This window comes from Orussus abietinus, unplaced genomic scaffold (genome assembly GCF_000612105.2).
Source record: "Orussus abietinus isolate OABI.00-Male unplaced genomic scaffold, Oabi_2.0 scaffold105, whole genome shotgun sequence".
Lineage (NCBI taxonomy): Eukaryota > Metazoa > Arthropoda > Insecta > Hymenoptera > Orussidae > Orussus > Orussus abietinus.
Genome location: NW_019394307.1, coordinates 20,341 through 292,332, shown reverse-complemented (window position 1 = coordinate 292,332; position 271,992 = coordinate 20,341). Strand labels below are relative to the sequence as shown.

The 271,992-nt window shown below is 37.3% G+C and overlaps 9 protein-coding genes and 1 long non-coding RNA gene across 19 annotated transcripts; 3 read left to right on the top strand and 7 right to left on the bottom strand.

The window, feature by feature from the left end:
• The first annotated feature begins 10,384 nt into the window (after positions 1 to 10,384).
• LOC111673864 lies at positions 10,385 to 11,633 on the top strand. The gene is made up of 2 exons (XR_002762131.1): positions 10,385 to 10,498; positions 11,374 to 11,633. It is a non-coding gene; the product is annotated as an uncharacterized LOC111673864 (long non-coding RNA).
• Positions 11,634 to 40,386: 28,753 nt separating this feature from the next.
• LOC105696079 lies at positions 40,387 to 42,632 on the bottom strand. Its single transcript, XM_012418248.1, has 4 exons — positions 42,237 to 42,632; positions 41,338 to 41,958; positions 41,071 to 41,263; positions 40,387 to 40,788 (listed from the first exon to the last, which is right to left on the bottom strand). The coding sequence occupies exons 1-4, from the start codon at positions 42,435 to 42,437 to the stop codon at positions 40,679 to 40,681; spliced, it is 1,125 nt and encodes a 374-aa protein (XP_012273671.1). The 5' UTR covers positions 42,438 to 42,632; the 3' UTR covers positions 40,387 to 40,678.
• A 9,728-nt stretch (positions 42,633 to 52,360) lies between these two features.
• On the bottom strand, positions 52,361 to 56,475 carry LOC105696106 (protein takeout). Its single transcript, XM_012418294.2, has 6 exons — positions 56,289 to 56,475; positions 55,381 to 55,473; positions 54,082 to 54,232; positions 53,048 to 53,181; positions 52,826 to 52,975; positions 52,361 to 52,659 (listed from the first exon to the last, which is right to left on the bottom strand). The coding sequence occupies exons 1-6, from the start codon at positions 56,347 to 56,349 to the stop codon at positions 52,508 to 52,510; spliced, it is 741 nt and encodes a 246-aa protein (XP_012273717.1). The 5' UTR covers positions 56,350 to 56,475; the 3' UTR covers positions 52,361 to 52,507.
• An 11,111-nt stretch (positions 56,476 to 67,586) lies between these two features.
• LOC105696104 lies at positions 67,587 to 70,809 on the bottom strand. Of its 2 annotated transcripts, none has more exons than XM_012418291.2 (3): positions 70,649 to 70,809; positions 69,606 to 69,850; positions 67,587 to 69,506 (listed from the first exon to the last, which is right to left on the bottom strand). In XM_012418291.2, the coding sequence occupies exons 2-3, from the start codon at positions 69,728 to 69,730 to the stop codon at positions 67,985 to 67,987; spliced, it is 1,647 nt and encodes a 548-aa protein (XP_012273714.1). In that variant the 5' UTR covers positions 69,731 to 69,850; positions 70,649 to 70,809; the 3' UTR covers positions 67,587 to 67,984. The 2 variants fall into 2 exon arrangements, with proteins under 2 accessions (XP_012273714.1, XP_012273713.1); XM_012418290.2 differs by having other exon boundaries at positions 69,606 to 69,733.
• A 107-nt stretch (positions 70,810 to 70,916) lies between these two features.
• On the top strand, positions 70,917 to 74,447 carry LOC105696105 (gastrula zinc finger protein XlCGF48.2). The gene is made up of 4 exons (XM_012418292.2): positions 70,917 to 71,498; positions 71,602 to 71,862; positions 71,939 to 72,451; positions 72,536 to 74,447. Exons 1-4 carry the CDS (start codon positions 71,316 to 71,318, stop codon positions 73,091 to 73,093), a joined length of 1,515 nt encoding a protein of 504 aa, XP_012273715.1. The 5' UTR covers positions 70,917 to 71,315; the 3' UTR covers positions 73,094 to 74,447.
• A 1,183-nt stretch (positions 74,448 to 75,630) lies between these two features.
• LOC105696080 lies at positions 75,631 to 78,543 on the bottom strand. The gene is made up of 2 exons (XM_012418249.1): positions 78,405 to 78,543; positions 75,631 to 76,713 (listed from the first exon to the last, which is right to left on the bottom strand). Exons 1-2 carry the CDS (start codon positions 78,438 to 78,440, stop codon positions 76,132 to 76,134), a joined length of 618 nt encoding a protein of 205 aa, XP_012273672.1. The 5' UTR covers positions 78,441 to 78,543; the 3' UTR covers positions 75,631 to 76,131.
• A 1,722-nt stretch (positions 78,544 to 80,265) lies between these two features.
• LOC105696084 lies at positions 80,266 to 88,813 on the bottom strand. The gene is made up of 4 exons (XM_012418261.1): positions 88,645 to 88,813; positions 84,690 to 84,770; positions 82,839 to 83,758; positions 80,266 to 80,785 (listed from the first exon to the last, which is right to left on the bottom strand). The coding sequence occupies exons 1-4, from the start codon at positions 88,690 to 88,692 to the stop codon at positions 80,404 to 80,406; spliced, it is 1,431 nt and encodes a 476-aa protein (XP_012273684.1). The 5' UTR covers positions 88,693 to 88,813; the 3' UTR covers positions 80,266 to 80,403.
• A 17,875-nt stretch (positions 88,814 to 106,688) lies between these two features.
• On the top strand, positions 106,689 to 244,017 carry LOC105696081. 5 transcript variants are annotated; one of them, XM_012418251.1, is made up of 10 exons: positions 106,689 to 106,777; positions 131,877 to 133,037; positions 159,253 to 159,319; positions 218,860 to 219,216; positions 219,650 to 221,555; positions 226,767 to 227,130; positions 229,457 to 229,653; positions 236,392 to 236,781; positions 238,455 to 238,639; positions 238,869 to 244,017. In XM_012418251.1, the coding sequence occupies exons 2-10, from the start codon at positions 133,004 to 133,006 to the stop codon at positions 238,942 to 238,944; spliced, it is 3,576 nt and encodes a 1,191-aa protein (XP_012273674.1). In that variant the 5' UTR covers positions 106,689 to 106,777; positions 131,877 to 133,003; the 3' UTR covers positions 238,945 to 244,017. The 5 variants fall into 5 exon arrangements, with proteins under 5 accessions (XP_012273674.1, XP_012273673.1, XP_012273677.1 ...); XM_012418250.1 differs by lacking the exon at positions 106,689 to 106,777 and adding an exon at positions 121,839 to 121,984; XM_012418254.1 differs by lacking the exons at positions 106,689 to 106,777; positions 238,455 to 238,639; positions 238,869 to 244,017 and adding exons at positions 121,839 to 121,984; positions 237,355 to 238,365.
• Positions 244,018 to 244,996: 979 nt separating this feature from the next.
• Positions 244,997 to 256,977, bottom strand: LOC105696082 (alpha-N-acetylglucosaminidase). 5 transcript variants are annotated; one of them, XM_012418257.1, is made up of 15 exons: positions 256,941 to 256,977; positions 255,332 to 255,547; positions 254,067 to 254,227; positions 252,457 to 252,656; positions 252,058 to 252,279; positions 251,530 to 251,757; positions 251,393 to 251,456; positions 249,333 to 249,478; positions 248,937 to 249,021; positions 248,700 to 248,849; positions 248,492 to 248,634; positions 248,074 to 248,233; positions 247,728 to 247,918; positions 245,572 to 245,948; positions 244,997 to 245,489 (listed from the first exon to the last, which is right to left on the bottom strand). In XM_012418257.1, the coding sequence occupies exons 2-15, from the start codon at positions 255,408 to 255,410 to the stop codon at positions 245,389 to 245,391; spliced, it is 2,307 nt and encodes a 768-aa protein (XP_012273680.1). In that variant the 5' UTR covers positions 255,411 to 255,547; positions 256,941 to 256,977; the 3' UTR covers positions 244,997 to 245,388. The 5 variants fall into 5 exon arrangements, with proteins under 5 accessions (XP_012273680.1, XP_012273682.1, XP_012273679.1 ...); XM_012418259.2 differs by having other exon boundaries at positions 256,931 to 256,955; XM_012418256.1 differs by lacking the exon at positions 256,941 to 256,977 and adding an exon at positions 256,709 to 256,792.
• Positions 256,978 to 258,688: 1,711 nt separating this feature from the next.
• Positions 258,689 to 262,456, bottom strand: LOC105696078 (mitochondrial amidoxime-reducing component 1). Its single transcript, XM_012418247.1, has 7 exons — positions 262,382 to 262,456; positions 261,021 to 261,609; positions 260,055 to 260,303; positions 259,849 to 259,972; positions 259,574 to 259,779; positions 258,987 to 259,058; positions 258,689 to 258,851 (listed from the first exon to the last, which is right to left on the bottom strand). The coding sequence occupies exons 2-7, from the start codon at positions 261,377 to 261,379 to the stop codon at positions 258,719 to 258,721; spliced, it is 1,143 nt and encodes a 380-aa protein (XP_012273670.1). The 5' UTR covers positions 261,380 to 261,609; positions 262,382 to 262,456; the 3' UTR covers positions 258,689 to 258,718.
• Positions 262,457 to 271,992: the final 9,536 nt, after the last annotated feature.

Here is a 271,992-nt window from a genome sequence, read left to right as displayed (position 1 = left end):
ATTTTACTTCTTTCCCTCACGAACAATGAACTTAATATCTTAAATTCAGCTATCCAAAAACGGAAAACGCTAATGTTTTACTTGTTTGCGTAATGAGAGATATTGTCGCGTAATGTCATATCGTGTAAAAATAATAATACTATAGTAATAACAATAATACAACCATTACTAATATAAGCATGAGCATTAATTAAATGATAAGTACAACAATAACAGAATGAAGTCCTTGTCGGTACATTTGTTATTTTAATCTGTCGTTAAATGGGGGGATTTTATCAACCAAAAACTCAAATAAAATAAAATTTGTTATGGATCATTCACTTCCTTATTAAAAAATGAAGAGATTCACCTACTAATATTCCCCTTTACTGCTGATAGGAAATATTTTGTCAACGAGAAACAAGCAGGGTGGACATATACTTGTCACGAGTTAGAGGGTAGAAAAAAAATGATTTATGAGATCTAGGCCTAATATTACATCAAACCAGACATTTCGCTAGGCATCGAATAATGCAGAAAGCTTTTTTTATCTTGATGACATATCTGAATTGTCAGTTGGAAATACCAAGGACTATCGGGAATCGTAAAGTGATACGATTGCTCGAGTACCTACGCCACTCGTACCAACAATTCACGTCGTGTACGTAGGCATAATGGTATTACTCTTATCTGGACACGTCTTGCAGTCGGGCTCAATGATTTTTCTTGGCCGTGTGCTTTTATCCGATCCTTAATCTTTATGATTCTACTGTTCGTAGACGTATTAATCTCACTGTCCGTTTCGGCTTTACAGGTTTTATCTTATAACCTTCCCTTGGTAGATGTTTCGCATTATCATCGGTTCACTAAAGGAGCTGCAACTGCAAAGTGTAAACCATATTTATGATGATATTTTATACTGTTTATTACTATAGCAAGGTACTGATTTATATTACATTTAAAGACTATTAAATCATAAGCCATCTTCAGATAACGATACGTTCATTCATTTTTTTCTATCAATGTTGGAGATGATACGATTGGACTAATTTTTTTTTCTGATCTATATGACAATTAATTCAGTAAAAACAAATAGTGGGCTCTTTAAAAGTCTACTATCTGTTCGTTAATATCGAATTGAGGTTCCTGAGAGATGGCTCTGTATGGTTAATTGCACGAATACTTTTGGAAAAAAAATATTTTTTTTGGTTCTTGCCCGAGATAATGTAGGAGGAGAAATTACTGAAGCGAAACTACTGTTCACGAGTCTATATTTTCCGTAAATTCACAGGTATATCAATTGACTTATTGTTCAAGAAGGAGACATATAAATTGGATTCAAGCGTTCCGTTCTGCGATCCTCGACCAAGTGCCGTTCCGTCCACTGTTCGCAGGGACCGTCTTGGTCTAGCAGTATCAATTATTTAAGCAATGCTCATATCTTCTAAACATGCTCGCGTTTCCTCGCCCATGATTCTGAGAATAGGCCCGCCCACGGACGTTCGATCATTTTGCCTTTGTCTCTTCGAAATATTTCCTTCAATAAATACCATTTTTTTTCCCGAAAAATGAAATTTCATGAGCATCACGTTCTTCCTTAGGGCATCCATGGTCACGTGTTAAAGGTTCAGATAATTCTGTGCACCCGGTTTGGAGAAAAATTTTATAAATATTTTTACGTTTTATATATTGGGTTGTTCGGAAAGTAATTTCGTTGTTTCCCAACGGAGGACTTAATTTTTTTTTTTACGGCCAACTTCACACTTAAACCGCATAATCATTATATATTTTGACAGCTGATCTAGCAAGGCTTGCTTGTGAAAAAGTTTTATTGATTCTACGCAGTGGTTTTTGGTTGGTACCCTTTCAAATATGGAAAGTGAAAAGCGGCATTTTCGGCATATTTTACTTTTTTACTATCGAAAAGGTAAAAATGCTGTTCAAGCAAGAAAAAAATTATCCGATGTGTATGGAGAAGATGTATTGACAGAACGCCAGGGTCAAAACTGGTTTGCAAAATATCGATCCGGCAATTTTGATATCGAAGATGCACCACGTTCTGGAAGACCACTTAAAGCTGATGAAAACACAATAAAGGCATTAATCGATACAAACCGGCGAATAATAACTCGTGAAATCGCTGGGAGATTAAATTTATCGAATTCAACCGTTCATGATCATTTGAAACGCCTAGGTTTAATCTTAAAGCTCGAAAATATGGATTTCTCATGTTCTTGCGGAAAGAAATTTGTGTCATCGCATTGACGTCTGTGATTTGCTTCTCAAACGTCAAGAATGTGATCCATTTTTGAAGCGCATCATCACTGGGGACGAGAAATGGGTTGTCTACAACAATGTTACACGCAAGAGGTCATGGAGTAAAAAAGATGAACCGGCTCAAAGAACTTCGAAAGCCGAAATTCATCAAAAACAGGTGATGGTATCTATTTGGTAGGATTTCAAAGGAATCCTTTTTTTTTGAGATTCTACCGATCAAAACAACGATCAATTCTGAAGTGTACTGTCACCAGCTGCACAAATTAAATGATTCACTTAAACAGAAGAGACCAGCATTGATCAATAGAAAAGGTGTAGTGTTTCACCAAGATAATGCGAGACCTCGTACAAGTTTCTTAACTCGCCAAAAGCTTCTACAGCTTGGATGGGATATACTGCCACACCCACCATATTCTGCAGATCTGGCACCTTCTGATTATTACTTGTTCCGGTCTCTACCAAATTTTTTAAACGGTAAAACCTTTACTTCAAATGAGGAGGTCAAAAATCACCTAGATTAGTTTTTTGACAGCAAAAACCAAACATTTTATGAGCATGGAATCATGCTACTGCCAGAAAGATGGCAAATGGTATTGGACCGGAATGGGCAATATATAATTCAATAAAATATTTATTCGCTATAAAAAAATTGTCTTTCATTTTCATAAAAAAAAAAACGAAATTACTTTCCAAACAACCCAATATATAGAATGACCCTTTCATATCACCTTAAGGCTCTTATTTGTCTCCGTATAGAGTAAAGGCATTCGATCCAATTGTGTACTTAGTTTTAAAATTTGTATGAGTTGATTGTTTCGCAAAAGCGCGAAGAGACGCACCAAGGAAGGCAATTGTAAGTTTCCTGGAAAATGAATAATTGATGAGAGGGTTTGCTGACGGCAATATACCTATTTTTAAAAATCGATCGATACGGAGCACTTGGCGAATGAGGACTAAGCCTCTAGTGTTGGACGATCGATGTATACTCGGTCTGTACGGATCTTGATTAACCAAAGAAACTTATGTCATTCGATCAGAAACAGGAAACAGCACTACGCCATTAAAATGACAGGAATTAAAGCGTGTTTATATACTTTGAACTAGTTATTTAATCAGTTTTCGACTCATGTTTTATAATTATTAAACTAGAAAGTTATTCATAGTTCCCGCTCCCAGCGGTTAGTAAATTAAAATAGTGAAAAGCGACTAAAGCAGGATAAAAAAGAGGATCTCTGATGTCAACAATTTGAAAGCATGCGTCTGCTTTTAATATTCTTATTTAAACTTTATCTTCTATTATGTATATATTTTCTTCTATCAATCTATTTCTATCTTCTTCTCCTTCCTCTCTCTATCTCTCTTTATATAGCATATTACATATTATATATACTATCACATTATGTTATATACTTATGATTGCATATCTGCGCTAAACTTGAAATCTACTGGGCCGATTTTTATTTGATTTTTACAGATATTTCGTATGGTATCTTAAAGGACGTTGGCTAGGTTTTATTACTATATCGCGTAAGGATGTTTATTGACGAACAAAAATGTCAATTAATTTGATTGTCTTCGTCGTCGTAGAGCGGAGGCGCTCATCGAGATGTTGATATTCCACCACCGACTCAGACATGGGGGATGGAGTACAACAAATTGTATATAAAGTACTGTTCAGTACTTAAGCAAATGTATTTAATAAAAAAAAAATGATGAAACGTATGAAATTTCAAATGAAATATGAAAAAGTATGAAATTTCTGTAACGCTAACTAAGCACTATTTGCAAAAAGAAGCTTACACGGTAAGCACTGCAGGGAAAATTAAACAGATCAACCCATCAGAATTGTTTTTATTAACAGGGAATCAGAAATGAGTAAAATTGTTTCCGACAAGGACAATAAGAATAGGTATGTCATACGTCTAACGAATATTTCGTTCAATTGCTCTGCAGATTGCAATCACGCACCAATGAAATTGGGTCGATTTGCCCAACGGAAATGAACGACGTTCGGAACTGCCACCAATTTTCACGAAAGGGATTTCAGCGACTGTTGGAGAAAACTCAGTAATTGAAATTGTAGAGAAATTGAAAAACTTCGCGTCTGAAAATAAGTCTTGTTTAGATAAAATAATTTATTCCACCACGAAAAGTTACAGAACCGAGGAAAATATGAAGAAAGTAAAGTACGATATGCAAGAAATTACTATAGTTATAACATATAACGATGCATTAATTCTTTATTTCCTGCTTTCGCTTCCACAATATAGAAAAGAAATTATCATCTAATATTCCTCCAACCTTCAGAAGTGTTGAATCATTCGACCATCACTGAAACATAGCGATCATTTGTCAACAATTAGGATTGCGATTTCATTAATTAAGTTCTCGGATTTGTTAGGATTATACGCAAAACTTTACTTTCAATCGCAGGTTAAGCAGGCCTAACTGCCGCCTTATTAATTAACATCCCCACCTTCATTTCTGCAAATACGGAACTGTTAGGACTAATCCATAATATAATAATTATAACGCTAAATTTTAATTGGAATACTCTCTGCAGCGATCTAGATGTTCTATTTCTTCCTTATTTCAAATTCTGTTTATTTTTCCTCGTGTCTCTCCATGTCATCTAGCACCAATAATTCAGTAACGTATTATACTCATAACTTAAATTAATGTATAAACAGAAACTCTAGCGCTTCGCTCTCTTATCTACTACCGCGGTTCTTTAGCCCATGATTTGTTTACTTCTAGGAACTCCTGGTCCTATAGCCCATCTTTTTTATTCCCCACCTAAGCCTCCTTAAACAACATTAACTTTTCCCTTTCTCAGTCCTCATTAACCAATCGCCTTCGATTATAAATCCCACTTTATTTCGCTATGCCTATCAGCGAACGCTTTGCAAAAAACTCCGCCCTAGAGGACAGCATCCGAAACCGCTTTAAAAAAGAGTCCCTCTGGGCACAGTTAGAATCTTCTACAATCTCCGGCAGACTAACTTCAATCGCTTCGCACGCGACATTGCACTGGACTTACAAGGAAACATTCCCAAGTGTCCGCCTCCGATCTTATTGAGTTTCATATATGTTGAAAAACACAAAAATCTAAGAGACACGTGTTTTTTTATATCTGCAATGGTCCACATTTAAGGGGTGAAACAATCCCCTAAAGTTTAGCGAAAAATCGGTTTTTTAAATATTTTTCGTAGGAGCAGTGGAGGGATTTCGACGAAACTTTGCATAAACGTATTCTGTATAAGGACGGTGACAACACAATATTTTTCAGCAATGTTGCACCCCCTCAAGGGGGTGAACTACCCTTCAGGTGACATTTTTTTGTAATATCCATTAAACAAGCACTCCTACTTAAGTTCCACTTACGCGATGTGATTGCTCGCAAAAAATTAAGAAATACGTGTTTTTTGCTTTTTGCCAATAAACATTTACACATCGGTTGTAAACAATGAATGTAGGTGGTATTAGGGTATATCCCGACTACCTTTATTGGGTTATATCGTGACCAATTCATCGTACATAAGTCGTGTCAACGTGGTAATTCTTCAAAATGTCATTGATTTTCATAACATGCAATTATTTATAAATAAATTAAAAAATAGTTTCAGAGGCTAAAATTGTTTCGCAACGGATTCGACGATGCAGTCATCACCCGTTTCCAACTAGTAATACAATCTCCGTGGTGAAACGATAAAATTGGATTTTCAATACCACCTACATTCATTGTTTACAACCGATGTTTAAATGTTTATTGGCAAAAAGCAAAAAACACGTATTTCTTAATTTTTTGCGAGCAATCACATCGCGTAAGTGGAACTTAAGTAGGAGTGCTTGTTTAATGGATATTACAAAAAAATGTCACCTGAAGGGTAGTTCACCCCCTTGAGGGGGTGCAACATTGCTGAACAATATTGTGTTGTCACCGTCCTTATACAGAATACGTTTATACAAAGTTTCGTCGAAATCCCTCCACTGCTCCTACGAAAAATATTTAAAAAACCGATTTTTCGCTACACTTTAGGGGGTTGTTTCACCCCTTAAATGTGGACCATTGCAGATATAAAAAAACACGTGTCTCTTAGATTTTTGTGTTCTTCAACATATATGAAACTCAATAAGATCGGAGGCGGACACTTGGGAATGTTTCCTTGTTAGTTAGATTTCCGCGCGTTATCGAACACATTGTACTTCGAGAACCGGACTTCAATTGTACACCTTCGAACATAAGCTCAGATCGTTAAAATAAATTGTTAAGTTTTTCAACGATCCAACAAGAAGCATTTCGCATAAAAAGGATTTTCATTACATGTGGTATATGCTCAGTCAGTGCAATTGAAAAACTCTCATTGCATCCATTACATGTTTGTGCTCGTAATTATATTCGGCCCTATGTTCACCCGCTCTTATTTTAGCATGAGTCAGAGATCGAACCTCCGGCCTGAGTACTCTCTCTCCAACGCCCGCTCCTTTTTTACTGAGAAACGATTCGGCTTCAATCTTGCGAGGTCTCTTTCCAGAAGCGAACCTTCTCCGACGTCCCGACGGAGTTGGATGAAGGAGCTGCGCTCATCATTGGGCATCATTGGACATTTCTTGCGCGGAAGACTCTTCGTGGTCTCTGACGACACTGGGCCGAGGATGAAGTTAACCGAGTTCTTGCGAGCAGTGCCCCGCGCGCAAAAACGACAAATAAACTTGGTCGTTGCTTGCAAGGTTGCGACATGAGGTTGCAAACACCCACCCACGGTGCAGTAAAGACTATCGGGTAACGAGGTGCAAAAGAACCACAGACCTCTCGACCATATTCGCCCCGTGCTTGCGCTTCGACTTGTCATAAACAAGGGAAAAATTAGCACGCCGTTCTATATGTAATATATCGGCGATTTCGCAAGACCGCGACCGTACCGTGGTACGTACGTCTTTTGAGTGAACGCACCGCAGCCAATTGAGTTGTATACTGTTGCCAGCTGGTCTAGTAGGCAAACTGGGTGACTTGGACCAGTTCGGTCTTTCGATTGTTTCCGATGCTTTAGCTTTGAATAGATGTTTTAAGGGGGTATTATCGTTTAGAAACTTCAAAAATTCGATTGTTTTTTGCATGTTCTTATAGTTTGAGATTCTGATAATGTGTCTCGAAAATATTAATTTGAAATTCGTCGAACTCCCGTGGTTACAGAGGTTTAAGGTGAAGTGAAACCCCCTTCAAATCAGTCAATTCGGATACAACACTTTTTTTTAAGGATATTCGACCAAACTATCCGAAACATTGACACATCACTCCTGATCATCTAAGAATTGTCCTGACACATTCAAAATTTGGATTTTTGGAAAACTTTTTTAACTTAGCCCAGACCAGAACCAAAATGGCATCGAGCTCTCATGTTTCGATCAATATACAATTATCGAAGGCTCTGATATGAAAAACGAAAGGGTCAGGACAATTTTATGACAATTTAGGACACTCTGGTAATCGATAAACTCGCATTTGAACGGAATAAAGGCAAAAAAAGTGTTGCTTCTATGCTAAAACGATGGGAATACGAGGTCTCGGAGTGAAAATATAATTGACCTGGAAATCACAGATGGCGCAGGGGGTCCCTCTGCAGTCAATTAGGGCTCCAGAAAGCATGAATCCAAAGGATTTCTGGTGTTTTACTTCGATTTCTTGATATTTATTGTACGAAAACTACAGGTGGAGTATGCCATTTGGTACAATACTCAATATAATTCGACACAGCTGTCAATATAAAAACGAACGTCGGCAACGTAGGCATTTAGAAAAATATTCTTTATCGACGTCGATCAAGTTCCTCGAGGTGTTTCATTTCATCTTAAAGGCTGCGGTGCGTTGGGGGGCGGAAGGTAGTCATCCCCTCGACCGTTGTACCTAGACCGTTGTGTCCATTGTGCGGCTCGATATTCTTTTTTTAAAAGGTGATTAAGGTTCGATAAGATGGTTTGTATGGTCCCGGTATAGCTGATTAATCCCTTAACGCACAGATTTTTTCAAAAAACCGGCCAAAAAAAATCAATTTTTTTAAAGGAAAAAAAACTACATTGTCTTGGCAAAAAAATAAAATTCTCGATTATACTCGAGGGTGAAAAATTATAGTAGCATAAAATACAACGCCGCTCGAATGATCTCGAGTGTGCACAGTTTGGCCTGTTTAACACGCTCGAATTAACTCGAACGCACAAGTTAGGGGGTTAAAGGGTAACTTACTCAAATCAGTTGTTATCCACCGTACGTGCTAAATGTATGGCAAACTTTAAACGCGTTTTTCTCGAAACGACAATTTTCAAGTCGGGCACACGTTCTTCTCAAAAACTATTAGGCCGATTCACTTCGGGTTTTGCACACATTTCGACGGAACCTTTACCTATAGTCCGAACTAGAATAATACCGATAGCTTGGATATTTTAGCCCCGCTCTCATGTTTTAGTTTAAAATTTTCCGGGAAAATGGCACCTTAATTTTCAAACAGCTGCGATTCCGAAAAAAAATTTCGTACTTACTTAGTTCTAGTTCAGACGGTAATTACATTTATATAGATTTAAACAAAATTTTGTTCTTCGGTTTCGGACGACTAAAATCGCCGCAACCCGTCTGCCCGATTGGACGAGCGTCTCCCGCAATGACCTGCATAACAGCGCATACCTTGCATAGATTTCAATAATGAATTTCATAAAAATTTGTGTTGCCAGTTGAAACGTCTTAATATGCGTCAAAAACCCTGGCTCTGTAGATTTGATAGTTTTCGAAAAATTAATTCCTAAAAATTACTGAAAAAACAAGCTTCTAGGCGATAATACCCCCTTAACGTTTCAACCACGTGAGTACTGTACTGTTCCCATGCTAGGGTAGTTTTAGTGCTGATCTCTCTATTATTAGGTTCAGGAATAAGTTCCCCCATTTTTAATTACGTTACGTTACGTTGAGAACGGCGGAAACTTATTCCTCAATCTAATATTATGGGTCGAAAGACGTCTTACGAGTTCCCGGAGGAAATGTAGGTATTCTTCCTCGACAAAGTGAAAATGCTTTTAAAGTGAGAATGGTAGATGACTTGCGGATTAATGAAAGTGCAATGAAATCGAGTGTATTGATATTGAGCCGATAAAAATAAATGGAGGATGAACTCAGTCTGGAATTTTAAGGTGATACGAAAGGGGCGTCTAGTCTCGTTTATGAACTTTTTTCCGAAATGTAAGTATGAAATCGGTTGAAATGTTATCCCGTAAATATGGAGACTTTAAAGAAAGTCTTGACGCTTGTAAAACTTCATTTTTTCAATTTTTGTATAAACGATTTTTAATAATTTCGTAGAAAATGAAATTTAATGGGTATCAGGGCCTTTCTTAGGACTTTCACATTCACGTGGTAAACTTTCAAACGATTTGGTGTACTCGGTTTCGTGAAAAGTTTCACAAATGATTGATCCCTCGGATGCCATTTTTACATCGCCTTAATTTTCGTGACTTTGGTGGAATGTGAAAAATGTAGATATCGCCGGGTCCAATATATCGGACAAGGTCCGACAAGTTTACTCGCTCGTAACTTTCACCAGATTCCGTTTGCTTCTAACCAAAAGTAACTAATTTCCTACCTTAGGAGATCTTTATCTGGAAACTGGAAATCTTTTTCCAACATTTCGATGAAGGATATCCTTAATTGCTGCTCAGAGCTATTCATGCCAAGTATTTCCTGCCGGCGGCAATGTCGGTTCTTGAGTTCTAGATGACAGATACTAAACGGTAACCTTTATTTAATATACTCCCAGCGGGACAATACTTGTTTCCAGAGAGGCCATGAATAAAGATGTTGCAATTATTACTAAAAAAATTCTCCCCCTCGTGTTCAGAGAGACTAGAAGTTTCGAGTGACGCAGCCTTCCGAGTCGATGTCAGCGGTCAAAGGACGAGCCCGAACGAATACGACCTGCGGACGCAGGAACGATAAATAAAGGTGGTCCTTGCTAGCAAGGTTGCGACAAGATTGCAAACACTCACCCACGACGTATGACGAGGCGCGACCTCAGCGCCACCGGCGCGTGACGCCGCCTCGGTTCGCGCCGCCACCGTCTTGACTGCGCATGCGCAGACTCGATCTCGGGACTATGCGGTGGCGCGTGGCGAGACAACGCGAGAGAGAGATGTATGTACATCTCCCACCGCTAATGAGGGGTTAATGGCGCAGTGGTGTCATCGCCGCCGTCTGCGACGCGTAAGTGCTTTAAGCTTCAGTGGTAGCCCAGACAAGGAGAGGCGAGTTCCTCGAGAGATCTCCGTTCTCGGGGAAGCTACTCCACGGCCGACGCTGAACTCTTTCTACGAGTATCTTTTTCTTAACCTCTCCAGACGCACCGAGAGAAAGGGGTGCTAAGCCTCGCCAACAGGCGAGAGCGACGATTTGATTAACACTAGGTTTACGGGCGTTTTATATATACCTGTTTCTACGAGCATCCGTCAAATTGACGGGTAAACGAAAACACGCATTTTCTTTAAAAAATCGATATATTCAAATTAAGTCTGAATTAAACAACATTAGGCTTTACGTTTAAATGAATTATTAATAAGTAAAAAGTCCTTTTTTAAAAATTATCACGGAAATTATTGGAATGCTCGTCCTCTCATCCTCGGAGTCAGAACTAGAAAGAATGCACATCCTTTTCTTGCTACGACCCCCTTTCAAGAAGTTTTCCTCTTCACTATCCGAAGATCCTTTTATCTTTCCACTTTCAATGCAAATTTTTACTCTCATCTTCGCCTTACACTCTCTGCAACGAAGCAAATATATATGGATTGTTTATGAAATTAGCTAGTCCGTCAATTTGACGGGTTTCGTAGAAATAGGTATACTACATACAGATTTTAATAATTAGAAGGCTTAGGGAAAAATAATTGCGTGTACAAATTCTTTGGATGAAATGATTAATTTACGATACAAAAATGGTTAAAATTAATGCTATGGTTTTTTCGGTATTTCTTTTCGAAGTTTGAATTCCGTCAAATTGACGGGTCCCGTAAACCTAGTGTTAACAGGAACTGAACGAGAAACCTATACTTATGACTTATTAAATGTTTATTTTTTTTCTGCAGGATTTTGTGATCTTTTCGGAGAATATCAGTCCTGGGCGATATAAGCAATCGGAAGGAAGTCTCTACATGATATGAAGAATGAGTAGTTAAGCCATTCAGTACACATATATAAACGTAATTTGTAAATAAATACAATAACGCTTACTAGTATAGTACTGGAAGAGATGTGCTTATTGTTGACGTTCGGTTAGACTGTGTAAATAGGACATGTTTTGTTAAAGAAGTTGAGAAACTAAAGCGTTTGAGTTCTGCAAAATGTATGATCTTCGACTTCTTCATTAGTTTTAATCTAAAATTATAATAATTGCGCGCGAGTTAATACTTGTGACATTAGCATGTGTACCATTCACATGAAAACATGGCGAAATACTATCTCCATGTCGGTACATATTATGATCGTATCTTTGGTTAGGAAAAAATAAATATAATTTATTTCATTTTTCAGACCACACAAATTTTAATTCTGTGGTGGTCATAGCACACACACACATATATATATGAGAAGTTCTTCCTTCTACACGGGCCTTCGATAGCCAAGCGGTTACGTTCACCGTCATACCACGTAGTCTCTCGGGTTCGAATCCTGCTCAGGAGAGATTTTTCGGTGTCTAAGGCAGGGTCTTCCTGATAGCCTTACTTGACGAGTCCACACAGGCAGACCCGGGACGAAACACAACAAATGGGGTACACCATCTCCACCACCACACCTAAGACCCAAAATTTGTAATAGCTTGTGGCGGTCATAGCACATATATATATTACAAGTTCTGCCTTCGATAGCCCAGCGGTTAAGCTCACCGCTCATACCATGTAGTCTCTCGGGTTCAAATCCCACTCAGGAGAGATTTTTCGGTGTCTAAGGCAGGGTCTGCCTGATAGCCTTACTGACGAGTCCACACAGGCAGACCCGGGACGAAACACAACAAACAGGGCACACACACCATCTCTCCACACATCAGTACCAAAAGCTCGTTACAGAGAGCTTGATGTATAGTAATAAATGTCTTTAATTATGTGCAAAATTATTAATATTAAAAATAGATTATAAGAAGATTATGACATTGGTATCTAGGTATGATTAGTAGCCACAATATGTGCACTATTCAACGAAATGCGGTGTAGGACTGGCCCCTGTTGTAATTGAAGAAGGAAAATGATATGCATGGAAATGATCGACGCGTGGTCGCGACTGCTCACTGGACAATTATGAGTCAATGGATAAAGGTAGCGAATGAGTTTAAACGATTTGAAGTGTCGCCCTGTGTTCACTGGCGTGATTGATGGACAGAACAATGGCGGAACTGCGTGCCGGAGAAAATGAGGGCCAAGCATCTACCCACGCGAGGATTAGATCACTTTTGGGCTCGTTTATCGTCTATTTGCTTTTTTCAAAACGATGGGCGCGGCACAATTTATTGGGAAGAATTCTCCAGGTTGACCAGGGCGCTTGTTCTTGAAAATTCATAACCCCAGTTGAGAGACGATATAAAGCTTCACAATTGTGTCGAGCGAAATGTAACTTATCCGTTAATAATATTTGTATCGAATAACTTAGTCATTTCTTAAATGCGACAAAATAATTTAAAAAATAAAGGATTGATATTAATTCACACGTACACGACTCTGTAAAAGTTAAGAGCTAAAATTAAAACCCATATTATGGTTAAATGGGGACTGTTACTCATAAGTGTTGGATAATTATACGGTAACATCGTCGTACTTCGGTTAATGCCATGAATGTGTATTAACTTCCATATCCAAATTAATCAACTTTAACCCTCTGCCTTACGCGTAACGTTTACTTCTTAACCTACTTAATTTTTCTTTGCATTTAATCTAAAAAATAACAGTACGTAACGGTAGAAACGAAATATTATCGTGAAAAGTCTTCACTAAAACACACATCCCTAAAATTCATCACATATTAATAGTAAGAAGTACACGTATGTAATCCTTTTCACCAATGTTGCGCTCTTGCATCCTCTCTTGAAATCGGTTCTCTATAAAAAGCTTAACAAATTTTCATTAACCTCTACCTTTTGCTGCTTCGAGAAGTTTGGGTTCTCTCAACTGTGTGGCGCTTCTAGAATGAGATCCAGGAGTTGTCATCCGTTGGTACAGCGAGTTTGCTTGGCTTCGTCAGGTGTGAGGCTCCGCATTGGGCCGTGATGTTATTAAATTCAAATATGGTGGTCGAGGGACGCTCCAAGTCCGAGAGACGCACATATAAGACCTGCCTTCTGGTCCATAGCATAATAATACCCGAGGAAATGGGGCTGGAAATGAGAATGCAAGCGGAGGGACGCGGAAGTACGAAACCTTGGCTGAGCCACTTCGCTGAGTTCTTGCGTGGTCTGCGTGTAGTGAAACAGGAATCTGTTCGTCTCTGTATTATAGCTTTTGGCAAAGTGTCATTTACATTTCAGAATGTTATATTATTAATTACTGACTGTAGACCCATAACATAAAATAACGCCCGAGGAAGTGGGACTAAAAATGGGAATACAAACCGGAGAGATGCGGAAGCAGGGAACCTTGGCCTGATCGTTTCGAGGAGTTCTCGCATAGAATCCGTATGAATAGATATTAAGGTGAAGTAAAACACGTCGAGAAACTTGATCGACGTCGATAAAGAAGATGTTTCTAAATACCTACGTTGCCGACGTTCGTTTTTATATTGACAGCCGTGGCGAATTATATTGAGTATTGCACTAAATGGCATACTCCACGTTTTCGTACATTGATTATAAAGAAATCAAAGTAAAACTCTAGAAATCCTCTGGATTCATGCTTTCTGGGGCCCTAATTGACTGCAGTGGGATCCCCTACGCCATCTGTGATTTCCAGGTCAATTAAATTTTCACTCCGAGACTTCGTATTCTCATCGTTTTAGCAAAGAAGCGCATACAACACTTTTTTTGCCTTTATCCCGTTCAAATGCGAGTTTATCGATTACCAGAGTGTTCTAAATTGTCGTAAAATTGTCCTGACCCTTTCGTTTCTCATATCAGAACCTTCGGTAGTTGTATATCGATCGGAATATGAGAGCTCGACGCCATTTTGGTTCTGGTCTGGGCTGTTAAAAAATTTTTTCAAAAAATCCAAATTGTGAATATGTCAGGACAATTCATAGATGATCACGAGACATGTGTTTCGGACAGTTTGGTCCAATATCCTTGAAACAAGTGTATTCGAATCGACTGATTTGAAGGGGGTTTCACTTCACCTTAAGATGGCGCCTAAGATGATGCTCTTTCTAGCGAATAATTATCTACATCGGAAATTGTTATATTTAAAAAATTGTCGAGCAAGTCTGCGGTAGAGGAAACCCGAGGAAATACGACTGCAAATGACAACACGGCTAAGGAAAGGAGGAGGAAGTAAGAAACCTTGACCATGCCATTGCATAGAGCTGCACATGCCGAGGTCCTAATCGCTCAACTTGAACCGCCTATTGGCAACCGATTATCTATATTATAAAATGTTATGAGTCCAACATCTACCTGTTGATCCGTGGTATAATAATACCCAAGGAAAAGGGAGTGGAAATGAGAATGCGGGCGGGAGAGATGCGGAACTAAGGAACCTTGGCCGGGCCATTTCGCGGAGTCCTCGCGCGGACCGTATATGCTGAGGCCAAGATCTATTCGCGCCCGCGGTTCGCCTTTTGGCGACCGATATTATCGCCCGTAAAAGCAGCCACGAGGTTACAGGTGCCCGAATGTTTCGCAAGAAATTTTAAAAAACTACACAAATCTCTCTCGCTTACAGCTATTCCTGAAAATTTCTTTAGATGGAGGGGACCATTGCTGGTCCCGAAACTGGATAGATACGGTGACCCACACGGAGAAAAATAATTTGGTTGCAATGACTGTAGTGACATGGTTGAAATACTATGGGAAGTAAAACCGCATAAATGGTGAAATTTACCACATGGAATGGTAAATGTAACCTTGCAAATAGGTATTGTATCCATGGCACTGTGCTTAAAAGGTGCAGGAGTGATCACCAATTGGAATGGTAATATTACATTACAATACGCACAGTGAAATGGAATGTTTATCTGGGAGCTGTGATCACATATTATAGTAATGTTTTATGCGTTGCAAAGTTATTCTAAATTTGCATATGTGTATTGCAGAAATAATGGTTTGGCCCCATTAATTTCGACAGTGCCGCCAGGTGGCAAAACTTCTCTTCTCGCAGACGATGCAGGCTGCTCGTTTGCATATAAGACCGGTTACTGTTTTATACAGGTGATGTGAAACACGTCGAGGAACTTGATCGACGTCGATAAAGAAGATTTTCTAAATGCCTACGTTGCCGACGTTCGGGTTTATATTGACAGCTGTGTTGAATTATATTGGGTATTGTACCAAATGGCATACTCCACCTGTCGTTTTCGTACAATAATTATAAGGAAATCGAAGTAAAACTCCAGAAATCCTCTGGATTCATGTTTTCTGGGGCCCTAATTGATTGCAGAGGAACTCCCTGCGCCATCTGTGATTTCCAGGTCAATTAAATCTTCACTCCGAGACTTCGTATTATCATCGTTTTGGCATAGAAGCGCATACAACACTTATTTCGCCTTTGTCCCATTCAAATGCGAGTTTAGCGATTACCAGAGTGTCTTAAATTGTCATAAAATTGTCCTGACCCTTTCGCTTCTCATATCAGAGCCTTCGATAATTGTATATTGATCGAAATATGAGAGCTCGACGCCATTTTGGTTCTGGTCTGGGCTGAGTTAAAAAATTTGTTTGAAAAATCCACATTTTGAATGTGTCAGGACAATTCTTAGATGATCAGGAGTGATGTGTCAAAGTTTCGAACAGTTTGGTCTAATACTCTTAAAAAAAAGTGTTATATTCGAATCGACTGATTTGAAGGGTGTTTCACTTCACCTTAAGTTACAATGACTCTATCCCTTCACGAAAAATAGGGAAAAGGAAAGTGATAATCGAGAAACCACATTTTTGAGCAACAAATGATATATTTTGCTATTCACAATTATGTACAATGTTGGGAGAACTCGTTCCTTCTAGCTTCATTGACTACATGGTGAAGTAACCCTTACTATGTTCTTTTGACTATGTTACACTGGTTAATGCAATCTCTTCGCAAGGTTGTCCCGTATGTTGCCATGCAATAGGGTTATGATTATCACAATTGTGGTTTTCTTGACCATTTTTTTCCCCGTGCATGAACTCTAATAAGCGTAGATGAAACATTTGCTTTTAATTCTGTATTTTCAGAATTTTTAAACAACGTAACGTATTTCAGATTCCAGTGCCTCGAGAATGTTGGAATTTTACTTATTTCAAATGTCACAAGATTCGATAAATTAATACAGGCAATGCAATTCTTCGCCAATTGTTCAGTTTTGTAGTTTGGTCGATTCTATTCGTTATTTTAGAATATGCGCGAGGCTTATTTATATTTTCTAAATTATTCAATATGTGTGAATTTGTGGTCACGGCTACACACAGTTTGTCCAACTAGTTGTCAGAGTGATTTTCTAAAGGTACATAGTGTTACGAAAACTCTGGAAACTCGAGACGAAATTCTATTGTGCTATTGACTAAAGAAAATGCAGGTAGCATTGAATTGGTATTATGAATTATGAAAGCACTGTGTATAATACATGCAATTATTTTCTACGCTGGTTTGTGTTGAAACGTGTTGAGTGAACAATGGATGACATTTCATGAAATGAGAATGAAACTTATTCCAGTCAAGATTTATTGCTCATTTCACTATAAGTACAGTATCGTTATGTGGTCGTCTCAAGTTGCATATTTGGGCAGTGAAATTCGTTCCAGGTCAAGTTTAATACGAAGGACTTTCGTCGATGCAGACCGCACTTCATTTATCTTTCAGCTTTATTCATTTTAATGGAGCATGACGTGTTTTGTAGGTGATGCTATATTTGAGTGAATTTATTGTATTATCTTGTGCCATTGCAGTATGCTTTATCATGTCCGAATAATGCTGGCTTTTTACGCGCATAACAAATTATTTTACGTATATACATGAGGTAGTATAATTGTATTAAAAAATTAGTAACATACGGGCTCGCAGATTTAAGTAAACATCTGTATCAGAAATATTGGAAATGGGATGTGAGAATGATACACTTTATTGTATTTAATTTAACAAAGACTTTATTCTTTATTTAACGCTCGGAGGACCCATCCTTACTTCTCCAATCACTCTAGCGAACTAACCACAAAGGGCAACTGCTGATCTCGGTCAGGACCAGTGATGACTAAATTCTTTCTCTGGATCCTCTTTGTGGAGGTGCGACTCTGCGTCGCCTCTTAATCCAAACAATGGTTCTTATCGTTACCGAAAACCCTCCACTAAACACAGGCCGGACTCTCTCTCTCTCTCTCTCTATACGCATTAAACATAAATTGGTTTTTGTTTCATTTATAAACCTCAATCTTCAGGTTTATAATTCCAACAAGAAACGTGCCTGATCTTCCATCAGTAGCTCGGAACAAGGTTATTCGTGACATTATTTTCACGCATCATCCACCAGCTTGGCATAATTTTAAATATCATGTCCCCAAATTGTAGGATTTGCCACTTTTTAAAAAACGTGATTTTTTACCACTTTGGTTCATGAAGGCCTTTTGCGCTACTTTTGAAAATCAGTGCAAGGAACTATTTGAAATTTTGACACGCACGTAGATCCATACAATAGTTATTACATATACATTTTCTAACTCCGAATGTCACGTTTAATTGACAGATATCTGATAAAGTAAAACTACCGTAACTTTAAGGTGAAGTGAAACCCCCTTCAAATCAGTCGATTCGAATGCAACACTTTTTTTTAAGGGTATTAGATCAAATTGTTATATATAATTATCGAAGGCTCTGATATGAAAAACGAAAGGGTTAGGACAATTTTATGACAATTTAGGACACTCTGGTAATTGATAAACTCGCATTTGATCGGGATAAAGGCAAAAAAAGTGTTGTATGCGCTTCTGTGCTAAAACGATGGTAATACGAGGTCTCGGAGTGAAAATTTAATTGACCTAGAAATCACAGATGGCGCAGAGGGGTCCCTCTGCAGTCAATTGGGGCCTCAGAAAGCATGAATCCAGAGGATTTCTGGAGTTTTACTTTGATTTCTTTATATTTATTGTACGAAAACGACAGGTGGAGTATGCCATTTGGTACAATACCCAACATAATTCGACACAGCTGTCAATATAAACCCTAACGTTTACAACGTAGGCATTGAGAAAAATCTTCTTTATCGACGTCGATCAAGTTCCTCGACGTGTTTCACTTCACCTTAAAAAGATTGATCATAGTCATAGTTGACATTGGAAGAGTTAAAATCTTGTATTTTGAAAGTAAACAACTTTTTCAGTCAACAAATGATCCCTTTGACCCAGACATCCAACAAGGTATCCTTGCACCGACTTCCAAAAATACCGAGCAACTAGAATGTCGTTAAATGCACATGGCCAGAAGCCACATGCCGACCCCCTTCAAACGACGAGACATTAACGTCAAGGTGCGTACTTTTTCGAGGATATTTGTTTATCGTTTCTTTTACGATGACACCGAGTGCTTTATGTTACATCTACGTCGGTCCTCTTTTATTGATTCATTTCTTTGTACAATAATTCGTGGCCAAACTTATATGTAAAGAAATCACCTCGTTACGTGCGTTAAAGAAAAATTCGCCCTTGGACATTCTGAACGGGGTTACTCGCTCATCATACGCGAGTGTCATGCAATGCCCGATTCGGTGGCAGCATTTCGTGTGCACCATTTCGTTTTTTTTCGCGTTAATGTTTTGACATTAAGAGGTGTATATTTTTGGCAGTTACACCCTAATCGTTCTTTTTACGATAACGCAGGACAGCAGGCGTGGTATGAGACGTGCCTGCGGTTTGCGAAAAAGCACGTAGTTTACAAGAAAATTGCCATTTTTAAGCACGCGAATAAGATTTTTGAGTATCATCTAGGTATTTAGATTAATTTGTACGAGAACGTATCAGAGTATTCTCTCCGAGCTAATTGTTTGCGTGAAAAATGTTGAATGCTTGGATTTTCGGTCATGAATATTCTTTCATTACCATGTATGATAAAATTATATCTTCTCAGCCGCTGCGCATCCGCGCTTATATTTTCAGGCACGACATTATCTAATCCTATCAGAATTTCTTTTCGGTACCATTTTCCGAATCGAAGAATCCGCCTTCAACTCTCGTATACTTTCTCGATAGTTTCGTTGCTTTGTGCGACAGTTAATCTTGGCATTTTGAAAAGTCAAGAATATCGCTTCGAATTTTCACTTGTAAATATGTATCAGTATTTTTTACGTTTTTCATTTTTTATGTTATTATGGAAGATGTTTTTAAATGAATGTTCACTTTTTTTTTGAGTTAATATGTTTAGAAGATAAAAAATAATTTTAAAACGTTGTGCACCGAAAGTCTCACTAAATTTGAACCGACGCCATTTTGTCAGTTTAAAAAATGTTCAAAATTTTATGTTTTATCATGACCGGGCATTTTTCTCTTTTTATTGATACATCTTTTATTTTTCAGCTTCATTTAGAAGAGGAACAATTCTGAAATTTATAGGTAACGGCTTCTTCGGTTCACAACTTGGCCGAAGATGGCGTCCTTCATGGAATAAGAACAAAGACGTAATTCTACATTACATATACATTACATAATGTCCAGACATGATTTTTCAATCGATGTAATTTATGCCATACATTATTAAAAAATTTACATAAAAATACCTCAAACCGCACAAAAAATAGTGGAAAATCTCATAGTGGTTAATCTCAATCTAAGTTATCGTACGATTTTTCCGTAATATGTTTTTTCTTGTTTGGTACTTTGTTGGAACTTCGAAATTCTAATACGTGTGCGCGCGCGCCTCACGGGAGCGCCACGTGAACTTCGGTCCCCCATACATTATTAAAAAATTTGCATAAAAATACCTCAAACCGCACATAAAATAGTGGAAAATCTCATAGTGGTTAATCTCAATCCAAGTTATCGTACGACTTTTCCGTAATATATTTTTTCTTGTTTGGCACTTTGTTGGGACTTCGGAATTCTAATATGTGTGCGCGCGCGCCTCACGAGAGCGCCACGTGAGCTTCGGTCCTCCATACATTATTAAAAAATTTACATAAAAATACCTCAAACTGCTCATAAAATAGTGGAAAATCTCAATCCAAGTTATCGTACGATTTTTCCGTAATATATTTTTTCTTATTTGGTACTTTGTTGAGACTTCGGAATTCGAATACGTGTGCGCGCGCGCCTGACGGGAACGCCACGTGAACTTCGGTCCGAGGTCTCCACCTCGCGTATTTCCCCTCGTTGCACTTGTTTCCTTCGCGCTAGTTTGGCGAGACATTGACATTAGGAGGTGTATATTTTTGGAGGGCGTGGGACTAATCGTTCCTTTTACGATATACGACGCCAGGCGGTTGGGGCAGAGCGCCGGTCTTGGCGATGAGACGCCGCGGTCCGAGAATCGTAAGAAGCCCGCCGTGGCGCTGCGCTCGCTCGGGGCGGCGGATGGGCGAGACTTTGCTCTCGTTGCATTCACCGCAGGTCGAAAGTTCGCGCGTCCATTTATTTTCAGCCCGGAACCACGGGGCCCGGATTCCGTTCCGTGCATAACGATTCCGTAAAGGGGAATCGGCCGGGCGGCCGCTATTTACGCGTCGATTGGTATCGAATGGCTCGGGGAACGTGCCAGCAATCTTGTTAGGCATGGCACTCGTTCATAGAAGATGTGATCTACTCGAGACTGACATTTCAGGATACTTCACTGGATATTTTTTCATTTCTCCTATTTTAAGATACTGATAGATGAATTCAGGATAAGGGAAGAAATGAAATAGTCACGTTTAAATCACCCGTAATGGAATTAATTTAAGCTTGGAGAAAGCAGATGAAAATAATGTTTAGCGAAATAAAGTGATTTATTAGAAGATCAAGAAAGAACAAGGAGTGGAGTTAATCGTGTGAGATAAACGTGGTTTACAAAAATTGACAGTGTTTTATTCATTTCTATCAAGTTAAAGTGATTTTGTTGGATCAATTTCGGAATGCAAAAACGACACGAAAAAATTGTTAGAAGGTGTGGTAATAGAATTGAATTGATTAAACGAACCGTGAAATTAAACCGAATGGTATGGAAGTATGTATAAATATAGCTGTCTTACAATTCGTTGAAAGGACGCTTTCGTCAAAGCGGAAACAGGAGTGGCATGCTAAGATCTATGGGACAGGTTAAGGTCGAATTCTCCGTTGTAAAGTGGAAGCCATTTAAGATTTTGTCTGACACTTCCAATTTCCGACGACCTTCGCATCAGTAGAGGTTTTTTGAAATGGGGAGAAAGTAAAAATCGACTACCAGGCGAGAGGATTACCTCATGCCTTTCTTGAATCGACTTTCGGGAATTAAAGAAATTACCGTACTTTGACTGTTTATTGCGATGTTCAAAAATCACCTAACCTAAATATAAATGATATACGTGATTACAAATGTGTTAGAAATTGATATTGTCAAGGTGAAGTGAAACCCCTATCAAATCAGTCGATTCGAATACAACACTTTTTTTTAAGGGTATTGGACCCAACTGTCCGAAACTTTGACACATCACTCCTGATAATCAAAGAATTGTCCTGATACGTTCAAAATTGGGATTATAGTAAAAAATTGTTTAACTTAGCCCAGACCAGAACCAAAATGGCGTCGAGCTCTCATATTTCGATCGATATACAATTATCGAAGGCTCTGATATGAGAAACGAAAGGGTCAGGACAATTTTACGACAATTTAGAACACTCTGGTAATTGATAAACTCGCATTTGAATGCGATAAAGACAAAAAAAGTATTGTATGCGCTTCTAAGCTAAAACGATGGGAATACGAGGTCTCGGGGTGAAAATTTAATTGACCTGGAAATCACAGATGACGCAGGATGTCCCTCTGCAGTCAATTAGGGTCTCAGAAAGCACGAATCCAGAGGATTTCTGGAGTTTAACTTCGATTTCTTGATATTTACTGTATGAAAACGACCGGTGGAGAATGTCATTTGATACAATATCCAATATAATTCGACACAGCTGTCAATATAAAAACGAACGTGGGCAACGTAGATATTTAAAAAAATCTTCTTTATCGACGTCGATCAAGTTCCTCGACGTGTTTCACTTCACCTTAAATGAAGTGAACCCTTTTAATAACAGGGAATTAATTTCTTCCATGAAAATCTTTCATTAAATACTATTAAGCATTACAATAAGCTCTATTTAAATACAAAATGACGGCATTAGATAATTAACAGTTTTTATGTTAAAAAGATGATTAGATGAAAACAAAACATGCAAATATTTCCATGATATATTAGAAATTTATGTAATATTTGTCGCTTATATCAACGTATCAATGCGTTATTTCCAGGTAGGAGACAAATATTTAGGAAGATCAGTTTAGAAAAAATGAAATCAATAGTAACGATTTAATTCTGATTTCAGAAGGTAATCAGATATAATTCATGAGTGGAGATTACAACATTAATACTAAAATGTGAGACGGGCTAGGGAACTGCTGCGAATGCATTTTGACGAGGAGATATAACTCTTTTGGCCGATTTTGAGTCGAATCCAACGATTGATACATGTATAGAATGAAAGAAAACGAATCGTTATAGGCGGTAAAAGGCACAGAGAAAAACAACCGAAATGGCGAAGAAGCGCCCTCGGTATTTTTAAAGCGACCTACACGGAGTGCAAGTTTCAAGGCTTGGAGAAAAGGAAAGTCATAAGGATCTCCCAGATGCAGGCAAATTCGTAAACAAAGCGAGTGTGCCTCCGGCAACGAGGAAAGGATAATAAACGAGTCGTCGCACAAATAAATCTTTGTCTTCCGATGGATAACCATGAATTTACATACACGTGTCCTCGCGTGGATGCACGCAATGTAGCCGCAATAAGTATTCGGCGGTTGTTTCGTAAAGTCCATACATCAATAAGTTGTCGAGTTGCTCTAAAAATGTAATTCCGAAAATACGCGCGTTGTATAGTCGAGATTTAAGATGTTAGGAAATTTCCAAATTGATGGAAATATTTTTCATTTGAAATAGAAAAAAAGGATGAAGGAAGTAGAGGGGATCGAGAGAAAAGGAGAGGAAAGGAGAAATATTTATTGAATGTTGATACGCTTTCGACCAACTATTCAACCGCTTCGGTGAGTATCAAACTATTACAAAGGTGTGTAATCAATTATTTGCAAAAAAACCAAAAGTGTTAATATATGACAGTTCTTATTTCTCAATTCCGTGTTGTTTAAGGGGAGCAAACCCTTTAGAATTGTCAAAAAATCGATTTTTTTCAATATATTTCGAAAGTGTAATATATTGAGAATATACTGGAAAAAAGAAAAATCGAAATCGAATCATGGAAACTGCCCGACTGGAGCCGAAAACTGATGCAAGTGGCAGAAAGCTATTGCTTTAAACAAAGATCCAAATCTTGAAGATCTTACTCCATTACTTGGCGAAGAGATGAAACAGCATCTCCTACCAATTTTTGAAGATTTATCCAGGGACGATCTACTCGAAAGATGCTTGGATGGCCATACCCAAAATGCTAATGACAGTTTTAACGCGACAGTATGGCAATTAGCTCCAAAGCACCTGCATTCTGGACTGAAAATAATTGAAATCTCAGCCTACATTGCTGCAGGGGTATTTAAGGTGAAGTGAAACCCCTTTCAAATCAGTCTATTCGGATACAACACTTTTTTTTTAAAGGTATTGGACCAAACTGTCCGAAACTTTGACACATGACTCATGATCGTCTAAGAATTGTCCTGACACAATCAAAATTTAGATTTTTGGAAAATTTTTTTAACTTAGCCCAGACCAAAACCAAAATGGCGTCGAGCTCTCATATTTCGATCGATATACAATTATCGAAGGTTCTGATATGAGAAACAAAAGGGTCAGGACAATTTTACGACAATTTATAACACTCTGGTAATCGATAAACTCGCATTTGACCGGGATAAAGGCAAAACAAGTGTTGTATGCGCTTCTATGCTAAAACGATGGGAATACGAGGTCTCGGAGTGAAATTTTAATTGACCTGGAAATCACAGATGGCGCAGGAGGTCCCTCTGCAATCAATTAGGGTCCCAGAAAGCATGAATCCAAGGGATTTCTGGAGTTTTACTTCGATTTCTTGATATTTATTGTACGAAAACGACAGGTGGAGTATGCCATTTGATACAATATCCAATATAACTCGATACAGCGGTCAATATAAAAACGAACGTCGGCAGCGTAGGCATTTAGAAAAATCTTCTTTATCGACGTCGATAAAGTTCCTCGACGTGTTTTACTTCATCTTAATATGCGCCATTCGGGATGCATCATCTTCGTCCGGGTGAAAATTCTCTGAAGGCATTAAGCCCGGACCGCGTCCGCGGAAGTCGTCAGAAAACAAGAAAAGAATCCGAGAACTACTCCACCAGGTAAAGTGCCACCTCATAGCGACGCGCGAAACTACCTTGGATTTGGCGGGCAAACTTTCCAACTGGCACACGATTCGCGCATAATTAAATCGTCTCCTTTCTGGCCGTGGACGCGAATAAAGCCGGTGAGGCGAGATGCATGGCAAGCCAAATAGGGCCGATAATAATCTTCAGATGTATAAGCGGTCTTGCCAGATCTGTGGGTGCGAGACTCAATAGAAACTGCAACCAGTCGCGACTGTATCCGCCATGTCGGATAAGGGCAGGAGTAGTTTTTTCTCGCCGATTCCGACGCGCCGTACTCCTTGCATTATGGATCTTACGAGTCTTCGGCCCGAGAGGCTGGGTCCAAGTTCACACTTAACATCGACACTTTCGTGCAAAGCTTCCTTCTTTTAGAAATCTCGAACATCGAGCTTCAATGGAACGACTTCGTAGTTTCGTAATTAGACAGGTGCAATGGGTGTGCCTTAGCCCAGGGTCCAGATCAAAGAGGGCCTTGAAAGGGCTCCGAGATGTAACTTAAAAAAAATTATAAAATAGTTATGCTGTACCATTTGAACTTTTTAAATTAAGCTAATACTTAGCCAATGAAAAAATAAGGGGCTCGAAAATGACCCCTGGTAATGGGCTTCGAAAAAACTAATCACGGCATTGTACTTTAGTGTATGCTGCGATAACGAACTGACAAAGTGTCGGTAGATTTTACTCACACGGATGTATTTGGCTCGAAACTCTACCAAGTTTCTTGAACAGAAAGAGAAATATTGTAATGCGGGCTGTTCCGCAAAGGAGAGAAAATGATTTTCCTGATAAGATACAGTGGCGGTTGAATCTTTGAGGTTTAAATATATTTTTTTTAACTAGAAGTTCCCTAGGAATTGGAAAGGTATGTTTATCAGTGATAATGAATATGTTTGTTGCTCTAAGATTTGTGCATTTTTTTCTTTTGAATGTTTAAGGTGATATGAAACTGTGATATATGCGTACCAAAAAGTCAACATATTTATTAGTTCCTTAGAGCCTCCATAATCACGTGTTAAAGTTTGAGATAATTCGGTGCATCCAGTTTGGAGAAAAGTTTTATAAATATTTTGACTTTTTGGTAGGTATATATCACACTTTCATATCACCTTAAGTACATGTTCGGAAACATGCAGACTGTGTAAGACAGAGCTAAGCAGAAATTAAATTGCATTTGTGCTGTTAACATACAGCTTGACAGTTGCAATTTGAAAATTTACATTACTCAGTTGTTAAAATATTTATTGAATTGAGATTTAGAATGACTCAATGCTTTTAAAATCCCTTATCATGGTGTATGAATGCATTTTTTTTATTACAGTCATTGACATACTCTATTAAATGATTCTGTGCTTCATTTTTTACAGTAAAAAATATTTACCAATAATTTCAGAAACATGCATGGAGATAGAAAATAATAAATATTCTGTAGGTATTTAAAATTTGCATACGAAGGATATATTACGTATTGCCCACGTGCGTTGGTTGCTAATATCTGTTTCTGTGAATTAATATACATTTTTATTTTCTCAAGAATTAATACATAATAATTCCTATGGGGGATTCTTCGAAGAAGTCGTCCTTATCAATCAACGAAATTCAAACATTAATGCAAATTTATGCGGATAATATTCGTAACTCATTTACTATGTCGAGCACGCGCGTTTGGACACGGACGAGGTCTCTGTGAGTTGTTAAATGTAATATAAATTATAAATTATATGTTCGGAGTGTCTGAAACAACTCTCATATAATTCCACGCGTTCTTTTTCTTCATATGACGATGGCGCAATTAGATCGCAACAAGTAAATTTTCAAGAAATTAAATACATCAGGTGCAGTATATAAAAGATACTCGTATCCATATCAAAAAGTTGTTGTTACACGACGGCATATTTTGTAAAAGATGTAATAATAATGGGTAATTATAAAATAGTTACCCGCCACCCATTTCCAAAAGAGTGAAATCTTTTTAATCTATCATCCCAGAACCATGAATAATTTTCTTCTGTGCATTCAAACATTAATGCAAATCTATGCGGATAAATATTCGTAACTCATTTACTATGTCGAGCACGCGCGTTTGGACACGGACGAGGTCTCTGTGAGATGTTAAATGTAATATAAATTATAAATTATATGTTCGGAGTGTCTAAAACAACTCTCATATGATTCCACGCGTTCTTTTTCTTCATATGACGATTGCGCAATTAGATCGCAACAAGTAAATTTTCAAGAAATTAAATACATCAGGTGCAGTATATAAAAGATACTCGTATCCATATCAAAAAGTTGTTGTTACACGACGGCATATTTTGTAAAAGATGTAATAATAATGGGTAATTATAAAATAGTTACCCGCCACCCATTTCCAAAAGAGTGAAATCTTTTTAATCTATCATCCCAGAACCATGAATAATTTTCTTCTGTGCGATAATCCGTGTGTCAACGTTCTTGAGATAATTCTGAATAAGAGGAGGGTTTGCAGAAAGAATTTTTTGCCCCGGGTGTCCGCAGACAGATTTCGATTAATACAAATTAGCATATATATAGATGACATTAAGCTGTTACCATAAGCTCGATTGGGTAGGCCATAAATTAGGACGTGTCAGGTTGGCGGGACACCGATATGAAAAATTATTAGTTTACGTATTACACAATCGAATAAATTTCGTACATGCGTAACGAACCGCTTTTTTACAAATCAATATTACTAATGGAAAGTTAAATTAAAGGAAGTTCAATGTGTGTCTGCATACAATTATTCTGTAACATATTGCACATTTTTCATTAGAAAGGAAAGTTGAAATAGAAGTATTAGGCGGTTGTTCCTATTAGAGCGAAAACTTCTTGCTAACGTGATACACTTAAATCTGTTAAATGACTACAACAGGTAAGAATTATATTAATAACCGTCTCTTAACCAGAATACAGCAACATCATTGATTAAAATTTAAGGTGAAAGATTTAAGGAGAGCAGAAGGGTAATTGCACGCATAGGTACCTTAAAAAAATATGTTCTGAATCTTTTTCAAGTATCGTCATTAATCGTTTACAAATTTGTGAAGAAATAAACGTTTTATAAAGATTATCATTGGCAAATACTTATTTGAAAATGCATAATGAGCGACAAAACTCATCCATTCAGTGGATCACAGATTAAGAAGTTAACGAAGACACAATGAAAGGTAAAAAAAAGCAGTGATTTCGCGGTACTCTTCGGAAGAATAAATGTGAGAATTTTTTTGTTCGTAATGTCTACCTGTCCAGAATGAACGTACATAAACATTACCGCAGCCGTTGACGTGTTCACTATTTCGCAATATATTTGAGCATGACGCGGGGGAAGGCGCATCTACCCATTCATATGCTAATTACAAAATAGACGAGAACATCCTGGAGAAGAAAACATATATTTGTGGTAAATTTTTGGAGAAAAAGATCTTTCTAGAGAGCTTTTGTTGCTATTTATAGGCAAATACCGGAGGTGCCTTTATAAACATTACTAATGACGCAACGGGAAGAATTTGTACGAGAAGTTGCAAAACGTGTCCACAAGAGAACTTTCAGGTCACTTGAGATGACTTTAGGTCAAATGTGGTTGGGGTAAGAGACAACGAGGCATTTATACAGGTTGTCCCAAAACACTCATCTGACCCTTTAGGAGGGGTAAAAAGGGGAGCATTTCCAGTCCGTCCATTTTTTCTCTGATCAGTACTTCTAGAGTTATAACGTAATGAAACTGATCAATCACGAACGCGCAGGCACTTGCAAAATCAGGGTTGACTTATGAAATTTGGGAGCCCTAGATACTTTCTTCGTGTAATTTTGTATGGTCAATTGATAAATTCATAAAAAAAAAAATGAATAAAGATCAAAGAAAAAATGTTTGGGACTCCCGCACCTGTTATGCCGGCTATACACGCAATTAATCAGTTTCATTGCGTTATAGTTAGATGAATACCGACCGGAGAAAAAATGGAGTAATTTTCGATGGGAGCCGTCGCTCTCTGTCGCCTTCTAAAAGGTCCAACGAGCGTTTTGGGATCCTCTGTATATTAAGGTGAAGTGAAACACATCGAGGAACTTGGTCGACCTCGATAAAGAAGATTTTTCTAAATGCCTATGTTGCCGACGTTCGTTTTTATATTGATAGCTGTGTCGAGTTATATTGGATATTGTATCAAATGGCATACTCCACTTGTCGTTTTCGTACAATAAATATCAAGAAATCGAAGTAAAACTTCAGAAATCCTCTGGATTCATGCTTTCTGGGACCCTAATTGATTGCAGAGGAACTCCCTGCGCCATCTGTGATTTCCAAGTAAATTAAATTTTCACCACGAGACCTCGTATTCCCATCGCTTTAGCATAGAAGCGCATACAACACTTTTATTGCCTTTATCCCGTTCAAATGCGAGTTTATCGATTACCAGACTGTTCTAAATTGTCGTAAAATTGTCCTGACCCTTTCGTTTCTCATATCAGAGCCTTCGATAATTGTATATCGATCGAAATATGGAAGCTCGACGCCATTTTGGTTTTGGTATGGGCTAAGTTAAAAAATTGTTTCGAAAAATCCAAATTTTGAATGTGTCAGGACAATTCTTAGATGTTCAGGAGTGATGTGTCCAAGTTTCGGACAGTTTGGTCTAATACCCTTAACAAAAAGTGTTGTATTCGAATCGACTTATTTGAAGGGGGTTTCACTTCACCTTAACCGCGCGATTCTCCGGGAATTCCGAGCGATTCCGCCAATCGACCCATAAGCAATCCTCCAATTCATTTCTCTCCGCTAATTCTCTTCTCCTCCGGACATTCAAACCCGGGGTTGCGGAGAAGGTCGCGTCTACTCCGCGAGGCATAGATTGCGAAACCCCGAGGACGCGACCAGTCCAGGAGGTAAACGAAGCGTCCTCGACCGAGGACGAACGCGTGACTAAGATCAGTGACTCTTTTGGGAGGAGATTCGCGAGATCGCCGCCAGGGGCCGTGAACCCCGTCGGGAGAGGGCGCTGTTCCGGCCCCTGGACGGCGTACCGTAGTCCTTAGGACTCCCCTAGATGGCGCGATTTTTATTGGGATTTATTTCTCGCCGGAGGCCAGGCCGGGAACAGAGGGACCGACGCGGACGGGCGCCGGGCAAGGACACTTCCTATTAGCGCGACTCGCCGTATACGGCGGTAACGCTGCGGGTCAACCGGTTGTAAAATGGATCACCTCAAGGTCACTTCCTAAATATACACCGGCCGAGAACACTGAACCGGTGACTCGACGCCGAGGATCGTTCCGTCGCGTCTCGACGGCGGCGCTAATCTCTTGGACGTATTGTCGAAGTGGATGCTTTTGTCGATAATTGCGAAGTCGCAGAAAAAAATCCGCCACGCGGATTTGATAACGGCAGCTATTTCGACGTCCGAAATGGATTTTCAAATTCGGGGTACATTTTCCAGAACTCGCTGGCTTATTTAGATAGACTTGGAGCTCAGGAATTGAGCGCGAGAAAGGAAGAGAAACCTCATTCCCTTTGATTCCTTTTTGGAATTCGAGAAAACTATGCCTAATTATTGCAAGGGGTGTTCCATATATTTTCGCGCGAAAAACACGATTTTGGTTTAAGCTCTTAGCTCCTTAATTTCAAATCAATTTATCTTTTTTATTTTTCGTTTTAAAGAAAACAAAACTATTTAGGTCGGAATGTTAACAGAATTTTTAATTTTTGTTTTAGTTCGATATTATAGATCAGGAAGTAAAGCAGAACAATTTTGCATAACTGTAACAACGAACCAAAACCGAAATAAAAAATTGTAGAAAGATACAGCTGCAAAAGTAATTTTTTTAAACTTCTTCTTAAGCGGTTCTTTTGAGAAGCCAAGGTGTATTATTTATAAACGTTATGAGTCACGTTCTGTGTATTTTTGTGCAAGGTGCTTCCGTCATTGGGCGTAAAAGGAGAATTTCTTTAACTTTTATTAAACCCATCTTGCATAAAAACGCTTAGTACCCTAGCAGTCTGTCTCTGTATATAATATCGCATAGCTAAATTTATAAATTAATAGCGTATAATTAAGCTATTTCTAAATTAAATAAATCAATTTTGTTTTTAAATGGTTTTCGTTCATCCATCAATTTAACGAGTGCCCGTAGAAATAGCTGTACAAGAAATGTCTGTAAACCTAGTGTTAATATAATAAGTACAATAACGTATGCTGAATATAAACTAGATATAAATAGAAACGGACATTGCATGCTTCGAAAAGTCCACCCGAAGTGTCACTTCCATAGCATTCAGCATAGCCGTAGAAACAAATCTAGCTGTTTATTTGTAATTACGCGTATGTACACAGTATCCCCTTAGTGGACTTTCTCTCCGGGCCGAAGAAAATGCACAGCCTCGAGGGTCGCGTGGAGATCGTTCCTCAAGCTGAGATTTCCTGCAAGAACGTGTCTTCCGCCATTACGGTACCGCGAGGGTAATTAGCGATGGCACTTCGCTCGCGGCGTCGAGACTGTGACGAATGCTCACGGGTCTCGTGACTCGGCGTCGCGTTCTAAAGCCGCCATATTAATCGCGCGGCGAACGCGTTGCCCACAAGGAGCATGTGTCTCCGCCGCAGGAAGGAAGGAAGGCAGGAAGGAAGGAAAGCAGCCGAGCCAGCTAGGCGTGAGTCATCCCGAGACAAGATCTCGCGCGTAAGGAGACGGCCTTGACGCGGCAAAACTGTCCGTAATATCGGACGGAGTCGCCCGCGACGCGCGAATCGCGCGTCCCCGATCGGTGTTAGGTCCTTACCTAACCTTTTATTTTATGTAATATTAAAAAAGAAATTCGCGCCAATCGCGCGTCTCCGATCGGTGTTAGGTCCTTACCTAACCTTTTATTTTATGTAATATTAAGAAAGAAATTCGCGCAAATCGCGCGTCCCCGATCGGTGTTAGCTCCTTACCTAACCTTTTATTTTAAGTTATATTAAGAAAGAAATTAGCGCTAATCGCGCGTCCCCGATCGGTGTTAGGTCCTTACCTAACCTTTTATTTTAAGTAATATTAAGAAAGAAATTCGCGCAAATCGCGCGTCCCCGATCGGTGTTAGGTCCTTACCTAACCTTTTATTTTATGTAATATTAAAAAAGAAATTCGCGCAAATCGCGCGTCCCCGATCGGTGTTAGGTCCTTACCTAACCTTTTATTTTAAGTAATATTAAGAAAGAAATTCGCGCCAATCGCGCGTCCCCGATCGGTGTTAGGTCCTTACCTAACCTTTTATTTTAAGTAATATTAAGAAAGAAACTCTAAGCAGCACGTCTCGTGCTCAAAACCGCTCCTAGAGACACGCTCTCCCTCGTTCTTTATCTTCCTTTTGTTTCTCTGCGTACTTCCGCACCCCAAACCAGATAACAGTCCTGGGAAAGGCAAACATTCGGATTCTCTGGAAAACACGACTTTTCACCTGTTTCCCCTTCAACCTGTCCCCAAACCAATCACATGAGACATTACCCTTCTCAATCTTAAAAACCCACCAATAGGCATCCTTCTCTGCTTCTAGGAACACCCCGGTTTAGTATAAAAAGGCCCGCTCCGAAGGGCTCCCTCTCTCTGACCAGCGAAGTTTAAACTCTTTCCACTCTGTAACCTGCGAGCGAGGCACCTGTAACTCTGAGCTAATACCTGCCCCTTTAAGGTGAAATGAAACACGTCGAGGAACTTGATCGACGTCGATAAAGAAGATTTCTCTAAATGCCTACGTTGCCGACGTTCGTTTTTATATCGACATCTGTGTCGAATTATATTGGGTATTGTACCAAATGGCATACTCCAACTGTCGTTTTCGTACAATAATTAAAAAGAAATCGAAGTAAAACTCCAGAAATCCTTTCGATTCATGCTTTCTGGGGGTCCAAATTGATTGCAGAGGGTCCCCCTGCGCCATCTGTGATTTCCTGGTCAATTAAATTTTCACTCCGAGACCTCGTATTACCATCGTTTTAGCATAGGAGCGCATACAACACTTTTTTTGCCTTTATCCCGTTCAAATGCGAGTTTATCGATTATGAGAGTGTTCTAAATTGTTCTGACCCTTTCGTTTCTCATATCAGAGTCTTTGATAACTGTATATCGATCGAAATATGAGAGCTCGACGCCAATTTGGTTCTGGTCTGGGCTAAGTTAAAAAATTTCTTCCAGAAATCCAAATTTTGAATGTGTCGGGACAATTCTTAGATGGTCAGGAGTGATGTGTCAAAGTTTCGGACAGTTTGGTCTAATACCCTTAAAAAAAGTGTTGTATTAGAATCGACTGATTTGAAGGGGGACCACTTCACCTTAAGTCGATTAGTCTACGAGTCATTCCTGTAAACGAAGAGGCACCGGAAATAAAGTATCTTTATTACTTCACGCGACGAGGTCTTTGGCTGATTTGAACCATCTGGAAGCGAGTCCCAAAAACAACCCACGAGGCCCGGTCCGATCGATATCCTCAGGCAACCGTTATCGCTGCTCCTGAGCAAACGATCCCCGACCTAACATCGGCCGCGTGGTCGTCTCGGCTCCAGCGGAAAGTCATGCCCTGCCATTCACCAGATACGGTCCGGCGAAAGGGACCAGGAGAAAGAGAAAAACCCGGCGCTGCTACCGCGAAGCCGTTACCGTTTGACGTAGGTCAAGGTGGATCCGTGACAAGTTTGCCGGTATTCCCTCGCCTACCTCAACGTCCAACGAGAAAAATGTTATAGTTTATCGCTACTAACGCAATTCATTCGTCGATGGATTTCTAACATAGCATATCCTTTATTCTTCAATTACGAGAGGATTGCACCAAAGACGATTAGAAAAGAAGTCAGCGAATGAATTTATTAAGTTATGATATTCGTATTATAGATACGAGAAAGAAATAATTTACCTGAAAATTTTAGTGGTGCGATTTGGGATGTCAGTGGGGTTGCGTATGGTATAATACGTAATGTAATATACCTACGTCGTTTTCTACGTGTATATTACGTACATTACGTCCATAGTTTTCTACGCGAGCATGAAGGATTTCTGAATTAAAACATGATAAATTCAGTTAGAAATTTGATATTAAACAAGGTTAAGTCGAAAGATTTTTGAACATAAGCACCAAATTAATTATTCCTTGAACACTTTTACGTGTTTACATGTGCGCTAAAAGACATTTGTAAACTAGCGGATACATATATCATGGTATTTGCGGGATCCGTTATGTTGGAAACGTAAAATTCTAAATAATTTTGAACACAAGCGCCAGATGAATTTATTATCCTTTAAAATGATTTTTGTATTTATATATGTGCTGAAAGATGTTTATATCCTAATGGATCCCGTATATCGTACATCTATTGGAAACGTCATTTACTGGTTTACTATGATTTTGTACGGTAAACTATTCTTGGTTACCGTAATATACGTCAAAAACCTCGAAAAACGCAGAATTACCCAACCTTCGATGTAATGTGAGGAAGGGGTGTTAGAATTAAAAATAGGACAGTATGGTGTTAATGAAGCCTGTTTTGCATTTTATCGATATAGTTCCTGGTAGAGTCGATTGTTACGGTCTACACTTTTCAAATCTGTTTCGGAAATTGCTCGTTTTGTGATTGATTTCTTTATTTCTAAAGGTGCTGTAAGCTCTGTCTCCATGATAAAAAATTGACCCTACACCCGATCAGTTTGCCGGCCGATTTTTTCCGAAGAGACAATGGCCTGGGCTGATAATCGCCACACAGGTGAAGGTGGACGACGGTTTTAAGGTAAAGTGAAATACCCTTTAAATCAGTCGATTCGAATACAACACTTTTTTTTAAGAGTATTAGACCAAACTCTCCGAAACTTTGACACATCACTCCTGATCATATAAGAATTGTCCTGACATATTCAAAATTGGGATTATTGTAAACAATTTTTTAACTCAGCCCAGACCAGAACCAAAATGACGTCGAGCTCTAATATTTCGATCAATATACAAGTATTGAAGGCTTTGGTATGAGAATCGAAAGGGTCAGGACAATTTTACGACAATTTAGAACACTCTGGTAATCGATAAACTCGCATTTGAACGGGACAAAGGCAAAATAAGTGTTGTATGCGCTTCTATGCCAAAACGATGATAATACGAAGTCTCGGAGTGAAGATTTAATTGACCTGGAAATCACAGATGGCGCAAGGAGTTCCTCTGCAATGAATTAGGGCCCCAGAAAGCATGAATCCAGAGGATTTCTGGAGTTTTACTTCGATTTCTTTATAATTATTGTACGAAAACGACAGGTGGAGTATGCCATTTAGTACAATACCCAATATAATTCGACACAGCTGTCAATATAAAAACGAACGTCGGCAACGTAGGCATTTAGAAAAATCTTCTTTATCGACGTCGATCAAGTTCCTCGACGTGTTACACTTCACCTTAAGCTGAAAATAAGGAAACGTAAAGTAGAATGCGAATTTACGCTTGCAAAAGATCGAAAATAAATATTAAGTTAAATTTTCTTTTGGAAATTATTCCTTTGCTTATAATGAAGTTTTTTTTGTGGTTAATCACAAAATACATGTTTTTTACAGTATTCACAATATTTTAATATAAAGGGTGTGAAAAGTTAAAATGGTAGATTCGATAATTTTGTAAGATATGATAAAAACTTAGTGATCAAAGTTGAATACACGTAGTACATTTAGCAAACAGTGAATAACAGTAGTCCGGTCAATTGTATGCTACATAGGTTGCATAAGCCGGAATTGCGAAAATGTGGAAAGCGCAAACCCCGCCGGCGCCAATTTGAATGTCTACTGAAAATCACGCAATGCTATCCAAAATAATGGTTTCATTTTTTATGGTACAACTTTCACTACAAACTGCCTACGGAGGTCCAGATGGTCGCAATCATTTGCATACGTAAGAAGTTAGCGGTTTCCTAGAATCTGTTGACTGATCAATGTAAAATAAAAACGATGGAAATATGTAGTCTGTAGACGGCAAATTAAGTACATCGTGAAAAACCAGGAAGTATGATTCAGAATAATGGTTTTATCTTCTTCGTAAACGACTTTTACAAGTTGCTTCCAGCCAAACACGTGGTCATGATCTTTGATGTGCGGCAAAATTTAGCAATTTTTCTGGGTACTATGATTAATTGTTCTGCTACAGGAATTGCAGAATTGTGGAAGGTGGGTACCCCACTAATTTCAGTCTGAACATCCACACAAAGCGATATAAGTTCATCTAAAATCGTTATACTATTTTTTTATCAGCGCAGCGTTTGCCATAAGTTGCTTTAATAATGCAGCACGATCAAAATTTATCCGCTAGTTTACAGAAACTAGCAATTTTTAAATTTTCGCCAATTGAACGTGTTCATGTTAAGTGATACGTTTACGTGAAGAAAAGAACAGGACACGCATGAAAACATTTAGCGAGGATATTCAGCAACTTATCAGATATTTTAGAAGAAAAATTGTGAAAATATAAAAACGTATCCCACAGACATTTGATTAAATGTTACTTAAACAACACGCAGTGTTATTCGAAATTCTATTATTGTTAGAAGTACTACTTTCACTACACTTTTTTTTTTAAGATCATGAAGATCATGATTGATTGCGTGTCCATGAAACCGGCAATTCTCTAGGGTCCATTGATTAAATTTTCTAGGATTATACACTAAATAAATGCTTATCTATACATTGTAAATTATAAATTAGATATTTACTGTAAGACACGTAATGTTCTCCAAAATCATTCACAATAATTTAATTTCAGAAACGAAGATGAATATGATCACCCGCGCGTAGTCTTTTAATATTTCTTTATTTGTTATTAATTTTTTATTTTAATGCTGTAATTATGTAACAAGAATTTTTTGAAAGTTTCTGATCCGCCTCTTAAAAATTATACGAAGATATCAAAACAATTTTATTTATATACTATTTCAATGAATCGTATTCATCCGATATGACTCCATAAGTAGCCAAAAGTCATATCGAGGTTCCTGTGGAAACTTATTCGTATTACAGATGTATTAACATTTATTTTCAAACTTCTGTCTCGGTTGGCAATGTTTGTTAATAATATAATATTAAAATAAACCATTCATGACCTTGGCTAGAAAATCTACATGCATGACGAATTAGGACATAGATGAACTTTTACTACTTGGACAATACATTAATAAAATGGATAGGCATTGGCAATAGTTCTATTCAATTGCTTAGAAAATGCACATGGTTCTATGGGAAGATAAGTATACTAAACAATAAGTGCAGGATGCTTAAAATCAAATTTTGAAGGAGTTTCATTTGTAACGAGTGATAGATGAGTTTCGATAATATTTATCAGGGAACTGAAATATTAATTGACAATGAAGTCATTCACAAAGTATCTAGTAATTTGAAATAGAAACAGATTAATAATTGAATGCCATAAACAAATTGGTTTCTATTTGAAGTAGAAGGTAACCCGGTTTGGTAAGAGTATCGAAAAGTGTACAAAGTCGATCAGGCAAACACTCATTTGAAGAAAAGTCGACGGAAAGATTTAGCACTCCAAACAAGTTTGGCATCGGAATTGCTCAATTTTCTGTAGCGAAAGTATCCGGTGGGCCTTGCTTACAACCAAGTCCAATTGCAGGAAAGATGCGACAGGATTTGCACAGGACAATAAAAATGATACTTTATTAAGAAGCTTTGATGTCGACGAGCTCTCGTTTATATTCGAGTTTTGCTAGTGAGAGGCTAGCATTAAGGTGAAGTGAAACACGTCGAGGAACTTGGTCGACGTCGATAAAGAAGATTTTTCTAAATGCCTACGTTGCCGACGTTCGTTTTTATATTGACAGCTGTGTCGAATTATATTGGGTATTGTCCCAAATGGCATACTCCACCTGTCGTTCTCGTATAATAAATATCAAGAAATAGAAGTGAAACTCCAGAAATCCTCTGGATTTATGCTTTCCGGGGCCCTAATTGACTGCAGAGGAACCCCCTGCGCCATTTGTGATTTCCAGGTCAATTAAATCTTCCCTCCGAGACTTCGTATTATCATCGTTTTGGCACAGAAGCGCATACAACACTTTTTTTTGCCTTTGTCCCGTTCAAATGCGAGTTTATCGATTACCAGAGTGTTCTAAATTGTCGTAAAATTGTCCTGACCCTTTCCATTCTCATACCAGAGCCTTCGATAATTGTATATTGATCGAAATATGAAAGATTGACGTCGTTTTGGTTCTGGTCTGGGCTGAGTTAAAAAATTTGTTTGGAAAATCCACATTTTGAATGTGTCAGGACAATTCTTAGATGATCAGGCGTGATGTGTCAAAGTTTCGGACAGTTTGGTCTAATACTCTTAAACAAAAGTGTTGTATTCGAATCGACTGATTTGAAGGGTGTTTCACTTCACCTTAAAGGTACAGGCGCAAGGTTGCAGGAAAACTATAGGCGTCGCTGCTATACATTCTCGGTGCGATTCATAATCAAACTTCTGCAATTGAGTTTCATTCGCCGTCGAACGGTTGTTGTTAATTCTGTGAATAATATTACGGGAAATTGATAGCTAATTATTGAAATTCGAAAGCGGCATCTGTTCTATACCTGCCTACACTGCCCTAGAAGCATAGAATAATTTCTAAATATTTCTTTGTAATCTTTGCTGAATATCTCAAGCGACAGATTTTTTAAGATTTCTTGTAGATTTCATTCGAAGATATTTGAAATATTTCTTGAAAATCTCAATGACATATTTAGTTTCAATTATTTATAAACATATAGAGAAATATTTTTTAACTTATTAACATAATAAAAATACATTTTTTACTTCACGACTATTATCGGACATTTCGTTTGGTATAAAAAAACACGAGAAATTTTTGTAATATTTTCGTTCCGCTATTTTATTATGGGAGCAAAACGCGTGATTTTGATTTTAAATATTTTTAAAACGTTTAGAATGTATTCGGCAGATAATATTTAAAAACGACTTGTATTAAAATGGAACGAAATGTTTTGTATATCTGGTAGAAAAATATTATGAAAACACATGGAGCTAATATTATATAAATATTATAAAGATAATATTCTAAAGTAAACGTTTGGCATATATTTCAAATTTCTGCTAAATATTTACCAAATGTACGATATTCGTTAAATATATAGAAATTATAGGACAAATATTTTGTGCTACTAGGGAGCATTCTCATTCCATGATGTTTACTACTGTTTAAAATGAAATAATTGTTAAGGGAGAAAGAGAAGGAGGATCGAATAGTACATTGTAATACAAAAGCGTAAAATGATATGAAAGGCGCTGAGTAATTTAATCGACATCGCAACATAAAATTTATTTATACTCTTTTCGGCGGTAACGCTAATTTGGATACTCAAGTGGTGATATATGCTGGCAGTCTACGTTCACATTTGTATTTATGATAACGTCTCCAAATTCAGAATTATACGAAATGAAGTACTCCATATATAATTTTAGTAGCATTATTATAAAGAGATCAAAGTAAAACCGAAGAAATCCCTTGAATTCATGACTTTTGATACTCTAGTTGACCAATGGCGCTATCTGTGACGTTTAGCTGCAATTAAATTTTCGCTCTAAGAGTACCTGTTACCCACGGACCAGCATTCTTACAATCGTTTATAAAAGTATTTTCCATATTTTTCCGTCTATGTAATATTCGATTTCCATTGTATTTTACGTTGTTCCTGCTACGTATTGAGAGTTTTCATTTGCGATTCTAAGTCATTAAAAAATGTAAAACAGCAACAATATACATGGACGACTCTAAGTTGGTTCTAGTCCACGATAAATAAATCAATAAAAAAAAAAGAAATTTTATGAATTTCAAAAGATCTACCTTAGGGCTTTTTTATTCACGTGGTAAAATTTGCAACGAATTGATACACCTAATTTGGAGAAAACTTTTATGAACAATTTGACCCCTTCGACACCAGTTTCATATCATCTTAATGTTACGTGTAGGCGAAGAACCAAAGAGTCAAATCCGTTAGTGATAAACATGTATTACGTTTCGTATTCCGATAAATGTTTTTAAGATCTATTAATAGATTGGGTTGTTATCGAAATGTTGTACTTGCTTTTATTCTTTAGAAAGATTCAACTTTTTCCGCTGGTATGGTGATAATGATATTCATTGGAATGTTTATAACCAATTTTGCATACCTGTATAACTTTGATTTCAAACAGAACAGAGTTTTTTAATAAATTAGTATTATTCTCAAGATTTACTCACATGTTTTAATACAATTATGAATATAAAAACGTATCTTTTTATAGATTTATTCAAATAAAGGGAACACCGATTCTTTACCAAGTTAATATGCATTGACATGTACAAAAACTGACATTTGTATGAAATTAAGTTGTTACAGTAATGTAATGTACATAAAACTAGTTTATTGGACCAATATAAAATTACAGCGATAGAATAATTTAAAATACACATCATTATATGATAATTATATTAACTAAAGAGCTATGCATAAAAAATGGTTCAGAATGAAAATGAAGAAATATGTAAGCATTGGTCAGTTTTGTTTTTGCCTTGCGATAAACATCATCAATTTTCATCTTGCAAAACTCCCTTTCATATAAATAATAATTTTAAAGTTCCGTTATTACCACAAACAAGATATAAAATTTCATAAAAGCAGCTCGCTCATGTTGATCACTTAATTTGTGCAGTGTGTTGTTTGACCATGAGTATCACACACTTTTTAAAGTTTGTTCATAAGATTGGACGGATACTTGAATGGCAATCCATGAAGTTACAAAACCATATGGAGCACGTACGGCAATAAATCTCAAACGATCTCCTATTTAAAAAAGAATGATTATAAACATATAACATTAAACTCAAATAAAAAATTAAGCAATTAATATATAAATTTAGATGAATTTTAGAACATTTGCCAAATGACATATTCTTCTACATTCAACATTGAAATCAATGTTTGAAGTTTAGGGAAATTTTATTTGATCATAATTACCGATATTTGATAAGAAAGATCTTGTGTAGTACGTTTGCATCAAAGAAAAGGTACCTTTAAAATTGTCGGTAACAAAAGTTCCTACTTATCAACATTTGGTAAACGTACCTTCTATGAAAATTTCAGAAAGCTTTGAATGAGATAATTTCATTTTGAAAAGGAAAGCATTTTTCCTATGAAACAGTATAGGCTGGAAGTCATTAGGTTTAAATTCTCCTAATAAAATTCCATACTCTTCATTAACGATATCCAGAAGTATTCCTTGACCAGTTATGAAGATGTTCCTTGAATCATTTATGTACTGAAATGATTATCAATTTAGATTGTAGACTCCAGTTATGTTAAATTTTGTAAAAACAAGCATGTTAAAATTACACGTGAAATAGTCTGTATAATATCTTGCGGCTTTTGTATATTATCCAACAGTTGACACTTGTTTTCTATATTCGGAGTATCAGATTTAATTACTGCTTTATCGTTGCACGATATATTTTGTTTTTCTACAAATGTGTTCTTTGTATTTTTCATAGACAACTTAACATTTAACTCTTTGGCCACAGAAATCAGAGTTTTCTCATTTGTAATGGGAGTAGATTTTACAGCTTCATGTAAAACTATAGTACTTGGATTATTATCTGGTTTTTTGCCTTTGAATACAACTGTAGCAAACCATGTGCAGTTATCATCATTTTCTATCGCAAATGTAGGAATAGCATCGAACATTACTGAATTGTCCAGTTCTTCAGACAATTTTATAGAACTCGTAACTCTTTTTCCATCAATGTATACTCTATTCATTAAAAAGAGCACTTTATTTTGCTTATTTAACAAATCAATCATGACTAATATTCCATGACGTTTTTTTAGTTTAGTTATATAGCCACATCCATTTGTAATTCCCACTGTTGGTACGATTTCATTCCAATGTGACTCTTTGTAGAGAAAACAAATTATTACATGCCATGTGTCAGATTTTTGTTGGCAAGAAAATATTACCTGCAATGATAAACGCAAAAAACTTATTAAAATATGATTTTAAGAAACAAGAAGTTAATAAATACCTAAATAAATATATTTTATATGAATTAACATATTAAGCAATTATTTTTTAACTGTAATAGTTTAAAATGTCTGGTAATCATGAATAAATCCTGCCTTTACAATTTGTGTTACTTATATACTAGGATTTTGTCAAACAACTAAAACAAATTAACCACACATACTAATTTATATGAAGTTAGTATTCATTTTTTAAAATAGTAATTAATACACACCGATGAACCATTCTGGATATACTTTTGCAAATCTTCTCCGTCTACCAGAAATTTATTGTTATGATAAAATTGGGTACTTGTGAAATCAGCACTTTGTTCTTTTCCTTCATATTCAAAGTGAATTTGAGCTTGATTGGCTGAGGTAATAAATTCCACGTTACCGATACCGTCAAATAAATAAGCATTTGATGTCATTTCCATCCTGATGCTAGGTTAGGCAACTTCATTTAAAAATCTATAAAAACCCGAGTATTTTACGCCACCAACAAATTATTAAAGGGATAAAAGTATTTAAAGAAAATGTTAGTTTTATAGAAACTCGGACTGTTTGAATGATAAAAATGATATAAAAGCATCGCAATCTTTGCCTGATATTCTCCTTATTACTTGTTTGGGAATAAGCAGGAATAAGTAGAACTAGGGCAGTGTTGCCAACCGACTGTAATTATAGTATTTATACTATTATTTTGTCCAATACATTATCCATTTTTTAAACAATAATAGGACGCGAATTATACTATTATTTCAGAAGAAATCTTAGCATTATCAATAAAAGTGACAATTTGAGGAGACAGTTTGCGATTGCTGCACATGAACAGCAGAGCAAGAGATGGCGACCAATTAGAACTATTGATAGTTATGATCAGAAATCTCGGTTTGTTCTTATTGACTACGTCTCCATCGTACTCCTCAATTCGGGATTTATTGAGTCAGGATCTCGTAAATCACATGTCTCCATCGCATTAATAATTATGCAAATTCGATCCTGAGTGTCTCGATCGACACTTAAATTCGGAGTTATTAGGTTTGGATTTGATAAATTTCGGATTTCGAGTACGATGGAGACGTAGTCATTGGGTGCATTCGGACGAGAAAAGCGGTTACCGATGAGTTGGGATCATGTTGAGATTTTCTGCTGAATGGACTGTTCAGTAATCATAATATGGCGGCATCCAGTGTGTATAACCTAACCTCCTTATAGCACTCACTACTGATATAATTATATTAATTATATTAACTATAGCAGTCAGTGCTATACATGCAGTACATGTTCACAGCAGTACACGTGTACAGCAGTACATGTACGTCGTGTATTATTTCAGCTACTTCATTACCTGAAGGATTTTGCACCTTTTCTTTACATACACTAACTTCTATAGATATATTTTAAGAAAAATATTCGTAACAGAATGTAACGTCTGAAAAAAAAACACTCATAAGTTCATACTAACTTAATTATTTATTTATTATTAGTTTTTTGGTCTACATTAGGAAGATAGAATACATTAGATTAAGGTTAAGTATACATTTCGAAATAACGTACCATTTTGTAACATTTTATGCACTTCTGCATTCTCTACTATGTACATTGTACCGAGAACCGTTTACTTCATACATTTCACTGTAATAATTGATTTCATTTGCCATCCTTGCTTCTTTAACTTGAATCTACACGGTTTGAATTTGATTTTGATCTACCTAACCACGTTGAGCGCAGGTAGCGTAGAAAATTTGTGATACATAAAATGGCGTCTGATCGGTAAACATGTTGAGTGAACGTACCCATTCAGCAGATGAGCGCTAACCGATCATTCAACAGTTGTTTTTTCTGAATGCACCCATTGGTTCTCGGTCTTGTCGTGGGGCGACTTATTGCAATCGTCGCATGTATTGCATGCGTCGATGTATTAAATTACATTATCTTTCCTCCTTTTCAGTTTCCTTTTTTATTAGTACGGGCAAACATTTAATGAAAATATTCCAACTTTTTAATTTGTACCATAATTTTCTTAACCAGACTGGCTGGATTATATGATACTTTGAGCATGACTGTATATACACATGTGCATACACTGCATTCATCGATGGTTACCTCGCAGACATACTGCCCTCTCCGGCCGTGCGGCGTATTAGTGGCGGGAGTAACGTGGAATTTGAATCGCCCAAGGGGCAGAATGTATTTTCTAAAAAAAATAAATGTTTATAAAGGAAACAATTAATGAAAATTATTTAAATATTATTGTGAAATGCCCCTAAGTCACTCAACGTAGTTTTTGTTAAACGATTATTTACAGAATTTCTAAAGGAATATATTAAAACATGTTTTATTAAAAGTTAACAAGTTTTTTAGCGATTAAATTGTTCCATCCACTGAAACGGTTAGAATATTATCTTAGCTTAAGAAAATAGTTTATTAATATTTATCCAGTGAAATGCAGTAGGAAAATTTATAATGCATCCACTTTCGCACATAGAAGCGGAATCACGATTTCATGTCTTTTATATATTAACGTTCTAGACTTTTTTTCGTATTCCTGGAATAAATGGACACCTGTAAATCAACTTGTTAACTTTTAATAAAACATGTTTTAATATATTCTTTAAAAAATTCTGTAAATTATCATTTAACAAAAACAACGTTAGGTGGGTCAGAGACACTCAACAATAATACTAAAATAATTTTCATAAATTGTTTTTTTATAAGTATTTATTTTCTTTAGGAAATCCATTCTGCCCCTCGAGCAATTCAAATTCCGCGCTGTTCCCGCCGCTAGTACGCTGCGCGGCCGGAGGACAGTAGGTCCGCGAGGTAAACCATCGAACGTAAAGGTATTGTACAATAAAGTTTTTGGCACTCTCAGAATCATTATTCTCTTATCGTCATCGTCGTCCCTCCAGTCACGGGCTACCATTTTCGCACTCACATGATAGGTGGTTTGTCATATAGTTTTTGTGCAGCCGATATGCGACACCGCCTTGCACGGAACCAAAAGGAACTATATCCATCCCAGCTTTAAAATGATTGGATTTTGACAGAAAAAAGGTTTCTTGATGTTTCTGAGATTGCCGAAGCCATGTCAAATAATATAATTTCAGAATTCAAAATGGCAGACCCAATATGGCGAATAATATAATTACAAAATGATTGGATTATTATAAAAAACGGTTTAGCGTGGTTTTTATAACCGCTTCATCCAAATCTGGTAATGGAATATTGAAATTCAAGATGGCTGATCCAATATGGTGGAAAAAAATGTAAAAATGGTTGTTTTTAGAAAAATGAGTTTTTCATGGTAGTCGTGCCAGCTGAATCTAAATCTGACAACAAAATTTCGAAATTCAAAATGGCGAGCAGGAAATAATAAAATGGTAGCATTTTTATAAGAAAAAAAGTGGTTTATAAATTTTTGAGGTCGCTGAATCCAAATCTGGCAACAGAATTTTAAAACGCAAAATGGCGGATGAAAAATTTCAAAACGGTTACAATTTAGTTCGAAAGAACGATTTCTCCAGATCTTTAGGGTCATTGCTTCCAAATCTGTAAACAAAATTTAAAAATGCTGAATGGTGGGTCCAATATGGCGGATAAAAATGTAAAAAAAAGGGTTTCTCAGGGTTTTTGTGGTCGCTAAATCCAAATTTGATATTAGAATTTTTAAATTTACATTGGCGGATAAATTATGATGCCATTCAAAATGTTGAGGGTGTCAAGGACGCTCACCACTCCAGCGATTTTGCAGGGCCTCACGGGGACAACGATTCCGAACGTATTTCTAAACCGATCGAGCTNTATTGACATTAAAGGCGTAACTAATTATTGCGTAAATTACAATGGCAATTTTTTACAATTCTTTCCAATGATACCTTCTCCTCACTTTCGCACATAAAAAATGTGAAATTTCATGTTTATTTAGTAAATACTTTTTAAAATGCATGAGGTTTAATCAAATTTATATTTGGAATTCAGGAGAAAACAATACATTTGAAACCAATCTCAAATATTGGAATTCAACTACTTAATCTCTCGGGTATATAAAGTGGAATTGATTTAAATTTGAACTTATAAACTTATATTCCAAAAAAAGAATTCAAGGCAATTGAATATACAAATTTTTTAAAGGAATTGGAAGGAATTAGGCATTCCTATAATGTATTCCTGTGAACGGAATACGAAACAATTTAATATCGACATTTCTTACCGGACTAGAAGGAATTAAACAAAGCAGAAATATATTCCTCTTTTCGGAATTGCACAAAAATCAGAATACAAAAGGAGAATAGATTATAATTGATTCACAGAAAATATATTCCTGTTGTGGGAATTGGACCTGGAGAGAAAAATCAGGTATTAAATAGAATAGAAAAATCATCACTTTTACGTTGAAACTATGAGACATTGAATCCTATTGTATTCAAGCCTTTTTACCGGGCAGCTATCTGATAAACCTTCTATCTTATTGTAGTTATTATAACCTCTTCTTATAATGAATATTACCATTTTAAATGTTGATCACTACTGCACCTTTTAAGCGCAGCGCTATGGACACAGTACCTATTGGCAAGGTTACGTTTACCATTCCATGTGGTCAATTTCACCATTTGTGCGGTTTCATTTACCACAGTATTTTAACCATGTCGCCATAGTCATTATAATCATATTATTTTTTTTTCCTTGTACTGGCATTACAGGCGTAACTGATTAATGCGTAAATTACAATGGCAATTTTTTACATTTCTTTCCAATGATACCTTCGCCTCACTTTCACATAAAAAAAATGTGAAATTTTATGTTTATTTAATTATTACATTTTAAAATACATGAGGTTAATTAACTTTATACTTGGAATTCAGGAGAATACAATACATATGAAACCAATCTGAAATATTGGAATTCAACTACTTAATCTCTCGGGCATATAAAGTGGAACTGATTTAAATTAGAAGTTACAAACGTATATTCCAAAAAAAGGATTCAAGGCAATTGAATGCACAAATTTTTGAAATGAACTGGAAGGAATCAGGCATTTCTATAATGTATTCCTCTAAACGGAATACAAAACAATTGAATACCAATATTTTTTGTCGGACTAGAAAGAATTAAACAAAGCAGAAATATATTCTTCTTTTCGGAATTGAAGAAAAATCAGAGTACACAAGGGGAATAGAATATAATTGATTCGCAGAATATATATTCTTGTTGCGGGAAATGGACTTGGAGAGAAAAGTTAGGTATTAAATAGAATAGAAAAATCATCACTTTTACGTTGAAACCGTGAGACATTGAATCCTGTTGTATTCAAGCCTTTTTACCGGGTACTACTGTTCAGCATTGCCCGAAATCATAATTGCGACTTTTCATCCGCGCCGCCCCAACGACCATTTGTGACTGTTGCGACATAAGTCGATCATTTACCACCATTCATTGCCACATATTCTTTGTCCTGGAAATCCAGGATAATTCTTCAGATAAGCGAATGAGGATAATCATTCAGATGTAAAATGAGGGTTTTCGCAGAACTTTCGGGTCTCATGGTTTTCCAAGAAACCCGGCAATTAGTGGGTAATATCCATTGCGTCGTCAGCACTGACAGTACTACATCCGCCAATGTATGTATGTAAACCATAAAGCAAGTTAATGGATATCAATTGTAATCAGTGAATGTTGTTCAAACACAATTTTTATTTAGAATGGTTAATTAATAACGTCTTTTTTATGTTTCATATCATAAACTTGTATCGACGAGCGTCGGGGTAAAGTTTAATAACGCATTGTAATTATTTTCAACCAAATAAAAAAACTGCGCATAAATTTTGGTAAGAATTAAATCTAGTTTTAAATTCCTGTAGAAATATTTTCGAAGTAGAGATAACATTAAGTAAATGAAGATGAAGTGCCAATTTTAAGTAAGCATAAAAGTAAAGAAATATGAATCATAGCAGTTGATTAAAATTCAAAATGTTTGACTCACTTCTATAAAACGTGAGAATTTTTGTAAATCCATATCGGGAACGTTATCCAGCTTCGCTTAACAATTAAACATTTGGCGAATGTAACTTTTATTTCTTTTTGTGCGTTAATCGACCTTTTCACGGATAAGATTTTTTCGAATCTTCGACACACGTATTTGTAAATAATTCTTTGCTTCCTCGGTTTTGTTCGTGTGTATTATTCACATTTATGCCCGAATAGTACATATCACTTTGTAAAGGTTTTTTATTTGAATATTACATTCTGTGTGAAATATCATTCGTTTTCTATCTTATCTAATGCGAAACATAAACAAATTTACATAGTTATAAGTGAAACCTAAGCAGTATAATAATTAACATTAATAAAACCAATCGCATTCACGAAATGGGCTTAACCATAAGTATGTTTTGGCTCATAAATCCATTACGCAATAAAAAGCTTATATAAAGTTAAGGAAACACTGCATTTATGGCGAATAATTTCTTCGGTAATGAACATAAATTTTAAAGCATAAACAGAGGGGACGAGATGAAAGTATACAGTTCAATGTCAACCCAAGAAATTAATCGTCAACTGTCCGTGAGAGAACGTCAAAATTACACGGAATGCGTAAACCGCGTGATTTATTCAGCAATCTATCAACTATTTATCGTACTCTATAATGAGTATGCCTTGAAAATGATTATATGTCCTCATCCTTGACCCCATAGCCACATAAGTATTTACCGGATGTTGAGGGTGAAGTATGTTAGATAAACCCGGAAAAATTCCGGTGGAATAAAATTTTATTCCACCGGAATTTTTCCGGGCCGGTCTAATGTGCTTTAACTTTAATACTTTTTTATACCGTTTTTAATATTTTGTCAGACATTTTGAGTTGCTTTTTCAATGGCATGGTAAAGTTAAAGGTGAAGTATATTAGACGGACCCGGAAAATTTCTGGTGGAATAAAATTTTATTCCGCCGGAATTTTTGCGGGCCGGTCTAATGTGCTTTAACTTTAATACTTTTTTATACCGTTTTTAATATTTTGTCAGACATTTTGAGTTGTTTTTTCAATGGCATGGTAAAGTTAAAGGTGAAGTATGTTAGATAAACCCGGAAAATTTCTGGTGGAATAAAATTTTATTCCGCCGGAATTTTTGCGGGCCGGTCTAATGTGCTTTAACTTTAAACTTTTTTTATACCGCTTTTAATATTTTGTCAGACATTTTGAGTTGCTTTTTCAATGGCATGGTAAAGTTAAAGGTGAAGTATGTTAGATAAACCCGGAAAATTTCTGGTGGAATAAAATTTTATTCCGCCGGAATTTTTGCGGGCCGGTCTAATGTGCTTTAACTTTAACACTTTTTTAAGCCGTTTTTAATATTTCGTTAGAGATTTTCAGTTGTTCTTTCAATGGCATGGTAAAGTTAAAGATGAAGTATATTAGACGGACCCGGAAAATGTTTGGTGGAATAAAATTTGATTCCACCTGAATTTTTCCGGGCCGGTCTAATGTGCTTTAACTTTAACACTTTTTTAAGCCGTTTTTAATATTTCGTCAGAGATTTTGAGTTGTTTTTTCAATGGCATGGTAAAGTTAAACTACATTTCTGACGAGAATTATATTAGCATTTCTTGATATTACCTAATTAATACAATAATTGACAATGATGTTAAAAGTTACCAAATTTGAAGCAATCGCTCAAAAGTATTAAACATGTTGTTCATAGTGTGGAGAAATTCAGTTAAATTTATTTCCTAAAAATCTGTAATTTTCTCACGAGGATTACTTCGACTTTTGAGTCTCAAATACTAGGAAGGATTGAAGTATTTCAAAATCCAATTATTAGTAGTATGATTTTATCTTGTAATGTAGTATTTGAATCACAGGTATAAATCTAAAACTACCCTTACACGTAGAAAAATATTTGGTTAAATTAATACAATTTTTACCTGTTCAACCATAGAATATGTTCACCACCACATTTGGTTTTAAGGTGAAGTGTAACACATCGAGAAACTTGGTCGACGTCGATAAAGAAGATTTATCTAAATGCCTATGTTGTCGACGTCCGTTTTTATATTGACAGCTGTGTCGAGTTATATTGCATATTGTATCAAATGGCATACTCCACTTGTCGTTTTCGTACAATAATTATCAAGAAATCGAAGTAAAACTCAAAAAATCCTCAGCATTCATGCTTTCTGGGGCCCTAATTGACTGCAGAAAGACCCCCTGCGCCATCTGTGATTTCCAGGTCAATTAAATTTTCACTCCGAGACCTCGTATTCCCATCGTTTTAGCATAGAAGCACATACAACATTTTTTTGCCTTTATCCCGTTCAAATGCGAGTTTATCGATTACCAGAGTGTTCTAAATTGTCGTAAAATTGTCCTGACCCTTTCAATTCTCATATCAGAGCCTTCAATAATTGTATATTGATCGAAATATGAGAGCTCGACGCCATTTTGGTTTTGGTCTGGGCTAAGTTAAAATATTTTTTCAAAAAATCCAAATTTTGAATGTGTCAGGACAATTCTTAGATGATCAGGAGTGATGTGTCAAAGTTTCGGACAGTTTGGTCTAATACCCTTAAAAAAAGTATTGTATTCGAATCGACTGATTTGAAGGGGGTTTCACTTCACCTTAATAGATCACGTCGAATATTAAGGTAATTTGGTACACTTAATTAAAATATTTGTTTTTCTTTATTAAAATGTTTTCTAAAAATAACAAAACGATTTAACCAATAAACACTTTAGTTGAGACGAACAACCGAATTTCATCAAGTGAACTAAAATTTAATTCGCTCAACCAGAACGTGTTCTGGAATAAGCCAAATGCAATGAATCAAACTATTTTGTTTAATGATTGGTTCTAATTTTTTTCCGTCTGCGCGTACATTATCAAAGAATATTGTAGTAGTGTAATGACATCATTACATAAAAGTACCACAAAAGTACATGAAAAAACAAAAGTTTTTACGGGCAACATAAATCAGTTTTATCTGAACTTTCCGGCATACAAATTACCTACATCAATTTTTAATGTTTTCTATATCCTTATAAAGGTCACGTGTGTGTAATGACCTTGTATTGATGATTACTACTTTGTTAAATTTTACTACATGAAATTCTAATTGACTGACTCATCTCTGTTTATAAAAACCTAATTGACTCCTTGACGTAGACGTAATCGATGCTTAGTTCAAATCACTGGAGCCTTTGTTGAAGTTTTAGGAAAAGTCTTCTGTTTAAGGGGTTACACCACTTTGACGCACCCAAAAATTACGGTTTTTTCAAGAATTTTTTTTAAGAGTTAAAACGTTTTTATCCAATTGGGTTACAGTAAGGTATTATACTACTATTAAACTCGCTCACTGCGAAAATCGGTGATCGTGCAGTGGGCAGGTGTATAAGTGTAAACGCGTTTTTCTTAAAACTGCATTTTAAAAATCGGTGGGCACTCTAGCTCCGCCAATTTTCAATCAATCGTCTTGATTCTTTTTTTATTTTATTCGCGATATGTTTATCTAGCGAAATACGTATGGTTTTTTCAATGTATTGATATTCGCATTTTTTATGCAACATTAATTAACGAAATTTAGGGCAAAATACGTACCTTTCCTTTCAAATCGATGCCATTTTGTGAAAATTGCATATTTTTGAAAACGGCTACGTATTTCGCTAGCTTTTGGGCTACAGAAACTAATTCTTTTCCGTTTATTGTTCTAACTTAAACCTGGACTGAGTTATCGTGCCCACCACACGATCATCGATTTTCGCAGCGCTCCGGTAAATCGCCTTTCAAGCCGCCATTTTTGTAAATAAGAAAAATACAAAAAAAGCATTTTTTTGTTTAATAGTAGTATGATACCTTACTGTACTTTAATTTGGATAAAAACGTTTTAATTCTAACAAAAAATTCTTGAAAAACCGTAATTTTTGGGTGGGTCAAAGTGGTGTAATCCCTTAAGGCGTAAACATCCACTAAGAAAGGATTTTTTGAAATTCTATCCCTAAGGGAGTGAAAGGGATGGTGGAATTTTAGTTCTTTTTTCGAAAACCATTAGATCTAAAAGCATGAAAATTGGAAAATTTATTGTATGTTGAAATCTATTAGATATGTATGAAACGAAGTTTCGATTTTCATTTTTTGAAGGAGTAAAAGCGGGGACAATAAATGATCTGAAGGATGCTCGTACTTCTGAAATCGCACGAGTCAAGACCACGATATTCGGGTAATGGACTTCTTTGTACTAGTACGGGTAATCGTCTAGTTTAAACTAAATATATCGACAATGACCTTTTTCTATTTCTGATTCATATGCAATGGAGAATTCCAGGTTTCAAAGACATTTGTGATGAATCAATTATGACAAGACGTAGAGTATTTTTACTATATTTAGCGGCATAGTTTTACAATGATAAATCATGCAACTTCAAGACTTTTCACATATCACACACGTTCAAAATGTTTGATTGTCTTACATTTTGATTTCAACCGCACACACACTTCTTAGAAACTAATTGTTACATAGGGAATATTTTGCTTATTGGAATGCGGCTGAATATATCATTACTGATCTTTGTGAACACTAGACCAAATGTCTCTTCATATGGAGATTGAAGTTCTTTGAAGAGCAGATCCGAATTTTGGTTGATGAATTTGTTCATTTCCTCACCTGCAAATAAAGAAGCATCGTTAACGCGATCCAGTTATCCATGTTTAATCGAATCTATCCTGATTGAAACATATGCAAATACGCTCATTAAACAATCTACAATTTCTTTTGCATGCAAATACCAGATAGTTAGACCCAATTCGTGAGAGTAAGTAAGGTATCAAACCTAAAACGGTATCCCCGTCGAAGAGATTGTCGAATTGCAAGATGACTTTACGAGGGTGAAATTTGATGTCGTATTTTTTAACTCTGAGGTACTTTTCGCCATTCTTTTCATACTCTTCACAGTAAATAGTATTTTTCGTCTCCAAATCATCTGAAATAAACATTTTAAAAGGTTAGATATATTTCCCATACAAAAATTCTTTTGCAAAATTCCATTACTCACACATTGTTATATTGGACTTGCCCGCGCCTCTGATTGGCAACAATAAAACCCTGCCATCGACTTTGTAGTCTGCAACAAAATCGACTTGAGGGCAGTATCCATCAGATCTTAGTACCCAATTGTTGAAGTCGATACTGGAATTAAAAAGGACAAGTTGGGACAAAAGGACTTAATGTGCCTTGAAAGTGAAAATGAAAGGATAATAATATAGCCAGAAAGGTTAGCTGAATATCTTAGTATTTATAGTGACCAAGTGAACTTTGAAACGTATTCAGCAGAACGATTGTTAAGGGGGCTCACCACTCTAGCGATTTTGCAGGGCCTCACGGGGACAACTATTCCGAACGTATTTCTAAACCGATCGAGCTTAACGAGTGCTCATATCGAAGATGAAATGTTGACCTGTGTTTATATGGGAGCGATTTTCGATAAGTGGTCATTTTCATATAAAAAAGTGCAACGACATAATTTCAATGCCCTTTTACCTAGGAAGGAGGTGCTCGATCGAAAATCGCTTCCATATAAACACACGTCAACATTTTATCTTTAAAACGAGCACTCGTTGAGCTCAATCGGTTGAGAAATACGCTCAAAATCGTTGTCCCCGTGGAGCACCTTTTTCAGGATTTTCAAGTTTCTCGCGAGGAATTTGGGCATTCCTTAGCAACCGTTGCCGACCCTAGGCGGAACGTCCACCTGGCGTGTGCGTGCGGCCGGGGGTAACACCCGTTTCGGCGCCTAGTCCAGAGGCGTCTAGCCGTTGTGTGAGTCCTACACGTGCAAAATACGCGCACATTTTTGGCCCGTTGCTAATCACCGTCCATTATGCGTCGCGTCTTCCTCATCCGAGCGAGAAAGTACGTTTTGGTTACCCCCCACCGAATTCGATGCTAATGCCATCTAGCGGTGGAAGTCATTGTCCCCACTTTGGTGGTGAACGCCGTTAAGAACAAGGTTCTACCGCTCATCTTTATCAATGATCTGGCTTCATTATTACCAATGGACAGACGCAAGCGTCAACTTTGAGAAATTACTTGTAATTCTTCACTTGTAGGCCTTGAGTGAGTCCGTGTAGTTTAATGTTCTTATACTCCTGTTTAAGAGTCACAGGCCCTTGACTCTCGCCAATTTTTACACTGTCTACCGCCAATGGTTCCAAAGGTAGAATTCTAAAGCTTTTTAAACCTAAGAAGAGAAATGATAATTAAACAATCGTTACAAATTCGAAATTATAAGACAGAATTTTAGCGTTCAATGATTCAGTCGAACTACACTTAAACCTGGACAAACTATTCAAACAGGTGTGAACCTTTAAGTGCTCTTTTGTTGCTTTTCACCAAACTTTTTCTAGCAAAGTTTCTTATATCATATTATCATTTTTTTTTAACGAACTCTAATGAAATATATAATACATTTTCATTCCTTATGAGTTTCTTCTCCGGTTTGCCCGTGATCTATTTGTTTTGGCATAAAGGTGAACCAAAATGCTAAGGCCTCGAAAATCAGAAGGGAGAGTCCATTAGACGGGGATCATGTGCACCCAGCAGCCGAATGAAAGGCGGAAAGTTGTAATTTCCATTCAACAGCAAGAGCGAAAGGGCATTAGCTCTAGTCAAGGAGAACTTCTACAAATTACTTGGCCTGGCTATGCAAGGAAACTCGCGCGTTTTTCGAGAAAATCTACGATACATGAGCGGCCTAACTAAATGGACTCCGAGAAGTCGTTGTAGTGGTATATGGCACCAAGCTATTGGGACAATTAAAACCCAGTCTTAAGGAAGTCAGTTATAGTAATCTACATCGCGATCAAATTCCTCGGGATATTTAATGCATTCTTTTGTACAGATATGACGGGTCTCGGATAATTTTCGAAATAAAATGTAAAGAGTCATTTCAAGAGGAAAGAATATTACGACCACGTAGCCAATGACTGGCACAGTCGCAAAAGGCTCATCACCCGAAACTAACAAATTGCGTACATTTATAGAAGAAATTTCTTTAAACGAATTTTTAAATTCTCGAAAATGTCCCATCATTGGTAGTATTATAGTTAACGCGACCGTTCATCCACTTTATATTTTGAGTTCAAATTTCGTAAACACGAAATGTTAATTTTAAGTAGAGCGATTCTGTTTATGTATATATTTGCAGTATTAGCACCTACATAACGTGTGAGTATACGACTGAAAATTCTGTGGGAATTGTCAAAACACGTTAACCGTTTGCCCCAAATCTAAGATATCCACAAGATATCTTTACTGGGATGCTACGATCAAAGGGAAGAATAATTCAGATTCATTTTTAGTTTAAGAATATATAAATATTAAAGATACCTCCTCTCATGGAAATTATCGCATCGACGACGGCCTTGTTCAAGCAGTCGTAGTATTGCGGGTCCGATCGGTGGCAGGTTCTGAATCCATTTGCTGCATCGGAAATCGTTAAGGTTGCGATTAAGATCAAGGAATTGCATTACATAACCAAATTACAGAACCGCACGAGCGTTTGCTCCCATATCCCCGACATGCACGCAGTTTCGGTGAATACTTTCTCTCCACACCATGTACAGAACACAGTCAGTAAAGTGATAGAAATAATCGATAAATTGAGATGAGAATGACCGTAATCGTGGTGCACCAGCTCTCTGGAGTATTTAGTCTTTCTAATAAATCAAGCATGTAATTAAGTGACCCACACATTCGTATTAATTGTAGAAATTACAGGATACTTTGATTCCCGGTGAAAACAATTGAACGTGGGTACAGCCCACTAAGTATTTTATCATTATTTCAGAATCTGTTCTGTACAAAGTATCCCACAGGAATATTTATGCAGTACATCTTTTAATAATCTTCGTAAATTTCATTAGTTTATTTATAAAATTTGTTTCGACGTATCAATGACACGAATCGTGAAAAACGAATGAGAAATTACTTTTCTGTCCACTTGATATTTCATTCTTCCAATTGGAATTATGAAAAAAATGTCTGCCTTGGGTTAACCAAGCATCAAATAAACGTTATGAAATCTTTAAATTAATGGTTTAACCCCTTGCACTCTAGGTATTTGCCATTCGAGTTGTCAGCGACAAATAAATGCCGCCTCTGGAGGGCAAAGGGTTAAATTGGACTTTTATATGGCGCACACAAAGTGCTTAGATGTTGCATATATGTATTCTTGTAATGTACTTTAAAAGTTGAGCGTTGAAATATTCCTTCGTAATTAAAACGAAGGTACTTACGGAGTTCGGCTGCTTTGGCGATTACGAAAAGGGTCAGAAATGCACCGATGACGGACTTCATTTTCAAGAAACTTTCTCCCGCACCGCTGTTATCATTAACGAAAGTCCAAGGATGCTTCGGAACAAGTTCAGTTCTTTCTCAAGAGCAGCCCGAAAGCAAACTGAAAGACGTGCAGAATCAACCTGTCTATTTAAGCGGACGTTCCGCCCCACCACTCTAGCGAATCCTGCCGATACATCAGCCACTGTATGCAAATATCCTCGAATACTCGACACGAGGAGGTAATATAGATCCCTTGAAAATTTCCGGGATGTCGTCCGCTGAAAACGGCATTGTTATTCCGAGGCTCAACAGTTCATATGTCTGCCTTAAAGAGATCAAAGTCTGTCGGAATCGTAACCAAGTATGTAAAGGATTTAGAGTTAAGGAGTAATAGGGATAAGTTCAGGTCTTTACCGATTTTCCACACCTTTTGAACGCCGGTTGACTAATGGAATTTTTAGATACATTCGGACTTAGTCGATTGTCAGAAACGACAAATGGATGAACGGTTGACTGTAGATTGACGCCGCGCAAACGGTACAAGTCAGAGAAGTCTCATGATTAAGACTTATTAAGACACATTAAGACTTTTTTTTTTCTCGAAATTGTAAAAGTTATATAAAGGATGTTTAAGCAAAATAAGATAAGTAATTTAGGGAACTATCTTATATGGTAATTAGGGAATTTTATTTTAACGAAATTGAAATCTTTTTGTTCAAGATAAAAATTGCACCGACAAAATAATTTAATCTCTAGTATTTTCTGGAAAATACAGAAACCCATTTAGTTTTTTCCTGGCTTCTGACGCATTCGTTGATGTTTCTGCAGTCAGCTGTTTCAAGTATGTAAATAGATCTCGCTAAAACGTTTTCTGAACCACGTATGACCCATCATTTACACACACTTGTTTCTTGTCGCAAGGTTTAAATGCGTCGTTTTATCATATGCGTTGTTCAATTACGTAAAATGTTCTAGACAAATTAATGTACTGCGACTATCATACAATCTGGAAGCTGTTTGAATAAAACACATCTACTTGTATAATACAATTATATTATGATACCGGTGATGACGCAATTCTGCTAATATATGCAAAGTGTTTTTATATAAAAATTTCCGTACGGACATTAAGCGGGGCATCAAAACATGTCGGGTCAGTCAATAAAATATTTAGGTAGTAAATTAATCTTCCAATTTTATTGACTCAGGAAATCATATTAACTTGGTATGCACTCTTCATGGCAAATATTCCAATGGATCCTAATTATTTTTGTTCCTTATATTTTGTTTATATTTTGTTTGTTAGTTTGGCATTTCTAAATTGTGCAAAAATAAACAGATTTAACGATGTCAGAATGAGAGCATATGTTATATGTACTGACGTAACATTCCTGTTGATAAAATGATTCCTATAAAAACCGAAGAGAAAGTGAGACAATTATTGGAGAAGAACATTAAATACATATTTAATAAGATTCTATAGAATTTACCTTGAAGGAGTTAAAACGTAGGTATTGAACGTTTCTTCTGGGTTTCTTCTGTAATAAGCGAATACATTGTAGTTATTACCTTTACCAGCATATTTCACAATATATATTTATTGCCCAACGACCACTGTTACTTCTACCAAAAGTTTGTAGGACCGTACGTGACATTTTTGGAGAAATTAACTATACTTACCGAAAATGATTCTCTAACGGTGATATTGAGGGGAATTCATTCATACAACTTTCATTTTCCTACTTTCGTTTCGCTGCACTTCTGACTTGCAAAATCAGTCATTTTACGATCCTAGCATCCATGCTGTTCGTAGTTCCGTTTCGTATAAGCCGTGTTGAGCAATATACTTCGACGTGAAGAGATCAAAGAAGAAAGTGTAAAAGAAGTTCCAAGGCTTCGTTGTTCGGCCGTGCACTGATTCAGCCATTTTCGGAAAATTCGGCCGTGCACAGATTCAGCCATTTCTGGAAAAATGCGATGATCAGGACAAGTGCAAATGGCGGGAGACTCGAGGCAAACATGTTTTGTGATCTGGTGTTATATGCGCCAAGATTGGTCTCTAAGCCACTGATGGGGGATCGACCTTCCTTCGAGTTTCAAGAATCGGCTTCAAGTGATTAAAATAATTTATCGAAGGTATCTTAAAAGAAGAGACTTTCCACGCGATACTCCGCGCCGTGCCACATCTCAGAACGGTCGTCCTTCAGAGATGCATCGGCGCTGACACAGACGACAATGTTACTTTATAAGTACTGACATGGTGAGGCCAAAAAGGTAGTCGAATCGTGCACGTACAATGACGATATGTTCGATGTTGTTTTCCTTAAGGTGAAGTGAAACACGTTGAGGAACTTGATCGAAGTCGATAAAGAAGATTTTTCTAAATGCCTACGTTGCCGACGTTTGTTTTTATACTGACAGCTGTGTCGAATTATATTGGATATTGTACCAAATGGCGTACTCCACCTGTCGTTTTCGTACAATAAATATCAAGAAATCGAAGTAAGACTCGAGAAATCCTCTGGATTCATGCTTTCTGGGGCCTTAAGGTGAAGTGAAACACGTCGAAGAACTTGGTCGACGTCGATAAAGAAGATTTTTCTAAATGCCTACGTTGCCGACGTTCGTTTTTATATTGACAGCTATGTCAAATTATATTGGATATTGTATCAAATGGCGTACTCCACCTGTCGTTTTCGTACAATAAATATCAAGAAATCGAAGTAAAACTCCAGAAATCCTCTGGATTCATGCTTTCTAGGGCCCTAATTGACTGTAGAGGGACACCCTGCGCCATCTGTGATTTCCAGATCAATTAAATTTTCACCCCGAGATCTCGTATTTCCATCGTTTTAGCATAGAAGCGCATACAACACTTCTTTTGCCTTTATCCCGTTCAAATGCGAGTTTATCGATTACCAGAGTGTTCTAAATTGTCGTAAAATGTCCTGACCCTTTCGTTTCTCATATCAGAGCCTTCGATAATTGTATATTGATCGAAATATGAGAGCTGGACGCCATTTTGGTTCTGGACTAGGGTAAGTTAAAAAATTTTTTCCAAACATCCAAATTTTGAATGTGTCAGGACAATTATTAGATGATCAGGAGTGATGTGTCAAAGTTTCGGACAGTTTGGTCTAATACCCTTAAAAAAAAGTGTTGTATTCGCATCGACTGGTTTGAAGGGGGTTTCACTTCACCTTAACGAGTCGCAGTAGTGTATGTGTTCACGTTTTACGAAAAGTACAATCTTCAAATCATATGAATAAATAATCTCACAGTCATGAGCCAACAGGCTTATTTGCAATTTGAAGAAAAATATTTAGATGAGATGAACCAGTGTTTGCTTAGACAATTAGCAATATGGCTGCTGGTAGCAGTAGTAATTTAAACCTAGCAGAGTATTCATGTATACCAATCGAGTTTTCATTAAAAAATGCATTTAACGTGGAGCTACAAAGTTCTTTTATTCACCTTATTGCTTAAGTTAAACTGGAACGATGAGAAATTATCAACGAGAATGCTTATTCTCGTGAAATGAAATAACCGCGAAATATATGTTTTTATCGTGACAATTGTTAACTCACGTACGTAACCACGAATTAACGGGATTTTAATTAACTGCGGATATGTAGCTTTGTTATAAAGGATTGCTCCTACCATTTGTGCGATAAGCCATCACACAGTTAACATTTTTTCACACAATATTAAAAGTTATGTTCGAGAAATACACGGATACGTCACACTATGAAGCCATTAAACCGTCTACCGTAAAGACAGTACCGCTGATGGATAGATGGTAAAAAAAGTTATTACGTATTCCTGGGAACAAATATTCAAGATTCTAATAATCCGGCAGAAACGTGATGGGATAAATTAAGTTTTCAGCGATAGGAAGTTTCCAGACGTGGCGAGTTAAAGATCAGCTTAAACGATTCTGGAAAATGAGAATCTGCATAAGAACATTTGCGTTTTGCCTAATATTTTCTGTGTTGACAATAATCATAAATAAAAGTACTGTTTTGTGGAAACCTTCATGATTCGGTTTTTAGCCTGGACAAAATATGCATATTCTTTATTATTACATTATCAAAACATTTTAATGTAAATATTGTTTACGCCTATTCGGGGATTCTGTTATTCGCTTTTGAAATTCGACAGATTTTTATTTTTGTTTCTCTTTTCATCCCACGACCTCCAGTATTATCAGTATATTCAGTGCTGTTTAAGGTGAAGTGAAACGAGTCGAAAAACTTGATCGACGTCGATAAAGAAGATTTTTCTAAATGCCTACGTTGCCGACGTTCCTTTTTATATTGACAGCTGTGTCGAATTATATTGGATATTGTACCAAATGGCATACTCCAACTGTCGTTTACGTACACTAAATATCAAGAAATCGTAGTAAAACTCCAGAAATCCTCTGGATTTATGCTTTCCGGGGCCCTAATTGACTGCAGTGGGACTCCCTGCACCATCTGTGATTTCCAGGTCAATTAAATTTTCACTCCGAGACCTAGTATTCCCATCGTTTTAGCATAGAAGCGCATACAACACTTTTTTTGCCTTTATCCCGTTTAAATGAGAGTTTATCGATTACCAGAGTGTCCTAAATTATCATAAAATTGTCCTGACCCTTTCGTTTCGTATCAGAGCCTTTGATAATTGTATATTGATCGAAATATGAGAGCTGGACGCCATTTTGGTTCTGGTCTGGGCTGAGTTGAAACATTTTTTCCAAAAATCCAAATTTTGGATGTGTCAGGACAATTCTTAGATGATCAGGAGTTATGTGACAAAGGTTCGGAAATTTTGGTCTAATACCCTTAAAGAAAGTGTTGTATTCCAATCGGCTAATTTGAAGAGTAACTTCACCTTAATGCCAGCGAATCGTATTTTCCCTAAATGTCAGCACTGTTCTGTTTACATCTGAATTTGTTTTTTTCTCGAAGAATCACGAGCATTGCGCGATAATGGAACAATGGCCACGAGCAGAAATGACTCAAAGAATGCCGCATCCACTGATCGACCAGATCATACATCTTTGGGCGTTGCATTTTTATGCAGACCGCTTATACCATCGTCACGATCGGTGATCACGGGCACAAACGCACACCAATTGATCTGTTTGTATCTGTCAATATTCTCGATTCTTTCATACGACTAGACCGCAAACAGCACACGCGTGTGCGTATTGGGTTTACGCACGGCCGAACACTATGAGCCACCATTTTAATGGAAATTAAACCTACCATCACGCACAAAGTGTTCCGACTAGTTTTTTTCAGTAGATGATCAATAAGGAATAATAAAAGGAATTAACGCCTATAGGAATGGGGAGGGAAAACTGTTCTTAGCCCGGAGTTCTGAGTTTCGTAAGGTCAATTAAAAATGCCATTATTCATGTCGAACTTGCAGGAATCAAGAAGTCGCGGAAGAACTGGTGTTGATTGAAACTCGTAAAGAAGTGACGTCGATGAAAATGATAAGAAATATAAAGAAAATTAACAGAGTTGAAAGTATCTATTTGTGAAATTAGTATTAGGGGTACCCACGAGTAATCAATTATTTTGAAAGAGGTGTTCTAGACATCAAAAAAATTCATTACTTGAGCCGCTCAGTGCACACATTGATTAACTCCATAAAACAAAAAGTTGAGAAATGCGATGAAGTAATGTAGATTCTTTTTTAAAATTCCTATTATAATATAACTTCAAATATACAATGTAGAATACATAAATACAGTTATAGTTTTCATTTAACGGTATATAAAATTAATAAGAAAGAATAGCCAAAAAATAATCGTCTGCATTTTAGATCGACAAATGTTTTTGCAGGTATTAAATTTCCTCCCCTATTCCTGTATGCCAAACCTTTTGTTCCGTTATGCTTTTGTAAATTTCGTAGGATTACGACTTCTTTTCCTCCCAATCGATGTGTTTGTTGGGGAATTTATACCGTTGCAGTCAGATGAATCCGAGAAACACGATAAACGTCTTCTTGCACCAGACTTTTTGCTGATAAATCGTATTGAAGAATCATCCCTGTTTTCCACATCCACATTGTTATTAGTTTTACTCATCTTGATTATAACGGTATAATATTTAGTTCTTTAAAAACAATCAGGGAGTAATGTTGAAAAGACCAAAAAATATGTAGTCCGTGTAATATTGGTGAAGTATACGGTAACATTCAGCGTGAGAGATCACTGTTATACTAACTACCGTCTGCATTGCGCTTCTTTCTATCTGTTTGCTGATGCGATTTTATTACTCATATTGATGAAAGGGGGAAAGCATCTTCGGCTGTTTAAAAAAAAAAGCGTCGATGTACGGCCGCAACAGATAATCCAATAATACTATACTGCCAGGTATTCGTCTACGATTTACATTACAGTATGGAGTTAATCAAAATGGCTTCTGAAATAAATTACTTATTATTCAATGCCCAACAAAATTTTGCCGTTTAATGGTGTTAATCTCTATTAATCAGGAAAGATAATATAAATATAAAAGTTATGACTATACCAAGTGCTTTGACACCTAAATTTAAGATTTTTCAAAAAGTGGAGTTAGTCGATGTGTGCACTAAGCGGCTCACTTATGGGTCCCCCTAACATTTATTTCAAATTAATTTCTTGAATTGCCGCTGTTGTGTTTTTTTTTTCATTTAATGTCTTGGAGCATTTTTATATGAGGGACGTTTTTAGAGTTAACGGCGTCCGCGTGATTTTGCCACTTTGGCGCCTCTATACAAACCTTAGAATTACCGTAGACTGAGATACAGGAAGTAAGCAAGGGAATTGCCAAAAGTTCAGCGTGATTTTAACGAACGTCAAGAGGTCGTCATGATAAAAAAAAAGAAAAAAACGAATTTGGGGAAGCTCGGTGAAGCGCATTGCTGCCCTGCATGATGCATGAGACAAGATTCGCATACGCAATTCGAGAAGACGAGCGAAAAGAGAAGGAAAAAGTCGAGCGATATAACGTCTTACGTTTTGAAAAAGATTTACATAGATCGACTGTTAGAGGTCGTCGAAAACGAGACGAAAGGTAAGAGGGAGGAATTCTGCGAAAAATTTCCGACCGCAGTTATGAATGATTCATAAAGAACAAAATGTCCTACTCGTCGAAAGAGGAAGCACAGGTGAGCAGCGAAGAAAAAAAGAAGGTTTTCGTCCAGTGACCATTCATATTTGCATAGGAGTACGTGACGCATCCACCGGTGCGCGTGGAAAAACTCAAAGTGCATTGGATTTCGGCAGCGAGATGTGCAGAGTTTTTCTTTTCATCGGATTGAGTTCAGTAATCGAACGCAGGGAATCGATACACATCTCGAAAAACGGACCTACCTCCGGTATCGATTAAAAAAATTAAGCCGGTCCAACAGAACTTTACATTCATATATTTCTCAGAATTTATCATATTAAGGTGAAGTGAAACCCCCTTCAAATAAGTCGATTCGAATACAACACTTTTTTTTAAGGGTATTGGACCAAACTGTCCGAAACTTTGACACATCACTCCTGATCATCTAAGAATTGTCCTGACACATTCAAAATTTGGATTTTTCGAAAAAATGTTTTAACGTAGCCCAGACCAAAACCAAAATGGCGTCGAGCTTTCATATTTCGATCGATATACAATTATCGAAGGCTCTGACATGAGAAACGAAAGGGTCAGGACAATTTTACGACTATTTAGAACAGTCTGGTAATCGATAAACTCGCATTTGAACGGGATAAAGGCAAAAAAAGTGTTGTATGCGCTTCTATGCTAAAGCGATGGGAATACGAGGTCTCGGGGTGAAAATTTAATTTACTTGGAAATCACAGATGGCGCAGGGTGTCCCTCTGCAGTTAATTAGGGTCCCAGAAAGCACGAATCCAGAGGATTTCTGAAGTTTTACTTCAATTTCTTGATATTTATTATAGGAAAACGACAAGTGGAGTATGCCATTTGATACAATATCCAATATAACTCGACACAGCTGTCAATATAAAAACGACCGTCGGCAACATAGGCATTTAGAAAAATCTTCTTTATCGACGTCAACCAAGTTCCTCGATGTGTTTCACTTCACCTTAATGATGTAAGCAATGCAAACTTCTTGGGTATAAATTCCCGCAAATGAATCACTTTGAAATGAAATCGATTAGCTCGCCCCGCCATTTATAAACTGTCTACTACCCTACTCAGGAACTATTCCACTGACTTTGCTTTTTAAATAAGAGACAGCGTTCCGCGGATTTGTAAATTAATCGTTATCGCGCCGCTCGACATTGAAAACTGAAAATACTACAGCTTTGAAAACATATCACGGACATTAAATACCGTAATGGGTTAGTACGTGACAGGGCGCGAGTGGTCATATAGTGGGGGCACACACGTAGATGTAAATTTGTTTGTCATCTTCATGCATTGCACGCTCCCCTGAAGAACACGTCAAAGATGTATGTCCGACAGCGTGGAACCTTAGACCATATATATCTGGACCTCCATTGGACCTCCCACTCCCAGATTTTCATTAAGCAGAATAGCTTTAACTGTGTGGGTGAGTGCCGGCTCATGTGGTTCATTCGCTTACCACTCACACTGCAAAGCGGTCTACATATATATACACGATCTAAAATCTGATTGGATCCGAGTGTCGTCGGCTACATGGTATCGAGTTTACCCCTTCTACTACTATGCGAGGTCTAGATATTTATGGTCTAAGCGTGGAACCACATGTGACGTGGCAAACATGACGGATTTGGTCCAATTTCATGTGGGATGTCGTCTCTGAAAGTACACGTAGTTCCCAAATGCACCGTTAGGTGGTCACGATCTCTAGGGGAGTAAGTCCCAACTAGACACTGGCATTATTGGTCACGAACAGGGGGGTGACACTGCCATGTATTGGAGTTAGAATTCGAAAATTCTCGGTAATATTAAATTGGAGAAGGTAATTGTGAAACATACCGTAAGTTACCGGGAACATTGAGAATTTAAGGGAACGTTAATTTTGTTATTTATACTTTAGGTTTTTTCGTTTAAATAACTTTTTTTTTTTAATCAATTTCAAAGTTCAAGCTATAGAGTAATAATTACTATTAGAAAATATTGATTATAGGGTCGTATTTACCTCCAGCTAAAAATATTCACGTATCTACAACTTCACGGAAAATTCCATGCGATTTGTTTCAAACGAACTAATATTTCATTCTGCGACGAAGTGAATGGGAGGTTTTGATTGGCTACGGAGAACGTACAACGGAAATTCCCCTCTACGATGTTTCTCTATAGCTAATCGAAACCTCTCGTTCGATCTGTTGAAAAATTCAAATTCTCATAATTTCTCGATAAAAAAGGCTTTGGAGAAATTACCGATAAGTTACCGGGAATTTCTCTTCGTTTCTGACGTAACTTACTGGATTTAGAACTCTAATTGGGGTGTAACGCTTATGCACTACCGCCATCTTCGGTTGGAGTAAACCTTTTTCGCGAACTAAATTATTTGGCGGGCTATTCAAATTCATTTACTAAACGAAGGGATATTTTCAGGATTTAAAAAGTACTTACAATGATTAAAACAGACGTTGCTTAAACTGACACACACAAATGTAACATGAAAACAGTATATTAAACATAAAAGAAGTAACAAAAGTGTCAGTGGCGCACCGCCTGTTTTAAATCACTATAATAACTGAAATAATTACATTAAACATTAGTTAAAAAGTAAAATATTTATTAAGATAAAAATATTAATCATTATGAACGTATAAATATTTTTCGTTATACAAATTCTATACAAATTTAATTTTTGTTAGAATTAGTTTCATGGATTAAATGCAATCTATAGATCTATAGATCGCATTTAATACATTTAATTATTACAATTATTATAGTAAGTAACTACAAATTGTTCTTGATTTACACTTTTATTCACAAACTCGCGTTCGCGATTTAATACCCGAGTTAATCGAAACTTGTAGAAATATTGCCACTAATCGAGGTTAGATTCACTTTGGTTCACTTGTCCCGACTATTTTTATGCGCATCGACGCTGCGTCTCCTGGAATCTCTTGCTATTGGTTAGAATATTTTTTTCTCTGTTGTTCTCTTTCTATTAGACTGAAAAGTCACGACACCAGCGCAGTCTTTGCTTGGAGTAGGTGAACTAACTTCAGTGTTACACCTCTCCTATAAGGAGTGTTAGCCCCCTGGTCACGAACTAGTGGACACGGTGCGCAGATGCTGGCGGTATGGTCCAAACGCAATATTGAACCCTGGTTTCTGGTTTAGATAATTTTTTTCATGGGATGAAACAAATGGACAAGATGGATGTTTATAACCTATCGGATACCGTATACCCTACGTCTGTCTTGTCCGCCATATTTTATACGTTTTCTCCGGTAAACTACTTGATTTACGTAATATACGTTAAAAACCTCGAAAATCATGAAATTACCAACCCTGGCACCCCCCTAGCGCTCTCGCAGAAACTAATCTAACCTAACCCGGGACCTAACCTTACAGGATTAGGTGAATATTTCACGTTGGAGATGCACGATCTACGCTTTATAAATACTCTAGACGTGCACTGAAAATGTATACAGGGTGTAACAGAACTGATAGTCATGGTTTATACAGCGCTATCCTTGTTGAAACAGGAGTCGAAAAGTCCTGCACTATATTTTCCTACAATGTATAAATCTCCTGTAATAATTAAATGAAGCACAACCAATCAATCGCGTTCCCGAACGGAAGGTATAGCGGAGAGTCAGCGATTAAATGGCTGTGCTTCAATTAGTCATTACAGGAAATTTATGCACCGTAGGAAAAAATGGTACAGGACTTTTCAATTCCCTTATCAACAAGGGTAACGCTTATAAACCGTAACTACCAGTTCTGTTACACCCTGTACACGTTTGTTTTAGTCAAGCAATCTTGTTTTCAGTGTCTTTTTTTCAGTAGTGTCGAAAACATATGATCAATTCATCGAAATTATTTTGTTAACAATTTTTTTATTAAACAACAAGCGACAGCTATAACCTTGTGGAGGTCGCTCAAGAGAATGACCTTGATGTGTCAATGTCAAGGTGAACCGTGGGTCCCCTAACCCTTAGTTTGATCAAATATATTAATCTTGTGTGGTATTACATTAATTATTTATGATAGGTAAATAGTACTTAAATATAAATTATTTACTGCAGGAAAATTGAAATTATAATCACATGTAAATAATATACCATGTAGACACATAAAGTATTATATACATTTTATATATTTACGATAAAAACTGATATCACACTTATTATATAGATAGTTTACATTTACTAAGAATTTAATAAATTAAAATACAGTCATAATTTGTATTTTATTAGAAAAACATTTTTTTCTGATAATTTGGTATACTTTAACGCATAATGTGCATAATAAATAGTAGTGCATACTCATAAATTTCTAAGAATGAATATATTAATGTAAAATTATTATATCCAAAAGATGGAAATATACGGTAGTGTCCTTCGGTGTAAGCAGGGCTTCTATTATAAGTTAATTAAGTATATATTATAAAAGATATATTCCTTGGTAAATTCTCCATATGTATCAGGGAGATAAAATATCCCATGCTTATGTTGTAAAAATTAATAAAGATATCAAAACATTTATGGAACACCTTTTTGGTATTTAAGAGCTAGACTGTCTGAAGGATGTGGCACTTTAAGTTCTTTCATATCAATCGCATGTCCAGTTAAGGGACAGCTATGAAAACGCCTTTTCTTTTTGTAACCTTCTACATACACATCCTTTTCTTGCTTAATAATACTTCGAGGAAAATAATGAATGCGTTTTCTTTGCTTTGTAGCACAAGGTGGTATTGTTACAACTAAGTCATCTCTGTGAACTTTTCCAGAGAATTCAGGAAATAGCCTGTCATTCAATTCATAACATTGAAGAGATCCAGAAGATCGAGGATCCAGCAGTGTGTAATTAGAACCATGAGTATCAAAATAATTCTGTTCGCGAAATTTATTCAACTCTTTCACTTTTTCAAAACCATCTTGTGGCTCTTCCCCTTCGTCAGGAATATGATTTTTGTATCTGTCACGACAACATCGATCGCATGTATGAATTCGATCTGCTTCTTTAGGACAATGTTTTTGTCCTTTATGTAATCGACAGCAACAATATGATTGATCAATGTCTGATAAGCATACCGATTTCTTTTTTTTTAAAGAGTTTTCTTCGTCAGTCAATGATTTTTTTGAGACTATTGTTTTCTTTGCTAAAGGTTTGACTGTCGAGGACTTATCAGAACTAAGCTCTTTATTCGTAACTGTCCCTCTTGTTGGGACTTCTCTTTGCCAATAGACTTTAGTATTTCTACTCGCCCATGTACTATGTTTTGATGAAGGTTCTTTTTCAGAAGTAATTTTTGTATCCTTATTTCCAAATATACAGTGTTTGGATGTAGAAATTTCTTTTCTATCCCTTTTGCAAGGTTTTAATGTATCACATATCACTGACTTTGATTCCTGAGATTTCTCATTTAATGTCCTTTCAAGAGAATCTTCTGACAACAAACAACCTGCTGTGTATCGATCTGTGACTAATTCAGGTTTGTTGATTGATTGACATAGTGTTCGTAAGCACGTATCTGAATGAAGTCTACACGAATCAGAATGTAAGGATGTGACTTTGCTTTGAACATTACGCAGGAAATAAGATCTAGGTGTATAATTTATTTTTTGAACTCGTCTATATGTCTCACAACTGATTGGTGGAGATACATAATCTCCATTATCAAGTCTCAGTTCATTCTTACCAATACATTTACTGTTTGTTTGGTTATTTACTTCGATTGGCACGTCACAACAGCAAGAGAAATGATTATTTTGTGTCTGAGGAATATGTTTTGGCTTTGAGGATCTGCCATGTACTTTTCTAGTATCGTAACAACAATAGCACTCTTTAACGGGCCTTCTAAAAAGAATGGACCTTGAATGTCTTTTTGTTGATGCTATAAGTACTCGTCCAACTGAAGTCATATCAGGGGCTGAGGCAGATCTATATGTTGGCGATGCCCAAAAATAATCTGGACACAAAACTCCCTTTACTCCACTGGAGTCATTTCTCATTTGCCAAACGTCAGAACCTATGTTTAATAAAACGTCCTGGGAACGGGATCTACAAATACAGTATTAGAAGTTACATAAATTTATATGAAACATTGTGTAAAACAAATATGAAAACATTGAAAAATACATGTGAAAATTTGATTCTTACATATCATTTAAATTTATGACCTGCTCAGCGTCATTGATGTTCTTTAAATTCTCTCTGGATTCTTCAAATAAAATATCGCCTCTTCTTCGTAAATTTTCAATTCTTTGTGTGAAAGAGAATTCCATAGACTAATAACAGTAAAAACTAATAACATTTACTAAAATCAATTAATTCATATTTTCAGTGTTTAATTGAAAATATTTCAATGAACATGATGAACAGATCTCTTATATGCACTATCATCGCTGTAATTTTGAAATTATTTTAAAGTAAATTTCAGTACATGGTTACAAATATTTGGAAGAATTTGTGTAAATTTTTATATATTTCTAGAACACTAATAACATTTACTTCATTACTAATTTATTGTATTGCGTTATATCTCAATGTACACTCTAATGTCTAATGCATAAATAACTTCTGAGACTTTATGTGAAATTATGTTTTTTATACAGAGAAGTTGTATAATTTTATCTAGCAAATTATATTTCATATAACAATTTGGTTTATTTCTGTTTAGTTCTGAATCATCTGAAATAGAGAGTTAACAAGTAATTAATGCAATAAAGAAGTTATATTCTTGCTATTGAAATACAAATATAGTAATTGTATCTAATGTAAGACTACAAGAGTATGAAATATTTCTGATTAAAAATATTATTTAAATTTTGCATCTAATGAGATTAATATAACTATTTAAGTACATTTAATTTGCAATAATGCGATTCTTTTAGTGTTAGCAGCATTATTTATTGTAAAATGATTACAGTTTGGTGTTTTTTTTTTTATTCGACATGTCAATATCGATGTATAAACAATTTTAAAATACCGGAAGTCCGATGTGCTATCTACTACTCGAATCAGATTATACCTCAAGAAATATGCGTAATAAAATCGTAACGTAATTCTAAGTTATTTTTATAGGACATTACAGGCATCAATTGTCTCCGTAAAATGTAATAATTATCACCATTTTCATTCATAATTTATAAAGAATTCGGCATTTAGTGAATCTAACCTCACAATGAATGAGCGCCTCTTACCTCAAATATCTTCACGCTGCGGTACTTCTCATTCTTGCACTTGCAAGCTTAATGAAAATTTCAACGTTCCATAAACGTTATATGGCCATATATTTCCACTAAATTGTATCCTCGTTCATGAAATAAGTCTAAATTTGACGAGCGTCCTCTGTAAACAAAAACTTAACAGTGTTACCACAATCCGAACGCCGGTTTTTCTACGCGCGTTTCTTCCCGCGATTGTAAGTTTATAATTCAATAATGCATTACATTTTCTCTATCTCATGTGATAAATCAATACTTTTATAAATAAAGGAGAAATTGTGGATGTTTATTTTCATCTAAAATTTGACCGTTGGAAGACGCGGTAATTCAGAAGCGGTAATAGTAGTTTAGTGCCGCCATGTTGGATCGACACTCAAGCTCGGCGTACGTTAGAATGCGCTCAGGATTGGAGTAAATTTAATTTAATTAGGATTACCTCTATTTTTGCTGCAGTGTATTATTTTGACACCAGTTTAACAGCAGATTAGTGGGATAAAAATGTGAATATGATGATTGTAAAGGAGATAGTTTTATTGGAGTGATAAGTAATTGCGTCTCTAGCCTAACGGTCGGTTTGAGGTTATAAACGCTAACGATCATTGTGCCTGGAAAAGGCGGTTGTTCAACGTTCCTACGAGGTAAAATGAACTTTTCCGATGATCATGGAGTCCAGGGATCGCTCCCTCAATTTTCCGAGCTGACATCCAGGTCAGGTTCGGTATCCAACGCGGGATTTACCAGTAGCGGCGCCCTGCAGGTGCATAGTGCACAGGGTGCTATTTATACTACCGCGGTGGGATCCAATCAACAGAAACAACAAATTTTGGTAGGTATATTTTTTAACATTCTTTTATTACTGAGTACTTCTCTAGAATGTGTAGGCGATGATTAGATTTGCTAAGTACATTTGATGCATTGCTTCCGTATAGGTGAATCCTCAAAACAAATATCCTGGAACGATACTAGCATGGCCCGATCCCAGTACTTTGATGCAACTGTGTGGGAAGGAGGGTATACAAGCCATCAACATTCCAAATTATAGTCAAAATAATGCCACGATACTCAGCGTTCAGCCAAATAGTTTACCTGTAAGAATCATACCTAATGTGTATTTACCAGCAACATCGCAATCTGATGTTAAAGAAGATATGGAAATCAGGAATGATTCCGATAGTGGGCCTGCTACGACAGTAAGGATTAAATAATTCAACTTTGCAATAAGTTAATTTGTGACTTGTAATTGTATATGTGTATGCTTTCCTACAGGGATCTCATATAAATCTGCAGCAGCAGGGTGTAGCAATGGCTGAATATTTACAAAAGTTGCAAGCAACTACACTTCCCTTAACGTTGCAGCAATTAATTAAGTTACAGACTGAACAGGTCAAAAAAGAAAAATTAGAGGAAGAGCAAAAGTTGGAACAGTCACAGAATATACTTAATATTCCTAGTGTTCCAGTGTTTAGAAATGTTCAAATGCAAAATGGGAATCATTTTATGAATTCTGATCAGATGATGATTGCAATCAATCCTAATGAGTTGAATGCTCAGATTGATAATCAGCAAGAATCTGACGCCAGTGTACAAACAATTAAAGTAGAGCAACAAATACAAACAGACTCACCGAAGACAGAGAAGAAGATGAAATTTAGAGCGAAAACTGGTGAAATTAAAATTACCGTTGCCTTAGATGGTTCTACATTGTATTGCTGTCCTGAATGTAATCTTGCTTTTGCCGATAAAGGGGACATCGAGCAGCACATTCAAGGTCACATACAGGTAATTGAATTTTTATTGTTTAATATTCATAATAATTTTTTATCATTATTATGTGAGTGATACATAACGTAAATTTTATTACAGGAAAGGAAATATCAATGTAAAGAATGTGGAGCTATGTTGAAAAGAAAAGAGCATTTGGATCAACATATGCGTGGTCATTCCGATGAACGGCCATTCAAGTGCCCCGTTTGTCAGAAAGCATTTAAACGTAATGAGCATCTTACTAGGCATTACGTTATACATTCTGGAGACAAAAATTTCTCATGTTCGGTATGTCAAAAGGCGTTTTCAAGAAAAGATCATCTAAATAAGCACACGCAAACTCATCTTGGTATTAGGAGGACCAAAGCAAAGAAAGATGCACTCTTTGCTGATAATAAAGAGGCTTTTGAGAAATTATCGGAGATGGCGGTAATACCTAAACAAGAAATGAATTTCGTTTTAAAAGATGGCAGCTTCGTGAAGCAAGATTCAAACATTCTTCAGCACATTCAAAGTCTACAGAAGGATCCAAACTTGATACACACCTTTTCAGCGTTTAAGGAACAAGCGATGAAAGAAGGAGCGATAATTCAGCAGCAAGCTGTTAATATGAATGAAATCTTACCGCAAAATGCGCGGTATCTTATGCCGTCTTAGCTTTAGGTTAAACGTATAAATTCCCAAAGCAATAAGACGGTAGCGAGCAAAATTATGTAGTTAATTCGGCAGGTTTTGATGGCTCTTTTAAGGGGTTGAATATGTTGTGAGACATACACTTAAGAATCTTCCAAAATTTTAGAAATATTTAAGCACACTCTTTTTGCTCGCTGTTACCAGAATCAAAGCTGAGCTCATGTTCAATTGCCAGCACACGGCGCGTGTGAAACTAATAAGATTTTCTTACTTAGCTTTAAGAATGATCACGAGTGGGCGGTACATATTGCCTTACGACTAGAGTTTCGATTAACAAGATCTCGAAATTTTATGCAAGAAACGACTGTACCTTTGGCTGTGATCAGGTACGCGTTCATTGCTCCATTGATCGTCAAATGGTAATTTTCCTTGTGCCACGAAATAATTATGATCCTTTTGGTACTAAAAGGTCAGGATAGCCTTGATCGTGTAACAACGGCGAACAATAAGATTACTTTAAGTACTACGGACTGTCCACGCATCACAGAATATATTAGACTATCGTTAGACTAGTTTTAAAGAATTAATAGTTTTTGAATGAATCTAGTCTACAGTCACAATATTAATATTAATATTGTAAATTGAATGTAAAGCCAGTAATACTTTGATCTGCTCGCGAATGGTAACACGTTAAATACGATTTCCTTTGTAAAAATCTATTAATGTAAACGCGTAGTCGACGATATATGACACCTTGAGATTTCTTTAATACACGACGTTGACTACAGCTGTTTGGTGACTCAACGAGATTGACTAAACTTAGATTTTATTTAAGGATATTAGATTCGCAATGTTTAAAATACTTGTAGAATTATTATCATGGGAAGAAACATTTTACGTAAGATTTTTTTAATTTAGTAAGAGCAGTACTTTTTACTCATTTCTGCACTCTGTGATTGTTTAGGAGAGTGCGAATGCTGTGCGATAACTGGTGTGTCGAGAGTACTTATGCCAATGACTCATCGAACTTCCAGTACTAATTTTTAATAGAAACTCGAAAGACAAGATCTGTCATGAGTTTTGTGAACTAGTTGCTCAGATCTGCCATATGAATGTTGTAAGTATGCTGTCAGCATACGAGAAGACCTGATCCGTCAGACATATTTGTAAATAGATATACCTAATCTCTCTCGATTTCTTTCTTTAAGTCGCACTATGTCATGCGTGCTGGCGCACTATTCAATTGATACTTAAGCAATTTTATGAATGGTGCGTGCCAATTCCAGGTGTGTAGGGAGTATCTATATGCAGTTTTTGTACCTCGTAAATAACTCGCGGTGCCAACATTAAAGGGACACTTCAGTGAAACTTTGGAAAAGTGAAAACTTCCTTTTTTTCGTGAACCTGATCTCAATGCCTTGTTCAATTTTTATTTCTTAACCCTACCAACGGTACAGAATCATTGGTACATTAGTTGTACAAATTTAATGCGGGATGTAATCTGAAGAAATATTTTGGCGAGACAAGATATCATACTTGTGAAAAAGTAGTGTATATCGAACTCTAAGTGTTAATAGTTGTAATACTTATATAATCTTTTTTTTTTAACGAGAAAATCACATTTTCCAAGTTCAATGAGGTTTCCCTTGATCGTGACCTATGAGAGCTATCTATAAGGTTTATTCCTTTTTTACAGCATTTATGTAAAAATAGGGGCAAAATTGTATAAATTTTAAAAACTCAGGCGCGTTATCGTAATGCGTTTGTTATGTCCTGAATTTGAATTTTAGGCATTTGAAAGAATGCCTATGTACTGTAACGAATGCATGTCAGATGCGTATGGAAAATCATTGTAAAGAGTCTTTTGGACGTCCTTCATCTATAATTTATTCGTGCAAGTGGTAACACCACGAAGCGCGTCGCATAATGATAGAACCAAAGACTTTACGCGTATATAAATGCCAGTATTTCACTGTGTTTCTCACTCTCTTCGATATCGTTTAGTTTTATCTACAAGCTGACGTTTCTCTACGGAGACCATATTTGTACGCGTCTCATTCAGGTTTATCTTAAAAGGGAGGTTTCCAGTTACTTCCGTTCCCTCTTAAATAGCCATTATTGCAGTGCTCGTGCATTTACGAAATGTTTTGCTGAACAAAACTATTGTTATGTACGATATGTACTGATTGCCAAAAAAAAAAAAGTGACATGTATTTTTCAGACCGAGATATTTTTGAATAAAATAAATGTAGTGAAAATCTGCACTGTTGTTCACGTTATGATCAAAGTTACGTTAAGAGCGATAATATTAATATTTTTCAAGTTTCCAGAACTTCAGCGGGTCAGATGTAAGTCCAATATCTTGTGTGTTACAGCGCATGCTGAAAAAATGTTAAGTCATTGATCTTTCAATTTTTCTAGGCATTTAAATTTAAAGATCTTAGCAGTTTTAAAAATTTATTTTCAGCATTACAAAGTTACAAAATTACAAAGCATGGATTTGACAAAAATATTGAATATCGAGCAGTTCACTATCGAACAGCATGAAAATCCATTTGGCAATTGCCTAAAATTGTTTACAATAACAGTTAAAAGGCAGGGCAGGTTATTATTACAAACCTATAATACTACAATTTTCTTGAATCATTACATCAGCTCGAATATCATGAAAACGTGTTTGCATAATAAGAACTTGATCACTTTTAAGTTCTGGCATAGACATTGTACTGCAGAAACTTATCTTTTTAACTCCTTTGTTGCCTGACGCACCGAATTTCATATGCATTATGCCGTGGAATATTTTATACGTAAAACTTATTTTAACTTATCTTTTATGGTTACTTCTATTTTCAAAGGAATATGAAACTAAGAACATATATAAGTTTCAGTCCTGGTGCTATAAATATGTTGGTTTCGTAAAATGGTTTCACTGCTTTACAAACTCAGACATTTTATGAGGACTCGTAAAACTTTTGAACTCTAGCGAAGTCCTTAAGAAATGCACCTACGGAATACCAGAATTAAAACCCTTCAACGATATCTGGAAATATCTTGGATTTGTCTTATGAACTTTTTAAGGCTTCGGAAACTTTGGTATAAACACCGAAAGTGAGGCCTAGGAGAGAACTGAGCCATTCTAAAAGATGGCGACCTAAAGTTACTGGGAGCTCAAAAGTAGGGGGCATGTTAACAGTTTCTACATCTTCGTCAATATCATCCTGAATTTCAAGGGGCTCCAAAGGTTCTAGATCATTCAGCCAGTCGTCGTTCGATATTGTAGGTGTTGTTTCTTTAGATGTGCCATGGGCAGTAGGTAATATGTTTGCCTCGGTTAAATCCTCCTTAAAGGATTTATTTTCTATCCGTTTTAAGCCAGGCAAATTTTTCGCTGCAGATGCACCCGTGTTTGCCCAGATCAATCGAATGGCTGCCAGGTATGGATCTGGGGCATCTTTCTTCAAAATTTTTTCTATATTGCTGGTATTTTCCGGCTTGCGGAAAACAAAGTTGTAGGTAGTCCTCAATTTTCCCAGCAGTTTATCCAGTGGTTTGGTATTATTTGTTTGTTCGTGGTAAGCGATTAATTCCTTCACAGGAAACAGCCTGGTGATCTCCGGTCTGCTCTGCGCTCCCATCAGGAGAATCTGCGGAATATGTTTAAAATTATTAGTATCGGTAATCCCAGACATCTGTATAATATTTAGATGTGGCTGCAATTAAAATGCGACGCAGTATTTTATATATTTTTTATTACAAGTCGCGTCACTTTCCTAAAGTGAGCAAAACTCAGTATATTAATACATTTTCATACTTTTTTAGAAAAAATACGCACGTATCCGTGAGAGTGATTGTAAATGGCGATTTTCTTATATGCAGGTATGTATATATATGTGTTTAAAAATGGATGGAGTACAAGTAGTTAAAAAAAAATATTCCACTTGGTTTAAAAATTTCAAAGTAGCACTTAAGATGTTATGAAAGTGTTATATATACATACCAAAAAGTCAAAATGTTTATAAAACTTTTGTCCAAATTTGGTGTACCGAATCATTTGACACTTTATCACGAGATTATGGAGGCTCTAAGGAAGAACGCGATGCTCGGGAAATTTCAATTTTTCGAAAAAAATTTGTATTTATCTCGGACAAGAACCAAAAAAAGACATTTCTTTTCGAATAATGAACTTTTACGAACATGGCGTTCTTCCTTAGGGCCGCCATAATAACGTGTTGAAGTTTCAGATAATTCGGTGCATCCAGTTTGGAGAAAAGTTTTATAAATATTTTCAGGTTTTTATACATCCCTATAGATACATAGAATGACCCTTTCATATCACCTTAAGGTGACGAATATTGGGGCAATAATTCGTATGTTTCCTTATTAATGGTAATGACTAATGCTTAATTAGGGATGGATGCCTGTCTTACATTTCATGTTTAACGAGATATTGCTCACTTTGAAAGTATACGTTTAATTTAAATTTATTATGTAGTTTGTAAATATCAATGCTTCTTCCCTAGTAGCACAAAATATTTGTCCTATATTATCTATATATTTAACGAAATTTGAAACATTTGCAAAACGTTTACTTTAGAATATTATCCCTATTATATTTATATAATATTAGCTCGATGTGTTTTCATAATATTTTTCTACCAGATATACAAAACATTTCGTTTCATTTTAATACAAGTATATTTTAAATATTATCTGCCGAATACATTATAAACGCTTTAAAAATATTTAAAATCAAAATCACGCGTTTTTTCTTATAATGAAATAGCGGAACTAAAATATTACAACAGTTTCTCGTGTTTTTTGATACCATTCGAAATGTCCGATAATAGTCGTTAAGTAAAAAATGTATTTTTATTACGTTAATAAGTTAAAAAAATATTTCTCTATGTTTATAAATTATTGAGACTAAATATGTCATTCAGATTTTCAACAAATATTTCAAATATCTTCGAAAGAAATCTACAAGAAATCTTAAAAAATCTGTCGCTTGAGATATTTAGCAAAGATTACAAAGAAATATTTAGAAATTATTCTATGCTACTAGGGTTGGCTTTCAATATCACTCTTACGATAATTAAAATTATGTTTTCTTCTCACAAATCAATCAATTCGACAACATAGAATATTGTCGAATTTTGACAATAATGTAGATACTGCAATGTTTTTCATATTTCGTATCGTGTAAGAGATGGCTGTCCCTTTTAATTATACCGAAATTGGAGTATAATCTATTATAATTAAATATGAATTATTACTTATCTTTCGTTAAAGAAGAAATGCTTTCAATTAGTAAAGAAAATTCGAAATTAATACTCACGCAGAACATGTAGCACCCGATCAAGGCAGTTTTCATGTTTATTTCGGAAAATCACAAGTGGTTATTTCAGAAAACGAACATGGACAATTGGAAGTCTTAACTTAGGAGGTTCACTTGACCGTTCTTTCTTACAGTTGCTTCACGAATCGACTGAAGGACTTTTTTATTTCAAAACCAATTTATAGGTACGTGCAGCTCAGAGGCGTAATAACGTAAAACCACATTCTATGATTAATTCACAGTAAGGTGCACCCAATTGCGTATACCTACGACAATGTGTACGGGCAAAATCATTGGCTCAGGATTACTCAATGAATTTGAAGTCACCGCACGTAATTTAGCTCCTCGACTTGATGGCATAAGCTTCTAAAGATTATAAATAATAAGTCGTTCCCATAGAATTTTTATCGCCCTAAGCATTACCAACAGAAAAATGTAATGCTTTATTTTTCTCAGGAAAATTGTCATCTGCGTTCGAAAACGTTCGTTTTATAGGATATTTAGACGCATCAACAAAAAGTATTAAAACTTTGGAAAGAATTTATAGTTTCTTTAATTGTTTACCTTGTGTAAAATCTGTTAAGGATTTACTTTTTTAATAAAAATTAAATTACGTATTGTTTACACTGCATTTATCGTCGTTACTGTTTTTAAGATTATGTAAGTGTACGTACAAGTTTGAAGAGCTAGGAATATCCAAAATATAATTATATAGAAATGAGAATCAATATACGTAAAATATTGCCAAAAAAATTATATTAGGCAGTTATATTGTAGTTTTATATTTTCTTGACGTAGTATATTTGCAATTTTTATGAGTGAGTCATACGGACTTGTCGAACAATGAGGTTTTGTGTGGAAAAAGTTTGGTATGGTCTTCTCAGAAAAGTTTAAGCATAAAACCACAAATTCGATGTGCAGTCCGAACAATAGTAGTCACGTATGAATAATGAGATATTTGACCGTTTAATCATTTCTCGATCATAACGGCATACATATTTTTAGGAATGTTTACTGTAAGTACTTTCTTGTTTATTAGTCGCACAAATAAGAATGATTGATATGTATGATGCGTGATATGGATGACTGACATCCTTTAGCACTGTGACCATGAACAGTTCATTGGCCTACATATAAGAATCTACTGTTGCACGCTATTCAATGAAAGCGTTAAAATTTTGATAGAATGAAATTAAGAACAATTAAAATGCGACGCAGTATTTTATATATTTTTTACTAAAATAGTTGCAATATAAAAATAAATAAAGAAACAAAAAAACAAATAGTAGTAGATCATGCAAATTTCGCATTATAACGTACATTTATAATTTTTGTACAAAATAAGTTTATGATTTTTAAGTCACTTCAAATTATTATTACTAACGTGAATTTAATAGAATAACAGTAGCGAACTCTAAATTTGAAATTTGCTGCATTTAGCTACTAATTTGATTTAAATTAAATGTTTATGGATATTCATTTATTTTTTTCGATTACAATTTATTCAGTAAACTAATCACTATTTATAGAGATATAAACAGCCACTATTTATACATAAGTACATATACATCAAAATTACAGGACAATATTATCCCATTAAACTCATACATTACAAAATCGAGAGAAATACTTATAAATTTTCTTTACTTTTATGATTTCTTATAAAAACAATTTTGTATAAACATAATTTATAGTTATTCTGGAAAAGACCCACATGACAAATGCTGTGTGATGTGACTGTACATTTCGCAATTATTTATTCAAATATATATATAATAAAATTAAACGACTTTTTAATCATTTCACAAAATAGATAGGAAATCCTTTTTGATCTTTCTCAAAATGTCAAAGCATTTCGCGTTGGATATTGAACAGATTTCTACATTCTTAACTGTAGAAACGAACACCCTTTCTATAAAAATGTTAATTATGCGCCTATGCGCATATACTTCTCACATACTTTTAGTGTTTTTCTCAAATTTAATCTCTTAATTACCCTTCAAGGCATAAAACGTAAGGGCACCACGAGTTTTAAATCCCTATTCAAAATGCTGCCAGGATCATCGAGATCTCGAAGAACCACCCCAGTCTTCATCTTGGCGTCTTCTCTAGTCAATTCTTGCTTTTCAGTGATCTTGGTTAGGATTCTCTTCAACTGTGGTCCAACTCCACCCTCTGATGAACTTTCTAGGAATTTCATGACATCATCCGAGTATCCTGCGTATTTCGCGAATCCTTGTTTCCTGGCATCCTTGCTGAGGGCGTCATAGAGACTTGCCAATTGTTGAAGCGAGGCCTTCAGCGGTACATTTGTTCGCTTTAAATAGTTGGTTAAACTTGGACGAGGTACCTGAACCACTTTTTCGCCCAGCTGGGAGAACCTGACAACAATAAAGGTCGCTTTTCATTATTTATACACAAAGTCTTGTAGAATGTTACCTTACTATTGGGTTGTTCGGAAAGTAATTTCGTTGTTTCCCAACGGAGGACTTCATTTTTTTTTTCACGGCCAACTTCACACTTAAGCCGCATAATCACTATATATTTTGACAGCTGATCTAGCAAAGCTTGCTTGTGAAAAAGTTTGATTGATTCAACGCAGTAGTTTTTGGTTGGTACCTTTTCAAATGTGGAAAGTGAAAAACGGCATTTTCGGCATATTTTACTTTTTTACTATCGAAAAGGTAAAAATGCTGTTCAAGCAAGAAAAACATTATCCGACGTGTATGGAGAAGATGTATTGACAGAACGCCAGGGTCAAAACTGGTTTGCAAAATTTCGATCCGGCAATTTTGATATCGAAGATGCACCACGTTCTGGAAGGCCACTTAAAGCTGATGAAAACACAATAAAGGCATTAATTGATGCAAACCGGCGAATAACAACTCGTGAAATCGCTGAGAGATTAAATTTATCGAATTCGACCGTTCGTGATCATTTGAAACGCCTAGGTTTAGTCTCAAAGCTCGACATATGGATTCCTCGTGTTCTTACGGAAAGAAATTTGTGTCATCGCATTGACGTCTGTGATTTGCTTCTCAAACGTCAAGAAAATGATCCATTTTTTAAGCGCATCATCCCTGGGGACGAGAAATGGGTTGTCTACGACAATGTTACACGCAAGAGGTCATGGAGTAAAAAAGATGAACCGGCTCAAAGAACTTCGAAGCCGAAATTCATCAAAAAAGGTGATGGTATCTGTTTGGTGGGATTTCAAAGGAATCGTTTTTTTTTTAGATTCTACCGAACAACACAACGATCAATTCTGAAGTGTACTGTCACCAGCTGGACAATTTGAATGATTCACTTAAACAGAAGAGACCAGCATTGATCAATAGAAAAGGTGTAGTGTTTCACCAAGATAATGCGAGACCTCATACAAGTTTCTTAACTCTCCAAAAGCTTCTACAGCTTGGATGGGATATACTGCCACACTCACCATATTCTCCAGATCTGGCACCTTCCGATTATTACTTGTTTCGGTCTCTACAAAATTTTGTAGACGGTAAAACCTTTCCTTCAAATGAGGAGGTCAAAAATCACCTGGATCAGTTTTTTGACAGCAAAAACCAAACATTTTATGAGCGTGGAATCATGCTACTGCCAGAAAGATGGCAAAAGGTATTGGACCGGGATGGACGATATATAATTCAATAAAATATTTATTCGCTGTAAAAAAATCGTCTTTCCTTTTCATAAAAAAAAAACGAAATTATTTTCCGAACAACCCAATATATCGTTCCTTGAAAAGTACATATCTTCAGGTCTGCCACATTAAATGGAATCAAAATATCGAGTGGGTAAAATAATTACCATCATTTTTTAAGTCAAACATCTTATTTTCAACTGCGCGAGGAGCAGGTTTAAATATTCAATATCATAATATTACTTTTCTCATTCAGGGGAGATCGGAACGTGATTTAGCAAGAATAAGAATAATTTTAAACAAGTGTAATCATGGTTCACCAAAAACAGTTTTCTGTCAGTGTTGTGTCTACAACCTCGGACGTGTAATATCAATATCGTTCAGGTTGACTTAAATGGAGATGCCAAGCATGAAATTTCGCCGAGTAGTATACAATTTACGATATAACGATTTTTAGTTCATTATTCCTGGCATTAACAAATCTTTGGTTTTAACGTTTAAAAGGTTGCATGTATATCTTTTGCAATTATACTAAAATGATTTGTTTTCCTTGATATTGTTCCTCCTAAAACGGAGTTTTATTACGAAAAATTACTAAAGGACTATTTAGTCCTTTAGTAATTTTCACTCTAAAATGTTTTTACAAGAAAAGTAACGCTACAGAAGTGACTTTTCCTTGTTCGTGTATGAGTTGGATTATTTTTTATAGTTATTTCGTTCTTTGACTAATATAAAGAGGGATTACTAAGTACACAGCGGCTATTTTAGAATATGTCAATCATTATAACCTGTTTTCATCTTCTTCCTCCTCGAGATTGTCCGCTTTATCTTGGCCGTCCACCTCTGAATTTATCGCCTCGAAAGGAGACGCTTCGATTCTCTTACGACTTTGCTTTTTAGGAATCCCTTGAGTGCCTTCCTCGTCGGCCGATTTATTTTTTATATCCTGAACAGAGTGTTCTTGATCCTCGTAAGGGTGGTCTCCAATACTTCCTGCCCCGTCCATTTCTTTACGACTCGACGAGCTCGTCACTTCCGGAACTAGCGTGCTTCCTGGGGCCTTCAAGTCCGAAATGCTTTCCACTGGGTTAACTTCGCTCATTTCTGGCAGTATTTCAGGAATCTCTTGGTTTTGCTCTGGGATCTCGAAATTGGTTTCCGGCGTCGCGTAATTTACCTCGGCTTCCTCTTCGTTTATTTCTGGAGTTTCTTGGTTGACACCTGGAGTTTCTTGGTCACCAGCCGGAGTTCCTTGATCGAACGCCAAAATTCCTTCATCGCTGGCTGGAATTCCTTGGTCCGGTGATGGAACTTCATGTACCTCCGAATCCTCGCTAGAGGGAACCCAAAGTTCTGTCTTCTCATGTGAGACTCCTTGTTCGGTGGATGAAGTTTCTCGATCGATAATCTCTCGATCGGTGACCGGAATCTTTGTTTCAGGTACAGAACTTTCTTGACTTCCTGTGAGATTCTCTTGATTTTTAACAGGCATTTCTTGGGTAAATGTGTTATTCTCAGTGATAACATGGACCAGTATTGTTTCTTCAGTCGTTTTATTGGTGTTCACAGATATTGCTGGGGTGTATGGTCGCACGGTGATTTGCTCTTGACTAGGAAGATGTGAACTTGTGGAAGGCGTTGATAAATTAGATAGTTGTGATTCTTCGAACTGCTGTTGTTTCAATTGCTCTACGGTGTGGAATATCACCTACGAATATTAAAATAAATGTAAGTACAGGTATAAATAGCAATAATATTAAATGCATGTTGAAGTAATTTATTGGTACCGTCAAACGGGGTGAATCGGGTTACAGGGATTAATCGGTCCAAACCGCATTTAATTTTAAAATTCTCGAACATTATTCTTAGTTTTGAAGTCACCCAGGCAACCCATGAAGGGGAATATACGTAAATTAATCGTCTAAATTAGGTCTATAGGTTAAGCAAATGTATATCGTCTATCGTCCACCTAAAAAAATATCTAAAGAATATATNATATTTACTTATTTCTTGACGCATACAAAATATATTATAGCTCTAGTAGACATATGTCAAAGGTTAATCAATATCGTTGAAAATACGTTTAAGAAAATAAAAAGACACCTCATGTAACCCAACATTTTTCATACATACTTAATGTTTATATCTAAATTCCAACTTGATAAAACTTAATTTCGTCCATACTTTGATTTTTTGTTTACTTCCTCTTTGGCTGGTAACCATACGTCATGATTTTTTGCCACTGTGTAAATTATTATGTACTACCAGGCACCGTATGTAGTATAATATACTTATAGTGGACGTACAAATTAGGATATAAGTATAGAAAACTTACATTATCTACGATATGCATACTAAAAATATCCCGTGAATATATATGTAAACCTTTTTCACCTATTTTTTTATACCTATAAAAAGAATATATATCAAAATTATGGTCCGCTCTATAAATTATTTATCAACAGCATTCAAGAATATTGATCAGTTATTGGTCCGATTCTAAAATTGGAACTAATTTGGTAAAAAATAAAAAAGTTATTAACACAAATATTTTAAAATCGTTCCTATTGGCCCCGTTTGACGATATTTTCCGCGGATAAATAATAACGTTTTTGTATGTACTGATCAATTGAACAAACCTGCATTCCAGCTGGTAAATAGGAATCCGTGAACACAGGGGTTGAAAAGGCTGGTGGTTTCCTGGCCACACCAGCGATTGCCTGTAATAATTTTGGGTATTGAGTTCCTTTAGCTGAATAATTTAAATAAATAATATGAATAGGTTTTAGTAGCGTTCAAATGTTAAGGTGAAACGGAACCCGTCGAGAAACTTAATAGATGTCGGAAAAACAAATTCTTCAAATATACAATCTAAATCAACGCGCCACGTTATCGACGTTAATATATATATGTCCGACATAGAACAAGTACATATAGTATACGTATATAAGATATTTGGCATAAACATATATACGTGTAATAGATGTATACAAAAACATACGGAATGTGCTGTGGCATATACAAATGTCCGCGCCGTCTGCAGACAGTATACGTATGTTTGAACATTCATCATCCATATAATATACATGGATGAGTATGTATATTATACGTAAACGAGATATATGGTAGACGTATGTATGTATACTAGACGTATATAAGATATCTGACATAGAACGTATGTACGTATAATAAACGTAAATAAAAATTTCAACAGATGGTATATCTATTTTCAAAAGTTTAACAGCCGTATACTAGACATATTTTTCATATATGATATTATACGTATTTTATACGTATATAAGACGTATTCAAAATGTAGGTGGAATAATTAAAAAAAGTATCATTTATTTTGCACCAAATGCATTTTTTTAGAAACAATTTACCACGATTTGTTCAAGGACCTGTAGGATATACAAATATCTGACACTTAATAAATTCCCATGGTGGTGGCTGGGATTCGAACTCGAGTTATTTAGGTAACTGCCTATAGTTTTACTTTTAAATTTGTTTCTTTAACAGGAGGTACTTATACAAATATAATTTTTATAACAATTTATAAAAATACATCGAGTATCCTAGATACAATATAGTCTAGTGTCTGCTCTAAGTGAGCTTTACCTAACTCTACCCCTGTTCGTTCGCAATCTTAAATCTTAAATCTACGTTTTGCACATATCCGATCAGAGATTGTACTTGACACCGTGTTTCTTGATTGGTATTATTGAGTTGTTGAAGGTAAACGATTTAGAAAAAACCTTCTTAGGACAATTTTACAAGAACTTGTTCTTGTATGTATGTTTCTTAGTATTTTGTGTGGTTCTTATTTATTATTGTCATATTAACGTTGCGCTATTGGTCTTTCGGTGTATTGAAAATTCTGAGGGTTTGGTACGGTAATCTATGTTTGAATCTGAATGGTAAATTATTGCTCCTTATATCAGCTATATGTTCTATAAGCTCATTGCCCTTCAATCTATGTTCGTAGAATGTGTTTCCAAGTTCATGGATGACATCATTAATATACTTAATATTAGCAGTCTCATGAAGTTAAGTAATTCTAGTGTATCTACTTGCGTTTAGTATTAACCTGAGGCACTTATTTTTAAATACTTGTAAGTGATGTATTGTACTCGTAGTTCGAGCCGCATTGCACCAAACGGGTGCTGCATATAATATTATTGGTCTCATTATCATTTTATAAATTAATTTCTTGTTCGGTGTTGAAAGTGGGGAGTTCTTAATCATGAGTGGGTAAAGTTTCCGCTGAATTCCGTACGCTTTTCATAACGCTTCCTTTATGTGCCTATGAACCTTAGGATCTAAGTGCATTCCTAAGTATCTTACCGAATTTGTATGTGTTGTTTTATGATCATGTACCGTAATGGATTCGAATATGGTCACATCTTTAGATTTTTTAGCAAATACAATAACTTCGGTCTTGGCAGCGTTAAGCGTTATTTTCCACAGGGAATAGTACCGTTCCAATAAATTCATGTGACTTTGAATCTGTTTTGCTGCAACCACTGCACTGAATAAGTAACAATATATGGCTGAATCATCTGCGAATGAGGCTGTTTTTGTTTGAGGAAATGTTGGCAGATCATTAATGTATATGATAAATAAGTTTGGTCCTACTACTGATCCCTGGTGTAATACGTTACATACAAATGCACGTTAAACAGAAGTATATTATACGTTTACTAAACGTATTTCATTGGTGAAAATGTGGTTGCTCTAGTAACGTATATAATACATATATCAAACATATAGGAAAATAATGTATATGTAAGTACTTAAAATATATGTATATTTTACGTTCGTTACAGGTCAATTTTTCGTCCTTTAATATACACACAACATACATTTATTAGATGTTTTTAGCATGTGTAATACTTCAGATATAAGTACTTGTTAAATAGAGATATATTATACGTTTACTAAACATATTTAATTAGTGAAAATTTTTATGTTGCAGTAACAGATTTAATACATATAATGCACATATAAATTCCAATAGAATATTTTGGATATTCCGTGAACATATATTATACGTATATTTTTAACTTCTCATACACTGAAACATCCCATAGATATGAAAACATTCTATGTACGTATATTAGAGATTTTGTTCTGGGTGGGGGACAGCCATGGCACACAATATTGAAAAGTGTATTGAATGTTATATTGTATATGTCGTTTGAGTAGTATGATTATAAAGAGATCGAAGTGAAACTGAAATCCCCCGGATTCATGATTTATATACTCTAATCGATTGCAGGGCCTTTTGCAGCATTCAGTGCTAACTAAATGTTCACTCTGAGATCGCATGCACTATATGTGTTACCTTCATCTTAGCACAGAAGTTCCCAAGACACCTCTTTTGCTTTTATCGCGTTCAAATGCGCGTATCTCTATCACTAAAAGGTTCTAAATTATGCAACGTTTCTGACACTTTTGTTTCTTCCATTAAGTCTTCAATAATTGTATTCTTCAATACTGATCGAAATATCTGAGCACGACTAATTATCTTAGTCCTAGTTTAGACTGAGTGAAATCCTTTTTCCTTTTAAATTCAAATTTTAAAAGTGTCAGGATTTTTCTTAGGTACTTTCGAGTCATGTCCTAAGATTTAAGCCAGTTAAATGGAATACTCTTTAAAAAAAAGTTTTATTCGAATCGATTGGTTTGGGGAGGGTTGTACTTTACTTTAATGAATAGCAATATCAAATGATGTTAATAGTCGGATATATTCCGGGATAATTATTTTTCATGTAGAATAGGCGGATGCGAGGTCAATAACCTTCTATGCGGCCTTGAATGCTCTTGAGTCAATGACATTTAGTCAGATGAGAATCAGTACAGTGAAAATTCTAGGAAAAGTAAATTGTAAATGTTATAAGTATATCATAAAGGTATTGTTTTTCCATTGTTCTAAAAATTATAATTTGGGTTGCTTAAATGAAAAATCCAGGAGTTTTTAACACTCCTTCCCACGTTCTCCCAGGTGACCATTATTTTCTGCTGGAGCATTTAATATGGAACCCACGTTCCTTTATAAAATCAGTAGAAATTCTAAACGTTTGCCTCGAAAACAAAGAATATAATTTTGACCAATTTTTGGAATGTGTTATGTCTAGCGGTATTTAACAATTCTGACGCCCCAAATACGCTTGAAATTGAATAAGTATTTTGAAAACTTCTAAAAATTGTCGATTTAAATACAGGTATGCCTTCAACTAAATTTTTCAGAAGCGTACTCTCTGGTTTTTAAAACAAATATTAAATGTTTAATCACTTAAGAAGGGATTTATACTTGTTAAATTGATTTAATTCCCCGGTAAGTAAAGTATTTCACGCGTTTTCGAGGAGACTTACCAGGAAACTGTCTCATTATCTTTGTTAAGAAATGGAATAAAAACTTGTAGATTCATATTTAAAAGCCACATTGAACCATGTTATGCATGATATGCGGATTTGTGACCGATTTTGATTTTATCCACATGCTTACAATAATATGACTTGGCATGTCGATATAAACATTCAACCGGTCTTGCATGTTTAATTTTAGAATCACTCTAATTCCGCTTAACTTACCTCCCGGAGAAGCAAGAAGACGAGTACATGGCAGAAGGTGATCTTCATGCTGATCTTAATAACGAGATTCTAAATTATAACTATTATTTATAAACGTTGTTGGAGTAGAATTATTAAGGCGATTCCTTTAGTATCAGAGTAGATCAGTGTAGATTCCGACAGAACAAGGTTTGCGGTACGACAGGTGAACAGAGACTGGTCTTGAAAAGTTTGTAACGGTTCCAGGTCTTCCCGGTCGTACGCCCACGAATGCATAGGTATGTGTAATCACATCCGTACGTATGTGTGCGTATGTGCACGAACGCGGACGCGGCCGTGTGCGTACAAAGGCACACCAAAGCGCTGGTTAAGTATTAATTGTGGCGCGCAAGAGATGCGTGCACAGGGTACACGATGTCCTTAGGAACGCAAAGTAAGTCGGATTGGTCAGCACGTGATTGGCTTACCGAGCCAACTGGATGGACTTCATTGGTCGAGGGTGAGTTTTCTTTTCGCTACGTGGTCGAACGACCTCACCGTTAAAAAAGGAAGCGAACGGCGCCCTTCCTTGGATCGGTGTCCTCGAAGTGTGGGATGCATCTCAAGGGCATGATGTCGCCCTTCGATGTTTCTCCCCCACCACGAGTGTTTACCGTCACGTGATCAGGTTGGTACCAGAGAGGGGGAACTGGCCGACCAAACAGGGGAGACTGAGGTCAATTGTAATACGAGCCAATCGTAACAAACGTGATTCATTTTTTCTTTAAACATGGAAAGTGCTTGGAAGTGCACAGTGGAAGGTTTCCGTTAACGGTATGAATGTCTCGCAGAAATTTCATATTTGTTAGGAAAATGTCAAGTAGCCCAGGCGAAGTGAAATATTTAAAGTTGCATATTTCTGTATTAAATGTACCATTCGGTTTTTGTTCATAGCTTAAAAAACGCAGAAAAATGGTCCAATCTCGATGACCTGGTTAAGGTGAAGTGAAACACGTCGAGGAACTTGATCGACGTCGATAAAGAAGATTTTTCTAAATGCCTACGTTGCCGACGTTCGTTTTTATATTGACCGCTGTGTCGAATTATATTGGATATTGTACCAAATGGCATACTTCACTTGTCGTTTTCGTACAATAAATATCAAGAAATCGAAGTAAAACTCCAGAAATCCTCTGGATTCATGCTTTCTGGGGCTCTAATTGCCATCGTTTTAGCAGAGAAGCGCATACAATACTTTTTTTGCCTATATCCCGCTCAAATGCGAGTTTATCGATTACCAGAGTGTTCTAAATTGTCGTAAAATTGTCCTGACCCTTTCGTTTCTCATATCAGAGCCTTCGATAAGTGTATATTGATCGAAATATGAGAGTTCGACGCCATTTTGGTTCTGGTTTGAGTTAAGTTAAAAAATTTTTTCCAAAAATCCAAATTTTGAATGTGTCAGGACAATTCTTAGATGGTCAGGAGTGATGTATCAAAGTTGAGGACAGTTTGGTCTAATACCCTTCAAAAAAAGTGTTGTATTTGAATTGACTGATTTGAAGAGGGTTTCACTTCACCTTAAACTTGACATAACTCATTCAAGAGGTTTAGAAAACGACATTCGTTGTCCAGTTTGACGCGCCAGGCTAAACATCACAGATAATGACTAGGTTAGTTTCGCGCCTCTATATATATATTTGGCACGAAACTCTGCCGAGTTTCTCAATCAAGCGTTCCGTTGTTATCGATATTTTTCGTAAAACGGTACAAGTGAGTGATACTTTCATGAATTCAATATTTTTGGTTTATATTAAATTTGCGGGAGATAAAACTGATTTATTCCTGCCACGGCGTTGCATAGACCGTTCTTTGTAATATGTTTAATGTATTTAAAATTGAAATGACTTTAGAGTTGTAATTATAATAATTGTTTGACAGGAGACATTGCGGACAGTTGTAGGAAGTCAAGCTGACTCCGATCATTTACGATCCCACAGAAAAATTTGGTAAAAAACATTTGCTGCAAACCTTTTAAACGTGAAAATATGTTATGTACGCATGAGAAATGCACGAGCTGAATGGAAAATAAAATAGATAAATTTGACATTTATCGTTCAACTTGTATACCGTTTACAAGTCTTAAATTTTATATTTATTTCCGTAAGATCACAAAGAAATAGATTCTGTTGTGTTTTTATATGTTTATCAAATTATGTTATTTCTTCTTAAAGGTTTATTCAACTTGAAAAATTAATAAGCAGAGCTATATTTGCTCTGAAAAATGTTACAATCGCATCCTGCACCAGCTGTACTTATAACAAAGATATTCAGTACGGAAAATAAAATTACTGATTTTTTTTTAACTTCCAACGCGTTAATATGTAAACCATCTTTTAAAGGATGGTTCGTTTAATATGGTAATATCGTAATATGGTAATATGGTAATGTAAAGGGTAAATATTTACCCAGTTTAAATTGTAAAAGCTCGTTATGATCAATTACAGATACAAAATGTAAATTGTTACAATTGATCTCCATCTCTCCTATTGCGTCTGCGCACACACCCAAATGTTTCCTCCTTTTGTTAGTTCCGATTCTTAGTAGACAGATCTTCTTAGAGGTGAAAAATGTTTTAAACAAATGCTTGTGGGATTATTGTACGACAAGTAGCTCCTTTGCAAATAATAGAATAATTTGGGTGACCTTTAGAAAGGTGAAAAAGAACGAAAATGGATATTTCAGAAAATCTGAAATTTCATAAAAGCTTCTGGGAATTACCGGCTAGAAAGGAGAAAACTAATTGTAAAGTATATCGTAAGTCGAAGGTGTTTCAGACAGCGGTTTCTATACGGGCCCATATCTATTTTCCAGGTTTTCTCATTCACCAACTGTTCCGTATTATTTTCAAATATTTCGAAAGAAAAGTAAGACCCTTTAGAGAAACACTCTTTGCTTTTAAAGGATTCGGATAATTTGTTACTTTGTATTCTTAATGTTCGTTCTCTTGCAGGTAATATATTTCCGCTGCACTAGTAGTATGATCGGTCTACCACGATTCAATTAATATTGCATTCAGAAACTTTCCATCGTTTCCTGATAAAGTTAACATTTTCATTTCTGCAGTTTCGTGGAGCAGAAATGTTGTGTTTCAATCTGACGTCGGTTCTGGGTGTGCTTTATTGTTACCACTTTGTTCGACTATTGAAGGAAACTTTTGGCGCATGAGTTTACATTCATGCAGTAGTAAATTCGACTTTTAAAAGTATGCTGAAACCTGGCAGTACTCAAGGTTAGTTCGTGGAAACGCGAAAAACCATTGCAACAGATGTTCGCTTAGTGGTGAAATTACAAGAAGTTAAGAAATTTTACAGGAGAACATAGTAAAGAGCCTTTTCAAACGACTTAAAAAAAGAAGGAGGTTCGCAATTAAATCCGTATATTTCTTTTTATGTATGTTCACGCATAAATTTTCCCCTGGTTAATTGATTTTAATAATTTTTTTTATCTCAAAAAGGGTACTTTCAAGGTTGTCTTATGTAAGTCTCATCATAATCCGATCATGGAATCCGAAGATAGACAACGGAAATCATGAACTGTTAACAGTAACCGCACCGTAATTGGGTTATTTTTCCTTTTAACTGAACCCTTTTATTTTATATAATTAAAATTTTGAAACCTTAATGAAAGGAGTAACAACTAAAAATGGAAAAATAAAAACTTTTTAATACGAAAAACGATTTAAAAAAAACAATACAATGGACAAAATAATTACGTACACACTACTTATTTACTAACTACTGTTGATTTCTAAGTATTTATTGCTTGGAAAGTTTGAAGTCGGTGCAAAAAAAGAAATAAAAGGTAACGAAATATAATATTGAAGACACCGATACACTTTGTTTCTTTTTCGCGTCAACTTCAAACATTCCAAGCAATAAATATTTAGAAATTTACAGTAGTTTATAGATAAGTATTTTGTACATAATTATTTTCTACTTTGTAATATTTTCTTTGATGTCGGTTCTTTTTATTAAAAAGTCTTTATTTTTTCATGATATGATTCCAAGCTGGAGAATTCCGTTTGTTTCTCCAAGAACGTTTCCTCGATTATCTTTTTATTTCGAAAGTTCTACGTTGGCTTCCCGATCCGATATCTACTTCTTGTTTTTGTCTCAATGCGAAAAGTTTACAAATTGGTATTTAATACGTTTAAAATATCCTACACAGTTGACTCTGTTATTTTTTTAACACTAGGTTTACGGGCGTTTTATATATACCTGTTTCTACGAGCATCCGTCAAATTGACGGGTAAACGAAAACACGCATTTTCTTTAAAAACTCGATTTATTAAAATTAAGTCTGAATTAAACAACACTAGGCTTTACGTTTAAATGAATTATTAATAAGTAAAAAGTCCTTTTTTAAAAATTATCACGGAAATGATTAGAATGCTCGTTCTCTCATCCTCGGAGTTAGAACTAGAAAGAATGGGCATCCTTTTCTTGCTACGACACCCTTTCAAGAAGTTTTCCTCTTCACTATCCGAAGATCCTTCTATCTTTCCACTTTCGATGCAAACTTTCACTCTCATCTTCGCCTTACACTCTCTGAAACGAAGCAAATATATATGGATTGTTTATGACATTAGCTAGTCCGTCAATTTGACGGGTTTCGTAGAGATAGGTACACTACATACAAATTTTAATAATTAGAAGGCTTAGGAAAAAATAATTGCGTGTACAAATTCTTTGGATGAAATGATTAATTTACGATACAAAAATGGTTAAAATTAATGCTATGCTTTTTTCGGTATTTCTTTTCGAAGTTTGCATTCCATCAAATTGACGGGTCCCGTAAACCTAGTGTTAAAAATGGCAAAGAAGCTTGCAGTTCTTTACATAAGTCTTCTAAATTAACTTCATTTTCAACTTCTGGAGATTATGACTACTTTGACTACATTGTCTTTCGGTCATTCGAAAGAACGCGAGTTTTTATTAATTTCCATCTTCTCCCTTTATTAATTAATAACTCATTTTTTTCCATGTGTATGCAATAATCAAACGAATTCATATATTACCAATGCAAAAGCATTACTTGGGAAGGTCTTTCTACTTCCGAGATTTCAATGAGCAACAGTTTTGCGAGAGATGGATTATGGAATGAATATTGTACAGACAAAAAGCGATACCTTGTAAAATTATCACCTTCGGGTAACGAAACGAAATGCTTGTAAAATCGTACTCTAAGGATAGGATTGGCCGTTTCAAGGCAAGTAGGTATCGCACCAACAGAGAACGTCGCGATGTCGAGAATCGAAAAAGGTCGACCGGTTTCACCGATTGATCCGATGCTTTTTTTGAGATTCTTTTGCAGAATTCAGGAATCAATTGTCCTTGTAAACAACCGGGTTACTTTCAAACGAGAATTAATCAGATTTCTTGCCCATACATTTGAGGTTTAAAGAACCTGAAAAAGAAGCTAGATCTTTTTACGGATTTACCTCCAATTTTGTGGCTTTCTTTCGAAATGTTACGAATATTTATATTTTCGACCGTTTCACCGATTGATCCGATGCTTTTTTTGAGATTCTTTTGCAAAATTCAGGAATCGATTGTCCTTGTAAACAATCGGGTTACTTTCAAACGAGAATTAATCAGATTTCTTGCCCATACATTTGAGGTTTTAAGAACCTGAAAAAGAAGCTAGATCTTTTTACGGATTTACCTCCAATTTTGTGGCTTTCTTTCGAAATGTTACGAATATTTATATTTTCGACCGTTTCACCGATTGATCCGATGCTTTTTTTGAGATTCTTTTGCAAAATTCAGGAATCGATTGTCCTTGTAAACAATCGGGTTACTTTCAAACGAGAATTAATCAGATTTCTTGCCCATACATTTGAGGTTTTAAGAACCTGAAAAAGAAGCTAGATCTTTTTACGGATTTACCTCCAATTTTGTGGCTTTCTTTCTAAATGTTACGAATATTTATATTTTCGACCGTTTCACCGATTGATCCAATGCTTTTTTTGAGATTCTTTTGCAAAATTCAGGAATCGATTGTCCTTGTAAACAATCGGGTTACTTTCAAACGAGAATTAATCAGATTTCTTGCCCATACATTTGAGGTTTTAAGAACCTGAAAAAGAAGCTAGATCTTTTTACGGATTTACCTCCAATTTTGTGGCTTTCTTTCTAAATGTTACGAATATTTATATTTTCGACCGTTTCACCGATTGATCCGATGCTTTTTTTGAGATTCTTTTGCAGAATTCAGGAATCGATTGTCCTTGTAAACAACCGGGTTACTTTCAAACGAGAATTAATCAGATTTCTTGCCCATACATTTGAGGTTTTAAGAACCTGAAAAAGAAGCTAGATCTTTTTACGGATTTACCTCCAAAGTTGTGGTTTTCTTTCGAAATATTACGAATATTTATATTTTCGACACATTTTTCAAAATCTGTTATGTAGTTTTATGTTTAAGAGGGAACACGTTTATTCGGTATGAATCTTCTTGTGCTAATTTATTACCTTCCTCATTAAGTTATGATGAAAAATGTATCAAGTTGCCTTATCAAAAAAGATATTCAACATTTTTTAAATATAGTCGATGATGCATGAAAATATTAAAAAAAAAATAAATAAAGGTCAGTGTTCGAAAGAGCAAGAAACTGTAATTTTGAGACATTCAATACACTTTATGAATACCATTGTTTTCCAAATATTGTATGGAATAGTTACTATCTTTGTAACGGCGATTGACATTTTATGGTTACAAATCTATTGTACGTAAAAAGCGATGTAAGTAATGTGATGATAGTTTAAAAATTGTATATATTTTCAACGTTTCGATGATACATTTCCTCAATAATTTTGTTTCGATGTAAAGTTGTCCGATTAACCGAGCAAACGCATTATCAGTGCCAACACCGCAGGTTCAATTGTTAAGAACGCGATAGAGGGCTACCAATTTGAAGTTTCCATTGAAGTTTGCTGGAGCATCGGCGTTTGATGTTTGCTCGTTAAATGCAAGGGCGCAGGTTCTAGTAATTGGATTCGGCTATTTGTAAATGACTGAACTCAAATCGCTAATAATCTTATCCCGTACTGGATCAATATCATATTTCTGACCATAACTTTGAAAATTGGCTCAAAACTCAGTGTTTTCTTTTGAACGGCGGGAAATCAATCGGATACATGAATAGAGTACTGACTATTAACAATAAGTGTGACATCACTAAGGAGCATCTTCAAATTGAGGCCATATAGTTATCTAAGTTTATGCTATTTGTAGAAAGGTATTAGGGACTTAAGGTGAAGTGAAACCCCCTTCAAATCAGTCAATTTGAATATAACACTTTTTTTTAAGGGTATTACACCAAACTGTCCGAAACTTTGACACATCACTCCTGATCATCTAAGAATTGTCCTGACACATTCAAAATTTGGAGTTTTGGAAAAAAATGTTTAACTTAGCCCAGACCAGAACCAAAATAGCGTCGAGCTCTCATATTTCGATCAATATACAATTATCGAAGGCTCTAACATGAGAAACGAAAGGGTTAGGACAATTTTACGACAATTTAGAACACTCTGGTAATCGATAAACTCGCATTTGAACGGGATGAAGGCAAAAAAAGTGTTGTATGCGCTTCTATGCTAAAACGATGGGAATACGAAGTCTCGGAGTGAAAATTTAATTGACCTGGAAATAACAGATGGCGCAGGGGGTCCTTTGCAATCAATTAGGGCACCAGAAAGCATGAACCCAAAGGATTTCTGGTGTTTTGCTTCGATTTCTTGATATTTATTGTACGAAAACGACAGGTGGAGTATGCCATTTGATACAATATCCAATATAACTCGATACAGCTGTCAATATAAAAACGAACGTCGGCAGCGTAGGCATTTAGAAAAATCTTCTTTATCGACGTCGATCAAGTTCCTTGAGGTGTTTCACTTCACCTTAAGTGAATGGCATTATAGAAAACATTATAATCAAATACTAAGGATTCTTCTTTTTGGGTGGTTATCATGTTTCATTTAATTCATGATAATTCGTGTAGAGGATACATATCTGCAAGGTTCGTGATTATTGGAAGGATTAACGATAGGTTTGGCAACATACCGTGTCGCACTCGAAGTTCGTAAAAGGCTAATATTACTCTCGAGTTGCGCACCGTACATGTGGGTACCATCATACGATTACGTTACTCTCGATACCGAAACCTACACGTATATATATTTTCAGTTCGCAAACGTCAACGATGTATTTAGAAGTGGAGTTTCGTTCCGTTCTCGTGAATTGCTCTAAAAGGTGACACGCGAGTCGAGTTCCTCGTTCTCACGTTGCACGGAAACAATGAAGAATTTCATCGTACTTACAGTACTATTACTCGACATGGTAAGCGACTTAAGTACCGGGAATACGGAAACCTGCGCTTGTATTTTCCATGCCGCGAAATTATTCGAGTCTGTGAAACAATTTCGATTATGGATACGACCGAACTTGCGTGAAACCGCATAATTGTACCCAGAGTAATTGTCCCTGAGTTCATTTAGCACCGAACCTTATTATTTACTGTGACAGGGTCCGGTCGATTGTTGATGGTACGTTTATTGAGCGACACGTTGTACACAGTAAGTTTAATGGACACCTGGATTTTCATTGGATTCTGTATGAAGCTCGAAAGTGATTAATATTAGTTGTTATATATGCTGCTATAATTTTCGTTATAGTATAATAAAGTTGTACCTTTTTGATATCATTTTGTTCTAACTTGTCCTGTACGCAGGTGAAATGTGAAGTTTCGAGTTGACGACAAGAACTAGTTTTTGTACAATTCTTGTTACATTTGTTAATGCTATTGACTTGCATATTGTACGTTCCAATTTCGTATTTTGAATGATCTTGGGTAAAGATGGTAACTGATGATAAAGATATTGTATAACTGAAATATTTGATGTCTGAAGAAGATAGCCGAATTAATTAATTATATTATTTGCCAATTGATTTTTTATAACCGAAGAAATAATACATGCAGTCAGAATGATAAGGGGCACGTTGTTTTTCTGTGTCATCGATGTATCATACGATCATTAATTTCATCTCGATTTCGTTCTAATTAAATTTCATTTTTATCGCAATTAGGGGGTTCGTTCGAGGTCGGTCAACGATTCATTTGAAAAAATCGAAGACGCACAACTGGAAGAAGTCCTTTCGGATGAAAACGATTTCTCTCCCACTACCGTTGAACCAGTACGCAGGACAAGTTCAAAGAGACCGGAAGCAGTTAATCAATCAAATGATATCGACGATGACGAATCGAGCGAAGATTACGACGAAAAAGTCACAACCAGAAAAAGAACTTCGACTACTACTCCAAGACCATTGCGTGGATCTTCTACAAGACGTGCAACTACAACCAATATTATGCCAGTGACCACCGATACAGCTGATGATGAGTCCGAGCTAGGAACAGCTATTACTCGAATCGGGTTGCAGACAACATCCGAATCAACTCCGCAAACTACCGAAGAGGGCCTCCCTTTCGATAAAACGCCACTCCCCTGGCCGTTGTTATCCTTGATTAAAAAATTAAAACTCACGCCACAAGCCTTTCTTCGAGATAAGTGGGTAGACTTGAAGAATTCTTTGGCGGACCTGGGAATCGTTCTACCTTCGAATGGCACAGACAGCAAACTTTTGGGAAGCGAAAACGGGCTGTTGCGCCTGTTTGGCCTAAACGACGGATTCTACACGAACAGGCTCGATCCCGCGGGATTTTTCGGGGGTAATGGATGGTTTGCGAACAAGGGAGGCATCCTTGGTGGTCCAGGTGCGGCTTTCTCTACGGGCAGCTTCCTCACCGACTATCCCACTCCTTATAAAAAGTAGCAACCCCCTAGGTCTCGTAACCACGCTCCGTGACTTGTAAATAACCTCTCGGAAACCAGAAATCCCCGATGTAGCTACTGACAGGAATAGTAATGTGTGGCCTGATGTGGTTCCATGATGTCGTTGCGTCCAGTTGATCTTTTCCTGTTTTTGTTCCTCTTCATAAATATACTCGGCGTAGGTAAGAGAACTTCGCAGAATCCGTCATTCTCCGCTTTTTGAACGATTTTCAATGTTACCGGTTGAACAATTGTTGGTTACTTACTAACCACGCATGGTCAGTATTCTGGGACGTGGAAAAAAAAGGAGGTTGTGTTTTTTATTAGAAGAATAAGTTTTGTTTTGTACATTGTGGGAATAATGACGTAAGTGGTAAAGGAGAAAAATTGATTGAAACGTCGGGGACGGTTTTTTAAATTTGGGAAATGTACTTTTTGACTATTACGTCGTATCCCCCACCCTGTGATTGGACTTACATGTATCTGTCTGACGTTACATAAATGTAGTGTCCCGTAAGTTAAATTATCTACATATTCCATTTATAGCATTCCCGCGCATTATACAAATAGAAATAATTGTAGAGAAACTCTTCCGAGTTCACTATTTCATTATTGGATGTACCAAGGTATACATAGTTGTTCCTTGGAACAAAGTTTTTCTTCTTATATTCTATGCTTATATACAGTTATGCTTAATATATTATTACTTTGCAATAATATTGTTTGATTGCAGACATCCCCAGATCATAATTCACTGCAACATGCTTCGCTTCTGACAAATAACAGTTTTTAGCGAACTTGTACTTTTAAGACATTGTCATAGTTAATTTATTGCTTTCTGCTGTTTCCTCGTATCAAGCTATGCATTGAAATTTTTCATTTTCAACCCCAAGAGCTGTTTTCGTGCCGAGGGATGAATTATACCGGTATCCTCTGAGAAATGCAAAGCCCTGAAATTCCTCAAAGACTATTGGACAAGCGTAAAATTTCTTCACGGGTCACTTTCTAGTGCATCTCACGTCATACGTTCAAATCGATGACATCGAAAGAGGGAAACGGATCGAGCTGCTTGGAGCGAGAATTTCAATTCCGCTAAAGTGAAATTCGACTAGACCGGAGAAAGACGATGCTTCGCGAAAGGTATTTAGAGTACGTCTCGATTTTCCAAGTGGCACAAAGCTTTTTGCGCCGACTCTAAAAACCAGAAAGAAACATGAAACTTTTTCTCTAATACCAAGTTCCACCAACCTAGGTTAAATCATTAATTACCTAACCGTAGGTTAATGTTAACATCCAAGTTAATTATGGGTTGAAAAGGTAAATGTTCCACCACATTTATTTAGAGCTTGAATAAATAATCGTATATACCATTCGAAGTAAGCTGAATTATCTGTGAACGCGTTCGCGTGATTAGCTCCCTAGTAGCATAGAATAATTTATAAATATTTCTTTGTAATCTTTGCTAAATATTTCAAGCGACAGATTTNTCTTATACTTCACGACTATTATCGGACACTTCATTTGGTATCAAAGAACACAAGAAATTTGTGTAATATTTTCGTTCCGCTATTTCATTATGGGAGAAAAACGTGTGATTTTGATATTAAATATTTTTAAAACGTATATAATGTATTCGACGGATAATATTTAAAAAATACATGTATTAAAATGAAACGAAATGTTTTGTATATCTGGTAGACAAATATTATGAAAACACATGGAGCTAATATTATATACATATTATAGGGATAATATTCTAATGTAAACGTTATGCAAATATTTCAAATGTCTGCTAAATATTTACAAAATGTACGATGTTCGTTAAATATGTAGAAAATATAGGCCAAATATTTTGTGCCACTAGGGCTAATACTATGATCGACTAGAAAATACGATAGATCCGCCTTTGTTGAGACACGAAGTCCCACTAGTTTCATGCAAGAACTTATTTGACAGATAGCGTTTCAAGAAGTAAAGTTTTTTGCTTAAAAATGAATATAAAATATTTTCAAGCGTATTTCGATCATTAAGAAATTGTAAATAAAATAAAAAACATCTTCATCCGTTTCTTCGTATGAAGATGTTAATACTCAATCTAATCCATGTTTTCCTCACGTTTGTGCAGTTTTTAGGTTGAAGTTCGATTAACTGAAGCTAAAAGATCGAATTTGGCTGGTTAATGTAAATGGCAGTTAATGGAAATTAATCCGCCGTTAAAATGTGGTGAAACGTGCGACTGATTGTAACCGAGGATTAGCTTTTTGACCGAGGTTGGTGGAAGCGGGCATGAAACTAATGATTACTGTAACGACGTGTTGACTAATGGGCAATTATGGCCACATTGCTAAGTAATTAAAGTTTTCGAAACTCAGGAATGTTTTTGAAATGTAATGGGTAGTTTCCTTAGTCATTTGTTCCATAACGTTGTCGAAATTGTGGATAATATTTAAAGGGTCAGTCGACATCGATGAAAAAAATAGATTTGTTTGTATAATACATTCTAAAAATTCAAATTCTTAGGTACAGCATCGGGAAATTATAAATCAACATTTTAAAAAATGATGGGAATACGGAATTAAAATGAAAGCAAGGTGAAACGTACGACCGAGTAAAGGCCACTTAAATTTGAGACATGAAAACAATTCCTGAGCATACAAACCATTGTAGAAGATACTACAACAGTTTGACATTATGTTTATAATAACAATAAATTTGTAGCAAATTTTTAAGTCGGTGAGCATGAGAATTGGAAAACTGCTTCACCGATTTAGTTTCAATTCCTAGACCATATTTTGAAATACTTTTAGCCCTTACAGCCGATCGCATATTATTTTTTTCATTATTACTTATTAAATAATAATAGACTTCAGATCCAAAATTTTGTTGCAAAATCGAAAGTCAACTTTGAGTATTCAGTTTTGTGAGTACATTTTTTTTTTTAATGTCTTGGATTGACAAAAAGAGCTTCTACTATAAGTTTTTAAGAATTCATGTGGTTGTTTGTTTTACGTAAGTCCGTATTCACCTCGTGTTAATTTCTAGATTTTTAATTAAAAAGAATAAAACGTACATCTGAAATCTTATACTTTACACTGGGCAAACCATCAGTTCAAGAAAATAATTCTTTTCTACAAAACAAAATTCTGAAATATGACTTATTTTGGCCATCTAGATTAACATGCCCCCTAAAGGAAAGTGTGATGTCCGTATTACATATTCTTTCATAAATTGTTTATCTCCGTGAAGTAAAATCCATTTTTGTTTGTTTGCATTTTATTAAAGAATACCCAGTTAAAATATTATGACAAGATAGTAAACATTGGTAGAGTTTGAGATTTTTTATAAAGTAACGTCCAGGCACCTAGTCTATGGCGAGCACGTCGACCTGGTTTCGAAGGTGCATATCGTTTCCAGGTTATGATTCCTATATATACCTATATACACAATATTTCACATATACGCTATATATATACTAAATATACACTATATATACACTGCAGTATAACTATGCTGCATATATTGTATCGATTTTTTACATGAAAATCGTTTTTGAAATTGCAAACATGTTTATCGTGGAATTATTTTTTTGAAGCCGGAGTGCAGTATATCTCTATGGAGAAAAATAAGCCATAAAGTTACAGAAGCCTATTTTTGGGGAATTTTTGTTCTCGATACAGTAAAATTGTTACTTGTACAGTTAACAGAAACATTTCTGCAAGAGTCATCTATAATTGTAGCTGATTATATCCATTCATCGCCTTTTCGTTTTTTATTCCATATAGTTCAATATTTTCTTATCATCTCATAGTTTTTATTTTAATATCTTAAATTGAATATCCGTCGCTAATTTTGAATTTCTCTCAATGCGTTCTTTTACAGCAATCATATAAGAAGTCAGAAATGTCCTTTATATTGTCGTTTGAGTCATGAAAATCTGTATACTCCTATGCGATGTTGTTAGTGTTACTAAACAGATTATCACTTTACTTTTTTAAAATAGAAATACCTCTGATAGAGAATTCTAGATGACATCAATCTTCTCGTAATTTGTATTTCCTGTATATATTTGTGGGGGAGAAGAGAGTTTTTCCATTACCAGCACGTCGTCAATACAACCTTTTGGTTAACTAGACTTTTGTGGTACGGTTTAATATCGAAAGAAGATATAAACTTATTGAAGCAGAAGTTGTTACTAAGTAAATTGAGTTCATGAGAACCTGACACAGAAGAGGGTGGAAGTCCGGAAGTTTGTATCTACATTAATGCCTCAAAGAGTCAAAATTAATGGAGTTAATTTCCAATCCAGTTATAAAGACATAAAAAGTACATAGTAAATCTTCAAGCTGAATTCTGTACATGGCAGAGTTGCGTTGCAAGATTGTCAATATGGCTGCCTACTCGAAAACGCAGATATAATTAAAAGCCCCATACGTCTCTGCCAGAGGGCGCTAGAAGCTCAATGTGTGGAATGATTGTAGTAACTGAAAGTATTATACCGTCAGTAAGTGGCGGAATTTTCTCAAATAAACCCTTTCATCTCTCGGTGAAAAGAAAATGAATCAAAAGGGAGGGAGATTTCGACCGAGTCTCAAAGGGTTGGATTCTTGGAATTCGTTGTCATCAAGGGTCTCATTGTCACTGGAAATCTCACGATCACTGGAAGTGGAGTTCAAAGGAATTACACGAATCCGAGAGGCTCTGTGCTACGGACATTTCCGCTTATGCTTTGGATGATTCCTCGAAATGGCAAAGAGACCGCTCTTAATTTGAACAGGCCTGAAAGGATTCCGTGCTCACTTTATCTAGGGTGGTCCAGGCGCGGCACGTGTGCCGGTTGATCGTCGAGCGAGGACGATCGTGGAGGCAGTCGTCCGTTTCGCAGAATTCTCTACAGAGTGGAATGAAAAGAGACACGTGTATGGAAGTTATGAAGGAAAACGGAGAATACGGCGATGGGTAGCAGTAGTAGTGGGTGCCAGTAGTAGAACCCTCCTCCGGTCCGCCAGAACGGAGAGAGTAGAGTGCAGACTGGTGTAGCAGATAGCGCACGAGAGGAAGCAAGAGACGTGTACCGGGTGGAGCAATAATCGCTACTATCTAAGAATGTAAGAAAACTTTACGATGTTTTGAGGTGAAAGTGGCGTTTGAGGGGTCTGCTTTATGAAACTTTTCTCCAGACTGGATGTACTGATTCGTTTGAAATTTTCCTACGCGATTATTCAAGCCCTAAGGATGGTCCTGACAACCATAAAATTTGTGTTTTTTTTCAATCTCTTTATAAATATCTTTTTAATTTTGTATAGAAAACAAAATTTCACGAGTGTCAGGAGCGTGTGTAGGATCTTCGTATTCACGTGGTAAAATTTCGAATAATTCGGTATATGCAGTTTGGAGAAAAGTTTAATAAACGAATTACTCTTCAGATTCCACTTTCATATCATCTTAATATGCTGAGCACACAGTACAGGGGAGTGCATTACGTATATTGTAGTTCCAAATTTAATTTAAGTCATGTTGCGTTGTCTGCCTAATTGGGCAACAACGAGTGGAGATAGTTATTAGTTTAGGGGAATTCTGTACGGTGGGGGGAAAGAAGAATAGATGCAGGGAAAATGTCATGTGGAAATGCATATAAACTAGATACTTTATATTCTTATATTATATGTACATTGGTTTTTGAATCACGAAGTCGGGTAAAGTGTATTGCACACGATAATCCGTGAAATTTTGTTATTCTTGTGTTTTATTCTAGATTAATAGGTTAAAATGATCACGAAGACAGAACTTCCGTTTTATAGAATTGTATATCGTGCGGGATGGAAGGGGATAGTTACGTAGAAAGTACAATACAGAGGGATGAAGAAAGATGGAGAATGCGACGAATGGAAAGAGTGCAGGGTAGTTTGCAACAGAGCACACAGCATGTCCCAGCAAGTGAAAAAAGATGTGCAGAGAGTTGATGATGCCTTAATATTTATACCATGTTACCGAGGAAAATGTATTTCAAATAGGGAGTTAAATGTTTTTTTAGTGCTTGGAAATGTTGAACAGAATGCAGCGGTTTAGCATCTTGAGCCAGAAATATTGACAAAATTCTTTAACAAAAAATCATAAATTATGACTTTTGTGAAGTCGCGAGATTATTTTTAGATTCTACTCTCGAATTTTAGATGAGAGTGCATTGACAAATCACCCTATCACGTGACCGCATATCATATGAGTTAAAGTCGATAGATTCTATGAAGAAGTAGAAATAACGAATAAGTTAAGAATAAAAAGCAACGCATTTAGAAAGGATTGCAAAAATTATATACTCCGTTAAAGCTCTTAAGGTTTCAGAATGAAAGAGAAAAGATCTATTTACGGTTTCTAAATAGTAGGCTACAAAAACTGTAGCGGAAACCCAGGAAAAACTCTTCTGGTCGAAGTTCCATACGATGCCGAAAATCATAGTTCCGTTGATGTATTTTATTTTCGATCTTCCAATGAAAACAACTGCAGAAGCAGAACGATCGCTTCATGGAACCGTGTACAGTACCCGATACAGTGGGTAGATCAACTGAAAAGAAGAGAGAAAAAAGAGGAACGAAAACTGGACGAGTGGGATAGTGAATTCAGCGACAGTAGTAATACCGTGCACGGGTCAGACCGAACTGAACGGATCAAGAGTGGCATTTCGTATAACGACCAGAAAATGAGAGAGCAAGGGAGACAGAACGTGTATAGCATGAATCAGTAATGATTGTTGCTCGATGTATAATGGAAAACCATAATCCCTCATACAAAACCCGCAAAAAACCTCGACATCGATCGCAACACCTTTTACGACTTATAATGAATATTTTTATTTTACATGAAAAGACGAGTATTGTATAGGTAATGTTTAATTTTACGGGATCAGATTTATTTGTCAAAGTAATTCATAATATCAGTTCAATTGTTGAGATTTATAAAAGTTAAAATGAGTAAATTAGGAAATTGAATTAAATGTTAAAACTGAATTAAAGTAAGTGTAACGGAGAAAATTGATTTGTATACCGTGTATTCTTAATCGTTGAAACATAGTTTAAAATTTTTATACGATTACAACTTCTTAATCGAATTGACTAGGTTGAATAGGCTAGATTTAGAATTGACTAATTTTCGTAACTTTCTCTACTAAAACTGCTTAGATATTCTTTAACCGTTATAACAATTTTCTTTTTTAACCTAGCACAAAACAGTTTGTAACAAAACTATTAAAAGTGCTTTAAGCATGACGATTTTTAACAGAAATTTATTTCTTCTGTTGATGTCTGAAAATTACGAAGGGCTTTCAAAGTTTCTTTAATACATGCTGTCGGCGCTTATTGGCGTTTCGAAATCAGAGAACGGCTAAAGGTAATTTGAAAATTTGTACAGAGTGCGCCGGTGGCAACGCCTGAAGGCATTGAGTATTTTTTTCCTATTGAATTCATATATTGAATACGTATACATGTCATACGTATATCACGCTGGCAACAAAAAGTATCGTTGCATCATCCACGATTAAATAACCGCCATTTGTCATGCGCATTAGACTTCACCGTGGCGAAAAAGTTAATTCTTTGCACTTGAATGTCCTTGTTGCGGGAACAATTAGGTTGACTGAAATAGGAGTTAAAGTTCTTACCGCCACCATAGTATCGTCATTGGGTTCCACTAATAATTGTAGCAAAAGATGAGCCTTCCATTTGCTTAAAACTATTAAATTTTCATTAACTTTCAATATAAATTACTAACATCTATTCCTTACAAACTCGAAGCTGTTGTACTCCAAACACATATTGTTCTTTACGTCAACTTCATTCCTCGAACCAGTAAATTTCAAGTAAAATTCTTCTCGTACTACACAAGAGACCGTCATATTCCACGTGTCACCATTAATATCCTACGCTGTACAGTTGATGCCAAGAGTCTCGAAGAGCGAACGGGGCCGCGCCGAAAGTAGTGCCCCGAGTCCTGTGAGAGCGAGAGAGAGCGCGCGCGTCGACGGTCGGTATCGCGGAGAGAAAGCGAACAGGAGGGAGAGAGAGAACCGAGTCAGGGCTCGCGGAGGGGTGGGGCAGAGGCGCGAACCAATGAGAGGCACGCGTTATTTCACCGCCGGTCGCGGAGGGGGTACAATAAAATCTCCTCGCGGCCGGTTCGGCAGTCGAGCGAGCGGCACGAGAGGCGGCGGTTCAGGCACGTCCGAAGATGCGAGAGAAAAGATGCCGAATGTTCGCGGGAGCCTGGTGCCGCGGAGAGACACGGTAGACCTCCATGTTCCGCCACTCATATTTTCTCTATCTTTTTCTATCTCGCTCTTTCCTCTGTTTCCGTCCGTCTTGCGGTCCTTCCCCCGCACCGGGTCACTCGGTCGCGCGGTCGGTCGAGTGACCGAGTCGCGTCGTGGGTGCACGCGCGAGGATACCGAGCGGCAAATTTCGACAAGTCTCGGCCGGTCGGTGCTATCGACGACCGACTCGACGGTCTCCTCGCCGGTCTGAATGTAACGGACGAGGTGAAAATACCCTCGGGATTCCCTCCGTAGTGTGTAAGCGTAGGCGCGGTTCTCCTCTCTGTCGTTTTCCGACCGGCGCGGCGGTACATCCCCCTTTAGCGCGCTTCCTCTGTTAGCGGCCTTCTCCTTTACTTTGGATCTAGTTCTTGAATCGCCCTTCCTGTCGTGTGACGTTACAGACAGATCGGTGCATTTTTGAGCTCTCTTTTTGCTTTAATACCAAAAAGTTGTTGGACCGTTCCGAGATCGCGTGGGCAGCTTGTTTGGATTTTAATGCTTTGGAATATTAATTAAATATTAATTAAATATTAATTCATTATAATTGACGCAAATACCGGGACAGGTGTATTTTTGAATGCTTTGGTATCTATTGGGTGGTTCACGTTAAATTCTATGTAATTAGGCCCAGCTGGAATTCACGATGGATGGATGCGGGATATTTAATATCAGAGATCTTAATATAACATTCAGTAGTGTTGAGAATCTCCTTCTTGTTACATATATAATTTTTTCTACCGTTATTACGTTTTTCCATTGATAAATTATTTTCAGTCATTCTTTCCTGCACGAATAGATTTAGACAAACATGAGATTTACCGATTGTTTAGTGACTTTTTTGTAATATTCTTAATAATCATTCAATATTTCTAATTGTTTACGTAATATATCGGTTCTTACAGGTAACCGTTTTTAATTTATATTAGTTCAAATTAAAAATTTAATGGGATGGTGAAAAGTCCACGAACAATTCAGGAAGTTTTTCCGGTTACTTAGCCATGTGTTAATAAAGATCGATTTCGAATAACCCGGGAAATCGTTTCGTCGTATATGGAAGAAATAAGGTTAAAGCGTTCTTTAATAATAGATCAAAGAGTTCCTTACAGTCACATTATCAAATGATGGACACGATAAATGAACATGATAAATTGAGCGTTTGTACGTGGAATCTAGGTCGAGGTTAATGTCTGTTGTGAATTACCTCGTTTCCGTATTCGGATCATTTTCCTTCTGAGAGATTCTTGAACTATAGTCTTGGAGAAATTTATTGTCATATCTGGGCAATACGATAAGACAAGTTATGGATGCTTTGGTATATGTTAATTTTTATAATAATTACTCGACACTTGGTGCTAAGAAAGAAGTGCCTAGACATTGTATTTACTGGACGTCTGACTTGAGACCTTCGAATGGCTTAAACTGGGATCAGTGGCTTGTTCAGGGATTACGAATGGGAATTTCTTGTTAAAGCGTTCTAACGTGAAGACTTACTATTGGCTTAGTGTATGTTCTTGTAACCATACGCATTCATTGAGTAAGAATACGGTGAATGAACAATTTGGGAAGCGGGATGTATTAAATGCCATTGCACGCATATGATAAGAATATGTTCAGTTTTACATTTCTATGTTTCGATGAAGTTAAATTGTCGGATTGCAATTTTTATTTATAAGATTGAATTTATAAAGTTGCCGTGGATGGAGTTAAATGAGGTGTTGCCGTCGTTTGAAAGAAAGTAAAGGAATTATAACTGATATTCTAGATATACATGGCGTTGTCTTTTGCTAAGGATCGGAGTTAGTAAATTGGACAAGTGGTATTTTGCGGTGATTAAGTAGGTCAGCTTAAAACCGAACGTTATCATTTTGTTAAACTCAACCATTAAATTGACTTCTTAAAAAGAAAAATGTAATAAACATCGATGTGACTCATTTTTATTTTCGTCTAGCAAGCCATTTCGTTAAAAAGTATGCAGGAAAGGGTAAACAAAGACTATTCATTAGCAGATTTAAATATTACGCTGTAAAGGGAGTTATTCGTAGAATATAGAGGTGATCGAAATGTTATGCTAGCATGTAGTTACTGTGAACAATATAACCCTTTTGGTTTAATTCAGTTCTAAATGTAACTTGACCTTCTTTATATAGAAAGATTTTTCTGCGTAGTTATACTTTTTAATGCCTTTCTGCTACCGTTTTTTGGATTATTCATATACATCTACGGTTATTTAAACAGATTTCCGTAACATCCGGAGGGTGCTAACCTTTAATCCAATGCGCGATGCACGTAACTGTAATGGATTCACATTGGAGCGTCGATAGCCCATCCGCGCTAATTGTTAGTATAAATTTAATCTTTTGTAATCGCTCATGTCAAGGCCCACGGAAAACTCGAGGTCCTTCCCACGTGTACCGAAGGACCCGAGCCATCCTCGAAAGGGGGGCATAAATTTGAGTCCGAGCATTCTCAAAGGGTCTCTTTTCGAGGGTTTTCGTCGAAGGTACGGGACGACGTCTGGCGAACAGATTTTTTAACTTTCGAAAAATTCCCAAATCCGCTTCTGGCGACCAGACGTCGCTCGAGGGTTTTTTCCGCGAATCCGCGGCCTACGTGACCGGTCGTTTCGCAAGTGCCTTCGAAGGTGAAAACCCTTCGAGAATATTTCCCTGCCAATGAGAATGCTCGACTTAAGTCCGACGTCCTCTCTCCACCGAGTTGGAGGGAGAACTATGCACTCGGATATTTTTAAGACATTTTGTAAAAATCAGATTCCAAACGAACGTTGCCGCGACAACATCGAATCTCTCTTAAAACGTTGCCGAGTCAACGTAGATTCCAAACGAACGTTGCCGAGCCAACATCGGATCTCACAGAGCGTTGCCGAGTCAACTGAGAACTCTCAAAAACGTTGCCGGGTCAACGCAAGCACAAAGATCAGTTGCCGAGTCAATTGTAAAATCTTCGTAAACTTCGTAAAATCACGCATCATTCCTTGTCCGTCCAAAGAAATATAGTCTATTGTCTTATTGAAATCCGGAATATTTTTATTCAAAACGCGAAACCAGCTGCTGGCGGTTAATTCCCCCTTCAGCAAAACACTATTCGAGCCCGCCTTCTCTAGCCCGAGGATTTACGACCCTCGGGGATTGACTGACAATCGCGAGATGTCTAGTGTCGCAGAACACACATATATTCGCGTAATACCGACCTGCTTGCTACACTGGTAATGCTTACTAATATGATGCTCATCTCATGCATATCGAAATCTCTCAAAAAAGTGGATATCTCTACATCTCGGAAAAGATTTCACCAAAGATGTACAGAGAATATTTGTGCCCATAATTATGAAAGTGGTCTAAGTCAAAATTGAAAAAAAAAAAATGAGTTTATCAGTTATTTCACGCCACATTATTTCAAACTAAATTAATTCAATGTAATTTCGAAATAAAAAATATAGGACTTAGACCACTTTCATAATTATGGGCACATTTGTCTGACACGTTTATAAGAAAGAGAAAATGCGAAAAAACGAAGGTTAAAGAGATTTGAATGGTATCGCGTTGGCTTACAAGCTCAGTGAGTACGAAGCTCTTGCGAGTCAGCTGATGACCATGACAGTGACCCTGAAAGTTAAAAAAAAAATGATACTTTAAAAAGGTTAAAAGATTTTCTCAAGTTTATAGCTCTAACAACACGTGACTGGAAGAGTGTATATCTAACGAATATCGTCCGCGTAAGAATTTAGAAACCGTCAAATTGTCTTACGGTTCAGAATCTTTCCATTTGCATGAAACGAAGGAGTTCTTGTTAGATTATGTCTTTGTGTTGAAATGTTCAGTGTAGGCATATATTTGGTAAAACGCCTTGCCGAGTTTGTCGATGAATAAGGTAACTTTGGGTAATAAGACCCACTATAACTTGAAAGGCCTGTAAAAATTAAAATATAAAGTATTTTTCGAAGGGGAAATGAGCAGAGTGTACATGAACAATGTTTATTTCAGGTATAAACTGTAAAAAGAAAATATTCTAAACAAATACGTAATGAAAAAAATTGCAGGATGGTGCTCCTGGGCTTTGTTACCAGAATGTGTAGGTAATAAGGCCCGCTGACGTCGATGGGAGGATGCACATTAATTTGCACACTTAGGGCAAGTTATGTCATTAAGATCCTCGAATGTTGTCTTCGAGCATTCTTCGTGAAGCCATTTTTGCACAAGGCATGGTCCTGCATATCAGTAACCCTATTTTCTTGACAAAGGCTGCGGTATCAGTTCACGGTCTTCTTTGAGGTGTCAGGCTTCGTTTTTTAAAGGTATTTCGCTCAGATTTTGTTGCGACGTTGTATTTACTGCAACTAATCATACTTTCGTGTCCTTGTTGGAAAAGATCTTTGGTTGCGTTATGTTGCACTATGCCAGGCTTTACTACCCGTTCGGCGCAATTTACATTTCCAAGTTATAATTTTTTAAATAATAAAACTCATACAACAGTATGTAGAGAAAAGTATAAGGTACTACGTACCTGCTAGACAGAGCAGTACTTCAGAAAACTTTGTGACAAACAGCTTGAATGCTGCAATCAAATTATATAAAATTCACTCGGAAATATTTCTTATCAATCTCAGTATACTATAGACCCGTCCACAGTCCCGACAATACATACAATGGGCTCTTCTTTATCCTACTAATTGGCAGAGGAGGCCACAAACGTTGCACTTTTACTATATGATGAAATATAAGCATCAGCATGGGGAAATATACCCATGTGGGCTTTATTACCCAATGTTACCTTATTTGCATTCTTCATTTTCAAGTAAGAAACTGCGAAGGAAAATATTTTTAGGTTAAGAAGATTTGCATAGTATTCAGCCGGTGATATAAGCTCAGTGCCAATGCTAACGTCTGATACCAGATTTAGAGCTTTTTGTGGGAAAGTAGTCACTTGAAGGGATTCCCTGAACACTTCCGTCCCAGACATTACCTGTTACACTCCTTGTTATGTATGTAACTGGAGACATATTGTCGGGTACAATTTCAAACTATTCGCTGCGACTTTTGAATCCACAATTGCAGTAATTTTGACCACGTTTTATGTCAATTAAACGATAAAGTAGTACTTTTTCATCTTTTTCTACTTTAATTATATATTTTACATATAACATTACTGATTTAACGAGCTGTACGTATATGATCGATTTATATTCCGCGCAAGTCGATGTTTTGAAATTATTTGCTAGCTGCTAGAATCGCTTCACAAGGAAACTCATACATTTTTTTCGTGCGAGAATAAATTTGCATAGTTGTCTTATCTTACATGAATATTCCTTACTCCAGTATACTCTAGGAATACTCCAGTAATATTACGAACTGGTATACAAAGGAATAGATATATTTATTCAGAAAGAAAAATTTGAAGTTCGATTTTTCTACATACCATGCACTTGTTGGATACGTATATTTCACATTTTGTTTGATTTATTTACAGAATATGAATCGTATAGAGAGAAAATGACGTAAAGAACCCGTAGAATGGCGTTTGCTTGAGACGAATCATAAAAAAACATGCGCTGTATGAATAAAACCATTTTCACCAGTTTGCAGCAGAGATTGAAATATCTCGCCTGGTTAATATACTTTTTCTACGTAACCATAATCAGGATAAAATACCTCGTTCAAAGATGTTAAAAGTTAAATTCGAAAACTATGGCGCAAAAGTTTCATTTGCAAATTATTTTGATTGTAACCGTCAATTGATTACCGCATAATAACGGTTTGAAAGTGACTAATTTCTTAAAGCTGCCCATTTTTCAAATAGGTACAGGAAAGATATTAAACAACATTTAAATATAGTTTAAGCGTCTTATTAACCACACTTTTATGTATATATTGATATAATTATTTATTATTTTACATAAAAAAAATGTTTGAATTACGATACATTGTAAAAAACCGTATGTTAGTGGGCGTTCTCATTTGTCATAAGTTTTCAACAAGATCATTGTCGAGTATTCTGCTTTTAGAAGGATCATGATAAGTACCTTTTCCGAAATTACCATTTTTCCTTAATTTCCGATAGCATTCAATAACTTTAAAAAGTAATTTTATTAAAGTGTGCAAAAATGAGCGAAAGGGATATTAATAGATAATTAAAATTTTGAGTAATTTTGCTTTTTCATAGTTAGTTGTCGGTGGTCTTTTTTATAGCCATATATCCATACGTGTGTAAAATATGAACTATGCGGAATTAGAACTTTTTGAGATATCTTACAACAAAGCATGAATAATGGCATTATTTGAAAACTGGCTTTAAAGTTTCTAAACAGTTTTTCTTTTGCAAAATGATAATATGCACCTAAAAGAATGTTTAATAACACCCTTAAACAGTATTTACATTTTGTGTTTCATTTTTTCTTGTATCTGACAGCAAAATGGATGTTTTCACTGTCAATTGGTTTGAGTACGAAATTTTGTAGATTTTAAATGAATAGTTAAAATAAACTGTATGAATATCCTTCGACGGGAAATTTAAGGTCCGCTAAAGCTCAAATTTATTTTCTTACATTCGCTGGTACGATTTGCGCTTTTTCGCTGTGACATAATTCCCGACAACGTAGGATGTCCCCATATATAACGCTTTTCACTCTGAGTTTCATTATTACGGCTCTGCTCTTGCAGTATATCATTTCAGAGCCAACTCCTCGTGCTGATAGTTGAACGAGGTGGTGGAAAATTTTCCTGTCATTCCTGAAATGTGGGAGGAGGGTTTACAGTCTTTGCAGGACTCCAGAATCGAGTAGGTGGTAACTTTTCCATATTCTTCCTACTTAGGTTGGGGCGTACGAAGCTTACTATTGATGTCGGTTGTTTTGAGAGTAGTAAACAATTTCGTTAACTTGAGTTGAGAAATTTATTACGGTTTACTACTATTTCATTTTTTTAACGTTTTCTCGCCTACGTCTTATGTCGTCAATTCAGATCTCAGTACAAACCGTGATTTGTGGATGTTAGTTCAAAGTAGACATTAATTATTATCATTTCCAACCCCACAGCCTTAGCACTAGAACAACCAAATCCGTAAAAATTATGGATTTCAGATGGTCCACCACAGACAAAAAATCCGTCGGTAGATCTAGTGTTATATAGAATAAATACAATTATATTCTGGAAAAAATGATTAGTAAAATCCATTATCTTTCGTACCTCATGTATAGCAAATCCCCTCGACCCCCTCGTTTAGTTTCGTCCCAGGCACCGCTGAACGTGGAATATCTGTAAATTTATCGTATATAAATGTTTATTGAACGTATGTAAGATGTATATAGATATCTATGAATTCTATTGTAGATCCACTCAAAGACTAGATGTCCGGACATGGTACGTAATACATATATATCTGCAATAGATGGTCTATAGATATTCATATGTATTTATAAAAAAAATGAAATTCATAACACTTTTTGAGCAGAGTCTGTTTGAGAACTTGTTCAGTACAGCTATGCATACACAACCCGCTGTTTTTGACACAGAACATTTTGTTTGCAAATGTCGGGATTTGAACCCGGGACTCACGGGTAGGAAGCAGGAACGCTAACCATGATATTACTAAAGTCTATGAAGGAATAAGTATTTTTCGAACTTATGAAGACTGCTCCGGCACTTCTCGATCGGTGCTAAAGGTACTTATTGCATCTTGTTGTAAACTTCTTTTTAAAAAATAAAACTCGTAAGTTATTGTAAAACTACGAGTCATTAAAAAAATTGTAACAGTGTTATTATATCATCTTCTTATTTAAAAGTGTATAATAAATGGATACCGATTCACTTTTAAGATACTAAAGATACTAAATTCGTAATTTTAGTACTTTATACACTAAAAGTGCATGAATTTTATGAATATTATTTAAAGATATTTCATTTAAATTTGTGCAATTTTTTAGTGTAACTACATTTTTATAAGACTGTGGAAGCTGAATATAAACTATCAATTTAACGTTTCTGAATAGTTTAGATTTCAATATAGGTTATCTAGACTTCTATGATATAGGTACTGAAAATATAGGCATGAAAAAGATTTACATATATATTCACGGGATATTTTTATTATGGCCCACCATAGATGATGTAAGTTTTCTATACCTAATTTGTACCTCCACTATAAGTATATTATACTTCATACGGTGCTTGGTAATGTATTATAATTTACATTGTGGTAGATTATCATGATCCAGTCAAAGAGGAAGTAAATAAAAAATCAGAGTATGGACGAAATTAACAGTTTTATCAAGTTGAAATTTAGATATAAATATTAATTATGCGTGAATAATGTTAGGATACACGAGGTGTCTTTTTATTTTTCTAAACGTATTTTCAACGATGTTGGTTAACCTTTGATGATGTCTACTAGAGCTATTATATATTTTGTATGCGTCAAGAAATAACTAGATATTTGTAGATAAATAGTGGATATATAATTTTCATCTACAATAGACGTAGATATTTATATATCGTTTAAATATTTTTTTAGGTGGATTATAGACAATATACATTTGCTATACCTGTAGATCTAATTTAGACGATTTATTTACGTATATTCCACTTCATGGGTTGCCTGAGGTTTTACTACAGAATAGAACACTGTGGAAATGGTTTTGTCACTTTTTCTATCTGTTCAGCTTTTCTCGCTGGATAAATTAGTTCTTTCCGCTTGACAAGTTGAAGGGATTTTTCAATCCCTTCTTTCATTTCCAGAATGTATCACCTACGTGATTCCAAAAATAGTTTTGCATTTCTGTGAGATCTTCTGGCATCACTGTATTCTTTGATGTCGACCACGCTTTGTTAAACAGGAAAAATGGGAATGCTTGAAATTATGAACGGTAAATCGTCTTAAAATTCTTTTCTTTCCTGTCACGTTAAGTATCGCAAAATTAAATATAGACGCAACTTCGTTATTTTAGTGACAGTTTTTACGCTCTGTCTTTCTCTCGTGGAAATTTCTCTTCAAGGAGTTTTCCATTACCTTTTTCAAAAGGTTAATAACCTACCCCAAGACCGTTCTATACGTGATCACGGAAAGGTTTCATGTGTGCTCCTCCGGAACCCACGGGTCACCAGGCGTGCCCACGACGACCTATTTCGCGTTCGTGGGCTGTAATTCCACGTGGCGTAAACCGGTGTCATGCCTCATATCATATCTCCTTTTCTGCCCTCCTTTCGCAACGTCGCAATCACCGACGGTTTGACCGCATAGTGATAACATTTCCACTTTTTGATCCTTTGAGCACTCGACCACATCGTTCCCGGAATCCGTTTGTGGGTCCACCCGTGCGAAACCCACGACCCTCAAAGGGTTGATTACGATTTAGCCCTGTTTATCCCTGTAACATGGTGATACCCCTCTAACCGTGTCCTATCGCAAAGCTAACTATCGTTCTCAAAGGATTAACCGCTACCTTTCTACCCAGTTCCTCCACCGATACCTGCTGTCCCAATGTTTCTGTTGAAAGAAGAATGTATTAAGTTGATGCATAAGTAATGGCATTTTTTTTACACGTAACGTAATGTGTAAAACATCGTCGCTACTTATGCATCAACCTAATATATATACATAAGGAACAATGCAATGTTGAATTGGACATGTACATACCCTGGCAGAGACGAATCGCTTCCCATCATACACTGACCGTACCGTACCATATTCGCAAGGAAGGTACTCGCGTCCATCAGGAAACACGAATATAGTTGCGTATAAGATGCCGGTACTCTGCCCTACGTTCCCAAGATGTCCGCTAGGTATCCTCAAAATATCTTTTGAATTCCTCTTTTGTACCCACTCAGCACCCAGCCAGACAGAGGGTACAGAACCTTTTCTCGCTACGATTTGGTGACGTTGACTGCTCGAGAAAGTAAGTACACTTCCGCTGTGTTCGATCGATTCTTTACGACGTAATCTTCCTCAGTCTCATCGCGACGTGATAAATCTCTTTGTTGCTGAATTCGACTCGCGACAAATGGGAAAACTTGACGGGGTGGACGGACATGCCGGTTTAGAAAGGGGTAACGACGTTTTTAAAGAAACGACGGCAAACTTTGAAGGTTGCCGACATTGTGAGTTACGACTCTTCGGCAAGAGGGTAGTTATGTTTCAGAGGTAACAACATCTTGACAGTATCCATACAAAATTACGAATACAAATATATTACATGCCATAATTAAGTGCAATATATACTGAGTGGCCCAGAATGCGCCAAATTTATATGGGAAACACTTTCAAGCAACTTGTAGTCCTGAAGCGGTAAGAGTTGGTAATGCGAATGGAATTCTATTTTTAGATGAAAAAGAGTTGGAAACACTTTCTCTACAAAAAATGATACATTCATGTAACCGTGATAGATGCCAGTTTCAACCCTTGACATCTTTTAGGCATCGTGCTGCTTGGGATATGTCTAAACTATTTATACGAAGTCTGAAACCATAGTGGTCTTGTGAAAAGATAGCCTGCTGTTACGTCACTGGTGTAAAATGAAGGAATATTTTACGAAGTCTAATAAGCCATTACAATGTAATTATATATTAACTCTGAACGTTAAGTAAGGCATTGCTCAAAGGACAGCTGGCAATCATAATACGCGAACGATAATTTTTTCGTTTTTTTGTGCCCAGCGCTTGCCTTAATATGTTACACTCACTTTAATGCCGACTTCTTTAAGATTATAACTTACGGCTTATAAAATAAATAATTTTCAGATATACATTTCTGAATGTATCACAAATGCTACGTGCTCCGACGATTTAGTACAATCGTTTCCGAACTCCTTGTACAGTCTGGCCTTGATATAATTAATAACTTAATCCAACAATATAATCTTCACGAAACTCTTTTTTTTATATCACCAAATATGCGTTATTACGTATTAACCCTTTGAGAGCCACGCTCGATTAAGGGTTATCGGGTCACACGCTACTCAGAGGGTTAATGATAATCCGTGGCCATAGTTTTCCTTTTTTTTTTACGAACCATGTTCCTATAGTTCATTTTAGTTCATTCAATTTCATACGACTCTCCTAAAAATGCGTCATAACTCGAATGATGCGAAATCAAATATTGAATAATTTTCGTTGAAAGTTGGTGGTCAGAACTCGATCGTGTTAAATAATAGAAGCGACCGAGAAAGAAAATTGAAGAGTCATTACTTTTTCCTAAACATTTCTCCTGTGAGGTTCGGCAAAAAACTACGACTGTAGAATTTTAAAGATGGTTCAGAGTTCTTTAAATGGTGGGTCCACGAAAACGGCATGACCTACAATCGTACGTGTACGAATGAATACCCCCTTCCAGCAAAAACGTGACCCATTACGATTGTTCATTTATTTGTTCCGTTCCATTGACGGAACGATGCCCAGACCAACACTGGCATGGCTCCCTTTTATTTCACGTTTGTACATGCTGTAACGGCGCAACGCGTTGGTCGTCTTGTTTAACGTCAATATTTACGACCAACTGAAGTTCTTCGGCTATGACGCAAATGTGTAGGGGGAATTTAAGGACGCACGGTGGAGTGCGTGCGAAGTTGGAAGTGCATTGCATTTTGACGGCGAGAAGGAAATCCACTAGACGTCAAAAAATCACTACACTTGAAAATGAAACTCGTGCAAATCAGAGACTAACATATGAGCCGCTCAGTGCACACATTGTTTAACTCCATAAAACAAAAAGTTGAGAAATGCGATGAAGTAATGTAGATTCTTTTTTAAAATTCCTATTATAGTATAACTTCAAATATATAATGTAGAATACATAAATACAGTTATAGTTTTCATCTAACGGTATATAAAATTAATAAGAAAGAATAGCCAAAAAATAATCGTCTGCATTTTATATCGACGAATGTTTTTGCAGGTATTAAATTTCCTCCCCTATTCCTGTATGCCAAACCTTTTGTTCCGTTATGCTTTTGTAAATTTCGTGCCCATTTATCAGGATTACGACTTCTTTTCCTCCCAATCGATGTGTTTGTTGGGGAATTTGTACCGTTGCAGTCAGATGAATCGGAGAAACACGATAAACGTGTTCTTGCCCCAGACTTTCTGCTGATAAATCGTATTGAAGAATCATCACTGCTTTCCACATCCACATTGTTATTAGTTTCACTCATCTTGATTATAACGGTATAATATTTAGTTCTTTAAAAACAATCAGGGAGTAATGTTGAAAAGACCAAAAAATATGAAGTCCGTGTAATATTGGTGAAGTATACAGTAACATTCAGCGTGAGAGATAACTACCGTCTGCATTGCGCTTCTTTCTATCTGTTTGCTGATGCAATTTTATTACTCATATTGTTAAAAGGGGGAAAGCATCTTCGGCTGTTTAAAAAAAAAAAGCGTCGATGTACGGCCGCAACAGATAATCCAATAATACTGTACTGCCAGGTATTCGTCTACGATTTACATTAGAGGATGGAGTTAATCATAATGGCTTCTGAAATAAATTACTTATTATTCAATGCCCAAAAAAATTTTGCCGTTTAATGGTGTTAATCTCTATTAATCAGGAAAGATATTATAAATATAAAAAGTTATGACTATACCAAGTGCTTTGACACCTAAATTTAAGATTTTTCAAAAAGTGGAATTAGTCGATGTGTGCACTGAGCGGCTCATATATTCTTTGGAATAATGTAAAGAGAGAGGGAGTGATCCAATTTTGGCTTCAAGACCCTTGCAATGACTCGTAGTCTTCTTTCATTACGCTAAACAATATATATGGTTATCAGATATACTTTGATTTCTAGGTGTTACCCCTTTTTTGCAAGCTATATAGTTTATTGTATGCATATAAAATAGTGATATCAATGTATTCGATAGTTTAAATAAGATTACGCACTTTTCTCTGGTTAATCTGTTATCCAATGGACAGTTTCAGAATTAAAAATGATGAATGTCGGAAATACTTAGAATTTGAGAACCAATTAATTCGGAATTGTTTGCTGTAATATCAACTGTATTGAGTGCGGGGAAAATGAAATTTTAGTTAATATCGGGCGATTATTTTGAAGCTCATGTTTGGATTTGAAATATATCACGGAATTTATATTTATGATATTAGGTGTTTTCCTAGGAGAGTGGGCTTTCCTCATCTTCCAATTTCGCAAGTTAATTTTTTTTATCGGCACTCATGTCAATCTAATCATCACCTGGGCGCATAAATGTATTACGCAACTTGAAATTGATTAACCCTTTTGTACTCGAAGGCGAGATATCGCATATCGAATCGCACTCATCTCGAACGGCCCTGACCAGGACCACATATCTCGGTCAGAGATGCGAAAGGGTTAAACGGGCTCATTTTTGACCCTGGATATAGTAATGAAAATAATTGTCAATTCCACCCAGTAGACTCGGCGTTTGAACGAGCACTGCTTTCGTTCTGATGAAATAATCGCATCTTTAACCGGTCGTGGAGGCGACTCGCTTATAAATCCTCTCCTTCGGGCCGATTTCAATTCCGAAAAAGAAACTTCAGAAGCGTCGAAGTCTTCCCCCTCGTAATTGACTCGTAAATGAATCTCTTAAGCCTCGGTCATTGCTGGAAAATCTTCACCATCGGGCCGACCAAAACTAATTAAGGTATCGTGAAATATAGGTCGGCGTAATTGGATCCCAATATGAAAAGTGTTCGCTTTTCAACGGAGCTCCAACTTCCGTGCTCTTCAGGAACTTGCGTGCTAAATCCATCGTCGCGCGAATTAAAAAAGGGCGACTAAATTTATGACCGATATCGAAACACAACTCGGTCTTGCGAACGGAAACATCGACATTAATTTGGCGGTTGTTAAAGTAACATGAAAGGGTTGTTCTGCATATATGAAACGTAATGATATTTATAAAACTTTTCTCCAAATTGGGTGCACTGAATCATTTGAAACATCAGATTGTGGTTATGAAGGCTCTAAAAAAGAACGCGGTGCTCACGGAATTTCATAAAAAAAATATATATATATGTATACTTGGTTCTAGTCTGGGATAAATAACAACAATTTTTTACTAAAAATGAAATTTCACCAGTACCACGTTCTTCCTTCGGGCCTCCATAATCACATGCTGCAACTTTCATCGATTCGGTCCATTCAGTTTGGAGAAAAGTTTTACAAATATTTTTACGTTTTATTTATTGTAGGAGGTGAAATTACCGAAGCGGAAGTACTGTTAACAAGTCTATATTTTCGTAGATTCACAGATTATTAATCGTTAAAAATGATATATGTAAGCCTCGTGTAGAAATTGGTCCAACTGTTCCCTTCTATGATTCTCGACCAAGTGCCGTCCCGTCCACTGTTCGCAGGGACCGTCTTGGTCTAGCCGTATCAATTGTTTAGGCAATGCTCATATCTTGTAAACATGCTCGCCTTTCCTCGCCCATGATTCTGGGAATAGGTCCGCCCATGGACCTCCGATAATTTGCCTTGTCTCTTCGAAATATTTCCTTCATTATATAGAATGACCCTTTCACGTTACCTTAACTTTATGAGCTAATACTCGACACCGCGGGGGAAACATTAGACTCCCCCTTTAATGCCGGTCCATGGGCGTCATAAGATGTAAAAGAAATGGAAGGAAAAGAGGAGGCTCGCGGGGCGATTCGGCTTTACGCCGGGTCGCGAGGCAAGTCTTACTAGACGACTCTGGAGCCGGGCTTTGTCGCCATCCCACCCTCTGCCCTCCGTTCCGGCGCTATCGATTTAGGAAGGCATAACATGCCGGTCTACATGGGCTTTCCGTAATATGCATTGGCGTAGGCCCGTGAAATCGCGACGGTCGGATGACGCCGTGCGCGACCTCGGGGTGGCGCTCGACTCGCGTCGGTGTTGACGCCGCTGACTTCCGCGGCGCGAATGACGCCTTCTAGTCAGAGCGGACCGACGTACGCACGCCACGTGTTTCCCGCGAGTTGCAGCCTCGGCCAATTGGAGCGGGACGAGTGGGCGGGTGAATTCCCAGCCGCGCGCTCGATCAGTCCGAGAGTGACCGGTGTGAGGTCTTCACGTGTGTGCGCGGGCGATGCGGACTGTACTCTGGGCCGTACACGCGTGACTCGTTCGGCGTTGTCACGCGTGTGTGCGCGCTCTACGAGCTGCGCACCGTCAGTCCTAATAAAAGAGTATTGGATAGAGCGGAAGGTAAGCGTATACTGACATCAGCGCCACCAGCCCTGTAGTTTGGAATTTGTACTAATCTCAGGTTGGGCATGCGCAGTGGTATCCATTGGGGAAGCGTCGGTTTCGGCATTATTTGAATGTCAACAAAAAGTGTGAGCCGATCTAAGGACGTTAGCGGATTGAAAACGATACGGATTCAATCATGGTGATAACGTGTAACTTCCGCACATGTAAGAAGAACTCGAAGAATCATAAGGGACTCGCCTTTTTCCGTGTGCCGAAGGAACCAACAATGTAAGTAGGAGGAAAATATATAGTGTCATTTTACAGGTTATATGCATTTTGTGAATGATTAATTTTAAATTCAATTAACATCAATTGAATTTTTCCTAAATGATTTCCAGAATATGAAAGTAAATTGGCTGACTTTTTTGCGGGATTCTAAGTTATTCATATCGATCATAGTAAATTTTATGTACTAGCGTAAGAAAACTTCTTAACTGGCATTATGTATTTCAGTCGTCATTTGTGGACAGAATTTGCTGGGCAGAAGGATACTTAACACTTTGCCGTCCGCACGATTCGTAAATATTTATTCGCTTGGCGCCGGCAGCGCTAATTCGGATGACTTGACTTGTCGCCGGCCGTTTTTGACGTTATCGACACTACTGTGGTGTCGCCGGCCGTTGGCCAAAAGTTTGCGCACATCACCACTGTGGTGTCACCGGCCGTTGACCGCTATTTTGCGCACGTCACCACTGTGGTGTCGCCGGACGGCATAGTGTTAATATGGAAAAGGCATCCCAGACCGTTACTCGTTTGTAGTGCAATTCCTACTATCCAATCTTGGAACCCTTCCCATCATACGAATGCAGAAAATGTACCCACAAAACAAATTAATTCGACAGACATCAGCGTTTATCATTTTCATTGTAAATCTTTATCAAAAAAAGTTGTGAAATAAATATTTTATTATGTGTTTTTTATGCGTATTTTTTATTGCGTTCCTTATCACCTATTCAAATTTCTCGCTGGATGAGGCACTGTGAAGTAGTGGGGAGTATTTAGTGTATATTCCAACCCATGGGGGAGTCCTGAAGACCGTATACGTAAAACTACATTGCGGTCTTAGGGGACCTTCCGCTCTATCTAACACTCTTTGGTTCGAATGTGAAACTCGTGGCGACGCTACACGTGTGTTACTGCACGAGGACGTATCGGCAAGCTCGCGATCTGCAGCTATAGTTGATTAGGAGAAATCGGGTATAACTATAACGATTATGAGTAGAACATTCTTTTTGGATATTTTGCTCAAAAATATCCGAGAAAAAAAAATATATTACAGATGTGACTTTAACGATAAGTTGTAGTCATTTTTCTGTACGTACTTTCGGTACAAGTATGTTGAAGAAATTATTCAAGACAGAGTTGACACACGTGGTACAATTGTACCCCTTACGAGATACGGCTGTAATAGGTATCTAGGGGGTATGTTTGTAACGAAAACCAAAATAATCAAAATAATCCTAATTTTAATACAAAACAATTAATAAACGTTTATTCCAAGAATACCACAAACATATCAATATGATGAAGTTTATAGAAAAAGAAACGATAACCATAACTTATTTATTCCGAGTCTTCGCTATTTGTGCAGTTAAGATATAAATCTTTGAATTTATGGTTACAAGTTTATTAAGTTCACCGTTTGCAGATATGGCACTGTATCCATACACATGTGCATCCACGTGTGAACAGTGTTACCAGCTTTTTACGTCAATATTTTACTCGCATATGACCGATGTTACAATTATATTCTTATTAAGTAAGAGTAATTACAAACAATTTGAATAATACAAGTTTCATAACTCACAAGTTATATTTGATCGTTAATAAATTACTAATTAATTATGACAATGTATTTTTCTAGTAAAGTATATTAAACCAGTTAATTTATTTAATTGATTGATTTTATGGTGATTTATTTGATAAATCATTTATCAACTAGTAGTTAGATGCATTTTTAATTATTCACATCTTATTATTTGAAATTATTGGTATTAAATTAGTCTGGTATGGTATTAAAATTATGTTTGATTAATTTAAAGAACGACTGAAAATGAAAAGATTAAATTAAATAAAAACAAGCGTCTGGGACTGCGAGACGCCGAGCTTCATATTGATATTATCAGTTTCGAATCGCGCGTCTGGGATGGATGAACTGTCTTTGTTAATAACTTGGTAAATACTTATCAAAGGAAAAAATGGAATACGAAATTGTGACTTCAAACTCCGCCAACTGCCATCAGTTTCTGGGATTGTTTCGAGTTCTGGCGAATTAGTATATATTTATTACAAATTTCTAAAGAAATTTATAATTTTATGATATCATGTTATAATTTTGTTAAATTACGTGGGAAAATTAATACATTTATGTTCTAAATTTGTAACACATTCTCTAAATTCTTTGCAAATATTTTATAAAATTCGTATGCCATGTTGAACAATACTTCCAACGAAAATGTTATCAAATTATTATTTTTTTAAGAGTGTAGACGATTGTGACAAAATTCAAGCGAATGTTACTACCGAATATGCTTTGGCTTTCTCAGAAAATATTGGTGTTCCTGGAGATTTGTATAGATTTGAGTAGACGAGATGAAATACGTAAAAGTCCACGGGCTTTTTTGTAATACGTAAGAGACCTTTATGATAACGAGAGTAAGACCTTTTGAATAGGTACGTTTGGAGACCGATACGTGAACTCTACAGATTTGGGTCACGTACAACTCGAGATGATATAACAAAAGCTGCGAGATGCTCTTTGCCGAATGAATTTGAAAGGAAAATGGGGAAGAGAGAAATTGAACGATGTCGATTAATAACATTCATCGAATACTGCTTTACGTATGTGTTGCGTACATACATCATGACACATTAGATTCAACCTCATGCATTCAATAATCGGATTCTTCAAATTCTTAGGATTTTAACCCCAATCCCGAGAACAAGTTTCCTTCGTGTTTCTTTATCGCTTTACTAGGGTCGTAGCAATTTATTTAAAACGTCGAACCGAGCGGCGTTTTGCTTTACGCTCACGGTTTAATTCACTCTAAAAAAAACCCCTTGGATTTGCTAAATTTCCGGTTTCAAATCGACAATCCCTAATAAACCCATAAAAAGGTTAACTCCAAGGTGCCCGTGTGTTCGACTACCCATTGGTATTTGGAACTTTTCGTGCTTGAGCAACTCTTGTCGATCTCAGACGACTCCATGTGTGAGTTATTTGGGACACTCGAAGATGCGGTAAAGGGCGGCACCTAAAAATTTGGCACGTCCAAGTGTGTTAACCAATCGGCATTGGAGAAATCCCGCCTTTACATTTTTCCGGAGAAAACTCAAGTATTTTCAGAATTTCCAACATTACTCCACCCACACTGTTGAATCATTCGACCATCACTGAAACATAGCGATCATTTGTCATCAATTAGGACCGCGATTTCATTAATTAAGTTCCCGGATTTGTTAGGATTATACACAAAACTTTACTTTCAATCGCAGGTTAAGCAGGCTTAACTGCCAATCCTCGCCTTATTAATTAACATCCCCACCTTCATTTCTGCAAATACGGGACTGTTAGGACTAATCCATAATCTAATAATTATAACGCTAAATTTTAATTGGAATACTCTCTGCAGCGATCTAGATGTTCTATTTCTTCCTTATTTCAAATTCCGTTTATTTTTCCTCGTGTCTCTCCATGTCACATAGCACCATTAATTCAGTCACGTATTACGCTCATAACTTAAATTGATGTCTAAACAGAAACTCTAGCGCTTCGCTCTCTTATCTACTACCGCGGTCCTTTAGCCCATGATTTTTTTACTTCTAGGAACTCCTGTTCCTATAGCCCATTTTTTTTATTCCCCACCTAAGTCTCTTTAAACAACACTAACTTTTCCCTTTCTCAGTCCTCATTAATCAATCGCCTTCGATTATCAATCCCACTTTTACTTCGCCATGCCTATCAGCGAACGCTTTGCAAAAAACTCCGCCCTAGAGGACAGCATCCGAAAACGCTTTAAAAAGGAGTCCCTCGGAGCACAGTCAGGATCTTCTACAATCTCCGGCGGACTAACTTCAATCGCTTCGCGCGCGACATTGCACTGGACTTAGATTTCCGCGCGTTATCGAACACAATATACTTCAAGAACCGGACTTCCATTGTACACCTTCGAACATAAGCTCAGATCGTTAAAATAAATTGTTAAGTTTTTGAACGATCCAATACACACGATTCTCTGATTTGAGGATACCAATTTTGTTAACCTTCCACTTTGCAAGGGAGACATAGCGAACAGCTTCGAGAACATTGTGAGTCTCGAAGAGCAGCACTTGGTTCACAAATTTTAACCAGTCAACTTGGTACAACAATCTCAATAAGAGAACACATAACTTTTAAGAGCAGTTTCGCTCAGGTTTACATTCAACAAGAAACAGCCCTACAAAACTAAGTTGGCGTACGGACGTCGCGTTATTGTCGTGTTCGCGAATTTAATTGCAAATCGCAGACTTACGTCCTCAGGAAAGAAACGATCGCTTACGTTGACGACGCGATGGAACAGTACAGCTTTCATTTCTGCTCCGATATTGATATTTGAGAGGGTACGATAGATGCACGTGTCTGAATTTATTGATTAAAAACGATTGTGGATTGGTGACGTATCAACGGAGAGAGCACGTGTACGGTTGCAGAGAATGGAGATGAAGATTGGTCAAAAAGAAAGAGGAGCTTAAATTTATTTGAGGATTACTTTTCTGGAAATGATTTTTTCAAGCTAAAAACACGTTATGAACTTTTTTACTGTCGTTATGATGATCAAAGAATATGGCAGGCCCATATCCGTATCCCATAATTGCAATTCCCAGAATTCATGGTGTGTGTTATCTTGAAATGCTGCTTGGTATAAATTACCTCTGGTAGCTTGTAGATTTTTATAATTGAACTGAAATTGTCTGCATGTAGTAAACAATAATATGTGCGTTTTGATGTCACTATAAAATTGATTAATATAATATTGACAGTATACGGATTCGAAAAAAACTCCATGTCATTTAAGTAGATATCAGACCACAGACATAGTTTAGACAAAAAATACCATACAGAGTTTGCGCATGAGTGAAGGCACTGCGGTTGAGTGATTCCAGTTTCTAAATAATCACAATCTCTGTTCCTAACAAAGTAATAAAAAATGAGTTAATTGATTCGGCGTTCTTCGCGAGCCTGTTTGTAACGTTGGCATCACTATGCAGACAACCCCGATATTGGTCGAGTAACAACAAAACAATTTAATTATGCAAATTGATATTTTAATTTTATTTTTATGATTTTTGTTTGATATTTTTTGTCATTGATATTTTTATTTTATATTATTTTTATTTTATTTTTATTACTTCCTATCAAAATGTATCATAATCCATCACTAACAAAGCATTCTCACATAGTATTCGCATTTAATCTCCTAAGATAGATTCATCTCATTACCCTCAGTATGTAGAAACCTGTATTACATACATTCATAAAAAAATCCCTGCACAATGTGAAAATGTAGCTGCACACGCTAATCGGGTATCTTTTCAAATAGTGTATCTCGAAGGAATTTCCATACTTCTAGAGAAAATTGGTATTTTTTCTGTTTACCTCGTTACATGGGTATGCGTTATCATCATAGAGACGTGTTAATTGTAACGAATTTTTCACGTGCAAGCTCGTTACTGCCGAACAGTTAAATGACCAGGATGCATAATGTAACGGGAGAGGGGGGCAACACTTATGCTTCATCTTTACCGAAGCTCGTGCTTTTATAGAAGCCAATAAGCCGTGTTAGCGGTCTCTAATATGTATTGTAAGGTCGGGGAGTGAAAGAACCGGGAGCGTGTTCATTCTACAAAGAGAGAACGATAAGAACCTCCGTGCTCTGTATTCTTTACAATCTCGTTGAATCGGTTAGGGTCGGCACTCGGAGAGCTCCTTTTCTCAGAACGAGTCGCCAGGAGCCATTCTGCTCCAGGTTTACCGGTAATTTGTGTCGCTATGGCCGACACTTAATGTCGCGATTCATTCGCGACCGATTCTAGTAGTTTCCTCGCCTTAGTTCGTTGAGATACTAGAGATTATCTTGACCGTATAAAATATAGGCGCTCGGCCGGGTCGGATGACAAGACCAAGAACGGATCACAATATACGACTGTGGCTGCTCGGACACTTTGCGACCTTCGCGTGCAGAAAGTGAAACATGGAACGTTCCTTCAACGAATCGTTTATTCTTTGCCAATTGAGGCAACCCTGCACCGTTGCATTAGCATCTACGAGTTCTCTCAGCTATTATAAACTCTGTTGCAGACGCCGCTTGAAATTTTGTTTGGTCAACTTACTCCAAATCACGCATTTACACATATCCACCCTGATTAACCCCGTTCTTTTCAATTAAGGTTCCGGAGTGACGATCCAGATAACCCATGGAGTGAAATATACGTAAATTAATCCTCTAAATTAGGTCTATGAGTATAGTAAATGTTTATCGTCTATCATCCACCTAAAAAAATATCTAAAGGATACATATAAATATCTATGTCTATTGTAGATGAAAATGATATATCCACTATTGATCTACGAACATTTATTTATTTCTTGATACATACAAAATATATAGTAGTTCTAGTAGACATCATCAAAGGTTAATCAACATCGTTGAAAATACGTTTAGAAAAATAAGAAGTCACCTCATGTAACTTAACATTTTTCATACATACTTAATGTTTATATCTAAATTCCAACTTGATAAAACTGTTAATTTTGTCCAGACTCTGATTTTTGTTTACTTCCTCTTTGGCTGGATCATGATAATTTACCACAATGTAAATTATCATGCATTACGAAGCACCGTATGAAGTATTATATACCTACAGTGGAGGTACAAATTGGGACAAAAGTATAGAATAGTTACACAATCTATGGTATGCATAATAAAAATATCCCGTGAATATATATGCAAATCTTTTTCACCTCTATTTTTGCAGTATCTATATCATAGAAGTCTAGATAACTTGTATAGAAATTTAAACTTCGAAAACGTTAAATTGGTAGTTTATATTCAGCTTTAACAGACTTCTAAAAATGCAGTTACACTAAAAAATTGCGCACATTTAAATTAAATATCTTTAAATAATATTCATCAAATTCATGCGCTTTTAGTATATAAGGTTGTACTAAAATGATGAGTTTAGTGACTTAAAAGTGAATCGATATACATTTATTATACACTTTTAAATAAAAAGATGATTTTATAACATACTGTTACAGTTTTTTTAATGACTCGTAGTTTTACAATAACTTCCGAATTTTTTTTTAAGAATAAGTTTACAACAAGATGGAATAAGTATCTTTAGCACCGACCGAGAAGTACCGGAGCGGTCTTTATGAGTCCGAAAAATACTTATTCCTTGATACCATTATGGTTAACGTTCCTGCTTCCTACGTGTGCGTCCCGGCTCAAATCCCAACAATTGCGAAAAAATGTTTCAGTGTCAAAAACAGCAGTATTTGTCTGCATAGCTGTACTGAACAAGTTCTCAAACAGACTCTGCTCTAAAAGTGAAATGAACTTAATTTTTTTTACAAATACATATGAATATCTATAGACCACCTATTGTAGATATCTACGACACGCGCGCGCGCTGACACACGCACGCGCGCGTACACACAGATCGTAGTAGCCGTTTCTCGCGTACCTGTCCCCCCTTGGTCCGTCGCGCCGTGTCGCGCACAGGAGAGGTCACGAGGAAGTGTCTTACTCTAGCCTTTTCGGCCCACTCTGGATTTTCTTTCGGCAATCTCAGATTAGCTAAGGCTTTCAATGGTGTAGAGCTTCAGCCTCTAAGCAGTTTTCTTCAGTGAGAGCCGAGAGAAAGGGAATACAGGGTTTGAATGTATGTCTCGTCTGAGGATGGGTCGGTCGTGGACTCGAAGTTGTTAAAGGTCTCTGCGTGTCTCTCTGTTGCGTCCCGTAATGTTGTAACTGTATCTTCGTTTTGTGTCTCTAACTGTACCAGATTTGTGTGGGCGAGCTCCACGGTAAGACTTTGCGCAATGTGCTCCCGCTACCCTTTAGCTAAGGGGGAACGGCGCCATGCCGTCACGCCCTTGGAGCGTAGGTATAGGTGAACGTTGCACCTATGGTAACGACTGGGTCGCCCCGCATCGCTAGTCACCCAAGGAACGTCGCGATGACGTCACGCCAGGGGGCCAAACGGGGGTACGAGACCCTCTTCGGTAACCGCGGTTCCTGGGTTTCCTCGCCAGGCACGGAACAGCCTCGCGTAGCCGAACACCCGGGGAACGTCGCGATGACGTCACGTCGAGGGGTAGATGCACAAACGCGAGACCGTCTTTGAGCCTGAGGGTGATTTGCACGTGGATGCGAGTCACCTTGAGCGGCCGGGCACTCGGGGAATGTCGCAATGATGTCACGCCGAGGGACAGGTGAAAGAATCCGACATCGTCGTCCGTTTTTGCATTTTCCCCGTCATCCGGGTCCGGCTCAAGTGGTTAGACACCCAGGGAACGTCGAAATGACGTCACGCCGGGGGGGGGGGGGGCAGACTCGAAAACGCGAGACCGGGCCGCGAACTCTCTCGCTGCTGCGTGGAAGGGGAACGATGCCTTACCGTCACGTCTTTCACGGAGGGCGAGCAGCTTCGTCGTATTTCCTGAAAAATGACGATGATTCTCGGAAGGGCACTCCGTCAATGTGCCGTCGTTCGCAGGTGGTCCGATGTATTCCGAGTGGACGCTTTACCGGCGTTTTCCTCGGGTCCTTGGTTCTACCAGTTTACTAAGCGCAACATTATGAGCTCGTACGGGATGGCACCTGCTGCCTTGTCTCCGGAGCGTCTGAACCCGCTTGTCAGGGGGAGCGGTGCCTTGTCGTCATGCTTTACAGGGGTATTGCTTATAAAGGTATTTCCTGGAGGGGCGGCGCTTTCCCACCACGTTCAGAAACTATTTCGATCGGCACAGAACGATCGGAAAAGGCCACGAGTAGAGAAAACCCACGCCTTTTATACTCGCGGAATCTATGGTCTCTATTACTATATCGTCAGTCCACTCTGGCCCGCGTTCTTTGACGTGCTATTGGACACGGTGGCCACCCTTAGACGATTTCGTCATTTCTCGCCCCTTGATTTGTCGAGGTCACGGCCGCGGTCGTTTCCTCCAATAGGTATGATTAATGTCGTCGTTGGATTCGATTTAACATCGAGTTTTCATCTTGCGACCTAGCGACTTTGCCCATGTTTGTGTGTGCGCGAGGCTCCCTCTCGGCGTGCCGAGCAAGCGGTTGTTTTTATGTTCCCCGTGGAGTTGGTGTCGCGTTTACTAATGCCTCGCGGGGACAAGATTTTGTCTATCCTTCACAGGTGTCGCATGGAGTACCTTCGACACGTCACAATATATATAACGTACCATGTCCGGATATCGAGCCTTTAAGTGTATCTCAAATAGAGTTCATAGATATCTATATATATCATACATACGTTCAATAAACATTTATATACGATTAATTTACGGATACTCCACGTTACGCGGTGCCTGGGGATATCACTGAGTGTAGAAAATGGTGGGGTGTAAACGGCTGAGTTATGGGAAACTGGCAAAATGGAATTCTTTTTTGGAGAGAGGTTACTTATCGCGTGCAGATTTTGCTCGCCTACGTCTAATTCTTGGGGTACGATCAAGGATCGGTACCATGTTTCTCCTAACATTCGCATGCTACCCCGTTATCTACCGTTATCTCCCTTTGACGGGCGTAACTAGATCCTATTAGGGACTAATTGCGATTACTCTTGTTCGCAGATCAAAGCCGGAGGAACTGCCACGGAATACTCGACGGTAGAGGTCGCACCCAAGGAATCCGGGAAGAAGGAGACAAGTGGCAAACGCGGGCGAAAGAGGAAAAAAGCAAAGTAAAGTCGATCCTGACGAGGTTTATGGAACGATATAAAACTTCGAGGCATTCCCCTAATGTAGAGACTAGGGATTTAAAGATACCGATCTTGAGAGCGGTCGAAAATCGTCGGTGATCAAACGTGATCACGAATTTACTTGGGCCATCAATGATCTCGATATTTTCGTAGTTCCGGGTCCCAACTTTTGTCTTTTGATCAAAGGAAACGAATTCGCGAGTGAGAGGACTCGATCGAGTCAAGAAGCACGATCGGGATGATCACGGGTCCCAAGGGAGTTGCCCCTTTAGCGTCTTCGGAAACACCGAACTAACTCTAAATTAGTCCAAAACACTCACGCTAAGGGCCCGTGGGACTCTCGGAGTGGAGGCACATCGGGATAATAAGGGCGAGAATAAGGGGGAAATAAGGAGGGCGGAAAATGAATAGCTGCGAAAGGAAGGACCCGAGTTCCCTTGGTTGTTTAATCGCGTGGACGACAAATGACTTAATTAAGGGGCGTCGATCGCATTGCTGAGAGCGGCGGAGCATGAGCCGTTGCTGAGAAGGGTGCAGCAGCTGCAGCTGCAGCCGCGCTGCATCGACCGTGTGCTCCGACTTATAGATCTTAGAGGAGGGAACGTCGCGATTAAGAGCAGCAACGATGTCATGGCTGAGCCAATACGCCAGAGAAATTCGCCGGACCAGTTGGAAGGAAAATAGCCAATAAAAAGTGAAGCTAGTCAAACAAATTAAACAGCTATCGGACACGAGTGACGAATAAACTGCCCGCGATGGAACGCTTATCGCGATAGGTTCGTAAATGCAAATCTTGGTGGACAGTTTATCGTGTGTGAAATGGAAAGAAAGTTAATGTGCAAAAACTGTGCGGTGGCTTCTTACGTAGTCGCGAATTCCTTCTGAAAACGAGGCGGAAGCTGTAGCAGGATTGTTTCTTGGTGGGACCCTGAAAGAAACCGCACGGAGAGACGCCACAAAGGGAGCGACGAACCGGAGATCCGAGGGCAGGATAGCGAGATGAAGCTCGGAGATAATATGGCGGCTGTCGAAGGTGAGAGAAGGATCCGCTACTCTAGAAACGGGGAAAGGAAATAAGGGACCGAGGGCTTCTCGAGGCGCACTCCCGTTCACGCACCATTATGGTGTTAAACGATCACCGGGGGATATGGCGAGTGTTCTTTGTTTGGGATTTCCATTCTAAGGGAGACTTTATTTCTTGCTTCCTTTAGCACCGGTTTACCGATTGGCCGACCAGTAGAAGTACTTTTCCTTATAGAGACGATACGCTCACAGAATTTCCTCGCGAAAATTAGTCGAAAACTCTGAGCAACGTCGAGAGTACTTGCATTCTAAGGGAAGTAAGTATTCCTACGTGTGAGAGTAATCGTTGAGCTATAGTAAAAAATAAACGAGCCGAGATTTTGTGGAATACGTAAAACGTTCGAACGTCTTGTAATTTTTAGTTGAATATTTATTGAATCATGCATGATTTGAATTTTAAGTGTCCACGAGTCTCTTTAGTGTCCACGAGAGATTGCTTCCAAACGCGTACAAAGTACTTTGCACGGAATCGATGTGATCGTGAGTTTTTAGGATTAATGTAAAATTCGTCTGCTGTTTTGCATCGTTGATGAGCCATTATACGATTGGACGTCACCCCTGAGGGATTATGTCAGTCATATGATCTAATACTGTCAAGTAATGCCATTATGCCTTGAAATTGTAATTAGGAATGTCTGTCCTAATTCAATCTGCAGGAACGGATTAGGGATTAGCGGGAATCAGGTAATACGTGTAAATGGTAACTGTACCTCATTGGATTCACCGCGTTAAACACGTGTATGCACTAGTTATCCTGCGGAAGAAGATTAGACGACTGAAACAAACATATATTGTTAACATATATATTGTTGTGGGAATCATATAATTGCAAGAAACAATTATTTTGTTGAGAAGAAAAACGATATTGTTGATTTAAACGAATTTTCTTTAGTTTTACTGACATTTCTTTGGACATATTTGATCGTAAAATTTTTTTGTAGCAATGCTTATTTTTTCGAGTCAATCAATTTCTTTTTAAGGTTATACAGGATATACAGGATCATTATTTAGAAACATTAAGTGAAGAGCGAACTAAAGTGATAGTACTTTCGCTTTTCTTGAACATATCAAAGGCAGTTTTCCGAATCTATAATTTAGTTGTTATTATTATTATTACTGTCCGGACAAAACAAAGGAAAATTCTCTCTCCTTCTACCGTATTTGCAGGTACAACTGCAATTATGTGCAACGATTATACTCAATGTCTTTTCTGGTAATTAATAACTATAAAAGCACATCATCGTTGAACGTCCTCACTTTATTTTGACGAAAAGATACTGTAGGGATATAGGAATTCGTGAGAGAGACACTTCATGTAACAGAAGGTAAACTAAGGTTTATTAAAAATAAGGTGAGTCTGTGGTGTAGCTTTCGCCCTTCGTTATCGTCGTCGTCGGTTACAGACTGCCGTCCCTTATCGCTTCGGGACGGCTTTAGACCTCCGTGTCCTTTATATTTCGCGACACGTGGATCGCACATTTTCCGGTGTATATAAAGCTGGAATTGCCACTTTAGCACAATTCAATAAAATTTGTTGCAAAATTTGTTGCTAATTCATTGCTATTTTATTGCACAAGAAAACAATTTTTTGCTCTTATACTTTTCCGAAAAATGGTGGCGATGTCAGCTTTATATAAAGCTGGCACGGCCACAATAAAAAATAATTATTATGTAAATGTTCATCGATGAATTATATACCAGAATTTATTGCTAATTAATTGTTCGCAGAAAAATCAAATTTCAATTTTTTTGCTCACCCCTAAAGGGGTGAATCGTCACCCCTAGTGATGATCGCAGGACAGAAACAAGAAAAACTTGGGAGAATCGAACTATTTCTTCACGTGGGAATTAATCGCTAATTAATGTAGGTTTGAAAATTGTATTTTTACGAAGATATTGGTTCTTCTCGGAGCAATTAATTAGCAATTAATTCCCACGTGAAGAAATAGTTCGATTCTCCCACGTTTTTCATGTTTCTGTCCTGCGACCATCATTAGGGGTGGCGATTCACCCCTTTAGGGGTGAGCAAAAAAATTGAATTTTAGTTTTTCTGCAAGCAATTAATTAGCAATAAATTCTGGTATATAATTCATCGATGAACATTTACTTAATAATTATTTTTTATTGCGGCAGTGCCAGCTTTATATAAAGCTGACATCGCCACCATTTTTCGGAAAAGTATAAGAGCAAAAAATTGTTGTCTCATGCAATAAAATAACAATGAATTAACAAAAAATCTTGGAACAAATTTTATTGAATTGTGTTAAAGTGGCAATTCCAGCTTTATATACATCGTTTTCCGATGTATCCTTCGAAGGAAACCGAAGATTTCCTTCGAAGGACCTTTCTCTTTTATTACTTTACGGGTTGCTAGGCGCATCTTGGCAGACCCCTTCAAAGCTTTCTTTAAAACTACCTAAAAATAACTTAAGACTGCTTTCCGTTACTACAATACCTTTTGAATAATATCGAGGGCAAACATTTTCTGAACGGAATATAGGATTTATGTAAATTGTTTCTACTGTTTCTCCTAGTCCACGACGAAAGAAGGATTCTTCGAATTTCAGGAACGTTTTTTTCGGATAATCGGCACTTTACTTTGCACAATGTATCGCATTTATTTATACATACCTACGTGTCAGTGTCACGTGAATTCAAATGCGGAAGGTGAACACTCGATCGGAGGACATCCTCTAGGTTAGTTCCGGGTCAATTTGTCTTAGATGTTTCTTCCAATTATAAGTCACCTTATGCCCCATTCCTGATGCAATTAATAGAATTTAACATTTATTTGCTTATATATATACCTGCCAACACGGCTCGTTAAACAGCCGAAAGGTGAGAGGTGAAAACGATCACCTTTCGTAAATATCCTATGGGTTGAGATGATGTGAAAGTGGCGTCAAAGAGATCTCGTTTATGAAACTTTTCTCTGAACTGGGTACCGAATCATTTCAAACTTGACAATGTGAATGTGGAGGCCATAAGGAAGGTCCTGACACCCATAAAATTTCAATTGTTAATCAATTTCTTTATAGATATTTTCTAAATTTGTTATGAAAAATGAAATTTCACGAGTGTCAGGACCTACCTAATAGCCTTCATGTTCTGATTGTAAAGTTTGAAACGATTCGGTACAATCAGTTCGTAGAAAGGTTTCATGAACGATTGAGGTTTCAGATGCCACTTTCACATCCACTTAAGGATAATCCAGGTTGACTTCGCTTCGACCTTTTCTTATACCGAAGATTATCCTAATATATTATTAATTTCTTATTACGAATGTGGCCTGATGAACACGAATGCCTTTTCTGTGCCAAAGTCAGAGGGGATGACATTCAAGTCCGTTATTGTACACCAGCGAACACAGATGCCCTCTTATCACATGGCGGCACCATGACCGTAGGGATATAGCATGGAGATAGCAGAATCGAAAACGAGAAACCGAAGGGGATATCTTGCCCTTTCTCGCTCTTTTTACGTGAAACAGATGCGTCGTGCAAAATGACGACGGTATCTAACAGCGAGAAATGGAGATAAAGGAAGGGTAGCCCCTCTGTTCGTCTCTTTCCATTTCTTTCCTTTCCAAAGAATATCAAGGGAATGGTTTTTCTCGCGCTCTATGTACCCTACTATCCGCGCTTCATTCAAATGCTTCTTGCAAATATATTGAACTTTTATTTTCAGTCCTTCGCTCAATTACCTTCTTGCAAAAGTATATACTAATTTTGTCACAATCTCGCAGGAGTAAACAGAATCCAACATTTGTATAATTCAAAAGGAGCGGAATATTCCGAATTTACGATGCAAGGCGGGGCAACTTTTCCCGCTGGAGATAATTGGAATTTTGGGAGATTTTGTTTAGCCCTAGAACTACCAAGACCAGTCAAAATGACTGGTTTCAAATGGCCGATCCTATACAAAAAAAATCCACCGGTAGTTCTAGCGTTAAATTGCATCGTCATAATTAGAGTAACTACAACTCCATTTCCCCTTTGAGTGGCACTTGCCCGACGCGCTGTCTCATCGCCCCATCGACCAGACAGAGAATGCCCGACGAAGCGGAATCGGAAGGAGAAAACGACGCTTCGTGAAACGCATTTCGGTCATTTTGCGTCCTTTATTTTTCTCACGTCGCGGATCGCGCGAATTTGCAACGCCTCTTGGTAGGGTGGTTATTAAAGACATTTTTCTTTTTCGAGGAAACTGGCTCGATTCATGGTCGCCGGATCTAAATCAGGACTCCTCGTGGGAGGCATTTAAGGAATACGTAATGAATCTTGAGTGCCTCGAGGCAAGGTCTCTATTAATATCTCATGTGCTGATAAGTTTCGTGAGCGATCGCAGGCACGGCCGTTCCGAGACACGCGGCGCGACATCAAGGTCGGTCTGGGCATATTTAGAAGCCCTTTAGACGAGCTCTGGCACGCGATGACCTTTGGGTGTCCATCGTGGGACTCGATAGAGACCCCTAACGCTTATCGACAGGGTCGCGCTTTCTAGCCCTTTATTAGATTTCTCACGGGAAACTGCGGTTCTGGGGTTCACTCGTAGATATTACGTGTTCACGATTTCGTGTGCACTCGTTTCGATTAGAGGGTAGGGCGACTGAAGCCAGTGACTAACAAGGAAGGTTTCCCAGGTCGATCTCTCCGATTTGATTTCTTTTATAATATGTTATAGTAGACTAAAAACTAAGCGACAGGTATTTTTTTTTATCTGCTATTAAACACTTTAAGGGAGGGAAACCACCATCTAAAGTAAGGCCTGTGAGGGGTGGCTGACCCCTTAATTTTTGTTTTTAATTGTGAAAATTATATTTTTCATTTCGTTATGAGAAAGCTTTTCTAGGTGGATTGGTTAAAACATATTATGTTCTTGTGAGTGAAACTGCCAAATCGCCCCTTGACATGCCTTACTTTGGATGGTGGTTTTACCCCCTTAAAGTGTTTAATGGCAGATAAAATAAAAATACGTGTGGCTTAGTTTTTAGTCTAGTATAACATGTTATAAAAGAAATCAAATCGGAGAGATCGACCTGGGATACCTTCCTGGTAAGAAGGGGGCGTGATAGATTTTGCTTAGACAGTGTTTTAAATTTACGTTTTGATCCACTTATAACACCTTGAGGAATCGGATGTCATTGATAATAAACGGACCTTGAGGAGTGACAAGTCTTTTTCTAAAATAAAATTTTACTTTATGCAAAAATATTTATTTGATTATTTTTTAGCATTGTTAGCAGGTGTGCATATTTCAACTGTGTCCTGAGATTAAGGTGATGTAAAAGTGGCGTCAATGAGGTCTCGTTTATGAAATTTTTTCCTGAACTGGGTATATCGAATCGTTTCAATCTTGACAACGTGAATGTAGAGGCTATAAGGAAGGTCCTGACATCCATGAAGTATGAATTGTTAAAAAAATTGTTGATACATATTTTTAAAATATACTTATTAAAAAGGAAATTTCATAGGTGTCAGGACCTTCCTCATAGCCTCTATATTCACGTTGTAAAATTTGAAACGACTCGATACCCTCAGTTCAGAAAAAAGTGTCATGAACGACTGACCCCTCGGATGCCATTTTCACATCCCCTTAAGATGCAATTACTGTCGGTAAGGTAGGAGGTCCTACTTCTGTCCGCGGTGGTGCGTTTTGCAAGGTTCAGTTTAATCTTCCCGAACCTCGAGTGCACGTGGAGGTAATAATGATTTTGAGTTTACCTCGTTCGATTAAGAGCAAAGTAACTAGGTCAGTGATAGCGAATGGGGTTGACAGGCGTTATCTGAATGATGTTTTAAGGGTGTGTTTTGATTTTTTATTGTAACGTCGAGAAGAACCGCATGTTGTAGATGTCATCTCTGAAGAGGAGTTTAATTTTAACGAGATGTCACGGTATTTCTGTGAAAATGTTTTTTTATGCATTAATCAATGCATAAAAAACGTTAACAATTTTGCAGTGCTTAATTTGATTTCTCCAATTTGAGTGCACTCGAAGATAATGGTGATTTTCAGAACACTTCTTTCGATTAGGGCCAGAACGGTTAAGGTCTGCGAATGGGGATTAAATGTTATTCGGATTATACTTTAAAAGTGTTTTCGATTTTGTTATTTTGCAACAAAAAAACATGATGCAGACATTGAGTGTCAGATAAATTGAGAAATATTTCATTTTGACTAAATTTTACTATATTTCTATGAAAACGTTCATTTTGCGAGTTAGCAAATATATCTTAATTACAGCGTTGTCCTTATTCTTTATGCTCATAAACCACAAGACTTTAATTCCATTGGTGTAATTGCATTTCGCAGCGCTTAATTAGGTTTCGAAGGATCTCAAATGCATTTGGATGTATGTACCATTCTGAGCGCACTTTCCTCGATCGAAGGTAATTGAAGAAAGGAACTCGGAATCGGAAGTAACTTTTTTCCCTGGAAGAGTACTTTGGAAGTGCCTCTTACCTCTCTACCCTTACGAGATGAAATTCAATCGAGGTTATTGAATGGAGGACAAAAGCTACCCGTGACGTATTTCCATTTGCGAGGTAATTCTAATGTTAATCAAAATGCCGAATGATAGAAACGAAGAAATTTAATACACGAAGACATGCGTAACTGAAGAGAGTAACTTTGCAATAATTTATTTTCGATCGTGCGAAATCGACCGTTTCGATCAAATATTTTTCTTTCATAGATATCCTAATGTCGGCGTTGCTCGTTAGCTTTGATCTCTTTATATTATTTCTTCATTTTTCAATAGTTTCCGTGTCCCTATAATAAATGCTAATCCGTTTCGAGCCCTCGCTCCCAGCTGCAAAATGTGTCGCGCACATTTTTCGATTTTCCGTTACAAGTTAGTCCACGCTCTACGTGGCTTTTCGGGAATTTCAGACCCTCCCTTTATTTTCTATTCCACCAATCGCGATGCGTTTGCTTACACCTCCACCTCCGGTTAAGCAAGTAGCATAACTTTCTGATCAGAACGAAATCAGACTTCGAGGAGTCTAAACGAAAATCAAAAGGACCGCGACCACCTCAGTCATCCCATTAAAAAAAGGATCCTTGCGCGCCAAAAGCAAACAAGGATCGGGAATCGGTGCTCCTTAGGATAACCTAGGCCAGCAGCACTGCCCTCCATCGTTACGTGCGACTTGCACCAACAGAAGATAAGAATAATATTATAATACTATAGATAAAGTATACATTTATGTTAAAATGGTTACTGTGAACTTCAGCAGATAATTTCCATATCATATTTAATTAAATAGAAAAGAGAACACTCATTAGTAATGAACACCTTTCACGACATTGGGATTACATCACATTTTTGTTGTCTGGACACAAAACTTCTTTCGGAATAATTTTTCTTTGAAGTGTTCATTCGAATACAAGCAGATCAAGTGCTTATCTGTTAACCAAGTTCCGTATAGAAACTCGGACTTCATTCGATTCCGTGGCTCAGAAGTTGCTCGGTTGAAAAGCACCCGAAGAGCGCGAGCATTCGGAGCAGTTTGGTTATCAGTCGTTGAGTGCTCGAAAGCGCAAGGACAGCTAACTCGGAGTTCCGTTTTTCCCTTCGGGAAAAGTCGCGCGAACAGCGGGTAAAGATAAGAGCGGAAATTCTCCGCGAGTCCTGGTTGCGAATTGGTCCCATTGGTTGTATTGGTCAGAGTTCCGAGGTCCTTAACAGAGCGGAAGTTGACATTTCTGGGCGAATACGATGGTCTGGAACTTTAAAGGTTTCCAATTTGCGGCGCCAGGGGCTGGAAAGTTTAGCCAATCATAATTGACTTCGTGATGGAACGAGCAATGGAATTACACGACAGCCACCACGGAGACTCCGTTCGGGATTTATGGCTGCTGTAAAAAGGCTTTCGGTGTGTTGTCGCTTCCGGTTAATGCAACTACGGGTGATCGATTAAGAGGAAATTCTATTCCACTTCGGAGGAATTTGTAGTTCTTGAGATAATTTCTACAGATGGATTAAAGTTAGCCTTGAATTAGAAAAAAATGGGACCCTGATTTGATATTTATTTTTGTGATTCTTTGTACATTTAATGAAGGCGCTCATAATGATATGATAAAAATGCCAGCCATTTTACCAGAGTTTAAATGAACCTAAACTTCGCAGATAAAACTGATATTCAATAATAAATAAAGTAATTAGATATTAAAATTGGGGAAAGGTTAAATCATGAGAGGTACCTATGTGTTATATATAACTTCTGATCGATTAATAAATAAGTCGAATTTATAGCTTTGAGTTGAAGTTGGAAATGTTTGAATCGTTCGTTGTAAACGATGCACAGATGGAATATCAAAGGAAAAGTAAAAAGTGGGTCAAGCGAAATGCCCGGGATTTTCATGACAAGGCCATTCGAAACTCTTTATTACTATTCGCATAGAATCGAAAAGGGTGCTTTCCTCTAATATTCAAACAAAATTTGATATTACGTAGGAAGGTAATTATTTTCGGAATAATGTACCTTAAGTGGACTAATATCTCGACGTTAATTTGTATTTATTCTCTTTTACCCTGCCCGGGGCTTTATCTCGACAACAGCTCTATTATTACGAGTACCAAACCGTGCCAATTAGCAGATTGCATTTATTTCAACGTTTTCTCCTTTTCTTCTCCAATCAATGTCACATGCAAAATTTTCCTTTTTTATACAACTGTTCCGAATTTCCGAATCCAGTTCCGAATCGAGCTTCCCAGGGTAACCATCAAATTCATTTTTGTTTCCTCCTCCACGCTATTTTTGCGAATTGATTTGTCATTATTTTCGGGATGCAACTACGGTGACATTTTAAATAAATTAAATTCTTCTATAAACAATCAATAAATTACATGGTTTGCATTTCTCTTCGGGATCAATAATGTGCGATTTGATATGATGCAATTTTCTACAAATGACATGGTTTGCATTTTATTTTATATGCTCAATAACGCGAGGTTATCGGGTATTCCTGATTGCGGATGATAGAAGACAAACATGTTGACAGTTTCGAGTGAACAGTCGTATTGTTGTTTGAGTCGAATTTCATATACGATTCACTTGACATATTGAACGGGGAGAGAAAAAAGTTGGTCGACGGAAATCCCGGCAAAATATCCAGAATGTGTTTTTCGGAAAAAATTGTTTTCTTTCTTGAAAATTGCTCTGTCAGTCCACGTACAAAGTCTGTTAGGATGGTACCTCAGCGAAGTCGCATCAAATTCATTAGGAATCATCAGCATACAAGGTATTTCTCTTTTAATCGACACAGCCAAATCTCCTGGAAATTGGGCCCGAAAGCACGAAACTCAGTATTTTCATTTTATGAGGTTTTCGTATTTCTAGAGCTTCATTGTGGAAAACTTTTCGTAACCATGATTCTTTTTTCAACGGAAGTACTTTTTTCACTTAAGCGGCATTGGTACGTCCGTTTACGGAGAACAATGAATGGTCAAGGTTACTCCATTCAGAATTTCATTAAAAGGATAACGTTTTAATCGGTCCCCAAGGTCACTCGATTCAACCGACCCAGGTTTCATTTTGCAGCTTTTGAAACCTGGGTCATCGGAAGTACTTTTTTCCCTTAAGTGGCATTGGTACGTCCGTTTACGGAGAACGATTAATAGTCAAGGTTGCTCCATTCAGAATTTCGTTAAAAGGATAACGTTTTAATCGGTCCCCAAGGTCACTCGATTCAACCGACCCAGGTTTCATTTTGCAGCTTTTTGAAACCTGGGTCATCGATTAGTTTTCACTTAACCGCGGCTGCCGCGAGAAGAATCATACAAAAAAAAGAATGAAACGATTATCTATAAATCGAAATAGACCATACAATATCCCGAAGGGTGCCAATATTGTCGGAAATTTTACCTTTCGCTTATTAAACGGCCTTGAGTAATTAAACTCGCCTCAATGTGTACATTATGGCTATTAAAAGAAAATGTCGTTAAGTTTAAAAAAAAGTCACGGTGACCTTCTAAACTCCGATGAGCCTTCACCTGTAAGAACCCAGTTCAATCGTCTGATACCCACTCTCCTTGAAACAAATATCGATAAGAATTAAATGTACGTCATTTACTGATAAAATCGGCAATGTTTATTACCATATATTAACAAATTCTATAATACAGGGAATCTATTCAAATCGGCTCACTAAAGTTTGTTTCAAATGTTAAGGAATAGTTACGTGGCGGTCGAGCGGGTGCGAAACCGGAGAAATTCCGGTAGGGATTACCTGAATTTCGCGCGTAACGAGTATATTAAGGTGAAGTGAAACACATCGAGGAACATGATCGACGTCGATAAAGAAGATTTTTCTAAATGCCTACATTGCCGGCGTTCGGTTTTATATCGACAGCTATATCGAATTATATTGGGTATTGTACCAAATGGCATACTCCACCTGTCGTTTTCGTACAATAAATATCAAGAAATCGAAGTGAAACTCCAGAAATCCTCTGGATTTATGCTTTCCGGGGCCCTAATTGACTGCAGAGGGACCCCCTGCGCCATCTGTGATTTCCAGATCAATTAAATTTTCACTCCGAGACCTCGTATTACCATCGTTTTAGCAAAGAAGCGCATACAACACTTTTTTTGCCTTTATCCCGTTGAAATGTGAGTTTATCGACTATCAAAGTGTTCTAAATTGTCGTAAAATTGTCCTGACCCTTTCGATTCTCATATCAGAACCTTTGATAATTGTATAATGATCGAAATATGAGAGTTCGACGCCATTTTGGTTCTGGTCTAGGCTGAGTTAAAAGATTCTTTTGAAAAATTCAAATTTTGAATGTGTCAGGACAATTCTTAGATGATCAGGAGTGATGTGTCAAAGCTTCGAACAGTTTGGTCTAATACCCTTAAAAAAAAAGTGTTGTATTCGAATCGACCGATTTGAAGGGTGTTTCACTTCACCTTAATCTTGTGAGGAGATTGACCCAAGCGGCCAGATCAACTCTCTGGTGGGATCCATGGAAGTAAGGACTGGAAAGGGCCTGAATGAATGGCAATGTGGGCTAATGTGCTATGATTGTTGTATTTATTCGTCAGTGAGGTTTAGTTTATAATCCGCTGGGAGGGGCGCCCGAGGTGCCTTGACCTAATTTTCTCTGGGTTATTATACTTCCGCGTCGCGGCGGTTCGGGTGTCGCCATAGCGCGTTTAGCGCCGGTAGGTTACTGAACGCCCGGAGCGCTGGCGTGGGGATTCTTTGCTGTTAGAATGGCGGACTACACGTGATTCTAATTGTTCTGCCCGGCTAGTTTGTCGGGCAGTTGTTGTATGAATCCCGATTGTTTTTGCAAGTAGAATTTTAAAATGGGATATTTTCGTACAACCGTTCACGTGAAGAAGGAACGTACCCGAATAAAGTGAGACTTGTCGCGAATAAAACGAACTTGAATTTATTGTAATATTAAAATGACGAATGACTTGTTGAAATTTGTCAGCTCTTCATGCGTGAATACCGATAACAGTTACAGAAGCGATGGTGAAGGCTGACGAGAGACGTTGAATTCTAGCGAGAGACGGAGACTGACTTACAGAAAAAATACAGGATCCCTTCTCCGGTCGTATTACATTTTTTGAGGAGGTGGTAACATATTTCTTACATAGCGATTGGCTGACTGATTTTAAGAAGAGCGGTTAAAATCGAATAGTCAGCTTCGTGATCGGTCGATAGCTGTCCAATACGGTTGGGTGAAAACGGAAAATTTCCAGTTGCCGTGGAGATGGAAAAACATGCTGTATGCACGTGTGTATGTTGCGCGCACGCGTTATCGGTAAAGTTAAAGAAGGTATGACGGTAAAGAATAGGGACGGTCAACCCGAGAAAATTCAAAAGAACCCTAAACCTTCGCGATGGGACGTACGGGGCAATATAACCGTATCGTAGAAAACTAAAATTTACGAACGGATTTCGGAGTCAGGGAATTGCAAAATTGACAAATGGCCCGATGGACCCAAGCAGGCAGTAAGTCCCTTTCTGGAAATTTATCTGACATTTCAAAAGTCGCGATGAATCTAAATACATGAGTGTCGCGCATGGAACACTATCTCGCGATGCTGAGATTTCGAGTTCAGCTGTTCGAAGGGAGTTAATGAAATCTTATTCTATCCGGTTAACCGGAGCAAGGCATGGAAATCGCGATAATGGTTAGAACTCGGTTTGATCGGAGATGGGGGGTTAAGAAGTAAACTAGAAGGAAGATGCGCTGGGATCGCTGGAGTATCGGATGGCACTATTGCGGCTCGCAGGATAGATGGCCTTCGATAGGGAGACCGGGGGTCTCTGACTCTCTGACTCTCTGACTCTCTGACTCTCTGACTCTCTGACTCTCTGACTCTCTGACTCTCTGACTCTCTGACTCTCTGACTCTTCTCTGACTCTCTGACTCTCTGACTCTCTGACTCTCTGACTCTCTGACTCTCTGACTCTCTGACTCTCTGACTCTCTGACTCTCTGACTCTGACTCTGACTCTGACTCTGACTCTGACTCTGACTCTGACTGACTCTGACTCGCTAGAAACGGAGTACCGAAGACCAGGAGCTCCACTCGAGATCGTCGACGTTGACTAACTTGAAAAGACTAACTGGACTAACTAACTGAACTTCCGCCCCGAGCTGAAGGCTGGTTTTATTGGCAAGGTGTTCCAATTGGTGGGAGGTCCTAGGGCCCAAGTGAGGGTGGCGTTTCCGGATCGTGCTGACGCGCTGTCTGGTCATCAGGTTCTTTGCTTCGGGTCAATAGATGACTTTTGGAGTCGCCTTGGCCGATGAACTTGTCGTGTCAGGTATTTTAGTTTTGGATCCTTTCGCAAGAGTTTCCTAATCGCGTTTCCATACTCGAATTTCTATGGCTAGCTTCCGGTGTTCGGAATATGGTTTTTCCTAGATTAGAATACTGAGGGTGCCTACGTAACAGAATACTTAACTTTTCCTGAAATCGTTTTACATCAGAAATCAAGATTAGCAATTTTGATATTATGGTGTTACCACGTGGTTTTAGCAAACAGGGTATTACGGGTTAGATAATTGGCGGAAACATTGCTTTTAAAGGGAGAGGTCAGACGGGCGTGTCGTCGAAAAAGACAATGGTTAAGGGAACGCGTATTTTCTGCTCGTGTATTTCACTTCATTAAAAAACATTTGCTTAACTTCAGGGGTGCAACATGCCCGTCTACCTTCTTCCTAAACGAATTCAAATTACATTTTTTGCCGCGACTTTTTTTTAAATGGAAAGTGGTATGGAACGTTTTCACGTAGCGGGCCCTTGTGGGCGATTTATACCCATATTCTGGAGAAACAGGAATTACGATCGATAGTGCGTTAATGCGAGCGTAGGTGGTTCGATTAGCATTATTGAAGTTCAGTGGGCCAATGGCATCCCACTATATAATAGTATAAATAGGCATGGATATTTCGCCAAGGACCTCTTTTACCGCTAGTATCGTAACGATATCATTGTTCTGTCGAAATGAAATCATCATACATCTGCGTAATTATGATAATGTAAGATAATTTATTGCTAATCAAAATTGGCAAAATTTCTGTTACATTCGCGTTTGAATTAATTTTCTGGCCTTACCGCGTTTTCAATGAGACGCGTGTCCAATTACAGTTCGATTGAGTCGATTACACCGATCTTATATGATTCCTAAATACAGAGCAGTTCAGTAATCATGGAACAGTTGGAATGGGACTGTGATTTTTTGTGAAGAAGAAAGTAAAAAATTGTTCAATCATGTTTCCAGACATGAAGTGTCGTTTCCGGAAAATGACTGAAAATTTGGGGAGAACTATTAGACGCAACTGGGACTCGGCTTAATGTATTTCACTAAGGATAATTATATTATTTACCTAACTAGACGCAATTGAGACCCGATCTAATGTATTTCGACAAAAATGACTAAATTTTTTACTTAACTAAGACAATTTCAAAAATATTTTTCTCTCTTGTAAAAGAGAATTTTCTCTCGAATAGTGAGAAACTTCTACGCAATCGATGGGACTGCTAGCTTTATCGGGTTGGCACAGCAATTAGGCTATCGCAATTGTTAAATTTCAAGTCCTTTAATTTTTTGTAGGAGGTTTTTTAATGATAAATTTATTCCAGAGGCGCGTTGAAGAGTTGAACGCAAAAATTGTTTTTGTGTCCGAGGAATTAAGAGACGATGCCCGGGAGGATTTTGCGATAATCCGGTTAATATAAACTCCGTATGGAATAATACGAAGTTTAAACCGCTTCTATATCTCCATTTACTAAAGCGCTGTTTTCGTGCGTATGTATGTATGTGTGTGGGTCACGAATCAAAGGTAACGCTTTTTCGACGGGTTCGGGTTCGTATTTGGAAATTCGTCGATACATGTCCCCCCTAAATCGGGGTCGAGGATGTCAAAAGTTTCATCGGATGAAAAACTTCCGATCATATGATCGAGATTCGGTGATTGATTGATCAAACACAGCGCAGTCGAGTCACCACGAAAAGCCGAAGCCGGGTTCATCGCCGCTCGGGGTATATCTAGTTAACAAATTAAATCCTCAAATCTGACTATTTTACTTCCATTTACGAGACTATTAAACGTGAAAAGGTATTCAAGATATCTTATCTAAGAATGGTTTATAGAATCAATTTAGGACGAACTTTTATTTCGTTTTCTCTTAAATCCATCTTTCTCAGAAACAAAGTCTTAAATATACAAATTTCATTTGCAGTTTAAACAGTTATTCCTCCATTAAGTATGATCTCCTTTCGGATTCTGTTAGGATTACTAGGCCATCCAATGTTTCGGACTCTTATAGTATTATCGGAGGAACATGATTTCGTGTAAAAGAGAAATTGTATCTTTACCAAGTAATTTGAAACGATAACTGTTAATTTGTGTTAAATTGTTCTATGTTATATAAATGATGTATTTTTCAAAACGTTTAGTTTAGATTCAAGCAAGAAACTATTACCGTCCGAGTAAGTAAATCCTCGACGAGGCATAGCCAATATCGACTTGTTCCTCTCACAGGGAATTGCCTCCTTCCCGGTTGCACCGTGATTACTAAGCCACCCTGTACATCCTGCGCAATTACACACTTTACGCTATAATTACCCCTTCCTCTTAGACGTCACTTAAAAGTACATAATCCGGTACGTATCCAGACCGATTCGACCATGATGTTGGATTCTTTCTCTTCTATAATTCTTTGATCGCAAAAGGATGTTTGGGAATTTTTCGGAGAACTTTATCATGGACGTATTATGGGCGCGAAATTCGTCGCCTATATGGCTGACCTCGAAGAGGCAACGAAGTCGTCGATGTGACGGCACTGTCGGCGATTTTAGCCGTTTGGGTTTCTGTAATTCCTTCCTTGACTCCTCCAGTTCTCCGGTATCCCTCCGTTTTTTTTATTTATTATAATATTTAACGAGGTCGTTAAATGGACTACGAGTTTTCGTGACGTATGATCAAACGGACTCTCGACCCGACTCCATTAGGTCGAGAGGAAAGGCATCGTTAATGCATATCATAACGTCGAAGTGCCGGAAGCCACTCGAAACGCCCTCTCGTTTCGTTTCGAAATCCCATATCCCTGGAAGCAACTGGATTTCAGAGAATCAGATCAAAAGGTAACACGCCTATTTCCATTTATTTCATAATTAGGCTGCTTTCCGTGAACTTCTCATTATCGGAGTGAAAATACGACCTTTCAAGGACGTCGTATTGGAATGTCGCTGGGCATGTAGAGGTTCAAATCATCATACCCATGTAGTCTGACATTTGAACTGGTAGACCGCATTGACGAGTCTTGACACCGTATCGTGGGTATCACTGGATAACAAAGTGACCGATTCAGTGATTCAATGACAATTCGAATTTGTAGCAACTCGTTGCCAATCATAATGACGGGATTTGAGATATCGACCTTTTTTGGCGTTTGCTCGTTGATTTTGAATGCACTTAAGGTAATGTGGAAGTGGCGCCAAAGTGGTATCGTTAATGAAAATTTTCACCGAACTGAGTGTACCGAATTGTTTCAAACTTTACAACGTGAATGTGGAGGCTATAAGAAAGGTCCTGACATTCATGATATTTTAATTTTTAAATAATTTGTTTATAGATATTTTAAAACTGATTTACAAGCAATGAAATATCATGGGGGTCAAGACCCTCCTTATAGCCTCCGTGTTCACGTTGTAAAGTTTGAAACGATTCGGTACCCCCCGTTTAGAGAAAAGTTTCATGAACGATTGACCCCTTAGATGTCACTTTCACATCCCCTTAACGGCGTTCACAACCAAAGTGGGGACGATGACTTCCACCGCTAGATGGCATTAGCATCGAATTCGGTGGGAGGTAACCAAAAAGTACTTTCTCGCTCGGATGAGGGAGACGCGACGCATAATGGGCGGTGTTTAGCAACGGGCGAAAAATGTGCGCGTATTTTGCACGTATAGGACTCACACAACGGCTAGACGCCTCTGGATTAGGCGCCGAAACGTGTGTGACCCCCGGCCGCACGCACACGCCAGTTTGGACGCTCTGCCTAGAGTCGTCAACGGTTGCTAAGGAATGCCCAAATTCCTCGCGAGAAACTCGAAAATCCCGAAAAAGGTACTCCACGGGGACAACGATTTTGAGCGTATTTCTCAACCGATTGAGCTCAACGAGTGCTCGTTTTAAAGATAAAATGTTGACGTGTGTTTATATGGGAGCGATTTTCGATCAAGCACCTCCTTCCTAGGTAAAAGGGCATTGAAATTATGTAGTTGCACTTTTTTATATGAAAATGACCACTTATCGAAAATCGCTCCCATATAAACACAGGTCAACGTTTCATCTTCGATATGAGTTAAGTTCGATCGGTTTAGAAATATGTTCGAAATCGTTGTCCCCGTAAGGCCCTGCAAAATCGCTGGAGTGGTGAGCGCCCTTAATGGTCTTTTGGTCTTCGTTTCTGACCGATGAATGCTTCTCATTGAATTTCATATCTAAAAATTGCATGGTGCAGTTTTGAAGTTATACCATATATTCCAAAGGAAGTATCATTATCTAGGAACTCGGAAGGAGTATAAAATGAAAGAGGATATCACGATTTAGCGTAATTATAAGTTTAGCATCGTAGAACTAATAAAATCCTGGTGAAACCGTCGCAGTTGAAAAACAGCTACCTTTAATTCATTTTTTAATTCATGTGGTAGGCAAGGAAAATGAGGAGCGCGATTACCGCGTGACACTAACCGAAGTAAATGGAACAGGTATTACGAGAAAGTAATGGCTGCGTAAACAGGCCGTTAAAAGGCAATCGTTCAATTAAAATTGCGCACAGATGTACCTGTAGAAGAAACGCTGGAATTGGAGAAAAGAGTTACGCGAGGCCGAGCGTCCTGACTGCGTTTCACGCCAAGTGCATTTGCGACGTGCGAGCTCGGTCGAGGTTTTGTCCTCGGACTTTCGACATATTCGATAATTTCTGACAAAGTGCACGTGCATTCCGCGTTCCTGCACGTTTCTGAAGAATCTCTTATGGAGAGAACTCCCCGGACGGGATGAACGTTTTGCGTTGCGTCGTGGGCCTTTCAGTCCTTCTCCAGTCGTGACTCCTCCTCGCCGTCCTTGTCGTCAATTATCGATTACTATCTTTGGAAGAAGAACAAATCGCGATGATTCACCAGGAACGTGAGAAGAACGAAGACATTTGACGGCGGCGTCGAGTTTCTCCGTTTCTTCTCTCGGAGGGGTTGCGACGACGAAGCCCCTCTCGGAAGAGGTGTTTCCGCGTCTCTCGAAAAACTCCCGTTTTTTCTCCCGAGAATCACCCGGAGGGGAGTAGAATTACCGAGGATTTTCTTCGGCAAACAATGACGATGACCCTTGACACGGTCATACTTCCGCCTCGCCCCCTGACTCGTCGTGTCGCGCGGACGGAAAGGATTGGCGGAAGCGACGAGAGGGGGCGAAAAGGCAAACGTAGAGCACCTGCTAAGGTCGCGTGCCATTTTTCCTGATATTACATCAAAGGTAGGAAGGTGTGCGACATCCCTTTGTGTAGCCTTCTTGATGTTAGGGCGCAACTTGTAATCCTTCAACTTTGATTATTGATCGCAGCTCTCGGAGCAGGTGGACAGTTTTCTTTGACATCCTTTTAAGAGGACGGCATTCTTTATCCTCGATTTGAGACATAGTTTTTTCAGAAAAAGCAAGAAGACAGATGTTGTCGAATATAGTTGAGACCGTTATTAATACGAACTAAGAAACAGCTGTCAAAGCGCGCGCACACACACACACACGCATGCTGCGATATTTCTTACATATATGTATAATTACTGCAAGTGAGATGAGATAAACGTTTGAATTCGGTCGAGTGAAGTGGAAGAAGATGACGAAATTAATGACTTATGATAAATCGTTCGACGAGGAAACAACGTATCTCTATTTGTTTGCAATTCAGGGAAACATTAATTGACTTCAGCCGTTTAAGTGATATCGTTTAACGAGGGGATTTTATACATCAGAACATTCTTACATGTGTGAATTATCTTATCAGCAATGTAACAATTTTTTCTTTGCAAGATTGTTTGATGCATTTCTCATTTGGTTTATACGGTAATGGATTCTAACGGGGTTCAATTATTTAGTACGATTGTCGGAGAATTTAATTTTAATTTCTTCCATTCTACTTGGTCTGTGGAGAATTGTTTATTTTTTTAGATTGTTAGAATGATGTGAGGATTGGAGTAAATATATTTTCTGAGTTTGGCGAAAGTTTTTGCCTCCAAAAGAATTTGTTCTCAAAAGTTATTTAATTTTCATTAGTAAAAAATTGACAGGTCTTCGTTAAACGGAACAGGAAAGGAAACGTGGAAAACAATTTTCCGTATTTTCCGCCGTAATGAACCGACTTGCCTTGACGTTCAATTTATTCGCAGAATACGGAGTTTACATTGGCACTTTTTTATTACATTAAGAAGGACGCATTGCTGAATCATTCTGAAACTTTGTTACATAAACGAAACGTTCCATCGACAATGTAGGAATAACCCATGTCTTTTTATAATCAATCTAGTGTGCAAGGTGGCAATTTGATTCATGTAATAATTATATTACATGTTTTTTTGCTTAAAATCAATATGCCTTATCGCTTGGAAAGTATTTGTATAAAATTGTAAAATTTGTTACAATTTGAACATGCGTTTATGTCACTACCTATAGAATAATTAAGTAGTAATAGCATTTGATTTAAAAAGTTGGGAAACTACTGCACTGTAGCGCTAGTAAAGCTTAATAATGTACAATAAAAAATAATTGCATAATTATTAATGAGAAATGATTTACGACGTTCATTAAATTTAATTCATACAGGTTAAATACTGTAATACATGTCTTACTTGATTTGTTTACTGCAATGCAGTAATGCTTGTGACGATTATCTATTAATCGATTGTGACGATTTTCTATTATAATTGTACTCAGCACATCCTCCAATTAAGAACTACACCGGAAAGAGAAATTACAGATCGTTTTTTTTCGCGTAGTGAACGTAAATGCGCGAAATCAACAGAAACAGGAATACGAAATTCTTGAACGGTACTGAATCAATGAGTACGTACGTGTAACCGTAATGCATTCAAACTGAAGTGCAAGTACTGATTATGCAAAAAATATTTGTTCATGTTTTATACATTGTTATACCGTGAAGTATTTGTCTTCTTGGGGAATCACGACAATTTTATACCACTAACTTTCATAGTTAATTCTTTATTAATTTTCACGCCGAATGCTATTAGTTCATGACGACGATTCGATTCAGACAGACAGTTACTAGCTCTCCTCGGGAGCCGAGAGAGCAGGGCAAAGGATAAGACAAAGGGTATTCCTGTGACGAAATACAATTTCGCTGACATATAATTAACGCTGTGAAACGATGTCCGTCAATGTTCCCAGGATCCGGCGAGTGGTAAAAGATTAAAAAGGAGTTATAATGTTACGGCATAACAATACAGAATAGAAACTCATTGGAAAATAGGTCTAATGAGCATGAGGTATGGAGGCTGAAATTTATGATCAAGTCATCAGTGTAGGAAAAATCACTACCGATTAAACCATCATATTGTTTTATCATTACTCTACACGTCAACATAATTTCTTTTCGTTTAATCGTGATTTCACGATAATTCTAAAGGAAAGTTCTTTCATCAGCAACCGTCGTTGGAGCATCGTGTCGGCGCTGCTTTTTAAACAATTCGTAGAGGAGGTTTAGAAATCGATTCTCGATGTTTACCTTGATGGCAAAACTATCTATCTCGATTTGCATCTCATTCAGAGAGTCTGCAATTTACATTGAGAACGGACGGCCTTTGGCTGTTTATTCCCTATAAACCTCAGAAGGCCAAGGTCTCGTCACAGCGAAGACGAGCATTAAGACTTCGAAGAGGATTACGACTCTTCTAGAAAATAGTTTGTCAATCTCCTTGCGAATAACATCCGAGTTTGGTATTCTGACCTCACCTATTCTTTTCTCTTACTTGTTTGTTCACTTGCTTTCTCGTTTCCCATCGATTCCTCTATTTGGATAATATGATCATTCGGAACATCGGTTACAATTTGTTGTACACATAAAAGCAATGTGTACACTTACATAGTGCATCGATGCTATCCAAACTTCGTGATCTAAAACTCAAACTTATGATGACTTATATCGCATTATTAAGTGCAGTCATTGTTTTCCGAATTCTGCTTACAGTCATTATGTATATAGCTTTTCAAGATCTGATCTGAATGCCAATAAAGGTTTTATTTTGCTTAGAATTTCTTGATGAAGTTTCATTATTGAATTTTTCGCGGTACCTATCTTAAATGATAATTGTAATGAATATTATTGCATTTCAATGTTCCGATTGTGTAGGGTAAAATTTAGTTGTAATATGAAATTCAACGAACTAAATAAACAAATAGGTTTTCCTCCACACGACCATCTCTTATACCCGGTGATAAGTCAGCATGATGCCGGAGCGGAGGTAGGAAATGATTTGCAACTAAAACGGATGTCGCAACTAAACGGACTCTAAGCGCTAGTGAGATTATCCGCATGTCCGGCGGCTTAGTCGACAATCTAATGCTTCGTCTACGCGATTCGTTTCCAACTCGGCTTTAACGCTGCCATTTGAACGTTTGGAAATTGTTATTCGTTCCACCTTCTAGTGAGCGGCAAAGACCGGGAACAGCGATCCAATTACGAAACACGGGAAATAGGGATTTCTTTGGTACGTCGTGTGCAACGATTATGCCATTTTGTTTTTGCCATCCTAGGTTTTTATTATCAGGTTCTGATTACGGGATGTAGAAGGTGAGAAGTGTAACTAAGTTCAGAAATAATTACGCTCGTTAACTGTCAGCGTTATTCTTGGACTGTCATAAAATTAGTTGTCGACCGAAAAACTTGCATAATCGATCGAAAGAGTAAAAGGGAACTTGGCGGTTTCTACTTGTATCTAGTGTCTTGTGTCTAGTGACAAGTCAATACATGAGCATGATCATAGGAAGTGATTCAAAATGAAATCGGATGTTCTAAACACCATCTCTTTATTGTCCATTTACTTGATGGCTCGCTTAACAATCTACTTCTCTGTTCACATGATGGATCTTTACTTCAGCTTTAATGGCACTTTTGGAGCCTTGAAAGTGTTCGAAAATTGTTTCTCGCCTCGTTAGACCGCCAGGTAAACGACTCTCAATTATCGTGGTCGGTGGGAAAGCTTGCAAATTTCCTTAAAACGGGGGCGGTTTTGAGCGAGCTTGGATTTCATTAGCATTACAAATGACTCGGTCAGGGATAAAAAAGAGAGGAGCGGTGTTCAGCGGAAAAATATAAATTATCCACTTTTATAAATGCTGAATCGTGAAAATATATTAATTTCTCTAACTTGCAATGTATTTAATAATGTCGTTTCATTGTAGCACATAGACATAAAAGTTGTAAATGAAACTAACAAGGAATATCATGATAAATCAACCTTTTATTCTAAAACAAGTTATTTAGGAGTCACAAGCAGACGAGGTGACTAAATAGAATCGTCCGACTGCTCGTTCAATATTTCAGTAGGTCGTTAGCGCAATTTGCTTTTGTCTAGGTTCTCGTTTAGCTTTCGACGATGTACCCGTAAAATTGTTGACAAAATTATTTCTCACTTAAGGTGAAGTGAAACATCCTTCAAATCAGTCGATTCGAATGCAATACTTTTTTTTAAGGGTATTAGACCAAACTGTTCGAAACTTTGACACATCACTCCTAATCATCTAAGAATTGTCCTGACACATTGAAAATTTGGATTTTTCAAAAAAATTTTTTAACTCAGTTCAGACCAGAACCAAAATGACGTCGAGCTCTCATATTTCGATCAATATACAATTATCGAAGGCTCTGACATGAGAAACGGAAGGGTCAGGACAATTTTACGACAATTTAGAACACTCTGATAATCGATAAACTCGCATTTCAACGGGATAAAGGCAAAAAAAGTGTTCTATGCGCTTCTTTGCTAAAACGATGGTAATACGAGGTCTCGGAGTGAAAATTTAATTGACCTGGAAATCACAGATGGCAAAAAAAGTGTTGTATGCGCTTCTTTGCTAAAACGATGGTAATACGAGGTCTCGGAGTGAAAATTTAATTGACCTGGAAATCACAGATGGCGCAGGGGGTCCCTCCGCAGTCAATTAGGGCCCCAGAAGGCTTGAATCCAGAGGATTTCTGGAGTTTTACTTCGATTTCTTTATAATTATTGTACGAAAACGACAGGTGGAATATGCCATTTGGTACAATACCCAATATAATTCGACCCAGCTGTCAATATAAAAACGAACGTCGGCAACGTAGGCATTTAGAAAAATCTTCTTTATCGACGTTGATCAAGTTCCTCGACGTGTTTCACTTCACTTTAACCGTTTTGTCCGCTTGTACCGGTTTATTGAGAGTTAAGGAGTCTTTCGTTATTCCATGACCCTCTCACCCATCGTTTAAAATTTCCCCTCGAGGGAATGGATTTTTTGCACGACCCTGAGAAATGTTTCCGCACAAAGAGCCGATAAAAAAGGACTCGAGTGGAAGGAGTCAAATTCGCATCCGAAGTCTCGAATCTGCCGAGTTAATATTGGACCTTGGTTGCAGTTTCATCAAACGACTTTGATCACTTGGTAAATTTTACATTGATGCTAATGACGGTTCTACGAAGCGATTAGCGAGTACAAATCATGACTTAAATCACAAGATCAGGATTAGCACCATCGCTGACCGTCATCTGACTTTAGACGTACAGATCGTAATTACTACGTGTGCGATGATCGATCGTGACTGACCTTGCAGGTGATGAAATTGGTACATGAAATTGAATTGTTTACGGAATACTTGACTTAATTTGTATTACGAACATTTGCATACAGCTATAGAATTTGATATACCTGTCAGAATTTATTACAAATTACATGTTTTTGAATTCAAAGATTTACGTCTGGAGTTATGTCACAAAAATGCTTAAAAACATCTGAAATGGTAGGCCAAAATTGAGTGAAATGACACATATATTCGCATTAGGTCTCAGATCGGTGAATACCGCAACCGCAGCTGTACAACTCATTGTCAGCTGTAAGTTGTAATATGCTGTTTGATGTGTCATCGAACATTTGGCGATTATAAAAAGCTCACAAGACGGTTTAATAAGAAAAAGTTCTTACGTATTTTCGCGTTCAAACGCAATTCAGTTTTAACATTATTTTACAAGATTTATCTCCACTGCTCGAAAAGAAAAAAACTGCAACAACAAAGTTGTGCATGTCTAATAACCACGTATAATGTTTAGCATAATGAAACAGACTACGGCCATACTTTGGTAATTACATGTATATTTTAGACCAAAACTGAATAACTATCTCTTTGAATTATCCTACACAATATATGTTATATTGTTTATTATCATCGTATGTTACCTCTGATTTGTACAATTTCTATTTTTAGATCCTGCGATTTTATTGGCCAATAGTCTATTCCGCATCGCTTATATAGAAGTGGATACTTTATCTGATAGTTTCCTATTTATTTCTTTATTATTATATAATATTACATAATATAATTTAATTATATTTATAATAACAACTTATTTTATATCATTAATACCAGTACAATATCCGATACACGATATAATAGACGTAATAGATAATAACGCTTAATATCTAAACATATTTATTGTAATCGTGAAAATCTTTAAAAATTATTTGCCGAAATCTCTCTTTAAAACCGTGGATGGAATTTGCATGCAACGCCCCGCGATACGTGGAGGGCTTCGCGAGCCCGTACGAAATTATAACACTCGTCTGGAGAACTTTATAATTGGTAAATATGGGCCTCGATCGATAAAACGAACCTGTTACAATGAGACGCAATTAACCTCGTTGCCGCCCCACCGAATTAATGTCCCGCGTGGCGAATTACGCGGTCGCCGAAATGTCGTCGCGTTTCGCGGGAAAAATCGAATTTCGCGAAACTCTTCTACGCACCTCGACGCGTCACGTTGGCATTCATTTTTACCGGGTCTGTCCATTATTTGCCGCGATTGGATTGCGCACTGTCTCCCGTTTTTCCTCCCCTTGTTTTTCTTTTTGTAATTTCCCCTAAACGCTCGTTGCTCGCGCCACTCGAAGCGCGCGTTTATTCATGGCGGGAGAGGAGCGCAGCTGGGGAAATGCCTTTTGCTTTATGTGCACCGCGATATGGAAGAAGCGCCTCTTCCCAAATGGCTCCTCGGTACCGGATTTTCAAATTTACTGGCCTGCAGGGAAATGCGTCTTTTATCGGCCTCGAGAACCGTGAATTTTGCGTATGAATATCGCCTACGAAAGAACCAGCGACGATAGGGAGGTTTGATTTCCTCTTGAGATTTATTTTTGATTCGAGGGGCTTAAAAGGTGGCTTGATTGATATTCGGTAGCTTTTCCAGTGCTAAAAATGCGCTGTTGGGAGGTTGTTAAAAAGTACTATTGTTTTCGAATAGGTGCTATAGTACGGCAGTATATTTGGAAGCTTTTTGAGAGGCGATGACCTCGTATTTCCATCATTTCCTACAGACGGAGGTTGGAAAAATTGTTCGTATTGAAGAGTTATTATTTAATTCCCTTCATAAGCTTTGGTAAAATCAGTTCTTCTGATTTAATAAGTGTTCGATTCGTTTGGGAGATGTGGAAAGGGGGAAAGTATTGGAATGGTAACTGTACTTAATTTTTCTACTTTTTTTATACGCTTAGTGCTGATAGACAATATAACTATGTTCAGTAAATGACAAATTCGAATTCTGCCTCGGAATAATATTTAGAATAATAATGATATTACCATTGTCAAAAATGAATTCTTTTTCTGAATGCAATGGACGTACCTTCTTGAAGAATTTTCCGATTGCCCAGTGTATGCATTTTCACATTTATATTATCCACGTGTAGTGAGACATTTTATGAGAGGTATGAAAACCATTTTTCATTCCTGTCATCGTATAGACCTGTGCTTAAGGCGTTTCTGGAGACTTTTAACATTAAGGATAAGAACATTATGATATCCTTCAGGCAAGATTGTAGAAAAAAAGAACGCACGAGGTGTTAACTAGGTGAAAAATGTTTCTTAGGAGGGCAATAAATCTGTGGAAAATATCTCTCTCTTTCGAGAAAACCTTCCGCCAAGTTCGGCGTTTCCATATTACCTGTGCTCACCATAAATCACGAAGCTATATTTTCTTTACTTGTTTTACACAGATAAAACGAAAATAAGCACTGTTTAGGGCAGAATTAAACTGAGCATATAAATCTTGAAGCGGGGTAAGATACCAAATACACTTTTTAAGTGAAATTGTACCCTGCAATTTGATGTGTCAGATAAAGAAATTGAATTTACTGAAATTATTGAACTTATAATAAACCATGGATGAGTCAAATTTCCTTCTAAAGTTGAAAAAAAATATATTATTTGCTTGTGACGTTATGAAAATGTAAAATAATCGGAAACGTGAAATCAGAATTTACGTAACACTGAAGTGACGATTGAACGAGGTCAAAAGAAATCGGTTATATTTCTTGTTTTACATTTAACCATGACTACAATAATTACTGAAAACATAATTTTTTCAATCTTTTTGCAGCATGCAATTCTTGGGGAGAAGTTCGCCCGAGAAAGAGCAGACCGCCCAGAATTGGCGAAATTCCGAGGTATGTTAATGTATGTCCGAAATCAGGTACTTAGATGTCGATACGTCATTTGCGAATGAGATTTTTAATTAGGACCTCATGTGGTAGACCTTTCATTTCCGGTGACACATTCCGATGTTCCTTTCCTTTTCGTTTCGCGAATCATCGCGAATCTGCATTCGATGGCTTCTCGGTGCGATTGGCTGGTGCAATTAAACCAACAGGAAGATGAAATCGCACGGTTACAATTTCAATTAAAATCGGCGGGAACTCGAGCTTTTGCAGTGATTCGTCGAGGACGTACGTATAAATCCGTGTATGGCTGACCGGGCGTTTTCAATTTATGCTCTAACATACGTGCCTGTACGTGGGCGATGTGCTCCGATAGCTTGATATACATATGCACCACTCTCGATTCATCGAACATCAGTGAATATTCATCGAAAGGCGAAATGTTCGAAACCAATCGGGAGTTTCAATGGTCCGTACCTTCAACATCTTATTCAATCATTTGCTCATTGAAAGAAGTCCGGAAACCTATTGCAGAAGATTCTGCTTTAGCTTAATGGGGTGCCGATTTATCGCCGTTTAATATAGTCCCATCTTGATTATTGAATTGAATATTCAGTAAAAGGTTCAGAATACCTTCGAACCCTTTACCAATTGAACAAATTTTAGTAACTCACTGCAAAACATACCGTGTAAGAATGGAATATTGGTCTAAATTAAAATTTAAAGACATTTATTTGTTCAGAAAAAATTCTTCACTTTATTAATATAGGTATCGAGGGGATTCATCTAGGAAATTATGGATTTCAACACCTTATCTACCGGAAGCCTACTAAACGGCTTTACGATACCTGTGATCGCCATTTACTTCCAAATTCGCCGGTAGATAAAGTGTTAATGCTCGAAATAATGTGGAAATTAGCTGGAAATTGCAAGCAGAAATCACTGGAAATTGCTGGAAATCACCGAAACTCTGTCACAAATTTAAGGCCGATCGTTATTTATTACCGAATCGCATTGTTATTCATCATATGAAATCAAAGGCAACCGGCTCTCAAAGACAGAAATCGTTTTCACTTATTTCCAAGTGTATAGCCCCTCGACAGGTACATGAATATTAATCACCTGTGTTATTTTAATTGTATAAGGTAGTGTAACTATAATAAATTAGTGTCCGGTGCGCAATCTTTCAAGATTTTTTATTGAAAAAATAGTTTGTTATAACCTAATCTGAAGCAGTGGATCACTAGAAAGCTTATCTTATACATTCATTCGATCTATGGAAACTTAAACATTTTCCACGCCAAATAATTTAAAATTAATTGCACGAAGGAATGTTGTAGTACAAGACAAGTTCTTTGTCACCCGGGTGATAAAGCTGGGTTACACGAAAATTTAAAAAGTTAGAAGAAAATTTAAAAATGAACATACTATTATTTTACGTTTCTATTATAGCAGATAGCGTAGATCAATTTTTTGTTTAAACCAAGAAAGTCCATGATCGCTTTTGTAATCAACAGTTAATTGAAAAAATATCTTTTGAAATAGACACGTCCTTCGATGCATTCAGCAGTGATAGATGCACGATTCGTCTTTTCGAGGACGGAGTCGAGAATATTAATGACGGTTTTATCATACCGAAGAGCACATTCCCATTTACTATTCAATATTCAATAAATCTGAATAGCAGGATAGTATAGAGAGAGTAGAAGAACTACAGCGTAGCCGTGCATGTAAATAGATATTTTTAACCGGTGCGTCGATAACGATCGATAACTGGACGAACGACTCGTAAATAACTTAAGATTGGGGTTTCACAATGAAACTTGGAATTAGTCATCGCTAATTCGTTTTTATGCTGTAAAAAGCGAGACAATAGATTTCGATGTCTGCGGTAGCAATCTTAAACATGAAATTAAAATCGTAGTATTAATAGGAAATTATAATAATTATACATAGATACAATTATCGATTATGGCAAGGAATTCCATGACAAATTCGACTTTTAAACTCCATGCTTGTTAATTTAACATTCAAAGGATCGCTCGAGGTAATGGCAATTTTAAAAGCTATTTTACCCAAAGCGAAATCTCGTATTACTCTAATGCATGGCGCGATTCGAATTGACGCTTCTAAAGAAAATTAAATTGGTTCCCCTTCTGGCCATATCCGGTTCGACTTTTAGATTCCATACTTGAAAATTCAACACTCGGTGGGTTGCTCGAAGTAAACGAAATTTTAAAAGGGATTTCAGTCAGTGAATATGTTCGTATTACCTTAATTTGGGACGTGATTCGAATTTACGCTTTTAAGGAATTAAATTGCGTCCCTTTCTAACCGTACTCAAATCAACTTCTAGGTGCCGTACTTGTACATTCAGCACTGGGCCTAATGCTCTGGGTGAATGCAAGTATAAAAGCTATTTCCTTCCTGCAAAAAGTCGTATTAGCCTAATTAACGACGTGATGCGAATGTACGGTTTCAAAGAATTTAATCAGCCCTGCCCCCTGACCATACATTACAACCAAATCGATGTTATCTTGTATTATCGATTTCCCGACACCCTGTGGCGGAAACGTTCCGTTATCGACGCATCCCCGTCCTTCTTAATCAAGTACATTTCTTATCGAGAAACGTTAATTACCGCTACCACATCAACGATCGAAGGCCTTGCGCCCAATAAACAACATGATTTGAATAATCGGTTTCAAACCACAAAAGGACATCACTTTGCGTACCTACGTCAATTCTTATCAAGAAATGTCAAGAAATGTTGTTGAATTAATAATTAACACTTTATCGACCGGCGAATTTGGAAGTAAATGGCGATCACGGGTATCGCAAAACCGATTAATAGGCTTCCGGTCGGTAAAGTGTTAAGTATGCGCCCGAGTACACAATGCGCAGTTCGTGTGTATGCTAAAGCAATAAGAGTAAACTACTCAACATGCAGGGTTAATCGAACGATTGTCGACAGTACGTTGTATATCCAGGCACTGCTGAACGTGGAATACCCGTAAATGAATCGTATCTAAATGTTTATTGAACGTATGTAAGATATAAATATAGATATCTATGAACTCTATTTTAGGTACATTGAAAGGCTAGATGTCCAGATATGGTACGTAATATATGAGCCGCTCAGTGCACACATCGACTAACTCCACTTTTTGAAAAATCTTAAATTTAGGTGTCAAAGCACTTGGTATAGTCATAACTTTTTATATTTATAATATCTTTCCTGATTAATAGAGATTAACACCATTAAACGGCAAAATTTTTTTGGGCATTGAATAATAAGTAATTTATTTCAGAAGCCATTTTGATTAACTCCATCCTCTAATGTAAATCGTAGACGAATACCTGGCAGTATAGTATTATTGGATTATCTGTTGCGGCCGTACATCGATGCTTTTTTTTTGAAACAGCCAAAGATGCTTTCCCCCTTTCAACAATATGAGTAATAAAATCGCATCAGCAAACAGATAGAAAGAAGCGCAATGCAGACGGTAATTGGTATAACAGTGATCTCTCACGCTGAATCTTACTGTATACTTCACCAATATTACACGGACTACATATTTTTTGGTCTTTTCAACATTACTCCCTGATTGTTTTTAAAGAACTAAATATTATACCGTTATAATCAAGATGAGTGAAACTAATAACAATGTGGATGTGGAAAGCAGGGATGATTCTTCAATACGATTTATCAGCAGAAAGTCTGGGGCAAGAAGACGTTTATCGTGTTTCTCGGATTCATCCGATTGCAACGGTACAAATTCCCCAACAAACACATCGATTGGGAGGAAAAGAAGTCGTAATCCTGATAAATGGGCACGAAATTTACAAAAGCATAACGGAACAAAAGGTTTGGCATACAGGAATAGGGGAGGAAATTTAATACCTGCAAAAACATTTGTCGATATAAAATGCAGACGATTATTTTTTGGCTATTCTTTCTTATTAATTTTATATACCGTTAGATGAAAACTATAACTGTATTTATGTATTCTACATTATATATTTGAAGTTATATTATAATAGGAATTTTAAAAAAGAATCTACATTACTTCATCGCATTTCTCAACTTTTTGTTTTATGGAGTTAATCAATGTGTGCACTGAGCGGCTCATATATATCGTAGATATCTACAATATGGTACAGATGGTCTACAGATATTCAAATGTGTTTGTAAAAAAAATTGAATTCATAACACTTTTTGAGCAGTCTGTTTGAGAACTTGATCAGTACGGCTATGCAGCCAAATCCTGCTGTTTTCGACACAGACAAATTTTTTTGCAATTGTCGGGACTTAAATCCGGGACTCATGGAAGCAGGAACACTAACCATGATGCTACTAAAGCCTATGAAGGAATAAATATTTTTCGGACTTATGCAGACCGCTCCGTACTTGTCGATCGGTGCTAATGATACTTATTGCATCTTGTAAACTTATTCTTAAAAAAAAAAAACTCGGAAGTGATTGTAAAATTGTCATTAAAAAAAATGTAACAGTATGTTATAAAACCATCTTTTTATTTAAGTGTATAATAAATGTATACCGATTCACTTTTAAGATACTAAACTCATAATTTTAGGACACCCTTATATACTAAAAGTACATGAATTATATGAATATTATTTAAAGATATTTCATTTAAATGTGCGCAATTTTTTACAGTGTAATTACATTTTTATAAGCTGTGAAAGCTGAATATAAATTATCAATTTAACGTTTTCGAATAGTTCAGATTTTTATGCAGGTTATCTAGACTTCTATGATATATGTTACTGAAAATATCGGCGTGAAAAAAATTGACATATATGTTCACGGGATATTTTTATTACGCATACCATAAATAATGTAAATTTTCTATACTTATGTCCTAATTTGTACATCCACTATAAGTATATTATACTTCATACGGTGCCTGGTAATACATTATAATTTACACAGTGGTCGAAAATCATGATGTACGGTACCCAGCCAAAGAGGAAGTAAATAAAAAATCAGAGTATGGACGAAATTAACAGTTTTATCAAGTTGGAATTTAGATATAAATATTAAGTATGTGTGAAAAATGTTAGGTTACACGAGGCGTCTCTTTATTTTTCTAAACATATTTTTAACGATGTTGATTAACCTTTGGTAGATGTCTTATAGAGCTATTATATATGTTTTGTATGCGTCAAGAAATAAGTAGATATTTGTATGTCAATAGTGGACATTTAATTTTCATCTACAATAGACATAGATATTTATATAAATCCTTTAGATATGTTTTTAGGTGGATGATAGACGATATACATTTACTACACCCATAGACCTAATTTAGACGATTAATTTACGTATATTCTACTTCATGGGTTGCCTGAGTAGTTATTGATTCTTCGAGTCATAATGGGCAAAATGTTTCGTCATCGTCAGATTTTCGTCTCCTGTCGTCAACCGTGTTTCTCGTCGTGAAATGGTATTTATTATTACGGTACTTTTGTTACTGTTCTGATTTGGCATCAGTAGTCGAAGGTCTCGAGTTAACGAATAACGTCATTGCAACAAAATATTTCAATTAATGAAAGGCTGTGGTTGCCTTCTGTGCATTGCTTCGGTTTGTTAAAAAATGGTCGCACTGGTCATCGGATGTATCGACAGTAGAAATATAAAGATAGCTGATTTGATAATAGTCCACTGGACCTGAACCCCGCTGTGAAGATGCGATCGTTTCTATGCTCTCAGTCATTGCGCAATTTATCAAATTATTGTTTACAATAGTTCATTTAAATTGGCAAAATAATTTACGTTTCTGTTATACGTATTTTTAAGTTGTACCTTTCTGGCGAAAAATAATACTGAAAAATATTCACCGCGTACAGGTTAGTTAAAATCGTGGCACAGACACAAAATACATATCCTCGATTTATGCGGTACTTTTTTATGCGGTAAATAATCCCTCCATGTTGTTTATACGTGGGTGGATCATATTTTTTTTGGACGATATATGTTGAATTTATAATACATCCACGAGTACAGTACTGACATGTTTACATTAAGTACATAATTTTGATATTTTGTTGATTCATTTGCCGTGAACGCAACTAAATTTGTTCGCACAAGTAAGGAAGATAGTGACTTTTAGGAAAAGCATGACTATTTTGAAGTGTAGTACCAATCGCGACGGCGAATAACATTTATTTTTATTGTTCTGAATTACCATTACTCGTTTTCTCTTTTTTGTAAAAATCTGTGAAATACATAATTGCGTAATTTATACTGACTTTATCTTGAAATATTTTGCTTTCGTACCCCATTTACGCGATTTTCATCCGATACGCACCCTCTTCGAAAATCGAGGGACCAGGGTATAAGAAAACATAGTACCACTTGATCTTAATGTAACGAATAAAAGTGATCTCTGAAATGTAAACAGCAGATTGATATTTTGTCTGCAAGCATTTCAGCACATCAGCTGATTGTTTGTCGACCATCTTCAGAATTCTGTCCTTAGAGACATATGTGCCCATAATTATGAAAGTGGTCTAAGTCATATATTTCTTGTTTCGAGATATTTAATGAATTGCATTTGAATAAATTAAAAAATATTTTTATATTATGCAACATTTTAATTTCGAGTTTTATTAGTCATAATTAATGGAAATTTATTATGAATATGAAATTTTGGGTGAATTTCATAGGAAAATGTTTTTAAAGGGTGAATTGACTTAGACCATTTTCAAAATTAACTGAATGTCCTATAAATGACTTAAAGCAATAAAATAACTACGAGTTTTATTAGAAACGATAATTTTAATGAAATAATTCATGAACATTTATTAATTAATTTTAAAAAGTAATCCATTTTTATCATTTTAGGCGTTCATCATTATGAGTTTTTAAGATTTTTAAAATGTTCCTGAAAAACTGGAGAGATGTAAACATTATATCTATGTTTTTCTTCCGTTACTGGTCTAGTGGTGGGGTATAACGGAAGTAATTTAATATTTCCGTATATTTTCGTTCTTCCTCTTTTAGGCGAAAGATTCAAAACGTGCAATTTAGAACCATCTAAAGAAGTATTACGTGGTCGTATAATATCTGCAAATCACATCATATCCGAATAGTAATTAACATATTCACACAATATGTACGTTGTCATTAACTTACCTGAACCGCTATCCGTGGATATAGTGGTAAAATATATAAATTACTTTTCCGCCAATAATTAGTTCGGAAGAGTCCAACTGAATTAATGCACTTTCAAAATAGAACTAAATGAATTCCATGTATTGTTAGGTAGACCGGAAAGTATTGTCGTTTCTGTTACCGTTTGATTGTCATTTGTCGGCTTATCGTGTAGTTCAAAAACGCGCCAAAGAGGGCCACGTGCCATTTTAAGGTTATGTTTATATAATTTCTTTAAATTTTTGACGTAGACCACTTTCATAATTAACACTAAATGAATTCCATATAATGTTGAAATTACAACCACTCTCTAATGGTTCATTTTTGACAATATCGTAAAAATGACATTGAATTAATTTAGCTTAAGATAATGTGGGGTGAAATACCTGATAAACTCATTTTTTTTTAATTTGGACTTAGAACACTTTCATAATTATGGGCTCATATGTCGTCTAACAAGTTAAGCACCATTTGAATCACTCCCGTTTGGCGCGCGTCGGCTTTCATCAAAGCTAACGTTTGCCGGGAAAACGAAAGGAAGAAATATTAGTTTTCATCGGGGAACATGGCGAGCCCCGTTGTCGTGTCGATAACGGAACGCTCGGCTGCGCGTAATATTTAGCGTGAGGCAATAGAAGCGCGAAACCGAGCCGCGCTGCGCAATCGAGCGATCCTCGACATTACAGCCGACAGTTATCGATTCTCGTTGCATCATCGGATGCTGCGGCAGCCGTCACGGACAGCCGTCGGCCTCCAGCTTCCCCGCGTCAAAATTTAGGACAGCACAAGTCAGATGTCGCGCGAAGCGAACGCGCGAAGTTGGCGCGGCTAGATTCTCGCTTGATCGGCTCCGCCGTTGGTCCACGGAGCTTTTTCGATCCGCTGAGACGCGTCAAAGCGAACTTTTTTCACCGGCGAGGGGCTAACGGCCCGTGAAAAGCGCCGCCAGGTAGAAGCCGGGCGTGCCGGCTCTCGATGAGCGAAAACCCGTGCCCGTTCGCGGACGAAAATTTGTAACGCTCCGGCGGCCTTTGAGAAATCGAAAAATCGATTCCCTCGCCGGGAGAATGTCAAGGGCAATTCGGGGTGGATCCTTTTTTCCCCCCTCCTGCGGGTATTCACGCGTTATTATTAGATGATTTGACCCAACGAGGTGGCGCCGAGTGAACCATAAAATCGACACCCCTGTGCCTGCTGGCCTCTAATGTCAACGTCATCGCGTTTCACTTGCTTGCGCGTGTCTTGGCCGGACGCGGCCGAAGCTCTGCCGAATTTCCGTCGTCGTTTTTGGGGATGATTTTCCTCGTAACCGAGATTAACCCCTTCGCTTACGATATCGTGTGAGAGACGTGGGATGTCAATCGGGGGAAACGTAAACAAAAAGTATAACAGACGCGTGAGACGTTGAACGTTCAGCCAAACCGTGATATGGCCTGATGTATGACCGACACTTTTGTTGTTTATGGTACGCGCTATTGGAATTTAAATCGTAAGGCAAGGGGTTAACTCTTTCGGTTCTAAGCATAGACGTGGGATGTATGGATCTCGTATATTTTACCGTGGAGGTAACGGAATTGCAAGACTCAACGGAGGGGCTTCTTAATCGCTCTTTCTTTCTGTTACTTGGAATAGCTGAACAGCGCAATATCTAACAGCAAAAGAGGATGAGAGAACGGATAGCCCCTCTGTTTGTTCTCTATCCTCTTTGCTGCCTTCACAAGAATATGATGGAATTGGTTGAATTGGCGGGATTTGTATATTCTAAGACAAAGGGACTGAGGGGGAATTTTAGTGATTTAACCGAAGCGAGTGTTACAGGTTGAAGTGAAACTTTCTGTGGAATGGTATGGATAGGTACTTCTCGTTACTTGTTATTTGGCTTTGAGTTGTCGCGCTATCTCAGTCATCCGTGATTGTCACCCTGAGTATGGCATATTGATTGTCACACTATGAGTATGGAAAGTTGATCGTATGAACTCGAGAGTAGAATCTCTGAGCTTGTCATCGTCAAACTTTGCGGTTTCCATTGTCTTGTGTTAGGAATTGAGTAGCGATCATAATATCGGAAGTGTTCGCTCTGAAGAGGTTGAAAAACCCTTAAGGATTTTTTAGGATGGAAATTTATGCGGCAGCAGAATTGGATGGTACTTAAGAGGAGATATATTTCAAAGTCAAAAGATGACTTTTTTTCTCATAGTCATAACTCAGCCACTGACGTAAAGGCTACAGCTCTAGTGGAAGCCTTTTGTTATGTTTCTCAGCGGATGCCAAAGTAAAAGAAGAATGAAAGAAGATAAAAACGTTGGAATTGCGTCTCTGTTATAAATCTGAAATGTTCAGGAACTATTTTTACCAATAAATCATTGAATTTAATGCAACGCAATGTTTTGAAATTGAACCAAATGCAAATCAAAAACAGAACACTATCGAAATACACGCGAAACACTCGGAATACACTAAAACATTTTGTTAGTATAACATCGAAAATAGTTCTAGGACCTGTAAACTATAGTTTCGTCTTCTATTATCGATTGACTTATGATTCTTTTAGTAATTACAACTAAATGTATTTTTTTTGTGTGGCATTATTTTTAGCCAGTTTTGCTCAATCCGAGTTGATTCGGTTTGGATAATGTTGTTCAACTTGAAAGTGGTGAATCTGTGGAAACCACAAAAAGTGAGATCACTTGGAATTTTATAGGATATCTAGGGCTTCCCAAATATTCCGTGTTATCGGTTCATTGTTTTAAGTCGGATTATCCATAATTAGGCATTGGTTTGTTAGTTTGTTAGAAAGGGCTCTTTCAATTTATGTACACGTTTAATGTGACATGACCGTAGAATCAAAATCAAAACGGTTTACATTTCTCGATTATTCTATAAATATTTCGTTACCTAGAAAGGGATTGTGTTCGCTTGTGTTGATTCTTGATCCCATAAAGTCGCTCCTTCTGAATCAAGGGTACTTTTGAGATCAGGTCAGGTGGAAAAATGGTTTTCATCGTAATCTCTTTGCATGCGATATGGTGAATTTGAGTACGAACCGAGCGTACTTTGATCTGTGATTTTCAGTACAAAAATATTCACGTTTGGTTAATTTGTACATTTCCATCCTCGAGAGTTCACTCGTATGATTATTTCCATGAATTAAATATTAATGGAAATGAGTTTTTAAAATGGAACTAGTTTAGATCAGTAGTCCTTAGCCTTTTCGAAACCATGGAAGAGTTTTCATTAGAAGGAAATTTTGCGGAACCCCAAAATTGCACAGGTCATAAAATAATTTTATGTTACGCAAGAAATGAAAATATATGCAAAAAGATATGCGGAACACTTGTAACAACTTCATGAAACACTAGTGTTTCGAGGAACACGGGTTAAGAACCATTTTTACACGTTTACAGGTTTACACGTTTGTACATCTATGGAACACTCGTTTCGATTAGGCGGTTAAGTTTTGCGAACTATTCACTCATAACAATGTATTTACTGTCTCACAGATGCGTTATTGTATAAATATTGTTTCAATTGGCTCCATTTAAAAACTGTATATCGTGCAAAGTACGCACTTTGGAAAAATTTCGTTGACCTTTATTACTTCATTTATTTATCAAGAACCACATGTTCTGCGACACTAAACCAACTCGCGATTGTCAATCAATCCCCGAGGGTCGTAAATCCTCGGGCTGGGGAAGACGGGCTCGAGTAGTGCTTTGCTGAAGAGGGTATTAACCGCCAGCAGCTGGTTTCGCGTATTGAATGAAATATTTCGGATTTTAGTGACACAACAAACTGTATTTCCTTTACAGACAAGGGAAGATGCGTGAATTTACGGTGGTGGTTAGTTGACTCGGCAACTGGTCTTCGCGTTTGCGTTGACTCGGCAACGAAATGGTTAAGTTCTCAGTTGGCTCGGCAACTGGACCTTTTGTACGTTGACTCGGCAACGTTTTTGATATCCGAAGTTGTCTCGGCAACTTTCGGTTGGTTGACTCGGCAACGTTTTAAGAGACCCGAAGTTGTCTCGGCAACTTTCTGAGAGAGTCTACGTTGACTCGGCAACGTTTTAAGAGAATCGAAGTTGTCTCGGCAACTTTCTGATGGTATCTGCGTTGACTCGGCAACGCTTTACTGGACTCGATGTTGACTCGGCAACGGTCTTTGGGAATCTGATTTTTACCAAAAATCTTAAAAAATATCCGAATGCATAGTTCTCCCTCCAACTCGGTGGAGGGAGGAAGTCGGACCTTGAGTCGAGCATTCTCATTGGCAGAGAGAAATTCCCGAAGGGTTTCCGCCCTCGAAGGCACCCGCGAAGCGGCCGGTCACGTAGGCCGCGGATTCGCGGAAAAAACCCTCGAGTGGCGTCTGGTCGCCAGAAGCGGGCTTCGGAATTTTTAGAAAGTTAAAAAATCTGTTCGCCAGACGTCATCTCGGACCTTCGGCGAAAATCCTCGAAAAGAGACCCTTTGAGAATGCTCGGACTCGTAAGTTTTATTGCCCCCCTTTCGAGGGTAGCTCGGGTCCTTCGGTACGCGTGGGAAGGACCTCGAGTTTCCGTGGGCCTTGACTCGAGCGATTATAAAAGATTAAATTTATACTAATAATTAGCGCGGATGGGCTATCGACGCTCCACCACATTTAGTACTTACTGCACTGAAAATGAAACAGTAAATTTACCTCCAAAAACATAGCTAAGAGAGAAACAATTGATTCCATTCAAACTGAATTGAACCAACTAGTTATTGAGTTCTCCACGTTTAACTGAAAAAATTAGATATTCAACTCAATTTGAGTGAATTGCTTTTTTTTTTTAATGAGCGTTCATTCCGAGGTACTCTGTCAGGAAAATAGCGTGGTGTTCAATTTTCATTGCATATGAATAGGATTAAAATGTTACAAGAATACGTATCTTTTCCTATGACCTTTGAGCTACCATGAAAATATAGCTGTAATCGACTATCAATGAATCTATGAGTGAACCGAAGTAGTCATTGACTGTGGAGATGATTTTTAGCTTTACACAAATTCCATTTTACGTTTTTGCGTTTCGAATAATACCGAGAATGAATCTTGACTTTGCTTTTTATGTAATTTATTGCATTTTAAATGATTCTATAATAAAGCTGAGATGAATTTTCAATTTACTCATTAGTAATGTTTTAATATTTTAGAAACGTTATTCAGGAATACCCCGAATGTATTATCCGAACGTCATGGTTTCATAGGTAATTAATATGCTTCCATAAACTCACCCGCTATTTTGAGTTAATTCTCAACGTAGCACAAATTCGCTCGATGAAATGGAAACATTATATTCTCCGTATTCCTGTACAAAAGCGAATGCAATGCAAGTTAAATTTGAATATTATGGTCCAATTTGACAATGATAGTGGAGGGGAAATTAGGTTAATATTTAGTTGACAGGGTCATTAGAAACTTTAATTTGAAACTGACACTTGCTGCGTCTAATTAAAACATTATTCATTTGCATGTGACACTCTGTGATGTTAAAATATAGATACATGAACAGGAAATTGTCCCTTGATTCTCAGCCAATACCCCGTATGCATTTACTATATATTGTTGGTTGCCTTAATTATAGCTAAGAGTAACGCAATTATTAAACAAGTTAGAATTTATTCAACGAAATATAATTGCTTGACTTCTATACTTCAATTTTGAAACACTATCTGTAAATGGTAAATTTTTTAATTTCAGTTTACAAAACGCGTTTTTTCTTTGCACGACAATTCTGAGTCTTGCAAAACTCATATCCACAAATAGTTTTTCACAGACATGTAATTCATTATTAAAGAGCAATACATTTGCTAGAAAAATACATTAGTAATACATATGTATGAAAATTTGTATTCTTAAATCAAATTTGAGTATCTTATCAGTATACTGGTTGCATTTATTGGAGCATTAAAATTTGCCTTCCTGCATGGCCACTGATATCCCTTGTTGGATTATACTTAATAACCACACAAGTAAAAACATTTTGAATCCAAATAATATCTTAATACATTAGTATATATGTAGAAATATCAATCAATCGTTTGTATTAGATAGAGACTAGGATATTCCTTATTCTTCCTCAATTTTTTCCTTTTGTAATCAGAACATTTAAGGTTTTCCAAATTATCCACTGTTTTATGATAATTCCATAGTTTTATAATACAACTGATACAATTTTTACTTTTGCATCATTTGTAGGCTACCTTGCACATTACGGCTGCTTTAAACGATACATATATACTGTACTGCTGACGTACTTGTGTACGAACGGCACCCGAACAGATATCTCTTATTATTAGCGCGTTATCTGTTCGTCATACTGAAATGTATATTCTGCTGGGCGATGCGTAAGCGCATAAAAAGCATCAATAGACGTTCTTACCACTTGCGTATCACCTGCACATCGTATCGCGTTAATACATTTAACAACGCATGTGCTACAGGCCTCAATTATGACGCAAATTTATCATGCGAGTCTCATGCCGTATTATGCTATATTCTCGCAGTTCTTTCTCTTTCGACCTACTAACAATAATTACGTTCGCTATTTTATACGCATTCATCTGTGTGAACATGTCGTTCTTTAAGAACATCCGCACTAGCTCTTACGTTCAAACAATGGTTTGGTCTCCAAAGAGTTACAGAAAAAGATGATATTTCGTAATTGTGGATGGCATCGATAAGATTAAAAACCGTAAATGTTGATTTTCATATTACGTGATGACAGACTTATTCTAGATAGTAATAGTAAGGGGATGTGACAGTCGCGTCAGAGGACTCGTTCATGAAACTTCCCCAAACTGGGTGTACCGAATTGATTTAAACTTTACAATATAAATATGGAGGGTAAAAGGAAGGTCCTAAAACTCATGAAATTTTATTTTTTTTTTAATTTGTTCGTCGATATTTTTAAAATTTGTTATAAAAAATGAAATTTCATGTTTCAGGACCTTTCCTATACCTTCCATGTTCACGTTGTAATGTTTGAAACGATTCGGTACACTCAGTTCGTAGAAAAGTTTCATGGGCGATTAAGCTTTCAGATGCCCCTTTCACATCCCCTTAACCCTTTCGTTACGAGAGCCGACTATAGTCGGCATCCGCACGACGTCCTGTGTGTACGAGCGCCGACTATAATCGACACACATGCGACGACCTTTGTGTACTAGCGGCGACTTTAGTCGGTAACAAATTCTGCCATATCTGCAGAATATCTTTTGATCGAGATGAGATGAGAAGACCAGCTATTGGGATAACTTTTAATTTCTTAAAAGTTTAAGGTTAGACATTTATTTGGAAATTCAATAATGGATTAATAAGACAAAACAGTTGTTATTTAACACTTAGAAAAGTGTACATACAAAAGGCAGTCAAGGAGGCGTTGTTCAGGGGGAACACGTAAGTTCGAACACCGAAGACTGCCAAAGCGCAATGTGCACACTTTCGTCTGGAGGAGCGGGCTGCTGTAATGAAAGAGTTAAGAGGAAATAAGTATATAAACTGGACAAGAATGGAAAACAAAATCAGTAAATTTTAGATACATTTTTCATAACAACTAGTTTCCTTTTCATATATTACAATGCTTATATAATATTAATAAGAATACTTTTAAGAGTTCATTCGCGTTTTAGATTCTGGGGTGCTCTTTAGAATCCTCCGAATCACGTTTTCAACGTATTTCCTTGTTGACCACATGAAAGTAGACGATTATGTGTTGCGATCCTCCCGTGCGACTCTATACATTCAAAAATTGTTGTATTCGGTACAGCAAATAATCATCTACGAATGTGACCGACGCGTCCGTGTCTTACTGTCGTGTTTTCATCTTCATATGGACATTTGCTCGCATCGAACGAAATTGCGCGCAGGATTTTAATAATCGTAGGATGTATAACCCCGCACACTGATCTGACTATAAAAACGGGAAAATCGAAAGCGAAAGACCAGAGGAACTGTTTCCGTGGACGTAGGGCATATGAATTACCTACGCCGATCCGACTATGAAGGCAGCCACATTGAGAGACAAAAAACGAGGGACACTTACTTTTCCTCTAACTTTGCAAAACAGCTGCGAAATGCAATCTGGCGACAGGCTATCTAACGGTAAGGAGAAGAATAAAAAGTTTATCGTTCTTTATTCGCCCCCTTTTATTCTCTCGACCGTCACAAGAATATCAAGGGAGTGATTGGGGGTTCGCGACGGGCTGTTCACTCGGAAATCAATGAAAACGATTTCCTTCTTTGAGAGCCGATTGCCTTTGATTTTATATGATGAACAACAATGCGATTCGGTACGAGAGACGATCGACCTCAAAGTCATGACAGTGTTTCGGTTATTTCCAACGATTTCCAGCTAATTTCCACACAGTTTTGCGCGTTAACTCTTTAATTACGAAATGCCACTATAGCGGCTTCTGCATGACCGACGTTTTTTTACGAAGCGCCACCACAGTGGCCCCCATTATTCCCAAGTATTCAAAGCGACAAATGAATATCGTATCCATATAAAATATTAGCACTCAGCGGCCGAGCTTTCCGTACAGGCGGTATATCTCCACGTTCGACTCCGCCGTAATTAAAGAGTTAAAATCCATGATTTCCCGAGTGAATACCCCCTCGGGTGTTCGAGCTCCATATATCCTACGTCTTGTTTCTCGCTCTTTTTTATACGGTGAAACAGTTGCCTAATCCAATTGGCAATTGCCTGGTATATAAGAGCAAAAGAAGAGAAAGAGAAAAAAGGATTTGTTCTTCCTCTTTCATTTTCGCTGCTTTCGGAAGAGTATCATGGCAACGGTTGAGTGTGCAGGCTCCATGCTTCGTACGTTGGGACTTCCAGAGCGAGGCGGCGACTTGAGCCGGACGGAAAGCGCGGATATTCGATGGGCGCGCGCGACACGATGGCGAATAATGCGGGAAAAGTTGAAAACGTTCTCGGCGTTGTGGGAGGACGGGCCCCGACCCGAGGCGCGCTGCGTCGTCCCCTGTCGACTCGCGGCTCGGGTGGTGGGAACGCGACGCGGTTCAAACTCCGAAGCACGCGTCGCGCCGGAGAGCACAAGAACCGAGTCCGTCGGCGCGTCTGGCACGGAGCAGAGCCCCAAGACTACTGACGAGCTCAACGAGTCCGAAGCGAGTCCGACTCTCGCGGGGTCCCTCGGCGTCCTGGACGGTCGGCACTCGACGCCGCTCTCTAACGCTCTCCGTTCTCCGTGCCGCGGGCTTCAGATTTTCACCACTCGAAAGATCTAATTACCGAAAGTCTCTTATGGATCTATGTCGACTCTAAAATCGGATTTCGAAACGTCGCCGGTATTGCCGAAGAGGATCTTCGAAACGAAGGAGAGACTTTCCCGAGGTGGAGGGGAAAGAATTGAAGAGGAAGTCCACGATCAAAGATGTCTTCCCTGGGTACCTGTCACGTGATTTAAGATGTCGGACCGGAGAAGACTCGCGGAGAGGAAAGAGAGGTCGACGCGGCGAGTAAACGCGGCGCGTTGAAGCGAAGAAACGGGTGAGATATATACTTTCAGAAATCGAATTTTTCACCGAAAGCACTTTGGAATCGGCGCGCTAAGTGACCTGGGAGTGACTCGTGGGAGTCCGAGTTGGGAACGGGGACACGTGGGAAGACATGACGCTCTCGGGGGAAGGACCGCACAAGCCTGGGGTTGATTTTAATAAGGGAGCGAAATGTCAGATGGCGAAACGTAAGCGCGGTCATGTGTCGGACGCGTCACGGACTTCGTACCGTTTCGTTAGAGAACATTGACGGCGCAGAAAAAAAAAGGCACGAGGAAACCGAGATAATGTTAACTGTGTTTGAGGGGTGTCTCAAGAGAGGTTATGTTTCGTGTGCGACGTAGCGATACGTTCACCTAAGAGCTCGTTATGGTAAATGGTCCCGAGGCTACTAACCGATTGTTGAACGGGGTCTTCTGAAACTTCGATGTGTTCCGGGTAAGGCTATTTACATTATTAAGTTTCGAGTTGACGAAGTAGCGAGCTTGAAACTCGGGAATTTGTATCAAAGAATGGAAATTCCAGATCTTCAAATTACAAAAGAAAGAACAGGAAATTATTATACGTGCAACAGAAGGGTAGAAATACGTTAATGATGTATGTTATAATGGAATTTACGTTCAGGTACTTTAACTTTTAGATTTTTAGCCTAGTTTATAGGATTAAAACCGCGCTCTGCGTGATACCTACATGTGCAGCGATCGGCACATTCTTGTTTAACCCTTTCGTTACCTTGGACGAGATATCTCGCGACCCAATACTGGCCGATTAACGCTTTTGACGAGATATCTCGCGACCCGGTAGTAGCCGATCAACGCTTTTGACGAGATATCTCGCGACCCAATACTGGCCGATTAACGCTTTTGACGAGATATCTCGCGACCCGGTAGTAGTCGATCAACACTTTTGACGAGATATCTCGCGATCCGGTAGTAGCCGATCAACGCTTTTGACGAGATATCTCGCGATCTGGTAGTAGCGGATTAACGCTTTTGACGATAATCTAGCTTTCTAGCACCAATATTTTGACATTCTAGATGAATGCTCAAGACATACCATAAGCGACACAAAAACTCAAAGGCAGAACACAAAATAATTTGTCTAGAATGTCAAAATATTAGTGCTAGGAAGCTAGATTATCGTCAAAAGCGTTAATCCGCTACTACCGGATCGCGAGATATCTCGTCAAAAGCGTTAATCGGCCAGTATTGGGTCGCGAGATATCTCGTCCAAGGTAACGAAAGGGTTAACAAGAGAATTATTAACCTTCCAATGAAAAGGTAAAAATGACATGGGTAACCTCGGGAGAAGGGTATCTCACGGCGATAAATTACGGTAAATATTTATTTCAAACATTTTCCAATGGAAACTTTGCCCGACGGCTTAAGAGACTTTCTTGGTGAGAATTTCGAGGATTCTCCAGAAGCAATTAAATCAATTTAATGGGGACGTGCGGAGTTTACATGAAATATTCGTTGCCATCGGGAACGTACGAATCTACGAGTATTGAGGAGTTTTCCTTTATTTTAAGCGAAATCCGGATAAAACAGAAATTTGTTGCGTATTAATTGTTGAAATTATTTGTATCAACTTGCTGGAATTTAACGCCGTTCTAAGTAATACCTTACACAAGTCATTTGAAAACCGAAGAGATACATATGATTACTTTTGACTGACAAACATTATTTCTTTTACATCTTTTGACATTTTCATGCATTTCCGAATTTATGAAACATTAATAAAAACCTAATTTTATGTGTTTCTTCGAATATTGGTCGACGGTACTCCGTTTATCAATTGTGATTTCCATTTGTGATCGATAATGTCAACAAGCATAACAAAAGGTTTTTGTTACGATGTATTAAGCGTTGATTCAATGAAACGATATTGTACAACGAAATTCTCCAAATCTGATGTGCAAAAATTCATTTATCATCTATGTTTGGCAACAATTTTCGAGCACAATAAGTAACTATGCAAATGCCATGCTTTCATGTTCAGATTTGGCTGTTCTACATTCGAGGTAATACAAGAAGTACGTACTTCCACTGTAACTGACAGTTGCACGGCCTGCCTTCAAAGGATTATATTGCCCCTTTGCAAGTGAAATCAAATTAAACTTTTTCTGCGTGCAACGCAAAGTAATCCCTTAAGGCTCACGGGAACCCCATTTTATGGTGCACCTTTAGCATATAATTATAATTTTTTTTCTCCCGAGGGCGAATATGCTTCCATTAATGATTGTTATATTAACTCTATTTTTCATCAATTGGAAAATCAAATTGATTACGTACACAAATAGTTTGAATCTTGCCTGAAATAGCGTATATAATAAAAAAAATGTTCGAAAGTGTCGCTAAAGTTCTGGCGATTTCCCAACTATATATGGCGGTGGATGAACCATCGGGGACGGTCGTAGATTCTCCGTCAAAGTTTAGAGTTGATTCCAACTTTACTGTTCTGCACGTGAAATTTGTTTTATGTTCTAACATTTTTGAAAATCGACGTTTCTCCTTTGCGGATTTTTAGTGGATTTTTTCGGTAAAGATAACATTCAACACAGGTCAATTTGGATTGCTTTAAAAAAATCTATGCGGAAAGTGGATCAATAAATTACTAAAAAATGTCCAATTAAATTGCACGTTTCGCATTGGCAATAAAGTACCGTGCTATTTCCGTAATCTTCTCAAAATTCGCATTTCGGAATTGGAATGAAAAGCACAATTCATAGCACAAGGCACAATTCAATAAAAGCATTGCTCGTGGAAAACATACTCTAAGATTCATGATGAATGAGTCATCGCAGAATTGCAGAGTCGTGTGCACTCTTGTTTTGACAACAAGCAGTTGCACAAGCATCTTCTAGTTTTAAATCGTCGGAACTCGGTTGAATCGAAGGCGCGGAACTCTCTGTGCTGACGGAACCGACATTTTTCGTGCCCTGAACAAATTGAACGTGAGCAAATATCTGATATAAGAATGTGATAATTTTGGAAAATCGAATATCGACATTGTTGATTTTAGAGATGGAGGAGGACTTCGCCGATTCGAGATTGTACATTTCCGAGAAAAATTGCCCTTTGTTGTTTGCAATTTCTCGTCGCCATGTCTAGCTTTAACAAAGAAAATGTGTGAAGTGTTGATAGTTGGGATGGCTTCGAAAAGTCAATTCCACCCGGAGAACCCCTTTAATTGGGCTGGAAACTCAGCAATTTGCATTTACAACCGAAGTCGGAGTCGTTAGAGCAGTCCTACTCCTTAAATGAAGAAAAATACGTTTGATCTCATTAATAAAGATTAATCCTTTGAGCATTTAAAAAGAAGAGTCGGTGAATTCAAGTGAGTTTGAAACGGACTCCACCAGGACGATAGCCTGAATGTGTAGAATATAATTCATAAGAAAAGCGTATTATAGTGATATTGACAAGTAAACTCTAAGATACCCCGTTTCTTTAATTTTATATGGTATAATAAACTTTTATATGTTGATCGTGAATTTCCGCCCTTGTCGTGTCTAATCTTAGAAGGAATACGCGAAGTGTGGGAAGTTTGGATAGCTCAAAAGTCATATTCCACCCACCAAGCCCCTTTAATTGTCTTGTTAAGTTGAAAATTTGCATTTACAACGAACTATGTGTTTGGAATATAAGACCCACTTTGCTCCTAGAATTAAGAAAAATACGTCTGATTTCATTAATGAAGATTAAACGAAGTAGTGTTTAATGAACGTTGGTGAGTTAAGGGAAATTAAAGGATTCTGTCGAGACGAGTCCGAATGTCCAAGTGCGTAGAAAATAATTAATCAGGAAACGGTATATTTATGGTTTTCTATCGGTTGGTAAAGCAAACTCCCAGATACATTCTCTTTGACGTTACATGGCAAAATTAAATATTTTTATGCGAATTAAACTATGCACTTAAGGATGAAATTAGATCGACATCTACTTTCAAAATGCAGTTGTATGGTACATCCGTGTGTACATTTTCTCATGCATGTTGCAAACGGTGTTGTATAAATTTGAAATTGAAACTTCTATACGCGCGAATCTGCACAAATGTTCAGCCTTTTCTTTATAAAAATGAAATAAAAATATTTAAAGCATGCCATTTATGGCAGATTGGAATCTTGGAAAGATGGATCTTTGGAGACACAGATAAAATTATTGTACTTTCAGATATAGACTGTTTTCTTTCGCTGTGCTTTGTTAGCTGAACTTTAACCAAGGCTGAACTTTTAGCTATCTCGATGTCCCCTTCTTTTCTAGTTTATGCGTCTCCATGTGCATTCGTAATTAGTTTCGCTTGCATCACAGGTCGGATCCTAGGATCTCTACGGGGCGAAAAACGTTATAGGTTGATATATCATTCAACGACAATCGACGACTATAGACGCGTAAAACAAAAAACGAGATACTAACCAATATAACCTAAATATGAGCCGCTCAGTGCACACATCGACTAACTGCACTTTTTGAAAAATCTTAAATTTAGGTGTCAAAGCACTTGGTATAGTCATAACTTTTTATATTTATAATATCTTTCCTGATTAATAGAGATTAACACCATTAAACGGCAAAATTTGTTTGGGCATTGAATAATAAGTCATTTATTTTAGAAGCCATTTTGATTAACTCCATACTCTAATGTAAATCGTAGACGAATACCTGGCAGTATAGTATTATTGGATTATCTGTTGCGGCCGTACATCGACGCTTTTTTTTTTAAACAGCCGAAGATGCTTTCCCCCTTTCAACAATATGAGTAATAAAATCGCATCAGCAAACAGATAGAAAGAAGCGCAATGCAGACGGTAGTTAGTATAACAGTGATCTCTCACGCTGAATGTTACCGTATACTTCACCAATATTACACGGACTACATATTTTTTGGTCTTTTCAACATTACTCCCTGATTGTTTTTAAAGAACTAAATATTATACCGTTATAATCAAGATGAATGAAACTAATAACAATGTGGATGTGGAAAGCAGTGATGATTCTTCAATACGGTTTATCAGCAGAAAGTCTGGGGCAAGAAGACGTTTATCGTGTTTCTCGGATTCATCTGATTGCAACAGTACACATTCCCCAACAAACCCATCGATTGGGAGGAAAAGAAGTCATAATCCTGATAAATGGGCACGAAATTTACAAAAGCATAACGGAACAAAAGGTTTGGCATACAGAAATAGGGGAGGAAATTTAATACCTGCACAAACATTCGTCGATATAAAATGCAGATGCCGTCAGAAGTGCAACCAACAAATTCTTTCGGATGAAAGAGAGGCTGCCATGGAGGGATTTTATAGTTTACATAGTGAACTTGACCAAAATATTTACCTAAGATAAAATATTTACCTATTTTTTCAGTTGCCAAATCGATTAACTCCACCAGTCACATAAAAACCGTAACATTACTGACGATTATTTTTTGGTTATTCTTTCTTATTAATTTTATATACCGTTAGATGAAAACTATTACTGTATTTATGTATTCTACATTATACATTTGAAGTTATTTTATAATAGGAATTTTAAAAAAGAATCTACATTACTTCATCGCATTTCTCAACTTTTTGTTTTATGGAGTTAATCAATGTGTGCACTGAGCGGCTCATATAGCCTGCACGAATCGTCAATGAATATCAGTTATGGTCTCTAAACAGTTTGCAAGAAATTGATAGGTCAAAAGAAATAATATAGATTTTAGTGTATTTTTACAAAATTGTGCGATCTCGTCTTTAACGCTTAAATTACTAGTAAATTCAACGAAGCAATGCCTGTGCTTTCTGCTAATATAGAAAGAAGAAAATGCGTGAATAGTGAGCACAGCTCCGTTGCTCTATTTTGGGAGCTGCCATATGCATCGTTTCCAAACATAAGCAAGCAGTTGCCATTCTTGGGGTGAACTCATTTTGGATTCATGAATTTGGAATCGAGCACAGAAGCACAGGAGATAATGTTGTATCGGAAGTGACCATAGATATGCATCATGGTATTTTCAACCCCGAAGTATACAGTCTTCAGTGTACGTGTGTCCGTTTATGCAACAACATTGCATCCAACAGTTTAATTCCTAAATCAAGGAATGTAAACGAAACCCGGCTGCACGTTTTGCTAGTAGTGTACGCAAAAGATCGTTACGTTTATCGTTCATAAAACCTATATCTAAAAAATAACTGCAACGTAGTATTTCTTAATATATTTTTATTAGCTTTTCAATGATTGCCTAAAATTGCCTAAACAAACATTTTCGCTGCTACATTATTGAGATTTTAAGCGAATTAAATATTTCTAGTGACATGGTTGATACGATTCTACTCCTTGAGAGCATCCGAAAGGAACGACATTTTAATTGTTGTAAGTAGATTGACGTAACGTGAAGGGCCAGCATTATTGAAATCAAAAAACACGCAAAACCATAATTGAACATAAATTTCGTGGGATATTATTGAGGAGAAAGCGGCCTTCGGGAAAAACAGGACCAGAGAGGAGCGAATATTCGCACTACGTGCATCGCGCACATGCAACCGTCTCGCCGTGTAAGGAATGCGCGAGACGCGTTGCGTCGCGCGTAAGCCCGCAAGTCCGACATAGCCATAAAACGCCATTGCTCTGTACCCGTGATAATTTACTTGCCCCGTAACGCCGTCACCGCTCCGTCCCCTAGGGAATTTATCGGCAGAATATCAATCGATGGCCTATTGGCCGATCGCGGACGCGAATCGCGAATGCCGACTGCGTCGCGACGCTTAACTTTTTTCCTCGCATTGGCGAGGTCGGAGGTACGGAAAAACAGAAAGAGTGAGAGAACGAGGCACGATGTACAGGGGAAGGTGGCAGAGGAAAGAAGAGAGAGGAGAAGGGAGAGGCCATCCGGAAGGGTTTGCGAAAGAAGGGAATGGAATAGTCGTGATAGATTAACGCGGTGGAAAAGGTAAAAAGCCTGATCGTAAATGCCAGGCAATCAGCGCTCGCGTTTTTGTTTTTCAACAATTCCTCTTCTGCTATCTAAGTGCGCATACATCCCTAGCCGTGTTGCTACACTTGCACAATGCTGATTTTCACCCCGTGGGCTCGGAAACGCGAGTTACCCGGACACCCAGATTTGCACACATTTTTCTCGGCTGCGTAGCACACTTTCGCGCGTTCGTTATATTTTTTTTATACTCCTTTCTTGTTTCTAAAAGTACTTTTTCCTTCTCAACGAAGTATGCACTTCTGGACGAGGTGAGAACGGGTTGCACCTCGTCACCGAGTAACTTAAGGGAAAAGTTGTGTTCACAAAGAGGGTGTTCAAGTATCGCGCTTCTTAAAAATATGCTAGACGCAACTAAAAGTGAAGTGCGGTGGGTACAAGTCAAAGGACATGTATACATATATAAATCTAAGTTGTGTTTGCGTGCCTTTTTCTCTTTAGCACTTTGGTTACGGTGGAGTCTGAAAAGTGCTTGCGCTGTTTAAATAGAAATTATGGTTAATGGTAAAAAGGAAAAAAAATTAAGTAAATAAGTGCGTGAGAGAATAGAAATACGTTAAATTGATGACACGATGAATTCTACCTGAGGAGTCATCTATACATCTTACGCCTTAATACTGGAAATTGCGGGTAAATCAGCTGGAAATCATTAGGCGCATTGTTGTACACTGTTGTACAAACATACTCGTATTTAAATTTGTGTAAACTAGTGACAACGATAAAACTCGTTAAGAATCATTTGAAATCAGTGGAAAATCATATCGTACGAAGTGGTAATTCCAAGTAAGTAGCAAGAAGTCACTAGAAGTCGCCGAAACAATGTTGCACAAATTTTAACGCTGAACGTCACTTCTTACTAAATATAATATTGTTTATTATATGAATTCACTGGCAATAAATTCTCAAATATGAACATCGTTTTGCTTGATTTTCGAGTGAACGGTCCTTCAATTCTATCAGTTTAACAATATAATAGGGTAAAGTCCGGATAGACGCCTATGTTTTTAACATATGCTTCTAAAGTCGGTATTTGCTTTCGTTTCCAAACAATTCCATGTCCATATCATACCGTCATATTGTATCTTCATTATATTCTACAATTATTTGCCCTTGATCAATAGTTATTATAATAGAAGAAAAATAAGAAACTCCCACGGGGGTGGGATAGATGCCTTTGCGTGAACGGATAGATGCCCTGCGGGAGAATAAATCAAATCGTGATCAATTTGTTTGAAAAATCGTATTTTTGAATCTTAGCAAAGTTAACAAAAATACTTTTGAATGGTTAACGTAGGCATATTCGTTAGAATAAACATTTATTTCCTACATCTACTTTTCGAATGTAACGTATTGGCATTCTGTAATAGAGTATCTTTACATAGATTAAATATCGTTAAGGTGAAGTGAAACGCATCGAGGAACTTGATCGACGTCGATAAAGAAGATTTTTCTAAATGCCTATGTTGCCGACGTTTGTTTTTATATTGACAGCTGTGTCGAGTTATATTGGATATTGTATCAAATGGCATACTCCACCTGTCGTTTTCGTACAATATATCAAGAAATCGAAGCAAAACTCCAGAAATCCTCTGGATTCATGCTTTCTGGGACCCTAATTAACTGCAGAGGGACACCCTGCGCCATCTGTGATTTCCAAGTAAATTAAATTTTTACCCCGAGACCTCGTATTCCCATCGTTTTAGCATAGAAGCGCATACAACACTTTTTTGCCTTTATCCCGTTCAAATGCGAGTTTATCGATTACCAGAGTGTTCTAAATTGTCATAAAATTGTCCTGACCCTTTCGATTCTCATATTTAGATATACACCCTTCGATAATTGTATATTGATCGAAATATGAGAGCTCGACGCCATTTTGGTTTTAGTCTGGGCTAAGTTACAACATTTTTTCGAAAAATCCAAATTTTAAATATGTCAGGACAATTCTTAGATGATCAGGAGTAATGTGTCAAAGTTTCGGACAGTTTGGTCGAATACCCTTAAAAAAAGTGTTGTATTCGAATCGACTGATTTGAAGGGGGTTTCTCTTCACCTTAAATACTCCGCGTTGAATACAAAAAACGAAAAAAAAAACTACAAAATTAAATAATCCCCAAAAGGTATCTATCCGTATTGAAAATGTAATAGTTTAGGCATCTATCCGGACCTTAAACTATGGCATCTATTCTTTTAGGTGCGGATAGATGCCTTCGTATATATCAAAATAAACGTTACAAAGTGAGATTAGGAAATCGTTCAAGGTCTTTAATTGTTATATTTTCGATGTAGAAATGAGGTAAATGTGTTAGTTTACGTGTTAGTTTTCTACTTTTATACCAGTTGGTTCGAGGTGAGAAAAACGTTACGGGCAAATATGTTGCTCTGATTTTTTTAGGCGATCATAATCCTACGTATGTGTATGCTTCGTGGGTGTGCGTCGTAAATGAAGTGCCGGGGGGAGGGGCTATGCAAGCAGGGACGTCAGGTCGCTAAAAGTTAATTTGTTTTAAAGATCTGAAGAACGTGGCATCTATCTGGCCGGGGCATCTATCCGTACTTTATCCTGTGTCTCAGAATAGCAACGCGTAAAAGTGCTATGTATTGTACTTCCTTGAAACCGTGTGTCGTCACAAGGTACTGAAAAGCTTCATTTACGCTTTTACTGCCATCCGCGCTCAAGTTCTCCCTACATATAACGAAACAATACAAAGCTTTTTAGCTTTTGAGCAAGGCCTCTGGCGCATAAATGAATTCATCCAAAGACCGCCCAGGCTCGAAACTAACTCCCTTTTAAAATTTTAATCAGCTCTTATCTCATGCCGCTATGTTAACTGTTCTATGCTACTAACAGTATGTACGTATGTATTTATTCGAATTGACAACGACATAAGTGGTGTCTTTAATGCTTCTTAATGTTATTATATGTGCGTACGTAATACTGTGATATAAACACGTTAAAAGGAGGAGGTTCTCAATTCGACCTGTATGTACGTAGGTATGTGTATATGTACGTATGTACGTTTGAATGTATTTTTTTGGTAAATTCACGCATTATTTCGTAATATTTGCATTGATTTCGACGATTTTTGTTTGTTTGAAAGAGGATGTTTCTTCGATGGTCTCGTGCTAATTTCGTTAGGATCTAATCATGAAATCCGAAGGCAGGCAACGAAAATCCTGAATGCACTGAGAAAAATCTAGTTAAATGAACTAGTTTTAACTAAGGCGCAGATGTACTACATGTACGGATAGTTTGCCCGTGAAGTGCTAATATTTTATATGAATATGACATTCATTTGTCGTTTTAAAAACATGGAAATGAAGGGGGCCACTACAGTGGCGCTTCGTCACTAAAGGGTTAACTAGTTTTCATAGTTAAAAAAGAACTCAGATAATTTTTATAGTAACATTACCTTTTACCATATTTTTTTACTTATTGGAAGTAGTAAAATGAACTATTCTGTTTACTATACTTTTCTAATAAGAATAACGAAAATATAGTAGCGAAAATATTTATATAGTAAAATGTAATTTTATTATTGTTAACGTAACTGACATAGCATCGTAAATTTTATATGCCCATATAGTATTTTTAACTGTTGTGAATGGTTCTGTTAATCATAAAATCTATTTCCACTTCAAACTGATCGTCAGGGATAAAATGCTTTTTATTCTCTTCTTCACCGTGTTAGACAGAAAAGTTTGTATTATAAAAGTAAACTAGATAGATAAATATTATTTTATATCTTTCAGGGATACTATTTAGATATAGTTTCTATCGCTCGAGTCAAGGCCCACGGAAACTCGAGGTCCTTCCCACGCGTACCGAAGGACCCGAGCTACCCTCGAAAGGGGGGCAATAAAACTTACGAGTCCGAGCATTCTCAAAGGGTCTAGTAATTAATAAAAAAAAAATATCGTAAGGAAGGGTTAGCTGAAATAATATGGATTACTGTTTATAGCGCGAAACACCCATGTCACGTTTTTCTCAAGGACCAAGATATAATCCTAAGCCGAAGAAAGGTGGTGGGAATTTTGCAACGTGTGCGTGGTGCAATGTGATAAGAGTCAGTTTCGAAGCTGAACCTTCTTACCTAAGATTTCCAGGGAATTATGACTCTCTCCGGGAAATTCGAATACGAGCCGCTACGGGCTGAAACTTACACCTAAGTCACCTTGTTACTTTCATGTCATTTTAACAAACGTTGGTCGCGTTGACTTTCTGTCCGAAATGGACGTTGTGAAACCTCTTATTATCTATGATAATCTAAACTCGACAGTATCCAAATTATTTTTCTAAATTATTTCTATAATTAAGAACTACACGTTATTTAAAAAAATGGAAAAAAGGATATTCTTGTGCAATTTAAAAAAGAGAAAAACGCATCGTGAGATTTCGTTTTTGATATTTGTGCCACATTTATGCCCGGGAGACAGTGACAAGAAGAAGACGGAATTACGTTTACATAATTCAAGGGTAGAATCCATGGAATAAAAAGAGGAAGGGTAACCTTCATGTGTATTAAGACTTTCTTTTTCATTATGCGTGCTCTCGAAACCCGTTCTTTATGGAATTAATATGCGAGAAGATGAATATTCGGAGCACGTAGGCGTCTTTCGGCACGCGAGGACTTGTACCTACGTGATGCACGCGATGTAGCTGCAAGTGCAACCAACAATGTTCAGAAACATGAGTGACACGTATCTAGCGTGGCGAAACGTCACATGCAACACCTAGAAGACACCTGTCGCGAACTGGTCTCGATGTTGAATGGTTTTTGTTGGTGCTGAAGTAGTATCTGAGTAGTAGTAGAGACATTATCTGGTTGTATACATGAGATTCTCGGAGTTGTACTTAGGGCAGAGTAGGGTAAAATGAAACATGGGGTACAGTGAAACTATTGAACTATTTCGGATTATATGAATGTTCAAAATTTTCTACTGCTATATGAAGAGCGCACTAGACGATAATGATCTGCCTAATAGGCAACTTTGGTTGCAACATTGACGAAAATCAAGTATACATACTGCCATGACATACTGTACCCCACGTGTGGCACATGTGAAACATTTCCATTGTTTGTCAATATCTGAAATTATAAAAGGATTCAACGATACTAAAAAAATAAATAGTGCGTTACTACACAGTTAAAAGTCTGTTTAACAACATGCTCTAGATTCCATTTGTCTAAAGATTATACTTTGAAACTTGTCCTGCATTCAATGTACTTGGTAGGAAACTTAAAATATTCATTTATGACAAATAAAATCTATTTATAGGTGGAAAAAATTTCTCGGAAAAAATATGAAAAATATAATGCGAAGAAGCCCGTACTTGCATATTGGTAGGAATTACCATATTCACAAAAATAAATTCTGCACTCGTACTAAAATTCAGTTTGTTATTTTAGGATTTTCTATTACTGCAATAGCATTTTTTTACATTAAATAGCATTACAGTGAATTACATAGTTTAATATTAATTTTTATACTTCGTAGCTCGAATTGATTGGGTAGAGCCATGCATATCTTCATTATATTGGTTTCTTGATTGAATATTTTTTAGTATTCATTGATTGCAGCTGATTTGATAAAAAGACTGTGATCATCGATCACGTGGAGAAATGTAATGCAGTTACGTGACGTCGTCAATATCTGAGTAGAATTGAATCACGAGGAGAGTGTTTAAACGGGTAAATATTATTTTTCGCCTTTTGCTCATAAGTGATACTTCTGTCGTCATTCGAAATTTACATTGCAGTCATTTACATTTCATCTGTTTTTTTGCTTGGCGTCAGATCTAAATTGCAAATAGCTTGGTAATCCCGAGTTTGCCTTCCAGAGTTTTTCAATGATTCCTGTCTGTAGAAATCGCGTTATTCACCAATGCTTCTTCTTTAAACTTCCCATCTAAATTTCTAATAAATTCTACGCAATTGTGTAACTGTGTTAATATTAAAATATAGTGATAATAAATACGAAAGAGAAAGTAAATTGTAAGGTCAGGACGTCAAAGATCATTCATTATTACGATTCATCTATAATTATTTAATGACATTTATGTAAAAGAATTTTTACACTAATGTTTTGACAAATTTTAGAAGATTTATCTCTACCTCCGTCCCTCCGCCCTATTTAGATAATATTAATAACTGCATCTAGCATATTTTGAAACAAGTCATGTTGCACGAGTAGCAACTTACCTCCTAATTTGTAAGAAAATATATTCAATTATCATAATTAATAATTTTCTGTTAATTGTCAATGAGGTGTATCGTGATAATATAAAAGTTTAAAACTATTTGGCGGATTGATTGAAACCTTGAAATTCAGGCTGAATTGCATGTTTATAAAAGACGTTGTGAAATCTAAACAATTAAATGTGATATATTCAATTGGAGCGATTATCACGACCATTTTTTTTCGTCGTAAATATTGAAACCTTATTTAGGTTTATCGCGTAATACGATTGTTTGCATTTTATTGCACAATGCTCACAGCTGCTGGCTGTCTTGCCATGTTTTCTTGTCGATGTTAATTCCTAGCAGACACATTCATAACTATTCCATTAACTGAGTAAATATTATGTAAAACCTTAATAACGTNTCCCTTGTCTGTAAAGGAAATATAGTTTGTTGTGTCACTAAAATCCGAAATATTTCATTCAACACGCGAAACCAGCTGCTGGCGGTTAATTCCCTCTTCAGCAAAGCACTACTCGAGCCCGTCTTCCCCAGCCCGAGGATTTACGACCCTCGGGGATTGATTGACAATCGCGAGTTGGTTTAGTGTCGCAAAACACTGAGTAAATATTATGTAAAACCTTAATAACGTTCTGCATCATTCGGTACATACATATTAGGTAAATAATACGATTCAAATTACTTTTACCTTTGAGGTACTGTTAAAGAAAAATGTGTTCTCGGACAAGTCGGAAGCATTTTCCAATTTTCTATTATTGAAAACATTATTATAGTCGTAGTTCGTCAGATAATGATTTATAAATCTAGTCTTGACGGGTTTTTCTTTCCGTGGCAATGCTATTAAGCGATGACGATAATGATATAAATACTCCAATAGTATGACAAATTAAGAATGTTGATAACAGTACCTAGCATCTACCATTAATGGTGCTACTCTGTCATACGAGTCAAATAAAACAACTGTAACTGTTCTTTGTTTCAATCATTTCATACATGCGTGGTGTTTAAAATATTGGCGTAATACATTCGGTTTATTGGATTTGACAATCCAGTCGTTTCAAGTTGTTACCAATTAATGAAATTAATTCCTCTCGCCGTTCCGTTTGTCGGAATAAGATTATTTACAATTTCTATCGAATGATAGTCATAAATGCGGTCTAGGTAATTTTTTTATGCCGACGTGATTAACGATATCAGTTTTAATAACACCGAGCATTATCAGTTTCCCCATATTCGTCGTATTCAACCATGTCTTCAAATTCCACTTAAATTAAGCCGTAATTTTGTATTTCATGTAATTCGTCTCATCGGTACGCGATGTTGGAAATATTGCCGCGCGTAAACTCAAATGATTAGATTTGATGGACAAGGTCAGGCGTATCAAATTGCAGGCAATTAACAAAATTAACGTCTCTCGTTTTATCGGCCAAGGCGGGATAGCTGGAATTTATGTCGGTGATGCCCACGAGTGCGATCTTGGCAAGTATTTCTTTAGTGGATGTCGAGGGACGCCAACGTCGCTGGCGCCGTAATTTCGGCGCCATCTCGCACACGCCACGGCACTTCCAGCCGAGCGAATTGCGTAAATTTAGAAGGAACGGCAAAATGCCGAAAATGTTTACGCCTCCGCCTTGCTCCTTCCCATAGTAAAAAGAGGTTAGCAGATCCCAACACGTTGTCATATCGGATTTCGATGTTTCCCGGGACGTATTCCATCTTGAAAGCACATACGACATCTCTGCTGAGTTTCTTGACGGCCTCACCACTTGCAAATTTTTTCAATCGGTCGATTAAAATCAACGTTGCAAATATTTCGCCGGGCCACGCGTGGACACATTCCGGTACGGTTGTCACGAAGGAACAAATTAAATAATGAATTAATGAGGACCTTTTATGATACCGAGGACCGACTTGTTCCTTATCTGTCATAAGTCGTCTGCGTCGGTTTCCTACTCACTTTGAATTTGATCCATCAGAGAATAGGAAGAATACAACAACTGCCGGATTTGTTTCATTTTATTTTCATATTTCGAATGCTTTAATGTTAAGGTGAAGTGAAACACGTCGAGGAACTTGATCGACGTCGATAAAGAAGATTTTTCTAAATACCTACGTTGCCGACGTTCGTTTTTATACTGACAGCTGTGTCGAATTATATTGGGTATTGTACCAAATGGCATACTCCACCTGTCGTTTTCGTACAATAATTATAAAGAAATCGAAGTGAAACTCCAGAAATCCTCTGGATTTATGCTTTCTAGGGCCCTAATTGGCTGCTGAGGGACCTCCTGCGCCATCTGTGATTTCCAGGTCAATTAAATTTTCACTCCGAGACTTCGTATTACCAGCGTTTTAGCATAGAAGCGCATACAACACTTTTTTTGCCTTTATCCCGTTCAAATGCGAGTTTATCGTTTACCAGAGTGTTCTAAATTGTCGTAAAATTGTCCTGACCCTTTCGATTCTCATATCAGAGCCTTCGATAATTGTATATTGATCGAAATATGAGAGTTCGACGCCATTTTGGTTCAGGTCTGGGCTGAGTTGAAAAATTTCTTTTAAAAATCCAAATTTTGAATGTGTCAGGACAATTCTTAGATGATCAGGAGTGACGTGTCAAAGTTTCGGATAGTTTTGTCTAATACACTTAAAAAAAAGTGTTGTATTTGAATCGACTGATTTGAAGGGGGTTTCACTTCACCTTAAGGAGATCAAGTATGGAGACGGAGCAAAATTAAATTGTTTTTCGCTGATGTTGATGAATTGTAACATCATCATTTCTAATCTTGTTCGTTATGGCTACCTCTTTTTATTCAATCTAGACGTGCGAATAATTCTTTTCTATTTGATTTCATCTTATTTTTCAAGAATGATTAATGCTTGACTTTGTCAAGTATTGAATCTTGTTCGGGGAGAGTGTGCTCTAGCACGCTCGACGGAATATGTGGAAGTTATTACGACTTTCTCAACGAGACTGAGGGATTCTCGGCTTTTCCTTTAAGCCCGTGAAAGCTCTAACATCACGAGGACGTCACGGAGTTGCCTTATGGATATCCTAGCACTCTGCAAGGCCACCTGTAGACTTCCTCCTGAAGACGTTATATTTGTTTATTCGCCGTTAACACCGTCACTCGTGACCGAATAACTACTTTCTGCACCTTTTTTACAGTCGACCGAATGATTGACTGATTGCTGATATATTTCTTGGAATTGTTCCTTCCCAATTATTTGTCATTTATTTGGAAATTTCGTAAAGTAAACTTTGAACAATTGCGCACTGTTGACGGATTCTAAGAATTACCACGACGGAGAGTACACGGAGAATAGAAATTCTGGTTACTGTTTTAAGATAAAAATGTGTTTTCAAATTTTTCTCTGTCATATACAGAGCTTCTTTCTAATTCTTCTCTCTTATTTTTGACGATTTTACCTTGACTACTTTTTACGAAGTTCAGGGAAGAAAGATATGGTAAATAGATTGAACTTTAAGAATAGAAACTTTTGTAATTATCCGAGAACGACGAAAGTGTTTTCAGTTTCTTTTCATTGTCGTTATATGCGCTCTTTGAGAATGAGCGCTGAGATGAGTTCCTGACAGGTAAATTCAGAGTTCGAGAATTTGCACCGCGCACAAATTTAAATAAAACGACAATTACAGTTTATTATACTCGTAAAATTATGGATTGAGAATACAATTTGTTGATGAGAATTCGCGGTATAATCACCTGTGCGGATTACGCACTAATTGTAAGTCTCAGTGCGGAGACAACCATCCGAATTGTTCGAAGTCATAGTTGAGACTAAAATTAAAAAAATGAAAAGTTGCATTCTCGATGCACATTCTTCCCTTTCCTCAGTTTAGACCTAGGAAGGGATGTACTTGGAATGCTGAAACCTGATTGGCTGATGTTAGGTTAACACTTTCACAAGATTCGCTCTTTTAATACGACACAGACTTCTTCGAATGCTGGAGAAAGTTCACGATGTCTGTTAGCCATACGATATCCCCTGGAAGTGCGTCGTCATGATAGATCCTGAAGTGACCACTTCCCGGTAAGAAGGCTGGAATTGGTTGGAATTGAAAATTTTAATTCCAATGAATACCTGATTTTTCCTTTGCCCTTTATTTCATTGGTGATAAAAGAAAAAAGCAAAATCTAATCCCAGTCAATTCACTCTGAAAAACAGAGGGGAACGGGATTCAAAGGAATTAAAAAATACGAGAATACGAATAGAGCAAATAAATATAAATCTCAATACTCTCTGTGGAATTGAAATACATTTTTTATTCACATATTTCTACCTTAAGTAGGAAAATATCATTTGATGCTCAAAAGGATGGTTTCTCGATGATAACCTCCCTGTTTACTCTCCTTCGGGCAGGGGTAGGATCACTGTAACATAAACGTGAGGAATAATAACAGGTCTTATATGCAAAGGAGCTGTCTGCATCGTCTGCGAGAAGTCTGGCCATCCGGTGGTTCTGTCGAAAATAATGGTGCCAAACCATTGTTTCTGCAATTACATAAGCAAGTTTAGAATAACCTTGCAATGTATAAAATCATACTGTAATTGTGGTTACAGCTACCATATAAACCTTCCATCTTGTTGTACTTATTACAACCTCTTCATATAGATAATATTACCATTTCAAATGTTGATCACTACTGCACCTTTCAAGCGCAGCACCATGGGCACAGTACCTATTGGCAAGGTTATATGACAATTACCATTCCATGTGGTCAATTTCAGCATATGTGCGGTTTCATTTACCATAATATTTTAACCGTGCCCGTATACTGACATTAAAGGAGTAACTGATTAATGCGTAAATTACAATGGCAATTTTGTATAATTCTTTCCAATGGTACCTTCTCCCCACTTTCACATATAAAAAATGTGAAATTTCATGTTTATTTAATTATTAGTTTTTAAAATGCATGAGGTTTAATCGAATTTATATTTAGAATTCAGGGGAATACAATACATATGAAATCAATCTCAAATATTGGAATTCAACTACTCTCGGGCGTATAAAGTGGAATTGATTTAAATTAGAAGTTACAAACTTATATTCCAAAAAAAGGATTCAAGGCAATTGAATGCACAAATTTTTTAAAGGATCTGGAAGGAATTAGGCATTCCTATAATGTATTTCTCTTAACGGAATATAAAACAATTTAATACCGTTATTTTTTGCCGGACTAGAATGAATTCAACAAAGCAGAAGTATATTCCTCTTTTTGAAATTGAACAAAAATCAGAGTATACGAGGGGAATAGAATATAATTGATTCATAGAAAATGTATTTCTGTTGCGGGAATTGTGGTTAGAGAGAAAAATCAGGTATTCAATAGAATAGAAAAATCATCACTTTTACGTTGAAACCGTGAGACATTGAATCCTTTTCTATTCAAGCCTTTTTACCGGGTTGATAACCTTCCTGGTTGGGACCATAAATTCCAAGTCCTTTCTTTAACTATTTTTTGACCACGTGCAGGACACTCTTTCGAGAAAGCGTCCATGGGCAAATGTTGCTTAAATGTGTTTCATGCTGCATCACTCCAATCAGATGATTCAACATTCCGCCCACCTTGAAAAGTAGTTTTCAACGGAGCTCAAATTGATTAATATACTGCGGTTACCTACCAACGAGATATGGGTAACGAATGATATCCTTACTTACTAATACAAAAGAATTAGATTTCTATACAACGTAGCTGATCTCATTCATATCAAAGGCATCTTAAATAATGAATAATAATGTCATCAATAATATAGATTATTAAGTTCTGACTAAGGTACTGAATGTAAATTTAAAATAGACTAAATCTGACGCAACACGCGTATATCTATTCATATTGTCTCTTATGTCACTAGTACGCTTATGAACTATTTTGAGGAGTCGAGAAAATGGACCTTTCGTTTTCAATTGAATGTCTGTTCGGTATTGGTTCACTAACATCGACCAGATGTAGAATACACACTTTGGACACCGGACGTTTGACGACATGGTCTGATAATTTTACTGGCACCACCCGCGTATTGTCATCTTCCCCTGGATGCAGCTCAACAATGTGGCCTAAACGCCACCCTAACGGTGGTAAATTATCCTCCTTCAAAATGACTATAATCCCAGGTCGAAGTCCGTTGCCCGTTTGCTAAGTCCATTTGTAATGCTGTTGGAGATGATGCAGATACTCTTTCTGCCAGCGCTGTCAGAAATGCCGAAACATCTGTTGAACATGTTGACATCTGTCCAGCCGATTAACACGGATGTCCTTTAAGTCTGGTTGCGGCAGTGCTGATAAGGCATCTCCAATAAGAGTGTCCCGGAGTCAAAGGAGGTAGATCATTGGGATCATCGGACAACGGAGATATGGGTCGAGAATTCAGACATGCTTCAACCTGTGTTAACATGGTATAGTGTTCTTCGAATGATAAATGCGTTTCACCTATGACTCGCTTCAACCGATGCTTTGCCATTCTTACTCCACTTTCCTATAATCCTCCAAAATGAGGAGCACGAGGTGGAATTAAATGCCAAGGAATGGATTCTTCGGCTAAAAATTGTAATATCCGGTTCTGAACCTGCACATTTGCGAGTAGCTGGACTAAATCTTTGAATTCGTTATTGGCACCTATGAAATTGGTGCCGTTGTCGGAGTACATATCCTTCGGTTTACCTCACCGTGCAATAAACCTTCGCAAATAAATGAGAAAGGCGTCCTTGCTGAAGTCGCTCGCGAGATCCAAATGAATTGCTTTTGTAGAAAAGTACATAAAAGCACAGATATATGATTTAATCAAAGTCGAATTGCGCGTTTTTTATTTTATGAAATAAGGTCCAGCATAGTCTTCTTCGCATGATTGAAATGGTCGAGATGGCGTTATCCGTGAAGCGGGTAAATTTTCCATAATATTGGGTTGTTCGGAAAGTAATTTCGTTGTTTCCCAACAGAGGACTTAATTTTTTTTTTTTCACGGCCAACTTCACACTTAAGCCGCATAATCATTATATATTTGGACAGCTGATCTAGCAAGGCTTGCTTGTGAAAAAGTTTGGTTGATTCTACGCAGTAGTTTTTGGTTGGTACCCTTTCTAATATGGAAAGTGAAAAGCGGCATTTTCGGCATATTTTACTTTTTTACTATCGAAAAGGTAAAAATGCTGTTCAAGCAAGAAAAAAATTATCCGACGTGTATGGAGAAGATGTATTGACAGGACGCCAGGGTCAAAACTGGTTTGCAAAAATTCGATCCGGCAATTTTGATATTGAAGATGCACCACGTTCTGGAAGGCCACTTAAAGCTGATGAAAACACAATAAAGGCATTATTTGATGCAAACCGGCGAATAACAACTCGTGAAATCGCTGAGAGATTAAATTTATCGAATTCGACCGTTCATGATCATTTGAAACGCCTAGGTTTAATCTCAAAGCTCGACATATGGATTCCTCATGTTCTTACGGAAAGAAATTTGTGTCATCGCATTGACGTCTGTGATTTGCTTCTCAAACGTCAAGAAAATGATCCATTTTTGAAGCGCATCATCCCTGGGGACGAGAAATGGGTTGTCTACGACAATGTTACACGCAAGAGATCATGGAGTAAAAAAGATGAACCGGCTCAAAGAACTTCGAAAGCCGAAATTCATCAAAAAAAGGTGATGGTATCTGTTTGGTGGGATTTCAAAGGAATCGTTTTTTTTTTAGATTCTACCGAACAACACAACGATCAATTCTGAAGTGTACTGTCACCAGCTGGACAAATTGAATGATTCACTTAAACAGAAGAGACCAGCATTGATCAATAGAAAAGGTGTAGTGTTTCACCAAGATAATGCGAGACCTCATACAAGTTTCTTAACTCGCCAAAAGCTTCTACAGCTTGGATGGGATATACTGCCACACCCACCATATTCTCCAGATCTGGCACCTTCTGATTATTACTTGTTCCGGTCTCTACAAAATTTTTTAGACGGTAAAATCTTTACTTCAAATGAGGAGGTCAAAAATCACCTGGATCAGTTTTTTGACAGCAAAAACCAAAACATTTTATGAGCGTGGAATCATGCTACTGCTAGAAAGATGGCAAAAGGTATTGGACCGGAATGGACAATATATAATTCAATAAAATATTTATTCGCTGTAAAAAAATCGTCTCATTTTCATAAAAAAAACGAAATTACTTTCCGAACAACCCAATATGTTCTGTCCCATGCGGATTAACGCGGAAACGTTTTATCAAGAAACCTTCTGTGTACAAAAATTTAGCCAAATACATTTATCTTTATTCAATTGATTGCAAAAAAAGCTCAAATTGCTCTCTTCCCATGAAAAGCTCAAATCAACTATTTTTGCCAAATATAGTAGAACATTCCATTAACGGCGTTCACCACCAAGTGGGGACGATGACTTCCACCGCTAGATGGCATTAGCATCGAATTCGGTGGGAGGTAACCAAAACGTACTTTCTCGCTCGGATGAGGGAGACGCGACGCATAATGGGCAGTGTTTAGCAACGGACGAAAAATGTGAGCGTATTTTGCACGTATACAACTCACACAACGGCTAGACGCCTCTGGACTAGGCGCCGAAACGTGTGTGACACTCGGCCGCACGCACACGCAAGTTGGACGCTCCGCCTAGAGTCGGCAACGGTTGCTAAGGAATGCCCAAATTCCTCGCGAGAAACTTGAAAATCCTGAAAAAGGTGCTCCACGGGGACAACGATTTTGAGCGTATTTCTCAACCGATCGAGCTCAACGAGTGCTCGTTTTAAAGATAAAATGTTGACGTGTGTTTATATGGGAGCGATTTTCGATCGAGCACCTCCTTCCTAGGTAAAAGGGCATTGAAATTATGTCGTTGCACTTTTTTATATGATAATGACCACTTATCGAAAATCGCTCCCATATAAACACAGGTCAACATTTCATCTTCGATATGAGCACTCGTTAAGCTCGATCGGTTTAGAAATACGTTCGGAATCGTTGTCCCCGTGAGGCCCTGCAAAATCGCTGGAGTGGTGAGCGCCCTTAAAGTCTCAGCTAAAATCTTTTTGCCAAATATCACAGTATATTTGGTTTCACGTATGTTGTATGTACAAGATTTTCTGCATCGTCAAACCGAAGACAAATATTAAAAACTATATCGAAACAAATAAAAAAAATTAGAAACTAAATTTGAAAACAATATTTTATTTGGCGAGCACCAAAATGATCATATGCTAGGAGTATACCTCGGGTTCCGTTATCTTGCACGCTCTCTAAATGCAAGAGAGTATTATGTCTCTTCGAGCATTTCTTGCACGAACCAAATCTGCAAAATTTGTTTCTGCGTCCAGCAGCGAAGCAATTGAAACAAAATTCTCATTCTTGTACCTTTTGTATTCGCGTGGGCACGGACAAGTTCAAAAATTCCTCACAATTATATACAAAATGATTCCTTTGGCACATTGGACATGATGAGGTGCTTGTGGAGACAAGCGAAGTAGTATGTTCTGGTTGCCTACGGTGTGTAAACTTAGTAACTATTTTTTCTTTAGGTTTGGCCACGCTATTCTTCTGTTTGTCTACGAATGATCGCTCCAAATATTTACACTGTCGTTCTAAAAATTGGAACATTTCCTATAATGACGGTTTTGCATCTATTTTGATAATTTGCCTTTCCCATTCTCGATTAGTCACGATATCGAGCTTGGTAGACAATAAATGTATAATGAGTATATGCCAAAATTCAGTATGTTCCCCTAAAGTTTTCAATGCAAGTAAATGGTTGTTAACATCATTGATTAATCGCCTTAACGATACATGAGATTCTTTAGAAATAACTGTGGGATCGGAAATAAGGCATGATATTCACTTTACAGGGTTTTCCACATTAACTGCCATTTATTGCGTACAAATATCGCGGATGTTTTACGGGAACCCCTTTTGCTCGGCGTAAATTGCGTGTTCCGCATATTGCGCGTACTCTGCGTATCCTGCGCATTTTTCTGGCGCGCGTTGTTGCCACTTTTTCCCTGTTCCGCGTGATCCTACCGGTAACGCATCACCGTCTCCCTCTAGGCAACGCGGGCTATTTAATTTGTCTAAGGACCCCACAATCGGCCATCCTGGAATCGGTAACGCTCTCGTTGCCGTCGTCTTCTTCGATGCCGTCGTGTCCTAAGGTTCAGAGTTAAAGTCTGGATGTCATCGAGTTGGCCACTACTTCATGTGATCGGCAGACGTACTCGTTTGATACGGTCCGTCGTGTTCGCCGATCTTCTCAGCTAGGTAGCGGTCGTTCCTCAAGAGCGAAATAATCTTGTACGGACCAACGAATTCCGGATGGAATTTCAGTCCTGGCTCCCGTTGGATTTGTGGTACGGCTACGAGGTCCCTATCGTTGTAGGTGGTGGCTGCCATGCTTTTGCGATTAGCTGCTCTTTTGTTCTCCTGCTGGACCTTCATGATGTTAGAAATAACTTCATCTCGAAGTTCTGAGCGTCCACATCGAAAAGCTGCCACGAGCTCCTCTAGAACGGATCGTAGTTGCAGATCGTCCTTGAGCCGCATGTTCGTTCCGACTAACAATTCAAAAGGAGTCATTCCGATGCTCCTGCTATAGGATGAGTTCAAGTGCTACTGGACAGTGTGTACATGATTGTTCCACTTAGCTGGATTCGGTATAGATAATTTCGTTAAGACTGAGATAATGATACTATTCGAGCGCTCTACTTGCCCGTTACTGCGGGGCACACCAGTCGTAATGAGTTGCAGTTGGATTCCCTCGTCCTCGCAGTAGTTTTTAAACTCGTAAGAGGTAAATGCAGTACCTCTGTCCGCCACGATTCGTTTTGGATTCCCAAAGATGGTTGCTTGCCGTCTGAGGCGGTCGATCGCCTCTTCGAACTTCGTTGACGTAGTAGGATAATGCCACGAAAATTTAGTGAATGCGTCTGTTACCACAAACAGGTGTTTGTAGCTCTTCTTCGTAGACGGTACTGGTCCTAGGTGATCAATATGGTGGGTGTCTAGAGGTCGGACATCTTTGTCGATTGGATTGAGAAGTCCTTCCGGCTTGCCTGTCTTTCTTTCTGCTAGAATACACTTCATGCAGTTGTCGATAAATTGTCGAATCTTGGCATGCATGCCTGGAAACCGAGATTCTCTCTGGAGGGCATACTCCATCTTGCGCGCTTTAACACTAAACCTACCGACGATTTATACCCCCATTACAAATACCATTTAAACCGGTCAATTGGACCCGCCGGTGGTAGGTTTAGTGTTAAAATGTCCTCTCTCGTGTGCCTGCTTGATGACGTCATGCTGCATCGACTTTGGCACGACCAATAGCATGTCTCCTTCGTTCTCCTTGTACATAATGTTTCTTCTCTTAATAAATACATCTTTCTTTCCTTCTTCTATTCCTCTTTGATTTTCTGAATTTCGATGTCTTCTTCTTGTGCTGTCTGTATCTGTGAAATGAGTCAGTTGCTCCTCTCCCGCATTATGCAGATGTAAACGCCTTAACGGCGTTCACCACCAAAGTGGTGATGATGACTTCCACCGCTAGATGGCATTAGCATCGAATTTGGTGGGAGGTAACCAAAACGTACTTTCTCGCTCGGATGAGGAAGACGTGACGCATAATGAGAGTGTTTAGCAACGGGCGAAAAATGTGTCCGTATTTTGCACGTATAGGACCCACACAACGGCTAGACGCCTCTGGATTAGGCGCCAACACGTGTGTGACACCCGGCCGCACGACACGCCAGTTTGAACGCTCCGCCTACAGTCGGTAATGGTTGCTAAGGAATGCCCAAATTCCTCGCGAGAAACTCGAAAATCCTGAAAAAAGTGCTCCACGGGGACAACGATTTTGAGCGTATTTCTCAACCGATTGAGCTCAACGAGTGCTCGTTTTAAAGATAAAATGTTGACGTGTGTTTATATGGGAGCGATTTTCGATCAAGCACCTCCTTCCTAGGTAAAAGGGCATTGAAATTATGTCGTTGCACTTTTTTATATGAAAATTACCACTTATCGAAAATCGCTCCCATATAAACACAGGTCAACATTTCATCTTCGATATGAGCACTCGTTAAGCTCGATCGGTTTAGAAATACGTTCGGAATCGTTGTCCCGGTGAGGCCCTGCAAAATCGCTGGAGTGGTGAACGCCTTTAAGCAGGTTCCTGCTTAAGGCGTTCACATGTCGCATTAATGAGTCTGGCCGGTGTTCGAGGACATAATTGAACTCCTCTATCTGCAAAGCCCAGCGAGCAATTCTGAGGCAGGTGTCCTTCTTTGACATGGTTTGAGCAAATGCTCGACAATTTCACTCTTTACCAGGATTACTAACATATATCTTCAAAACTTCTTTTAGGCTTTTGACGACTGCTAGGATCTCCAATTCGTAGCTGGTATATTTCTCTTTTGTTGGCGAAGTCTTCCAACTGGAGTAATGAATGGGATGTAGTAAATTGTCTTCCTGGGACTTTTGTAGGAGAATCAGTCTTAGGCCGAGTTTACGCGCATGAGCATGAAGCTCGGTATCTGCTCCTATACGATATAGTTTCAAAATTGGTTCCTGCACCATCGCTGACCTCAAACGATCGAATGATTCCTCCTGGGCTGGTCCGAACTTGAACTTCACTTCGTCTCTCAGTAGATTGGATAGCGGTCTCGAAAAAATTACAAATTGAGGAATGAACTTTCTGAAATGTTCTGTCGGACTCAAAAATCTTGCAATGCCCTTCGTCGACGTAGGCTTCGGGAAATGTAGCACAGCCCTCGTCTTTTCCTCGGAAGGTCTTATACTTCTGCTCTCCATGATGTATCCAAGGTACTCCACTCTTCTAACAAGTAGGTGGCACTTATCCCAATTTATAATCAATCCGTGTTTGCTGGCCAGGTCTAAAAGTTGGGCTAACTTCTCCAAATTCTCCTCTTCACTCTTGGCTGATAGTATTAAGTCATCTCAGTACGTAAAAACTGTACTCTGGGTTATCTGCAACCTAAATATAGCTCTTGTATTTCTCTGGAATACAGCTGGTGAGTTACACAGATCAAAAGGAACTCTTAGAAATTCAAAGTGTCCATCGGGAACCACAAAAGCTGTATACTTCGCGCTATCTTTGTTGCGCGCTGATATCTTGAGTATACGGACGCACTGTGTTTTAGTTCTGTATTTAAAACCAATCTTCCTACGTGAGCTTGGAATCCTTGGTTTTGCGGGTGAATTGATTCCTCAGTGCCTCCGGAATTGCAATTGAATATTAAAAACTCAGCAAAAATTAGTCTAAGCCGGGTGTCGTCCGTCGAATTTTCCGATTTGCTGAATTTGATAAAGCTAGGCCACACCCTGCCCCTTGATTGGCTGAGATTTTGTAAAATCCAAGACGGCACTTGGGGTGGGGAGGAGTCCGGACGGCGCTGCTTCAAACCGTATTTTTGAGCCCAGGTGTGTGCATCATAACAATAGGTGGGCGCCGTCCCGTCACAATGGACAATTATAACCCTTAATTAAGGAAAGAAGCTCCGTCTGCCAAGGTGGAAAGGCTTAGGATCGGTAAAGGTTCTTTCAAAATATTCGTGAATGCATTTACGATTATTGCCTGCTTACCAGACGGACCTTCCTTGTACAATGAAACTTATTTCTACATCTGTTCCAACAATCTTCTTCTATAGGTGCAAGTTCGCTTCTCACTAACAAGTCATGATCGATATAATGATGTGGAACAACATGGACCTGCAAACCTATTATCATTTCGTTAACTGTCAGGTTCGCCTCGAAACTTCCCAATGTGCGGTTTTGATGTGCGCCCACGACTCCAAAGGGAATGGTATTCATCTGTAGAGGTGGCGCTCCTATCCTCACGTAGCAGCTGGACCTTATCAGGTGAATATCGCTGCCAGAGTCAATGACTGCCTCCACTGACAGCCCATTCAGTTTCACCATCTTGTATGTCTTTTTGTCTCCAGTCGTTATAGCATCACATCGACTCTTGTGTTGGTCCTTTGGATTAGAGGAACCTAGGCCCTCCGAATTGTTAGAACACTTCGACGCCACGTGTCCGTGTTCACCGCACGAGAAGCACTTTACTCCCTTGGACCTGCTAGAACAATTTCGGCCCAAATACTTCTTGTCGCCACAATTGTAGCAATGCCTACCTTGCTTTTCTTTGCATGAGTTTCCACCACGGCTATTTTGCGGTACAATCACGTGTGCGGATTACGCACTAATTGTAAGTCCCAGGGCGGAGACAATCATCCGAATTGTTCGAAATCTTAGTTGAGTCTAAAATTAAAAAAATGTAAATTTGTATCCTCAATGCACTTTCTTCCCTTTCCTCGGTCGACACCCAGGAAGGGTTGCACTTGGAATGCTGAACCCTGATTGGCAGGTTTTAGGTTAACATTTCCACAAGGTTCGCTTCTTAAGACTTCTTCGAATCCTGGAGAAAATCCGCGATGTCTGTTAGCCATACGATACCCCCTGGAAGTGCGTCGCCATGGCAGATCCTGAGGTGCCCAATTGAAAACTTCCCCGGTTGGGGCCATAAATCTCAATCTTTCCTTTAACTATTTTTTGACCACATGCAGGGCAATCTTTCGAGAAAGCGTCTACGGCCAAATGTAGCTTAACCCTTTGCGGACGAATGTCGCCAAATAGTCGCCCAAAAGCCTTTATAATGGAAAAGTCTCGTCCGCAAAGGGTTAAATGTGCTTCAGGTTGCATCACTCCATCAGATGATTCAACAGTCGTATGCATATTGATTTTCTTTTGTTTTTTTCCATTACACTTTAACGAAAATTTACTAAGTTCCCTTTGGATGTACTTTTAGAACCCGCCGAAGAGAATCATGCTGAAATAGGATCCACCGAGAAAAGGAACTGACGACTGTCCGAAGACGAACAAATTGTTTCACGTTTTGTTATGATCACCTATAGAATATTTTTCTTTTCTTATTTTAATTTTATTTAACGATGATTGTTGCAACTACAATGTTTGCTACTCGGATGTGTTGAAGCTTACTGAAGGGAAACACGCTGAAATGTTCTGCAGGAAATGAATGGAAGCTGTTACGACTTTTCCTGAAGCACTGAGGGATTTTTGGCTTTTACTTTAAGCCCGTAAAGCTTTAACGTCTTAGGAACGTTACAAGGCTGCCTCGTGAATATCTTAACACTCTGTTGGACTATCCATAGCACTCTTGATATAGGAATTAGTGAAATGTTTGAGTAGACAATTTGGGCTGTAAATTTGCTAAACGTATTTGGCGCGAAACTCTGTCCAGTTCCTTGAATTAAGTTGTCTCAACAAGGTTATGCTGGACGTTTATTATTCATAAGTGAATATATTCACTCTCTGCTGGACTATCCATGGCACTCTCGATATAGGAATTAGTTAAGTGTTTGAGTAGGCAATTTGGCTGTATATTCGCTAAACGTATTTGGCGCGAAACTTTGCCGGGTTTCTTGAATTAAGTTATCTCAACAGGGTTATGCTGGATATATAATCCGCTCAAAATACCTTCGGTGTACAAAAATTTAGCCAAATACATCTATCTTTATTCAATTAATTGCAAAAAAAGCTCAAATTGCTCTCTTCCTGTGAAAAGCTCAAATCAACTATTTATGCCAAATATAGTAGAACATTCATTCCATTAAAGTCTCAGCTAAAATCTTTTTGCCATATGTCACAGTACATTTGGTTTTACATATGTTGTATGTACAAGATATTCTACTTCCTCAAACCGAAGACAACTATTAAAAACTATATCGAAACAATTAAAAAAAATTAGAAACTAAATTTGAAAACAATATTTTATTTGGCGAGAACCAAAATGATCATATGCTAGGAGTATACTTCGAGTGCTCGTCAAATAAAATATTGTTTTCAAATTTAGTTTCTAATTTTTTTTATTTGTTTCGATATAGTTTTTAATATTTGACTTCGGTTTGAGGAAACAGAAAATGTTGTACATGCAACATACGTGAAACCAAATGTACTGTGACATGGCAAAATGATTTTAGCGGAGATTTTAATGGAATGAATGTTCTACTATATTTTTGCAACTAATTGAATAAAGATAAATGTATTTGCTACATTTTTGTACACCGAAGGTGTTTTGGGGGAATTTCACTCCTTTTTCTAAAAAAAAATGTTAACGTCTCTATTATTAATAATAAAATCGGTAAATGTATTTGATACATTCCTATAATACGAAAATATAATTGCTACAAATAAATAATTTGATAAAAAGTTACTAAGAATATGTATATTTCGTATACGCAGTATTGTCACGTGTCCCGTGCGGGTGTGGAGACACGCACAGCGGTTCGGCGTGAGGAGTTGGCGCCGCGCACGGGAGCGTGGGAGGCGCGGAAACGCGGTATCGCGGAAGCGCGGTAACGCGGAGGCGCGAGGTACGCGAGACGAAAGGCGCGGTAGCGCCAGGCGCGCGAAATGCGTAGAAACGCGGAGGGAAGGGCGTAACGAACTGCGCGAGAAGGAAGGTTTGATGGTCACGGTCATTTTATTCCGCTCGCGGCAGTACAATCGGTCGCGTTCCTCGGGTGGAAGCGTCAGAGGCGTCGAGGCTGGCGTCGGTATCGACGCGCAGTCGCGGAATGGCGGTGACGGACCGTCACGGACGGTGTGAAACACCGACTGACTGGTGATTGAACTCACCGGCGTCTGACTGAGTCCGAGCCCGAATTTCGGATTCTTTATATACCAAGCCTATTCTAGGTTGTCTTACGCTACGAGGGCCATTACGGGGCCCTCTTTGTCCCTCGGTGTTTCCGCGGGGGCGGCGTGTCTTACGGCCCGGAGACAGAGGGGTTTTACGACGGGTGGCCATACCGGGCCGTCCGAGCGGCCTGCCCCGGGATGGCCATGTCATACACCACGTGGCTCGAAAGACTCCACCCCTGTGCGGAGGGACATGTCTAAGTCCTTTCTTATCGTTAGTTTTAATTAATCTTAATTATGTTTACGCGGCGGCGACGTCCTCCTTCGGTGCATTCGGGGCACGGGTCGGTCGGAAAGACGTTTCGGCGAGGGGCACGAGGGGCGCGACGCGGTGCGCGCGCCGGCCCGGGGCCTGGAATTTTTTGGGGAATAGGAGGCGGGAAAGCGAGAGGAGAGAAGGGGAGGGTTCGATCCCTGGGCCTCAAGGGATGGACAGAGTGAGAGGGACGGAACGAGAGAGACGGAGAAAGAGTCGAGGGGAGTGACAGTGAACCGTCGTTGAAAGCCGGCCCGGCGGGGCCCGGGCCGGCAGGGCGAGAGAGGGCACCCTCGTTCGAAGGGGCGTACGGGACCCGGGAGGGTCACGCACCGGCGGTCGAGTCGCGCCCGCGAATCGGACCCGGATCGGCAAGCTCGTCTGGTCGCCAGACCTCCAGCTGGGGTTCGGAGGTCCCCGAGCGCCTCGCCGAAAATGAAGGAGCAAGAGGATGAGGCCCCGAGTCCCTGGGTCGATGTGGGATCACGTTAGGGCGTCCCGATTTGTCCGGCTCGAGCTCGCGGTTTGGGCCCTATTGACAACGAAAGGTCTCGCCGGGGGCCGCCGGCGGTTCGGGGCGTCGGAATACCAAGTCGCCCCAGGGGGACCGGGTCTCGCTCGGGTGAAGAGGGAAAATTTCCGAGGCCGGTGGTAATTACCGACTCCCGCGCACGACAGTATATATAAATACATTTTTTATATTACCATCTGAACATTTTTAATCGCATTATAATTTATCCGCCAATATAAATTTTGAAATTCTAGTATCAAATTTGGATGTAGTGACCTCGGAAACCGCGAGAAACCCATTTTTATAAAAATCCAATCACTTTTACATTTTTATTCCCCATATTGGATCCACCATTTAGCATTTTAAAATTTTGTTTACAGATTTGGGGTCAATGACCCTAAAAATCTTGAAAAACAATAATTCCGAACAAAAATTTAACAATTTTTACATTTTTCCAGCCATCTTGAGTTTTAAAATTCTGTTGCTAGATTTGGATTCAGTGACCTCAAAAATCTGCGAAACTTCGTTTTTCTTATAAAAATACAACCATTTTGTAATTTCGTGTCCGCTATTTTGAATTTCGAAATTTTTTTTCTCAGATTTGAATTCAGCGGGCACGACACGACTATCGTGAGAAACTCATTTTTATAAAAATCCAACAATGTTTTTATTTTTTGTCCGTCATATTGGGTCCGCCATTTTGAATGTTGGTATTACATTATCTGACTTGGCTTCAGCGATCTCATAAACATCAAGAAACCTTTTTTCTATAAAAGTCCAATCATTTTAACCCTTTGAACACGGAGCCATTTCGACATATGGGCAGAGTTCGTTTGACCGTGCAAGCAATATTGGACCAAACGTCGGGTCCATTTAGGCGCTTTTAGTAGCCAAAGGGTTAAAGCTGGGATGGGTATAGTTCCTTTTTGTTCCGCGCGAGGCGATGTCGCATGTTGGTTGTCCAAAAACTATATCACAGTCCACCTATCATGATTGTGCGAAAAAGTAGTTTGTGACTGGGGCGACGACAATTAGGGATTCTCTTAGAAAAATCGATTCTCTTAAGGTGAAGTGAAACCCCCTTCAAATCAGTCGATACGAATACAACACTTTTTTTAAGGGTATTAGACCAAACTGTCGGAAACTTTGACACGTCACTCCTGATCATCTAAGAATTGTCCTGACACACTGAAAACTTGGATTTTTCAAAAAAATGTTTTAACTCAGTCCAGATCAGAACCAAAATGGCGTCGAGCTCTCATATTTCGATCAATATACAATTATCGAAGGCTCTGATATGAGAATCGAAAGGGCCAGGACAATTTTACGACAATTTAGAACAGTCTGGTAATCGATAAACTCGCATTTGAACAGGATAAAGGCAAAAGAAGTGTTATATGCGCTTCTATGCTAAAACGATGGTAATACGAGGTCTCGGAGTGAAAATTGAATTGACCTGGAAATCACAGATGGCGCAGGAGGTCCCTCTGCAGTCAATTAGGGCCCCAGAAAGCATGAATTCAGAGGATTTCTGGAGTTTTACTTCGCTTTCTTTATAATTATTGTACGAAAACGACAGGGGGAGTATGCCATTTGGTATAATACCCAATATAATTCGACACAACTGTCGATATAAAAACGAACGTCGGCAACGTAGGCATTTAGAAAAATCTTCTCTATTGACGTCGATCAAGTTCCTCGACGTGTTTCACTTCACCTTAAAAATCGGAATCCAACGAATCGATTCTGCAAGAATCGATTAAAAAAATCGGAAATTTGTTATATATGATTAACATAAATTTAATTAATACATTTTTATGTGTCGAAAGCCATTCATGAAAATGAAATTAATGTTGTATAAAAAAAGAACAACAATTATTAGCCGTTTATATAGCAATTATACGTCTTTTCTAGCTTTCCCCTTACCTGATATTTCCGGCCGAAATGGTCGACGGAGTAAATGAGAGGTTCTGATTGGCTGTTGAATGTAAGGTAGTTAGTTACGATGGAAGTGCGTCACGACGCTGAGTTTCAGTAGCCAATCTTGTCGTGGCGACAAACAGCAACCAATGAGCGAAGCGAATTTCTCCCCCCCACCGTTTCAGTAAAAAAGAATCGGTTTCTCGATTCTGAGGGTAAAGACACGATTCCCAAGAAAATCGAATAGTAAAGAATCGATTCTAAAAATCGAATCGGAATCGAACATCCCTAACGACGATATCAGACCACGATTCTGAGAGTGCTGAAAAACTTTAAGATGCTATATCTTCATGTAGGTATTAGTGATCGGAGTCGGGTAAATTTTTTAAAATTCCTGATTTTTTGTTTCAAAATTTTAACTGATCAGACGTTTATTTCTTTTTCTGTAGTAATGGAGATAGTAGATTTTCATTTCCTCCACTCCTGAAATCTCGATCTTTGACGTATAGAACTCTGTAGCGTCTCGCTCGAGCTCGAGCGCGGAAGGCGCGTCTCACTCAACACACGACGCTGTGAGTTTCTCGCTCAAAAATGTATTTGGCTCGAAACTTTACCGAGTACCTTGATATTCATAGGTGAAGCACTACGTTCCGTTCCCTTTTTATGAGCAACTCTATTGTCCATATATTTCGAAGGATTATCCCATCGGTGTTGTTTGAAAGTTACTTACGAAGTTCTGAGTTTCGCAGAATTCCGCATTCATGTTGGATTTCAAGAGCTGCCGTGGCGGAGAATCTATTGAAGATAGAAACTTACGATTGTCCAAGCACGATCGGATTGTTCCAAGTTCTCCATTTATGTCCGTAAAACGTGTATGTCTTCGTCCGTGCGCTTGCCTCAAAGACTGCAGGACGTCGATAGTCCGGTTGAAAGCCATCAACTTAAATCAGAAATTATAATATGAATTTCAGAATTTCCATGACTGTTGTTCACTTTAACTTACAAAAATGGGCAAATACAAATATCTCGTGCAATTTTACATTCAGCTAAGCGTAAATCTTTGGTCCTACTCTCATGTTTGTTTCGAACTACAAATAATTATTTTCTTTAAGAATCTTTGAAACACTACGATTAGATACGTTTTTCAGATTGGCATGTAAAATTAGAAATGAAAGTGTAGAAACAATAGAATAATTAAATAAGAAAACTTCCGGTAAAAGTACTTAGAAGTAGCTACCAATGAATCTTTGTAAACTGACTTTCGTTGTTAAATCGACATGTATCGGCTATCAACATTGTTAAATCTCAATTCGAACTTATTATTTGTATAACTATTAACGATTTGTACAACTATTTTCCAAAATTAATACACTAATTAGTGGGTCCTCAAAGAATTAAAAACGATGATATATTGATAGTGCGATGAAATGAACTTACCTAAGTGAAATTCAATCCCGATAATACTAATTTTCTCGTCCAAATAGATCACTACGTAGTAGTGCTCTTGTCGCTAGTACTGGCCATAGGTTTGAGAGAAAAGCAGATGTTTCGCTGTCGTCTTCTTCAACCCTGCGTTGCTATGGAGCTTCATTATTTTTAAAGTGCATATTTCCGAGTTTCGAATGATCTCAATTGTGATTTGTTTCGGGTCTTTTAGATTGATCCTGCTTATGCCACTAATCGGGTAGGGAGGGAGTGATCTATTCGGGCGAGAAGATCAGTATAATCGTGATTGAACATAGTTTATGCTTAGCACTAACCCTTTATGTTTAACACTAGAACTACCAAGACGGGTAAAAATGACTTGTTTCAAATGACTCATCCTATATAAAACAGATCTGCCGCTAGTTCTAGTGTTAAAGTTAATTGAGATCTGGGAGCGCTTACTTTTATTAGCGTTTCATTATCGTAGTGGCGAATTCCGCTGTGCTGGCAAGTGGTCGGTTGGAAAACCTTGCGAATACGTTTGATCGTTCGGTCCATCCAGCCGTCTGTCGAATGGTACTTATATTAACGTCCTGTCTATGAGCAGCTGATGTTGACGCGTATCTCGTGCTGGGCGATGAAAAGGTATTCGTGTCGATTCCGCTTTCTTTGAGACATTCCTTGATCCATCGGCTTAACGTTTGTGAGGTGGCTGCGCGATGTTTGGTTGTGTTTATGAATAATTCTTTGATATTGTTCTTGCTTCTTATTGCATCAGTTCGCGATATGAGCTGCTCAGTGCACACATTGATTAACTCCATAAAACAAAAAGTTGAGAAATGCGATGAAGTAATGTAGATTCTTTTTTAAAATTCCTATTATAATATAACTTCAAATATATAATGTAGAATACATAAATACAGTTATAGTTTCCATCTAACGGTATATAAAATTAATAAGAAAGAATAGCCAGAAAATAATCGTCTGCATTTTATATCGACAATTGTTTTTGCAGGTATTCAATTTCCTCCCCTATTCCTGTATGCCAAACCTTTTGTTCCGTTATGCTTTTGTAAATTTCGTGCTCATTTATCAGGATTACGACTTCTTCTCCTCCCAATCGATGTGTTTGTTGGGGAATTTGTACTGTTGCAATCAGATGCATCCGAGAAACACGATAAACGTCTTCTTGCCCCAGACTTTCTGCTGATAAACCGTATTGAAGAACCATCACTGCTTTCCACATCCACATTGTTATTAGTTTCACTCATCTTGATTATAACGGTATAATATTTAGTTCTTTAAAAACAATTAGGGAGTAATGTTGAAAAGACCAAAAAATATGTAGTCCGTGTAATATTGGTGAAGTATACAGTAACATTCAGCGTGAGAGATCACTGTTATACTAACTACCGTCTGCATTGCGCTTCTTTCTATCTGTTTGCTGATGCGATTTTATTACTCATATTGTTGAAAGGAGGAAAGCATCTTTGGCTGTTTAAAAAAAAAAGCGTCGATGTACGGCAGCAACAGATAATCCAATAATACTATACTGCCTGGTATTCGTCTACGATTTACATTAGAGGATGGAGTTAATCAAAATGGCTTCTGAAATAAATTACTTATTATTCAATGCCGAAAAAAATTTTGCCGTTTAATGGCGTTAATCTCTATTAATGAGGAAAGATATTATAAATATAAAGAGTTATGACTATACCAAGTGCTTTGACACCTAAATTTAAGATTTTTCAAAAAGTGGAGTTAGTCGATGTGTGCACTGAGCGGCTCATATGTATGCTATAAAGTCGATGCAGCGCAGATTTCAGGTCTCTCCGCAATGAAGGGGACTTCTAGTAGCGGTTGGTATCTATTGGGGGCTGAAGTCTTGATTTTGTCTGGAATTCTTATTTCATTTCGATCAGGAGAGTATGCGATGTTTTTTATTTTAATTTTGAACAGTGTTTGGACCCGCCGTGCCCTTATTAACGCCATTAGGGTGGCAACTTTTTTGACGAGATTTTTTGTGTTGATTTTTTCATGAGGGTAAATAGAGCCTAGAAAGTTGATAACAGGGCTCGGGTCGCACGTTGTTCTGCATTTCGGTTTTGGTGGTTTTGTATTTGCTTCTCCTTTAAAAAACCGTTTAATTCGAGGATCACTTCCGATGTCATCTTTTAGTATTAAGGCGATTACGGACCTGTACCTATTTAATTTTCCGTAGCTTGCTGATCCTTTCAATTCCTCGTTGAGGAATGATATTACAATCGGTGTGGATGCATCATATCTTCTTACGTGGTGGTGTTCGCAAAATGTCCACCTCTTTTTCCAAGCTGTTTCGTATTGTTTCGTTGTTGCTCTTGATAATGATGCGATGAAGACCGAGATCGTCGACTCTGGAATTCCCTTTCGAAGGAATGCTTGCCGGAGGGTCTTCCTACTACCAAGGTAAGGTTTTTGACTAGTGGGTGAATTTTCCTATAAAGTGAGGTCAATAAGTTGATGTGGGGTTCGAAATAGATTAGCGGTGTGATGTTCAGTTTTTGAAACAATGGGAACCATGGTTGGGTTGGCCAGTGGGGGACTGCAACTACCCCTTTCGCTTTATCTATGCAGATATTTCTAAGAGCTCTTAGTATTAATGAGAAGGGAGGAAAGGCATAAAAATAGAATGAGGACCACGATACAGTAAAGGCATCTATTGCAATGGAACCAGGATCTTGGCCCAAGAAATGTAATCCTCACATTGTGCATTTTTTAAGGATGCGAAGAGATCAATCTTAAATTCGCCAAATATTTGTTGAATTTGAAAGAAGCCTCGTAGGCTAATTCCCATTCGGTTTCGGGTGTCAAGATGCGTGATTCCGTGTCTGCTTCTTTGTTATCTTTTCATCTGATGTATGATGTAAATAGCCAAATTTTCCTAGTTTCGCCTCACTGCCAAATTTCCTTTGTGATCTTGTTTAGATGTTCATATTGAATTCCCTCCATCCTATTTATATATTGCTGTCGTGTTGTCTTCTCTAAGCAGAATTTCGCAGTCTGAAAGGTTTTTTGCAAGGGCTTTCAATCCATGTAAGATTGCTTTTAATTCCAAACTGTGGTTTATATGTTCGTTCCGTTCTACCAAATTCCACCAACCGTCAGCTTTCTTATTGTTGCAATAGGCATTCCATCCGATGAGGGATGCGTCTGTAAAAACTTCTGCTTCGAATTGAAACTGTTCTATGAGGTTTGTCGCCGTCATGATGTTTCCTAACCACCAGTCAAGATCTGCGTTTACTTTTAAGTCTATCAACATTTGCCGATCAAAATTATTTTCGGTTCTTTCTAGAGCTATGAATTTTTCTCTTTCCAATGTCTTAACGTATAGCCAACTGTAGTTTATTGCGAGGCAGGCCGCGAAGAGATTTCCTATTAGCTGGGCTAGATCTCTGATTTTGCATTGAGTTTTATTTTAAAAAAACCAATATCATAGATCGGGTCTTTTCCCTTTTCCCATACGGTAATTTTATACAAAGGGTGTTGTTATTGAGGAAAAATCCCAGAAATTTGCATTTCTGTGAGGGTTCTAATTTACATTTTTTTACATTAAGGACGAACCCTAGATTTTCCAGCAAACTTCGAATTTTTGTTACATTTCGTGAGCATTCTACATAACTATTCCCGATCACTAGGATGCGGTCTAAGTATATTACTGTTACTATTCTTTGTTTTCTGCAGAAGGTTATAACTGGTTTTAGGAGCTTTGCAAATACCCATGGGGCTGTATCGAGGCCGAATGGTAGACGGTTGAATTCATATAAATTAGTTTGAAATTTGAATCGTAGGAATTTTCCATGGCAGTTTGCAATAGATACTAAGAAATAGGCGCCGTTAAGATGTTTAAATTCTTAAGGTTTAGAATAAATCGTTTGCTTCCGTCTGGTTTCGGTCGAAGGAAACAATGTGATATGAATTGATCTTTACAAGGAGTGCGTCGTGAGATCGCGCCCTTATAGAGTAATTTATTAATTTCTTGTTGCATGCTATATTTTCATCTTCAGATAATATGGGGGTTTGCATTTGTATTGAACTAGTATGCTGTCTAGAGGTATACGGTAACCTCGAATCCATTCCAAAATTACCCGATTCGATGTAATTTTGTTCCATTTTGCATTGAAATATTTTAAACGACCAGTTGGTTTGCTTACATTTAACGGTGGGCACTCCTGTGGGTGTAATTGTACGTCATCGGTTACGTGAGCAGAATATCTATGGGGCTTTGACGCCATTTTGGAACGCCTTAAACGCATGAAAATATAGCATATGACTTTGTCTCGAATGTTACGTACAAATCATTTCAGGCACTTCCACCACGCGAACATAATATAATAGGGAAGACTGGGATAAATTGACCAACTTTTTACGTAATGCTAAATTGTGAGGAAGGTAAAGAGAATTTTCGAACTTCATCCATCGAAATGTAGGGCATACATTCAGGTACAATAATTGGAGTCCAAGATCCTTAAATCTTTTTCAAATAGTAAAAAAAAAGTTATTTATGCGTGCCGGCGCGGTTGATCAACTTGCCCCGTTCTGGGGGAGGAAGGGAGGGGGGGGGGATTTATGAAAATCTGAAGTGTATCCCATATTGAATTTACAATTTCTTTTATTTTTATGTGTAAAAATTAAAACCAAACTGTAATTCACGTCTTCATTGTAATAAACGTCTTCAAAGTTTTTTTAGTGCTCCTAATATAAATAAACATAGAATTCTCTTTTTACAGAGATGTAAGAACCATTGAAAATCTATTCCATTCACACAAGTTAAGGTGATATGAAAGGGTCAGGCTATACATATCTGAGAAGTCAAATCGTTGATGAATCTATTCTCCGAATTGGGTGTACTGATTCGTTTTAAATTTTACCACGTAAATATGGAGGACCTAAAGTAGGTCCTGAATAGGGATTGCAATATCGGACCGAAAGTTCAATACCGGTATTCGGTATTTTTTAGATCTTAATACCGGAATACCGGTTTTAATACCGGTAGTAGGAATTTTAAAAAGAGAAAGAAAACACAGGTGTTTCTTTGTTTTATTTGCCAGTTTTATTAGAGAGAGTAAATATCACAAAAAATCATTTGTAACTTTTAAATTATAACAGCATAACAAGAATCACAAAAAAAGTAAAAGAACAAGGAACATCTTATTTATTTAAATCACAAAAAAGTGTACATATCACTATTCAGTCCGTGATATTATTACAAATTTTTGAAATGTGATCTTAAAAAATATAATGCATCAATTGTACTGTCATTAAGCCTGGAACGTAATTTTGTGCAAAAATTCCCAGCTGTCGAAAACGCTCTTTCAGCATCTACGCTAGTTGGTGGAACTGTTAGCAATTGCGCGATATACTTTTTCCAAGTATATGCCTCTAAATCCCTCATCTTCAAATAAATCGTNCAATGATTTCCCGTAGCCCACCTGTCCTTACGAAGCATTAAAAGGACATGTAGGATTTTTCCTGAGGTACTGACCAGTAGCATCGAACTCTAAGAGGTAATCGGAGGACCTCCTTCGTCTCATATATTCTAAATAAGGGGTGCGGGGGACCAGGTCCATCCTCCGATGGACCTAATTCCCCGTAACGTGAGGGAGCATCGAGCCCACCACGTTACAATGTATATAACAAATCTGAAAAATATTTTGAACCGTAAAGTATGATATGCAAATACAATGTGAATAACAAACTCACCAATTTAAAAAAAAATATCGAAATTTTAACTAAATTATTACGCACTTTCTTCACAATTCCAACCTTGTTTTTCACAGATGCGAATATCCGACTACGAATCCTGCGCATGTGCAGTATCGCTCTGACCTGTAGTAGGACAGTTTTGGCTCGCCTCCTTGGGTGATTCACATATCACATGACTTCTCCAGATTGTACGATGCAACTTTGTATTCACAGTCTAATTCATTTCGCCCGTTAGAGAAACTTAAAATAAAAACGCATACTATTTGGCTATATTAGCGACCCCTGAACATATAGTGGAGACAATTTAAAAAATTTCTAGTAAATACCGAAAAACCGGTATTTAAACTTGTGAATACCGGTATTACAAAATTGTACAAATGGCTAAAAATCCCGGTATTCGGTATCCCAGTATACCGGTATTGCAATCCCTAGTCCTGAAACTCACGAAATTTCTTTTTAAATAAAAAATTTATTTACTTATCATGGCCTGAACCCAACATGGCGCGATCCGTGAACGTTTTCGATGTTTTACGCTTCTTGGAGGCTTAGAATTGAAAATGAAGAGTTTCAGGACCTAGCTCGAATAATTTAGAATACCATAGAAATGGAATATTGTGAATGATAAACACTTTTACCAACCATTGCAGGAGAATGCTCGCTTGTCTCTTGGTTAACACGTGTTTCTGGAGCAAAAATTTTGTTGCAGTTAAACGTCACAGATGGCGACGTTGGTTGTAAAACTGTCCAAATCCCGTGAATTCGTAACTGTTTATATTTTCACGGACCAACGTCGCGATCTGTGACGTTTAGCTGTAACTAAATTTTTACTCAAGAAACGTGTTAGCCACGAGACAAGCCTTCTCTTGCAATCGTTGGTGAAAGTATTTTCCATATTTTCCCATCTGACACTGTAATTTCTACGGTATTTTAAATTGTTTGAGCTGTCCTGAAACTCTTCATTTCCGATTCAAAGCCTTCAAGAATCGTAAAACATATAAACATGCATGAACCACTCAATGTTGGTTTTAGTCCATGATAAATAAATACATTTTTTCTGAAAAATGAAATTTCATGAATTTCAGGATCTACTTTAAGGCCTCAATATTCCCGTGGAAAAATTTGAAACGAATCGATACACCCAATTCGGAGAATACTTTGACCATCGATTTGATTTTTCTGATATATATTTCCATTTCATATTACCTTAAGTGTGTTAACCTTTTCTTAGAGATCCAATGGAATTTCGATAACAAACATATTGTCACAAAAACGAAGGTAAACTATAGTATACCGTATGTTGACAAGACGTATAATGAAAATCTGCTCGATACGCAATGGAATATCTTCGTGGAGGGCGTATGCTGTCGATTGGATAATTCGAGCATTGTCTACAGCTCGATTACCTATTGGGTTCATCAAGTTTCTAACACTGTATTTGTTAAAGTTGTGCAACTGCAAGCACTGCACGGAACAGTTTCCCTGAAATTCTTGGACGAGTATCGTCGGATTCCGAACTCGCTTCAGGTTATGAAATTCCTTAGCACCTTGGAATCAATATAGAATAATGCTGTCTTACGTATACAGTCAAACCTGTTTTTGTGCGGTAGATAGGGACCGCAGAAAAAAAAAACTGCACTAAAAAAAAATATTCAGAAACTTCATAAATACCTATAACAAATAATTTTTTAGAGCATATTAAAGAAAATGTTCTTTATGCGGTGGAGAGGGACCGCATAAAAAAAGTCTCAGTTAGAAAATATGTCAAAGCTTTACGAAATAGCGAGAAAGTGCTTTCCAAACAAAATAAATAATTAAATTACACGTGGAAATATTTTACAAAATTTTTATTTCTCATTTTAAACATGGAGAAATTTTCAAAATGTACGTAATTCAATACTACTCGTCGTAGTCCAAAACGCGCATATTCTTGTGATAAACGGGTTCGTAATCACTTTCCTCACTTGAAGATATTAGAGTTAATTTATTTTTTGTTATCATGTAGTCGGTGATAAGTTTTTGCGACGACGGTCGTTTGATCAGCTGCTTGTAAACGTCGCGATAGCCAGATATACACGATCGAAGCTCTTTTTGGAATTTCAAACTTCTTTCGGAATTGCTATCTATTTTAAGAAAATGTTTTTCCATTTTGCTGTTAAGTTATTGAGAATATCACTATCAGTTACGGTTTCGTCCTTAATCATTTCGATAAGATCATTTTCGCTAAAAGTGTCTAAACCTTCTCCGCAGATGTTATGTGCTAGCGCAATAATTTCTGATGATAATGTGGACGTGTTTTCGGTTACATTTCTATTAATGACACAACAGAATCCCGATATTAATATACCGCATAAAAAAAAATCGCATAAAAATAGACCGCACAAAAACAGGTTTGACTGTACTGACAAAATGTCGTAACAATTCCATAACATCACTTTTTCGACAGAAATGATAAAGCAGGAATTTGTGCGAAGTTGTGTAAAACCTACCGCTTAGATAATGTAAAACATCGATTATTTTTTCTTTATTCTTCAACCGATTTATCATATTTCCCTACGTTGCGTTTAGGCTTATAAAAAGACGTATTCATATTTGCCAGGTTAGTTTTGTTCCTTTTTGCTTTTGTCCCTATATCGAAAATTTTAAAAAGTAAATAAAATAACCTCTCTCTAGCCGAACGTCAACTCTAGTTAAAGAAATTAAGGGATATTTATTAATACCAGATAATCAATTGCTGCGATGTTATGTATGTAGTAGGAAGGAATATAAAACAATATTCTTTAAGAAAATTATTGGAAAACATTTCATAAAGAAAAACGTAATCTGATTACAAATTCTCTAGATCGATACTATGCATTTTAATGACCTGTTAAGAATCAATGATAGGTATATGCACAATAAACACGTAGTTTCTCGATTAAAACTGTCCTCATTTGCAATCCGCACAGAGTTCGGCAGTAATCTCCGATGATGCAAAATGAATACGCTGCACCGTCGATGGAGCAACTCGTGCTAATCAAGGTTTTTGGTCTCTGATTATAGACACGGTGCAGTAGACGAGGAGTCACCCGGGTCGTCTTCGAAGAGGTTAAGCCCGTCCTCGGACTGCGAGGACTCGGTGTTGGAGATTTCCCTGAGAACCCACCAGGATACTGTGTTTATCGCGAAGCTACCAACCGATCAGAGCTCGGGAAAGCCTGACCCCGAGGAGGCTCCTCAGGGCTCGGACGAGCGGTCTCGATCCACGATATCCGAGAGAACTCGATCCGAGAAAAGGCGGTTATTAGAGTCGACCGACACGGTAATCGAGAATACCGAAGCAGCTCTTCGGGGTGTCGGCGCCGCGAAGCTCTCCTCAGGCGCTAGCGATCTCTCGGGGGTCCACTGTAAGAAATCGAGGTAAAATAACACAACAAACAACGGTAGAAAAGAGAGATTAAACGAGAAATTGTAAACACCTAGGAGCCGGAGTCCTGATACTGCACGATGTGATGTGTGACGCGAAACACGACACGTAGTTGCGCGGTGACCTCACGAGACACGCACATTCGTAGTGTTGTATGCATACTGTTTTAAGCTTCTATTTTTCTTTTGGAGCGAAGCTCCAGAGTTCGTAACGAGGTATCACTGGGTGTATGCCGTGTAAGCCCACGGTTTATTAATAAGAGGGAAAGAAGTCGTTTGTTCTTTCTTTGCCGGAACGTGCATGAAGAAGCATCGGGGGTGAGCTGTGCCGATCCGTTTGCTTGGGCGACCTTTAGGCGTTTGGCAGTGGCTTCCGCTTCCCGCGGGTTTGGTTCCTGGTGCAATTTTACGTGTGAATCTTTTACAGCGTAACTCCGTCCGACCCGACAGGGGATAGCTCTTGCGAGGGGAGCTGGAAGCCGCCGCGGAGCTTCCAGGCTGATACGAGGACCCTAACGACATACCTCGAGGAGCTGGAATCGTCCTTCGAGAAGTCGAGGGATCCCTTGAGGCCGGGCGATTCCGCCGGTAGTTGCTCCCCGAATCTCCCCGCGGATTCTCCGGAAGAAATACCAGAGGTGCGGAAAGACAGTTCCCTTTACCTTGAGGAGACGGAGGGCTTGCGAGGTCCCCGGGAGGACTCGAGGCCTCCTAGGCTGGCCTGTAGGATCCTGGCGCCTAGGAGGCAGAGCAGCGGATACGCCAGCAATCTCGGGACCTTCGACGAGGACCCGAGGAGTGCGGAGGTCGAGGTTGGCCCGCTGAGGGGGAGGCGGCGGTCGTCCGCCAAGAGGCTGGACCCTTCGCCCAGGAGGGCAGGTCGCTGCGAGGAGGTCGTCACCTTCCATGAGGAGTCCGCCTCCTCGGAGAGGATGCCGGCTACGGAGGTCCCCGGGAAGGTTTCGACCGCAGGACTGGACATGCCCGATATCCAGGAAGTTCGGGATGCGGAGTTACCGGAAGCCATCGCCCAGAGGCTCTGTACCGCGGGCGGAAACGCGAACGATAAGCCACTTTCTGGGATGGAGGACTTATCTGGGAGATCTTCGAGGCCAGGCGTCTCCGCTCCTGAAATAACCGCGATTACGGATCTTGATACCCTGAGAGGTCGAACTGAGAATCCTGGCAAGGAATTCACCGTTTCTCAGAGGATATCCCATCCGGAGGCTTTCGAAGGGATGTCCAAGGTACTAGAAACGTTTAAGACGAAGGAGGTTGTAAATCCGAACGTGCATAAGAATTTCCCCCAAGAACCCGCGTGCGACGACCTTGACAGGATGTTCTCCAGGATGGAAATTCTACCTGGGGACAAATTCTCCAGGTCGATTACGTCAGTTCCTGTGAACTCTCTCTTAATCAGAGAAAAGAAAATCTCCACTTCCAGAGAAAATTTCTCCGGAAAAGAGACTGTATGTGATTCACCGTCTTATACCGACGTCCTATTGAAGTCTAGGACGAAGGCCTCCCAATCTGGCGGTAATATGTCACATTTAGACGCGAGATTCGCAGACACGGAGACGACGAGTTCTCCTGAAAGTTTCCGGAACGTGGACAGGTCTCTTCGACTCAGAAAAGGGATGGTCCATCAATTCAGTACCCCAAATTTCTCAAGATCCGGGCTAGGTAACACATCTAGAGGAATCGATGAAGAGTCACCGGGGGATAATCAGAAGTATAAATCCGAAGACGATCAAAGATTCTACTCGGCTGGTGTCGATGATGCGGACGTGTCAGATGTTATAGAAAAAATGATAAAGCCCCAACAAAAAAGCCCCAATGTTACGCTGCCGCTTCCACGATCTGTGAAGGTTTATCAGCTGTTGTCGACCCAGTCGGAGGACAGAGGAGATGGGGTTCCAAGGCTGAACGATAGGAGGATATCATTGCAGATTACACGACACGAGGACGACAGGTTATCTGGGATTCTTCCGTCGTCCGAGGAGAAGAAACTCCTTCACGCCGAGAGCGTTCCCATGATGCAGGTTTCAGGTGTCAGAGATGCCGATTCTCGACTTCTGGCTCCAGGTGTGTCCGGAACGTGCACAGGAGGAAAATCGCTGTTATCAAGTGAGCTCGCCTCTGGACACAGACTTCCGGTGGATCCTACCATCAGACCAATTTACCCTTACTGCCCTTACTCACCTTATGGCAGCCCTCAGGGCTCTCCGAGGACCCAGAGGAGGCCTCTGAGAGAGAGCAGAAGAGTTTCCTTGGACAATCGACAAGGCGCTCTTCAGCTCAACCAGTACAAACTGTTGGACAACATTGGTCAGGTAAGTGATGGCGAATCGCGTTCAATCTCCTGTAGAATAACGTTTCAATACATTGGTGGAGCTTTTAGATGTGTGGATTGAAATAATATGTAAAAAAACTGACGCTGGATTTGCAGCGTCTCGTAATGGCGTAGATAGTGGATTTCATAATAATGTGGGTAAAAAACGTGGTAAAGTTTGATATGAGTTGTAAAGGGGACTCTTGGTCCGTATCAAATGTGTATTATGCGTTAGGGCTTAGATAGGTCAACAGTAATCTCCGGATATGTATAACAAATACGTTAAATCTTCGTAATTTTTCAATACTATCATAATGTTATGACAAAAATTCATAACATTTGATAATGTACTTCGAAGATAGCGATTACGTTTTGATCCAATTTTACGTATATCCTTCTGGAGATAGTTTCCTATTTGTTACAAAGAAGGTGAAAGTGTATCTTTTCGAGGTTCAATTCTTGAACTTTAGGTCTATCAACTACTTGGACATTTTATATTTGGTGATGCTGAATTTGTCATGTTATTTATTATGTTTGAAAGTAAATGCTCGGGAGGTTGTAAAGATTATTTTAATTTATGTTATTTACGGGTCCCTGGATATGTACCGTTTTCTGCAATCTGAAAGTTAAGGTTAGGGCACGAGGTATCTCGCGTAGAAAAATGTACGGCCAGGGATCGGTTACCACGGAGGACGGCACGCAAAGTTAAGAAACCGCGGATTTAGATTTAAATAGATTGGTCGTCGAGACTTATCGTAACCCTGCAATCTATTATATCTTTACGGGCTACAGTTCGTTCTTTTTTGGTATACTTTTTTTGATTGCTGTACCTTACCTGATGCCTAAACTTGATTTAAATACAGGTTTAATTCTTTTTAATACTAATTTACATTTTTAATTCCAACGATAACATGTATAAATTCGTAAATTTCATTGCTTTATCTCGAAGAAACTTATCTGACGTTATCGCTGGATAGAATATATTCATGTATGGCTTTCGAACCTGGTATGTAAATTTTGCAACAGCCATAATGAATACGTATTGTCTTTTGATCTCTTTGTTCGCCTCGGTATTATGTTTCTAATTTGTAGTCAATTTTAATGATACCTCCACGGTGTTCGGTCACTTTCGCGGGTGTTATTATCAACGGAAATTGGTATGTTAACGGTAACTGGTTGGATACCAATTCGATATTAGTTAGTCAATCGATGCGTCAACGTGGTAATACGCAATCTTCTTGAACTGCATTTTCAGAATGTATGAGGAATTTAATTCAAATTTTTAAAGAAATTTCCATGAGAAAAGAGAGAGGAAACATGTTCTTTTTAGAGTTAACAACTTTTCATTTTATTTTCAAACTAGGCGAAGGAAGGAAGAATATAACCTTCAAAATTAGAGGAAGCCCTCGTATTATCTAACTGGCCGTAAAAAACCACGTATTGTTTTAATCACTATCGCGTTGGAGAGGAGATATTTTTATTCCTGACGGAATGAGTGGATTATAACGTGTCTTTATGAGTCTTATAAAATACTTTTATCGGCTAAGAAATGGCCCATTCCAAGGTTAATTCGGGGATAGTAACGCCGACACTATTTAGTAAGAATGAGAGCATATAATTCCAATTTTATAAAGACCCATTCCCGCACTCTTTGTTGCTCTATTAAACTTATTAGAACGTCTGACCATAAACAGTACGCCTCTTAAATTACCAACTCAATATTGCCGTGTAATAATATACAATAGGTACTTACTTTAAATTCATTTATGTGGGAGTTCTTGAAATATCCGAACACAAAATATTTTGGAAAAGACAATCCAAATTTTACCTTATTACACTTTAAGAATTCATGGAATTTAATTAAGAACTTATTTGTTAACAAGAAACCTTATAATACAATAATTAATAATTTACAATGAAACAGAAATATTTATCGTCTTCACAGACTGTTAGCATTTATTTTAAATATTCCTGCATATTGTAGTAGATGTAGGTTCCGATTCATAACGTGTTTTTAGGGTAAATCAACTAGAATGTAACTGATAACATAATTTTATTAACACTAAAACAATCCGCGAATTTTAGTTGCCTTTGATGGACCTGAAATCCGTAATGCTTATGTTGTAGTGTTTTAGTGCTAATCCGGTTGCTTTAGTGTTAACCCGAAATTGTTTCTCACGCGAGTCAAACTAAAAAAGTATGACTTCGGTGACATCTTTGAAGGATGTGTTGGTGTTCCGGTAAGAACAGTCGAATTGATCTATCGGGCTATCTTCAAGGATGCTGTAGTAAACATACATCAGAGCTGTTGAAACTTGAAACATGCTTGCCATGTTGTATGATCTAACATCGAAACATATTTAATAAAAAATGTTATTATTGAATGTTAAAAGTCAACAAAAATGAGTATATTTCGGCGGTCTTCCTTTTTTATTTAAAAACTCGAGTTACCTTTAACTTAGCAAAAATTGAGTTCTATGTTGAACATCCTCTGTGCCGAAAAGTGCACAAAATATGTATCGGTTACCTACATTTCTCATATACATATACGAAATCGGTCCACCGTCAAAGTCCCGCAACGCAGATTCGTCCGCCGTGAAACTGCAAATTTAGAGACGTTTTAATAAAATTACAGGTGCACATGTGGAAACCGTATATGTACAACGCTGTCTCAATATTCTGCCAACATAGAGCGGTTATATACATGTAGTGTGTGGAAGATATGAATGTCTTATGATATTTACTTATGAATAATATAAGTTTGGGAGAGCGTCACAGTTTCTTTAACAATCCTATTATTTTATGTAATTTAGAAGTACCTCTTATGATTCAAATAAAATGTATTATGAAGATATTTAAAATTATGTAAAATTTATTATGTAGATTTCATGGAAGTATTAATTTCTGGTTTATGTATTATTTTTTTTTTTCAAATCTAGTACATATTGAAACTACATCATATCCTTGGAAAAATTTAATCGTAATGATCATGGGGGTCGAATAATTACTCCATTTTAATTTATTTAGAATAATATATCTCTTATTGTTAGATAAGTTTCTTATTTCTTATTTAAAACGTATATCTGCCATAGGTTTGAAAGAAAGAAATGTTTTCTCCGTTGATAGTATTGACAAAATTAACAAAAAAATTGGGACGTTCATTCGAACCTTAGAATAGCTCAGATCAAATTTTTTCACGGTCAAGGGTGGTTTTAATGTTTATCGGACATGATCAAAATTGATACATTTACATCAGCAATTGATGCTGCCATAAAAACTTCTGTATACCGAATTGAATTCAAATTGAATAAAGTGTTTTTAAGGGGCGTCCGTAGGGTCGAGGGTTGCCAAAATCAATATTTTTCGCTCGATCAAGAAGAGCTTTATAAAGAAGAAGAAGGGTTTGCTTGTACGACCTGGGAATTGCTGTCCGTAATTACATTTTATATATAAAAACGAAATATATAGAACTTAAAACAAATGTTCCTCGAAACAGCATTATTTAAAATGGTAATCGTAATATCTCAAAACTCACGATCGAAACTATTTGAAATTTTACAAGTATATTTAATGAATGTTTAACTTTTGCTGAAATATGAACCTTTCTTCTGCACAACATTAAAACTTCTTTTCAAAATGTTATCGTTTCAATATTTATCGATATCTTTAGATAATCTTAGTTTCAACGATAGCTGTTCTCATGTAAACAAAATAGATGTTATTGTTTCTCTCCCACTTCTACAATAGCCAATTTTACATTTACCATTGAAAATTACTTTTTTTTGCGATACTTCAGTAAATTACGTACAACTCTGAAGTAATTCAATATTTTTATTTAAAAAGAAAAACTATATGATCTTAAGTATCCAGAAAGTTTCAAGTTAATAAGAAGCAGAGTTCCTTTTCTTTAAATATCGACAATCATCTTATTTTTTGCTCGTCACTAATAGGGAGGCCCATACAGAAAACAGAAATTTTATAGAAAAACTGACTCCCACTTATGGTCAAAGCATTTTAGTGTACAAGTAAGTTTGGTACAATTGACTAATTATTGCGACCCCAGGAGTATGGTCGCTCCATTTCCACGAAATATTTGGAAATTCAGTATATCTGTATATTGACTCGGAACTAACGAGCCCAGGTCCCTTTTAACGAGACGACGTGACTATCGCGTGTCCGTAGCAACGCTCGCAGAATAAGGTCGCTGAATTACTCTAGTTCGTTTCGGCTCCTCGGCATGTAATGTATTGTAAATTACGTGGAATCACGGGAAAGGTGGATAACGATCACCCTGACCTTAGTTCCGCCCTCGTGGATCACGCAGGACCTTGCGGAGACCTCGCGGGGACCCAAAGGTTGTATAAAGATAGACAATAGAGCACGAGGGTTCAAGTCTCCTTCCCAAAACTCTTCCTTCTTAAGGTGATGTGAAAGTGGCATCAAAGAGGTCTCCTCCCTCTCTCTCTCTCTCCCGGTCCCTCTCCCTCTCCCTTTCTCCCTTCCTCTCTCCGTCCCTCTTTCTCGCCCTCTCCCTCTCCCTCCCTCCCCCTCTCCCTCTCCCCTCTTTCCCTCACCCCTCTCTCACTCCCACCCTCTTTCTCGCCCTCTCTCTCCCCCTCTCTTGCTCCATCTCTCCCCTCCCCCTCTCCCCTCTCTGCCCCTTCTCTCTCTCTCTCCCTCTCGGGGTTGCGTTCGTGTGCGTCGTGCTGTAAATTTGACACACGCACCCGTGCGCGCGCGCGAGCACGCACTGGATGTCGATTTACCCCGACTATTCGGTCAATTGCCCCAAGAACGGGGCAAGTTGATGAACCGCACCGGCATACATAAATAACTTTTTCTTTACTATTTCATAAAGATTTAAGGATCTTGAACTCCAATTATTGTACCTGAATGTATGCCCCACATTTCGATAGATGAAGTTCGAAAATTCTCTTTATCTTCTTCACAATTTAGCATTACGGAAAAAGTTGATCAATTTATCCCGATCTCCCCTATTATATTATGTTTGCGTGGTGGAGTTGCTTGAGATCATTTGTTCGTAACATTCGAGACAAAGTCGTGGGCTGTATTTTCATACGTTTAAGGCGTACCAAATGGCTTCGAGGGCCCATACATATTCTGTTCACGTAACCGATGACGTGCAATTACACCCACAGAGGTGAGTATTAATGGTTAATAACCGTAGGCGTTTATTGCCTCTTGTTTTCAGGGGTCTTTCGGGATCGTTAAGCTCTGCTACAACGAGGAGGACGAGGCCCACTATGCCATGAAGATCCTAAGCAAGAAGAAGCTGATGAAAAAGGCCGGTATTTTCGGCAGAATGGCGCCCGGAAGAAAGGGTGCCTCTAGCCCGTTAGAAAAGGTCTACAGGGAGATAGCCCTATTAAAAAAGCTCGACCATCCGAACGTCGTCAAGCTCGTCGAGGTCTTGGATGACCCCGACGAAGATAATCTCTACCTTGTGTTTGAGTTGGTACAAAGAGGCGAGGTTCTTCAGGTGCCCACTGACCAACCCTTGGACGAGAAAACTGCCAGGAAGAACTTTCGCGATGTAGTAATGGGAATTGAATATCGTAAGTTTATTATACCTTATCGACATTTAATTATCACAGACGTTTGCTACGCCGAAATGGCTGTATCGGTTATATCGAGAGGGAATAATCATGTTAATTGGAATACCTGTACCGTAATAAGGAACTTGAGAGGCATTTGAGAAAATAGAGCAGTCGGGTAAGTGGCAATGTTTTTTGCAGTTTCACTTTTTGAGCATCTGCGATATTTGAATTTTGTGCCGTACAATGTGAATTACAGCAATTTTATCTGTGAGTTTCTGAGAGCGCATCGAAGCCTTTTCCTTCTTATAACATCGCGTTCATAGATATTAATACCTCATTAATAATTAGTTTTTATACTTTTGTTTAAATTCTCAATGCATTACCAACCAATATATCGTGCATAATGACGAAAGAATTATACACCGTGAGATCAATCCCATAATTCGATTAATGAATCTATTATATAAAGATATATTGAACGTTCTATCTTCGCACTAAAAGGGTGATGGACGAGCAATGAGATAATGTTCCTGGCGGATAAATTCAAGTCCGCGATTTGTATTACACCTTGGTTTTAAAACAATTTATTACAATAACTAAAACAAGAATTGAAAATTAAAGTGTCGATGTTTGCTCTGCGGTACGTTCATTCGATAGCCGCAAGTAATTAATTTCGTCTGCAAAGTAAATTTCTCTTACCATCTGCAGGACACTTATTTTAGAAAGCGTACTTGCCCTGGCCATAACCAAATGCTCCGTCCCTCGATCATGTCTCAGGGTTGTACGAATTCGATTAAACGATTCAACATGTATCACTGAAAAAAACGAAATTGTCAAATATAACCAATATTCTGCTGAAAACAGTCGAGCATCCCTGCCAATATAGCACGTATAAACTTCGCTGCCATCAAAGATGCGCGGGGAGATGTTTCACGCCATTGTCGAAAGTGAGGCACGGCTCCCTAGCGCCGTGGAACTGCTTTCAAAGGGGCGAAATATTCTCTATCGGTAATGAAAAACGCGTCTGCAGATTTCAAATACAGCACAGTATCGATAGAATGAAGTTATCGCTTTTTCGTTTTTAGTATCAGGGTCAACGTAGGTTGGGAAAGAAGACTACGAATACCAATTAAAGTTGTTATGCGTGGATGATTGAGATTACAACGCAGCTCACAAGTGTAACCCTGTTTTACCGATTACGAAGATTTCGCCCCTTTGGAAGTAGTTCCAATTTTTACAGAGGTGTAAAGGGCGTAGATGGCGCCAGTAGGCCGTGCCTCTCTTTCAAACAATGACGCGAAACATCTCCCCGCTCATCTCTGCTGCCATATTCAACGCAATAAATTTGGCTACAAGTTCATGATTAAAAATTACCAATCTATTCAGTTACGGTAGCCAATCTTATTCGACTGCAGTAACGGATTCACCTTGTTGCGGTAACAAACTTATTTGGTTTCCGTAGTCGATCGAGCGGTAGTAGTATCGAACCTACTTGATTGCCACGACCAGTCTTATATTATACTTTTTAAAACGTAAAATAAGAATTTGTAATATACAAAATAAAAATATTCTTTTTAGCCCCATCCAATTACAGAGGGTGTTTAGTAGGTGAACCTTTATTTAATGAATTTTTGTTTTCATTTATTTACGAGTCCGGGGGTTTTCGTATGACTGGGACGGGTCACGAACCAGGACTTCTCGTTGTCCGGGCAAGCGCTATACCACCTAATCTAACGAGGCCATCTATGGAAATTCATCCATAAATGCAATTTTCATTAAAATGGAAGAGTCCCGTTTGCACGTTTATAAAATTTACAAGATATTATTCTTCTCTAAATTTTAAGTCGCCCCTGTAATAGTACATCGATACCACAAGCTCGTTTATTTTATATATTACAAATTCTTATTTTATATGTTAGAAAATACACAAGTTCAAAAGCACATGATGAGAAGTTGTCGATTTCGGTTGGTTAAAATCAATCATTTAAAACGTTGTCAGGTAACTTATTGCATTTTAACGACATTAGTCGGTTGCTTTCATCAAAAGAACTTATTTGTTTGACTCGGTTAAATTTTGAAAAGTGGAACTCGGTTGCGACAACCCATTAATGTATTATTTTTAACCATTTCATTTTAATCGATTGAACGTGGCAACAGACAGCAGTAGTCATTGGATTACTTTTAACAATTACTTGGTTATTTTTAAATGATAGTACTTTAACCGAGCTAATTTTGAGTTTGGGTAAAGTTTTATTTTCTCAGTGTGTTTTTCTTCTTCTTCAAGTTTGCTTCCATGAAAATATCGAGTACTAATCCGTTACGTTCCTTCTTCCTCGACTCCTAGTGCATTACCAGAGGATCGTGCACCGCGACATCAAGCCCAGCAATCTGCTCGTGGACGGCGAGGGTCGCGTGAAGATCGCCGATTTAGGAGTGAGCGCGGAGCTCCGGGAAGCGTCGGAACTGCTGACGGGATCTGCAGGCACGCCGGCATTTGCGGCACCGGAAACGACCACCCCGGGGGCTCGATATTCTGGAACGGTGAGTGCGCCCTAACCGTCTCCTATCGAGAGTGCTCTTCCGAGGGTTAGCCGTGCCTCCATACCCCTTTAGGCTTCCTCAAAGGTGCCAAAACTAGCTGAGGATCCGGCGGCGTCTCAAAGTTAGATGGTCCTTGCTGCGAGTAATTGCCGGTGCAATTACGCCAAAACCGCTTGATAGATGCTCGATAAATGGTATTACATCTTAACCGATATCGAACGGTTATCGGTTCTCTTTAGGTCGACGTAAAGACCAAGATCAAGAAACTCGATTGAGTTTCGAACTAAATACATTTCTGAGCAAGAAACTTGTAGCGTTGAGCTGCTCAACTTGAGCGATGCGAGAAACGCGCCTTGCGTGTTGAGTTCGAGCTAGATGCTAGAGTTATATATAGTAAGGATCAGAATTTCAGGAGTGGGGGAAAATGAAAATATAATTTCTTCATTGCTACAGATAAAGAAATAAACTTTCGATCAACTCAAAAAATCCAGCAAAAAATCAGGAATTTTTTTTTAATTTACCCGACTCCGCTTGCTGCTATGTACGTAAAGACATGGCACTGTAAAGTTTTCGGCACTCTCAGAATCGTTCTCATATCGTCATCGTCGTCCCTTCAGTCACGAACTACCATTTTCGCACTCACATAATAGGCGGACTGTCATATGGTTTTTGGGCAGCCAATATGTGACACCGCCTCGCGCGGATTGAAAAGGAACTATACCCATCCCAGCTTTAAAATGATTCGATTTTGATAGAAAAAAGGTTTCTTAATGTTTTTGAGATCGCCGAAGCCAAGTCAAATAATACAATTTCAAAATTCAAAATGGCGGACCAAATATGGCGAATATAATTTCAACATGATTGGATTATTATAAAAAACGGTTTAGCGTGGTTTTTATAACCGCTTAATCCAAATCTGGCAATAAAATTTTGAAATTCAAAACGGTTGATCCAATACGGAGTATAAAAGTAGTTGGATTTTTATAAAAATGAGTTTCTCATGATAGTCGTGCCCGCTGAATCCAAATCTGGAAACCGAATTTTAAAACGCAAAATGACGGATAAATAATTATGTTTGAAAGAATGATTTCTCCAGATCTTTAGGGCCATTGCTTCCAAATCCGTAAACAAAATGTTTAAATGCTAAATGGTGGATCCAATATGGCGGATAAAAATTTAAAAATGGTTGGACTTTTATAAAAATGGGTTTCTCACGGTTTCTGTGGTTGCTAAATCCAAATTTGATTTTAGTATTTCAAAATTTACATTTCCGGATAAATTATGGTGCCATTCAAAATGTTGAGGGTGTTAATATAAGAAGATATATTTATATGTACGGCGTTTTCGAAATATACATATTCTTAGTAATTTTTATCAAATGATATGTTTGTAGTAATTATATTTTTATATTACAGGAATGTATCAGATACATTTTCCCATTTTATTATTAATAATAGAGACATTAACATTTTTTTTACAAAAAGGAGTGACATTCCCACAAAACACCTTCGGTGTACAAAAATTTAACCAAATACATTTATCTTTATTCAAATAATTACAAAAATAGCTAAAATTGCTCCCTTCCCATGAAAAGCTCAAATCATCTATTTTTGTCGAATATAGTAGAACATTCATTCCATTAAAGTCTCTGCTAAAATCATTTTGCCAAATGTCACAGTAGATTTGGTTTCACGTATGTTGTATGTACATGATTTTCTGCTTCCTCAAACCGAAGACAAATATTAAAAACTATATCGAAACAAATCAAAAAATTAGAAACTAAATTGGAAAGCAATATTTTATTTGGCAAGCACCAAAATGATCATATGTTAGGAGTACACCTCAAGTGCTCGCCAAATAAAATATTGTTTTCAAATTTAGTTTCCAATTTTTTGCTTTGTTTCGATATAGTTTTTAATATTTGTCTTCGGTTTGAGGAAGCAGGAAATCTTCTACACACAACATATGTGAAACCAAATCTACTGTGACATTTGGCAAAAAGATTTTAGCTTAGACATTAATGGAATGAATGTTGTACTATATTTGGCAAAAAAGATGATTTGAGCTTTTCATGGGAAGGGAGTGTTATGTCCCACGTAACGCTCTCTGCGCGTGCATCGGCTCGCGTATCGAACTAGCCCGGGAGGCCCAGGATTTTTCTTCTTCAAAGTAATAGACTCATCTAGTCTAAAAATCGTTCTTTTCAATTCAGACAACCGAGGGCACCCCATTTTAGTTCTCGCGACCAGCTGTCGCCACGATACGTAAATAGTAGATAAATCGAAAGGGATCCCGAAGACCTCGAGCCTAGCTGCTCCTCGTAATATTCAAAATATTTAAGGTGAAGTGAAACACGTCGAGGAACTTGATCGACGTCGATAAAGAAGATTTTTCTAAATGCCTACGTTGCCGACGTTCGTTTTTATATTGACAGCTGTGCCGAATTATATTGGGTATTATACCAAATGGCATACTCCACCTGTCGTTTTCGTACAATAATTATAAAGAAATCGAAGTAAAACTCCAGAAATCCTCTGGATTCATGCTTTCTGGGGCCCTAATTGATTGCAGAGGAACTCCCTGCGCCATCTGTGATTTCCAGGTCAATTAAATCTTCACTCCGAGACTTCGTATTATCATCGTTTTGGCATAGAAGCGCATACAACACTTATTTTGCCTTTGTCCCGTTCAAATGCGAGTTTATCGATTACCAGAGTGTTCTAAATTGTCGTAAAATTGTCCTGACCCTTTCGATTTTCATACCAGAGCCTTCGATAATTGTATATTGATCGAAATATGAGAGTTCGACGCCATTTTGGTTCAGGTCTGGGCTGAGTTAAAAAATTTCTTTTAAAAATCCACATTTTGAATGTGTCAGGACAATTCTTAGATGATCAGGAGTGATGTGTCAAAGTTTCGGACAGTTTGGTCTAATACTCTTAAAAAAAAGCGTTGTATTCGAATCGACTGATTTGAAGGGTGTTTCACTTCACCTTAAGAAAAGGGGACCCCGCGATGACGGATACCACCCCCGCACGGGCGAGCTCGTGAGTCCCGGCAGAACGGCGACATTAACAATCTGTTCCCAGAAAAGTAAGCATTAACTTTTGTCTCCCGAGGACACTTCTCTCAAATTCTTCGTTCCGAACCACTTTTCCTAAAAACATGTTCTTCAACCCCTTCCTCCAACAGGAGATTTTTTCCTAACCCTACTCCTTTCCCTAAAACATGGTTTTAACTCTTTCCCCCAATGCGAGATTCTTTCCAAACCTCACTGCCGGAATTTCGCGAGTCAAACGTCGGAGGTGGAAATCCTATATAAGTTAGAATTTGAGCAGCGAGCGTCACTTGTAATACTTACTTTTAACTCTTAATTTGACTTAAAACTTGTCATACTTACTATTTAACTTACTTAACTCGTCACACTTCTACTACTTACTTACTAGTTATTCAGTTCAATTTTCAAGACTACGTGAGTCAGTTTCACTTCACGTGTTCGCGCATATCAAACTTAGTTGCAACGCCAGCGAACGGACAGCAAATCCAGAAAACGAATTAAGGTATTTAGAAATACCCACACACACACGCGCACACGTACACGCGCACAATTTGTTGTTTCTTATAAATTTTCCGTAACTTTTATCCAATACACTAAGTAAATTATACCCCAGTTTCTTTATTTCGTAATATTCATCCCCACCAATATCGACAAGCTCGGATAGGACTCGCTGAGAGGCCCACAAAATTTCCATTTCCACAATTCCTTTCAACTTCACCGAGGGCGCAGGGGCTAGGTCTCACCTCCCCGTCCACATACGTAAATTCTTTCACAAAATATCTCTTCCACTCCGTACCCGAGACGTAACAGAAGCAATTTGAGCTATTTTTGTAATTATTTGAATAAAGATATATGTATTTGGTTAAATTTTTGTACACTGCAGGTGTTTTCAGGGGTCTAATTAACGTTGTCGTTGCAGTTACGATCACTGATATTGGGCGGAAAGATTCGTTCACTCACTACTTGCCGTGAAAACCTAACCTTGCAACATCTAAAAATTAAAGTTGTGCATGTCTGAAAATCACATATATCGTTTAGCACTGTGAAAAGATCCCATGGCTATGGAAATGCTAAGGGCAAAGTGTTGTTACTCGCTGTATTAAAGTGATATGAAAGTGTCATTTGAGAAGGTCTGGTTTATGAAACTTTTATTCAAACTGGATGTACCGTATCGTTTGAAATTTTGCCATGTGAACATGGAGGCCTTAAGAAAGGTTCTGGCCTGCATGAAATTTCATTTTTGCAAAAATTTGTTTATAAACATTTTGTTAATTTCTTATAGGAAATCAAATTTTGTGAGTGCCAGAACCTTTCTTATGGTCTTCAAACTTACGTGGTAAATTTTCAAACAATTTGGTGCACCCAGTTCGTAAAAAAGTTTCATAAACAATTGATCCTGCAGATGCCACTTTCATACTACCTTAATGGATACGAGAATGGTTTTAGTGTGCTTCTTTACGATCTAAGTTCTTTTAACGGTATTTTAAGAACGCGTCCCGTGTAGGTCATCTTTGGATTTCTTTGAAATACTAAGGAATTTTCCGGAATTGCAGTATCTCGACCATTTATTATTTTTTTTTCCGAGGAGCTGAAGGCATCGATCCGGGAAAGCCTGTTGGGTCGTAGCTGGTGGGACATTATGCTTGATTTACTCGGGTATAAGCAGAAAAGAATCAAGAGTGGGAGAGATCAAATTTATGTCGGTTACTGGTGTATCAGATCAATATATAATACTTTGTTCACCATTACAGAAACGTTGCCGTAGACTGGACAATTTTAAATGATAAGAAGTGCCTAATATGGAATCGTACTTATATTATTACTATATTGCATATTTTTGGACAATAAACTAATTGTTGGTTGCATTGACATCTGTAGAACGAGTCTTTCGTATAGTTAATTGCACGTATTTTAGCTTATTTTCTTTTGAAAACGAAGCTTTATATTCGAAAAGTTTATTTCGTAATTTCGGTTCACGTCTTTCACGAAGAATCATCCGTCTTCCAATCGTACTGGGATCACGGCTCGTTCTCTTCATTTTTTGCCACTTTGCTTACAATCAGTTTCTACGAAGGAAGGACGAAGATCAGGGGATGTTGCTGTTTCGGGAATTAATTTTAGCCCTAGGTTTATGTTTGTAAGGTTTACGTTGATAAGCCTCGCGGAAAGAGGTTGACAATTTTTGCAACCCGTTTCGGCGAAGAGAATACACCAACAGTAGTAGAAATCCTATGTTGAGGGGCTCTATAAAACAATTCAATGGCTATACATGCCGTAAAACCGAGAAATAACAATTTCCCAAGATCTTCGCCTCAAACTACGTACTTACCAATAACGAGTATCATCTTTGCGTTACGCCATACGCGTTCCTCGTTGCCTCTTATAAACATTTGATGTCTTTTTCTTAGTGATTTACATTTCATCTATGCACTCGACCCCTCCAGAAATCTTAGTCGTGCAATCGATTCGTACAAGCATCGCTCGCGCGTAATGGCTGCCGATCGGTGTCGAATGGAAGGAACGGTGATGGGCACCGGTATTATTATTTATTTATTTATTTATTCCGGCTGCTTTCTATTATTCGGATCTCGATTTAATGACCGGTTATGAGGATAGCGCGTCACTCGTACTCGTGGAAACGGGAGAGACGCCGAAGGCACGGAAGACGAGCCTAATCGAGAAAGTCGCATCGCCGTCGGGAGTGATCGATCTCCCCTCAATTCAAGTCGGCCGGTAATTGATGGTCCATTAAAATCTCCGCTAACGCTCGTCCATCGAGTTACGGACAGTAATGGCACGTGACGAGCGCGGACAAGACCTCGGCTTTTCTGGAAAACGACCTCGTTGCATCGACTCCTGTGCCAGGCAACTACACTCCTTGGTTAAAAGGAACAAGTGCTTTCCGGTGAACGTCGATCGAGTTAGTTTCCAGATTGAACGTGATATTGGGGCTTGTTTCGAGCTCATCCGTGCTTGTTCTCGTATTCCGGCAACGGGAAATATAGCCGCAGTGAACTTGGAAACCTCGACGTTTCAGGGATGCAGTTTCTGGGAACGATGCGCGATCTTGCGAATTTGGTGGGAGTTGATAAAGGAGACGAGTACCGTAGAACTGCACTTATAAGGAAGATAATTAGGCGAACACGTGTACAGAAGTACCCACTTTTTAATTTATATGAAGTTTTTCGTGACATTGTAAAATTTGATCGTGTATGCGATTTTAGGAGAAGCTTATTTTAGGATTTAAGAACATCGTGGGCAATAATTGCGCTATCTGTTCTTCTATTTTTTACTTCCTACGCAAGGTGTGGAGAACATTGTTAAAAGTTATATTTATTTGTAATTGGAAGCATTCACTGGTTACGATGGCTTCGATCCCTCTTTTGAAACTCAATGTTTTAGTAAATAACTCATATTGAATAAAATACTTGTACCACGGTTTATTAAATCTAATACGTATGTTAAAAGGGAACAGACCACGATGACGAGTTATTTACCAAGTTATGCCCTGCGCGTAGGTCACTTAATTTTTGGTTTAACATTTTCTTCGGAGTATTTCGAACTATCATAGTGAGTAAAGCTCATTCTATAATGAGTAATACTAACGTCTCTTCATGAAACGTATATGCGGCACTAGTATACACGGCTAAAAAGCTAATTTCGTTTCGCACTTTTTGCAGTTGTGTGACGTGTGGTCCATGGGCGTGACGCTTTTCTCGCTGGTGACGGGAAGGATTCCCTGGGACGGATCCGGAACCGTTTTGGGTGTGCAATCCGCCGTGCGTACGGAGCCCTTGAAATTCCCTGAAAAGCCAGAGCTTTCTAAGGATGTACGCGACCTGATAAATCACATGACTTGTAAGAATCCGGTCGAAAGGATCACGCTTCCGATGATCAAGGAGCATCCCTGGCTTACCAATCATGGCTTGGAACCTCTGCCCAGCGAAGCCGACAATTGCCGTTTACCGGTCACCGTTACCGATGAAGAGGTGGCCCGAGTTGTCACCAGGGTACCAAAACTGGACACCCTGATCCTCATTAAAACCATGCTGAAACAGCACAGTTTCCAGGTGAGAAACAGATACGCCTTTGCATTTTTGCGTAACTAGTGGGTACGGCCATTATCATAAAATTGCTTTCACCGTTAGAGGAGGCTATTTACAGTTAAAGTCACATCGGCAATGCCACGTTAGGATTATATTCTACGATTTATAACTGTTCCCGTCCTTGAGAGCACTTTATAATTGGGTAATTGTGTTGCCGTCAGAACACATTGGATATTTTCCCATCGAGAGTTTTTAGTTGACTTATGTTGAATAATGCTAAATCCTGTATATAATTTGGAATGCGGAAAAAGAATTCATTATTGAATTTGAGTATACGCAGATGCTATTTAAAAGGAAGAAAGGAAATAATTGCTGCATGCTGTGGATATAGTTTTAACAGCGAAACGTAATGGTGGAGAATTACGTATTAAATTTGGGGCCGTTTATTTTTTCGATTGGTTCATCTATACTTGTAATTATTATGTAGAAATACATGATTCAATTTTGAATTGCCAAGTGGCATATGAGCATATGGCATGATATACCATAAGCAATGATCTCTTTGTATTCGTCTTTTAAAATTTTTTCATTTTTAAGGTGAAGTGAAATCCTCCTCAAACCAGTCGATTCGAACGAAGCTTTTTTTGAAGGATATTTCACTGAACTAACTGGATGAAATTTGAATACCTGACTTGTGAGTAGTTACGGAACATCCTGACACTTTCAAAATGTTGGTTTTCAGGAAAAGCATTTTTGACTTAGCTCAGACTAGAACCAAAATTATGTCGTGCTTTCATATTATGATTAACACTAGAACTACCGACGGATTTTTTTGTATAGGATGGTCCATTTGAAATCAGTAATTTTGACTGGTCTTGGTAGTTCTAGTGTTAATATACAATTCTCGAAGGCTTTGATGTGAGAAATGAAAGTCTCAGGATCGTCGCACAACAATTTAGAACACTAGTAATCGAGAATCCCGCTTTTAAACGCTTTAAAGATAAAAAGGTGTGGCCTCCTATGCGAAGACGAAGGTAACACGAGGTCTTGGAAAGATAATTTAGTTGGCACTTAATGCTACAGATGGGGAAGGGTGGCATTCCATTAAAGTATCAAAAATCATGAATTCGGAGAATTTAGCGAGTTTCAACTTGATTACTTTATACTCATTGTACAGAAACGATACGTGGAGTATGCCATTCCATACATCACTCAATATATTACGTCACAGCTATCGTTGTGAATAAGAACGTCGGTAACGTAGATAGAAGAATCTTTTTTACCGATATCGATTCCATTTTTCGTCGGTTTCATTCCACTTTAAGGTGATGTGATAGGGGCATCTGCAAAGTGTCGTTTATGGATTTTTCTTCGAACTGGGTGTACCGAATCGTTTGATTTTTTACTACGAGAAGATGGATGCTCTAAGTAAAGCTTCAACACTCGTGAAATTTTACTGTTTAAATATTTTTTGTAAATAATTTTCAATTTATTTATAAAAAGTGGAATTTAATGGTTGTCAAGTTTTTTCGTAGGGCCTCCATATTCATGTGGTATAATTTCAAACGATTCGATACCACCCAGTTGGGAGAAAAATTTCATAAACAATTGAACCCTCAGATGACACTTTCACATTACCTTAATAATGACGTTTAACTGTCAGAATAATAATTTCAAATAACTATAATGTTCCCCAGAATCCTTTCTTGCAAAGAAGAGCCAGTCGTACTGCATACGGTGATAATACATTCGGAGAAGAACTTCTTAAGGCCAAATCATCATCGAGGAGAACTGAAGCCGTCAAAATGAGAACGGAACAATTCCACAAGTCTGGAAGAAGCAACTCCGCCCCCGATTCGTATGAATGGCACACTAATGGAAGGTATTTTTTTCTCACAAGAGGCAATTTTTACTTTACGAATCAAGTGATATTTATAGATGCTCATTATCGTATAAATTTTAGCATAAAATGCAAGATAATTTATTACAGATCAATTTTCTTCAAGGTTTTCGTCATTATTAAAATTTCGTTATGATAAAAAAAAGATCTGCAATGTAAATATTTGCGGGTTATGCAACGATTTTAAATTAAATATTTCTACCGTTTTCAGACAAGTGTCCGTTGACAGCGCTTTGCCACCTGTGACGGAAGCCTCCAGTCAAGAGACCGACCTAGAGAATCGGTGATACGTCCAGTAAATCATGGCAAGCTATTTGAGTCGATTGGGAAATCGAGCAAAGAGATGGAAGTAGGGTACATAATCGAAGAAAGATCGCCAGAGGGGACCTGCGGAAAAAGACCAGGAAAATGGATTTTTGCATAAAAACCTAAATCAACGAAGAAACCAATCTTCCAGAATCACCAAGTCGTTCTTCGGCATCCTTCTTTTTTCCATACGAAAGAATGGCGCGACGTTTACGTAACTTTGTGCGTGAATGTATCGAGAATGGAAGAAAGAACATTAATTACCAGAGGCCGTGATGCACCCGTCCGTACATGTTGTTATACGTAACATGCATTGTACTATTCTGCGGGATGTAGTCTGGATTTTATGGAAGATTCATTTATCCTGTGTTCGCGTGCAAAATTTGAGTTGCATGAATAGCGAGCATAAAATAAAATATCACGCATGAAGCACAGAGTTTATAAAAATGGAGAGGAAACTGCTATAGTACGTGTAGATGTGAATTGTCCAGAGAAGACTCGACAGGGAGGGATTTTTTGGTTCTAAACTTTTCCGAAAGTTTATTACGTACGCGTTAGAAGTTTTTTGATACTGGACATTTAAGCGATATTATCATAGGCAACAAACATGTGAAAGAACTTATAGTTTTCAATGAAGAATTTACTCATTTTGAGGTATCTCTCTTTCACAACAAGATGCTGTAATATATACTACACTTGCGCAGTAAGAACTTTCGGAAAACTGTACAGACAGAAGATACCTCTATGTCTAAACTCCTCCGGATATCTCCACTTTTAATGTTTCTCCATTTCTGTAAACTCCAAGGCATGAAGAGGATATATTTTTAGACAAGTTGCATTATCACAGAGAAATGGTGTCTCCAGTTGATATATATAAATGCAATATCGTCTCCCTGATTTATAAATGCTGATAGTAGCATTTCGGGTGGATCGAATTTACGTCGTTTGGAAATCTAATGACACTTACTCAAATCGACGACGTTAGTATCCCCTCTCTGTGGGATTATGAATTGCTTTGATTTAGTGGTACCTCGTGGGATAGGACAACTAGTCGACATAATAAGAATTGCTAATCAGCGTGTCAGAATTAGCGTTTGAGCTCTCTACTCTATTTATGAATTCCTGTTATTAATATTTCAACAATTCCGACTCTGATACGATATGGTTGGAACGTAACGCTGAACTGTACATCGAGTGTAATTTCTACAAGGTATTGTTCTGCATACGCGTAGAAAGTAAGGCTGTCTTGATTTGAAAATGTTAAAATAGCTCTTGTCTATCAGTGTATAGGTTATTACATTGATTGTATGCATTGTAATTCCAAATTTTTTAATTTAAAAAGGGAAATCTAAACATTAGGGAATTAGCTTGGATATACATGTATCGATTCGTTTAATACAAATGCAAAGAATTAATATATAACTTCAATATATTCAACAGTCATTGATGTAGTCTGTCTGTCATATATATATATATTATCATAATTCGTGCACCTTAATGACAGCGGGACCTGGGATTATTTTTTCTCGGTTTATAATTTATTTCCCTCTTATTCACTGCATTGATGGGGTGGTAGCGTCACCATTCTTACTTTCGTGATACGTGCAATATAGGCCTTTTATTTTGGAATATAGTAATAAATTTAATTGAAATTTTCATACAATGCTTAACGCGGGCTATGAAGTAATAACGAAGAATGACAGAACTTTAATGTTAGTTATTTTGTCTAATTCTATTCAGCGGCATTGCCAAATTTGACGCGCAGTGGGAATGCTAAATTGTTTATAAAAATTAGATTGAGTTAAGAATATTCTTTAATTACCCATTTTCTGTAAGACATATTCTAGGAACCGTTGTTGAACTACGTGCTTTCTCGAAAATAGAATAGTGGACATTGATAGTGGATATCACTTAGTATTGTTGCGTCATAAATCATACAAAGCTTCTAATTAAATCAGGATCATTAAGACTCAGAATAAGAACAACAGATTGGAGCTTCATGTTGATGTTTATTCTTATTATTATAGTATTAGTACCTATAACGGACCAAAATTGTAGGATCATGCATCCTAGCACTTCAATGTAAAACTTATTGTTAGGATAACGACAAGGCAATGACTGTCAAATAGCGCGATCGTCAATTTTTCAACTTTCACGCACCATACCCACCAATGGTATTTTTATGAATTTTTAAAATATATTGGACTGAAACGGTAATATAAAAATGTGAATAAATTAGTTATTTTGTTTTTTGTTTGGCGGCGCGGATGAAAATTTGAGAACGCTTTCATGATTGAGCAATGAACGCTCTGAGTACTATTCGATCGAAATTGTAATATTGTTTTCTTTTTTAAGATGAAAAATGATGAAACCTCGATAAATTATGTGCAAACATGTTGTACAGAAATGAGGCATTTTTTATGACGGTTGGCGTCAATGAAAGTTTAATCATGCAGAGAGTACAATGTAGTAAGCTGAAGTGCAATCGTAGCGTATAATTGATAAGTAATATTCCGAAAAATTTTACCATCTAAGAAAAGTAAATCTTTTCCCTACTTCTTCCGCCGTCGTTGTTTATATTTTAAGAGCAGTAATGCTGTAAACAGCATTAACTGACAATGTATTATTGGATTGTGTCTTGCACGCGTTTATCTATCTGATACCTGTATGTATCTACAGATAGACAGATAAAGGGATTGTTCGGTATACACATATATATCGAATCTTTATTGTATGGTGTATCATTTCACCGATAATATGTAACGTGTAATAATGAATGCCAAATTAAAGAATGTTAGAGCGCGGAAGAAAGTAGAAATATTGAGAAGTAACGGAGTGTACATTATTTGGAGACGCAAGAATGATTGAAAAGATTCATATCGAAATCGACATTGGCATATGAGTATTCAAATATTAAAACATATTTTCTAGCAGCTCTGCATTCATGTTACTCATGTTGGCAAACAAATTTACCTGTTTATTTTGTAATTAGCAGCTACTCTATAATATGCATTTTAAGCACAAATGTTCATCTAAGTACAGAAACGCTATATTTTTTAGATGTTTTTACATATGTAGAGAAAGCAGTCATGTTGCAGTTACTACTACAATATCGTTAAATAATAGTACAAAATTACTGAATAATATCTAGAGAAAATTGTTTAGAATTTTCATTTTATAGTTTCCTCACGTATATTAAACACATTTAATGACGTCTTCGTGAATTTCACGTTAAAACTGCATGTTTGAGATGTAGACTATATAATGTTGATTGTCTTTTTAAGTTACGTTTATAATGTATTGTTCAATATTTATTTATTTAGTCGTTTGCAAAATACAGTATAGGGGACGATAGCCTTGTAGTTACGGACATTATTTTTATCCTTCATGTTACCAGAAATGGATGTGAAAAAGATAAAAACATTGAATGTCTAAACTTAAACTAATGTAACTGTAACATGATTATTTTGTTCTTGTGTGTTTTTCTCGTAATCTATCGAAAGTGCGTAAGGTTGATGGTCTTCTGGTGCCAAATTAAAAGACCAATGCAAATTATTCTCTAGCTGTTAAAATCGTGGCCAAGTAGTCTTAATTAATTGAATCAATTGCCTATAAGTCCTCGTGTTAGCTTGTGTGTTTGATCCAACGTATATTTAGAAGATTCTGAAAGAATAGGTGTAACTTGGGATCTGTACCGCTTGGCAAAGCGACATTAGGCTCAGGAAACTCGGAGAAATTTCTAATAATTGTAAATATCTATTAGCTGTAACGAGGTGCCATTAAGACCGAATGAATTTTTAAATAGCTGGAAAAGCAGTGCTCCATTCGCGACGTGGCATTTTTTGTTAACGATTTTCAACGATCGCCCAATAGAGCGCCGCAATTTTTACGTATTTGGGGAGGTTTCCCCGAGAAAGTGGTTTTATCATTTCGGTTTGAAATGTTATCGTTAGTGCATTTCATTTTTGACGAAGCGGACAGATGTTAAGCAAATAAGTTACTATCAACTAAAGTACCTGCACTACAGGTTAGAAGAAGATACCCAAATTTGGATAGAGAGTGTGGAGAAATCCTCGTATTGTAAAACCTTATTGCGACTAGGGGGACCATAATTATACGACCTTAGATGCGTATTTGTAAGCGTATAACGATAAAACGAAAGCCGAAGAGAGAGACTTTGAATAGACGACAAATAGGAAGGTAGAGATATATAGTTTAACGATGTAAGAAAGAAAGATATACTTCGAGTCATATCATGAACCGATTAAGCGACCAATTTATTAGTTTCCGATTAGCCTCGTCTTAAGATACGACAAAGACACTAGGTACGTTGAAAATGCAGATCGCTAGTTGTGAGATTGACCGGCGCGAAAGTAGAGACACGAGCCCTGTTTTTAATGGAATTTATCTCTAGTAGAATTGGGTTCTCAAAGTGAATATATAAGATTTCTCCGCCCTGTATGTACCCCTAATGTGATTTTTCGAGAGCTCGTCCGTCTCCATATTATGTATGTTATATAAATCGCAGCCTTTTCGGAGGACACCAAGCATGCTACGGGTATATTATAATTATATAAAGAGATTTACGTCAAGTTAATAATGTATACATGTACATTTTCCTAGATGTCGGTTACGTGTTATACTCTTGTGAAATGCACAAAAACATTTTGTACATCGCGTTTATTGCACACCGCTGTTTGTAACTCTTCTTCTGCAGTTGTCTACTACGGTCTACGGATCTGTGGCAACACGGATTGATAGATGTAAGTATCGTTGGATTCGAAGCCCATTCAATTCATGCCAAAGGTTGCTATGTGTACCGCAAAATTGTCAACTAGGGTATTTTATGATATTCCCGGTATCAGGTGAACAAAATATGTATGCATTTCATATATTCGTGATATAGGAGAATAAATTGTACCAGCTTCATCGTATTATAGTAGTTGTTGTAAAGGATGTCCTTTTTACTATTATATCGAGCATATAACTAAAGCCGAAAATCTATTTCCCATAGATAAGTCAACCTTGTTACAATATATTACTATCCCCCTTAACAAAGTTTCTGCACGTTATTACAACGGCTCGCATTTTGTCCCTGACTTCATTCTATCATTTGTCATTTAAGTGATTATGAAATTTGTAGACACTAAATACTCTCCAGTTCTTTAATTGCAGATATAAAGATTAAGAAATAAATAATAAGCGATGTGATTCTGAAACTACATCCAAGTTTCGAAAAAACGTAGATTTGTCGTTGATATTCGAATTCTTCAATTTTAATGAAACTCTGGTCCAATTTATATTGCCAAGATCGAATCATAGTTTACGGAAATTCCATTTCTGGCTCGAAAAATGACTAGGGTAGGTGGCCATCCATAAATTTCCATGTTCATCTAATTTGCAAGCTTCGATGCCGCTAGCGAGACTCACCGGACACGCGAACGCGATGCTTCTCCTTTTGGTCCCGTACTTGCCTATTAGAATTGAGTTTCATATTATGAGGTCAGGGACAGTATACTCGATTACTTATCGAAGCATGCATCTAAGCGGAAAATCAATTTCTCGTAGCGAGGTCATGTGAACTAATTATTTGTAAAACGCGATTACGCTCCAAAGATGCGTAAGCACAAATTTGAATAAACTGTCCATTTTCCGCTTTTGTGTCGGATTTGCAAACACCATAAAGATTTCTACAAAACTGTTTCAATCTCCTTGACTTCATTCAATATCAAATACCATTTATTTTTGTAAGTGAATTTAAGAGTCACCTGCAAATATATTTTAAGTTAAAACAGTCAATCTAGATTGTACTTAATGCCACTGACATGCTTGTTAAATGTTGTCCTTCGATTTATTTTAATCGAATTCCTATTCTCCCGAAGAAAAGAAGTTTTGTTTTCAAGTAATGCTCGAAATGTCAACCCGAGATTTGAAAAATACTGAACATATTTTTTAAGTCCATTACAGTGTTTATACTTTGAGTTTCAATTGAGTCTGTATTATGTAATCCATCATTATGTAACGTTACGTGAATACCATCAAAATGTTACTCTTTTATTAACCCCAATTGCAAGAATGTTGTACATTATTTCACTTACAAGATTTCATACTTATATTACATACTTATAACGCTAATCGAATTTCATAAAAATGGTTGCAGACGTACAAAATATCCGAATAAAGAATGTAAACCTAGTTAATTTTTACCTAAAGTTGTTATAAAGTTAATTGGGGAGTAATGGAACATATTTCGATACAATATCGCATTTAAAGGCGAGAAATTACTACAGTTTAGTAAATAAAATTATTAGCAGCAAGAACATCAAACAGAATTTTATTTAATATAGTTCGATTTTTTCGATATTTTTGTAGATTGGAAATCTTTCCATGATTAGGATGATTTTCTAAATTTAAAAATAAGAAATTCAAAGATAAAATTCAGAAGAGGTGGGCCATGTTTCTCTGGTCATTGGTATGTTTTGTCTCCATTTTTTGTTGAGCCTTAACGCGATCTCGATACTATTCCCTGAAACGAAAAGGGTATCATTCATAAATTGATAAGATATACATTTGTATATAACTGAGAATTAAATATGAGTTTGATGTACCTTCAGGAAAAGGCGAATCTTGCCGATAAGCGCGGTTAAATGGCCATTCAACCCGTTTAAAAATGTCCTCATACACTGCGGTAGTATTGAGCTTAACATTGTTTCTTAAAGCTGTTTCAGTAGCATTCAAAAATACTAGCCATCTTGGGATAAAATAATCTTTCACGACACCGGACCACTGCTTGCAGCCGTAGTCGCGGATTTCACCTTTCGGTCCCCACAGCGAAATTAGATTTAAGAAGTTGAAGTTATAATAGAATTTCTCTAACAAATTACTGCCACGAGGAACATTGTACTTCACTAGCAGGAAATTTGGCCCAGAAGCGAGGATTTCTTCAAGGTCTTGAAGGAGTTCCAACCAGAGACGAGAATTGTTTCTATTCAACAAAAAATCATCAGCACGTCATTAGTAAGTACATGAAAAGAATTAGACAAATTTTGTAATAAATTAACAAGCGCGTTTAGATGAACCGTGGCCGAGTAGAGAAGTATTGTATAATGAATCTAGGAGGCCAATCGGTTGCTATCATAAGGAAACATTTTTTGAGAAATTACTAGTTTTCGGATAATTTCAATAAGATTCATTTAGGTAGAGTCAAGAGAGTACTTGAAAGCCAAGTTACTACTGGTTTATTTCTTATCCGATCGCCTCCCCCCCGTCATTTTAACTTCTACATCTACAGATTTTAACATATTCGCCGATTCTTTTTTGTACTATTACTGCTCCTTTAAGTTCAAATATGATGCATTGTAATTTAATAATAAAATGTCGAATGATTCCTTATCGAATTCTATTTGGCGGGTCTGTATTTTATTGAAAACAAATTTCTTTTTATAAGCTTAACACTCTCGTTCCCTTTAAGCTGTATTAAAATAATTCCAAATCACCGCAAATGTTAAGAGATTTTAATTATCAAGTGCAAGCGCAACTGAAAGAAGCAAAAAGGCTTGTTAGGATTCTGTGAGATAATAGCTCATAATTAATTATTTAAATGTCAGTTTCAATAAACATCTGCTCAATTTTAGTGTTATAACATTTTTAGCATGGACCCGTCAAATGGGATTCGCTGAGGAATTACTTAACGTCTTATTATTCAATGACAATACATTATACTTAAATATGAAGGAATAATAGTAAAATAAAAGAAAAGTGGCGAAGTTGCCAATATCTATAAATGTTGAAATTATAATGTTGGGGAGGTAAAAAAATCGTATGAGAAGCAGACGTCTGTAATAAATTGGCTTTGTAACAGTTTCAATGCTTATTGAATCTAGAAACATAACGTAGAGTATATGTGAACTATTCTTAACACATTCGCGACCGGCAAGTTTTTTCCGTTTCAAATACTGAGTACCGGCGAAAATAATGAAATTCTGAAATTTGTATCATTAAAGGGCGTGATTCACGTCAGCGGCAACCAGAAATAGAACTTGAAAAGACGTGAATTCACGTCAGCGGTCGTGAATGTGTTAACTTAGAGTACATGTGAAGTATTCTTAACGTAGAGTATTGTTATGCGATTTCCCACGTAAAAGTTCCCACGCTGATGCTCTCACGCTGACACTGGACTCGGGTACCATTTCGCGAGAAAGACATTAGACCGGAAGCCCGTTTCTCCTTTCTTTCTTAAGATGTGACCACGCAAGGTCGTCTAAACTCAACGAAGGAAGTGCAAATGGTAAAATTCGACATTCCCTACACAACCGTCGAAGTATACGAGTCTCTTTTCCTTTGAAATCCCTTTTCAAACACTACAACACAATTGGATTTCAACAAAGAACCCAAATATATGAATTATCTTGATAATAAATTGTATTATATTGAAGAATCCCAAAAAATTCATAACAATATACTCAGAGTTTGTACTCGGCGAGTGTTGTTGATGCGAAAGTGTTTTCAGCGGGGATATATTAGGCTGATACATAAGTAATGGCGTTTTTAACATGTAACGTAGTGTGTAAAGAAACGCCATTACTTATGCAACAAACTAATAAATTGACAGTTGTCATTCAAAGTAATCTACGAAACTACTGGAGTTGTTTAATCAAATGGTTTTCTAACACGGTCACGATTTAAAGATTTTAAGAAAAGGTTTACGACGTAAATGTAAAGTTTAGGGTATGAATGTAGAGAATATCGAGAACGGAAAGCTCACCGAAAGGCCGTGATGTTATTATTGGAAACTGCTTCCACCAAATCCAGATAAATACCATCGGCACGAACTTGAAGAGCTTGCCTCGTGAAGTCGACTACGTCGTGATTGTAAAGAAAATTCTTTCCCAAGTCAGTTCTCGCTTCAAGGAAGGTGTCCCACGTTCGTAGGAACGATTCTCGATCGTACCATGCCTAAAATGTAAAGGTGGGTACTCGTCCTTGACATTGAAAGTTACATTTTATCTCTGGATAACTTGAACCATTACTTACTGTAATTAAGTAGACTGTAATGTTATTAGAGACTATTTTTTAGTGAATTAAACAAAGCACATAATACGTATAATTACCCAGGGTACGAACTTCCAAGTTGGCCGAATAGTGATGGCATAGTGTCCTCTAATTCTTTCTAACCCGGAGAAGTTATAAATCGTTTTTCCCAATTGCACCCAAGCTTTAACTGCGCTTTCGTTACGTGAACCATATCTTATGATCGAGTACTTCGTAAACCTAACAAAGCGTACGTATAAAAAAACTTTTAATATAAAAAAGAACGAGAAGATGAAATTAATAACACTAAACGTTTATTCATATACGGAAGTATAAGTACGGAAGTAAATGAATGAACGTTCGAACATCGCTCGAACAGGAAATATATGGCCCAGTAATAATTTTGAGATTCTTTCTTTTCTTTCTTCTGAATCAATTCAATCTGCTAAATGAACCCGAAATCTGTGAATTTCTATTCCAAATCTGATTAAAACTTACCACTCATCCAAATTAACGGGTTCCTTCCTGTACGACATTTCCATCATTAAATCGTAGATCACGTAATTTTGATTAATGCCTTCTGGAGTAAGTCCGGTACCAACCATTGTACTATTTTTCATTGTCCTTGCTTCGAAAACTCTCTAAATAATCAGCCACAGTCAGGACGACACGAATGACGAGAAATTGAGTAACAAGAGCTTCTTACGTTGTTTATAACATTAGCGGACCCGAACATTCCAAGGGTTCCGCCAAAATTGTGAAGCATGCACCAGATGAAGGGTTGACCATAGTACGAGTTCAATCTCTCGTATTGAGGAAATTGCTCTGATTGAAGATCGAACACTACCATCCTTCCCTAGAAAAATGCATATAAAATATAAAAGTATTGTTACATTTACGTTTCCTAGCGTGTGATTGTAATTTCCATATCCCAGTGACTTACTTTTGGAACAGCGGTTACATACGCTTTAACACGTGGTTCTGTCCAATAAGTCATATTGTGAACGAACATCCACCCTTGAGTGAACCTGTAGAATGTTAAGAAAATCGGTAGAATCTGCCCACGGATGATTAACAGATAACATTGATTTTTATAATTTTTATACTTTTCATAATAACGCAAAATGCAAAAAAAGCAGGTGAACACAGAAGTGAATGACTTCAATACGAATCTGGGATTTTTAATTGTCAGGTTTAATGTTTGTTTTAAATAGTCAAAGAATCAAGCTTTTTTATTTTCTTCGCGATGGATCTTTCTAGGTAATCAATTTAAGTCCAGTATTATTTATATGGGCATATCATGGGGATGTATGAATGAATGAAAGAACATGTTTCATACCAAACTGCTTGAGAATCGAAACTTGTTAACATTGAAAACACAGCACGTGAAATGTTTGTCAAACTTTCTGGATCGCTGACTTGGGGGTCGTTCTCATTATAGATGTCGACGATGTAGGCATGCTCGGTGCCGAATGTTTTATTGTACTAAAAGAGCAAATCATCGTTTACGTCTTTTATTATTAATTCCTTATTCTAGACTGCATTTATTTGGGTCACCAAGTTATCAAGTGCAAACGAATTTTAATTGTAAAAATATATATCAGGAAAATATATACAAATGGTTCGTAAATCAAATAAAAATTTTAACTTGATGTGTTCTGAAAATATGTTTTACACATATTATGCTTCAATATGATTTTGCAAGAGTAAAACGTTATTGCATTTTTCATCTTCGTATTCACAGTGTTGACTATGCAGTTTAAGTATCAAAGAGCTTCCCGGTAAGAAGGCTGGAATTCATTGGAATTAAAAATTTTAATTCCACTGAATACCTGATTTTTCCATTGCCCTTCATTCCATTGGCGATAAAAGAAAAAAGCAAAATCTAATTCCTATCAATTCACTCTGAAAAATAGAGGGGAATGAGATTCGAAGGAATTCAAAAATACGAGAATTGGAATAGGCAAAGGAATATGAATCTCAATACTCCTTGTGGAATTGAAACAAATTTTTTTATTTCCACGGAAAAAAGAAAAAAACGAAAAAAATTCGATTTTTATGATTACGTACGTTATACTTAAGTTCCTGTCAGTATCCTCATATATTTCTACCTTAAGTAGTAAAATAATATTTTATGCTCAAAAGGATGCTTTCTCGATGATAACTTCCCTTTTCCCTCTCCTTCGAGAAGGGGTAGGGTCATTATAACATAAATGCAAGGAATAATAACAGGTCTTATATGCAAACGAACTGTCTGCATGGCCTGTGAGAAGTTTGGCCATCTGGTGGTTCTGTCGAAACTAATGGTGCCAAACCATTGTTTCCGTAATTACATAAGCAAGTTTAGAGTAACCTTGCAATATGTAAAGTCTTACCATAATTGTGGTTACAGCTACCAGATAAACCTTGTATCTTATTATAGTTATTATAAGCTGTTCATAAAGTTAATATTACCATTTGAAATGTTGATTACTACTGCACCTTTTAAGCCCAGCGCCATGGACACAGTACCTATTGGCAAGGTTACGTTTATCATTCTATGTGGTCAATTTCACTATTTATGCGGTTTCATTTACCACAGTACTTTGACCATGTCACTATAGTAATTATAATAAAATTATTTCTTTCCGTGTATTGACATTAAAGGCGTAACTAATTATTGCGTAAATTACAATGGCAATTTTTTACAATTCTTTCCAATGATACCTTCTCCTCACTTTCGCACATAAAAAATGTGAAATTTCATGTTTATTTAGTAAATACTTTTTAAAATGCATGAGGTTTAATCAAATTTATATTTGGAATTCAGGAGAAAACAATACATTTGAAACCAATCTCAAATATTGGAATTCAACTACTTAATCTCTCGGGTATATAAAGTGGAATTGATTTAAATTTGAACTTATAAACTTATATTCCAAAAAAAGAATTCAATGCAATTGAATATACAAATTTTTTAAAGGAATTGGAAGGAATTAGGCATTCCTATAATGTATTCCTGTGAACAGAATACGAAACAATTTAATATCGACATTTCTTACCGGACTAGAAGGAATTAAACAAAGCAGAAATATATTCCTCTTTTCGGAATTGCACAAAAATCAGAATACAAAAGGAGAATAGATTATAATTGATTCACAGAAAATATATTCCTGTTGTGGGAATTGGACCTGGAGAGAAAAATCAGGTATTAAATAGAATAGAAAAATCATCACTTTTACGTTGAAACTATGAGACATTGAATCCTATTGTATTCAAGCCTTTATACCGGGTTTACAATAAAAATGTTGAACAGTTACTATCATAGACGTACGTTTAAATTAATGAACATTTTAACTTTCTCAATAATCTGTAATAACATATTTTACAAAAGCTCCAAGTATAAATATTTCAACATACCGCTTGAAGAAAAGAGTGTCCGATGATTTGGAATAATGGATCCGTAGGATCGAGTAGATATGGGCTAAAAAGGCGTTATGAAGATCGTTTAAAGTTTACGGAATTTTATGTAGCTGCTTCATATACAACATCCTCACCAGCAGTATTGATCATCGAAATTATTCCACTTGCCCAATTTAACTAATTTTGCATTCGGAAAGATTCTGGAAAATGCTCTGGGGACAAAACCATTGAATGCTGGTAGCACAGAAACTATTCCAATGCTTCGCATTTGGTTGAGTATTGTTTTTTGAATGTTAATGCTGGTGTAATGAAAGTACTCATATAGAGGACCTCCCCAACCTCGAATATTTCCCATTCGCGACCTTAAATATATAACCGGTAAATTAAAGTATGTTACGTAGGCATTGTAATAACAAATATCAAATTTACGTTCACACGAATGCCACATATTTATCATTAAAAATATACATGCATCGGGTTATCCGGAAAGTTCGTGCCGATTTTCGATAGGTAGCATTAAGACTTAAAAATCGGAACGAACTTTCCGGTCAACCCAATAATATTAAAAAGTTTTAGTCACAAGATGTATTTCAAATTATTACAATGACATTGATATGAATTTTATTAAAGGTTATTTAATCATTATGGTCTGTTTTACTCACCAAGGTAAAAATGCTGGACCTCCAAAGTGTTCGTCTATTTCGCTGTCCGTGAGATTCAACTTACGAAATACTTCATATTTCCAAACTGCTTCTTGAGCATTTAAGGCTAAAGCAATATTTATTCCGTTCAATGCCATCCAATCGATATGAGCTATCCATTCGGCTTTTCCATATGACATCATGCTATATGCAGTAGTAACCACGTTCTGATAGAATCTAAATCTGTGAAAATCAATTGATAACGAGAAATTTGGTAGAATTTCAAGCCAAATATATTTGTACTAGGATATATTTACCAAGAGAAATGTTATGTATTTACATTTCTTAGTAATGCTTCGGAAAGTAATACTAATAATAAATATATGTACACGAATAATGCCAACATAGAGATTAATATACCTGTCATTGGAAGTAATTGTGACGTTGACATCTGGTAATGGAACCGGAAGTTTTTTAACACCCGCTGGCATGTTATCCCATGAGAGGCATATATTGCAGTAATTCTTCAAATAGTAATTCATACCCCATGTTATAGCTACTCCAGAAGTTCCAGTAATATAGATTGTATTTTTTATAATACCTATATCCTTCTTGACCACCTACAGTTGAAACAGAAAAACGAGGTACTAAATGAAAGTTGAATTAACAAGCATGACCCAAATATTTCCTGCGCGAATGAATCAGTTTTGGAATAATCTTTTTCTAATATCTCAAAGTATTAAAGAAGACAAACGTTAATTCTTTAAAGGGATATTTTGATATTTTTTGTACAATTATTTAAAGTTATACTAACAGTGTGCGTACCTTTGCGACATGGCGATGTCCATTTTTATACGATATATGATTTTTGAGGATATTTAAATATTGTTTAAAAATTTATTTAATAAACCGCATTGTTGAAGTTCTTGAAATTACGGAAGTATGATTAAATATACATTCGTCTAATTTATTATAACATAATGAAATGCCATTTTCATTCAGTTTAACCTAGAATTACTTATATGCTTTTTTCATTAACACATTCGCGACCGCTGACGTGAATTCACGTATTTTTAAATTCTATTCCTGGTTGCCACTGACGAGAATTCACGTCATTTTAAATTCTATTCATGATTGCCGCTGACGTGAATCACGTCCTGCTTATTGTTAGTAGGCTCACTAATTATTAGCCGGCGTGGCGCACAAACTTTATCACTTTTATGCTTGCTTTAACGATACAAGTTTGCGGCAACCAGTTTCAGAATTTCATTATTTTCGCCGGTACTCAGTATTTGAAACGGATAAAATTTGCCGGTCGCGAATGTGTTAAGGTGAAGTGAAACACATCGAGGAACTTGGTCGACGTCAATAAAGACGATTTTTCTAAATGCCTATGTTGCCGACGTTCGTTTTTATATTGACAGCTGTGTCGAGTTATATTGGATATTGTATCAAATGGCATATACTCCACTTGTCGTTTTCGTACAATAAATATCAAGAAATCGAAGTAAAACTCCAGAAATCCTCTGTATTCGTGCTTTCTGGGACCCTAATTGACTGCAGAGGGATACCCTGCGCCATCTGTGATTTCCAAGTCAATTAAATTTTCACCCCGAGACCTCGTATTTCCATCGTTTTAGCATAGAAGCGCATACAACACTTTTTTTGCCTTTATCCCGTTCAAATGCGAGTTTATCGATTACCAGAGTGTTCTAAATTGCCGTAAAATTGTCCTGACCCTTTCGATTCTCATATCAGAGCCTTCGATAATTGTATATTGATCGAAATATGAGAACTCGACACCATTTTGGTTCTGGTCTGAACTGAGTTAAAAAATTTTGTTGAAAAATCCAAATTTTGAATGTGTCAGGACAATTCTTAAATGATCAGGAGTGATGTGTCAAAGTTTCGGACAGTTTGGTCCAATACCCTTAAAAAAAAGTGTTGTATTCGAATCGACTGATTTGAAGGGGGTTTCACTTCACCTTAATACTCTTCACCTCATGCACCTGATACCAAGAATATATTACCTGAAATGTATCCTTTCCCTCTGGTCCTAAATTTGGTATGAGATCCAGAATAAAAGCAGACGAATAACTTCCTAATAGTCGGTTTCGTACAAGAGTGGCGGCATTAAGTTGCTCCTTGTATGATGAACGAGGCTTCAAATGTCCCAATGTATCTTGGAATGCTGTAGAAATAATATTTGCTATTTATTTCTCATAACACTTAACAGTAATTATTTTGTTTATTTTATACTATAGACACATAATAACTGAGAGATTTTACATGTATTTATCAAAATAAGTTTTACAAAGGTGGAGAGTTAATGTGAAGCATCAATGACAATACTTCAATGCACGATTCTTAAAAACGCTGATTAAATACGAAATATGTGTTCAGTTTCGTACGAAAGTATGTAACGGGTCACTTCAATTAGTAACATGTTGCTTATGGCGCCTTCCTTTATAATGATACCAGCCGTTTGAGTACCAGAGGTTTTTAAAAAAACACGATCGAAAATAGCCGAACAGCGCAATAGCGCTTTCTGAATGGGATGCGAAAAGATCCAAGCGGCGCGATAGCGCTCTATTTATTCTGTGTTGACAAATTCGTCTGGAAAGTTGAGCGCGTTTCGTCAGATTGTGAGTGCGCGGTCAATTGTCGGTATCGTTCAAATGCACTGAGTTTTTTGACATGAAATCTGAAGAGCGCGAAAGCGGCGCGTGGGACTCAAACGGCTAGTTAAGTAGTATTTGACAGCAGGAAGTGCATATTTCAACTAGTAGGTATCTATTTTATTTATTGTAGCATTATCGATATTGAGTTAGATGGATGGCTTGGAGCAGGCTATTCAAGTTTGTTCATCAACTTACGTAATTGACAACAGGTTTTGCTTCTACGACTGGTAAGAACCAGCCTTACCAGTGGTAAATTACCATTTATTTCGATGGGAGTAGCTGAGATATTCATCGATTATCGGAATAGAATCGATCGTTTATATATATAAAAAAAAGCATTGCGCGACCGGCAAATTGTGTCATTAATTTTTGTACATTAATGCTGGTCTAACTTTAAAGAGCGTTTCTTGTATCTGTACTTACTTAACAGGCGGTATCGTTTTTCCACTTATCCGATTAGGGATAAATATAAACAGCAGTTAGGCCAATTATTGCGTTAATGTAGGTAGTTGATATTATGTATTTTATTACTAAATTCAAGAAGTATCCCGATTTAACATAAAACGTACTACTCTATTAATGTTTTATACAATAAGAGACATTAGAAAATTTACCGTCTCCATTTGTTGTTCTGAGGGATATTATGACACATCCGAAAATGATGATTAATTGCTTCATCATTGCAGCCCTCATTGCTTCAGCAAAAATTGAATTCAATTGTCCTTCTATGTCCGTACTTATGGACTGTACGTATGGACACTAATTGATTAATTCATAGACTGGTTGAGTATTATCTAAAGCTGCGATTTAATTGGAATTTCCTCTTCATCCTATCAACATTCGAAAACATCCAGTATTATATCCTTTAATTTCAATGAAAGTATAAGATTAAAATGCGCGCATTCTGCTTTTCTGTGAATGACATACTGTACATGATCGAAATGATGACGCGTATGAATTAACTAATTCATGTATAAAGTTTAAAAGAAATGTACGTTTTCCCTAGTACACGTTTATGCAAAATGACGCATTTTAAAGTAAAAAAGAATCTGCACGAAGTGAAATACAAGGATTCTTCACGAATACAGCAGTCAATTGAAGAAATATTCAGTCGGCATTCGTGAAATCAATTTAAACACATAACTCGAAATTGTTAGACTGAATAATGGAAAAAGTAAAAAATATATTTTCTTCTCGTGCATTCTCATTAATCTCCTCAAAAGTCTATCATTTCTAAATGACTTATTAAGTAAAAATACACTGCTCGCCAATAAAAAACTGCGTAAGACATCAAAGCTATGTATGTCCGATAACCACATGTATCGTTTAACACCATGTAAAGTGACTATGGCAATATGTCGGTAATTACAAGTATTTACTACACCTAAATTTAATTATTATCTTGTTACATTATTGCAAACATTGTATGTTTGCCTATAATTTATATGATTTTTACTTGTAGGTACTGCGATTTTTTCTTCCAACAATGTATGGTTGAAATTACTATTCATATCTGCAATGATTTGATCGTTGAATTATTTGATTCAAACTTTTTTCTTTCTACATCCCAGATCTGACAATGAAAGACATTATCTTGTGTAATTATTTTTATGCTTCCAACTGCACAGATACTCTAAGTTGGATTTTTTTATACCATGTACTTATGTAGTGGCAGTTGCAGTGGCTCGTGGCAGGAACACTGGAGCACTAACTTTGATCTCACTTGAAGCTACTTCAAAATGTTTGAAGTTAGTGGCGGGACGAATAATCTCGACCTTTACCCTTGTCGGTGTTTTCAATAGTCTGTTTCAAGATTGCTCTGTATCTTATGGTTCTACTATTCAATGGTTTAACTTTGCTTCGTTGAAAGCTATGTATGTATACATATAACAATCGAGTCAATGCCCGAGGAAACGAATGGTACAAAGAAGAAAAGTGAATAAACGGCTTCTCGATTAAGTCGTCGAAAATGTTTATGAACGACATCAAACCTGAGAAGTTTGTAATCTTAGTATTCGTGATAACGTGTCTCTGTCGATAAGTCGGTGTGACCTCTGGCTGTCAGGTTATTCTTGGGAGCAGTAACGTATAAGCTGGTCTAATCAATGTAAATTTAGTAGCGCATTGGAAAAAGTATACAAATCCGTTCTCAGGATTTCGAGATTGTGGGACACAAATTAGTGTAAATCTTACTTTCCTTCTCCTTCGATTACCTCATATTACCTTAAGTAGAGGAGAATGGGGCACAGAGGTCTTCGTTTATATTTCTGCTATAGGTGCTGCCATCTGTTCGGTGTTAGTGTACATTAAACGTCGTATTGCTCTTTATAAGTTCGCGGTAAGAAGTCGTCGTTTCGTCAGTAAGTTCCGTTGTATTATCGAAAAAAGTGATTCGTAAGGTAAATCTTGTAATATTTTCTTATTTCCATTGTTTCTAAAGTGATTGAAGACTTTTAATTTGTGTTGATTTACTACAGGCATTTGAAAGTGCTATTAATAAGGTCTTACAAGGTTATGATAGTCTACTATCATCAATTATCTAAATTCCACAATCTAATTTTGTTGTCTGAATACGCATTTCAGGTAACAAAATTAGATTGTGGAATTTAGATATTTGATGATAGTACAGGCACACAGATGATACTACAGGCATTTGAAAGTGCTATTAATAAGGTTTTACAAGGTTGTGATAGTCTACTATCATCAATTATCTAAATTCCACAATCTAATTTTGTTGTCTGAATACGCATTTCAGGCAACAAAATTAGATTGTGGAATTTAGATATTTGATGATAGTAGACTATCATAATCTTTTAAAACCTCATTAATAGCAAGCAGACAGTGCTGATATGTAGTCCTTTATGTCCCTAGGTCGATCCTATATGCCCCACAAGAGGGGTATACCGAAAAGTGACGTTTCCAAAAACGAATAGGACTATTTGTCTAATCAATCAGCGTTCGACCACGGAGAAAAAAAAATCTGTTAAGTTTACAGAAAAAACTGTACGATAAACGATGCAGAAGCCGAATGTATAGTCCATTTGGGAAGTGATTTTTCAATTATTAGGGAGGGCAAGGTACGGACCTTAAAATTTGACTCAATCGCGACGTGCGAGATTCTTTCAAGTTTTAAGGTGATATGCAAAGGTCATTTAACATACATAAAATTTCAAAATATTTATACAACTTCTCTACAAACTGGATGCACCAAATCGTTGGAAACTTCAGTATGTGATTATGGAGGCCCTAAATAAGGAAGAACGTAATGCTCGTGAAATTTCATTATTAAAAAAAAAATGCGATCTTGGTTCTAGTCTAGGAGAAATAAACAAAATTTTTCTTTGGAAAATGAAATTTCACGAGCATCGCATTCTTCATTAGGGCCTTCATAATCACGTGGAGATATTTCAAATAATTCGGTGCACTCAGTTTAAAGCAAAGTTTTATAAATATTTTCATATTTTGATGTATAGAATGACCCTCTCATATCACCTAAATCATACAACAGTCGCGCCTAGGGCAGTATCTTTGGCGCGTTATAGAAATTCGCGTTGTAGGGATAAGCGATATACGGGAGTTTACTGTATATTATTTACATGAATCTTTTCAGCATTTAAGAAGAAGATTTTCATGTGAGGTGTAATATATTTTTGTTCATGTTTTATCTTTCATAATTCTAAAATTCCAATTGTGCAAACGTTTGGAAGTATCAATGCGTAATGATTTCTATTCAATAAGAATATGGTACACATTTAAAGAAATGTATTGTGTTCGTAATTTTATTTTCTTAAGGCAGTGGATATCTTTCTTATGACATGCGAAGTCTAGAAAACAATAAATATTAAGCAAACGATAACTAAAATAAGATCTACACGTTCAGAAGTCAATTTTAACAAATTATGAAGCAAATATAATATTATTTCTTTCTTTTTTTTATATTAAAGTATCTGATTCGCACACTACACTATGATATTTAATCAAGGCCTATAGAAAACTCTCTTTTAACTAGGTACATGAACAAAAATTTCATCATTAATTGCGACTTTGCCACCGTGATATAAACCACAATAAACACCAAATATGGGCGCGGTTCCATCAACGGCAACTTTTTCCGAATCCGTTTGTTGCCTGAAACTTAAACAAAATAGATCTAATATAATATCTTTGCAGTGTTTTAGGCAGGGGGAATAACAAAAAATTAATATACATACTTTAACGAATAATAGAAAATTAATATAATTTGTGTTTTCAACAGCAAAGGGTACGTACGTTTTCAAAGTTTTCAATGGTTCTTCAGCATCTTGAATACCAGTATATGGGTCGACTCGTACCATAGAACACCTTAAACAAAGTAGGAGTATATATTTCGAATTGCAGGGAATGCATATAGATTATCTACAGTTCATCGTGGGATAATAAGTTCAAATGCAGCATTTTTACTATCTACATCTGTTTTAACTTTTCTGCAATCAAAGCGAACTGACATTACGTTATGATCAATTAACCATATAGAATGTCACTGGACATAAATTGCAACAGGTTAAACAGCACATTCATAATGAGTATGTTATCTTGATGTAATAATTCGCGTGCTATTGATCAAATGACGTAAACTTTGAATAAGTTGATATCAATGTACGAGTCTTGTAATTTTGCTATTCGTACTTCTTCATGTTATTTCATGCACTAAAAACGTTCTGTTGTACTAGTTTCCACTAAAATATGAAAATGTCTAAACAGTGAGGATCATCCGTGCATTCATCACAGTTAATTTGAAACTTCAGTATCGATGAAGAATATAAGTACCAACGACGACGGGGTTTAAATATTACGTCAACATATTTCAAAGTTAACACCTTGGACAGGGTTTGATATTTCTAAGAATGACATGTTTTCCAATTTTGATCCATTCCCAATTATCTTCCGCAAAAGGCTGTGATCCAGAAACCAATAAATTAGGTCTTAGCTGTAACGCTGGGATTGATTTTTCTAGTCTTTGGTTCAATTGATCCATCGAAGATTCGGTTATTAGCATGTAACTCGCCAAATCTGAAAAAATACCCTAAAGAGTGAATCGTAAATTAATTGAAAATGCAATCGTTTAAGTATTATATATAATAAATTGTTTTACCGTGTCTTGGTTCCTTAAGGTTTTATAAACTTTAGTGAACCGTTTCCATGGACCTTTGAGTATATGTCTATTGCGATCATGGGAATATCCCAAACGATAGCCAGTATTCTCTCCGAGTACGTATCTGAAATCAGTATTAGCATTGGAACGTACGCTTTAAATGCAAAACAGTTTTGAAATGTAATTGAACATTAAATAAAACCAACCTCGATATCCATTTTGCAGCCTCGGGACCACAATCGATACATTTTAGTGGCTCGTCCCACCACATGTAACATTTGACAAGACGTTCAAATTTTTTTAACTTCGGAATTTCAAATATGACATCAGGCATCCCAGGAGCTTTTAACTTTACTTGAGTACTATTCACAATGAGAAGTTTCACCAGGATCAAAGTGGGATGTTGTCTGGCGGTGACAAAACGCCCCTTGATTTCATCGTAAATAATGAACATTCTAAAATCGAATCAGTTTCAGGAAACGTTTTATTAATATCATCATATCAAAATGAAACGTTGTAACAATTCAGAAAACTTTAGCGCTCAACATAGAACGGCAACGGACTCGTTTTCTTTAAATTGTTGATTTTGCCTACATGAGACGAGTTTCAAGAAAGAATGAAACGAATTTCGTAATATGTTCTTTACAATTTTCGATTAAAGAGTTGAGATTAAAATATCGTAAATGTTTGAAGTAGTATCTATTACTGTAAAATATAAAAATAAACTGAACGAAGGACGAAACTAAATACTATTCAGGGTGTAAATCGAAATTATATTCTAAATAGGCACTTTTGAAATTGACCCATTTGAAATTTTTCCATATGAATATGAGGTCCTTAAAAAAGTCCTAACGTCCATGACATTTCATTTTTTTTAAATTTGTTTATAAACATTTCGTTAATTTTTTATACAAAATCAAATTTCTCAAATGCCAGAATCTTTTTAGGGTCCCCATTCTCACGTGGTAAAATTTCAAGCAATTCGGTACACCCAATTTGCATAGAAGTTTTATAAACAATTGATTCGCCGATGCCACTTTCATATCATTTTAAGTGTTTTGTTTCTACGGTTGTTTGCGTAATCGTCACTCTCAAGTCTTTAATTAAATAAAATTCGACTACTAGGTAACTTACCATTGACATTCAGATTTATCAGACTTTGTGAAACGAACCTGTCTTGAAGTATGAAAGCTTCTTCTTCAACGCTGATTCCAAACTCCGTAAAGTTGCAGTTACTTATTTCTATTCCACTGCCTGACTTCAAAGGATAGAAGAAGAGCTTGGCCACCTTACCAACTTTAGTCCATCTTGGTTGTGGAAGTTCTGGGATTATATCATTGTCTTCTGCATTAGAAACATGTTTCTGATTTCGGTCAAGTTCTAATTTCAAATTACTGTCTTCGTCTTTATCTTTTTCAGGTGGTAATGATAAATAAAGCTTATATTTCGAAAGAAATACCATAAAACCGGTACTAAGGCCAATGGTTATAACACTAATTTTCCAGAATCCACTTATATTCATTTGTTCCATAAATAATTTCAGTTAGTTCAAGTTGTTCATACGAGGAGAAATCAAATCTTTACTGTTGTTATCTGTACGAGGATAAAAGTTTTGTAGTTAATGATATGCGAATCGGTTAAGTGTGATGTGCTATCCACTTATATTCCTTTCCAATCCACTTATATTCATTTGTTCCATAAATAATTTCAGTTAGTTCAAGTTGTTCATACGAGGAGAAATCAAATCTTTACTGTTGTTATCTGTACGAGGATAAAAGTTTTGTAGTTAATGATATGCGAATCGGTTAAGTGTGATGTGCTATATAGAAAATGGTGATTTCAGAAGATTGTAATATATAATATAATCATGTACGTATGTTTGACATACAATGATATTTGATCGAGGACGATACCATAAGTGTCATATGTTTGGTTAAATCTCATTCTGGACAGAAAAGTTCTCATGTTCAGTCATTTATCAATTGTAATAACAGATTGCATTTTATATTTGTTTTTAATAAATTATGCGGACTATATTAATTCCAATAAATGTTTATTTCTTACAAGTGTTTCTCGTTACTACTAGTGTAAGTGTAGTAAGTGTTACCAGTTTCTAGTAGAGATAATATGTAGCCAAAATATTTAGAAATAAAAGATATATATGTCAAGAGAGTAATTTGTATTCCTAAGAAACGAATCACGACGATATATATTTAAAAAAAAATACCGCAAATTGTACATTACATTTGTTCATGTAAAAAAGTGTTTACTCAGGGCACAGAAAATCATTAGTACGGCAATGACTGCAGATGTACTACCGATCAGTGAAGGATTAATACCTTTTGAAACTGTGTGCACATCTAGTATCAATTATGATTTTAGTGCATTGAATTTAATGAATATGAATGCTGAAGAATAATAATTTAATCATGTCGCGAAAGTTATTCGTAACACTCCACATTTTCTATTCAGTTTCAGATGTGATTCTTAATGATTATTTGGAAAATCAGTACAAAGGGCACTTATTTTTCACCTCAATTTTAGCGACGGATCTTCGTTTTCATAGGCTCTAAAGAAATGAACGCCGTGAGTAAACAATTTAATTCAATAACTCATAATTAGTATCGTATCACAACACGTGTCGTGACATGACAGAAGGAAATTGCATTCAATTGTTGCGTTTGGTATTTCACTTTCTTGTAAATAAATAATTAATTAACTTTGCTGCCGATTACGTTTGGAAAGTTGCAGTGAAATGTTTCAAATAATTTGCATCACTTCTACTTGAAAATCGTAAGTGAATGAGTCCGGTAGTGGTCTGGCATCTGCCACCGTCCACAGTCTACTAGTCTTGCCCATGACATGCAAACCTACTTCCCTGACGAAGTTCAACGATCGATTACGTTAGAGATATTTTATAGCGATTACAGGTGAGTGCCATTTATTTGATTCACAAGCACTCAATTGTGTAGGCAGCTACATTGTTCGGTATTTCAAATTAATTTTAAAGCATTTATATTTTATTTCGATTCTAGTTATTTTTAACAATTCGAGATTCTCGTGATCGGAATTCGATTGGAGATCGATATCTCGAACGAGGATTATCGCGTAGCGGTTTTTTACGAAAGTGCTGCCACCACAGTACGCGGACATTGAAAGAACGTACTGACAGAAAGAGTTTTAGTCAGTTACCACTAACCTGCTTTACCAACAGATAATGAACGACACAGAAGCAGGCATAATCGTAAGAAAAATATTAATCTTGCAATCTTGCTTCATTCTCGACGTAATTATGAAAATTGTGCAGATTCATTAAGGTTCTAATACTTTACAGATTTTTAGTGTCGAGCAATATCTATTTGGAATCATTGAAAGCTTGCTAAAGTAATGGAAAAAAAGTGATACCCGAAATTAACAGTACCGCTTAATATAATCCCCTCAAAACGTCTTCGGTGTACAAAAATTTAGTCAAATACATTTATCTTTATTCAAATATTTGGCAAAAATAGATGATTTGAGCTTTTCATGGGGAGGGAGCAATTTGAGCTATTTTTGTAATTATTTGAATAAAGATAAATGTATTCGGCTAAATTTTTGTACACCTTTTTGTAAAAAAAATGTTAATGTCTATTATTAATAATAAAATCGGCAAATGTATCTGATACATTNTCGAAAATCCTGAAAAAGGTGCTCCACGGGGACAACGATTTTGAGCGTATTTCTCAACCGATTGAGCTCAACAAGTGCTCGTTTTAAAGATAAAATGTTGACGTGTGTTTACATGGAAGCGATTTTCGATCAAGCACCTCCTTCGTAGGTAAAAGGGCATTGAAATTATGTCGTTGCACTTTTTTATATGAAAATGACCACTTATCGAAAATTGCTCCCATAAAAACACAGGTCAACGTTTCATCTTCGATATGAGCACTCGTTAAGCTCGATCGGTTTAGAAATACGTTCGGAATCGTTGTCCCCGTGAGGCCCTGCAAAATCGCTGGAGTGGTGAGCGTCCTTGACACCCTCAACATTTTGAATGACATCATAATTTATCCGCCAATGTAAATTTTGAAATACTAGTAAAAAATTTGGATTTAGCGACTACAAAAACCGTAAGAAACCCAATTTTTAAAAAAACCAACCATTTTTAAATTTTTATCCGCCATATTGGATCCACCATTCAGCATTTAAAAATTTTGTTTATAGATTTGGAAGCAATGACCCTAAAGATCTGGAGAAATCATTTTTTCGAACAAAATTTTAACCGTTTTAAAATTTGTTATCCACCATTTTGCGTTTTAAAATTCTGTTGCCAGATTTGGATTCAGCAACGTAAAAAATGTATAAACCTCTTTTTTTCTTATAAAAATGCTACCATTTTATAATTTCCTGACCGCTATTTTGAATTTCAGAACTTAGTTGTCAGATTTAGATTCAGTGGGCACGACTACCATGAGAAACTCATTTTTATAAAAATCCAACCATTTTTACATTTTCATTCGCCATATTAGATCAGCTATCTTGAATTTCAAAATTCTATTGCCAGATTTGGATTAAGGGGTTAGAAAAACCACGCTAAACGGTATTTTATAATAATCCAAACATTTTGAAATTATGTTATTTGCCATATTGGGTCCGCCAATTTGAATTTTGAAATTATATTATTTGACATGGCTTCGGCGATCTCAAAAACATTAAGAAACCTTCTTTCTATCAAAATCCAATCATTTTAAAGCTGGGATAGGTATAGTTCCTTTTCGTGCCGCACGAGGCGGTGTCACATGTTGGCTGCCCGAAAACCATATGACAGTCTACCTGTCATGTGAGTGCAAAAATGGTAGTCCGTGACTGGAGAGACGACGATGGCAATATGAGAACAACGTTTCTGAGAATGCCGAAAACTTTACCGTACTAGATCTTTACTTAGATAGCTGCAATCAGAGTAGGGTAAATTTTGAAAAATTCCTGAATTTTTGCTTGATTTTTTTAGTTGATCAGACGTTCATTTCTTTTTCTATAGCAATGGAGAGCGTAGATTCCCATTTCCCTCACTTGTGAAATCTCGATCCTTGGTGTATAGAACTGTGTAGCGTCTCGCTCGAGCTCAAACGAGCAGGGCGCGTTTCTCGCTCAAAAATATGTTTGGCTCGAAACTCTATCAAGTTTCTTGAAAAAAAAAGTATGCACTGTACCTGTGGAAACACAAAACTTGAGAGACGAAAGAGGTACATTTAGAGTTGCTGAAACCTCAGCAGTTTAAAATAAATAGAAACAGCGATGTCCTTATATTAATGAAAATTTAAGGTGAAAACCAGCAGTAGCATTATCGTTTAATATAATATATAATGAGGTAAAATCGAAGGGGCTAAAATAATAGATAGCAACGATAATTTTCTTAACATTATTTTTCTTTGTTTAAAAATCGACCAATAGAAAACAATTCGATGATTTTAGAACTTTGTAGGAGAGCAGATTTAGACATCTAGGATGTGACTAAAATCGGGAAGACTAATTACCTTCTTGTTGCTTTTGTGTGGGGAAGAATCATCTTTCGCTCAGTCATAGCTGATTTCATCTTGCGCGAATAAAAGAAGATTATGCTGCATGATCTAAGACAAGGATGGACATGTAGAGAATTATCGGATTAATTCCACACGCAATGACAGGTATAATATTATATATATATGGAATATCCATACATCTACAGGAGATCCATATCGTTCATAGACGCTAGCTATACTAAAGATATATACATATATACATATATATATACATCAATTTTATGTATATAGGTCTATAGCAGCTATACGCACTCATTAGATATTCTATAGATAATTGCAAATATCTAAGTTTAGTGTATGCATATCTATAGTTGATCTATATCCATATATACTATTCATATACAAAAAGTAGATATACATATTTCATCTATTTAATATAAAAAATATACATACATAATGGATATTCCATAGAAAATCGTAGATATCTAGGTTTGATACATGAATATCTATGGTTGATCTATATCCATATATCTAATTCATATACAAAAAGTAGATATTCATACTACATTTACTTAACATCGAAAAGATATATACATACCTGATGTACTCTAGATAGACGCAATTATGGAGGTTTGATCTCCCGAGAGGTCGAGAGTGGCCAGAAGGGAGAGAGTGAGAGAAAAATACGTACATTCACTATCTATGAGATATGTACTAGGTCATTAGTACATTCACAATAAATTTGTAACGAGGACTGGAAAGAGTTGTACATACCGAATTATACGGTTGTTTACTGTACATAAATAATACGTAAATCGTATACGCATGTGAGACGTAATACGATATCTATTATACATTATATATTTATATATCTTACGTATAACAGCATGCAAATCATATTCGCATTATATACGCGTATTAGCTATTTATAGATATCTCATAGATCCCTATAAATAGGCATATACCGAACCTAGATATATGTGATTGTCTATTATGTACATACTTTTTAGATGTTTAACAGACGTAATATAAATATATATCTTTTATATATGAACAGTATGTGGGGTGTAATGGTATGCAGTTTTGTCGGTGCCTATGCACCAAGAAACTGCATCCGTCGAGGGTTCGAGCCTCACGACTCCTGAGACCGAAATTAATTAAATTTTAAAGATATGAAAAGAAAAGAGACTGGCGAGAGAGCGAGGAGAGCGTTTACGAACGATCAGCTGAGCGCGTCAATATTGTGGATTTCGGGAGGCCTGTCCGCGAGAACCGGCTCGAGCAAGTTTTTCTAATGATAAGCGCTCGGGCGCCGTCTCGTCTAAGTGAAATTTGTCGATTTAAATTTCCGGGAAAATGCTCGGATTTTCGGCACCTTTGATTTTCAGCCGATGCAGTCCTAATTGGATCAAAGGGATTTTCCCTGACTCATGCGTTGAACTCGAAAAGGAAAGGATAGGAAAGGAATTGATCCTCAGTAAGAACGACTTATTCCATTATCGGTGCGTTCTATTCGTTCATCATAGAATCGACATGGAATATGGCAACATGGGATGTAAAGGTTATGTGGAACGGGTGGTTTGGGGTAGAATTCAAATAGGAATTAACAACCGTCTACGCGACCTCCGCGTCCCCTTTCCCCACGTGTCAACTTCTTACTGACGCGTTTGAGTTAAAATCTAACCGTTGGTGGAATTGGAAGGTGATGTTGTTGATTAACAACACGTATGAGAAATTAACACCTAATTCGGGTGACTGATCAGCCCTACTTGAAAAACTGTACTAATAATTGGTTTCACGGACTAAATCAACCACGGATCTATGTTTCATCCGGAGTTAATTCCTCCGGGTTTTAGTACCACTTAAATTAGATTATCCAGCCGCGGATATTGGCTGGGTGAAGGTTTTGAGGATTAGGACTTCTACTATCAATCGCAACATGCGATTTGGAGGATACAAAGTTAGGATTATAATAGACGAGGATTTAAGAAAATAGGATGTGGGTGTGGTCGCTATACCAGACCCACTGGAACACGGACCTGAAAATAAACAAATCAAACGCATTCACCCTTATTAAGAGTTTTCTCCGTAATCGAATCGTGAGCGGCAATGCTCGGTCATCGAATTTGGGACAAAACTCTAAAGAGCGACTTCTCGTCAGAGCACTGTCCGGCTCGGATCGAGAGCGGCAATACTCGGTCACCGAGGAACGAACAGCTTCTTAATGTGAAGTGAAACACGTCGAGGAACTTGATCAACGTCGATAAAGACGATTTTTCTAAATGCCTACGTTGCCGACGTTCGTTTTTATACTGACAGCTGTGTCGAATTATATTGGATATTGTACCAAATGGCATATTCCACCTGTCGTTTTCGTACAATAATTTTGAAGAAATCGAAGTAAAACTCCAGAAATCCTCTGGATTCATCCCTTCTGGGGCCCTAATTGACTGCGGAGGGACTCCCTGCGCCATCTGTGATTTCCAGGTCAATTAAATTTTCACTCCGAGACCTCGTATTACCATCGTTTTAGCAAAGAAGCGCCTTTATCCCGTTCGAATACGAGTTTATCGATTACCAGAGTGTTCTAAATTGTCGTAAAATTGTCCTGACCCTTTCGATTCTCATATCAGAGCCTTCGATAATTGTATATTGATCAAAATATGAGAGCTCGACGCCATTTTGGTTCTGGTCCGGACTGAGTTAAAGAATTTTTTTTGAAAGATCCAAATTTTTAATGTGTCAGGACAATTCTTAGCTGATCAGGAGTGATGTCTCAAAGTTTTGGACAGTTTGGCCTAATACCCTTAAAAAAAAGTGTTGTATTCGAATCGACTGATTTGAAGGATGTTTCACTTCACCTTAACGAGGTGATTCTCAAGTACTCCGAGTTCTTCAATTCAAAATCTATTTCGACGCGATCGCGTGTATCCGAATTACTCCCACAATTTAGGGACTTATAAGTTCCCGGTGCGCACGATCTCGGAGTCCCGAATCAAGAGAATAAAAGTCTTTGATCGATATCCGATCGATATCCCAGCCTTAGTGACTTCTCTCGCGATGCTCCGCGCTCGCGAGCCGCATGTCCTAAGTATACCGAAATAATGGTCCCAACGTACAGTGGCTCATGTTAGCCGCCTGACCCGTTACAGGGGATATAGATCAACCATAGATATTCGTGTATCGAACCCCGATATCTGCAATCATCTAGAGAACATCTAATAAGAACGTATAAGTAATATAGATTTGTATATGTAAAATAGATCTATCTTCAGTATAGCTAGTGTATGTGAATGATACAGATTTCCTATAGATGTATGGATATTCCACATACTCTTCAGTGCGAGAAGATTCTGATAAGTTGCACGAGAATGATAGAGGTAAGTCTCTTTTTGCTGTAAACTTATCATTATCGTCATTAGCACATTTTTTATTCATTACCTGTTTATTTTTAGTTTCAGTATAATATTTTTCGTCCTCCGAAACCGTTATCTACTGTTGTTTCTCTTGACAGTTGCCACCAGTAGTTTCGGCAGGAATCGGTAGATGGCGCCTGGCGCTCGCGTGGCTTTCCCGCAGGTGGTACGTATAACAGTTCGTTTGTACATAAGATCCAATACCGTTATTGATGTTTAAGGCTTAGTACCGTTCTGCTGTACTTTTTCAGATGCCGATACTCTAGCTCTGCTTCGACGAAAAATTGTGCTCAACCCGGAAACGAGGGAAGGGGAAAAACGATAATCGAGACAACAACCACACCCACACCAAGCAATGAATAAAGATGACCTTCCCCTTCAGAATAAAAATATATAAAAATATACTAAAGGTGCCACAGGCACATAATAAATGTCCGTAATAACATACCCGTAAATTGTCCGATATGTTGCAACAACATTGGTTCAACATTGACCTGAGTTTTGATATACGTAAAACATATTATATTTTTTGCATATTAGATATCTTATTACGTCGCATATACGTATCTGAATATACGTATATTAGACGGTCATTTAGCCCTATTTTATACATCTTATAGATATCTTATGGATAGATAATTAATATACGTATATAATAGGTATATGTTCTGCGTGGGATGCATTGATTAATCCAAACATTGAAAATATAAATAATTCACATGGAAATCTACTAGCTTTCACTTTTACGACATAAGAAACATAGAGTATGGACGCAGGTGTTTTTTTGATTAATGTGTACTTGCTCTTAAAGAGAGAAATCCTCCTATAATCACACGCGATGAACGGACATCGCGGCTTCGTTGCCGCAGGAAGTACTTTAATGACAGCTTTTAAGAATTGATAGCGAAATAACACTTGCCTTGTCCCAGAAAACAAGGAATCTTTACGCTGGAAAGTGCGCAACTGGTGTTGCAAAACGGTAAACGCTGTACACGATAGAGTCTGGGGACAGTGTGATCATAACGATCACTATGTTAATTAGATCAATTATTACGTATGCTGACATTAAGTATATATAAATATTTCGCTAGTGCTACCGACACTCACCTCTTCTTCATAACTCATTGTTACGATAATTCGATTTACTTTGCGATATCAATACGTATTACGTAAGTAACTTTTCAAATAAAAAAAGTAGTACATAAAAAACATTGCTACATTTTTATCCGTTCCCTCCTAGTTAACACTTTAACAACGATTTCAATATTTCGGACTCATGGAGTTGTAGTTTGTTTAAAATTATTATCCGTATTATTTTATTTATTCTTATTATATTTTTTAATAAATGTTTTTTTAAAGAATTTGGATCCTTTCAATAATCATATCCAATTGATGTCATTTCGTTGTTATTAATAAAGTACAAATATTATACGTTTTTAAGATATACGGTTCGACGCATTCATATTAAGGAAATGTTCAAATTATATCAGGTGATTTTGAATGAGTTCCACATATAATCTAAGCTATTAAAAAATACAATGCATTGTGTCATACGTTAGAAAATGTTGATGATTTATATACCCAATTTCGACTTCAACATCAAGGTTATGAATAACTACTTAAACTCTGGAGCATGAAGATTCGTATTTGAATCAAATCGATGATTGATCGTTCTGCCCCTTTCATTACAAAACTATCGTCCTTGATACAGTTAATTCGAAAATCCGACACGTCGAAAAATATGAGCACACTTCAAATATGTCACAGTCCATTTGGTTTCACGTATGTTGCATGTAGAAGATTTTCTGCTTCCTCAAACTGAAGACAAATATTAAAAACTATATCGCAACAAATAAAAAAATTAGAAACTAAATTTCAAAACAATACTTTATTTGGCGTGCACCCGAGGTGTATTTCTAGCATATGATCATTTTGGTACCCGCCAAATAAAATATTGTTTTCAAATTTAGTTTCTAATTTTTTTATTTGTTTCGACATAGTTTTTAATATTCGTCTTCGGTTTGAGGAAGCAGAAAATCTTGTACATACAACATACGTGAAATCAAATGTACTGTGACATTTGGCAAAAAGATTTTAGCTGAGACTTTAATGGAATGAATGTTCCACTATATTTGTCAAAAATAGTTGATTTAAGCTTTTCATGGGAATGGAGCAGTTTTAGCTATTTTTGCAATTATTTGAATAAAGATAAATGTATTTGGCAAAATTTTTATACACCGAAAGTGTTTTGAGGGGATTTCACTCTTTCTTGTAAAAAAAATGTTAATGTCTATTATTAATAATAAAATCGGCAAATGTATCGGATACCTTCCTATAATATAAAAATATAATTACTACAAACATGTAAGTTGATAAAAAGTTAGTAAAAATATATATACTTCTTAAACGCAATATATATATATTTTTTTTATATTAACACTCTCAAAATTTTGAATGGCACCATCATTTATCCGCTAATGTAAATTTTGAAATTCTAGTAACAAATTTGGATTTAGCAACCACAAAAATCGTGAGAAATTCATTTTTATGCAAATCCAACCATTTTTACATTTTTATTCGCCATATTAGATCAGCCATCTTGAATTTCAAAATTCGATTACCAGATTTGTATTAAGTGGTTATAAAAACCACGCTAAACGGTATTTTATGATAATCCAATCATTTTGAAATTGTTATTTGCCATGTTGGGTCCGCCATTTTGAATTTTGAAATTATATTATTTTACTTGGCTTTGACGATCTCAGAAACAAAAAAATCCTGAATTTTTGCTTGAATTTTTTTAGCTGGTCAGACGTTCATTTCCTTTTCTATAGCAATCGAGAGCGTAGATTCCCATTTCCCCCACTTCTGAAATCTCGATCTTTGGCGTATAGAACTGTGTAGCGTTTCTCTTAGTACATGACGCTGTGAGTTTCTCGCTCAAAAATGTATTTGGCTCGAAACTGTACCGAGTTTTATGATAAGAAAATTACCATTGTAACTGAACGAAAAAGTTACATGAGATAGATAGTCATTAGCATGAAAGGACGATGCGTGAAGAAATTTGGATAAAAATGAATATAAACTGGCATTCACTGTCGTTGGAACAATTAATACCTACACTGATAAATCTCATGCGTTTATCAATTTAAAATGTCCAGTAAGAAATATAAAATACGTGTTAACGTTAAATATCCAATTATGTGAAAATGTATTAAAATTATGAAATG

Bases quoted from the DNA above. Each gene is read 5' to 3' on its own strand.
- LOC105696080 (XM_012418249.1), bottom strand. From the start codon at position 78,440: ATGAAAACTGCCTTGATCGGGTGCTACATGTTCTGC. The intron at 76,714-78,404 runs GTGAGTATTAAT...CATATTCCGCAG, and splicing joins TCGGGTGCTACATGTTCTGC to ATTCTCCTGATGGGAGCGCA.
- LOC105696082 (XM_012418257.1), bottom strand. From the start codon at position 255,410: ATGAGGGCTGCAATGATGAAGCAATTAATCATCATTTTCGGATGTGTC. The intron at 254,228-255,331 runs GTAAATTTTCTA...TTATTTCTACAG, and splicing joins CAGAACAACAAATGGAGACG to CATTCCAAGATACATTGGGA. The intron at 248,234-248,491 runs GTAAGTTTTAAT...ACGCTTTGTTAG, and splicing joins CCCGTTAATTTGGATGAGTG to GTTTACGAAGTACTCGATCA.
- LOC105696105 (XM_012418292.2), top strand. From the start codon at position 71,316: ATGAACTTTTCCGATGATCATGGAGTCCAGGGATCGCTCCCTCAATTT. The intron at 71,499-71,601 runs GTAGGTATATTT...GCTTCCGTATAG, and splicing joins AACAGAAACAACAAATTTTG to GTGAATCCTCAAAACAAATA. The intron at 72,452-72,535 runs GTAATTGAATTT...ATTTTATTACAG, and splicing joins ACATTCAAGGTCACATACAG to GAAAGGAAATATCAATGTAA.
- LOC105696081 (XM_012418251.1), top strand. From the start codon at position 133,004: ATGAAGCTCGGAGATAATATGGCGGCTGTCGAAG. The intron at 133,038-159,252 runs GTGAGAGAAGGA...ATCTTTTTGCAG, and splicing joins TAATATGGCGGCTGTCGAAG to CATGCAATTCTTGGGGAGAA. The intron at 221,556-226,766 runs GTAAGTGATGGC...TCTTGTTTTCAG, and splicing joins TGTTGGACAACATTGGTCAG to GGGTCTTTCGGGATCGTTAA.
- LOC105696104 (XM_012418291.2), bottom strand. From the start codon at position 69,730: ATGGAATTCTCTTTCACACAAAGAATTGAAAATTTACGAAGAAGAGGC. The intron at 69,507-69,605 runs GTAAGAATCAAA...CTGTATTTGTAG, and splicing joins GTCATAAATTTAAATGATAT to ATCCCGTTCCCAGGACGTTT.
- LOC105696106 (XM_012418294.2), bottom strand. From the start codon at position 56,349: ATGAAGTCCGTCATCGGTGCATTTCTGACCCTTTTCGTAATCGCCAAA. The intron at 53,182-54,081 runs GTAATTTCTCAA...TTTTAATTCCAG, and splicing joins CTACAAGTGAAGAATTACAA to TATCGACTTCAACAATTGGG. The intron at 52,660-52,825 runs GTTTGATACCTT...CTTTATTTGCAG, and splicing joins CGACGGGGATACCGTTTTAG to GTGAGGAAATGAACAAATTC.
- LOC105696084 (XM_012418261.1), bottom strand. From the start codon at position 88,692: ATGAAGATCACCTTCTGCCATGTACTCGTCTTCTTGCTTCTCCGGGAG. The intron at 83,759-84,689 runs GTTTGTTCAATT...TAATATTCGTAG, and splicing joins ATTTACCAGCTGGAATGCAG to GTGATATTCCACACCGTAGA. The intron at 80,786-82,838 runs GTTATAATGATT...TATTGTTGTCAG, and splicing joins GAGGAAGAAGATGAAAACAG to GTTCTCCCAGCTGGGCGAAA.
- LOC105696079 (XM_012418248.1), bottom strand. From the start codon at position 42,437: ATGGAAATGACATCAAATGCTTATTTATTTGACGGTATCGGTAACGTG. The intron at 41,959-42,236 runs GTGTGTATTAAT...TTATCATTGCAG, and splicing joins ATATCCAGAATGGTTCATCG to GTAATATTTTCTTGCCAACA. The intron at 40,789-41,070 runs GTACGTTTACCA...TTTTTTAAATAG, and splicing joins TTCTGAAATTTTCATAGAAG to GAGATCGTTTGAGATTTATT.
- LOC105696078 (XM_012418247.1), bottom strand. From the start codon at position 261,379: ATGGAACAAATGAATATAAGTGGATTCTGGAAAATTAGTGTTATAACC. The intron at 260,304-261,020 runs GTTCGTTTCACA...ATTCGATTTTAG, and splicing joins GCTTTCATACTTCAAGACAG to AATGTTCATTATTTACGATG. The intron at 259,780-259,848 runs GTAAAACAATTT...TTCACTCTTTAG, and splicing joins CCTTAAGGAACCAAGACACG to GGTATTTTTTCAGATTTGGC.